Source organism: Grampus griseus (genome assembly GCF_964374135.1).
Source record: "Grampus griseus genome assembly, chromosome: 10".
Lineage (NCBI taxonomy): Eukaryota > Metazoa > Chordata > Mammalia > Artiodactyla > Delphinidae > Grampus > Grampus griseus.
The window spans coordinates 82700077-82988434 of record NC_139004.1 but is presented as its reverse complement, the minus strand read 5'-3'; the positions used below and the strand labels follow the sequence as shown (position 1 = coordinate 82988434).

Below are 288358 nucleotides of genomic sequence, written 5' to 3'. Positions count from 1 at the left end.
AGCAATTGCCCAGCCTGCTGGCTTTATGGGGAATATTTAAGACCTTGGCATGTATTTGGGTGACTTCTGAACATGGCACAAAGCACGTCGAGGTTTCAGCTGGTCAAATTGCTTTCATCCTAAAATGTCAGCTTTTTTTCTAGGAGCAGCAGCTGCCACAGACATTTTTTTCCCCTCGGATATCTCCCCTGAATTGCTGGATGTCAGTGATTATTTTTCTGTCCTGTTAAATAATGCCCTGTTGCTCCAGCGATGGTCATTTTAAAACTGTCACAAAATAACAGCCATGTCAATTTGTTTTCAGGATTGGGTCTTAATTGTTCACCATTGTTTGAAAATAGAGAACAGCCTCATTAATTCACTGCAGAATATTAAGCATTTCATTAAAATATTGCCTGGAAAGGAGAGTTACTTGAAATCCCCTTTACATGTCCTTCATGGCCAGCAAAATGATCTATTCTGCATTCTTCACTCTCAACCTGGAGAAAAATTGGGGCCTCCATGACCTTTTAATTTGTGCTTCAAAGAAAACATGTCTTAATGTTATGTAATAAATCAATCATCACTTGCTTAATAATCTTAATGCATATCTTTGAAGTCAGCAACCGACCAGAGAGGCTGGGATTTTTAAAAATTGACAACTCTCTGGTCATTTGATGTAAACCGTGTTTTATTGATCAGCCGTGGAATAGTACTTGATAATCAGCTGCGAGTAAAGGCATGTGATCATGGGGAACAATGAAAAATGAAGACTATTTTATTTATGTATATATGTTGATACACACGCCTTTTTATATATAGTCTCTGAAGTACATGGGAAATAAGACTTTAATATTTTAGTATTTGAAATGTGTCAGATAATACTAACTCCCCTTAAGTCTATCTTACCTTTGTACATGAACATCCTAACATACACAGTATTTGTATATTTCATGGTTTCTATAATCTTGAAGTGACAGTTTTTACAACCATATTTTTATGTATTCTAGAGAGCTGTTGTTTCAAATGCAAATCTACCCGTGTTCCTTCAGTCCTCTTTTGTCTATTTGCCTTGATTTCTTTTGTTATCTGAAGAATTTTTCAGTTCAGACATTTTCAATTTAGAAATCACATCCTCGTTACTTATTATTAATGCTCTGTTCATCATGCCAAAATACCCCAAAAAAAAACCAACCCTGGATTTTTGTTTCATTTTGTAGATGAGCTTCAGATAACACAGTTGCAGTTCCGCTGCTACTTTAATGACTAAGTGCTGAATTATAGGTTTCCTGATTTGAAGTGCATTTAGAAAGAGCAACCAAATGCAATTAATCTGATAGTAATAGGAACAGAAGTTAATATTGGCCAGAAGCTAGACTGCTCATTGTAAACATCTAACCTGAATAATTGACAGTCACAAAGGCTCACTTCTGGTTCCTAAAACGGTCCTCTCATTACTGCCTGCACAACTCAGCTTGACCCCGTTCCTCTTCAGAGAATTCTACCCAGACGTTACCAAGGTCCTATCTTGGTCACTAACACAACAGTGATCATGCCTCTCTCTGAGCTTTCCGGGTTCTTTCTTCTGTCTGTCCTGGAGAGCCCCTGAAGGGTAGTGTAAAGGGAGTACGTGGGTTCATAACCTCAGCTCAAGGCTCCCAGCTCTATGACCTTGGACAAGGCATCGGACCCTCGGGGCTACCCTTCAGGAATGCCTACCTTCAGGGGTTGCTGCAAGGATCAGCAAATCATGCCCGGCTTACTATGGGAGCTCCAAAGAGCTCTGACACGCTCCGCCCCCTCAAAACGGGAGGGAAGATGTGCTACAATATTTCACGTTTTTTTTTTTTTTTTTTTTTTCTGATGGGGGCAGCACGTCCCATTACCAGCTCCCAGCCTTGAGTTGGGCTGTTGTTCCCAGTTGCAAGGTAAATCTTCGCTTTTCTCTCTGCTTCCTTCCATGTTACCTTTTCCATCATTTCTATTCAGTAATTAACACTGAAATGTTTTCTTTATTGAAGCAGTGCTCCCAAAAGGTTTTTTACATCTTCCCTTGGTTATTTCATTTTCCTTTTATCTGAACTCTTGAAAGACCTTGTCTGTTATTTTTGTTTCTTTTCTGTTTTTTATGTAGCTTCTAATGTTGATTGTAGAAATATATGAAAATACAGATAGGGGAAATATCACTTAAAGGAAATCATAGTATTTATCAATCCAGACCTAGGCTGTATGCACACTGCCAACACTCCCTCAAACACATACACACAAATTGTACACACACAGGTATATAGATACAACTTTCTTCATGCTAAATTATAAATACATACATATTCAAGCTATGTGTATTTCTGGATAACCTATTGTTTACTAACAGGATTTAAAGGACAGCTCCCCATTACCATAAAAATATTTACATCAACATTTTTAATGTCTGCAGGTAATTTCATGAAGCCAATCTTCATATTGTTGAGCAGTGAAACTCTTTCTAGCTGCTTAATATTAAGGAAAAAAATTGCCGGGTCTTGAATATCCTTACACATACATCTTTATGCATCTGTCCAACTCTTAGGATAAATTCCTAGACACAGCACTGCTGAATGTCAGGACATACTCATTTTTAGAGATATGATAACATACTGATAACTTTCCATCCAGAAACGTGGCACTTTTCATCTAACCCTTCAGCAGATATCTGAATGTGCAACTACCCCACATATCCCCAACGCTGGATGAGTTGGCAGAAGGGTTTTTAAGCAGAGTTGCAGAATAGCTTTTACACAAAAAACACTGAGAGACGAGAACATATTGGATCAATCTGTGTTTCACATATTGAAACAATTCTGAGCACTCTGGTTAGGAAGGCAGGTTACAATCCTGATGTTGTGAGAAGGACCGTGGCTGAATAGAAAGTGTTTCCAGTTTTGAAGAGCTGGCCCACACACCAGGAACTATTGTTTTGATTGAATAGACCCGATAAAGGAGCAGTGGCGAACATTATTTAGACAGCCTAGGTGGCTGTCACTTCTCCAAGTAGGTTAAGTAAAAGAAAGGCTACACAGGTTAATTAAAAGGTGACACCATGCAGTTGGACACAGCATTAGGTAATTGTTTCTTCCACTTGGACAGCTATGCAATGCATATTACAGGGGTCTAGGAACAAAATAAACTTGTGTGACAAAGATGAGACACTTGTACCTAAAGCTGGAGTGCTCTTCTGTTATCCCCACATTAAGGTATTTATAAGCCTGGGTGCGTAATGGAACATTTTGAAATTACCTACAAACACTGAATGGCTATCCTGGTAGGCTTGGGTTGTTTTTAATTGTATGAAAAAGAGGACATTTACAAAACCCTTTTTATCTGATAAGTTTCAGATATACACAGGAGTAGAACAGCGAATGCCCACGTACCCGTGACCCACTTACAATGATCATCGGCCACTCTTGTTTCACTTAAATCCTACCTACTTCAGCACCGAATTATATTGAAGCCAATCTTTGACCTCATATCATTTTACTCGTAAATATTTCAGTGTATAAAAAGGTGATTGGGGGTGATGGGTCCTAATCAATTAAATTTTCTGATTTAGCATTATCAGGATATCTTTGTAAAATCCTCAACCTCAGCAAAATGACTTCTCTGAGCCGCAGGTTCCTGTTCTGTAAAAGGGATACTAATAAGACTTGGACACGGTAGTGGTACTGGGAGGATTACAGAAGATAGTTCAAGATAACATAACGTCAAAAACTGAAAAACTGTTAACTAATCATCATCGCCATTGTCATCACCGGAATTCCGGTTTTATAAGCAAATGACATGGGAGCTTTGGAAAGCTGAGTGATGAGATATAGGGGCTTAAGAGGCTGCTGGGAAAGGAGATGATGGAAAATGTGACAAGTATGTCAGAAAAAAAGAAAAGCAGGAGATCATTGAAGAGGGAACATAATCAGGAACAGCCAGTAGCCCAGGCATGTGTGACAGTGAGGGCATGGGTCTTCTGATCACTGTGGCCACATGTCTGTGTTCCATTTTTTGACATCAGGATAGAACCTGGGAGAAGTGAAACAGCAGTGGAAGGTGGACAAGGACGAGACAGAGAACTTGAGTTTTTAAAATGTTAAATTCTCTTAAAGGTCAAGTCAGGCCATAGTAATAAACACTATTACAATGTAGAAGTTGAACTATATATGGAAATAATTTTTAAGTCTTGCCTGATGGGTCCCTAATTTCCAGAAATAATTGATACTGCAAATTTCTATGTGAACAACATATGTAAGTCATCCCATGGAATTTAGTTTTGGGGGATTTGATTGACTTTGTAGCTATGCCAACCTTATTAAGTGAAAATGGTTGGATGATTCTCCACGTGATTTTGAAATTTTGGGTCAAAGGTGGCTATCTCCACTGTTCCATTCATCAAACACTTACTTTTTTTTGCGGTATGCGGGCCTCTCACTGTTGTGGCCTCTCCCGTTGCGGAGCACAGGCTCCGGACGCGCAGCCCCAGCGGCCATGGCTCACGGGCCCCGCCGCTCCGCGGCATGTGGGACCTTCCCGGACCGGGACACGAACCCGCGTCCCCTGCATCGTCAGGCGGACTCTCAACCACTGCGCCACCAGGGAAGCTCAAACACTTACTTTTTGATTAATATTGATCACTAATTTCTTCATCCAAAAAATGGCTTACAGGATAATTTCACAATACAGCATCTCTCCAGATGCTTGATTTTTAAAAATGTACATCAATAAGTTATTTTAATGGTTATGCATTAGAAATGACTCCAGGCAAACGTTGACAACGCTTGCTTTTTCCAGAACTTACCTATCCTGTGACCCATTCCCAAAGAATTGAATAGCCACAGAGATACTTTGATGAGTGAACCCCAGTGGAGGAGTTAATGGCTGATATGATGTTAATTGGGGCCCCTCCTCTTAGATACCATTTGCAATTAACAGACACTCCAGGTGCCGTGACTGGAAGGAATGGATGTCTGGGACCTTTTACTGGCAATGCCAGAGAGAGAAATATTTGGGAGCAGAATGGCATTTGGTGTCTTCAGATTGCATCACACAAGAACAAAATTTGTAAATCACATTAAAGGGTTTGGATTTTATCCTTAACCGTATGTCTCCCAACTAAAATGGGAAGTGACATCATGGTCTTTGTATTTTAGAAAGGTCAGTCTGGATCGTATGGAAGCAAACGGGGGTGGGGGCAGGGGACATAGGAGACAAGTATAGATAGGATACTAGGTATAGTGACAGTGTGGAGGGAGGGAAGTGGGTCCATGTTAGGCATTAGAATCCATAGACCTTAATTATCAATTTAATGAAGAAACTGAGGGTGAAGTGGTCAAGGATGTTACTAAGGATGCTGATTTGGAAAACAGGCTGCATGATTGTGTCCCTTGCTGCATCAGCGAAGCAGGGAGAGAGGCTGGTTTTGGAGGAAAGATGATGAGTTCCATTTTGGTTGTGCTGAGTTTGAGATGCCTGTGAGGGAGAGGTATCCTGTGGGTGTAGGAGTCTTGCAGCTTGGCAGAATAGATGCTCCCAGCGTAGAAATGGTGGTTGAAGGCTTGGCAATAAACGGGATCAAAGACAGCCGTCAATCCGCAGAGAATACAAATGAGCACACAGGTGCTGAGCCCCGCCTGCCTCCGCCCTCTCAGGGTGGTGAGTGAAGCTGCCTTGGATCCTGCAACCCAGCCAACAGCTGGATATCACAGAGCGACACTTGGGAGCCCAGTGAGTACCACACAGAGCAGAATTGCTCAGCCAGGCTCCCCCTGGAGTCCTGTGCCACTACATTGTGAGGTGCAGTGCAATGTTTACTGCGTTAAGTCACCGAGTCTGGGCTTGTTTATCTGGCAGTAGAACACTGGAAGAGTTGTCTATGCCACACTCCCTCCTAATCCAACTTTGAAACATGATGCAATCAGTTGAGTATTCTCTTAAGCCAAAGGGACCTATACATTGGTCTAAAACCTGTGTTTTCACCTGTAAATCAAGGATGATAATACCTGCAATCCCTTTTGCTCAGAATTATTTTAGGGCCCAAGTGAAATAACATACGTGAATGCACTTCATAAATTATAAAGCACTCTACAAATATAGACGAATTTAAATAGAACTGTAAAGCACTCTATCAATACAGTTTAAATAGATTTTTATGGTGGAAAGAAAGTTCTAAACTGATATTACAAAAATTAAAAATGGTATTAAATATTCAATGTTAATGAGTGTACTTATAATTGGAAGTTACATTAGGATCATCAGAATTACTTTGACTTTTCCATAAATTGACCTGGAAGCTTTGTAACAGTTCTCCTTGTCTATTTAGTATTTTGGTTCTTTGTAAAAGGATTGGAGTTGATTTTCAGCTCTCCTTTCATCTTGTGTTGGTCTAAAAGGGCTTTATTTACTTAAGGAAATTGAGCAGATTCATTTTGGTGTAGAACAAGGAGTAAGATTGGATCCAAATTGATACCCAGAAGGAAGAGGCTTCCTTGGATGGCTTGATACTAGGTACAGCTGACTAGCTTTTAAACATTTGTCAATTACCTCTTTAGTAAATTGAATTACCAAATTAGCATCAGTTGCTCAGCAATCTGGTGATCTGGTACCAGTTTTCTTCAGGGTAATTGAATTAATTTGTATAATTTAAATGAACACCAATCTTGCAATTTTTCCATCATGATGCCTTTGAGAAAGTGGGTGGATGGAGAGTTCACATTGAATTGTGGTCCTTAATAGAAACACACGGAGGGATGCTTTCCTGGGTTTATGTTTAGTTATTTGACATATGCCTGTAATAGCCAATTCAAAGTAAAAGCAAAATAAAATGGGATGTGAGGTGGGGGTCAGCTGGGGTGATTCCTGTAGACCAGAGTTTCTTAATATTGGCACTACTGACCATCTGGGGGTCAGATAATTCTTGGTGTGTGTGTGGTGGGGGGCAGGGTGGGCTATGCTGTGCCTTGCAGGATGTTTAACAGCATCCCTGGCTGCTACCCATTAGATGCTGTAGCCTTTCCCTCCCCTCATCGCAGTCACGGCAACCAAAAGAGTCTACAGATATTGCCAGAGGTCTCCTAGGGACCCAGTTGCCCCCTTTGAGAACCAGTGCCGTAGACGATAGAGTGTGTTTCTCATAGTAGGAATCAAAAATATTTTGCCCCGTACTCCTCCCTGCCTCTCATCCCCAGCTCCCCAGCCCCAACTGACAGCTTTGTGCATCACACACATTTCTGTTTAATTGGCCCATCTCCGGGGGTGCTTTTCAGGGTAGCGATCTCATGTTTATCTCCTTGATGTTTGACAATGGACTGCTCTTCGTCAGACCTGCCTGTAAACTGACATCCACGTCTGAAGGTGATTTTTTAAAGAAGCCATCCTTTAAAAGGTCATAAAACACTTGGCATTAGGTTCTTAGAATGTGTGATGAATATTTTAATAGTTAAAACGTAGGCAGGCAGCAAGGAAATGATTTAATGTTGTAAATAAATCTCTTTGTGGGATTTAATGTGCAAAAATGGACAGCAATGGCTTTAAAAAATCACTCCCCAAATGACGGGATCTATACAATGGCGCACTCTGTATACTGGATCCATATCTGGAGACAGTGTTCGCTACATCTTTCTTAGATATGGGAGGAAGACACTAAGATCATTTTCTCTCTTAGGACCTCTATTTCTTTTTCTCAAAAGGAGAAGCGCATAAGGTCAACTTTCTGGGAAATAGTGCTGATATCAGACCCCTGGAGAATGTACTCTCCATTGCACTAATCACATTCTAATAGATAATAATCACACATCGTTACATGGAAGTAGTGATAATGATGTGCTAGGCACTGACGTAAGAGCTGTATATGTGTTAATAGTCTAACAGCCCTGTGAGCTAATTCAGGAGTTGGTCAACTATGGCCGCTTTGGCCACATTTGCCTGCTACCTATTTTTGTACAACCTGTGAACTAAGAATATCATTTACATTTTTAAGTGGTTGAAACAAGAAAATCAAAGGAAGAAGAATATTTCTTCACCCCTTAAAATGATATGAGATTCAAATTTCAGTGTCCATAAATAAAGTTTTATTGGGACAACCACATCCATTCATTTGCATATGGTCTGGTGCTGCTTTGACAGAGCGGAGCAATTGTGACAGAGACCATGGTACCCACAAAGCCTAAAGGACTTAGTATCTAGCCTTGGATGGAAAAAGTTCGCTGACCCCTGAGGTGGGTGCCATTACTGCCCTCATTTTACAGAGGTGGAGACGGAAGTACAGAGAAGTAAGTCATTTGTTCAAAGTTACATATCATATATGTGAGAGTCAGAACTTGAACTTGGATACTCTGGTACCGCAGTGCAGTGACAGTAAAACTTGCCAGGACAGAACTCCTCTCTTTTTTTTTTTTTTTAATTTTTATTTCATATTGGACTATAGTTGACTTACAATGTTTTGTTAGTTTCATATGTACAGCAAAGTGATTGTTATACATATACATGTATCTATTCTTTTTCAAATTCTTTTCCCATTTAGGTTATTACAGAATATTAAGCAGAGTTCCCTGTGCTATACAATAGGTCCTTGTTGGTTACCTATTTTAAATTTTTTTAAAAAATTTATTTATTTATTTTTGGCTGTGTCAGGTCTTCGTTGCTGCATGCGGGCTTTCTCTAGTTGCGGCGAGTGGGCGCTACTCTTTGTCGTGGTATGTGGGCTTCTCATTGCGGTGGCTTCTCTTGTTGTGGAGCACAGGCTTTAGGCACGCGGGCTCAGTAGTTGTGGCTCATGGGCTCTGGAGCGCAGGCTCAGTAGTTGTGGCGCCCGGGCTTTGTTGCTCTGCGGTATGTGGGATCTTCCTGGACTGGGCCTCGAACCCGTGTCCTCTGCACTGGCAGGCAGATTCTTAACCACTGTACCACCAGGGAAGTCCCTCTATTTTAAATATAGTAGTGTGTATATGTCAATCCCAAACTCCCAATTTATCCTTCCCCCCAACCTTTCCCCTTTGGTAACCCAGAACTCCTCGTTTTAAACAAACTAGCAGAAACAACTTCCCAGAATTCAGCTCTTTTTTTGTTATACTTTACAGTCTGTTCATACTTTATTTTTGTATGTAAGTCCCCAAGCAGCAATTCCTGAATGAACTGAAGAGCATTTTGCGCTCCTTAGGCTGTACCTATACAATATTCCCTTCAAACTTTCTAAGGATAGCTGTTTATACTTTTATGCAACAGGATTCCTGTCATACAAGGAAGCGCCCCTGAGGGCAGGGTGCTGAGGTCTGGGGATCTAGGTGGGTAACTAATTTCCTGCTACACAGGAACTTGTGTGGAAGGAGGAAATGTCAAGGTCAGGAGGACAGTTTCTAGGTCTGCAGTAATTGAAGTTTTAATGTCTATGTAGAACAGTTAGGAACTTAAAAAAAAAAAAGAAGCTCATCCAACAGTCTGGCCCGGAATTGGCCTTGCTTCATTCGATTTCTGCATTTCAGAAGGTGAAAGGCTGCATCGTCTGCCAGGATTTAGCGTCCAGTCCCAGGGAATCATTGTGTTTCTAATCTGATGTTTGGGCCATGATGCCATCCCCTCTGCCTGCTAGTCAAGATCAGTTCCCATTTTTTTTGTTATATTGTTAAAAGGCCCTGGACATGGACCCGTTTCAAACAGCTTTTGGCTCCGTAGGGAACCAGCTCACAGGTCTTTGGTTTTATTTTATCCCTTTTGGATTTCAGAGTGGAGTTCATTCCTAGTAGCAGAGGGCTGTAATCATCCTCATTTTAAAAACACAGCCCCACACACAAAAATTAAGAGTGGGGCATGTTCTAGATCTTGATTGGAGTGATGGTTCTATGAGTGTATACCTTTATCAAAGCGATCCAACTGTATACTGAAGATCTGAGCATTTTAACCTCAACCAAAAGGGCATTAGAGGGAAAAAAAAAAGTGTGGAAACCAGATTTTTTAAAAAGGGAGACTAGTTAATTATAGCACCTGTGCAAGGCTGGGTAAACCCGGAATTACTCTCTAGTAATCACTTCTAATTCTTCAGACTTCTTGAATCCCAGATCAAGGTATGTCCTTGTGGGAGGCTTAAATTCATTCCCTCTAATTTGTGTTCTGCATTCCTTTGAAGGCAGTCCTTCTAAGGCCACATAAGGATAACTGACATTTATCCCTATAAACAGTCAGTGTCAGAAAGGTAATCTTTATCTTAGAATTTCTTTATTATGCCACATTGGATTTACAATTAAATAAAGATAGGAAATCTACCTGGGATGGGGGGCAGTGAGTGTATTTAGTGCTTATTTCCTCCAGCTTGTGAGGAAAGTGAAGTGTAAAGATAAATACGACTTTAAAATAAAAAAATCTTTGGGTGGAATCATTCATCATGCCTCCGATACAGATTTCCAGCCTTAGATATCAATATTTCAGGATCAAGATGCTTTCATCTTTCTCTGCCTTGCAAGAAGGGAAGATTGGAAACAATCTTCCTTAAAGTAAGCAGCTTTAATCATTGTTTCTAAATCAACTGAACTGTGTTGGAAAAAAAGAAGCTGTAAGAATCCTTTAATCCCTGGTTTAGTTGTAATGAAATTGTCCAGGCTGAGAAGGGAACAGATGGATTTTGATTAATTTCTACTAAGAACCAGCAAGTATCAACCTCAATATTCTTTATAAACTTGTCAGGGTAAATGTTATATAGGCCTAAGAGGATGAAGGGAAAGAAGATATAAAATATACATGAACTTATAACTGGGTTATGAATAGTTAAGGGGCATATGCTTAAAAACCGTCTTCAGCAACACATCAAAATTGAGATTCATTGAATCAGGGCAGTTTTTTCAGAGACCTTTTCATATTTAATTCCTTAAAAATAAAAGAGTTTGGTTTTTTTGTTTGTCTTTTTAATGTTTTCCAAGAGAGGATTCATGGCCCTAAGTATTCAGCAAAGTGAGCAATTGCATATCATGGGTGTAAGAGTAAGAAGAATGCAAACAAGATTCAGAGAGCTGAGAAGCTGTACCTCAGATTCGACATTTATGATTCCAGGATGATAAGTGAAAACAACAATGAACTTTACCAAGACATAATTTGGGATGAACTTGGACAATTCAGTTGCCACAGTTCATTAGTTTTATGGTTGATATTTAGGGTGCTGAGGGGCAAATTTTCAGCTTCCCCTGTCCTCTTCGGGACCTTCTCACGCCTCCAATCTGTCAAAGAACTGACTGGCAAAGGGATGCAGAGAGATCCAGAGGCTTAGAGGCTTAAGTTTGGCATTCCCTTGAAATTAGAAATGAAGGTTAAAAAGAGGCGAAGTGAATCTGAGGTGGCATTGGTCCCACATTCGAGTAGGGTGTGAAGAGTTTACCTCCAACAGAAAATCAATAACTTGGTCTTAGATTTAAAAATCCTTCTGCTGGGACTTCCCTGGTGGCACAGTGGTTGAGAGTCTGCCTGCAAATGCAGGAGACACGGGTTCGAGCCCTGGTCCGGAAAGATCCCACATGCTATGGAGCAACTAAGCCCCTGCACCACAACCACTGAGCCCGTGTGCCTAGAACCCGTGCTCCGCAACAAAAGAAGCCACCGTGATGAGAAGCCCGCACACCGCAATGAAGAGTAGCCCCTGCTCACCACAACTAGAGAAAAGCCTGCCCGCAGCAACAAAGACCCAATGTAGCCAAAAATAAATAAATTAATTAATTAAAAAAAATCCTTCTGCTGTCTAGCTTTGTCTTCCCAGCATCATTTTACATGGTCCATTTCTCCCCCCTGGGCTGGCCACAGACTGAGAGCCGGCTAAGCAAATAGAATCGTAACTATAACCTTCAGTATCTTCAATACTTAACCAATGACCAATGAAAGGCGATTTGCACCATCCAAAAACTCTCAGTTCTCAATTAAAGAGAAAACAAGCTCTAACCTTGCTCTTCAGTACTGGGAGCAAAACAATGGGATCTTTCTGAGAACATATAGAAAAAGTTCTCTCCTTTACAACTATCAAGTGATAGATTTACATATGGGAATGTGAGGTTTATTGATAAAGTCTCTGATTGTTGTGTCATCAGGCACTGGAATGTGGTGAGTAATAAATGAATTAGGAATTAATTCAACACTAGGTATTCCATTTCTTTCTGTTATTATCATGTCATCATAGCTGAGACTTGGAAATAGGATCTGCTTAGGGACGAGGGTGCTGGGTTTACTGTAACAGAAGCAGGCTGTTTGGGAAACTTGACCCAAGGATCATTATTTTAACTTGATAGATAGTAGCCTATCTACTTGGGAGCTTCTGTCCATTTTCTGCCTGTTAGGTCTGTAGGTAGAAGAGACTGCAGAAAACAACAAGGGCCAACTTCGCCATTCAACACAGCAAGCTCAGTGTCTGGGGCCCATGATACTTTTAGAAGCCCATGAAAATGTTTTAATTTCTTTTACAACCAGAAGAAAAAGAGTGGCTATAATCCAGCCTGGATTATATTCATCTTTATATCAATGCAGTCATAAAATAAAAAATTTTAATAGTTTTTTATGGAGGAAGGAATTCACAAAGGTGGAAATGCCAAGGTCCATAAAAGTCATTGTATGGACCTGGAAACTGATGGCAGACTCAAAGATTTTTCACTGAAGAGAATGAGGTGAAGGGGCTCTTTGCAAAGGTGTGGTTTGGGTTAAGAAAACCAACAAGGGGGAGCAAAGCACACAAGGACTAGTTACCATGGTAACCATCACCACCTGTGGGCCTGAACTGACACAGGCAGGTGACCACTGGCCAAACCCAACGGGAAGCCAGAAGAAAAAGTAACCCAGAGGTCAGTCCACATAGGTCAGCCTTGTAGGGCACAGAGTAGGACAGGCGAGAGCAGAAAATAGATTGGGGATGGGAGATGGGCTTGTCAACAAAGAATAACCAATATTAGGGCTCATATTCCAACCACTTTCTGTCTCGAGAATTTTTAAGCGGGTGTAACTCCTGCTTTTGTGTAGCAGTGACAGGATCCACAGATGAATTATAGAAAAAGGGACTTATTTTGTGCTTCAAAAATAAACAGATTTGAAAGGTATCCCGTCAAGTGGCAAGTGACCCAAACTTTCTTGCGCATTTGCTTTAACTAGAAGCACCTGTCTTTAGGGTTCCCATCCCTTTGCAATCAGGGCTCAACCTCCTTTTCCAGCCCAATGAGGGGGCAGTTTGGAGAAGTGGTCAAGAAAAGACTTTTGAATCAGACTGCCTGGCCCAGTTTAGTGATTGAGTAGCTATCTGACCTCCCTGTGCCTCAGTTTTTTATATACAAAAGTAGGATACTAGTGGTACATGTTTCAGAGGGTGGTAGGAAGATTAAATGAAATGATAGTAACAAATATTTATATTATGAGCCAAACAGTATTCTAAGTGCTTTATGTATGTTAATTCACTCAACCACACAGAGAAATGCAGAGATTAAAACATAAAGAGAGACACATTTGTGAGGGTATTATTTGGGTCTCAGAATACAGCGGTGCTTGAAATTCAGCCGTCACTGGACTTTTCATATATGTGAATCAGCAAACAGTCTCTAAATGTTTGGAAGCGTTCTAAGCCGGTGAAATTGAATTTATGTCACTTGCAACAAAGACCGTTCCAACAAAGTAGGTGCTGTATAGATATGTTCGTGTATATATATCTATGTATAGTCTATGTGTTTATGTATACATAAATATATATTGGCTAAATAAATCAGTGAAGAAAAATGGTAGAATTCATAGTCATTGTCTTTAAACTTTGGGAGCTGTTGCTATAGAGAAACTTCCATTAGGAGAACTGATGAAAATGACCTCAGATTTATTCACTACCTATGGTGCCAGGTGATTTTGTGTATCTTATTTGAAATAGTTTTCACAACCACCCTACAAGGGCATTATTAAAACTATGCCCATTTTATAGAGGAAAATACAAAGCACCAGAGAGCTGGAGTAGCTTTCTCAAAGTCAATTAGCTGATGGGTTGATCTAGCTAGAATTCAGACCCAAAGCCATGCTCTTTTCTCATCATAGCCTGCCTCCCTGCTTTGCATTCAGAATGCAGGGAGGGATGGACCATGGGTTTGAGCCAGTGTGGTTTCTGCCATCTTCTTTTGTTCCAGCAGAGAAGGCTGGGATACCGCAAGCGCAAGGCAAAGGGTGATGGGGTGAGAACTGTGGTGATGAACACAGTTCGTAATGATAAATAAACACCATGCGTCAGCTTTGAAAAGGCAGCTATCTCTCCTACAGAATAACTGAACCGATGGAGGTTTTCCTCTACCTGTTGCCCACGCTGTGTGTGCACTACTAGCAAAGCTCTCTTTACTGTTTTTTTTACTGTTTACTCTCTTTACTGTAAAGTGTTTACTTCTGCGGCAAACCATCTTACTGTGTTACGTGCTTTGGCAACAGTAGAAGAGTCTGAAGTGGTACCCACTGGCCCAAATCCAGAAGCTAATTCCTTCCTAATGATTTCTATTTGTTAACAATCTTCCTGCCCTTATTGAAACAAAAAGCCGGTCCTAACGGTGGGTGGAGCTGAGTGGGTATCTGGGGATAGCGAATGGTATTTCCCCAGGCCTGGAGCCTATAGCCCCTTGGTTCCCCCAGAGTGGGCCTGGGGTAGGGGTCAGGGGGCTGTTGAGTCTTGTGGCCCACTCTAGCAGGCTCCAGACTCTGAAGGAGTCAGTCTTTCTCATGTCCTGCAAATCAGGAATGAAAAATGGAGAAACATGCTCAGACTTCTGCAAGCCCAAGATTCCCATCTCTTGGGATTAACACCAAGGACTGCCCGTCAAACTTTCTCTGATTTTCCTTAGCCCCAACTCTTTTCTCCTTCCTCTGTACTTCCATAGCTTTAAGAGAGCACTTATATTTTTCTCTATTATTTTTTCATTAAAAATTCTTTCCCTCTCTATATAATATAAAAAGTCATTATATGCTAGACCCCTAAAAAAAGAAAATACTCATAATTCCATCATCTGAAAAGAATCATTTTTAACATTTGTACTCTCTTCCTTTATTTAAAAAAAGAATATGTTATTTTCTAGTCAAAAACTTGTGACTCCACGAGGGCAGAGCTCTCTTTATTTTTTAGGTGGCTAGCACATAGTAGGGGCTAGGCAGTGTTTGCTGAATCTAGCTGGTTGAGATGAACACAGATCCAGTATTGATTTTATCTTGTTTTTTAAAAAAATGTCCAATTAGTTATGTCAAAGTTGCCTGGAAACCTCATCAGTCAACTTACACCAATGAGGAAAGAAGCTTCTCTTAGTGACCGAGGTTCCTGCACCTCTCAGCCCTCTAGGTCTTTTCTTCTGACTCCTTTCTGTCTGCCTGTTTTTTGTTTTGTTTTGTTTTGTTTGGGTTTTTGTTGTTTTTTTTTAAAAGCTTTATTGAGATAGAATTCGTATACCATAAAATTCACCTGTTTAAACTATACAGTTCAGTGGCTTTACTATATTGACAGAGTTATGCAACCATCACCACCACTTACTTGTAGAATATTTTCATCACCTAAAAGGAAACCCTCTATCCATTTAGCAGTCACTTCCTCTTTCCCCTTCCCTCAGCCCCTGGGTACTCATCTACTTTCTCTTTTTATGGATTTGTCTATTCTGAACACTTCAGATAAATAGAATCATACAGTATGTAGACTTCTGTAACTGGCTGGTTTCATTTAATAATAGAATCAAACAATGTTCTCAATGTTCATCTGTGTTGTAGCATGTATCAGGACTTCATTCCTTTTTATTTTTGCTCTCCCTGCATTTTCCTGTCTGTTGATTCTTCACTTGTTTTGACAGCTCCCTCCCTAACGGTATATGCTATTTGATATTTGCCTTTTTCACCCAGGCAGTGTCACATCTAATGTATCGCTTTGTTCCAGACTCCAAGGATCAAGTAAAAACCATCTTAGAGTTTTCCAGACTGTAAGAAACTCTGTTTATTTCAGGTTTGTGTAATGTAAATACATTACATTACGTTAGACACAATTAGATATCTAACTATTAGAAATCAAGTATGTTTGAAGGTAACAATCTTACACACACACACACACACACACACACACACACACACACACACACACACACACACACACAGAGACAGGCACATACAGAACAGTCCCTAGGACTAGATACGTGACCAGGAAAAGTAAAATAAAATTTATAGATGAATCTGTTGAATACTTTGTTAAAAAAGAAATAAAAGTACAAAGTTGCAAAAGAGTTTTAATTAGCTGGAGGGAGGATTGGCGTCAACCAGGTTTTAGAAAATAGAAAAGTTATATGACGTTCCAAATTGTGCCCATTTTCTAGGTATTATTAGAACCGAGGGAAATTGGTTCAAGGTTTATCTGGAGCTTTAAAGTCGAGCTCTCAAATCAGTGAGTGTCAATTACCTCCCCATATGCTGCCCAAATCACTTCTTATTAATGGTAGTGAAATGGATCACTGGGATGGTAGGATAATTCTTTCTTAGGAGTTCTGTCTCTGAGTACAGTTGAGTTGTTATCATATTTTAGAGGTCTCAGATATTTCTGTATCTAGAATCATCGGTTTTTTTCCTCTGCATATTATTAAGGCATTCATTAGCCTTCAGTGGCACTGCAGAAGTTGGCTTTGGTTTAAAATTGTGCCCATGGTAGAAGGAGTGTTTCTACAAACCACTTAAAACATTATTAAGCTGTAATCTTTACCCCTCAGAATCTCATTAAACCTAAAAAATGGTTAGCGGGTAGCACTTTCTTTTTTCTTTTTTGTGAATCAAAACATGGAAAAGAATGCAAGCATTAAGAGGTAATGAACACTGGATGCACTCTGTATTCTAACTGTGCATAGTAAAAGCAATATAAAATACTTAAATATCATTACCTCAAATACTTATAATGGGGTTGTTTCTCCTCTATAAGAAATTAATTGGTAATAAATCTGTGTTAGAGTATAACTGGATGGAAAAACAGACTGTACCAACATAATTTGGCTTCAGGGATAAAAAGGAAGCAGATGTTGGAATTAGCATCTTTAAATATTATCCCTCTAAGTCAGCACTGGGAGATGAGATGGGTTGTGGAATTTTGCATGGGAAGTGGTAGATTCACTCATGCAAGATTTCATAGCCTTGACTATGTTTTGGGACCTCTGGAATCTACACAAAATTGTACTTAGAGACAGAACTCATAAACAAGAATTATTCTAACATCCTAGTGTTCACAAAATTGCACATCATCTGTGAACGGGGGACATTCTGATCTCCTCTGGATTATTTCAATTTTGGTGGTATATGTTTTACCAATGTGAGCAGTAACGAAAACCCAGGGCTCAGGTGAGATGGTGTTGCTAAATAATGGTGTTGCTGTGGGCAATTCATTTAACTTCCATGAACACCAGTTTTCATATCAGTAAAAAGGGGCAGTTGGTAGCTGCCTTGCATACTTGGTAAAGTGGAAAGCACTGTGGAAAGGTAAAAGCCCTAGAAGAATAAAAGGTATATTTTAAATCAGTCAATTATAACTTAAACCAGCAAAATAGTAAATATTATAGATACAACCCCCAAATATCAGTTTTCTCTGTTAAGAACATTCCTTAAGAATTTATCTTAAGAAAACAAAGGAAGATATGAAGATGTTCATCGAAGAATTACCAAAGATGGTGAAATACTAGGAGTAACCTGAATGTCTGGAAATAGGGGATTGGCTAATTAAATTATGTTATGAGTATGTTAAGGAATGCTATACCTCTAAGAAAGTTCATGATATCTTGTTAAGTAAAAAAAGTGCCGATTATAAGACATATGTTTATATGGACCCACTTTGGGTTATGTGGAAATACATATATATATGAAAAATTGTGTGTAGGCAAAACATGAACAATAATGGTTTCTCAGTGGGTAGAGTACAGATAATTTTGGGGGGGGTGATTTTTTTGTGTGTTCTTACAGTTTTCCGTATAAAGAATATACAACTTTTCTTTTTTTTTTATTAGGAAGATACATGTGTGTATGTATGTCGAACCTCTCTCTCTTTCTCTATCTCATTGGTTTTCACCCAGGAGCAATTTTTCTCCACTCCCCCAGGAGAGTTTTGGCAATGTCTGGAGTTATTTTTGGCAGTCAAAACTTGGAGGTAATACCAGCATCTAGCAGGTAGAGCCCAAGGATCCTGCTAAACATCCTACAGTGCCCAGGGCAGCCCCCCCAGCAAGGAATCTTCCAGCCAAAATGCCAATAGCAACATGGTTGAGGGGTCCTGTGCGTTTCCATTCTAGGTCAGACTTCTGGTTGACCTCACACAACTCAGGGGCAGCTGTCCACAGCGGTCTCTCTCGGTAACGCTCACCCTCAACTGACTTTCTTCTTTGCGAACTATCTTCTGTTCTATCCAGAAGCTAGAGGGGAGGCTATTTTTTCTCCAGTCTATTGTTCACAGTATGTTGTGGCTTTCTGATATTCAGAAACCTGGCTTCTGAGGCTCAGAAACCCTTTCACAACTATTATCTCTGGCATGGGTTTCAGCGACCTGTTTTGAAACTCACAAGCCATGGCTTTGTCTCTTTGTTCTCCGAGTTTGGCTTTGGCGTATTTTCCCCTAGGGTGGGAAGCATATTGTCTAGCTGCTCAAATTTGTTCTGGGCGAGGATGGAGGTTCATAGAGTAAAAGGAAGCAAAGGGAATATTTTAAAAATCATCTCAGAACATTTATTTATTCCTTAAAATGTACGTCACTGTGTGCTAATAACCTTACAAAATAAAGTGCTGACATGATGAATCATACTTTATTTTGTGTTGCTTTAAAAAAATCTTATTAAAATGCTAGAATATCCTCAATTCACCAGGGGCAAAATCGACTCAATGTGGAACCTTGTTTGTTAAGATTGCGTGGAAGTGTTGCCTTGGGGGTGTCTCCATATTCAACCTGACACCCACTTCTTGAAGTTCTACCTCCTTCTCTGCCTTCCGGCCCTTTAGGCCTGTGCTCATTTGCAAGGCTTGCTTAGAAATTCATGTGTAAGAGGGAGATTCTCTTGAATTTTTCAGACTGGGCATATTGTGAGGATGAAACCACATAAGCATGGCAGAAAAATGACCAAGTCCTCAAAAACCAACTATTAGGAGTCCCTTTCATCTTATGGCACCTAGAAGCACAGTCACTGTTACCTCCCCCAATTCTGCCCCAAGCTCTCTTCTTCTGGTAGAGTGCACAACATGCGGAACCTCCATCAGTAAGCTGAGTCAGCAGCTCCCTGAGCCTGTCATTCAGAAGTGATGTGGTCTCACAGTCAATGTTTCTCTCTGCTCTGATCTCCAGTTTCTGTAGGCTGGCTTCTTCATAGCTTTAGCTGCACATTGCCTATAATTGTCTGTCATGTCGTTTAGTTCAACTGCCCCATCTAAACGTTCAGTCTCTCGGGCTCCCATTTTCAGATTCCAGAGGAAAAGCCTGATTAGCCCATGCCGCTTTTCTAGCCGGGCCACACAAGTCAGAAGTATTGGATGGATGGACAGTTCTTGGTTAAGGAGCCCAAACTAATCTAATCAGCTGTTGTTGTGTGGGTTGGTCCATCAGGGCAGCAGGTAGGGCAGATTCCTGCCTGGACATGAGTTTTTATTGTCCAGCACTCTCTCTTTTGGAGGAATTTATAATATGATTAGGGTGGGACTGCCATCTCCTCTGCCCGAACTGGGCATGTAGATGGGCTTATGAAACAAGCTGGGCCAGATTTCTTTAACCTGAAGCTAAAGAAGAATTCTTGTTGCATTTAGGGTCATTTGGATGGAAAAATATGGCACAGAGCTGTTGAAGGACTTCTTCCCTGCCTTTGGGAAGAAGCCTCCTCTTGGTTGGGAAGGATGAGGCCCATCCCTGCAAAAACAAAACCAAAAAACAGAAAAACAAAGCCAAGAGATGGAGAAGATGTGCCCTCCCTTGAGTACCAGTATCCAATAACACTTCTGGAGCGTCTCAGTTACGTAAACAGACAGTTACCCCTTTCAGCCTATGTCAGTTTGTGTTGAGTTTCTGTCACTTGCAGTCAAGAGTTCTGGTTAGTGTGCTTTCTCATAAGGGGATGTTTGGCAGGCAGGCAAACGTCTAGTCCTTCACTGTCTTTAAATCCATGGGATTTGAGGTCTGTTGATAGATTTGGCTTCCATGGTGGGTAAGTCCCTGATCAAGGGTGTTCCAAATGTCAGAAGTCCAAGTGAAGCCTTTTAAATCCTACTTTAACATTCATGACCTTTTACTAAATAGGTAGAGGCAAAAAAATTCAGGTCCAAAAATAAAAGTCAACTGGTGTGTGGGGTTTTTTTTTTTTTTGCATGTATTAAAGTAGGGCAGGTGAAAAGAAAGTTGGAATAAAACCCAATACTTATTTTTCTGCTTTGCCCAAAACTTTGCACTAGACGTCTAGGAGAGTAAATAAGACAGGTAAGGATGGAAATGGGATTATTGTTTCTACTGTTAGTTTGCTACGGTATCAATTTGCATGATACAAACTCAGCATGCTGAGAACCCAAGCACCAAAGATATTTGACCATCTTCCATTCTTCACCACCATCCTCCTCTGGATTGTGTCTTTTCAGAAGAAGCTGAGCTGGTGAATGGGGAAGGAAGAGAGTCATAGTACATGTCATCACTCAGTGTGATGTGGGGTGGCTGCCTCTAAGAGCTGCAGAGTTAGAAAGGGAGGAGAACGTGAACATTGGAGCCAGGCTAGGCCTGTGGTGAGGTATAAAGGTGACTATAAAACCTGTGTTTACCCAGAATATCATTCTCATCAGCCTATCATTGGTCAAGCATTTCTGCTAATAGAGTCGCTCCTAATTTTACAAATGTCAGCTCTCTTCCTGATTTTGTTGGGTCTCACCTTCCTGATTTTGCCATATGCCTAAATTATTATTGTTATCATAACACTTGTCTTCAATTGGAATCACCTTTTAATTTAGCCTCATTCTAAATAACAGTTTTCAGAAAATCACAGGTTTGATATTATCATTTAACTTTTTTTCCTAATATACATTAAAATAAGTTACAACTGTTAAAATAATTCTTCTGTGTTTTAGCTAAAATCATTTTGCAAACCATCTTCGGGATGCAAGCCACATTTGGAAAAAACTGCATTAATATATTGTTTCTAATGTTACCGCAGGTATATGTTACAAATATTGAAGGGATGACAGTTAGAAGCTTTATACTTGGGTATCACTAGTAGACTTCATAAGGTCGTTTGTGAAAGAGTCTAAGTGAGAATCAGTAAATTTAGATGGAGAAGAGGAGTTAGAGAAACATTAATTTCTTGTTTATTATTTTTCTCTCCTGCTAGATTGGCAGCCCTGTAAGGACTGGGTCTCTGTCTATCTTGTTCACCAATGTATCTGAGCAGATAACAGAGAGCCTATCACATAGTAGAAACTCAATAAGTATTCATTGGCGGGAGAAAGTATGAACTGAGTAAGGGATTCCATCAGGTCATCATGGTATTCTTTTGTTAAGTTTTTTGAGGTCAGGGGTTATGAATGTCTTTTACAGCTGCATCTAGATGGCCGGTACAATGTCTAGCACACACACACAAAGATTAAAAAAATTTTTTTTTGTTTACATGAAAGTGTTTAGTCTAAGTCTGGTAAGTTGTGATACAAATTGAATCACATCTCACATTTTAAGCTTGAAAAATTTTCCATTTTAGGTTGATTTAGAAGAATTTTCACTAGGTTTGAAAAAAATTTTTAAATTGTGATAAAATACACATAAAATAAAATTTACTCACAACCATTTTTTTTTTTTTTTTTTTTTTTTGCGGTACGTGGGCCTCTCACGGTTGTTGCCTCTCCCACCGTGGAGCACAGGCTCTGGATGCGCAGGCCCAGCAGCCATGGCTCGTGGGCCGCTCCGCGGCTCGTGGGATCCCCCCGGACCGGGACACAAACCCACGTCCCCTGCACGGCAGGCGGAACCCCAACCGCTGTGCCACCAGGGAAGCCCACTCACAACCATTTTTTAAGGGTATAGTTCAGTGACAAAGTACATTCACATTGGTTGCCACCATCATCACCATCCATCTCCTGAACACTTTTCATCTTGCAAAACTGAAACTCTGTACCCATTAAACAGTAACTCTCCATTATCCCCACCACCTCTCCACTCCATTCCACTTTATGTTTCTATAAACTTGGCTGCTCTGGGTCCTCATACAAAAGGAATTATACAGTATTTGTGTTTTTGTGACTGGTTTATTTCACTTAGCATAATGCCCTCAAGGTTCGTCCTTGTAGCATGTGTAAGAATTTCCTTCATTTAAAGGTTGGATGATATTACATTTTATGTCTATATCGCATTTTGTTTATGCATTTATGGACACTTGGATTGCTTCTACCTTTTGGCTATTGTGAGTAAGGCTACTATGAGCATGGATGTACACATATGTCTTTGACAAAAATTTTATATGAATTAATAAAAGAATCAATGAAAGAATGAATTAATGAATGACAGCAACAGTCTTATGCATAGCTTGGGGGAGTATGACCACATTGGGAGATGCTGGGTCGAAGGGCTGGGAAGAAGAAAGGGTACCAAAAGGAGCATTATTTCTTTGACGATTCTACCTGAGGCTGGTCCTGCCTGGAACTAGCTCAGAATGCTCCATGCACCAGCTCTTGTTCGATGTCTAAAAAATGCCTTCCCACTGTGGTTTCATAAATCCTTCTTATCCTAATTTACCCTGAAGTGCTGTGCTTTTCCAGGGCATAAATTATTGAAGGAGTTGTGGCCAGCAAAGGGGAGGATACTGAAACCCACCCGAGCTTTCCAAAGTGAACAGCCAGATACCTTGTCCGAGTTCCGGAAGTTTAGAGCAAGCCTGACCAAGGCATCCCAGGCAGGAAGTCATTGAACTGAGAAAATGGCTGCCTACTCTCTGAGCGAGGCAGGGGAATCCGGGATCCAGCAAGAGATACCTCACATCTTTTCACCACTGCAAGTTCCCCAGGCGTTCTCACTGAGCAGGACTGTGGCGAAGCCACGAGAACAGAAAACGATTCGCAAAGGCCAGTTGAAGCCATTTTTAGATGTTCACTCTCATCCAGGAGGATCTATTAGTATCTGTGTAAAGAGGGCGAGAGCTGGCATCATGCACTGTGCACAGCATTTGGTCTGGCAGGGGGCACGATTTTCTCTAGGAGTTGAGCGAGAGGAGGGAACCTCTTGGTGACGGGGAGCTGTCAGTGTATGAGATACGGATGTCTGTCAAAGTAGGCTGACCTCCAAGAAGCTTGACTCACGTTTCCTCAGAGGATGCTGAAAAACAGGCTGAAAACAAAAAGTGTATCTGTCGTTTCATTTATCAAAGTGCTTGCAGTTCCCGGTTTGAAGCAAGAGAAAGCAAAGCAAATATCTGGCTAGAAAAGTGAACTTGAAAGCTAGAGGGCTGGCATGTAAAAAAAAAAAAAAAAAAAAAAAGTTAGAAAACAGTGCTTTGAACATTTCAAAGACAAATGCAAAAGAATAGACAAATGCTTTTTGCTTTCAGCTCATCCACCCTAGCGCAAGCCTCACAATGAAAGAGACCAGCTCGAAGCCTAAGTCTGCAATTCCATAGTGGTTTTAACCCTGGGCCTATTACTTTACCTTTTTTGATCCCCAGTTTTCCCATCTGTGAAACGGATGTTATAAAAAGAATTTCCCTTGTAGGGTGATGGAGATAACAGTCCATGGGAGCACTTAGCAGAGTGAGCCACATTCAAGCCCCCGATTAATGTTATTTTTATTAGTCTCTTAAGTAAAAATTACCTTCAGAGTACATGAGCGTCGCAAAAATTTAGAACTGAAGCTTCACTTGATAATAAGAGCATTTTAAAAATAGGCCTGGGAGATTCAGAATGTTCTTTCGGAGGCACGGTCACTCATCAGCATATTGATTAATCATGCCTGGTCGTAGGCTAGATGTTATACAAATGAGGAAAATAAACACAATGTTCAACTCACGTGATGTCACTACCTGTAAGCACAGAGGCACATCACGGGATGTTTTGTGAGAGTGTGTGTGCAAAACCCTGTTGGTACGACCTTCACGGGTTCTTACATAAGAAGATAAGTACTTTGACCCCATTTTTATCAATAAGACGTTGACTGATTTTGTACCATCTCAAAGGATGCAAATTGGGTAGCAAAGAGAGAAAGGAAGAGTGGTACAGAGTAAATGGCATGGACGTTTTCTTAGAAGAGGAATTGTTATTTCTGCCTGGAACAATTTTTGTCAGACCTTTGCTTGGATGGCCTTTGTCACGGAGGTCTTTGCTCAGAACTCATTCCCTTCATAGGAACCTTCCCTGGGCAGCCAATCAAAATTAAACCCATCCCCTTGTTCTTTTAATTCTCTAGCCTTATTTTCTTTTCTTTTAAGCACTTATTCTGCTCTGGAATTAGCGTGTTTATGTTTGTTGATTTGTTTACCGTCCAACTCTCACCATAATGAAATACACAAGTCATGAGAGCAGGGACCACGTCCACCTTGTTTGTCACCATATCTCAGAGCCTGGCAGATAGCAGGCATTGGATAGTCGATGAAGAAATAATTGAATAATTGGGGCTCCTTTGGCTTTTAAAAAAATACTAATTTGCCTTTTCTTGTGGTGGTTTGGTTGGTAAATCTCAACTCAGATCATTTTGGCTTCTTGTTAATACACAAAAGCCATAAAGGTCATTGGAAATTTATAGGTGAGTCACAAGAGTATCATCTTACCTTAGAAACATACTTGTATTCGTTTGTTAGGTTGCTGTAACAAAGTGCCACAAAGTGGGTGGTCTAAGCAACAGAATTTGATTATCTCACAGTTCTGGAAGTAGTCATTTTAGATCAAGAAGCTGGTAAGTTTGGTTCCCTCCGAGGGCTGAATTTGTCTGTCTCCAAATCTCCCCTTTTGATAAGGACACTAGTCACATTGGATTAGGGCCCACCCATATCACCTCATTTTAACTTGATTACCTCTGTAAAGACCCTGTCTCCAAGTAAGGTCACATTGCAAGGTACTGGGGGTTAGTATGTTAACGTATGAATTTTGGGGACACAAACCCCTAACAATCCTAAGCGTCCAGGATGGGAAAACATGATAGTAGTTTGAGCCACACAAAATCGCTTGCATATTTTTCCCCACCAGGACAAGAAAACTTCAGTCCAGGGAAACTTAGACCTATGAAATACAGCAGGACTTAAGTAAACGCACAGACCCATGCCAGAATCATGCTTGACACACAGTCCTCAATCAATCAATATTTGGTGACTGAATGGCTGTTCTTCCAAATGAGCTGTGCTCTCAGCTCTTCCAAGTCTTTGTTCCCATGTTATCTTCTCACTGAGAACTAGCCTGACCTCTGTGTTTAAAATCACGACCTCCTTCAGCTCATTTCCCTTTCTGCACTTTATTTCTCTCTGTGACACACCTTCTACCATACTGTGTACTCACTTATGTATGGTTTTTATTGTCTATCTTCCCTCACTAGAAGGTAAGCTCCATGGGAGGAGGAATTTTTACTGTTTCATTTACTTCTGTTACTTCCGTATATACCAGCACCTGTTACAGTGCCTGACACAGAGTATGCCTTCAGTTTCATTAGGTGAATGAATGAATGCTGTCAGAAGAGACCTCTGGCATCTCCTGGCATGTAATTTCAGGCTTTCCTTGGATCTGCCCTGTCCTCCGAAGAATCTCAGTGTTGAGGGACTCCTCAAAGATCAAGCCCTGCCTCTGATGCTTGAATTCCCTCTTAGACTGTTGATGTCTTGGTAATATGACGCTCTTTGGCTGCAGAGCCCCAACTCTGAGACTAAAAGAGCAAACGACTGAAAAGAGGTTAAACGATACATAAAATCGTATGGCATGACGTGTGTGTTGTAGAACAAAGGCATGGGGAACAGAGGCAGGAAGCCTGCAGTAGTTCAAGCAGTAGGCTCAGAGAAGGGCAAATATATTTTGGAGTACAACTGGGGCAAGATGATGCATAATGGTATGTCAATGCAGAGTAAGAGGACCAGAAGGTAAGGCAAACCAATGACAGTGAACCCCACAGTGATAGAGAGCAATGCTTCTCAAACTTTATGCAGATAATCACCTAGGGATCTTGTTAAAATGAAGATTCTGATTCTGGATGGGGTCTGAAAGTCTTCATTCTTAACAAGTTCTCAGGGGATGCCTCTTCTGGATTACACTTTGAATATCAAAGAACATGGATTCTGCAACCAGACTTCCAGAGTTCAAATTACAGTTACCACTGATTAACTGTGTGATCTTCAGTAAGTAATTGAATGTGTCTGTGCCTCAGTTTTCTTGTCTATAAAATGGAGATCAGATGAGGTGTTCTCTGTAAAGTGAATACTATATAAGTGTTGTGGATTATTGCTGTTACTTGGGGAAGGGAGAGGGAAGAGGATTTGGTATGGGGTGTGAGGCAAAGAAGTCTTAGCTGTACTTTCCTTTTTTCTTTAAATTTTATTTATTTATTTTATTTTTGGCTGCGATGGGTCTTCGTTGCTGCACGCAGGCTTTCTCTAGTTGCCGGGAGGGAGGCTACTCTTTGTTGCGGTGCGCGGGCTTCTCATTGCGGTGGCTTCTCTTGTTGTGGAGCACGGGCTCTAGGTGCCCGGGCTTCAGTAGTTGTGGCGCACAGGCTTAGTTGCTCCACGGCATGTGGGATCTTCCCGGACCACGGCTCGAACCCGTGTCCCCTGCATTGGCAGGCGGATTCTTAACCACTGCGCCACCAAGGAAGCCCTTAGCTGTACTTTCATAATTTTTAAAGTAAGAAAGTATTTAGGTAATAACTGTGCAGGTTTCCCTCCTTTTCCTTGCAAGTAAGTTACATAAGAAGCTGGATTAGTTATGCATGTGCTATGCACAGGGCTGCTAAGGAAGCCTGTTTGCAAACTGCTTTGGGTCCTCCGATGGGGGCACCGTGTGTGGGGATTGTTTTCGATTGGGAGCCGAACCCTAAATTCCTCTTGCTGAAGCAGGGCTCAGCGAGGCTCTCAGTTAGAAAGAAGAGCTTTCCCCAGCACGCAGTGAGTGGTGGCCACAGCGAGGCGCTCGGGAGAGGCACCGGGAGTCCAGCACCCTGACAGATCAGGGGTACGGGGCGGGGAGAGGGCCAGCCCACGTGGACCACCAGGCAGGGCGGGGGGCGTGGGTAGCCAACCAGTCTGGCCAATCAGCGCAGCCCGCGGCGGCCCGGCCCCTCCCCGCGGGTGCGCTCGCCTGGCTCTGCTCGGCACTGCTGGCTGCTCGCCATCCTGGACGGGGCGCACGGGTTGGTGCGGTGCTGTCGCCAGACCGGACGAGTGGAGTCGAAGCCGCTGCTTCAGCAGACGTTGGTTTTCCAGATGCAGTTTCGGACTTGTCTTCAGAGAGACTTGGGAGCTTCCTTTCACAGCGAGCCTGCGGAGATGATGGGCCACTCCCGGGACATCTGCTAGGAGGCGGCATGGTGAGCGTCCTGCGGATCCGGTGCGGAGATTGGTGCCTCGCCCTGGGCGCGCAGTTCCGACTTGGCTGCCGGCTTTAGTCGAATAAGGAAGGTTGAAAGGGAAAGGAGGGGGTGGGAAGATGGAGTTGGGGTGGCTTTGGACCCCATGCTCAGGGTACGTCTCCTGGGCAGCAGCTGCCTCTCGGGCTGATACCTGCTTGACTCTGCTCGCCCGCTCATCCTGGCGCTCTGGAGTGCGGGAGTGACCTCCTGTGCGGTAGTTGCCGTGCACTCCGAAGTTGGAAGCAGCGCTGCGAAGTGGGGATTTGCGGCACGCTTCCAACTTCAGGGTTTGTGTCTGCTATTCAGAGATACTGGGGGTGCTCCGTGGATGCGGGGAGAGATCACTTAATGGATAGATATGAGGAGGGGGAGGGCAAGCTCTTGTTTTGGAGAAGCCAGCCTTGGGGTTTCATCCCTTAGGTCTGAGCCGGCGTCCGTATAAGGGCCTGCAGGAGGGAGCAGGTTAGCCTATACCTGAACCCCTGGTTGCTGGGCTGTTACTGGAAGGACGCTCCGTGAGCCCGGGGCACGTCTTCCAGCTGCGAGCGCAAAGCTTCCGCGCAAGTGGTGAACTGGAGCGGGTCTGGAAGTTCCGTCTCTTCCCACCTTAGGTACCTCGGATTTGTCCACCAAGCCGGCGTGTTTAAATTTCTTTCCCTCTTTTTCAATTTCGTCCGCTGTTGTTTTATTTGCCCTGTCAGTCCGTTCCTGGAAGGGAGGGCGTCTTTAACTCTAAGCTATGAGCTCATCCTCGGGGAGGATGGAGTGGAAAGTCTGATATACCGCACCTACGGAGGCAGCCCCAGCCAGACACGGTGCCCCTGGTGCGTTTTTCTCCTGCATCAGTATCACGTAACGCTTGGGGGCTCCACGGACCCCTGTGAGAGCCTTACCCAAGCTATGAATCAACTTCTCAGCAAGATGTATATGCATAAGTTCATGGTTACTCGCTAAAACCTACCCATGTGCCCATCCCCCCACAGGATTTAAGGACCCCCTTGGCGAAGCGTCTGTATCCCTGTACTCGGTTCCCCTTTAACTTTTCAACGGCTGTCCCTCTGAGACGGGCAAGGTTGATATGATGTGACAGGCGACCCCGGTGTGTGGGAATGACATGTTCGAAGCCTCGGTCTGATTCTTTCTGTAATATCCGTGGTCTGGGGATTGTCCACAACAACCCGAAGCCCCTACCTGTAGACCCAGATGCCCAAACTTGTGCGCGTTGATGGCTTAGTTTTCTGATCGTAGTGGCCCCCTCCAGGCCACTTGCTGAGGGGCAGTGAGGCGAGGGCAATTTGTCTGTGTGTCTGAGCCCAGTTCAGGCAGGACCTGGATTTAAAAACAAACAAAAGTCTAAAATAACTGAAGAATGTCCATTTCCCAATATAACCTGCATTTTCCCCTCAGTCATTTGAGGACAGATGTGTGACTTGAAGAATTCTTCAACAGCTCATTGTGGGTTTTACACTGAGGAGCATTTCTGCTAAGTTTGCAGTCGTAAATCAGTGTGGAAGCCCAGCACTTCCTTTTGACTGGAAATACAGATCTTAATAAGGCGGTGTGAGAGCAGTTTTCAGAATCATTATGGCTAATGATGACTTATGTCCTCCCAAACTGACCGTGTGAGTTGGCATTGCTCATTTGTGCAAAAAGCTTTCTTTATCTGTGTAGACATTGATCAATATTCTCATCACCAAACGCTGGATTTCAAGGTTTTCTTCCTCAGTTCTTCTAATTTTTCAGCTTTGGATGACTTTGCTCTCTTTCCTCTATACCGTCTTAACCTTTGAAATTTATTGTAAGGTTTTAAGTCACGATTTGATGTGGCCAGTTTTCCCTGTTAAAATATAAGAAAATTGCTCTTCCCAGAAAAGCAGTGGCTGCCAATTCATTTATTTTTGAATGACTAATTCTTTTACTTCTCCCCCAAACACACACACAAAAACCCTACAAATCATCTTGATTATTGAGTATTTCTCATTGGTGGCAACATTTCCATATTTCTAGTACTAGAATGTTCTAGGTCACTTGAATTTCACTATTCTTTTTTGGCTCTTTTTAGAGAGGTGTTTTGTTTGATGACCTAGTTCCATGTAGTCACACACACACACACACACACACACACACGCACACACAAAGATTCTTTGCTTTGTTTCCCTACCTACTTTTCAGTGGCACGTAGCCTTTCTCTAATAGCTGCTTTTATCTGAACAGCTCATTTGTTGGTACACTTAATAAAATACTTTGTTATGTAAATGATGTGTTGGTGCATATGATATTAAAACTGCATTCACTGGAGATTAACCCATGGGTATGACATCATCACCAGCCAATCCTCTATCTGATTGGAACATGCATTGACAAAATCACATTATCATATTCAGCAAGGGTTTCTATATTGCCTGTGATGAATCAGAAACAGAGGGAAGTCCTTGGGCTCTTCCTAACTCTCAATTAATTGCCCAGTTGGAGAGTTTTGGGGATTTCTATACTAAGAAGCTTAACTTAATAATAAAATTCTCGGATTCCAGTTTTATAGATCTCTGCAGTATTGGCATAAGTACATTTCCCCTTATGCTTTCTTCCTCTCTGGGAGTTTTTCATCCTGCATTTTGGCTCTGTTTCTTTATAGATGTGGAGAGACGTCATAATAAATGGACTAACCTTTTGTTTTTTTTTGTCCTCGAGATAGATGGAACATCGAGGTGATGGACTTATTTGTTTGTGTACATGTGTGCATTTCATCAGGCGCTGGATATAAATCTGCTAAGGATTAACAACATAACTACAAGGCCTGAAGCCAATCATAAATGACTGGGAGATCGTAGTGTACTTTATCCTAATTTGTTGAGAAGATACAGGATTGAGGGCAGGGGGACAGGCAATAGGAAAAAGGTATCCACAAATGGGTTGGTGCAGTGATCTTGGCTGCTGTAATGACTTCATAATTATTTGTTTTGAAAACATTATTAGAGAAAGCTCATGTCCTCCCTAGGCAGCCCTTACTTACAGACGTAGGCTTGAATGGGTGTGTGGAGTTGGGCTTTGTAATAACAGCTCACTCACTTTGTGAACTCCAGCAACCCACCTCTCACAAGGTAAAATTAATTTTGGCTTTCCGTGTATTTAATATCTATTGGAAAAATAAAAACCACTCTTCCTGTTTTGCAGTGGCCATTCAAGTTAAACCCATTTTCCTCCATAAAGTCAGTTAAGAGGGCGTGTGTGTGTGTGTGTGTGTGTGTGTGTGTGTGTGTGTGTGTTTAACATTAAATTTAACTGTGCAATGTGGTTTAAAGAAAGATTCAAAGGCTCATAGAATTTTAAATCTGGAAAGCACCTCAGAGTTCAACTTTCCAGAAGACCAAGGGTAGGAGGTGTTGTGACTTGCATCCACTGTGGGCTTAGAATCCCAGGGTCCTTACTCCTAGCCCACTGCTCTTTCCAACGAAGACCTACAGGGAATGGCTATTGTGATGTGCTAGGACCCCGCATTTCATCTGTCTCCATGGAGTAGGACCACACCACTTCTTACATTATTAAGGCTCAGTTAGTTAGAACATTATGCTAGTTGAACCCAGCTCAGGATTTGGTAACTGCATGCACAGGTTAGTTTCGGTCACTCCCTGGTAGCTGTCATAGCATCTGCAGTTATAGTATCTGCAGTTATAAAAGAGACATTTATCTGGGAGGTGATGGTGGATGAGGATTGGGTAGAGTGACTAAATTTGGACCTATTTGAGCACAGGAAAAGACACAGATGATAAAATGAGACATCATTTAAGGTCTGAGAACTCAAAACATTCATTTATTGTGTGATAGATTCTTCTTTCATACTTTGTACTTTCTAGTTGTTGTAAAACCGAACCAGTGATTTGGAATAAAACTCTTTCGTAGCATGGTTGTGAATATTGATAATGGTATCTTACCTCTGCTGAACACTTAGTGTGTGCCCGGTATAGGATTAATAACTGGCTTAATAAACTACTGAATTTGAAAGATTCATGCATCTAAAACCAGGTTGGATCTTTTTTTGGCATTCTTTTTAATCCAAAAGATGTCAGGATCTTACAGTAGCAAGTCATTAGCATGAGCATAAATAATTTTCATCCAGAGATATGGTAGTGTCAGGTATTAGGAAGCTCTTGTTAATAAAATGTCAAATAAAAGGAAGATGCCGTATTTAGAAAGATAGTAAAGATGTGGATAATTTGTCTCCTTTTATAGGATTGTTTTTAGTATTGTTAGTGCAGAAGAGTAAAATATCCCTTTCGGAAAGATAGGAAGATGTCTTTGTATTTTTATAAAGTAAAGAGAGAACAGCAGGATTTAAAAAAAAATAAAAATACAGCATTGCAGGAAAAATAACCTGTGTTGGCTTTGTTCGTGCTGTAAGTTCATTCCAAACTAGAACTCAGGTGAATGTTTCTGCAGCATTTCACTTGTCTTAACTCTAAAGGTGGAACTGTCAAAAACTAGAGTTACTATTATTATTAGTTTTGTAACAAGCACTGTGTCTGCTTGAATTCTCTTCGTTTTACATCTGTGCCATGTGTCGTAAAGTTTTCTCTGAAAATTCATGTTTTTTATTTCTGCATTTTCATATCATCCTGTGCTTAATGAATCATTAAAATATTGATGTGTCCTTGTTATAACAAAGGTACTTCCTTGTACCTCACTGAGCCTAAAACTTCAGACTTTAGACACAGCTCCTAAAATAATCAAGGAAGGTTTCCAGCAAGGAAGAAACCTAAAGATCATCTAGGGCAGTGGTTCTCAACTGGGGGCAGTTTTGCTCCTCCGGGGACATTTGTCCGTGTCTGGAGTCATTTTTGGTGTTACAAGTTGGGGTGGGGTTAGGTGGGTCTCTAGTAAGTAGAGGCCAGAGATGCTGCAGAACATCCTATAATGCACAGGACGGCCCCTGCAGCAAAGAATACTCTAGCCCAAAATGTCAGTAGTGTTGAGGTTGAGAAATGCCGCTGAAGTGCAACTTTTTGGGCCCAGAGTCATGAAATGGCTTATCAGTGTCCCCAGCACCTTATGTCTGGCAGGGAACCCAGGTCTCTAAATACATAAGCCAGGATTCTTTTCATCACTCTAGGCTTCTGTTTTGTAGAGTTCTCTGTTTCTCTCTTTCTAATAAATTTATAAAGGTAATACATGTTTGGGGTAGCAAATTTAAACACTATGGAAGGGTGTAAAATGGAAAGAAAAATGAACCCAACCCTGACATTGAGACAATTCCTTTTTATATTTCAGTAAATTTATTTCCAATTCCCTCCTTCTGCTTTTATCCACATACAGACATTTAGACCAAATCATTTAGATAAATGGGGTCATACATCATATAATCTGTGTCCTGTTTTGTTTACTTGGCAAAGGGCTACTGGAGGGCCCTTAGTGAACCCGCAGCTGGGAAAGGAGGCTGACGTCCACGTGGTCAGGTGACATCCACACTGTCAGGCAAAATCCCCTTGACTGTGGAGACCTGCTGTGCAGTGGTGACCATTTTACATGCATTCGTATGAGACTCAGATATGCTCTGGGGCCATTCTAGGAAGGATGGTGAATCAGTGAAAAGAGCTATATGCCATTCTTTTTCTTTTTGAAAAATATTTATTTGTTTGGTTGTGCAGGGTCTTAGTTGTGGCACGCGGGCTCCTTAGTTGCAGCATGCACGTGGGATCTAGTTCCTTGGCCAGGGATCGAACCCGGGTCCCCTGCATTGGGAGCCCGGAGTCTTCATGACTGTATGTTATGCTATTTAAAAATTCATCTTAATGCATTCCCCTTTGCCAAAGACAGCAAGTTTCATGATGTTAGTGTTGGAACGAGTCCTTGAGTTCTCCCTTTTTTTTTTTTTTTTTTTTTGGTGTCCAGTTTAAGATTTAAAGTACCTTGAAGGACAAAATAATTTATACAAAGAGGTGTTTAATTGAGACCAACCAAAGAAAATATTATTGGGGTGAATTCTCTGCACGTATCAGTGGGGCAACAAATCACAGGGGCCCCTCGATCTTGCCATCTTCCTTATTATTTAAATCATTTGGCAGCTCTACCAGAAGCAGCCAGATGATAATGTAAACATCTGTTACCTTTTCTCTGCTTTCAGAACTGATTATGCAAGCGGGCTTCACATCGGAGACACACAGCTTTCTTCATCTGTATTTTTGGATTAATTCCTTCTCTCTCTCTCACACACACATCCACACACACACACATCCACACACACACACATCATAGGTACAAATCAAAAGAGCCATAAAATTGGTGACCATGAGCCCAGTGCTCCCAGGATAAAACTCCCATCTTTCTTGCGCTCCGTCCTGCTCTTTGCAGACCGTCGGGTCAGCTCAGGAGCACGGAGCTCCATTAAGCAAGCTGGGGGATGGCTGTGAGTCTGTCCCTTGGTACCGGTCTCATTCTCTACGTGTGCTGCATTTCCACCACCTCAAAGCCTAGGGCCTTGATGATCAGCTGAGGAGATTTGGGAAACTGGTTAACATTTAAACATCCCCAAGAAGGGCATGTAGGGGTAGGGGTGAGTGGGGTGGGCAAGGAGACATTTAAATGGAGTTGGACATTGATAGCCAATGTCTCTTTCACTAGAGTTTTCTGCTGGTATTTGCCATCTTTACATTAGGGAATGTTTGTTAAATATTTGCTTTGTTGACCTTTCAAAAAGGTATGGTAGTAACAATGGCTATCATTTGTTGAGTAAGGATGTTGCTGGCTACTGCACTAAACATTTACAAAAATTGTGGTAAAATACAAATGACATAAAATTTACCTACTTAAACATTTTAAAGTATACAGTTCAGTGGTATTAAGTCCATTCACACTGTTGGGCAACCATCACCACCATCTATCCACCGAAACCTTTTCATCTTGGAAAACTGAAGCTCTGTACCCGTTAAAGGACAACTCCCCATGTCCCCGCCCATTTCCCCGCCCTGCAGCCCCTGGCGGTTACGGTTCTGTTTCGTATGTCCATGAATTGAGCTGCTCTGGCATCATGCATTAGTTATCCTTTTGTGACTGGCTCATTTCACTTAGCATGAGGTCTTCAAGGTTCATCCATGTTGTAGTGTGTGTCAGAATGTCTTTCCTTTTTAAGATTGGATCTATTCCACTGTGCGTATACACCACATTTTGTTTATCCATTTATCCGTCCATGGACACTTAGGTTAACTTCCACCTTGTGGCTATTGCAAATAATGGCGCTATGCACCTGGGTGAACAAATATCTGTTGGAGTCTCTGCTTTCATTTCTTTTGGGTAAATACTCAGAAGTGGAATGGCTAGGTCATGTGGTAATTCTATTTTGAATTTTTTGAAACCATCCTGTTTTCCATAGAGGCTGTATTTTAGTGCACTGTCTGATTTAATCCTCCTTCAAGCCCTACAAGGTAGCTACGGTCATCAGCTCTATCCTGTGCACGAGAGAAGTGAGGCACGTTGGCATGTAGGCACACAGGTAGCTTGTGAAAGAGCCATGGGTTGAACCCAGGCAGTGCGGTAGAGCCAAAGCTCTCAGTAGAGTATCCATTCTTCCATTTCAGGAAAGATTGACTGGACTCCTCCTGTGTATGGCCCAGGAAGGGTGGGGAATAAGAGCTAAGTAACAAACATGTTGATTCCAGAGAGAAGCTCTAAAAGTCCTCATCCTGCCACACTGAAGAGTTTGAGTGAGACATGGGTCAAATACTCGTTGAGAAATTGATCTTTGATCAAAATAATAAGCCAGTAAATAACACAGTGTGGTTCTTTTGGCTGTTAATATTAGTGAGTGCTGTCTCAAGCCCTCTGGCAACTACTAACCACGCAGCCTATGTTTTTATAAAACGCCATGCCGATTTTGTTACTCGTTGGAGGTGGTGGGTAGTGGTGGGTTGAGACAGTACAAGGAAATAATCGAGATCAGGATAAGCCTTAGGTCAGATCTGAGTGATGCTTGAGTTTTTACTTTACAGAGACAGCGAGCAGAGGACATGGGCATTTTTTTCCCCACCAAAAACACAGCTTAATGGAGTTACTGCCAAAGAAGGCACATATAGTCACTTTAGAGAATTAACAATTGATCAGTTTTGTGGTGCCCGGGTCCTTTATAAGCACCCCATGTTTATTCATTATTGTGATTACATAGCGGAAGCAGCTCGATGTGAAGACATTTAAGTGTACTTGAAATTAACGTCTGCACCAATCGGTATCTGACGGGATGTTCTAATTTGATTCTAAAAGCCTAGAAATAAGGCTCTGTTTAGGTGCGGGGGTGGCCCTCCTGGAATCCTCAGTCAGATGTGTGTAGTTCATCTGCAGGGTTTCTGTGTTGTTTGAAAGGAAACTGGTAATGTTGGAACACATCAGCTCCACGTTTTTCATGGGGGAGTCAGGGGAGCAGAGAGTAGAGTAAGCTTTGCCATTGAAACTGGTCTACCATACTGGGTTACCCTTTTATGATTTGGGCAGCAGGCTCTAGTGTTCTTGATAGCAGAGGGGGGGGGCAGCTAGTCCCGACATATACATGACCAAAGTTCACTAATCCTCCTACAGAAGTATTAATCAGGAAAGGAAAATACTCTTCCAGTTTGAAAGGTAAGGTCACCCTGAGGAAAAGGACTGGCAAGATTCCTGGAAGACTCATTTCTTCAAGACATTTTGATTCCGAATCGACTCTCTTCACATTTACAAAAGACTTGGGATCCCAGGTGTAAACTCAGCTTCTGGTTTGATGTGCAAATATTTCTGAACCATAACATAAATAGACATGAACTTAAAAGCAGTTGACTACGTCTGTATATGAGTTTCAGTGCCTTCATTTACTTAGGGGTAAATGAGGAGGGGAGATGGATATCAGGTTCGTGTTGATTGCAGGTTTGTTTTTGTCCTCTGCAAATTTTGGGTTTTTAAGTCTATTTCATATTATCGATCTTGCTTGGTATGCTTGTCCCCCAGTTCCGGTATTATTGCAATTCTTAATATTATCACTTAGAACGGTGCCTAAGAAGGACGTGGAGGGCTTTATTAAAATACAGATTCCCAGGCTCACCCCCCCAGAGCTGCTGGTTCAGCAAGTTTGGGATGGAGCCTGAGAATCTGCATTCTGACACGTTCCCACAGAGCTCTGATGCTACCAAGCCTCAGACCACACTTGGCTTAACACCTCTTTTTTTTTTTTTTTTTTTTTTTTTGCGGTATGCGGGCCTCTCACTGTTGTGGCCTCTCCCGTTGCGGAGCACAGGCTGCGGACGCGCAGGCTCAGCGGCCATGGCTCACAGGCCCAGCCGCTCCGTGGCATGTGGGATCTTCCCGGACCGGGGCACGAACCCGTGTCCTCTGCATCGGCAGGCGGACTCTCAACCACTGCGCCACCAGGGAATCCCCTTAACACCTCTTTTTACAGTTCATTTTCCAGAGTTAGCATTTTTAATACAAAGATTTTCAGAAAACAAGGCTATGTGGATTAGGTGGTGGGTTTCACGTTTTGTAATACATTGATAAGCTTGTCTAAATAGAATGATTCTGAAGATCGACTTGAGTTCCTGAGCCCAATATACACACTGGATGTTGGTTGGATCGGTGTTATGGATGAGAAACTGAGGTTGATTATGTTACTAAACGTCTTTTAGAGCATAAGATGCGTTTTCTGTAATTGAGGACTTTTAAACTAAGAATTGGATAGTTCTTTAAGTGGATGTTGAGGAAGGTTTGCTGAACGGAGCACGTAACTAGGATATTGCCTTCTTCTGTCATCTGGCTGATGTCTATATTGACTAGGGAAAAAATCTGGCTTCTAATTCCATATACTTTTGAGTCTGACTTAAACTGTAATCCTGTCGGCAGGTGACGTACAGGAATTTCGTTTTTGTTCCCGCAGAGTTAAGATTCAGCAGATGTTAAAAGCTGATGTGGATTTAAGGTTTCATCCATTCTGGGAATAATTGAAGATTTAGTCAGGACCAGAAGTTGGATTTGTAGATAGAGTTATAGGACTTCAGGGGGTATGGAAAGTTGTTGCACAGATGCCTTGCTTCTTGTGTTCTCCTGCCACTTGGAGGAAGAAATTGTCTTCTGTGTTTGCTTAAATGAAAAGCTTTTGGTGGATTTGACTTTGTCTTGCATTAGTTAAAAACATGTGAAGTTTGCAAACTGAAGTCTCTTCTGAATAAAAGACAAATGAAAGGGGCTTGATTAAAAAAAAAATCTTTAGTCATTTTTAAAAAGGGGTTTTGTGAAATTTTTTTAGAGATAGCCTGGCTTACAGAAATGTGTGGGTGTTGGTAGGAAGGGAACTGGCAACCACCAAGAAGAGTGGATGGGCTGGGTCAAAGGCATTTAACCTCCTCTGTCTCCAGAGCTGTGTTCTGATTACATAGCTGGTTTGTGGAGGTGTGGTGGTTTCTCTAAGGATGTGGCATGTTGCATATGACTAGATTTGTACTAACATTTTCTTGGGACCCATCAGTCAGTGTTGTCCCTTGGACAGGTGTTTACTTTGGTCATCTCTGCCCAACTGTCAAGACGCTACGGCTCTCCTCCTCGGCTGCCTGCCACTTTGCCCTTTGTCCGCCTCAGCCCTCAACTGCAGACAGTTAGAAGATGAGGCTTCCAAGCTGAGTGGCAGATGAGGGCACAGTGGAACATAGCTTACGTGGAAGACTAAACAGCAGAAGCTTCCAAACTACAAAATTGCCCAATTTTTTTTTTTTTTAAGAATAAATATCCACTTAGGAAAAACACATGGCATTTGATTTACCGTAGAGCCTGATGCGTGTAGACTGTGTCCTCTGCTGGCTGGGAATGGCTGGTCAGTGTTATTACAGCTGCTAGCATTGAATCACATGGACAAGGATGCCACCAGTCATCATACAGAATCGTAGTGACTTTGTGGAAGCCCCGCTGGTAACACACGAGTTCTAAAACAGTAAAAGTAAACTTAGAGTAAGATGAGAGGTACAGATCACCTTTAAGAATCTCTCTAACACCTTTCTATTCTTCACCCCCCTAATTCTATTAAGAGTTTGGCTTATATTTTTCTGCACATATTTAAAATAGTTAATATGTATTATCCAAATGTGAAGAGAAAATGTACTGAGGATGTCCTAGTAGACTCTCTCTAACCATTTGAAGTGGATTTGTCAATGCTCACTGATCAACAGAAGTAGGAAGCATATCTGGCATTTAACTTTATTTAAAATTTATAATGTGGAAACATCAAAATATATTAACCTGCTCTACTTATGTTATTTAAATTACACATGTTTATGAAAGATATAATGCTGTGTGTGAAATTTTTTGCTTAAATAGTAACATACAGTTCATCTGGTTCAGTAATTTGCAATGTTCACTTGTCATTGTCTTTGAGGTCTATCCATGTTGATACATACATAGCGCTTGTCCATTTCTCTAACTGCCATTAATGTTCCATTTTGAACGTACTACATTTTAATTAGCTCTTCTCCTGCAGATGGGCATTCATATTTTTTTCCCATTTTTTCTATTACAGAGAGTATCATGAGAACATTCTTGAACAAATTCGTACTTGACATTAACTGAGACCCAGTGTTTACTGTGTAAAGCCCTCTCATAGTTACACATCTCTTTGTATTCATGTGCACGTGTTTTTCTGGGGTAGAAGTGGAACTGCCAGGTCAGGGGGTATGTTTTAGAGCATCACGTTGCTTAAGGATGAATCTGGAAAATGTGAGGATGCAGAAAGCCTGTTTCATCATTATGTTCTCTTGGAATTAAGATGTACAAACTCCTATTTGTAGTGAGGTGGATGGACCTAGAGTCTGTCATACAGAATGAAGTAAGTCAGAAAGAGGAAAACAAATACCATATGCTAATACTTATATATGGAATCTGAAAAAAAAAAGGTTCTGAAGAATCTAGGGGAAGGACAGGAATAAAGACGCAGACATAGAGAATGGAGTTGAGGACACGGGGAGGGGGGAGGTAAGCTGGGATGAAGTGAGCGAGTGGCATGGATATATATACACTACCAAGTGTAAAATAGATAGCTAGTGGGAAACAACTGCATAGCACAGGGAGATCAGCTCGGTGCTTTGTGACCACCTAGAGGGGTGGGATAGGGAGGGTGGGAGGGAGACACAAGAGGGAGGGGATATGGGGATATGTGTATATGTATAGCTGATTCACTTTGTTTTACAGCAGAAACTAACACACCATTGTAAAGCAATTATACTCCAATAAAGATGTTAAAAAATAATAAAAGAGAAAGAAAAAGATGTACAAACTCCAGAACAGGTCAGGTCCTGGACTTTATAGATGAACAATTTTATAATTTCCAGTAGAACTTTCTGTGATGAGGGAAGTGTTCTAAAATCCATGCTGTCTGCTATCATAGCCACTAAGTGACTGCTGAGCACGTGAAATGTGGCTATTGTGAGCAAGAATCTGACTTTTAAATTTTATTTAATTTTAATTAACTTTAAATTGAAATGGCCACGTGTGTTTAGTGGCTCTCATTTTGGACAGTACAAGCGGGAGGGAGTCACCATCCTAGAAGTACAGCTACTGTTTTATTTCTGTCCCAAAATGTTCAGAAGGTGACTCATGCAGAGATGGACGTGGAGTCTGCTTTGTTCAATAAGAAGCTTAAGACCTTTTAACTGCAAATAAAGAGATGAATAATCTAATGAAAACAAGGTGCTGCCATTAAGATTTATCAGGCGTTTTCTTCCCTCGTTTAGAGACTGTTGTCTGCTCTGCCTGGTTAGGCGGCCTGGTGGGAGCTGCACAGTTCTACTGGGGCAGTTCGTAAAGTGAATTGATGGCTATGTAAATACAGCCATTAACCTTAAGCACCTCGGACAGCTCCTTGGGCGCTGCAGTTCTCTTGCCCTTGAAAATGTCAGTTGATGGATGCCAAGATATTTTAAAAAATGTTTTTTCTTTTCCTCTAAACTGGTTGAAGCAGTGGGCCTTGCAAGTCACAGCCGAAGGAACCAGTGAAATTGAGGGCCTACTAGATGTAAATACTATGGCAGGGGTTGGGAATTCTGTTCTTGCAGAAGGATATTTTGAAGGTTTACTATTGATATATAAGAAGTAGGACTGTGTATTTGTATGTACATCTTAATTTTAAAAATACACAAATTGAGGTTAAAGGAAGTTTATGGAAAACCTGCTATTAAGCAAATGGTGTCTTCTACTTCTGGAATTTTCTATGGATTTTAACAGTCTGATGTCATCTGAGACCTCCCTCCCTTGTATACTTTCCTGTAATGACACTGGCCATCCATCTTTTCCCCTAGAATGCACTAAACTTATTCCTTCTTCAGTGGCTCTGTACTTACCTTGGCATGTGCATCTCCTGTTTTTTTTTCCTTTTCTTTTCTGGTCAGCTCCTTCTCATCTTTTAAGTCTCAAATGTTACTTCGAGTACTTAGGTCTTTTACCTACTTGGAGCGACAGCAGTCTGCCCTCTATAAAGCATTGGTGGGTGTTTCCAGTTGCTATTATGTGGACATCCTTGGAAAACTGCAGCTCAGTGTTTCAGGAGGCATTGCCAATATTCCTGAAGTTCTGCCAGAAGCCATGTTCCTTCTGCCAAGTTGTAGTGATCTGCCATAAGGCTGGGCATTGGAGTGAAAACTCAGAGGTGTTGAATTCAGAGTCTGGGTTTCTGCCTTCTCATCCCATCTTACGTAAATGCCATTGTTTCTCTGAACTCTTAGTCTTTTCCACATTGACACACAGGGGTGTGTCAGGGGCAGAAGTCTTTAATTCTGTTCTTGGGTTCAGTGAGATAGAAACATCTATGGTTTTATCAATAAATATCACCGAAGACAAAACCTAAAAATTTAAACCACAGAACACCTTAGTCTCATGGTAAGTGCAGTCGTGGTACTATTTACATCTGGAATCTTTTATTATGTTAACATGATAAGGAAATACGCAATACTGAGCAACCTGAGAAGAAATGTCCAAACTGAGAAGAAATACATGTAGCGGTGAATGCTGCCTTTCAGGGTGCTGGAATGCAGTCTTCCGGGAGGTTTCCCGAGGTGATGAAAGGCACCATGTTGGAGAATCTACATGTCTTTCATTTATTTAATGGTTGATGGTCATACGTACACAGTGGACGTATACAATACAGGCTTGTGGAAGAGATGCTACTTGCCTATATCTTTCCCCCTTCCTTCATCACGGAACCCTGATTTCTAGCCAGGCACATGCTTCATGGAGTCAGGACTGTGTTTTATAGCCTCGTTCACCATGTGAGATAAACGTAGAAGTATTGGGTGCTATTTCTGGGGCGTCTTCGTAAAATTGTGAGGGGAGCCCTTCCTGGATCTCTTAAATCCTGGAATGTGATGTAGTAGTTGGTATTGCAGCAGCCTTCTTGGACTATGAGGTGACCTCGAGAATGAAAGGCACATGGCTGAAGAGGAAAATGGAAGTAGCCTGAGGCCCTGATGCGTGGAGCTGAGGTACATGCCTTGGCCTGCTTACCATTTGACTTAATTTTTGTAAAAGAGCAAGCCTTTATTTTTTATGTCATTGTTACATGCAGTGAGACGACCTGATACAGGTGCAATGCAGTGACACGTAAGGTTAGAGCTACCCTTAATGAGTTCATAATGCAGTAGAGGGATTTATAGTCTGTCAATCCAGAACACCCTTTCAAGTTACGTATAGACATAGCTTTGGTTCTGGAAAATCTGATTGATGGGAAGGCTACCCTATACAACAGATTTGGAAAAGGAGGACTGAATACTACGCAGATAGATCGTGAGAGCCATTTCTGGGGAGAGTCACTCAGAGATACTCTGTGGTTTAAGGGCAAGAAGTGAAGAAAACAGCCAAGGCTATTAAAAGCCATCAGAGACTTCTCCAAACTGCCAACATTGAAGTTGGTTACAACTCATTCTCAAATAAACTGAAGCCTTGTCCTTTTGATGCGTTTTGGCAGGAAATATATATTTACTGCCTCGAATGTTTCCAATTGCTGAGTTCCGCACCACGGTGTTTCATAAATGCTTAACATTAGACAGAGCCGGTAGGAACCTCACACATTTTCTTAAACAGCATTCCACAAGAAAGAATTTCTCAAGAAATTCACAATCACAAGGTATTTCCCCTGTTTCCAAAAGTACACATTCACGCTGGTAGATTTTGAACCTGTCTGTCAAAAATAGCTCTTGCTTTTGCAAATGGAGAAGTAGTCACTTAAAATCTAAGGAGATGAGCAGATACATTCAGCATATCTTGATCAATTCAGTATTTATTGAATGAGGATCGGACTTTGTCTTATAAGTTTCTTCTTTTCTCCATGTATTTCTCAAATGCTTATTTTGCATAAGGTGGTGGGCTGGGTATGATTTTGGATTCTAATACGGATTTCATACTCAGCGAGCTTTCAGGGTAGTAGGGGAGATTTAGCTACAGTGGAGCTAGAAGGAAGGATAGTCCATGTGGAGGAAATAGACCCATTGAAGTTTCAGAGATGGGAAAATTCACCTTCCCTCACCCTTAGACAGTTAAACTTTCTTATCAACCAATTAGCACCTCAATTATTTTCTATTGGTACCTTTCCAACAACAGCCTTAAATGTTTACACTGTGAAGATACACTGATGACTTGAAAACAAAAAAAGGACTCTATAGTTGGTTGGGTTTTAAGCAAGAGCTAAACTGAGGGCAGAGTAAACATTCCAGGAAAAAAAAATGGACAGTTTTACAATGAAACTAAAGAAACGAACTCTTAATATTTGCCCGTGATAGTTTGAGACTGCATTGTCTTTTGTGGCTAAGATCTTCTCATAATGCTCTAGTTGTCATTGGGTCAGAAATCAGAGTTTAGACACATGCTGTGGCTTTATAAAGTCAGAATTTAGAGCCAAGGGCTCATTATCGTGGGTATTTGAGGACAGCGTCTAAGTGAGGAAAGATTAGGAGAGTAGGTAACTTTATGGGCAGCATCAGTGGCGAAGATGGAAATTAGCTACTAGAGCCAGGATCAGCAAACTTTTTCTGTACGTGGCCATGTAGTAAATATTTTAGCCTTTGTGGGCCACATGGTCTCTGTTACAACTATTCAGCTCTGCCGTTGTAGCAGGAACAGAGCCAGAGACGATATGTAAATGAGTAAGCAAGGCTATGTTCCAATAACATTCTATTTATGGACACTGAAATTTGAATTTCATTTAATTTTCATGTGTCAAGAAATATTATCCTTTTGATTTCCCTCAACCATTTAAAGATGTAAGAACCATTCTTAGTTTCCGTGTTTTAAAAAACAGGCAGTGGCTGACCTTGGTCCTTGGGCGTAGTTTTTTTCAGTCTGGGATAGAATAAAGGCCCCTTTGACTTCCCTCCATAGCCAAGGTGTGTGCTGTTCACAGTCTAGTGATTTCCAAATTTCAGTCTTTGCACCCTGCCTTCGAGAGATTTTGGTTTTTTTACCATATTTTTCCATATTTTTATTGAAATGGCCTTACATTCAGTCTCATCTTGAACAATTATATATTAATGAAATAAGGCTAAAGGAACCACTGCTTAAATATTAATTACTAAAATGGAACATAAAATCACGTCACATACCATACTGACTCAGTACCTTTTGTTAATTTTTAAGAATTGAGGTGTAACTTCTAACAAAGTACCCAAATCTTAACCATTAGAGCTTATTTTAGTGAATTTGCACATAGGTACTGTTGGGTGGCACCCCGCAGGCCTGCAAGACTTGTAGTTGCCCAGCCTTGAGACTGAAGAAAGAGCCCCGAGACAGTGACAGAGACATCAACGGACATCCCATTGTTGGACAAGGGTTCTTAAGCAAAATGTTCAGGAGCAATACGCCACCACTGATAGCAGACAGTAGGCAGGACGCGGCAGCAATCTTCTCTACTCAAGAGAGAAAGAGGCTACCATTTATAGAGGGAATTGATGTCAGATTGGCTCATCAGTTACCAGGGAAACCAGCATCTGGGGCAGGGGGCCCACATGTAGGCGGTTACAGATTAAGCTGTATAATTCAGAGGACTGGATAGTCGTGTGAATGAAGCAGGGCCTGGTTGAGCAGCGGGGGTACAGAGAGCAGCCAACCTGAATGGCATGACCGTACACATACACCCTCATGAAACCACTACCCCGACAGACTGCAAAATTCCAGTTCCCAGATGGGTCCCTTGTACCTCCTCCTAGCCATACCCACGCCCCCTTAGGGAACCTCTAGTTCACCTCTGCCAGCAGAGCTTACGTTTCCCTCTTCTATAGCTTCATATAAATGGAAACATACAGTATGTATTCCTTCCTGTCTGAGTTTTTTGGTCTGCCTTATGTCTGCTGTTGCACGTAGTGGTAGTTCTTCTTCACTGTGTAGTAGTCATTGTATTAACAAGCCACTCCGAGGGACTTCCCTGGTGGCGCAGTGGTTAAGAATCCGCCTGCAGGGGATTCAGTGCCGGGGACACGGGTTCAAACCCTGGTCTGGGAAGCTCCCACATGACGCGGACCAACTAAACCCGTGCGCCACAACTACTGAGCCTGCGCTCTAGAGCCCGCGAGCCACACCTACTGAGCCCATGTGCCACAACTACTGAAGCGCGCATGGCCTAGAGCCCGTGCTCCGCAACAAGAGAAGCCACCTCAATGAGAAGCCTGTGCACCACAACGAAGAGTAGCCCCCGCTCACCACAACTAGAGAAAGCCCGCGTGCAGCAACAAACACCCAAAGCAGCCAAAAAAAAAAAAAAAAAAAAAAAAAGCCATTCTACTCATCCATTCTAGTGTTGAACATTTGGGTTTTTTCTAGCCTATGCATTAGACTGCTGTGAACATTTGCATCATGTTTTTGTTGACATACACCTTTGTTTCTGTAGCGTATCCTCATGCTTTTCAGACTGGGTGTTTGAGCCAGAGCTATTTTTTTGCCAGAATTCTTACAAAAATAAAACACAGTTAACACTTAAGTAGCGCTTATCCTGTGCAAAACACTGTTTTGAATCCTTTGAATCTATCAGCCTTTCTTAATGGGGTGAGTAGGATTATTGTCTACATTTTACAGATGAGGAAACTGAGTGATGGAGCATTTGGCCAGGGTCACCAGCTAGTAACTTAAAGAGCTTGAATTTCTTTCCATCTTTCTCTGTCTTTCCATCTCTCTCTGTCTCTCACTGAGAATGACTTTCAAGCATTGATCAGATTAATTGCGTTGATTTCTCCAAATGATTATCATTGTGTAGGACCCCGTGCCAGAGAGAGGGTGAGTAAGGAACATCACTGTAGGTTGATCTCCAGCAGCTCCTGATTTGAGCTGGAATAGGAACCCAGGAGGTATGGCTCCAAAGGCTCTACTCTTAATTACTCTGCATAAATAGAAAAAGCTTCATCTTGGTCAGCTTTTCCTTGTCCCTTCCAGCAAATCTTTCCCCCTCTTCCTGGGCTCTTTGTCACCCTAGGTGGCAGCGCTGCCCCTCCCCCCGACGATGCCCTCTGTTGTCTTCCTGGTTGGCAAGCTTTGTTTGGCGATGCCACCCAGCCACCACGTGTAAAGAGGCAGAACTCGGTGGCCTTTAGAAAACTGGCCTCTGGCATCACTTGCCTGGACCTTGCCTGAACCTTGGCTTCAGTCCTAACTATCTGTGCAACCCTTTCAGGTGTCCTCATCCATAAAACGGAGAAAATAGCAGGTGAACATTAGATGGGAAATGTGTATACAGCGCACAGCATGGTTTGACACACAGGAGGTGTTCGTTAGGTAGAATCAGCCGCTGTGTTTATTATTGGTTGGCCAAAAAGTTTGTTCCGGTTTCTTCCAGAAGCTGTTGCGAAAAACCCAAAGGAAATTTTTGGCCAACCCAATATTTATTTTAATTGTTATTCAAAATGAGTGTCATCAGGGCCGTTTCAATGAATGACTGGACAGCTGAAAGTCTTCCCATATGAATTCCTCCAGGACAGACAGTTCCTTAATAACCCCAAGAGCTGATCTTTAATAGTCTAACCTGCCTGGGGAAATATCGGGGGGCTGGGTTCCCTCCCCTACTGCCTTCAGTCACGCCTTTCCCAGCAGCTAGCCTGCATTAAGAACTTGGGTAAATACCTTGAACCCACAAAGTGAGATCCACACGTGGTTTAACATCCACCCAGAGGAAGATATCTGAGAACCCAGAGTCTTTTTCCTTCGACTTTGTTAGTCTCCAGTGGTTTCCTGAAGCCGAGAGAGGGTATTCGTAGGGCTTTCCAATTTTCAGGCTCTAACAGGAGAACAAGTGGGTTTGAACTCTTGGGGCTTAAAAGAACAGCCGTGAATCCGAGAGCACTTGAATGGGAGCCAGCAGCACCTTGGTCCCCTGGTTTTTAGCTCAACCCATTATTGATTCTCTCAGAATGCAGTGGCACACACAGATGAGTAGGGGTTGATTAACGGCGTCCTGCTTGCTCGCTCACCTGGTCCCAAACACTTTGAAAATACAGCGGGATGGGGGTGGGGGAAACCAGGGCTGTTCGTTGCGCAGGAAAAAGGAAAACCGAATAAATACAGTGTTGCTTGTCCCATTTCGCATTGTCGCTACTACTTTGCATTGGATTAGCGGTCAGTAGTTAAGTCAGGCATGTTACGTTTTGGTTGTGTCCTTGAGCTGCTGCAGCCTTTTAATCATCCCCCCACCCCTTTTCTTTTGATCTACTACTCTGCAGGCAAATAAAAAGACCCAGATTTGATTCGATGGGACTGGCAAAAGTGGAAGGGGGATTTGAGTTTGCAGGTCTTTTCTGATGTTTCATGATTAAAGGGGCCTTGTCAGGTGAAGGAAAGCAAATTGGCTTGTATACCCTTCAGGAGAGGGCTTCTCTTCAATGTCTTGGGAAGTGGGAAACAGACGGTGGGGAAAATAATAGAATGGCAATAATGGAATAAAGGTGCAGGCAATATTCTGCGAGCCTGGACCAAAAGAATGAAGGAGAAGGATCAGTGATTCGCTCAAATGTAGCGGATGAAACATTGATCCAAGGGCGCTTACGGGAGAAGAGTGATGCCTTGGAGGTGAGGTGCGGAGAATTGAAATGATTTCACAGCTCTTGGGCTGATGAGCTGGGTGCTAGAGCCCTCGGCGTGGGTAACAAACATATCACTATTAATAAGGGTTTTGAGCCAAGGCAGCCGCGTCTGCTGACACATACATCCCGACATACAGACACCCTCCCCAAGAAGGTCTGTGGCATTCTATTTTTCTGTTTAACCTTGTCTGACATAGTGGTATAAATTAAGCCATCTTCCTTCCCTATCCCCCATCTGCTACCCCAAGATTACAGGTGAACTTGTGTTTCTGGGTCTCCCCTGTTGATTGGTTCTCTGGTATATTTACAAGCCGTGCAGCAGGTGGGGTTGTCCAGCGCATAGAAGACTTTCAAATATTTGTTGAACAGATGATTTGTTTTGCGGATTCTCCTGTGCTGGAGACATGCTCTATATTAGGGGATCCTCTTCTGAGGGTCTAGCTTCCAGCTGCAGTTTCGTGTGTGTGTGTGTGTGGCTTTGGACAAACCATGGGACCTCTCTCACAGCTTCTGTTTCTTCAGCTGTGAAACACAGTTGCTCATACCCTTCACCTAGGGTGGATGTGAGGTACAAATGACCTAGCACGGGGCCCTCGTCCAGCACAGTGTCTGACACATAATGCCTCTGTTATTGTCCCCTTTCTTTTTACTCTCTCAGTCCAAAATCCACAGGGAATGTTAATCTTAAAAAAAAAAAAAGCATTTGGTTCTAATTGGACAGCACCTCTTAATTGTTGATGTTTTGTCTTTGTCTTATGAGAAGATGATGGAGGCGTGGGCGAAAGCAGCAAGAAATCTCCTAGCCAACGCTTTAAGCCAGAGAAATACTTAAGAATTCTCAACCCATCACCCATCTATAGAACTTTGATAGTTACAAGCAGAATTCATTCAACATTCATTTATTCAATAAATTTGAATGCCCAGACTTCCCCATGGAGATGTTTGTTTTATTCCTTCCTATGGACTAGCTCAGTGATTCTCAAACTTTAGGGCTAAGGACTCTTCTACAGGGTTGTACACAAAAATATTTTATGGGATTTTTCAGAGAGTAAATCTGATTATATGTGAGTTTTCTTTTACACACTTAAACACCAAATCCCACGTACAATCAGATTCCATTGTCCCAACCTCATAGGTTTGTCCTAATAAAACATCATTAAAAGGGTAACTTAATGCTTGGTACCTAATCGTTTGGTGAACATCAACTCTTACCTCCCCTTAAATTACTAAGCATGTAAAAAAGATCTGATGACAGTTTTTGCCTGAAATATTTGCTCAGTTTAATTTCACATTCCCCAAGAGAGGGTTTCCTTCTGGTCTAACTAACTCAGTATAAGTGAACTGTATCCCTTCTCTGGTTGTAAGTCATATACATTTGTTAATGAAACACAAGATCAAAGTAACAATTTTAGCAGCCATGTTGTATTCCTCATTTTAAATTGAAAGTCCATAAGACATTTATGAGCAATCTTTACCCGGGTGATACAAGAGAACAGTGTTTCTTATTTCCTGTAGTTGTCTACTTCTAGTTTTAGACCCAAGCTTCATATTAATAGTTTTCATTTACCTCTAGAGAATTTAATTTTGTTAGCATTTAACGGAGTAGGTACTGTATTGGAATTTTTTCAACTTTGCTTCCAACATTTCAGAATCATTGTTATCCTTCCAAGCTTCAGTTCATCCTCAGATTTGAGTGGAATGCTGGCAAACCTGGCATCCAAGTTATTGATAAGATGAACAGGACAGTGCTCTGGATGGAGCCCAGTGGCATACCGTTAGAGACTGCATTCTAAATCGACACAGATACAATTAAGCAGAAGCAAACTTCTAGTGAGTTATTCAGCCTACTTATTTTCATTATGTCTAGCCTATATTTCTTTATATGTTTGCACTGGAATTTTATGAAAAACCTAGTCAGAGTATCTTGCTGCATTCTCGATTTTATGACCATAACAGGCTCTTTTTCTTGTTATAAATTTTTTAAAAAATGGAAGTATAGTTGATTTACGATGCCGTGTTAGTTTCAGGAATACAGCAAAGTGATTCAGTTATACATATATGTATATATTGTTTATCAGATTCTTTTCCATTGTAGGTTATTACAAGATAAGGAATATAGTTCCCCATGCTGCATAGTAGGTCCTTGTTATCTTCATTTTTTGGCCACACGGCATGCAGGATCTTAGTTCCCCGACCAGGGATCAAACCGGTGCCCCTGCAGTGGAAGCGCGGAGCCCTAACCTCTGGACTGCCAGGAAATTCCAATGTTTGTCTGTTTTATGTGTAGTAGTGTTAGTCCCAAACTCCTGATGTATCCCTCCCTTCCCTACGTTCCCCTTCGGTCACCATAAGTTTCGTAACAGTCTTTTGATTGTCGATGTCAGTGAGTATGGAGAAAGGGAAAGAGCATTGCCTGGTATGAATTATTCTTAGTGAATCCATGCGTATTGCGTGTAATCATTGCTGCTGTCTGTCCCCACCCCCCATGTTAATAATGGCATTTGAAGAATTTTTGGGGTGAGGTTAGCAATTGCTTACTGATTTATAATTGGCAGAACCTCTATTTTCCTTCCTTTTCATTTGTTGGTGTGTCTCCTGTTCTCCAATATGCTTCGGAGTTTGCCAGCGATGTTTTTGCTACCTCCCACCTCATGCCAGCAGTAGCATGGAGTTTAATTCAGCAGGGCCAGAGCCTCAGACACGTTCAGAGAGAGCAGGCACTCTGACAATCGCAGCACCTAGTTTGGACCTCAGTTCCCTCTCATCAGTGCCCCCTGTTCTCTTTATGGGAAGCATCTCACCCCTCCTGACAGAACACGCATGCAGACCAGAGGCTGGGTAATTCTGTCTGCTGTCACCTATGAGCGTCACACCACCCTCTCCAAGCAGGAGACCAATGTCTTGTTGTTGTTCTCCTTGCCCTGAGAGTCACAAAAATAGCCCTTTTGTAGTCCTGCGTGTTTTCTGCTGGGCTCAGCTCATTCCAGCCTTTTGCCTTCCCGACAGTCATATCAGAAGCTGGAAGATTTTTCATTTAAGGATCAAGATATTCTCCAAAGCAGATGACTTTAAAGGAGCCAGCAAGATAGAAAGCTATTATACTGAGAATGACAGCTGGTGCATATCTATGCCTCCACCTTCGGTTCAGACAATGAGCATTAATTTCGTGGACTACTTTGGGTATTAGCGGAGGATCAATTTCTCTAAACCTTCTCTCCCTTGCCTTTTTGTTAAAAAAAAAAATCTCTCTCTTGGTTAAAATCACTTTACTGAGACCCTTTCATGATGGGTGCAATATACTGTGGGAAGTGGTTTTCAGATGAGATACAGGGTTTTCTCTATAGGCAGGCTTCCAGCCCCTTCAAAACGCCATCACCAAAAAAAAAAAAAAAAAAAAAGCCATCACCACGGAAGGTCAGCTGTGCTGTTCCCACGGACTTAACAAAGCCCTAGAGCTTGTGGTTGGGAGAGGGACTCTGGAGTCATACCCTGGCTGGCTCAAATCCCAGCTTCCCTGCTTATCAACTTTATGACCTTGGTCCAGTGATTAACTTTGCTGGTTTGAATTTCTTCTGAGGAGGTCCCAACCTCAGAAAGCTGTTGTGGAGACTCACATGAGTTAATGTATGGAACACGTTTTCAGCATCGTATCTGGCACATAGTTAATGCTAAATAAAAGCTCTCTAATGGCAGCAGTTAGGATTTGCCTACCGAGTTTCTCAAGGCTAAAAGGCCCCGAATAATGGAAATTAAAGGGCAGTGCTGTGGCAAGATCTTCAATTCTAATGCCCAGAGAGGGACACGGGAAATCAATACCTGATTTTCTGTTAATGCCAGTCAATGTATCATCACTCAGGATGTGAGAAAGGAATGGAGATGCAGAGTTGGCTTGGCCACTTTGAGGAAGGACACTCGATCCTTTGAGATGCCTCAAGCCCACATCCTGCTTCCTTATCTGGCCAGCTGTGTACACGGAACGTTATTTTGGTCCACGGGTCCCGATCCCCATTTGCTCCTTCTCGTCTCTTCCTCAGATGTGAAAGTACTTTATGATTTCCTTTTGTTCTCTTCTTTCCCAAATGCCCTGGGACTACAGGCAGTTGGGGATTTTCCCTTTGCTTCAAGCATGGTTAACACTGTGAAACTCCAAGTTCAGTGATCCGTGGGTGAAAATGTGGTGAGAAAAAAAATAAAAAGGAAAAAAGAAAAGAAACACTTCAGTTTGGTTGGAGGTCTGCCTAAAGAGAGGACCCTGTGTATTGTCTAGAGCTCGTTACCATCTGAAAACAGGTTTCCACAGTGCTTGCTCTCTGACAGAGGAGAACTCATGATGAAATGCTCCCCTCACCCACCCTGTGGGAAATTGCACTGACTGGTGCTCTAACTGGCTTCTTTGCACCTCAGGGTCTTTGCTTGTGCTGTGTTCTTCCTTTGCATGTCCCAGGGCTGATTCCTTATCTTTCAGGCTCCAAATCAAAATGGCATTTCCTTGCTAAGTTATCCTCTCTGCCCTGTCTCCTTTCCTCATCCTTCTTTCCCTTATCATCTCTTTCTGTCAGTATCTGGAATACTCATTTTTCAGATAGCTGCTCTCGGAATACAAGGTGTATGAGGACACAGACCTCATCTGTCCCGTCCCTGCCATGTCCTAGCACTTAGAGGCAGTGCCTAGCGCTAGCTGGGGCTCACAGATATTTGACGAGTGAATGAATTTTAAAATTCCATGCGGACATTGGTGAGGGAGATTAAGAGGTACAAACTTTCAGTTACAAAGTAAATGTAGGAAATGGTAGGAAAGGTACAGCATGGGGAGTACAGTCAGTAACTGTGTCGTATCTTTGGGGACATATTGTAACTAGACTTACTGCGGTGATCATTTTGAAATGTATAGAAGTATTGCATTACTATGTGGTATACCAGGAACTAACATAGTGTTATAGGACAATTATAGGTCAGAAATAAACAAAGTCATAGAAAAAGAGGTCAGATTTGTAGCTACCAGAGGCAGGTATTAGGGAGGAGGGGGAATTGGAGGAAGGCGGTCAAAAGGTACAAACTTCCAGTTAAAAGATAAATGAGTACTAGGGATGTAATGTACATATATGTACATATATACGATAAATATAATTAACACTGCTGTACATTTTATATGAAAGTTAAGAGAGTAAGTTTTAACAGTTTCCATCGCAAGAAAATGTATCCATTTTTTCTTTCTTTAATGTTGTGTCTCTATGAGATGATACATGTTCACTAAATTTATTGTGGGCATCATTTCATGATGCATGTAAGTCACATCATTATGCTGTAAACTCTAAACGTATATGGTGTTGTCTGTCAATTATATCTCAAGAAAACGCAAAGGAAAAAAAGTTAACACAGGGGAGGCTACTCTAGGGAAAAAAAGCTTACATTCCACCTTTGCTGTGGGTAGCACGTAGCTCTGGTACCTCGTGTCCAAGCCCTCAGCTCCCCACAACTTCAAAGGACCGTCCTGAACAGGTTCAGAGGTGGCTCTGTGGGGAGCTGAGGACACGAGGTACCAGATAGGATGAGCAGCTCATGTTCTGTCCCTAGTATTCGCCAGTCGTCTTTCCACCTTTGTCACGGGGCCTTCTCTGTTGCAATGGCATATAAGCAGAGGCAGTGCAGAAGAATCGGGGAGTTAATGCCTCTGATGGAAACCTGATGTGTCAATGCCTCCACCTCGTGTCTTCAGGCGGATGATTCTCTACGCGTCTTGGGAGGGCCTAGGGGAATCCAGCTGCCATTACTCACATCAGCAACCTCATTCACATGCTCTTATCTCACATCCTTGTCTCAGGCTCTGCTTTGGGGAGAACCCACCCTAAGACCCCATTCACACGGATAATTTCACTTTGTCGTTGCCTGTCCTTGGTCACAGCCTGCATAGACATTTACAGTATAAATTGGGAAACCTTTTATGAATGTCTTTATGAGCATTTGCCTGCTTATGTGTTTTACGTCTTTCAGGGTGACAAGGGTCTCTTGGACTTCTGAGACCTGTTATTCTGAAGATCTAAAAACCTCGTCGTCTTTTTCTTATAGCTGTTCACTGAGCAATCCACCGGCCCCCAGCTCTCCTAGTTTCTTTCTTTCTTTCTTTTTTTTGCGGTACGCGGGCCTCTCACTGTTGTGGCCTCTTCCGTTGCGGAGCACAGGCTGCGGACGCACAGGCTCAGCGGCCATGGCTCACGGGCCCAGCCGCTCCGCGGCATGTGGGATCTTCCCGGACCGGGGCACGAACCCGTGTCCCCTGCATCGGCAGGGAGACTCTCAACCACTGCGCCACCAGGGAAGCCCTCTCCTACTTTCTTGAAGACACAGTCATGGGATCCAGCTTGCTGTTGCTTTCCCATGCCTATTTATAGCACTGGCTTTGAGATGGTGGGCCAACTTTCAGAGGTGCTTGCTTTGAAATAGACTTGCTGAAGGACCTCTGTGGAGATAATGAGGCCACTTCTACACTTGCAAGTTGGAATACATTACAGATAGTGGTTGCAAGAAGTACTTGAAATGATGGTGCTTGCTATACAGGGCAAATTGGTTTTTTAAAAAACCTTCTCCAAGTCATTCTGCAACTGTTATCTGGTACTTTTTTTTTTTTTTTTTTTTTTAGCGGTACGCGGGCCTCTCACTGCTGTGGCCTCTCCCGTGGCGGAGCACAGGCTCCGGACGCGCAGGCTCAGCGGCCATGGCTCACGGGCCCAGCCGCTCCGCGGCATGTGGGATCTTCCCGGACCGGGGCACGAGCCTGTGTCGCCTGCATCGGCAGGCGGACTCTCAAGCACTGCGCCACCAGGGAAGCCCTATCTGGTACTTTTGTGACTGATTTATGCCCTGCACAGAAGTCATTACATCATCCGTCAGTTTTCTTTCAAACTTCCGTGTCAGTACCAGCAGAATTGTTGGGTGAAAGTTTCAGCTTATGTAGGGTGGGTGTTGGGGGAGAAGGGAGAAGGCAGCTGTGGTATTGCACATCGAAGATAGGGTTTTGCCATCTCCTAGGATGTAGATCCTTTAACCTCTGAATCCCACAGTAACCCTGGTAGCTATTTTAATATCCATATTCGAGATGAAGAACTTGAGGTACAGAGAGGTTCAATGATTTGTCCACTGAAAGGCTATGAAGCAGTGCAGACAAGAGCCCACGCTTTGGGATGGTGAGACATATATCCAGGTTCCAGTGGGTCCCACTGCATTTGGCAGAGTGGCTGAAGTGAGCCTTTGCGGTTCGTTTCAGATTTTACAAATGAAGAGGTTTGTTCCTTCAGGGATCCAGCGCCACCTCATCAAATTTTCTGCAGTGGTGGAGATGTTCTGTAGCTGTGCTGTTCAGGACAACAGTAGTGACCGCATGGAGACGCTGAGCACTTGAACTGGGACTAGGACCACCGATGAACTCAATTGTAAATTTGACTTTATTTAAGTTCATTTAAATTTCAATGACCACATGTAACTAGTAGCTACCAGTTGGACAGTGCAGACAGAGTGGCTCTTGTGTTAGAAAGCTTGGGTGGAAAGCCCAGCTCTACTACCGATTAGCTTTGCCACCTGGGGAAGATAACTCCTGAGGGCTCAGTTTCCCTATCTGTGGAATGGGACAATTAAAAATTCACTCTAGCGAGGCCAAACAAAAATGTTATTATTTTTTGAAAAGTTGTAGCCATTCTGTGGAATCCAAGGGAAGGAATAAAAGCGGGCCAAGGAAGGGCTAAAAATAGAACGATCTTCAGGATCATGATCACGCTTTTCTGGGTCGTTTCTGCTCTTGGCACATCTGTGCTGATCTTGTCTCTGTGAAGACAGGCTTTCTTTGTTCCCCCTCGCATGTGATAAGAGAAGGATGGCCACCCCACAACCCCCAAATGTGTATCTCCCTCCTTCAGCAGCTTATTCCAGAATGATTTGCTGTCTCTCAGGCTCCATTCTAAATTCTAGAAGAGGAAACTTCACTTGGTTCATGTGAGAATTTTATTGTTTCTGCTCCCCTGGCCCCAGTTACCAAAAATACTTTGGCATTGACTATAATTGATGGGTTTTCAGGGGACTCTCATTTTAATTAAAAGGTGAAGGTCCTATAGGTCACAAAGATAAATCTGCATTTTGTACATTTTTATGTTACACAGCAGATTATGATAATCTTTGTTTTCACATGCATTTCTCCCTTCTGGGGATGAAGAGTGCATTTGTTACCTGGAAGGTATAAACTGGTCCCTGGAAAGAGAGGTCATTCTTGCTGGCCTCCTGTGTTTTTCTGCTTTAAAACTCTCCTAGGGGGCTTCCCTGATGGCGCAGTGGTTGAGAGTCCACCTGCCGATGCAGGGGACACGGGTTCGTGCCCCGGTCCGGGAAGATCCCACATGCCGCGGAGCGGTTGGGCCCGTGAGCCATGGCCGCTGAGCCTGTGCGTCCGGAGCTTGTGCTCCACAACGGGAGAGGCCACAACAGTGAGAGGCGCACGTACCCCCCCCAAAAAAAAAAAGGTCTCCTAGGGCTTCCCTGGTGGAGCAGTGGTTAAGAATCCGCCTACCAATGCAGGGGACACGGGTTCGAGCCCTGGTCCGGGAAGATCCCACATGCCACGGAGCAGCTAAGCCTGTGTGCCACAACTACTGAGCCCACATGCCACAACTACTGAAGGCCGCACACCTAGAGCCGGTGCTCTGCCACAAGAGAAGCCACTGCAATGAGAAGCCCGTGCACCGCAACGAAGAGTAGACCCCGCTCGCTGCAACTAGAGAAAGCCTGCGCGCAGCAGCGAAGACCCAATGCAGGCAAAAATAAAATAAATAAATAAATAAAAATTAAAAAAAAAACTTAAAAAAAAGAAACGAAAGCCTAAAGTGTGGTGCATCTCTTGTGTACTGGAATTATAGGATCATGACCTAATATTTCATTATATGGGCGTACTTGCTGCCAGAATGTTTCCCTGATGCCTGAATGAAGTGTGATTAGCGAACTCTTGTGTGGAACTGTGAACGAGACGTAGAAATTTCCTAGAACTCAGGTTCTGACTGTATTGCATTATAAATGTGAGCTGTGTCTTCTTTAGAGCCTGAATAAGAGGAGTGGCCTCATAGGCCTTTTATGAGTCAGTGATGTCAGACCATGGGAGGAATTGAAGACAACTGCGGTGAAAGCCAAGAGATTTTCCCAAATGAAGAAACAAATAATCCAGAGTGTACTGTTGTCTATAGATAACAACTTGTGGTGATACCCGTAAGCCTGAGTTTTGTTTTAACTTTCATAATGTATTTTTTTAATCCGCTATATCTATAATACTGTCATTTCAACAAGTAATGACAGTATTAATTTTAAAACTTTAAATTATTGAAACTTTATAAAAACAATATTAAAACTTTATAAAAACAATATTAAAACTATAAAAACAATATTAAAACTTTAATGAGGGAGTTCTCTTTTGGTTCTAAGTCTTTATGATCCTATGTGTTTTTTTAATACTTAGGGCGCATCTTAGATGGTAAATTTTCATTGGAAATGTTTGATAGGCATTTCATTTATTTTGTAATGTTTACTTCAGAAAAAGTGGATATGTGACTGAAATTATGTGATGTATTCCTTCCTCTAATATGGCCAGTTGTTTGGGCGACTCCATCTTCTTCAACAACTCCATTTTTGAACTGGGAGACGTTCTGAGTTGGATTTTCTGTACTGTGCACATTCCAGTCTTGAAACAGCCTCGGCTGACTACTTTACACCTCCAGCCCGCTCTCTGGTTCTCCCAGACTTTTTCCTTTTTTACCCTCCCTTTTCCTCCCAGCGTGGGGAATATCCCAGCCTAGTTTGCAATCCTGGGTCCACTAACTACTTACTTGTTTTGTGCTCCTGGGTACGTGGAATTACTTATATTCTCCCATGTTAGAGATTGAAAACAAAATAAAGTAAAACTGTCCTGTGGGTTGTTCTGAGGGATCCATGAGATGAGAAGTGATGGTGTCTGATCTCATGCTTGGCTCAGAGTATCCAGCTGCTAGATTATTATCAAGATTCCTTGATTCTCTTCTCTAAACTAAGGTACAGAACAGTCAGATATGGCTTTCTAGTGTTTTCTGTGTCCCGTGAACACTTTTCTGGATTCTTAGATTATATATAATGTGATCTTAATATCAGAGGGAGTGATTGGTTATGAATCGCCGCTGGCCGGGACTGAGCTTTTTAAAATGTGTGTCCTCGGGTCCTTTTCCATCCCATCCTGTTTTCCCCTTGTCTTCCTCTGCGTCCCCTGACTGTGCTCACTTCCCTGTACTGCAGGCATTAGAGCTTGTTCCTCACATTCTTACTCACCTTAAACCAAACATTACCGAGTCCTTTGTGCCATTCATTCACATCCCGCAGTCTACCGAGAAATCCATCGATGAATCCCAAAGTGATTCATCGCTCGTTAGTTTCTGGGCTGTGTAGTCTAGATAATGTTTTTCATTTTATAATTTGGAAGTAATGCTTTTCCCTGAGGTAACCATGTCAAGGTGGGAGTTTCGAGTTTTGGTCTGGCAAGTAGAATGGGTAGAAAAAAGGGAAGAGGATGAAGAGACAGGACAAGTTGGGCCTTTTAAGGTATACGGTGTCTTGTTTACATATTCATGTATGTGTACATGTTCCCATCAAAGCAGACTTGAGAAAACTTTTAAAAATATTTTATGAAATTGGAGATAAAGAGAAAATAAGGACAGCTAAGCAAAAGGTTATTATATGATATCCTTGGCAAAAGGTCCCCTTCACTTATTGAAGGTGGACTCTAAGTTTGGCTCTGAGCTTCCTAGCTGCCAAAGTGAAGAGTAAAAAACAATTGAGTATAAGATTTACAGTTCCATAAGATAGAAACTAGTATTCTTGGTACCAGTACCTGACACTTGAACCTTGCAAGTTAGTTCAGTAATTTGACTCCAGGTGGAGGGTCTAGGATACCCAGTGGTGTACGTTAAAAGATCTCTTGCTAAAGAGGCCTGACTTCCTTAGTGCTGTGCTCTCCAGACATCTGGCCAGATTCATTCTCTCGTACTTCTGGGCTGAGACCTTAGTCTGACCCAAGCAAGCAGACGATAAAATGTTTTGCAGGTTTTTCTTTTCTTGAGGGCCTAGATAAGGCAGTAATTTTGTTGAACTTACATGTCAGACAGACTCCAGCCCTAGAGAGAATTAATGAGGGACAAATTGGAGATTGCAAAATGGGAGTTTGTTCCCTTGCTCATTTAAGCACTCACTCATTCATTCACAAATATTTATTAAAACCTGTTGTATGCTAGGCTCTGTTTTAGGCATAGGAACATCGATTTTTTTTTTTCGCTGCCCCACGCAGTTGCGGGATCTTAATTCCCCAACCAGGGATCAAACACAGGCCCTGGCAGTGAAAACGCTGAGTCCTAACCACTGGACAGCCAGGGAACTCCCCACATCAATTTTTCTTGGTTTCTTTTGTCGCCATCCTGCTTCAAGCCATCGCCATCCGTTGCTTGGACGACTGCAGTAGTCTCTCATTTTCTACTCTTTCTCCCCAGAGGGCCGTCTCCACCCAGCAGCTGGAGGGCTCTTGTGCAAACCTAAACCATCTCCTATTTCTCTCCTGCTTACAACTCTCACATCACATTTGGAACCAAATCCCAACACTGTGGTCTGCAAACTCCTGCGTGATCTGCTCTCAGAACCCCCCCGACATCACCCCCCTGCCTCTCTTTGCATAACTCACTTTCCTCGAGCCCCTCTGACTGCCTCTCTGCACCTGACCACATCCAGCTTGTTTTGGCATTAGGCTCCTACAGGGCCACGCTGTTTCTCTATCTGGGACCCTATTCCCCCGGAAGTCACATCGTATTATCCGTCATTATGTCAAGAGTCACCTTCTCAGAGAGGTTCCTTCCCAGAACACCCCATCCGTGCAGCCTCTCTTCCTCCAAACCCAGACCGTTTCTGTCACACTGTTTTATTTTTATTTTTTTTTATTGCGCACGGGCTTAGTTGCTCCGCAGAATGTGGGATCTTCCTGGACCAGGGATCAAACCCGTGTCCCCTGCGTTGGCAGGAAGCTTCTTTTTTTTAAAGCATCTTTATTAGAGTATAATTGCTTTACAATGGTGTGTCAGTTTCTGCTTTATAACAAAGTGAATCAGTTATACCTATGTTCCCATATCTCTTCCCTCTTGCGTCTCCCTCCCTCCCACCTTCCCTATCCCACCCCTCTAGGTGGTCACAAAGCACCGAGCTGATCTCTCTGTCTGTCACACTATTCACTTTTTCTTCTCTGTCACACTTATCTCAACCCACAGTTATCTTATTCACACCCATTTATTTGTTTGTCTGTCTTCCCATGGTGCAATGCAAGCTCCAGGGTACCCAGGACCTTACCACCACCTTCTGTGCCCAGCACCCACACAGGGCTTGGTGCAAAAGAGCTGATCAAAAAATACGTGTTGAAGGAATCATGCAGAGGTGACCCATTGAGCGTGGGGTAGAATATGGAAGACTGCTCACCTGTTCTGTATGACTTCCACATATGGTCAGCGTGCCTTACCAACCTCCCCTCCCTTCCCCCTTTCTCTGTGTGGTTTCCTTTAGTGGCCCTTTCACCTTATCCACCAGGTCAAATCAGAACAAAACAAAACAAACTCACACACATAGGCAGACCTTTTCCCCTCAACAAGAACCAACCAACCAACAAAACAAACAAAAATTTAAAAATTCCTGAACACCTCTTTACTCTTTCCCCTGCTCCTCTGTGTTGTTGCCTCCTCCAGGAAGTTTTCCTGGATTGCTGCAGTCCTCACCAATCTTACTCTTCTCAACATTGTTGAAGTCTTTATTTTTATTATTCCAAAAGACAATGGCAAATATTAATGACCTACTCTCTTCGCTGCCCCATGTATGTCTTTTCCAATTAGTTTGTCATTTTTAGATAGACAGGAATTAGTCTTATTCTTGATTTCTCTCAGCATGTCTTGGTATAAAGCCAGAACTCAGTATGCTTTTGTATGTATAGGCTGTGTTTAGAGCATCTTTAAGTATCTTGGGGAGCTTTCACAGATTGTATCATGGATTTGTGTTGTAGAAGTAACTGGGAGAACCAATAAATACTGAATCCCGTTATGCTTGTGCTTATTTTGTGTAGTTTTCCATATAAATAATTACCATTTCATTTAGAAGCTTTTTACTATATTTTGACTTAACTTTTTTTGTGACGCCATTTAGTGTGAAATTGTTATTTAAACTATAAGTATCTGGGCTTCCCTGGTGGCGCAGTGGTTGAGAGTCTGCCTGCTGATGCAGGGGACACGGGTTCGTGCCCTGGTCCAGGAAGATCCCACATGCTGCAGAGAGGCTGGGCCTGTGAGCCATGACCGCTGAGCCTGCGCGTCCAGAGCCTGTGCTCCGCAACGGGAGAGGCCACAACAATGAGAGGCCCTCGTACCACAAAAAAAAAAAAAAAAAACCTATAAGTATCTTATGCTTATTTAAGTATAGTTTTCATTCTGTTTATAAATGTGACTTTACTAACAAAATTAAAATATACTTATAATAAAAACATGTAAATCAGATTATGTTAGCACCGGCAGAAGACTTCCTTTTTTGGCCACAGGAGGGCACTGTTGTCAAACAAAAGATGACTACATTTGGAAATTTAATAATGGTTTAGGTTAAGCTTTTAAGAAGCATTTATCCCACTAATTGATTAAAATGGCCAGTATTCCCTGCGATGGGCATTGTCTTGCTGTGTAATCCTGTTGCCGTTGAATTTACTGTGTATATATGTCCACGAGCTGTAAATTATCAATAGCTGCATCTTACTGTATTTTTCCTAAAATGTTCTGTGAGGCTTGTTACAGCTGGAAGGCACTTTGGTGATCATGTAGTTGAACTATATTAGTTTACAGGTGAGGAATTAGGGAAGCATAGAAGTGAAATGACCATTCATTTGGGAGTAAAACTAGAGACTTACATTTATTCATTTATTCAACAAAATGTATTTAACACCCATGATGTGCAGGGCATCATGTTAGGGATAGGGTAGAAGAGAAATAAGACGTAAACCCTCCCCTCCAGAGCTTTACATTCTGTTTGTAAATGAACATACAACCTCCACCACAGCAAGGTAACTATTCATGTCATAGGAATTCTGTTACTGATACTTACGTACAACTTACTGTATTTTTATAAGACTATGTAGAAGCTAGTGAGATCTTATCACATAAAATTTTTTTAAATAAAAGTTCGAGTGCTTGGCTACTTGCGGGTAGCCTTCGAAATATGATGTTGGTTATTGGTTATGCTAAATAAAATCCTTGGACACTGTTTTGATTCTTTGAAAGTTGAGAAAGGAGAGGAAATTTTCCAATTAAAAGCTGGTCTAATTAAAAGAAAGAAACCCTTAGCCATAAGGATAATTGGGCCTTGAGAGATTTATGGCTAAATTGCCATTACCACTCACATTTGTTCAGCCCCAGACCTGGGCAGTTTCACTTGGACAACGAGCTATGGAATCATGCTGAGTGTCCCTGAATTTGTTGAGTGCATTTTATTTTATGTCACTCTCAGGTCTGTTTTCTCTGTTTTGTGACTGATAATGGCTGTCGCTGAACCATCATCACTTAGCGATGATTGCTTTCGTACATTTCATGGTCACTTGTAGGCTAGAATTTTTATTCATTAACAAAATGCATTTTTTGCCCACACTTCCATTGGAAAGGAACATGTCACTGCATGGAAATAAAGATACTGCGGGTTTGTAAGGAATTTTTCAGTTCTTAAAGTGACAGAATGTGAACCTTAGGAGATCACAGCATGTCTATTTAATGTATTTGAATCATCTCTGACCAGAAGGGCCCTTTTGAAGACCTCTACCACCTAATTTAAATGCGATGGTATTGGCAACACTTGAAATTAAAGCGCCATTTATAAAATTTTGTAAAATTCTTTAACGTTTAACAGACACAGTTATTGTCTTTAATGGCTCACTTAGAACATGCTTTGGCATATTGTAAAGTGAAAGAGTAAATTCTTCATTGATGTTTTTTAAGTTAGCATTAAAAAAGCAACTTATGACATGTATATACCACATTTTGGCAGCAAAACATGTCCACTTGAACGTAAGACACTGCACATGCTCTAAATTACAAAGTAATCCCACGCATCATGTGACAGTTATAAGTGATAGCTCAGCTGAGGCATCAGCCATGTATCAGTGCTTGAAATACATTCACAAAAGCATTGATAACCTAGCAAGTACATTTGCTTTTCATCAGCACCCTCTTAAATATCAGCCGCTCATTAATACTTGTCTGGTTCCAGCATAAATTTGTCGAGAGAGGTTACACTTGCTTTGCATACTTTTGTGGAAAAGCTGTTTGAAAATTTCCAGAAGACAATGCAATGTGGTTGTGTTATTTAAGCAACTAGAAATGGAAGCATCTTTCCTCCTCTCTGTCTGAAGAAATGATGAATTATTTCAAGGAGGCAACTTCTGTTTCAAAATTTCCATTGGTTATCAGACAAGACCTCAGTTGGGGGACCATCCTTTTAACCCTTTTCCACTCATAAAACCCTGCTTTTACTCCCCAAGCCCAGGTTGCTAATTTATGAAACACTCCTCGCTTCTATCATCTTCCGTCTTGACCGATTTGAAATTAGTGTGGAAAAATGATTTACAGCGATGTCTAAACTCTTAAGGGTATCACCTCTTACATCATTAGCTGGAAGAATTATTCCTTACTTGAGCCCTGATACCTGAGGGGCTGAGAACCACAGTTACCAGATCATCCCAGTAGATCCAACTTCGGGAGGTCAGCTGAACTGATGGTGAGTCTGGAAATAGTTATTCAAACATTCCCCACTCCGCAGGTGACGCAAGACAGTGCTTGGAAACCTCCTAGGTGAGTGGGCAGGCAGGAAAGGGCAGTGCTGATTGGTAGCTGGAGGACTGTCTGTTTTGTTATTAAGCCACAATCTGCCTTGCTATATTGTTGCAAAAATGCTTCTGAATTGGAGTTTATCAGGAAATGAGTCTGAGTGGATGGGCTGAGAAAAATCCATTTTGTTTTGTTTCGATGCTGAATTCCTATAGAAATCGACAGAAGTCATTTAGCCGTATGTTGTGGCTCTGCTATATTTTTGCTGAAGCGTCTTCGAGGAGTTCTGATCTGAGGTGCGGTTGTTTTCCATCTGTTTGAAAAATGGCAGCTTAAGTGCTCAAGGTCTTTAGGATTCTTGTATGTTTGGTCTTAATTTGGAAAATGACATAAGCCTTTAATAAATTTGCAGCAAATCAGAATCACTGTTGTTCACCAGCCTCTCAGAGATGAGGCCGAAATTATTTAGGGGTTAATATAAAATAGCTTATGCTCCAAGCCAGGGTCTGGTAGCTAATTCAGCCCACTTGTCTACACATGTGGGTCCACAGACAGAATTTTTATTTTTAGGTTGATGATCAATGTCTTGAATTCCTGAAGAAAGATAGATTTATTTTCATTCTGTTTACTAAAGCATGAAAAAGGACAGATGCTTTTTGAAAATGTGAAACAGTAGGTACCTTGGTGCCAGATGGCTTGAATTTGCATCCTTGCTTAGACACTTGCTAGCTGAGTGACCTCCGGCAAGTCCCTTGTCGTCTCTGTGCCTCACTCCCCTCATCTGCATAGCAGGGTAGAAACAAATCCTACTTTTAAGTGAGTTATTATGTTAAGTGCCTGGCCCATAGTAGGCACTATGTAAGTGCTTTCTATTTATTTTTATTTATTTATTTATATATTTATTTTGGGTGAAGTAGAAAGGAATAACTTTATTGCTTTGCCAGGCAAAGGGGGCCACAGTGGGCTAATGCCCTCAAAACTGTGTGTCCCGACCTGGAGCGGGCAGCGAGGACTTTTATAGTAATGGTTCAAAGAGGGCGTGATCAGCTTGTGGACATTGTTCTGATTGGCTGGTGGGGAGGTGAGTGGGCGTTAGCCTCATCAACCTTCTGGTTCCAGCCGGTCTGGGGTCTCCGTGCTCCTGGGCAGCATGCAGTTAACTTCTCCCACCTGGTGGGGTTTCGGTGTTGTCATCCTAAAGCTGGTGGGGAGGTCAAGTCTAGTAGCTCGGACGTTGAAAGCAGTCCATTGCTGTGTGCTGTTTATCACTGCAAGTGTTGGAGGGTCTCCTGTAGAGGCGGGGGGCGGCTGTGTCTCGCCTTGAGAACAAAGACACTGGCAGCAGAAGTTCTGGGAAGTACTCCTTGGCGTGGGCCCTCCCAGAGTCTGCCATTAGCCCCACCCCAGAAGTGCTTTATTTATTTGTTTTTTTTTTTTTGCGGTACGCGGGCCTCTTACTGTTGCGGCTTCTCCCGCTGCGGAGCACGGGCTCCGGACGCGCGGGCTCAGAGGCCATGGCTCACGGGCGCAGCCGCTCCGCGGCACGTGGGATCCTCCCGGACCGGGGCACGAACCCGTGTCCCCTGCATCGGCAGGCGGACTCTCAACTACTGCGCCACCAGAGAAGCCCCAGAAGTGCTTTTTTTGTTTTTTTTGTTTTTTTTTTTGTGGTACGCGGGCCTCTCACTGCTGTGGCCTCTCCCGCTGCGGAGCACGGGCTCCGGACGCGCAGGCTCAGCGGCCATGGCTCACGGGCGCAGCCGCTCCGCGGCACGTGGGATCCTCCCGGACCAGGGCACAAACCCGTGTCCCCTGCATAGGCAGGCGGACTCTCAACCACTGCGCCACCAGGAAAGCCCCAGAAGTGCTTTTTAAAAAAAAACAAACTTCCGCCGGGGCCTTGGGTGAGTATTCAGAGAACTGAATTAGCCAGAAGATTTCAACTGTCAACTCTCCTTATTGTTTAAGATTGGTAATAAGTTCTAAATCATTTTAGTATATGTGATAAACTGAAGTCTTTTAGTGAATATTTATTGTCTTATTCTGATATAATTTCTGACTTAATGAAAAGTCAAAAGAAGAGTACAAAGAACTCCCATATAACCCTTTACCCTGAGTCACCAATTGCTTGCATTTTGTTTTGTGTTCATTCACTCTTCCCTTACTTCCTTCCTTTCCTCTTCCCTTTTTCATGTCTATTTTTTTTCCTTCAGAATCATTTGAAAATGAGTTGGAGACATTTGCCCCATTATTCTTAAATATTTCAGGGTGTATTTTTAATAATAAGGACATTCCCTCTCCTTTTTTTCTTTGTCTTTATTTTATTATTTTATTGAAATATAGTTGATTTACAATGTTAATTTCTGTACAGCTAAATGGTTCAGTTATACATATATACACATTCTTTTTTTAATATTCTTTTCCATTACGGTTTATCATAGGATATTGAATATAGTTCTCTGTGTTATACAGTAGGACCTTGTTGTTTATCCATTCTGTGTATAATAGTTTGCATCTACTGATCCCAACCTCCCAATCCATCCTTTCCCTAACTTCCTCCTCCGTAGCAATCGTAAGTCTGTTCTCTAAAGGACATTCTCTCTCTTAACTGTAATACAATGATCAAAATCAAGAAATTTAATGTTGATACAACACTGGAATTTAATCTATAGGCTATATTTAGAAATTTTTAATTGTCCCAGTAATGTCCTTTATAGCTATATGTGTTTAAACATATGTGTGTATGTGTGTGTGTATGTGTGTGTACACGCAGTTCATTCTGAGAATGACTATGTGTATATATTTTTCCTGATCTAAGATCCAACATAGGGTCACAATTTCATTCAGTTGCCCTGTATCATGTCTTTAATTTTAACCATTCCTCAAAGTTTTTTTGTCTTTCGTATCCTGGAAACTTTTTAAGAATAGAGAGCAATTACATTCCAGAATGTCCCTCAAATCTGAGTTAGTCTCACGATTAGGTCCAGGTTTAAGGTCGTTGTGTCTTATGGTTTTAAAAGGAACGGTGATATTTCACCAGTGCAGATTTTTGGAATGAAAAGATGAGGAGAACGTCGTGCTGCATAGATTGACATGCGTGGAGGGAGGTGGGTGTAGTGAAACTCGCATAAGAGGTATTCTGAGGATGCTTATTTGCAACAAGTAAATAACTATATTTTCGCAAAATAATCCTTTTAGGGAATTCACTCTACTAATAGTGAAGGCAGGTAGATCAAGAGTTAGAGCCTTGCTATTTCCTTGAAAAGAAATCAAGCGCAGGCAGAATTCTTTCTTGTGTACAACAGAAATAAACATCTGAAGAATGGTCTCCTCTGTCTGGGGAACTCAAAATTTCTTGGTACCAGGAAACATAAACAGGCATCCTGCTCTTTTGCTGTAAAAGAGTGACTGTCTCCACATAAGACCAACATGTAAGGTGAAAGATGAAAAATGTAACCTAGCATCTAAATGCTGAGTTCTTTTCATTCTGACAATGACCAGACACATTAAAATTTATTTGTAGTCTAGATATAGGCAATGCCTTTCGTCGTTATAAACACCTAGTCTCTTTAAAAATGAATTACTTTATTTTTTAGTTTGAATATTTTATTTTTTATCGAAGTATAGTTGATTTACAATGTTGTGTTAATTTCTGCTGTACAGCAAAGGGATTCAGTTATACATATATATATGTTTATGTATATATACATTCTTTTTTATATTCTTTTCCATTATGGCTTATCACAGGATATTGAATGTACTTCTCTATGCTATACAGTAGGACCTTGTTAGTTATCCATTCAATATATAATAGATAAATGAATGACTTTTAAAGCAAATGATAGAAAGGACTGTGCTATTGATGTGAAACAATGGAGAGGGAAGTAGAGTGACCGGAAGTAAATGCTTTTGGCGTAATGCACAAAATAACTGATGGTCTTGAACGTACTAAAGTTTGGAGGTGACAAGAAAGCATTCATCCTTTTAAGCAAGTGCCTAGGGTACACTCTGGGAAAATCTGACTGAATGAGTTACTGCTCAGCCTAAAATTAAACTCGGCTTTTTGTCTGGCATACGAACTATTGGATCACATTTCTTTTCACAGATGGATACATTTTTTTTTTAATGAATTGAAAAAAGAATCCCCAGTGGTTCCCTTTGTGTGAAGAAAAAAAGATAAATATTAGCTAGGAAAGGTCATTTTGGTTTCCAGTATGTGGGGAGTTCATTAGGATGGGTTCTGATAAATTATGCTGTGCACTTCTTTCCGATAACAGAAGGTCACATTGTGCCCTTGGGTGGACATCAGGACAAACATACTTAATAAAGTTGGAGGATCTGGGAGATGACTGTTTTCCAGTGGTTTTTTTTTTTTTCCCGAATACCTTATATTTATACAGTTATTCAAAGCCACTTCCCTCTCGTAGCGCTGATGACTCAAGGCCTCCCCTGTCTCTCCTGTAGCCCCGAATGGGTGGATCTCAAGTCTATCACCTGAAGTGGTCTCTAGACAAACATCTGTAAAGGGGCATCCAAAGAAGAGAAGAATCTCAGTTGTGCTTGGTGGTGGATTTGTAATGGGTTCCACACGATTCAATAGTAATTAGACTGTGTTGCAAAGATAATTTTTATGTCATATTTGCAACTTAAATATTTATTGTTGCCCATCATTATTTCTCTCTGATCTCCACCCCTGGGGGAGACATATTTAATTTAGCAACATTAAAAATGGGTAGTTTCTTGGGGTTTTTTTGTTTGTTTGTTTTTTCCTTTTTCTTGTGATGTCTTTTGGTTTGGAGTCATCTGAGTCTTTCCTGAAAAATGTTTTCACTGAGTAGAAAAGTCCTTTTAGGTCTGTGCATTAAAGGACGGTGTTGAGTGTCAATTATGGTATTAACAAGTTTTTCTGTATTTTGGTATGGTGTTTTATGTTGGAAAGATTTTTGCCTTCTGCCTCTCATCAACATTTTTCAAAAAGCATCCTTGCAAATTGTTTTTTTTAATTGAAGTATAGTTGATTTACAATATCATGTGAGTTTCAGGTATATAGCAAAGCGATTCAGTTATTTGTCTATATATATATATTTGTATATATATATTCTTTTTTAGATTCTTTTCCCTTACAGGTTATTACAGAATATTGAGTATAGTTCTCTGTGCTATACAGTAGGTCCTTGTTGGTTATTTTATGCATGGTAGTGTGTCTTGCAAATTGTTTAGCATCATCAGGTTTATATCACACAAACATAGGAACTCAGATCTTCATGCGGGCTTTTCCACTGCTCTATGAACTTGGGCAGTTGTAGAACTCTTGGGATTGGATTACCTCCAATTTGATTTTCATCCCATGGTTAATGAAATGAGAGTGAAATTTTGCATGGTTTAGACTGTCTGTCAACTTGGGGATGCCTTTGCTCTGGAGGGAACTTCTACTTTAAAACTATATTATGTTAACTAATAGGTGGCTAGTTAATAAGTGTAGAATTCTGTATTTTCCTCCCCTCCGCTCCGTTTGTTAGGACACTTTACAAATGTGGATGTGTTTGGCTGTCTACCGCTTGCCTGAAAATGCAGGCGGCATTGTAAAAAAGCCACAATTTTGCTACTGGACATCTGCATCATTTCAGCATTAAAATGCTAATGGATTCCTGTCTTTTTTGTTTTTTAAAATAGGTCTTCCAAGCTAAGATAATTTTTTGGAACTGCAGAAGTGGTCCTAGCTACCAATGGGAATTTGGAGTCACTCTGAAATACATCCTGGAATAATTGTGTTTGACTGGAACCTAATCTTATGAAGTCTCCAAGGTAAAATGGTTTTAACACATACCTAGAGATGGTATCTTTACGAAGCATAAAGAATTTAGCCACACTGAGTATCTTAGCGTTGATGATCCTTTATAAAAGCCTTCTTTTTATGTTGAATTTTTGGGAATTTGGGGAGGTTAAAAAATTTTAGCTCTCATCTTTGAAATTATTTCAGTTTGTAAAGCAGTGTTTCAGCCCTTCAGCAGGGTAAATGGTGAGATTTTTAAGGTAGACCAATTTTGTTTTACATTTGGGCAAAATTGTTCAATGTAGAAGAAATTGAGGTATCACGGTAGATGTAGTAGGTGAGAAATCCTTTTACTGGCGGAGGGGGTCCTAGATTATTGAGTGAAATAAAGAATCATTGCTCAACGGCTGCCCACTTATCCGTAGGCATTTCTCTGGGGAATCATAGCTACTGTTAAGTAAATACTTAACTTATAAATACTTTAGGCACTGGGAACTTGTAACTATTCACCCCGCACCGGTACGTAGAATTGTCCATGAAGAAGAAGTTAGATCAGGAATTATCACCCGAGATTTGGAACAGTGGCCCCTGAGACTTTTGATTTGGAGTTTGCTGTTGGGATCCAACCAGGACAACAGAAACCATCCTGATAATGTGGAACAGAGGGAAGTGAATTCAGGGAACTGGTTACACATGTGATGGGAGAGTCGTTAAGACGTTAAGCAGAAGATACAGAGGCGGCCCAGAGATCAGCAAGAGCAGGAAGCTTCTGCCATCCTGAGGCTGATGGGACATAGGAGGGCGTACTGCCGAGCAGTGCTTAGGGGAAGGGACCTTCAGCGGGAGCTGGATCCATGGTGGGCCCTTCTCTTGGAAATGGACACTGTGGAGGAGAAATGGCCACTCCATAGCACCTACCAAGACAGAGAAGGTGGGGAGAAATACCCTGCCCTTTCCCTTCCACCCTCCACGCTCCAGCCAGGGTCTCCTATTGGTTAAGCCCAGCCAGGAGCCAGGTGATTCAGGAGGCTGGGAAATGCAGTGTCTGGGTGTTACCCAGGGGAAGGGGAAAGAATGGTTCTGAGGGCAAAACAGGCCCAGGCTGGCATAGAGTTTGTATTTGAAACCTCTTCCCATGACATTTTAGTGAGCGTGGCACAGGCTTTTCTACCTCAGAGGATGAGTCTTCTCTTGAGGCTGATTCTCACAGCCCCACCAAGTAAATTATGCATATGCCCTGGAATCTTCTGTCTGAAGATGGACAGTAGTGGTCTGTGATGCACTGCCAGAACCCCCTTCAGGAATGAAGGATTTATTCCCTCAACTGTTGGAAGTATTACAGAAGATGGCCTACAGCTCCTTTGAATTGTCCTTAATTCAAAGAGCCTCCTTCTTGCTGGGGGACTCGCCCAGTGATCCAGTGGTTAAGACTCCACACTTCCAATGCAGGGGGCGCAGGTTCGATCCCTGGTCAGGGAACTAAGATCCCACATGCCATGTGGTGTGGCCAAAAACAAACAAACAAACAAACAAAACAAAGAGCCTCCTTGCTGAAGATTTAAGATTTTCCCTTATGTCCAAGCATAAAGGCCTGGCCCCTCACTCCAACTTGGTACCGCGGAGAAGGGGCGTCTCAGCTTTGGAACTCTCCATAGGGTTATCTGAGGCTGTTTCCTCCTTCTGTCCTGCCTTCTTCTCGCCCCTTCCCTTCCACAGGTGATTCTCCCTAGAGCATCCTTTAAATAACCCCCTGCTCATCACTTTCCATCTCACAGTTGGCCTCCCAGGGTAACCAACCTTTGAGACTCAGATCATCTCAGACGTACTCTCCAGATCTGGTAAACTCCGTTCAGACAGGTTTAGGTGATGCAGTGACTGATAAACACATGGAAACTGAATTTCTCTTATACTTTAGGTGGGAGGGATTATAGCTCACCTGAAAGACCTAGTCTGAATTTAGAGACTAAATTGGGTGGGGCACTGTGGTTAGAGGGAGGGCAGCCAACCCACCAAGCAGGAAAAAGTAGAGGATAGAAAAGTTAAGAAGCCAGTAGGAGACCCGTTGTTTTAAAGTGTTAAACTTGGCAGATTTGTTATACAGCAATAGAAAACTAGTACTCCATTCATCTGACTCTTTGAAAGTTTGCCTTTTGGGCCACTAATTGCTACAAACTAGAAACCGGGGTACCTGATCCAGCTTGCAAATGTGTTTTGTTCAGTCTGCACTGTGGTTTTTTTTTTTTTAATCTATTTATTTATTTATTTTTATTTTTGGCTGTGTTGGGTCTTCATTGCTGCGTGTGGGCTTTCTCTAGTTGCGACGAGCGGGGGCTACTCTTCGTTGCGGTGTGCGGGCTTCTCATTGTGGTGGCTTCTCTTGTGGAGGAGCGCGGGCTCTAGGCGCACGGGCTTCAGTAGTTGTGGCTCGTGGGCTCTAGAGCACAGGCTCAGTAGTTGTGGCGCACGCACTTAGTTGCTCCACGGCATGTGGGATCTTCCTGGACCAGGGCTTGAACCCATGTCCCCTGCATTGGCAGGCAGATTCTTAACCACTGCTCCACCAGGGAAGCTCTGCACTGTGTTTTTAAAACAAAGAAAATGGGGCTTACCTGGTGGCGCAGTGGTTGAGAGTCCGCCTGCTGATGCAGGGGACACGGGTTCGTGCCCCGGTCCGGGAAGATCCCACATGCCGCGGAGCAGCTGGGCCCGTGAGCCATGGCCGCTGAGCCTGTGCGTCCGGAGCCTGTGCTCCGCAACGGGAGAGGCCACAACACTGAGAGGCCCACGTACCCGCCCCCCCAAAAAACAAAAAACAAAGAAAATGGAATAACTTGCCGACATATAAAGTGTGTAGACTGCGTATCAGAAAACGGCTTTTCTTTAAAAGTCGTTCCTGGCATCACTTGGAGCAGCTGCTCCTAGACAGGTCTCTGCACTACCTACTGTTCACCAGTGCTCTTGACCCAGGCAGCCTACACATTTATTTGGAGGTATTTGAATTTTTGATCCTTGAGTAAGAGGGCTAAGCCTTTGTAACAATTAGATCAGTAACTGATATTGGGGTTAACAGATGAAATTTTAAAACATTATCGGTGAGATAGAGCACCTCATTCAAAAATTCAGCAACTATGGAATTCTGAACCTACATGCTTTCCCTGTTAGTAATAAATTAATAATCAATTTCCTGAAGTGAAAATATAATTAAACAATAGCACCTCAAGCTCACGTAGGCTTACATGTATATTCTTTGCCACCTTTCAAACTGATCATAGGGTTTCTACTTACCATATGTGTGTGCTGAGGTGGGGGAGACAGAAGACATGCTTTGTAAAATTAAGGCATGTGCAGGCCCTTCAAAGCAAAGAGACCCTATGTTTCCATGTCGGTTTAAAATTTTCAGGGTTTCCAAGGCAAGGGGCAAAAAGATGTCAAGCTTTGAGTCCCTTCTAACACGGTGCTCTTCAAAGATAATCTTAGAATCTTGTCTTACTGTGGTTGCTTCAAAGGCAGGTTGAGTCTCAAATCAGGGAGCGATACGAGATCTTTCAACAAGATCTATTTGACTAACTTGTGAGAGGCCACAGCCTACTTCCCAGAGTGTGATGTGGGCACCAGGTCCCCAAGGCTGTGCCTTCCCTTGAGCATGGAATCATGGTTCTGGTTGAGGCACTGTGCGGCTGACTGCCATGGGGTGGCTGGACCCTTCCTTCCGGGATTTCCTCAGAAGCTTTGCCTCTAGTGTTACCCAAACAGGGATCCATCCCCATGGGCCATGTCTTTATTGTCTGCCCATGAGTGTTTATACCTCTTGTGTCTATGAAAAGGGGGTTCCTTTGATCCTCTGTGGTGGATCTTTTATCCTAAATACCATGAGACATGTGCCAGGCAGAACCTAGTATCACTGGAGTTTCAAACGCCAAGAACTACGACTCTTGCTTGAAAAAGTTAATTAAAAAAAAAATAGCAAACATAAAAGTTAATCAAGTGCTATCTAATTTCTCTATAATATCAAAAAGGGCAGAAAGTTAGGGAGAGGGTTGGAATGCATACTGGCTATTTTCTTTTTACTTACTCTTTTTTGGGGGGAGGAGTTGTTTTAGAATAGACCACACAACCATATCTGTGACCTGAATTGTCTTTGAGCAACTGTCTGGGTATTGTCCATTCATATAAGGTGAAGTTTATTTTCCCAGGTTTATTGAGATGTAATTGACACATAACACTGTGTATGTTTAAGGTATACACTGTGTTGATTTAATGTTTGTCAATTGCAAAATGATTCTCAGCATATAGTATCAGCTACCACCTTCCTACTATCACATAGTTACCTTTTTTTCAAAATTATTTTTTGGTGATGAGAACATTTTTCTTAGCAACATTCAAGTATATGATACAGTATTATTAACTATCATCACCATGCTATACATTAGATCCCCAAACTTGTTAATCATGTAACTGAAATATTTGACCTTTGGCTAATATCTACCCATTTTCCTCACTCTCAACCCTTCGTAACCACCATGCTACTTAACCTGTTTCTCTGAGTCTGTCTTTTTTAGATTCCATATGTAAGTGAGATCATACAGTATCTATCTTTATCTGACTTATTTCACTTGGCAATAATGCCCTTAAGGTCCATCTAAAATTTTGTATATGGCAAGATTTCCTTTTTTCTCATTGCTGAATAATATTTCATCATATCTATCTCACATCTTCTTTATCCATTTATCTGTTGACATCTATATGAAGTTGTTTCTCTATTCACCTGTACTTGCTCATATTCCCATCAAACTTTGAGATTGGATTAATAAACTATTCAGCCAGTCTTCTAGGCAGAGGGCGTTAATAGACAGAGGAACCAGGGGAAATCTCTCGAGCCTGGTGTGAAAGTTTCTGTGGTTTCTTTCAAATGAGAAAACCACATATCTTCTATTTGAATCCAGCTCTAAGTATGTCGCTTTTTAAATTTCATGCTATAAAATAGTATATAACCCCCATGTTCTATCAGGGCCCCTCAGGCTACACTCTAGGAATTCATAAATAGACTTTTCACCGAGGCATGTAGCTAACTTCGAAAACTTTTACACAGGGAGATCAGCTCAGTGCTTTGTGACCACCTAGAGGGGTGGGATAGGGAGGGTGGGAGGGAGACGCAAGAGGGAGGAGATATGGGGATATATGTATTCATACAGCTGATTCACTTTGTTATACAGCAGAAACTAACAGAACACTGTAAAGCAATTATACTCCAATAAAGATGTTAAAAAAAGGTATTTATTGAAAATTGAGTGAATGCACAGTGCAGATAAGGTTGGATTGGCCTTCAGTTTCCTTGTGGGGGAAGAAGTCCATAGTTGAGCATCTTCCACTGCTTTCCCCACCTTCTCAGGATGGTGTTTGCTGAAAAGCCTTTTGTCGCTCAGCCCTCACTAACTGCGTCCTGCTTTCTTTCCAGGATGAGAGTCTGTGCTAGGTCAGTCTTGCTGTCTCACTGGCTCTTTCTGGCCTATGTGCTAATGGTGTGCTGTAAGCTGATGTCTGCCTCCAGCCAGCATCTCCGGGGACACGCAGGTAAGCCCTTTAAGCTCGTCGCGCGCCACTGAGATCAAGTAATAAAACCCTTTCAAACACCAAAGCCCACATTTCATTTTATTATTTAAAAAAATTTTTAATTTAATTTAATTTATTTATTCTTGGCTGTGTTGGGTCTTCGTTGCTGCGCGGGGGCTTTCTCTAGTTGCATTGAGCAGGGAGCTACCCTTCATTGCGGTGCATGGGCTTCTCATTGTGGTGGCTTCTCTTGTTGTGCAGCACGGGCTCTAGGCGCGTGGGCCTCAGTAGTTGTGGCACGTGGGCTCAGTAGTTGTGGCTCGCAGGCTCTAGAGCATAGGCTCATTAGTTGTGGCACACGGGCTTACTTGCTCCGCGGCATGTGGGATCTTCCCCGACCAGGATTCGAACCCATGTCCCTTGCGGGTTCGAATCCCACAGGGATTCTTAACTACTGTGCCACCAGGGAAGCCCCCCTAAGCCCACATTTTAGACACAGGTAATTGACAAAAGCTTTTGATGGTGTGTAACTAACCAGAGGAAGCATGAAATACAACAGGGTAAAGCAGTTTAAGGGTTTGATGCTTAAATCGTGTTGTTCTGGACATCTATCTAAAATGTCCTCCAGGTTTTTCCTTTTTTACCTTCCTGAGTACACTTTCATTTTTTCAGTGATTTTTCTCAAAGAATCCTGGAAAACCAGCAGCACTTTGTGATTATATACTCCAGGTTCCTTTGAAGGCAGAACATCTTCATTAATAAACTTAAATGAACACTTCCAGGGCTACAGTGAAGGGAGCTTTCAGATAATTTTCAGACCCCTTTAAGAAAAGATGGTGAAAGATTGAAAAAGAAAGGAACAAAAGAAAAAAAAAGCGGTGGTAACTTTTACACAGGGCCTAAAATAGAATGTCTGAAGTTTTAGAGAATCATTCTGTTAATTTCTAGTGAGACCCATGGCTGTAGTTGCTTATTTCTAAAGAAAGATGAAAATAATCAGTAGAGTATCTGTGTGTGTATGTTCCTGTGTGTTTCTTGTCCCCTTTCCTTGTTACATCTACATTTAAAGTGACACAGACTTGGAAACTCCCCGGAGAATTGTGTTTTCCTAAATAATTCACATTTGTCATGGACTTGTTGTCAAGCAATTAATTTGCTGTCTCTGCTTCAGTAATTAGAGGTGTGGCAGTGCCAGGCATGCTTTGACTTTTTAGTGAAAGAGTGAAGCTTGAGTCCTAAACCATGTATGCATCAGGATTGTAAAGTCTCTCTCCAGGAAAGTATGCAGAGAAGTTTGTTAGTTATCCTTACCCTCAGATATACAGCAGGTGAAGCTCTCTACTTACTTATTCTGATAAGTTAAGGTTAAGATTTAATTTTAGGCTTAAATTTTTTGTTTTTAATAAAGTTATTTGTTTATTTTTGGCTGCTTTGGTTGTTCGTTGCTGACGCAGGCTTTCTTTAGTTGCAGCAAGCGGGGGCTACTCTTCATTGCGGTGTGCGGGCTTCTCATTGCGGTGGCTTCTCTTGTGGCAGAGCACGGCCTCTAGGCGCACGGGCTTCAGTAGTTGTGGCCCGTGGGCTCAGTAGTTGTGGCTCGCAGCCTCTAGAGCGCAGGCTCAGTAGTTGTGGCGCACGGGCTCAGTTGCTCCATGGCATGTGGGATCTTCCTGGACCAGGGCTGGAACCTGTGTCCTCTGCATTGGCAGGCGGATTCTTAACCACTGCGCCACCAGCGAAGTCCTAGGCTTAAGTTTTTAAACTCTCTCATGACTCAATTGTCCTTAAGCAATAGTTTCAAGAAGACAAGAAAATTAATGATTGAAATTTTAATGAATCAGCATAAAATCAATACCATTTGGCTGCTGTGAAAGTGCCCAGGGCTGGTTGGTTATTGTGCTGTGTATATTTTGGTGAGCTTGCTCTCAAGAATAGAGAATTTGAAGTCATCAGTCTTACCTGTTTGATACACATCTCGTTTCTTGGGTGCAGGTACAGAGTCAGGCTAGTAAAGAAGCAAAGCATTTCGGGGTGGGGAGTTATCACCAGCACATTTCCAGATGTCAGAGAGGTTATGATGAAAAATGATTAAACTTGGAGGGAACAGGGGACATGACTGAACCTTCAATATTTCTTTATTTCAATATTCATTTATTAAAAGGCATTATACTTAGGTTTTTTTTTCTTCCAGGTTAGATTACTTATTTTATCACCCCTCCACACCCAACATATACACACTGGTAGTCTTTTTTTTTCTTCTTTTTAAAAAATTTTTATTGGAATATAGTTTATTTACAATGTTGTGTTAGTTTCAGGTGTACAGCAAAGTGAATCTGTTATACATATACATATATCCATTCTTTTTAAAGATTCTTTTCCCATACATTACATTACAGAGTATTGGGTAGAGTTCCCTGTGCTATACAGCAGGTTATTGTTAGTTACCTATTTTTTTAATTAGTTATCTGTTTTATACATATTAGTGTATATATGTCAATCCCAATCTCCCAATTTATCCCACCAGCCCTCGACATTGGTAGTCTTTATGCGAACCTTCACTTTTAAATCTTTGTGGCAATCCTCATTTCATACCATAACCCTTTAAATTTGGAAAACGTGGAAAACGTGGAACTGTAGTGATAAATCTAAATTAAGATTAGAATTGTGTACACAAGAAAGGGAGGTGTTGGGAGGTGTTGCTGAACGGGGTTAGACGCTGACTGCACTCCTTGAATTGTCCTGCCATTGGCTGCAGCTGAGGCCCATGGCCACACCTTACTGCCTGGGCTGCTGGGAAACATACCCTAGCTGTGGGCCCAGTTCAAAGAGGAGACAATGATTTTTGGTGAGTATCCTGCAGTCTTTGACACAACGCATTAAGGTTTTAATAGTGCAAAGTGCCCTCCAAAAACTTCTGGACTTAGTTATACTTACACCAGCAGTAATAGTACGATAACTCCCGTTTCCCCAGACCCTCATCAACTCTGGGTGCTATCAGGTCTTACTGTTTTGCAAATATGGTAATGAAAACTGCTGTTAGATTGTCTTGCAACTCTTTTTTTTTTTTTTTTTTTGCGGAACGCGGGCCTCTCACTGTTGTGGCCTCTCCCATTGCGGAGCACAGGCTCTGGACGCGCAGGCTCAGCGGCCATGGCTCACGGGCCCAGCCGCTCCGTGGCATGTGGGATCTTCCCGGACCGGGGCACGAACCCGTGTCCCCTGCATCAGCAGGCGGACTCTCAACCACTGCGCCACCAGGGAAGCCCTTGCAACTCTTTTTGACTGAGTACTCAGTGCGCTGGGCGACTATTTGTGTTTGTTCTTCTTTGCACTATCTTATCCTTTATCCGTTTTTGTCTTGGCTCTATTGATTGTTTACTTGTCGATTTGTGAAAGCTCTTTGAAAATTGAGGACACCCGAGTACTTTGACCATCATTTCCTTGTTTCTTCCTGCTTTTCCTTTGCCCACTACTCCCGTTCTAGCAAGGCTGTGTATTCCAGCAGGCTGTGTGAGTGAGTGAGTGAGTGAGTGAGTGAGTGAGTGAGTGAGTGAGTGTGTGTGTGTGTGTGTGTGTGTGTGCGTGAGAGAGTGAGAGAGAGAGAGAGAGAGAGAGAGAGATGGACAAAGAGGGAACTGGCGGTGGCAGGGAGGTGTTGTACATTTCTCTGATGACCTTGCAGTGGCCACGTGGAGTTTCTTCCCAGAATTGCGCTCAGCTGGTGACAAGGTCAAGGGTCAGACCTGAGAAACTCTGCTCAGATTTTTGGGTGTATCTGAAACAGCCTGAGAGCGGGAGCAAGTTGCAGAGAGTTAACTGAAGAAGCCTCTGTGCGGTGTCCAGAAGCACCCCTGACACTGTCCCAAGAGTTTGTGGTTCATGCTGGCCGATTAAGGAACTGTGTCCCTAGGAAGCCCTAGTTGGAAGTTTTTTGGATGCTTCTAATGGCTCAGATTAGGAGAGTGGCTTGTTGATGGCTGTGTATGAACAAGGAGATACTTTACAATCCCATTTCCACCCATACCTCTAAGGCAGAGAGGGAGGGAAAGAATGTGGGACACCGCCCCTAATTTGGGCAGATCGGATGGGGTATTGTTAGGTGTGGACCGAAGTTTCATTTTAGTTCAAGTGTAAGAAACAAAAACACACCTAATTTTCACAGGATTGGTGGTAGGAATCTTTCTTTAAGGCACATGGCATTGATAATCTTTCACAAGAGTCCAGAGGTAGTATCTTTAAGGAATTAGAAAACACAAAAGGCCACTTTGTTGCTTTTAAAATTCTACCTGACATAATAATTGAGTAGGAGACATGGGCTTCTGTAGCCCCGATCTGTAGGAAAGGTGTGAGAGCCATTTGGTAGGTTAGTTTCTTTTAAAAGGAAGCAGAGTTAACTCTGTTATTTCTTCAACTAGCACTTTGTCCTTTAGTTCCCTGTCTCGCCCCTCCCCAGCCCCATATGTAACATCATTTCCCCACGAGAAGGCAGCACATGTAATGCAGTGGAAAGATGCTGATAGGTTCAGAAACTTGAGAGTCATTTGAAATTAATTGGCTGGTTACATGATGAGTTTGGGACACAAAACACCCTACATCCTGGAGATTTATCCCTGGGAATATTTGGACACTTCAAAAATTTAAATTTTCCCCTTTGAAAACAGAAGCATAGCTACTTTTCCGTTATAGCTGAGAGAGTTGGGAACTGGGGTGCTGCTGGTTTACAAGTTCATTTTAATAGTTCCATTTCTCCAGAGAGCTTTAAGTATGACTGGTTTGGGGTGTTTTCATTCCAGCAGATGCCATGGTGCCTAGCTGCTATTTAATATACTCTGTTTTGGTATAAAATCTCTTATTTAATATATTCTGTCCAAAGTATTAAGGGCCCAAGAAACTGGAGCACAACTGAGAATGAGGCAGCAAAGCATAGGGGGCCTGGAGTCAAGCATAACCCTGGTTATGCCACATCCCAGCTGTGTGACCTTATCCAGGTCACTTAACCTCTCTGAATTTGCTTCATTATCTGTAAAAATAAAATTTACATGCCTACCTTATGGGGTTATTGGAATGATTAGCTAAGAAAGTAGGTGAAGGGATTAGTACATAGTAAACACTCAATAAATGGTAGCTGTTTTCACATTCAGAGGCATCCAAAATGAAAAGGAGTCTGGAAATTTTCAAGGAGTGATTGACGGCTTTGTATGTGTAGGGAGATGTGATCAGTGGCTTAAGGTTTGAAGCTTTATCGTGTACAAGAGAAAAAGGCTTGTTTTTCATTGTCCTAGAAGCTGACTGTAATGAAGAGAATTTCTTTATGGAGACTGGGGTTTCAGCCCAACCTTAAGAAAAAAGAAATTTCTAACAAACAAGGCTTCAGAAGCTGAAAACAGAGTGACCCAAGGATTCTGAGAGCCCTTTTACCTGCTGGCCTTCAGCCAGATCTTCTGTAGAAGGGGCACCTCACTACTGGGGGCTGGTGTCAAAAATTGTGACAGGTCTGAGATTTCTTGTAGGCTAACAGGATAGCATGTCAGTTTCCTGGATGCTTGCAGAAGACATGAGATCCCTGGGTCAGAGAAGAAGGGTTTATTCTCACTGCACACTGAGCAGCAGGCATCCAGGTTAGCTCACATTCTCCTTTCACACTTGGGCTGGTGACAAAACCTCTTTGGGGCTCAGCCCCTTCTTCTGTAAAGTGGGGATAATAAACAATAAAAGTCATCCTTAAGGAGTTGTAATGAGGAGTCACTTAATACCGGGAAAGTGCTCAGAATTGTGTTTGCGCAGTAAGTGTTTAATAAATGTTAGTCATCTTTATTGAGAACTGCCTTCTCCTTTTGAGTGAATCCCATTTTATAGAGATTCTGTAATGTTTAAATTTATGGAAATTTAGGTTTTCTGTTTTCTCTGTGATAAATGATACGTGCAGAACATGAATGTTGTTGGGCTTGTGTGCTCTGGTGCCTTGTGTTGTTTTTAACTTTGGTTAAATTGTATGAAGAGTGCACCTAAGTTTGGGCTCGTATTTCTGTCCCCTATAAAGGCTGAATTTTTATAGGAACCCTGCTGATGATTTTGATTGGAATGACTATTTTAGCCCTAATCTTCCTAATAGAAGAAACTTCTATTTCTTTCCAAACAATACAGATGGTTTTGAAAAATATTTTGTCTGCATTGCCAGAGTTCTGACACTAGGGGGCAGGCAAGGCTTAGAAGAGCTAAATAGCGAGAGGCAGGACTCTAGCCTGATGCAGCCATTGTCTGACAGAAATGGGGGAGCCACATATGTAATTTTAAATGTTTTATACCCACATTTAAAAAGTAAAAAGAAACACGTAGGTTAATTTTAATAATATATTTTATTTAATCTAATACACCCAAATATGATCATTTCAACCTGTGGCCCAAGCCACATTCTAAGCACTCAATAGCTACATGCAGCCAGAGGCCAGTGTAATCTGTTTAGTACAGGGTAATGAATTGGGTCTTAGCATTACTTTCTGAAAGATTAGAATTATGACTTATTTATATTTTCATGGGTCAATCCTAGGGCACAATGTATTATCTCCCTTTATTTCACTTAATTTCTTTTCATGTTTTTGGTTTTAGTTCTTTTTATTTTTTTCCTAAATGATTGCATGTACATTCGGGAAAAGCGCCAGGTAAGTGGGGTTTGTAGCCCTCGTAAAGGGTGGGGAAAATGGTTCCATTTCCTAATGAACTGCCCATATGATCATTCTTTGCAAGAGCATATTTTTTAGGGAGAGAGAAGTAGCAGGATAATTTGAAAGTGTATGTGTGTGCGTTGGTGTGAGTGATGGCTTCAGCCATGAAGACATTTTAAAATAAATTTATTTATTTTTGGCTGCATTGGGTCTTTGCTGTGTGTGGGCTTTCTCTAGTTGCAGTGCGCGGGCTTCTCATTGCAGTGGCTTCTCTTGTTGAGCAGCACGGGCTATAGTCCTGTGCGCTTCAGTAGTTGTGGCATGCAGGCTCAGTAGTTGTGGCTCGCGGGCTCTAGAGTGCAGGCTCAGTACTTGTGGTGCACGGGCTTAGTTGCTCCGTGGCATATGGGATCTTCCCGGACCAGGGCTTGAACCTGTGTCCCTTGCATTGGCAGGTAGATTCTTAACCACTGCGCCACCAGGGAAGCCCAGCCATTAAGTCATAAAGTTATTCCCTGGAAGCTTACTTTGACCCATAATCAGTGTTTATCCACTGGAGTGAAATCCAGTGATACAGTTTTTTTTTTTTCCTTTTGCGGTACGCGGGCCTCTCACTGTTGTGGCCTCTCCCATTGCGGAGCACAGGCTCCAGACGCGCAGGCTCAGTGGCCATGGCTCACGGGCCCAGCCGCTCCGCGGCATGTGGGATCTTCCCAGACTGGGGCACAAACCCGTGTCCCCTGCATCGGCAGGCGGACTCTCAACCAGTGTGCCACCAGGGAAGCCCAGATACAGTTTTAATATGGTTTCTTCCATAACTGTTTCCATCTTCCTGCCCTGCCCCCAATGAAAGGTTACTTCTTTAACTGTATGGGTATATTTTTATGTAGGTAATTCTACAGGAATAACCTTTATTTTATAAACAAGAAAAAGATTTTGGAACGGGAGAAAAGCCTGTGTTTTGGTAATGAAGAGGGCATCTATGTGATGATGCTTACTTGATTCTCTATCTGGGGAGTTTTCCACTAAACAACATGGAGGCCCCACCATATGTACGTTATATTTGAATCTTGCAAGGTAGAGCCCAGTCAACTATATTTTTTAATAGTTGCCTGGTGAGTATCAGAACCACTGATTCAGAACAAAAAGTCAGGTTTGACTCAAGCTCTTGTTAAGCTACAGTTTGATTCCAGTGGTGATGAGTCTCCATTTCATTCTCACTACACGTTGCCAGGCTGAGCAGAGGTGTGTTTTCTCCCTCTGACGGTGACCTCCGTATCCACCTCTTTGGAAGGACTGTGAAGATGCTTGGTCATTTTGCCCTGGCAGGGCTGTTCCTGGATGCTAAAAGCTTGTAGTGTGAGAGATTCCATTGACCTCCCTTGGACCCTACATTATTTTTCTCTAGTTCCATCTTGATAGGCTCGTCTTATTCTTGACGTTTCATAAGAATGGAAAGGAACAGATTATGTGGGGTGTTAATATTTGACTTCTCATCTCCTTGCCGGCAAGTTCAAGTCCCAGTGCCACGGTCAAGGTCAGCTTTGCAAAATATCTGACAAATGAGTGTGCTTCACATTCTTTTTCGTGGGGAGGAAGGGTTGTTTCACTGACAGGAGAGTAAAGAATTTCAGTTCCCTAAATGAGCTTGTGAGCCACCCTATGTGGCAGAGCAGGCTTTTTCTCCTGCCCCTTTTTGTGTCTTTGAGGCAGAAGAGGCACCCCACAGCCTTGAAGAGTTCTCTGGGTAGTTAGGGAAAAGATTCTCCTTACCCTTGAGAAGAAAGTTCCTCTTTCTTCTTTCAAGCCATGCACTTGAACTTATCTAAACAAAGCCTACAATTTGGGGCTTAAAAAGCCAGGGGTCAGTATATCATCTGTCAGCATTATCTGAGGAAATAAGAATCTTTTGTCCCATATAAGGAAAATAAAATCATTTGGTAAGAAGAATCAGCAGGGGTAAAGATGGTACGGGAAGGAAAAAGAGGTTTTGTGTCTTTCTAGGTGTAGCTTGGATGCTTGAAATATTTTGGCCCATATGGTGGTCTCAGAATAGCACAAGTAATATTATTAATATTAATAATATTAATATTAATTAATATTATTGAATGGATATTCAAAAATCCATTAAAACAGATTAATTCACTCTGAGAAGACTGTGTGTTCAACAGTTAAAAACTTTTCCACTCCTTATGCCATGTGCCATCGATGCTTATATTTTAGGGAATGTCTGAAATCAGATAAGAACTATAACCAATTTGAACAGGCTAGGAGGGCCTGAAGGTGGGAGCAGCTCAGACTGTGCTCTCTTTTCCTGTTTCTTATCTGTTGTGGAGAGTCAGAAAGGGAAACAGGAGAGAACTTTGTTTCAGGAAAAAAATAATATGGGCACAAAATGAAATCAATGAGTAAACCCACCAGCAGGTCATCTTTCTGTAGTTTGTCACTGACTTTGCACAGCTACCTGCTAAAGGGCTGGAAATTAATACCAGCAGTCCAGGGAGGGGGTGGGGGACTTGAACAGCCTGAACTTGGCACAGAGTTAAGGTGTGTGTCTTCTTCCCCCAAACCAAACACAGTTGTATGCTTTGCTATTGGGGAAGCGTTTGCAAGGCGTTGTGGAAGCCATGTTTTGTAAGAGGAGCTTTGAGAGTCTGATTGGATTTGAGCCATAGAAGTGAACTTGTTGCAGTTTTCTCTGCCTGTCCCCCTCCACAGCTGTCCTGCGGTCATTAGGAGACTTCCAAACTGTCGACCAGTGGAGGCCAGCGACTTTTAATGGGGGCTATTCTATGTATTTGAGCTTTTGCTGGTCAGTCTTATTTGATAGGAAATAATGACTGTATGTAAAGCGAGAAAGCAACAATCAACAATGTTTTTCTAGTTAGTGGACATCTAGAAACTTGAAACATTCACACTCAGCATTTTGGTTGCCAGGTGTGTGTGTGCATGTGTGTGTGTGTGCTCCAGAAGAAAAATTACGGAGTTCGATCTCTCCAGGTGGGACCAAAAAGGTTATTAGCCTGTCTCTTCTGCTGTATGTTGTGCTGATCTTGAGTTTGTTTTCCAGTGTGCTGACTTGGGGACTCTTGGGTGTGTGACACGTCGGAACCTGGATTGTTTCTCTAAGTCACTGAAACCTTAAGTTGAACCCTATTAATTTTAGAATTTGTGATGATCCTGAAATGATAGGGTTGACATTTACCCATGTGCCGTCTACGAAAGGAGATTTGCTAAGCAAATAAATAGTGTAAATATGTTTGCCTGGGAGCTGTTGAAGTTATCTTAAAAGATTGTCAAGTGCTTTGGAAGCATTTATTTAACATGACATAGAAATGCTTGTGCCTTGGCTCTGTGAGGTCCTAGCTATGTGAGTTACTGAATAACAGTTATTCAATCTCTCTGAGACTTTTGCTCAGTTTGCTTTTCCTGGAAATGGGTATAACAGCACCTTCTATCTCAAAGTGTTTTCGTGAGGTTTAAATAAAATAGTTCAGAGGAAAAGTTGGGGATTCCATTGGGAATTTAACGCATTATTTTGATTTCGTTTTTTTTTAAACAGCTTTATTGAGGTGTAATTGACATACAGTAAACTTTTCATATTTATAAGTGTACAATTTGGTAAGTTTTAACATATATATGTGTGTGTGTGTATTATATATATATATATATATATACACACACACACCCCCATGAAAACCATCTCCATGATCAAAATAATGAATATACCCATCACCCCTGAAAGTTCTCTTGTGCCCCTTTGTAATCAGTCCCTCTTGCCCCTACCTCCACCGTTGCCAGGCAACTACTGATCTTTTTGCCATTATAGATGAGTTTGCATTTGCTGGAATTGTGTTTAAGTAAAATCATACAGGATGTATTCTTTTTTTGTTTGATTTCTTTCTGCATAGTTGCTTTATGGTTTATCCGTGGTGTCCTGTGCATCAGTAACTCATTTCTTTTAACCGCTGAATAGTAGCCCATCCTGTGTCACACACTGTGTATCCATTCACCTGTTGATGGATGTTTGGGGGTGTTCCCAGTTTTGACTATTACAAGTAGAGGTGTTATGAACATTTCTTACAAGTGCTTATATGAACATATGCTTTCATTTCTCTTAAGGAAGTACCTAGGGAACAGAATGCCTGGTTCATATGGTAGATGTATGATTGACTTTTCAAGAAACTGTCAAACGGCTTTCCAATGTGGTTGTACCAGCTCACACTCCCCCCAGCAGTGTAGGAGAGTCTTAGTTCCTTCACATTCCTGTCAGCACTTGGTATGATCTGTATTTTTAATTTTAGCCCTTTCACTAGGTGAGTAGTGATATCAGTGGTGGTTTTAATTTGCATTTCCCTACTGACTAATGATGTTGTACATCTTACCATTTGCTTATCTGTATATCTGTGAAGTGTCTATTCACATCATTTGCCCATTTTTTAAAAAGTTGGATTGTTTTCTTAATATTGAATTTTGAGAGTTCTTTATATATTCTCAGTATAATTTCTTCATCAGAGAAAGGAATTGCAAATATTTTCTCCCAGTCTTTTCATTCTCATAACAGTGTCTTTTGAAAAGCAGATTTTTTTTTTGATGAAGTCCCACTTGCCAGTTTGTTCTTTTATGTACCATACTTTTGGTGTCTTTTTGCCTCTAATCTAAGGTCACAAAGCTTGTTTTCTGTGAAATGTTTTAATTTTAGTCTTTACATTTAGGTCTGTGATTCATTTTGAGTTAATTTGTGTATCTGTTGTACTTTATTTATTTATATATATTTATTTTTAAAATTTATTTATTTTTTATATTGTACAGCTGCATCTGGTGACAGGCTTTTTTTTTTTTTTAAAGAAACCAAAAGGCAAGTAGTTAATATAATAAACATATATGTCATTATGTATAAGCTTGGGTATAGTGGTAGCATAGCCAGATTACAAATAGAATCACTGTGAACTCATTAGTTATAAATAGAGAACAATAAAAATATGTTGGTTTAGGACTTAAAATGCCACTGTGATGCAACTTTCCAAAACATTTAACTCTCTATTTACATGGTGGCTGTATTCCTGGAAAATTCAATGTATATTAAAAACATGACAAAGGAAAAAAAACCCACAAAAAACTGTGGATGAATTTTTTTTTTTTTGCGGTACGCGGGCCTCTCACTGTTGTGGCCTGTCCCGTTGTGGAGCACAGGCTTGGGATGCGCAGGCTCAGCGGCCATGGCTCACAGGCCCAGCCGCTCCATGGCATGTGGGATCTTCCCAAACCGGGGCACGAACCTGTGTCCCCTGCATCGGCAGGCGGACTCTCAACCACTGTGCCACCAGGGAAGCCCTGTGGATGAATTTATATGTAAAATGTAGCCAAGCTCTGGACCCATGATAATAAAGATTCTTCACCAACATGAATGCCCACCAAAACATTTGTAGATTGTATGGGACACAGGACAGTTGTTCATTCGGTGAGACTGCCCTATGCACTGTAACATGTCTAATGTCCAGGCCCCTTATTCCACCCTCCCAATCATTGTGGCAGCAGAATACCCTTTCTCCTACAAATTTCCAAAGCACCTGTGGGGCAGTGCTGGTCTACCATCTTTGAGCTGGCCCAGCGCTGTTGGAGAGATGGGGCCAGACTGAGTTCTCACTTCACTCTAGCTCTGCATTTATATGGATTGATCATGTCCATTTAAAAGGCTTAGTATACGGTTGGCATTTTCCTTCAACGTTTGAAATACACAAAACTTTCACTCCAAAATTCCATTCCTAGGACTTTGTCTTTTCATTCACTCAAGCACTTCTGTATACAAACAATGGATAGAAGGATATATATCACCCTTAACAGCAAATGCCTTTGAGTGTAGAGTTGGGAGATTGGGGTATGAAGTGGGGACTTTGATTTTGTACTTTCTTTTTTTTTTAATTTTTATTTATATTTTTATACAGCAGGTTCTTATTAGTCATCCATTTTATACACATCAGTGTATACATGTCAACCCCAGTCTCCCAATTCATCACCCCCCCACCCCACCCGCCGCCGTTTTCCCCCCTTGGTGTCCATACGTTTGTTCTTTATATCTGGGTCTCAACTTCTGCCCTATAAACCAGCTCATCTGCACCATATTTCTAGGTTCCACATATATGCGTTAATATACGATATTTGTTTTTCTCTTTCTGACTTACTTCACTCTGTAGGACAGTCTCTAGATCTATCCACGTCTCAACAAATGACCCAATTTCGTTCCTTTTTATGGCTGAGTAATATTCCATTGTATATATGTACCACATCTTCTTTATCCATTCATCTGTCGATGGGCATTTAGGTTGCTTCCATGATCTGGCTATTGTAAATAGTGCTGCAATGAACATTGGGTGCATGTGTCTTTTTGAATTATGGTTTCCTCTGAGTATATGCCCAGTAGTGGGATTGCTGGATCATATGGTAATTCTATTTTTAGTTTTTAAGGAACCTCCATAGTGTTTTCCATAGTGGCTGTACCAATTTACATTCCCACCAACAGTGCAAGACAGTTCCCTCTTCTCCACACCCTGTCCAGCATTTGTTGTTTGTAGATTTTCTGATGATGCCCATTCTAACTGGTGTGAGGCGATACCTAATTGTAGTTTTGATTTGCATTTCTCTAATAATTAGTGATGTTGAGCAGCTTTTCATGTGCTTCTTGGCCATCTGTATGTCTTCTTTGGAGAGATGTCTATTTAGGTCTTCTGCCCATTTTTGGATTGGGTTGTTTTTTTATAATACTGAGCTGCATGAGCTGTTTATATATTTTGGAGATTTGTCCATTGAGTCGTTTGCAAATATTTTCTCCCATTCTGAGGGTTGTCTTTTCGTCTTGTTTATGGTGTCCTTTGCTGTGCAAAAGCTTTGAAGTTTTATTAGGTCCCATTTGTTTATTTTTGTTTTCATTTCCATTATTCTAGAAGGTGGATCAAAAAAGATCTTGCTGTGATTTATGTCAAAGAGTGTTCTTCCTATGTTTTCCTCTAAGAGTTTTATAGTGTCTGGTCTTACATTTAGGTCTCTATTCCATTTTGAGTTTATTTTTGTGTATGGTGTTGGGGAGCGTTCTAATTTCATTCTTTTACATGTAGCTGTCCAGTTTTCCCAGCACCACTTATTGAAGAGATTGTCTTTTCTCCATTGTATATCCTTGCCTACTTTGTCATAGATTAGTTGACCATAGGTGCGTGGGTTTATCTCTGGGCTTTCTATCTTGTTCCATTGATCTATGTTTCTGTTTTTGTGCCAGTACCATACTGTCTTGATTACTGTAGCTTTGTAGTATAGTCTGATGTCAGGGAGTCTGATTCCTCCAGCTCCGTTTTTTCCCTCAAGACTGCTTTGGCTATTCGGAGTCTTTTGTGTCTCCATACAAATTTTAAGGTTTTTTGTTCCAGTTCTGTAAAAACTGCCATTGGTAATTTGAGAGAGATTGCATTGAATCTGTAGATTGCTTTGGGTAGTATAGTCATTTTCAAAATATTGATTCTTCCAATCCAAGAACATGGTATATCTCTCCATCTGTTTGTATCATCTTTAATTTCTTTCATCAGTGTCTTATAGTTTTCTGCATACAGTTCTTTTGTCTCCCTAAGTAGGTTTATTCCTAGGTATTTTATTCTTTTGTTGCAGTGGTAAGTAGGAGTATTTCCTTAATTCCTCTTTCACAGTTTTCATCATTAGTGTATAGGAATGCAAGAGATTTCTGTGCATTAATTTTGTATCTTGCAATTTTACGAAATTCATTGATTAGCTCTAGTAGTTTTCTAGTGACATCTTTAGGATTCTCTATGTGTAGTATCATGTTATCTGCAAACAATGACAGTTTTACTTCTTCATTTCCAATTTGTATTCCTTTTATTTCTTTTTCTTCTCTGATTGCTGTGGTTAGGACTTCCAAAACTGAGTTGAATAATAGTGGTGAGAGTGGACATCCTTGTCTTGTTCCTGATCTTAGAGGAGATGCTTTCAGTTTTTCACCATTGAGAATGATGTTTGCTGTGGATTTGTCATATATGGCCTTTATTATGTTGAGGTAGGTTCCGTCTATGCCCACTTTCTGGAGAGTTTGTTTTATCATAAATGGGTGTTGGATTTTGTCAAAAGCTTTTTCTGCATCTGTTGAGATGATTTTGTGGTTTTTCTTCTTCAATTTGTTAATATGATGGATCACATTGATTGATTTGCATATATTGAAGGATCCTTGCATCCCTGGGATAAATCCCACTTGATCATGGTGTATGATCCTTTTAATGTGTTGTTGGATTCTGTTTGCCAGTATTTTTTTGAGGATTTTTACCTCTATATTCATCAGTGATATTGGTCTGTAATTTTGTTTTTTGGTAGTATCTTTGTCTCGTTTTTGTATCAGGGTGATGGTGACCTCTTAGAATGAGTTTGGGAGTGTTCCTTCCTGTGCTATTTTTTGGAAGAGTTTGAGAAGGATGGGTGTTAGCTCTTCTCTAAATGTGTGATAGAATTCACCCGTGAAGCATCTGGTCCTGGACTTTTGTTTGTTGGAAGATTTTTAACCACAGTTTCAGTTTCATTACTTGTGATTGGTCTGTTCATATTTTCTGTTTCTTCCTGGTTCAGTCTTGGAAGGTTATACCTTTCTAAGAATTTGTCCATTTCTTCTGGGTTGTGCATTTTATTGGCATAGAGTTGTTTGTTGTAGTCTCTTAGGATGCTTTGTATTTCTGTGGTGTCTGTTGTAACTTCTCCTTTTTCACTTCTAATTTTATTGATTTGAGTCCTCTCCCTCTTTTTCTTGATGAGACTGGCTAATGGTTTATCAATTTTGTTTATCTTCTCAAAGAACCAGCTTTTAGTTTTATTAATCTGTGCTATTGTTTTCTTTGTTTCTATTTCATTTATTTCTGCTCTGATCATTATGATTTCTTTCCTTCTGCTAACTTTGGGTTTTGTTTGTTCTACTTTCTCTAGTTCCTTTAGGTGTAAGGTTAGATTGTTTATTTGAGATTTGTCTTGTTTCTTGAGGTAGGCTTGTGTAGCTATAAACTTCCCTCTTAGAACTGCTTTTGCTGCATCCCATAGGTTTTGGATCATCGTGTTTTCATCGTCATTTGTCTCTAGGTATTTTTTAATTTCCTCTTTGATTTCTTCATTGATCTCTTGGTTATTTAGTAACTTATTGTTTAGCCTCCACGTGTTTGTGTTTTTTACGTTTTCTTTTTTCCCTGTAATTCATTTCTAATCTCATAGCATTGTGGTCAGAAAAGATGCTTGATATGATTTCAATTTTCTTAAATTTACTGAGGCTTGATTTGTGACCCAAGATGTGATCTGTCCTGGAGAATATTCCATGTGCACTTGAGAAGAAAGTGTAATCTGCTGTTTTTGGATGGAATGTCCTATAAATATCAATTAAATCTATCTGGTCTCTTGTGTCATTTAAAGCTTCTGTTTCCTTATTTATTTTCATTTTGGATGATCTGTCCATTGGTGTAAGTGAGGTGTTAAAGTCCCCCACTATTATTGTGTTACTGTCGATTTCCTCTTTTATAGCTGCTAGCAGTTGCCTTATATATTGAGGTGCTCCTATGTCGGGTGCAAATATATTTATAATTGTTATATCTTCTTCTTGGATTGATCCCTTGATCATTATGTAGTGTCCTTCCTTGTGTCTTGTAGCATTCTTTATTTTAACGTCTATTTTATCTGATATGAGTATTGCTACTCCAGCTTTCTTTTGATTTCTTTTGCATGGAATATCTTTTTCCATCCCCTCACTTTCAGTCTGTATGTGTCCTTAGGTCTGAAGTGGGTCTCTTGTAGACAGCATATAGATGGGTCTTCTTTTTGTATCCATTCATCAATCCTGTGTCTTTTGGTTGGAGCATGTAATCCATTCATGTTTAAGGTAATTATCGATATGTTTGTTCCTATGACCATTTTCTTAATTGTTTTGGGTTTGTTTTTGTAGGTCCTTTTCTTCTCTTGTGTTTCCCACTTAGAGAGGTTCCTTTAGCATTTGTTGTAGAGCTGGTTTGGTGGTGCTGAATTCTCTTAGCTTTTGCTTGTCTGTAAAGCTTTTGATTTTTCCATCGAATCTGAATGAGATCCTTGCCGGGTAGAGTAATCTTGCTTGTAGGTTCTTCCCTTTCATGACCTTAAGTATATCATGCCACTCCCTTCTGGCTTGTAGAGTTTCTGCTGAGAAATCAGTTGTTAACCTTATGGGAGTTCCCTTGTATGTTATTGTCGCTTTTCCCTTGCTGCTTTCAATAATTTTTCTTTGTCTTTAATTTTTGCCAATTTGATTACTGTGTTTCTCAGTGTGTTTCTCCTTGGGTTTATCCTGTATGGGACTCTTTGCGCTTCCTGGACTTGGGTGGCTATTTCCTTTCCCATGTTAGAGAAATTTTCGACTATAATCTCTTCAAATATTTTCTGAGGTCCTTTCTTTCTCTCTTCTCCTTCTGGGACCCCTATACTGCAAATGTTGTTGTGTTTAATATTGTCCCAGAGGTTTCTTAGGCTGTCTTCATTTCTTTTCATTCTTTTTTCTTTATTCTGTTCTGCGGCAGTGAATTCCACCATTCTGTATTCCAGGTCACTTATCTGTTCTTCTGCCTCAGTTATTCTGCTATTGATTCCTTCTAGTGTAGTTTTCATTGTATTGTTCGTCTCTGTTTGTTTGTTCTTTAATTCTTCTAGGTCTTTGTTAAACATTTCTTGCATCTTCTCAATCTTTGCCTCCATTCTTTTTCCGAGGTCCTGGATCATCTTCACTATCATTATTCTGAATTCTTTTTTCTGGAAGGTTGCCTATCTCCACTTCATTTAGTTGTTTTTCTGGGGTTTTATCTTGTTCCTTCATCTGGTACATAGCCTTCTGCCTTTTCATCTTGTCTATCTTTCTGTGAATGTCGTTTTTTTTCCACAGGCTGCAGGATTGTAGTTCTTCTTGCTTCTGCTGTCTGCCCTCTCTATATGATGTACTTTAATGCAGTTTGTGTAGGTAAGAAAATACTGCTCATTATAAATTCTCCCCATTACCTAGGTGAAGTTGCTGAGAGTACTCAAAAATAATAAAATCATAGATGTATTTTTCAATAACTTAGGTATTTTAATGAGCCAGACTCTTAGTCCCACACTAACTAGTGTGAATTGGTGAGTTAAAATAAAGGTGTGCAATAATTTAAGCAATACAGCACTTCAGATAAGAATATTTGAAACAGCGCGTTTCTGAAACTCTGAACAGTGAGAGGACCATCAACGTGGAAGCCAGGAGACCAGCTCTTCCTTCAGACTTGGGCAATAACCAGTTGTATAGACCATGACAAGTTGTTTAATCTCTTGGTGTCAGTTTCTACAGCTGTCATACATAGAAGTTAGATGAGTTTTTACGTTCACAGTGTGCAGCTCTGCCCACTAGGGGTGGGCAGATTCTTACCAGTCTTTATATTCGTCTTGGCACCAATAATTGACTAGGTTGGTTAGATGTCCCTCAGCTGTGGGTAGTTCATTTTTCAAGCATGTGTTGATGGAATTTGATGAAGAAAATAGAAATTGACTTAAAATTGACTTAAAAGGGCTTTGACTTCCTATTAATGCTGTGTCAGGTCTACATTTTCGTAATCAAGGAGTACAGCAGTGCAACCACTGTCTGATTGGAAACACAAACTTTATTCTTACTAGTAAAATGTAGTCTTACTCATTTTAGATGGGAAAACACGTATCTCAGTGATCTTCCACTAAGAGTCTTTCGTGCTTTGAGATGTAATGAGGCTGTGAGGTCCTAGTTGATCAGCATTTGCGGCTGGTGGGTATTAGCATCGCTGAGATGCCAGTTTGTTCTGATGGTTCCAGTCCCAGGTTAGTAAATGTCTCGACTCTCCTCACTGGCCCCTGACAGTGTTCCTAGCTCTGCTCCATTCACACTGCTGATGGCTCAGAAGGTGGCATGGGTGGTAAGTATGGTGATGTATATCACTATTAGAGTATATTCATAGCTCGGGCTGAAGGGTAGAGTTAGAACCTCTCTCTGTGAATATCCTATAACATGTGCTAGCTTGGAAACCCTCAGGAACAGGTTTAAAAAACAGGTTAATTAGGGTGAAATGACACATCCTTGTGGGGACTGTCATGTGATCTATATGTTGCTCTCTGCTTATTTTTACTAACAGTTACATGTCTTTACACACACACAGACACATCATACGTGGTATTTACAAATTGCTTATAATATTTTAACTGATTTCCTTTGCCATCCTATGAGTTTTATTTTATGCATTTACAATATTTGTTCTGAGAGGAAGTTTGTAGACTCACCGTGGCACAAAAACGATGAGGAATTGCTGTGAGCGTTTCCAGCTGCATCTTAGCCTACCTGCCCTTCCCAAGTCCCCTAAGTTGGTAAGTGTTGCTGGTAGCAGAGGCATCTCACGGCTTCATCAGAGAACTCTTTCCCTACAGGAAAGTGATTTGGTGGTCACGTGGGAAGCTGCTCTATCATGATGTCAGGTATCCACAAAGATGAGTTTCCCCTTAGGCCAGTGGGGAAAGGGAATAGGAGGCAGAAGTGGAATAAATTGCATCATATTGTGATGTTGGGACGTGGAGCTTATATGTGACTGATTCGGGGGCCATCAGTAAAGTTGTCATTGTAGGACTTCTACACCGTCAGGTGTCCAGTATTGAATCTCCATTCCCGACACTTGTTGTCTCAATCTGCATTTCCAGCAGGTGGGAATCAGATGACAGGTCACGGATGGCTTGGTTTTCTGGTGAGTCCTTGTGCCCTTTTCTCTTCGTGGAGAGAGGAGTAAGTAAGTGCTTGAACATCTCCAGGGCTGTGGGATTTTCTCAGAGGTTGTGGAGCTGGGCTCCAGGGAGGTGGGCGCGCTCTCCTCCATGGCAAGTCCCAGCAGCGTGTCCTACTCTCTGCAGGCAACCTGCCGGACAGCCAGCACCTTCAGCGCTTTCCCTGCATAGGTATACACATCTTTTGTGGCCTTTATCATTGGGTGTGAACATGATTTGTGTCAGTCTCCCTTTCGAGGCAAGAGTTCCTACAGGGTAGGCAGAGGTATCTTACTTTTGTTTCTGAAGGTACCTGGCACAATATAATTAAAAAAAATTAACAGAGTGAGTGAATATTGAATATCATAGGATATTTTCTCTCCTAAGGTAAAATTTCCCAGGGCCTATCATCTCAGCTTTTCAGGATACAAGTGGGAGAGATTTTTGCGAGTTAGTTCCTGAGAGTGAATGAAGAACAAACCAAGATTCCAGTTGCTGTGGAATATTCCATCGTGAATGTCCATCACAGATGAATTTCTTCATTCTCTTTGTAACGGACGGTTAGATTGCTCCCGCTCTCCACTATCCCCAAACAAAAACAAAACAAACAACAAGAAAAGTGCACTCGTGATAACCCATGTAAATGGACCTGTTCAGGAATTTTGGGGATATACGGATAGGTGGGAGGGATTATTGGGTTACCAGGGAAGGGAGTGCGTACCTAACATTACAAAATAGTAACAGATGGCCGGCCACAGTGGCCACTCTCCTTCACAGTCCTAGAAGATGTGTATGAGATGTCCTCTTTGAAAGGAAAGAATTTGAAGGCAAAGATTTTAGAAAATAATATCCATGCTTCGCTTGATCAGTTTCATAGGGGTCATAGCCCACTGATGAGCATTCTGGGTTAGGGACCTAAGTGCTACATAAGTGCTTGTGGACTTAAACTATTCTTTACAACCATACGATTCAAGCATTCTGCATACATAATAGACATTCATTTTTAAGTTCATAGTATTGTAAGAAAATTTGGTGGTAGGAATACTTACAAAGTGGGTATTGGCCCCTTGAGAATGAAATATTAGATTCTCCTTTTGTCAGAGTTACAAGTGTTCGCGCTGGTTGGTGAGCTCTTGGAGAAGCTGTGTGATGGGCCATCTTGGTGCAGCTGTCTCTGCTCGGATGCAATGCAGTTCGAGGTTGATGCATGGTTTGGAAGTTCTCTGCCTAAATTATTTCCATGATTTCCCAAGTCTCAGTCCATTAACCAGCTTGGTCAAAAGGCCAAGAAGAGAAATGGCATTCTCGAAATATTATTGGCATTTTGCGGTGAATGCTAACTACTGTACATTTATAGCCGATTAAGTTTTGCTCTATTTTATTGTGGATGATGACAGGGATTTTGAGACTGAGTTCTGTGAAGTAATAAATAGAACCAGCAAGGTCATTTTCTACCTGACCAAAGGTAAACTTGGCAGCAGGAAGACGTGAATGAAGAAACAGGTTGAGTTAAACATCTCGGGGGGGAGGGAGGGATTCAAGATATTCAGAAATAAAGAGAATCAAGCAGATACCAGTTATTTATTGCCAGTGATTTGATATATTTTTTCCCACCAAAAATTTGATTAAGTTATGGTCTGAAGCAGAGGTCTCAACATGGCGGCCCACAGGTAAATTAGGCCCACAGATGTGTTTTATTTGGCTCAGATTATGTCTAAAAAGTGTTTTAAAAATTGGTTGCATTGTTTGAAAATCATAGGATTTCACATATAAATCCAGATTTGGGACAACGCTGGGTTTTTCTTTCTGCTTTGTAACAGTTTGCTGTAGGTGACTGCTGGCCGCTCCCAGCAGATGGGGCATTTTTCATCTTTGTCACCTGTTTCCCTCATTTATGTTGACCCCCTTGACCCTGAAATATAAGCAGTTGAGTTTGAGAGCCTTGACTCACATGTTTCAAGATGAAGATAAAAATAACCAGAAGATTTTATTTCAGGTTTCATGCATCTTTGCACAGTGGTTAAGAGTTTGGGCTCTGGAATCAAAATTGCATGGAAACAAGTGCTGGTTTCTTCCAGTTTAGCTGTGTGACCTTAAAAAGTCTACTTAACCTCTCTGAACACTAGTTTTCTCATTTAGTTTTCTCATTTATATTGGACAGAAGTCGTATCTGCCTCCTAAGGTTGCTGTGAGGATTCCATCGGCATCTGTGTGGGCGCGTATCCATTAAATACTAACACACACATATACACACAAATACCACTTAGAATAGTGCCTTGTTCATGCTAACTCATCACATATTTAGAATCAATATTTAAAAAGACAGTTTGGCTGAAAAAGAAAATTTAATTGGTAAATAAAAGAATAATTCCTCTTCATTTCTCATCAGCTGAAAAAGGCAAAAAGTAATATTTTTTGGCTTCATGTGATGTTTCTTAAAATTTGCAGGTATGCTAGGTTGATACTGTTTTTAACTCCATTCTAACTTAACTACAAAAAGAAATCGTCAAAGCTGATGGACATTATTCCTGCTCTTGATGTCCTCCCAAGCAGTGAGACTTCAGGGGCTGGTACGTGTGGCAAGGATGCGAAAGCTTTTTCACAAAGCATTTTGCTCGTAAGCGCGAGCCTTGTTCCTTACACGTGAGTCAGATGGCTTTAAGTGACGGCTTCCACGCTCCACCTGAGGAGGTGGAACTAATGCCAGGCTGATGGGTAAAGTAGCAAGATCTGACAGTCCACAGGGGAAGGAAAGCAGGATCACTCTCAGAGATAGCATCTCATGGTGGTGTTTGGTGTTTGATAAGCAATGGAGAATCAGAAATCAGATTTAAATTACTGAATGATGGAATGAGATGGAGATCAGTTAGCCTGCTTTAATCATTATGTCCTCTCTTGACTAGAATCAGAGCTTAATACATTGTATTTCTTCAGCTAATATGGCTTTTCCCCACCCCCTCCTTATTTTAAAAGATGATGTTGGCTTCCAGAGCTATTTAGCGCTAAAACTAAGTGCATTTCTGAGTGGTTTTTTCCCTTTGGAGCTCTAAAACTCAAGGAAAATTCATAACATTTAACTGTAGTATGTGTATATGTGTGTATATATATACACTACATATATGTATATGAATTTACATTTCTCTTCTACATAATGTATTTTTTAGGTAATGATAAATTGGTAAAGCAATCATAGTCTGTAAAAGCCATTTTTAATTTCAATGATTTGAAATTGTTTTAATGGCAGTTAAGAGCATTATATAATGATGAATGGTATCGTGATGAAAGGTTTACATCCATGGGTTCTAATTAGCTAACATCTACCATTATTTCCTGTTTATCCTCTTTTCAAATAAGTTCCATACCTTAGGGTACAGGCATTGTGTTTCCGTCCTTCCAACACTCTGTGTATGCATAAGGTGCTTAGCGAATCAACAGGCCATGATGTTCCTTTATTAAGAGGGACTTTGTCCTTTGGCTGTGCTGTGGTAATTACTAGTCGTGCCACCAATATATCTTTGAGTTTTCAGAAATGGCTATGTGGCTACATTTTGACAGTTTGCACCAAGTGGGAGCATCATCGAACGCCATGGGGAAAGGGAATCTGATTGCCACACTTTGAGCATATAACAGGTGCGTGGAAGCTGATAATAAGGATACTCAGCAATTTAAGTTTAATTCAGGAAGAATGTTATTTACATGCTGATGAGTTTAATTAATGCTAATACCTATTATGATATTATTAACAGCCGCTGGGCCAAATCCTCTACCCTATATGCATCCCATTTGACTTACTTGAGGTCCTGGAGGTCTGCGTTGTTATCCTTTCATATTTGCACTGAGGCTCAGACTCGTTCAGTGACTGGCCCAACATCACACAGCCAGCAGTGGTGGGGCTGCGGCTGGAATGGCACCATTTCCCCTCCAGAGCCCATATCCTTCCCCTCTGCACCCCAGTGCTTCACCAGCGACACATTCTTATTTCTGTGTTGTGTTCTCATCTGCACCTCCCTGAGGATGGGTGAGTGGAGTTCTCGTTTATTCCATCCATAGGAATGCTGACAGCTCCACTTGGGTTGAGTGACTTTCCCAGTACCGATGCGTGCTACAGGTAAGAGTGGAACTGGGTCTGTTTTCTAGCGTAAGCTTCCTGCCTGAGTATCACTCCTAGGAGTTAGTTTGAAAATCACGTGAAGTTTACTGCTCCATAGCTTGTGAAGTTTCTTACCCCAAAAGGCTGCCTAATGGGTTGAAAACACAGATCAAGAGAAGTTTCCATAAGACTCTGGAAGAATGTTCTAAGGGGGATTAGTCAGACAAGTTAGGTGTGTTTGAGACCATCTCAGTCTTCGGAGAGCGATGCTGTGTAGGGCAACCGTAGTGGCTGTCTTACTCATTTGTGCCATATTATTCATGGACTCTCAGAATGATCTTCTATTCTATTATTATTTTTATTGAAGTATAATAGACTTTATAGTATTATATTAGTTTCAGGTGCACAACACAGTGCTTCGATATTTTTATACGTTGTGAAATGATCACCATGATAAGTATAGTCACCATCAGTCGTATTTTTTTTTTTTTTTTTTTTGCGGTACGCGGGCCTCTCACTGTTGTGGCCTCTCCCGTTGCGGAGCACAGGCTCCGGATGTGCAGGCTCAGCGGCCATGGCTCATGGGCCCAGCCGCTCCGCGGCATGTGGGATCCTCCCAGACCGGGGCTCGAACACGTGTCCCCTGCATCGGCAGGCGGACTCTCAACCACTGCACCATCGGGGAAGCCCAGTCATCTGTTTTTTAATTAAATATGACATAAATAATACAGTATTGTTATTTTAAAACATTTAAACAAGTAAAGCGGTCTTAGAGCTTCCAATCCTCTTCTCCCACTGTGCCCCTAACCCAGTTTTCTTCATTAGTTTGGTGTATGTATCAGTTAAGATTGTTTTCCTCTGCATGTAATCAACTAAACTTAACAAATCAGTTTACTTTTGCCTCCTAACAAGGGATCTAAGGGTGTGTACTCCAGGGTGGTATAACTGTTCAGACATCGACGACTCCTCTCTTTCTGCCTCACCATCCTTAGTTGTGACTTTTGTCCTCCTGGTGGCAAGGTGGCTGCTCTGGTTCTGGATAGCCTTTGTGCATTTTGAGCAGGAAAAACAGGAAAGGGCAAACAGAAATAGGTGCATGGCAACTGATTCTGGTCCTTTCTGTTAGGAAAACAGTAGCTTTTCTGGAGACCATGCCCAGTGAAATCTGTTTACATTCATTGGGCAGAATGTTGTCACATGAGCACTTGGGAAAAAAATCATGTTTCTCATAGTAAGGAATATGGGACAAAGGGATGTTGGGTTGGTTTTACCAGTGTCTCTTATCCATTCATTCTTTTTCAATGAATTTATGTACCTGTATAAGTATGCATAAAATCTCTCTCTCTCCCTCACACACATAAACGATGTATATTCTAGATATTGTTCTGCAACTTATTTTCCCTACTTGTCAGTTTGTTATGTGAGTAATTTATTAGGCTTCATTATAGCAATCAAATTTTCTTCCCATTACATCTAGAGTACAAGAGTAAGTCAAGCCGTTCCTGTCACATACCCAAACTTTGCTGATTTTAACCATTTTGCGTAGAAATCCATCTAGGAGATATTTTACTGTTTCCTTTTTTTTTCTTTTTCTTCTGTAAATGAAAAGATACAGAACATAATTGAATGCTTTGGTGTCAGCAACTTTAGAAACAACTGGTTTTGAGTTTTTTGGGAGCACCCAGCATAGTTCTGTTATAATTTAGATTTTCTTTCTTACTTAGCTTTCGTAGAGTTATCTTTTACTTATCATTGTCAGTTTTCTGGCGCCTAAGAACTCCACTATCCCCTGTTAAGATTTTTATTCTGTTGGGGGTTTGGGACCAGAGGTGTTAGAATTGTATGTTAACTAAGAGTGAATGGGAGTGTATCCAGATGGCTACAGGTAAAATACAGAGATTGTGTGTTAGGAAGTTATGATTGATTCTTGGAGAGCTTAGTGGAATGTTTCTTGTTTTGTTTTTCAAGACTGTTCTAGAAGATTGAGGTTGTTGGAAAATGGACTTCTGTGAAGGCAAAATTGTTGTTCACCTTTTTTTGAAAGTTGGTTAGGAACAGAGGCAAACATAGCAAACCATACAAAGAAACAGAACAGAGAGACAAACATATTAGAAAATACTTGATTTTTTTTTTAAAAAACTGCGTCAAACGAGAGGCGAAGATGATTTTTCCAGTCAGTAAGGTTTTTATGATGTGTCTGTTCCTCGCTCCATGTGAACTGTATGAGAGTCCCAGAATCTTAAGACTTGGTACCTGCCTGTAAGTAGCTCAGAGAGCTCACAAGAGCAACTAGTGAACATACAGCATTTTGACAGTTAGTGAAAATGTACGTATGTGGTTCTAGTATATTCTCCATGTGGCAGATGATGTCACTCCCCTGCATGTAACCGTCTAGCAGCTTCCTATGATCCTTAGGATAAAGCTGTAGTCCTTCCTGTGACCTCCAAGGCCCTGTTTGGTCTGGGCCCTGGCTACATCCCTGGCATCATCTCCTGCCTGTCTCTTTCTTACTCACTTTTTCCGGCCACACTGGCCTCGTTGCCCTTCCTCACATAACATTCTCATCTTGGGCTTGTGTTCCCTCTGCCCTGAAACCCTTCTTGCATGTTCACTGTCCCATTTCATTGAGGACTTCGCTTAAATGTCATCTCTTCTGGTGTCCCCTTTCCTGCTACATCTCTCTCTCCCCTTACTCTGCTTTATAATTCTTTATGGAACTCATCATTATCTGACATCCTATTGTATCTTCAATTATTTTTCTACCAGTTATTGTTTTTCTCTCTCACTGAGACAGAGAATTTTCACAGTCACATCCCCTGAATAGTGTCTGGCACATAGTAGGTGCTCAGTAAATCTTTGCTAAATTAGTGAATGAGCTCTAAAATATGAAAAGGCACCATGCCCTGTTTATTTCTGTACTCCCTGAGTCCAGGAATATGATTAGCAGTAGTGATAACAGTAACAGCTAATGTTTACCGAAGCTTGCTACACTCCAAGCCCTGTTCCAAGTGCTTTGCAAGTATTAGTTTGTTTAAAGAACCTTTGAGGTAGGTCAGACTCTTAGCTCTCTTTGTACAAAGAAGGAAGCTGAGGCACAGAGGTTGACCAGCTAGCCCAAAGTCAAGCAGGTAGTAAGTGGAGGATCCTTGTACTTGGGCATTCTGTGATCCCTTAACCACTTCACTGCAATGTCTTTGCCTACAGTAGGCATTCAGTAAATATTTATTGCATTGGAATGAATAATAAAGGGCCATATTATGGAAAATGGATGGTAAGAGACTAAAGAAGCATGTAGAGGGGTGATAATTGTGCTGTATAAGTTAGAAGTAGGGTAGGAATTAGCCAAGGTATGATCTGGGGAAAGGAAGGGTCATGACTCAACACCTCCCTCACCGCAACCCCACCTCAAAGCGGGGGAGAAGGGGCTTACCTGGATTTTAAAAGAGGGGGAAATGTGGGCCTTCCAGAGGAAATTAATAAAAACGATAAATCATGCAGTTAAAACATTACTTAAGGTAGATGTAAAGGTAATAGAAGGAAGATGGGTGTTACGGAGTCACACCCTCCTGTCTTAAAAACACGAGGTCATATCTATTAACACCTGAAGATTTATTTTTAGAACACTGGCAAGGGAGAAAAATTTTTTTCCCTTTAACTCTGTAGTAGATAATGATAATAATTAAGGCTAATAGATATAGAAACATTGTGACACTCCAACTTTATATCTGTTTGACATTTTAAATTAAGGTATAATTTACTTATGCAGAAATCACATTGCTTCGTACGTTCTTACAATGTACTTGCAAAAGGCTCAGGGGAATCACACCTGAACCTTTGCATTTCTGTGGAATCTAAAAAGTACAGAAACTAGTGAATATAACAAAGAAGAAGCAGACTCACAGATACAGAGAATGAACTAGTGGTTACCAGCTGGGGGGGGGGGGCAATATAGGGGTGGGAGAGTGAGAGGTAGAAACCGCTGGGTGTCAGGTAGGCTCAAGGATGTATTGTATAACACCGGGAAGAAAGCCAATATTTTCTAATAACTGTAAATGGATTGTAAACTTTAAAACTGTATATAAAGTTAAAAATTAGATAAAAAGAAGCAAACAAATAAACTCATAGAAAAAGGGGGAAAAAAGAATCGTCAGTTTTCCTTTGAAGGGAGAAGAGTTCATTAAGGAGGAATTATTTCAGAACACTGTTGGGAAACATGTAGAGTTTTTAGATTCAAAGGGATTATCTAGTCCGATCTTGAATATGAGCTGAGGGAGTTGTTCTTTTGTTTTTTGTTTTGTTTTCTCCACCTCCCCAACCCCGCACCCCCGGCTCTATATGTGTTAGCATACGGTATTTGTTTTTCTCTTTCCGAGTTACTTCACTCTGTATGACAGACTCTAGGTCCATCCACAGACCTACTAGAAAATGGACTTGAGCATATGGGGAGGGGAAAGGGTAAACTGGGACGAAGTGAGAGAGTGGCATGGACGTATATACACTACCAAACGTAAAATAGATAGCTAGTGGGAAGCAGCTGCATAGCACAGGGAGATCAGCTCGGTGCTTTGTGACCACCTAGAGGGGTGGGATAGGGAGAGTGGGAGGGAGACGCAAGAGGGAGGAGAAATGGGTATATATGTATATATATAGATGATTCACCTTGTTATAAAGCAGAAACTACCACACCATTGTAAAGCAATTATACTCCAAAAAATAAAAAATAAAAATAAAAGAACCAAGGAGCTCAGTCTTGCTAGTTTGCGCTCGTTTTAGTCGATGACAAGGCTAAGTTGAAGGTGGCCTAATAGTGTTTGGGGACTTGGTTAATGAATTTCAATAACTAAGGATACAGGCTTAGTAAATCTGAAAGGAAATTGATGACCAGTGTATATTGACTTATACGCAGAAGCTGAAGCTTGGTCAGTTCAACTCTAAACTTTTAAAGTTTTAGGAGGCCTGGGAACTTGCACCCCCTGGGTGGTTACTGGTTGAACTGGTTGAGAGAGAGCTATGGAGTCAGGCAAGTGGAGATGAGCGCGTCGCCTTGGGCAGTGTTCAAGCTGGCTGGAGAATGTTCCTTCACGTCTGTAGCCAGAGGAGCTTGCTAATGCTTCTGCCTGGAATTAGGACTTCTCTACCCTGTTGCTGGCAGCATTGGACAGCCATAAGGCCATGGCACAGTGAGTGAGCTGTTCAGTAACGGATCCCTTTGGAGAAGGAGGCGAGTTAGGCAACATGAATGAAAGTTGGGGTTTTGTGGAAGGACTGGTGTTCCAGTTATTTAATGCAATATGAGATACGACTCCAAAACTTGTGACTTAAAGCAATGTTTTGTCATATGTCATGATGGCAGATCAGGAATTCTGGACACTTGGTTAGGGGTGGTCTCCACATGGACTGGGTTGCTTGGTGACATTCAGATGACATCTGGCTAGTTTGAAGGATTCATGTGCCTTCACTCATATTAATGCCACATTGGTGGACAGCTGGGAGGCGGCGGTCAGCTGGGTCCCTTTGCATGAGTCTCAGGGTCTCTCCACGTGGTCTTCCCGGTGCGGGGGGTGGGGAGGTTATAGTACTTCTCAATAGTGGCTCAGAGCTCAAGAACAAACTTTCCAAAAGCCAAGGAGTGGGAGCTGCCAGTCTTTTAAGGCCTGGGCCCAGAAACCGGCACAGTGTCATTTCTGCCATATTCTGTTATTCAGAGTGGTCACAGAGCACATCATCTTCAAAGGAGGGGACATAGATCCCTACTTCTCCCTCAGAGGGGCGTCAAAGCATTGGCGGCATGCTTTCATCTGCCACAATGACTTACTTCCACTTTTTTTTTTTTTTTTTGTGGTACGCGGGCCTCTCACTGCTGTGGCCTCTCCCGTTGTGGAGCACAGGCTCAGCGGCCATGGCTCACGGGCCCAGCCGCTCCGCGGCATGTGGGACCGGGGCACAAACCCGTGTTCCCTGCATCGGCAGGCAGACTCTCAACCACTGCGCCACCAGGGAAGCCCTACCTCCACTTTTTGATGCATCTGTTGGCCAAAAGGAATTTAAGAGATTTGAGAAGAAGGAAATAGGGGTTTGAAAGCAAAAATCATGCAAGAATAGCCAGGGAAAGATACTTAATAGAAAAATGATACATGCGTTATATTCATCAGCTGTAGTTTTCATTGCTCCATTTCTCTGGAAAGATAACTTGTGCTAAAGGTGGGAAATCTATTGTAGAGAGAACTTTTAGAGGAGTGTTTTTATTTTCCTTTCTACGTATTTTTCTTTGTAAGTTGGCATTCTCCCTGGAAAACCATTCCAGTGAATCAACTTGATTTTTATATGGTGAACCAATGAGGTGGAAAGGAGACAGTCTGCCATATTCCATGTACTATGAACTATGTTCCCATCCTGAAACAGTCATGCCTGAGAAAGTGGCAGAGGAGCTAGGGACCTTGGTGTTGGGGAAGAGAGTGGTGTAGTGCAGGTTTCGTTTCCTCTGGAGGTGCCAATAGAAATGATTGTCTGAGCCACGGGCACTGGGTGTGGGAGATGTTCGAAGGGCATGGGGGAAGTGATGTAATTAAATATGCATGTCCATTTTTACCTTTCATCTAAGTTCATGGTACCATTGCCAGCAAGTCACTGACCACCCGTGGTCCGTGGAAAGGCTGAACAGTAGGATGAAAAGGCTGTTAAAAGTCTCTACCTTATTGATTTAGGCTACCTGCTTTGTAGGGGAAAGGCATATAGGTGATAGGAAACGCCAGTTAGATCATGTGCTTAAAAAACCCAAAAATATGAGTGGAGACCATTATTTTTATTTGCTGATACATGGCTGGGCGTAGAGAGAGGATACTGTCCTATTCCTTGTCTCTTGTCCCATGTCTAGAAATGGAGTCATGTAGAGGGTAGAGCCTCAGAAAATGCTGGACAGTTTAATTTTGTGTGAATTCCACTTAAATGCGGAGAAGACACATTTCCACAGATGCCACAAGGTGGTGTAGTGGAGCAGTTAATGGCACACATCCTGAAGCCAGACTTCTTGTGTTCAGGTGTTGGTTCTACCATTTAATAGCTGTACACACTAAGATTAATTACTTAATCTTTCTTTGCCTTAGTTTCCTCACCTATAAAATGAGGCTAACAATAGCATTTACCTTTTGGTAGAGGTGTGAAGATTAAGTACATGGTTGCATGTAAAGTGGACAGAATGCTATAAAAGCGGTAGCTGTTAGCAGTAGTGGTGTTTATCTTTTCCAGAGTAATTCCTAGCATTAATTCTTGGCACAAAGTAGGGACTTCAGAATGTTAGATGAGTGAATTCTGCATGTGTTTCGCTTACACTTTGGAGGACAAGGCAAAGCAGGAAGTACAGGCAAAGGTAGTAAATGTTTCCAAAAGATGCTGTACACCTGGGAAATTAATGTGAATTTTATGACCAAGTGATTTTATACCTTACTGTGCTCTAATCTACTAAGTTGGAACTTGTGACCTTTGAGAAGCTCAGTTCCTCTCAAAGCCCTCTAGTCAATCAGTTGAAGGTGACATTGCGTGAATTGTGTAGGGTGATAGTCACGCCTTGTGATTTAGCTCAGGGGCTGGTGACCTTGTGCTGTCAGGGAAGAAAGGCGAGAACAGTGCCAGACAGTTGTGGAACCACAGAGACTCAATGAAAATTAAAAGGTTTCTTTTTTGTTTTGTTTTGTTTTTTGGCGCACGCACGCACCTGTGCGTGTGTGTGCGTGTGTGTGTGTTTTTAAGATCACCTTCAATTTATTTTATTTTTTTACACACCTTTATTAGAGTATAATTGCTTTACAATGGTGTGTTAGTTTCTGCTTTATAACAAAGTGAATCAGCTGTACATATATCCCCATATCCCCTCCCTCTTTTTTTTCTTGAATTTTATTTTATTTTATTTTTATACAGCAGGTTCTTATTAGTTATCTATTTTATACATATTAGTGTATACATGTCAATCCCCATCTCCCAGTTCATCCCACCACCAGCATCCCCACCACCACTTTCCCCCCTTGGAAGATCACCTTCTATTTAGGCTTGTCAAGAAAGGATGAAAGCCTTTGAGTGTTGATAGGTTTTTGCACTGATTACAGTGTTATTATCTTGACAGCTGAGGTAGGGAATGTGAGACAGGGCAAGTCCAGCGTTAGAAAGAAACTACTTAGTTCAGTATTTCAGGAAGTAACAGTGACTGAAGCAAGAGTCATTCTAGCTATAGTAGGGGCAACGCGCCCAGCGTGGTATTTGGCAGGCGTGGTGGCACCTACGGACGAACTATGAAAGGCTCGTCACCCAGGCAGAGTGGCTGTTGCTAAAACAACTGTGGAACTATAATTTTTCCCCATGGGGAAGGGCTAGGCCTCTATTTTCCCTTCTCCATCACCATATTGGATACACATAAATGTCACCTGCCAGCTTCTCAGCTTTTGTCTTTGGGTATTTAAGGAAACAGAACTTTAGACTTTGAATTTAATTTTTAAAAGTCATGTGTGTTGTATCTCTCCAGCGTTTCTTGGGGAGACGGCTGACCTAGAGGTACAAATAGTATTTCTTTTTTTTGGGCAGTTTATTTATTTATTTTTATTTTATATTGGAGTTGATGTGTTAGTCAGTTATACCCATACAAGTATCCATTCTTTTTCAAATTCTTTTCCCATTTAGGTTATTACAGAATATTGAGCCTAGTTCCCTGTGCCGTACAGTAGATCCCTGCTGGTTATCTATTTTAAATATAGTAGTGTGTACGTGTCAATTCCGAACTCCCAATCTATCTCCCCCCTACTCTTTCCCCCTGGTAACCATAAGTTCGTTCTCTAAGTCTGTGAGTGTTTCTGTTTTTTAAATAAGTTCATTTGTACCAACAGATGGTACTTCTAAAACCACTCAGTGGCAAGACCGTGATTTCTAGCCAGGGAAGGTTTACTGATGCAGCCCACATTTTCCATGCGGTCCTCTGTCTCACAATCTCCATCTTTTCTTGAGACTTTAGCCTAAGGGAACAAAAGCTTCTTTGAGGAGGAAAGACAGTGTCATATCAGAGCTTCTACGTGGAAGCCAAGGAAGGTGAAGAGAGTCTAAGAAAGCTTTCTAACTGTGTTTTAAATCTGTGGCCAGTGCTACATTTTCATGGTGGACCCATCAAAAGTCTCTTCCATTTTCCTCCCATCCCAGCCCAGCACCTCTGTGACTAGAGCTGATGGTTTATCTGACCTATGAAACTTCCAGCTAGCTTAAGGAGTTGCTGTCTTTAGATTTTTCCCCTTAACTGTAACTTCCAAGACTCAGCAGCTCCTTTGCAACAAAATTCTGTGGTGAGGATCCACTGATCTCAAAGTTAACACTTCTCATGGATTAACAAGAGGTTGGAAAGCAGAGGAACAGGCCATTTGTCAGGGAAAGGAGGGATTAGAATGGTTTTTTTTTTTTTTTTTTACATCTTTATTGGAGTATAATTGCTTCACAATGGTGTGTCAGTTTCTGCCCTACAACAAAGTGAATCAGTTATACATATACATATGTTCCCGTATCTCTTCCCTCTTGCGTCTCCCTCCCTCCCACCCTCCCTATCCCACCCCTCCAGGCGGTCGCAAAGCACCGAGCGGATATCCCTGTGCCATGCGGCTGCTTCCCACTAGCTATATCTACCTTACGTTTGGTAGTGTATATATGTCCATGCCTCTCTCTCGCCCTGTCACAGCTCACCCTTCCCCCTCCCCATATCCTCAAGTCCATTCTCTAGTAGGTCTGTGTCTTTATTCCTGTCTTACCCCTAGGTTCTTCATGACATTTTTTTCCCTTAGATTCCATATATATGTGTCAGCATACGGTATTTGTCTTTCTCTTTCTGACTTACTTCACTCTGTATGACAGACTCTGGGTCCATCCACCTCATTACAAATAGCTCAATTTCGTTTCTTTTTATGGCTGAGTAATATTCCATTGTATCTATGTGCCACATCTTCTTTATCCACTCATCCGATGATGGACACTTAGGTTGCTTCCATCTCCGGGCTATTGTAAACAGAGCTGCAATGAACATTTTGGTACATGACTAGAATGTTTTTTTAAGAGGCAGGGGAACATTTCTCACATGAAAAGGTTGTGAATTGCATCTGGCTGTTAATGAATCTTGGTTGGTGCCGACTTTTCCAGACCCTGTTTGAAGTATTTCACTTCCACCTTGACTGTTCATGTTTGTGGCCTGAAGCCCATTTCATGATGAATGACTTCTGTTTGTTTTGGACATTGTTTCCACTGCTCCTAAGTGGTGTTAACATTATTCCCCATGATGCTAATTTAACGTGAGCAGGTCTTGCCATATCTGGAAGAGGAGTACACATTTCCCCACTTCATTCAGATCTCTGCTTAAATGTCACCTTCCTTGCCTACCCTCTTCTGCTGTCACTCTTTAATTCCTTTAACATTTTTCTTCATAGAACTTAATTGCTACCGTCATTTTACTGTATTTGTTGGTTTATTATATATGTCCTTACGCTAGATTGTAATCTCCACGAGGGCAGGCACTTTTATTCACTCCTGTATTCCTATCACCTGGACTAGGGATCGATAAACGACAACCCACAGACCACATCTGGCCCTTTGTCTTTGTGTACTGCCTAAGAACCAAGAATGATTTTTGCTTTTTTATAGGGTTATAAAAGGGGTAAAAAAAAAACAAACAAAAAAACAACCAGGAGGAATAGTATGCAACAGAAACTCTGTGGCTCACAAAGCCTAAAATATTGACCATCTACCCTTTAGAGAAAACATGTGCTGACCCCTGACCTAGAACAGAGCCTGGCTGTTGAGCCAACCCTCAACAAATATTTGTGCAATGAAGGAGTGTCACTTGGGTCCCTCAATTTTGGACTCTCCATCTACCTAGAATGTCACCTCACAAACATCTGGTGTTGAGTAAAGTGTCTTGAACAAGGCTGTGAAGACATAAAACTGGATTCCTGTCACTGAAAACAGTAGCTGTGTTAAAATATTTGTTGTGGCTCAGAGTACGGCCCTTGACCCCTGGGTAGGCACGGAGACCCCATGAGTCATTACTTTACAATAAACTGTAGCTGACAGATCTCCTGGTGGTATTTTAAGTATCCAAAAGAAAAACATTAATAGTGGTGGACACAAATGATGCTTCTTGATTTTGGCCCCAACTCTACAGGATATAAAAGTCTACGCTTTTCAAGCAGTGTTTCCAGAGTGATGTCCCAGGGTCACTTGTGTCTGAATCTCCTCAGGGGGTACTTGTTTAAAAATATTTTGAGTCTTTGACTCCACCTCAGACACACTGAATCAGAATCACTGGAGGGATGTCCCAGGACTTTATATTTCTAACAAGCTCCATATGTGATTCTGATATTTACTAAGGTGGAAAATCATTGTTCCGAATTCAAATATTGGGAGGAAGGGGAAGGGTGAAATTCACCGTATCATTGTAGGGCAAGGATGCTGTCATCATGGCAGACTTCATGTCAGTGTTTCCCAGGCTTCCATGTCATACAAATCACAGGTGGGGATCTTGTTATAATGTGATAGATTCTGATGCAGGTCTGGAGTGGGGCTTCAGATTCTGCATTTCAAATAAGCTGCCAGATGGCGGTACCTGCATCTGTTTTTGAACCTCATTTAGCATAACAGGGGATTCGAGCAGGAGCTGTCAAATTTTTTCCCTAAAGGGTGAGAGAGTAAAAGTATTAGGCTTTGCAGGTCATAAAGCTTCTGTCTCAACTACTCAACTCTGCCATTGTAGCGCCAAGGCAGCCATAGATTATACATAAATTATAAATGGGCTATGTCCCAATAAAACTTTATTTACAAAAACAGGTGACCAGTCAGATTTGGCCCTGAGGGCCATGATTTGCCAAATCATACCAATTATTATTACTGTTCTTCAGAATTACTGAGCACCTTTCATGTGACAGGTCATTTGGAAGGTGGTTTCATTCATTTGTATCCTGGTAGTATATGCAAAACTACTGTTTCTTTTTAATTTTTAAAATTTTATTTATGTGGGCCCACTTTTGGGTCCTCTATTTTGTTTCATTGATCTATGTGTTTATTACTAGTCTATTTTTGTGATATAATTTAGGGATGAGTGCATGCACTTTAAATGAATTCACAATGCCTTATTATTATTATTTTTGTGGTACGCGGGCCTCTCCCTGTTGTGGCCTCTCCCGTTGCGGAGCACAGGCTCCGGACGCGCAGGCCCAGCGGCCATGGCTCACGGGCCCAGCCGCTCCGCGGCATGTGGGATCTTCCCGGACCGGGGCACGAACCCGTGTCCGCTGCATCGGCAGGCGGACTCTCAACCACTGCGCCACCAGGGAAGTCCCCACAATGCCTTATTTTTAAGATCAATAGTTTATGGTCATTCCAGATTTTTCATGTTTTTAAAAACTAAACTGATGAATCCAAAAGCTGAGAAAATGAAAATAGCTAAAATTCACTGGGAGTGTATTAATTGCCTGGAACTGCTCTAAGTAATTTTTTTCCCCTCAAAACGACTTCTGAAACGTTAATTAAGGAACATTCTCAAGGATGCACAGCTACCAGGTGGCAGAGCTGAGATTTGAGCCCTGACCTCTGGACTACAATCTGAATGTTTTTTCTGTTATACACTGTGGGTTCCACATTAGCAATAAATCTTGCTTTGGAAATAACTTTTCTTTTGAAGGACTGGAGGAATGTACACTTGATGAGGGCAAGAATTTATATCTTTGGTTCTCTCAGTATCCTCACTGCCTAGAAGAGGGCTTGGAACACAGTAGGTGCTCAATAAACAGTTATTGAATGAACGGCTATTTCATGATTTCCCACTTCTAATAATAGTGTTTTATGGGAAGGGATTTTTGAGGTAAAGCAATGCAACCCATAATACAGTTAGTGAACCTCATTGCAAGTCCTAGGAAGCAGATTTTTCTACGCTCAGTCTCCTTCATGCTCGGCAGTGCACTTAAGTTTGATAAATGTAATTTGCAAGGACCTAAGTCATTGCCGTGTAGCTTCAAACAGATACTACCCCCTCTTAATTTTAAGCCTTCACTCCCTTCTCAGCATTGGGGATAAAATTGTTTTCTGGCAAACCTCCTGGTGAATGGAGGAATGAATCAAGGACTATTCCTGGGGCAAGAGATCCCAGACAAAACTCCTATCATCTTCTCATGGGGAGTTCCTCCAAAACAAAATCAATAGTCAATTGTTACGTCACCAATCAGAAGAAATAAGGGGCCGGACAAGGGTAATACACCCTTTTCTTCTTTGTTCTCTGGAGTTTCTCATTTTAGGACACTTAATAAGATTTTAAAAATGAAATCCACAGACCTTGCTGGAATGGGTTTCTTGGTAACCGTATTGTGTATTGCTAGAAAACACACTATAATTTGTACAAGGTTCTTCTGACACAAAGGGAAGGGCAGTTTGGCAGGTGTGTTTAAAGCATCACATATAATTTTTGAAGAAGGGTATGTGAAGAAGACAGAATGGCTGCTTAAAGTGGAATTTACTGAAGTAGAGATGCTGCTGGAAGGCTGGGAGTTGGGCTTTCGATCCTGAGGAGGCAAGAGGGAAGGCGCAGCTGCTAAAGCTACAAGGACACTAACTTGTATCAATTTCTTTAGCATTTCTAAGCCTTCTTGCCTCAGGTGACCTAGTGATCTCACCTGCAAGCCAACTTTGTGCCCATGGAAGACTGCCACGGACGTCTGGACTTTGTAGTGAAATTTCTTACGAGAGTGTTCTCTCTCTGTCTCTCTCTTTTTTTTTTTGGCTGTGTTGGGTCTTTGTTGCTGCACGCGGGCTTTCTCTAGTTGCAGCGAGCAGGGGCTACTCTTTGTTGCGGTGCGTGGGCTTCTCATTGGGTGGCTTCTCTTGTTGCGGAGCACAGGTCTTAGAGCGCGTGGGCTTCCGTAGTTGTGGCTCGCGGTCTTTAGAGCACAGGCTTCAGTAGTTGTGGCACGCAGGCTCAGTAGTTGTGGCACATGGGCTCAGTAGTTGTGGCTCGCGGTCTCTAGAGCACAGGCTTCAGTAGTTGTGGCACGCAGGCTCAGTAGTTGTGGCACATGGGCTCAGTAGTTGTGGCTCACGGGCTCTAGAGCACAGGCTTCAGTAGTTGTGGCACGCAGGCTCAGTAGTTGTGGCACATGGGCTCAGTAGTTGTGGCTCACGGGCTCTAGAGCGCAGGCTTCAGTAGTTGTGGCGTGCATGGGCTTAGTTGGTCCATGGCATGTGGGATCTTCCTGGACCAGGGCTCGAACCCGTATCCCCTGCAGTGGCAGGCGGATTTTTTTTTTTTTTTTTTTTTTTGTGGTACGCAGGCCTCTCACTGCTGTGGCCTCTCCCGTTGCGGAGCACAGGCTCCGGACACGCAGGCTCAGCGGCCATGGCTCACGGGCCCAGCCGCTCCACTTCACGTGGGATCTTCCGGGACCGGGGCACGAACCCACGTCCCCTGCGTCGGCAGGCGGACTCTCAACCACTGCGCCACCAGGGAAGTCCAAGAGTGTTCTCTTTGTACTGTACTTGAGCAGCTAACTTGACTAGACTACCTTCGATAGAAAAATTGAGACATTACAATCTGGGGGTTTATTTATTCATGATATTTATTATTATCAGACCTTGCAGAAGCCAGCTAGCAAGGAAGAAATATTAACGTTTGTTTCTATCATGTACGTTGACCTCATTCATTCATTCTTTGATTCATTCGTTCCACAAATATTTGCATGCTGACTGTGTATCAGGTAGTGTTCTCATTCCGGGGAAACAGAGTTTTTGCCTTCAAGGAGTTTTTGATGCTAGTGAGTGGAGATAGGTAATCAACAAACAGAAAAAAGTGAACATCAGATGGTTACGAGTTCTAAGGAGAAAAATTACACAGGTTCAAGGGATTGGGGGGAGCAGGTTGGATGTGAGAGGTGGTAGCCATTTCACATAGGGCCATCAGGGAAGGTTTTGCTGGGGTACCATTTAGATGAAGTCCTGAGGATGAGTGGGAGTGAGTATTCCAGGTGGGGTGCATGACATATTGAAGGCTGTGAGGGAGGAGGGAAAGGAACAAGAGAGTTCCATGGAGTGAATACTGCCCTTCCTGCCCCTGCATGGGAACATAGATAGTATTGGCCCTCATAGGCCATTGTGCAGATGTTGGCTTCTACCCTGAATGAGATGTAAGACTTTGGAGGGTTTTGAGCAGGGGGGACCGTATCTGACTTACACTTTAAAAGCATCACTCTGGTGGTGTGTTGAGAAGTATAAGGGTGGGAGCTGGAGCAGGGAGACCAGTTAGGAGGCTGTTGAAATAATTCCTAGCAAGAAACATGGGTGACTTGGATGAGGGTAGTACCACTAGAGATGGCAAGGAGTGAGTAGACTCTGAAAATGTTGTGAAATGGAGCCAACACGATTGCTGACAGATGGAATATAGATGGTGAGAGAAAGAGAGGGATCAAGGATGAGGCAAATACTTTGGGCTTGAGCAACCAGAAGGGAGGTGGTGCTATTTCTGAGATGAGGGAGTGTACGGGAGGAACAGGGGTGGGGGGTGGCCATGGACATCAGGAGTCTGATCTGGGGCATGTTGAGCTGAAATGCTGATGAGCTACTCAAATGAAGAGGTCAGGAAGGCACGTGGTTGTGTGGTGGTGGAGGTCATAAGGAGGATTCGGAAGATGATGGTAGTGAGAGCTGTTAAGATTGAGTGCCTGTTACTTGAGTGTATGAACACAATAAAGAACATTCTGTTTCATGTGTCTGCATTCAGAACCAAGTGATACGTTGAAACAAAAGCTGTACAGTTAGAGAATTGAAATGTCAACTTTATTGCTGATAACCACAGGATTAGAGAACGTGTCTATGGCAAAGTGGACTTGCCCATACTTTACTCTTGAGTCAGGTAGGCTTTTCTACCAGGCATGGTCGAGGTGGACAGTTTCAGGGGTGGGTCTCTTAACTGCATGGAGGTACCGAGCAGATTAGAATGTTAGTGTCTGCTCAGGTAAGCAGATCTTGAATGAACTCTTATCACACACAGACCTTGAAAGTCGCTTCCTTCTCCTTAAACTTGCCAAGCAGTCAATGCATAACTCATAACCCTCTAGAGAGAGGCTCCTGAGGTTTGGGGAGAGAAGCCAGGGTGAGCACTAACTCTAGCTAATGGAGCCTCAGGCATTTGGAATACTTATCTCCCTGGTACCCATCTGATTGAATGTTAGATTCTTTACACTAATTGTTTCAAGTAATCTCCACATTTTTATCACCATTTTACACATGAGGCAACTCACACTTAAAGATGCTACTTTACCTAAGATCGTATAGTTTGCAATGGGAAGACCTCTGTGTGATTTGACACTTGTCTTTAGTTCCTCTGCTATTTTTTTTTGATTTCTACTAGAAATTAAATGTCTCAGCATTAATTATATTAAAACATCTGCTGTTCTTAGACCTAGAAACACATATGAGATATTAAAACTATCAAGTGTATTCCTGAATAAGTTGAAACACTTCAAAACTAGTAGGCGAAAATATGAAAGACCGAATTTTTATGTTTGGTTCAAACTGAAATGGCTTTTCTCCCCCCACTGATTAACTTTTTTTTTTTTTTAACATCTTTATTGGGGTATAATTGCTTTACAGTGGTGTGTTACTTTCTGCTTTATAACAAAGTGAATCAGTTATACATATACATATGTTCTCATATCTCTTCCCTCTTGCGTCTCCCTCCCTCCCACCCTCCCTATCCCACCCCTCCAGGCGGTCACAGAGCACCGAGCTGATCTCCCTGTGCTATTTGGCTGCTTCCCACTAGCTATCTACCTTACATTTGGTAGTGTATATATGTCCATGCCTAGCGAAGGGGTGATCATTTTATTATTATTATTTTTTCTTATATAGGAAAATGTATATTTGTACCCTGTAAGGCAGTACAGCATTTATAACAAAACTATTAATTACATTCCAAATACAATCAGTGGAACAAAAGTATCACATACAGATGTTTTAAAAAACATGCAGCACGTTAGCAGAGGGGCTGTGTGGTAATATACAACTTTTTGTTACCACAGTAATAGTTTAATGATTAGAATGAAGAAGTAGTGATTTAAGAATTTTATATCTCAATATGATAGTTACATATAAGCATTTTACTGTTTGGTTTTATTTTAGTAATTTGGTTGAGGACTTTGGGTGACATATCAATCATTATAATGCTTTCCTATTTAAATTATGAATTATGGGAAACTGGCTCTAGGCTAAGGTTTCATCAAGAACTGATTCATAACTTTGAGGAAGATTCCTGGAATATGTTTATGTGTGTATACATTCTTTTTTAAGTAGTCACTTATTGGTTTCCTATCATGCATCCAGTCTCCCCTTTCCCTTCCCCTTCCTAATACTATTCCTAACATTGAGTATCACCCCTTAGCCCATGCAACCCATGTGGTTTTGAGGAAACATGATCGCACCCACGGAGGCAGGCCATGGTTGGCGGGAATGGCATATCCCACTGTTCCTAGAAAGCAGTTCATCAGCACAGCATTCTTGGTTCAACAGTAAATGAGCATGGTATTTGGATATAAACTACTATTAGAAATAGAGCATTATCCCCTAGATGTAAACCTTTTGTTTACACCAACCCAAGCTGTAATTCTCTAAGCTGTAATACAGATAAAATTGTTCTTTCCGTACTAAAACAGAAGCAAGAATGTGCACAGTTCTAGGATAGTATGCTCTGGTTCTATATCCATTCATCTATTAATGTTCCTTTTTTATTTCTGCCTTGGAAAAATTAATCATGTTCAAAAAGTCAAAAATTATATTTCTAAAATATAATTCAATGACTTCACTATCCTTTATGAGCAAACATACCACTAATTCTCTAAAACTTAAAATTGAACCTGTCTATAACTACATATCTTGCCTGGATAGTCACAGATATTTCATTCTGTAATAGAAGGAAGTGATTTTTCCAATGAGGAGTCAAGAGATCTATATTCTAGTTCAAACTCTTTAAAATTAACATATATAACATACTGCAACATAACACAAGATTTGTGGGAAGGATGAGCGAGATAGTGGTTCAGTTTCCTTTTTGTAAATCAAATGAGCTGGTCTATTTAATTGACAGTCCCTATTGTACTTGATATTTGGAAATTCTAATTTAGGGCTCAGACTGTGGCCTTGTCATCCAAAAGAGCAACCAAATTAAAAGACACAACAATTCTTCTATTTTAGCTCATTATATATTAAAAAACTCAAAAAAACAAATATGCTATAATACATGTTACAAATGAACAAAAATCTACAAAGTTTATGGCAATGTATCATATAGAATTACTTCACAATATTTTTATGTTTAAAGTGGACCTTTTTAAATACAGTACTTATATATTTCTCTTTCATATATTCACACTTGCCTTGGCAATTTGACATCTATATAAATCTTATGATCATTCTTTAATAAATACAAAAGAATAAAAACACCTATGAAATTTGGACAAACACATTACCACTATACTTGGTTATATTTAACCCATCCAGATTCTTAGTTTAACTCATTCAATTACTGCAAAGATCTTTATAGAGCTGAATCTGTTACTGTACAATAGTACATCACTGCCCTCTGATGGTACCACTAATATATAATTTTAAACTCAGCAAACAAAAAAAAACCCAAAAAGTATTATAATGTAAAACACAGTATGTTAATTTTATAAGCGACAGAAGTAGAAAATAAGTTAGGGGAAATTCAATGTTTTTTACAAATATTAATTTCTTAGTAAGTTATAAAAATTTACAGTGTTCCTTCATGTAAGCCCTTCAACTGATATTTCAAGATTTTCCCTGATGATCAGTTTAAAGGCACTAAGTCCATAAGTTTAAGCAAAAGTCTTCACATATAATGAAATAAAGAGATATAAGGTTAATCGGCAAACTATAAATAGCTAGGTCATTTTGTAAAAGAGGGAAAATACAAGTGCAAACTTTAATATCTGAGATGTATGCAGAATTTTTCCATGCAATATATAAATATATATTCACTATTTAGGCCCATGTTTTAACTACTAAAGAACGGCAAATCACCCACTGTCTGCAGAAGAGCAAATGTAGGGAAAATAAGTATTTAATGAAAGGTCTGGCCATTTTCTAAGTCTAACAATCAAAAGCATTTTCAATATTCAATTTTGAAAAAGCACTGTATTTAAGAGCACTAAAATGACGAAGTCTGAATCTTCATTTATTCAAAGAGAAGAAATTAAATTAAGGATGTCCGATTGCTTGCAGATACTAGTTATTGGCAATAGACTCTTCCACTCGTGTTATTCTTTATGAAACTGTCCACCTAAGGCCACCTTCTGGTGGGGGTCCAGATGCAGCCATTTCTTTTTCTATTTTTTCCTTTTTCTTTCTCTTTTCTTCCACAGACTGAACATTCAGAATGCCCCAAGATGCAGCCTCCTTCTGTCTTCTTTCTGCAGCCTCTGCAAGCTTTGCTCTTTTTTCTTCCAGGTCCGGCGAAGGAGGCGCGGCCTCCGCGGGACAGGGAAAACACAGCCCCATGGGGATCGTGGCTGGGGGGGTTCCCCTCCTGGGTCCACCCCAGACCAGGCCGTGCAGACTGCGCGATCAGACCCGAGTCCCAGTTCTATTGTTATTTTTCAAACTATAGACATGAAAGCGTTGGTTTTTGTTATTGCTGATGGAGTGTTTAGGGTAGACATCAGTTAAGGGAAACTTTTATTCAAAGTCACAAAAGAATTTAGAAAAGTTGTTTCTCCAACCACATTAAATATTTAGGTGCAATTTAAATAAAAAGGACTGTGGACTATTCATTCTTACTGGACTTATTTTTAGCAAAACTTTTTACTCTCACTTTTTTTCTTATTAGTTATTCATTTTATACATATTAGTGTATATGTGTCAGTCCCAATCTCCCAGTTCATCTGACCACCACCACCGCCCCTGCCACGTTCCCGCCGTGGTGTCCAACGTTTGTTCTCTACATCTGTGTCTCTCTTTCTGCCCTGCAAACTGGTTCATCTGTACCATTTTTCTAGATTCCACATATATGCATTAATATACGATATTTCTTTTTCTCTTTCTGATTTACTTCACTCTGTAGGACAATCTCCAGGCCCATCCACGTCTCTATAAATGATCCAATTTCATTCCTTTTTATGGCTGAGTAATATTCCATTGTATATATATGTACCACATCTTCTTTATCCATTCGTCTGTCAGTGGGCATTTAGGTTGCTTCCATGACCCGGCTATTGTGAATAGTGCTGCAGTGAACATTGGGGGTGCATGTGTCTTTTTGCATTATGGTTTTCTCTGGGTATATGCCCAGTAGTGGGATTGCTGGGTCATATGATAATTCTATTTTTAGCTTTTTAAGGAACCTCCACAGTGTTTTCCATAGTGGCTGTATCAATTTACATCCCCACCAACAGTGCAAGAGGGTTCCCTTTTCTCCACACCCTGTCCAGCATTTGTTGTTTGTAGATTTTCTGATGATGCCCATTCTAACTGGTGTGAGGTGATACCTCATTGTAGTTTTGATTTGCATTTCCCTAATGATTAGTGATGTTGAGCATCCTTTCATGTGTTTGTTGGCCATCTGTATATCTTCTTTGGAGAAATGTCTATTTAGGTCTTCTGCCCATTTTCGGATTGGGTTGTTTGTTTTCTTGATATTGAGCTGCATAAGCTGCTTGTATATTTTAGAGATTAATCCTTTGTCAGTTGCTTCATTTGCAAATATTTTCTCCCATTCCGAGGGTTGTATTTTCGTCTTGTTTATGGTTTCCTTTGCTGTGCAAAAGCTTTTAAGTTTCATTAAGTTTCATTCCCATTTGTTTATTTCTGTTTTTATTTCCATTTCTGTAGGAGGTGGGTCAAAAAGGATCTTGCTGTGATTTATGTCATAGAGTGTTCTGTCTATGTTTTCCTCTAAGAGTTTTATAGCGTCTGGCCTTACATTTAGGTCTTTAATGCATTTTGAGTTAATTTTTTTGTGTGGCATTAGGGAGTGTTCTAATTTCATTCTTTTATATGTAGCTGTCCAGTTTTCCCAGCACCACTTATTGAAGAGACTGTCTTTTCTCCATTGTGTATCCTTGCCTCCTTTGTCATAGATTAGTTGACCATAGGTGCGTGGGTTTATCTCTGGGCTTTCTATCCTGTTCCTTTGATCCATATTTCTGTTTTTGCACCAGTACCATATTGTCTTGATTACTGTAGCTTTGTAGTATAGTCTGATGTCAGGGAGTCTGATTCCTCCAGCTCTGTTTTTTCTCCCTCAAGACTGCTTTGAATATTAGGGGTCTTTGTGTCTCCATACAAATTTTAAGATTTTTGTTCTAGTTCTGTAAAAAAATGCCATTGGTAATTTGATAGGTGTTGCATTGAATCTGTAGATTGCTTTGGGTAGTATAGTCATTTTCACAATATTGATTCTTCCAATCCAAGAACATAGTATATCTCTCCATCTGTTTGTGTCATCTTTGATTTCTTTCATCAGTGTCTTATAGTTTTCTGAGTACAGGTCTTTGACCTTCTTAGGTAGGTTTATTCCTAGGTATTTTATTATTTTTGTTGCAATGGTGAAGGGATTGTTTCCTTAATTTCTCTTTCTGATCTTTTGTTGTTAGTGTATAGGAATGCAGGAGATTTCTGTGCATTAATTTTGTATCCTGCAACTTTACCAAATTCATTGATTAGCTCTAGTAATTTTCTGGTGGCATTTTTAGGATTCTCTCTGTATAGTATGTCATCTGCAAGCAGAGACAGTTTTACATCTTGGTTTCCCATTTGTATTCCTTTTATTTCTTTTTCTTATCTGATTGCTGTGGTTAGGACTTCCAAAACTGTGTTGAATAATAGTGGTGAGAGTGGACATCCTTGTCTTGTTCCTGATCTTAGAGGAAATGCTTTCAGTTTTTCACCATTGAGAATGTTTGCTGTGGGTTTGTCGTATATGGCCTTTATTATGTTGAGGTAGGTTCCCTCTATGCCCACTTTCTGGAGAGTTTTTATCATAAATGGGTGTTGAATTTTGTCAAAAGCTTTTTCTGCATCTATTGTGATGATCATATGGTTTTTCTTCTTTAATTTGTTAATATGGTGGATCACATTGATTCATTTGTGTATATTGAAGAATCCTTGCATCCCTGGGATAAATCCCACTTGATCATGGTGTATGATCCTTTTAATGTGTTGTTGGATTCTGTTTGCTAGTATTTTTTTTGAGGATTTTTGCATCTATATTCATCAGTGATATTGGTCTGTAATTTTCTTTTTTTGTAGTATCTTTGTCTGGTTTTGGTATCAGGGTGATGATGGCCTCTTAGAATGAGTTTGGGAGTGTTTCTTCCTCTGAAGTTTTTTGTAAGAGTTTGGGAAGGATGGGTGTTAGCTCTTCTCTAAATGTTTGATAGAATTCACCTGTGAAGCCATCTGTCCTAGACTTTGGTTTGTTGGAAGATGTTTAATCACAGTTTCAATTTCAATGCTTGTGATTGGTCTGTTCATATTTTCTGTTTCTTCCTGGTTCAGTCTTGGAAGGTTATACCTTTCCAAGAATTTGTCCATTTCTTTCAGGTTGTCTGTTTTATTGGCATAGAGTTGCTTATAGTAGTCTCTTATGATGCTTTGTATTTCTGTGGTGTCCATTGTAACTTCTCCTTTTTCATTTCTAATTGTATTGATTTGAGTCCTCTCCCTCTTTTTCTTGACGTATCTAACTAAAGGTTTATCAATTTTGTTTATCTTCTCAAAGAACCAACTTTTAGTTTTATTGATCTTTGTTATTGTTTTGTTTGTTTCTATTTCTTTATTATGCTCCTTTATGGTGTCTTTCCTTCAGCTAACTTTGGGTTTTGTTTGTTCTTCTTTCTCTGGTTCCTTTAGGTGTAAGGTTAGATTGTTTATTTGAGACGTTTCTTGAGGTAGGATTGTATTGCTGTAAACTTCCCTCTTAGAACTGCTTTTGCTGCATTCCATAGGTTTTGGATCGTCCTCATTTTCATTTGTCTGTAGGTAGTTTTTGATTTTCTCTTTGATTTCTTCAGTGATCTCGGTTATTTAGTAACATATTGTTTAGCCTCCATGTGTTTGTGTTTTTTACGTTTTTTTCCTTTTAATTGAATTCTAATCTCATAGTGTTGTGGTCAGAAAAGATGCTTGATATGATTTCAGTTTTCTTAAATTTACTGATGCTTGATTTGTGACCCAAGATGTGATCTATCCTGGAGAATGACCATGTGCACTTGAGAAGAAAGTGTAATCTGCTGTTTTTGGATGCAATGTCCTATAAGTATCAATTAAATCTACCTGGTCTGTTGTGTCATTTAAAGCTTGTGTTTACTTATTAATTTTCTGTCTGGATGATCTGTCCATTGGTGTAAGTGTGGTGTTAAAATCCCCCACAATTTTTGTGTTACTCTCGATTTCCTCTTTTATAGCTGTTAGCAGTTGTTTTGTGTATTGTGGTGCTCCTATGTTGGGTGCATATATATTTATAATTGTTATATCTTCTTCTTGGGTTGATCCCTTGATCATTATGTAGTGTCCTTCCTTGTGTCTTGTAGCATTCTTTATTTTAAAGTCTATTTTAACTGATGTGAGTATTGCTACTCCAGCTTTCTTTTGATTTCCAGTTTTCATGGAATATCTTTTTCTATTTCCTCACTTTCAGTCTGTATGTGTCTGAAGTGGGTCTCTTGTAGACAGCATATAGATGAGTCTTCTTTTTGTATCCATTCAGCAATCCTGTGTCTTTTGGTTGGAGCATGTAATCCAGTCACGTTTAAGGTAATTATCGATATGTACCTATTACCATTTTTTTAATTGTTATGGGTTTGTTTTTGTAGGTCCTTTTCTTCTCTTGTGTTTCCCACTTAGAGAAGTTCCTTTAGCATTTGTTGTAGAGCTGGTTTGGTGGTGCTGAATTCTCTTAGCTTTTGCTTGTCTGTAAAGCTTTTGATTTCTCCGTTGAATCTGAATGAGATCCTTACTGGGTAGAGTAATCTTGATTGTAGCTTCTACCATTTCATTACTTTAAATATGTCCTGCCACACCCTTCTGGCTTGCAGAGTTTCTGCTGAGAAATCAACTGTTAACCTTGTGAGAATTCCCTAGTATGTTATTTGTCGTTTTTCCCTTGCTGTTTTCAGTAATTTTTCTTTGTCTTTAATTTTTGTCAGTTTGATTACTATGTGTTTCAGTGTGTTTCTCCTTGGGTTTATCCTGTATGGGACTCTCTGCATTTCCTGGACTTGGGTGGCTATTTCCTTTCCCATGTTAGGGAAGTTTTCAACTATAATCTCTTCAAATATTTTCTTGGGTCCATTCCTCTCTCTCTTCTCCTTCTGGGACTTCTATAATGCAAATGTTGTTGTGTTTAATGTTATCCCAGAGGTCTCTTAGGCTGTCTTCATTTGTTTTCATTCTTTTTCCTTTATTCTATTCCACAATGGTGAATTCCACCATTCTGTCTTCCAGGTCACTTATCCTTTCTTCTGCCTCAGTTATTATGCTATTGATTCCTTGTAGTGTAGTTTTCATTTCAGTTATTGTATTGTTCATCTCTGTTTGTTCTTTACTTCTGCTAGGTGTTTGTTCTTTAATTCTTCTAGGTCTTTGTTAAACATTTCTTGCATCTTCTCGATCTTTGCCAACTTTTCTTTTTCCAAGGTCCTGGATCATCTTCACTATCATTATTCTGAGTTCTTTTTCTGGAAGGTTGCCCACCTCCACTTCATTTAGTTGTTTTTCTGGGGTTTTATCTTGTTCCTTCATCTGGTACATAGTCCTCTTCCTTTTCATTTTGTCTGTCTTTCTGTGAATGTGCTTTTTGTTCTACAGGCTGCAGGATTGTAGTTCTTCTGGCTTCTGCTGTCTGCCTTGTTGTGGATGAGGCTATCTAAGAGGCTTGTGCAAGCTTCCGGATGGGAGGGACTGGTGGTGGGTAGAGCTGACTGTTGCTCTGGTGGGCAGAGCTCAGTAAAACTTTAATCTGCTTGTCTGCTGATGGGTGGGGCTGGGTTCCCTCCCTGTTGGTTGTTTGGCCTGAGGCAACCCAGAACTGGAGCCTACCCGGCTCTTTGGTGGGGCTAATGGCAGACTGTAGGAGGGCTCACGCCAAGTAGTACTTCCCAGAAATTCTGCTGCCTGTGTCCTTGTCCCTGCGGTGAGCCACAACCACCCCCTGCGTCTGCAGGAGACCTTTGAACACTATCAGGTAGGTCTGGTTCAGTGTCCTTTGAGGTCACTGCTCCTTCCCCTGGGTCCCGATGCACACACTACTTTGTGTGTGCCCTCCAAGAGTGGAGTCTCTGTTTCCCCCAGTCCTAAGTTCTGCAATCCAATCCCGCTAGCCTTCAAAGTCTGATTTTCTAAGAATTCCTCCTCCCATTGCCAGACCCCCAGGTTGGGAAGCCAGATGTGGGGCTCAGAACCTTCACTCCAGTGGATGCACTTCTGTGGTATAAGTGTTCTCCAGTCTGTGAGTCACCCACGTAGCATTTATGGGATTTGACTTTATTGTGATTGCACCCCTCCGCCCATCTCATTGTGGCTTCTCCTTTGTCTTTGGATGTGGGGTATCTTTTTTGGTCAGTTCTAGTGTCTTCCTGTCGATGACTGTTCAGCTGTTAATTTTGATTCCAGTGCTCTTGCAAGAGGGAGTGAGCGCATGTCCTTCTACTCCACCATGTTGAACCAATCTTTACTCTCATTTTTATTCCCAAGTACCTGAATGCTTCAGATATTCAAAATAATCATTACATTGGCACTGTTATTGGGGCTTCTTAGACAAGACATGGTACTATAAATCTGGGTGCCACATTTCATACGAAGTTGGATTTCAGTCGTGGAAAATTCTAGACTCCGTCTCTGCGTACATCTGCTGAATCTGTGATTATTCTGTGGTCTTTTGAGAAGAGCTGACTTCCTGTAAAATAGAAATCTTCTGAAATAATACAAGACCTGTTATTTATTCTCACACCTGTTTGCTCTAATATTACTGAGTAAGAAAGAGGTTGGAGTAGAAAAGTATTGAGTCTTCAGAAGGATGGTGGGTTTTCCTTATTCTTGAGTCTCTGCAGACTATACTGTATCTCCTCTTCTCCTTCGTTTCCAGGTGATGCTCTTCTATAGGGATTCTACCCTCAAATTCAGCTGAACATTTACACAAGGCTCACTTATTTTACTTTACTTTACTTTACATTTTATTTATTTTATTTCATTTCAGTTTAATCATACCACCCTCTGAATTAGCCTTCTTATCCCTTTTTATGGGTGAGAAAACTTGAGATTGTGGTTATACAGGTAGTGGCAGAGCTGATCCCCAAACCTCGGCCTTCTTCTTCCAGGTCCAGTGGTCTGTTCCTGTCTCACCTCCTCTCTTCAGCCCAAATAAAACTCTTCCCTGAGCTATGCCATGATTTCAAGCCAACAGCCATGACTCACCTGCAAAACCTTCTTTGTTCTGCCGAGCTCCCTGCCTGTTCCAAAGGAAGGTCCTGCTGGTTTGATTTATTCTCTTATTGAAAGCCCCTTCGTGATGCTGACCTGTAGCCTGGGACACTGACTGCGTCCCTCCCTGTCAAATAGTCACGTTTGCACGAGTTGATTTCTGCTTATCCCTCTCCCATCCCTTATGTTATAAACAATTTATGAGCAGGGATGAACACCTTTCTGTGTCCCCAGTAGAATCCAATATAAAGTCTTGCACCAGAGAGTGGAGACGGTCATTGAATTGACCTGAGACTCCCTGCAGAAGGCCTTACAGATACTGAAAGTCATTCCCTTCAACGGTTGCATTTTATGAGTTAGGAGGACCAAGTTCATCAAAGGATAAAGACGTTGCTAAGTGAACCTCTCCTTTTTGCTTCCCCCCTATGCTGAAGTATGTGCAGTAAGATAATGGATGAGTAAAAGTAAAATTCAGGGACAGATGGGGGGACATGTCAGTGAAAGTACCAGCCCCCCGAGAGCCATGAAAGAAAGCATTAAACTTTGCATCCAAGTGTAAACGAGAGTTGGTCTAGAGAGTATGGGACAGCAAGCCTGGAGGGTAAAGGATAAGGGAACCTGGATATAAACATCTGATACACAGAAGGCACCCCAAAATGTCTGGTGTCTAAGAGGACTGGTTCTTGTTTCTGCCCCTTGCTGGCCATATGAGTTTGAACTCTGAACTTAAAATCTCAGACTTCTCATCTGTTACACTGAAGATGATACTTTCAAACTCATTGGATTGTTATGCCACGTAAAGCATGGCTAGAAGGAAATAGGGCCAGGTTGGTAGGTAGAATAATAGTTCCCCAAAGAGCTCCACTTCCTGATCCCTGGAACCGGTGTGAATGTTCTTTTACATGGGAAAAGGGACTTTGCAGATGAGATTAGATTAAGGATTTGGGGGTGGGGAGATTGTCTTGGGTGATTTGGCTGGCCCAGTGTAGTCACGAGAGTCCTTGTGAGTGAAAGAGGGAAGTGGGAGTGTCAGAGTCAGGAGCTGGGAGGACAGAAGCAGAGGCTGGAGTGAAGTGACTGCTGGCTGTGAAGGTGGAGCGGGCAGTGAGCCAAGCAACGTGGGCCGCTCACAGAGTTTCTAAGCTTTAGGTTCTCATTGGTACTCACGTACTGTCACTGTACTGCACCTATTTTGGTTCTTCTTCTGAGCCATGGACCCCTTTGGCAGTGCGTTATGTAGTCTATGGACTGTTCTCATAACTCTCTTTTTAGTTCATAAACTCAGTACTATGACCCAGAAATTCCATTATATTGAATTACACTTAGCAAATACTAAAAACCTCCCAAATGTTGCGTTAAAGTAATGTTTGAACCTTAGTAACACATTAAAAAAGATCTTGTGGCAGGCCTTAAATCTACTGTACTTTAGAAGTAATGAGCATAAATGATATTTCAACGCATCTCCAAAAACTGAAATGTGAGATGAAAATATTCATGATATCTTTTGGTGATAAAACCGCAGGTACTGCTGATACTGTTGCATTTCATTGCCTCATCATTGGAGGAACTGGTAGATTTCAATTTGAGCTTATGGAATGAAAATGTAATTTTTCCCCATCCTGGTTCAGTTGCCGTGTCTTCCAACTCCATTTCTGACTGTGGACCCCCTTGGGGCATGAATCCCTGGGCAGGGCATTTTGGAAAGACCACAAGGCAGTATAATGGAACTTCGAGATCTTAATACTTATATCAAGAGGCAGTGTGTGTATTCTGTAAATCCTTGAGGATCGAAGGGACTGTAGGTCTATTAGGACAAGGATATGACTGCTCTGTTTCATTTGGAAAAGGGCAAGGGCTTTCTTGTACCAATTGAATTTTATTTGGGTGTCATGGTTTGAAACATTATTTATAAAGCTAACTTACCAGGAGAGAAGACCTATCCAATAAACAGTAAGATAGGGTAGTGAGAGTGAAATTAATTCCATGTTAGCAAAGCATTAAACACAATGAAAGGAATGAATAGTGTTATAAGAATTTCAGTGCAGTTGCCTCTTAGAGGCAATTTTGGTTAAATAACAGTGGCCAGGAAAATTTTCTTGACCAACGATGAGTAAGAAGGTCCATTAAATTGTGCTGACCATTGTCACTGCGCAGTATCCACAGGTGAGCGTCAACCAGAGTTCCTAAGAGGAACTCATTAGCTAGCATATCAGATAGCTTATTTGGTGAGAGTTTTAGGCTTAGATAGGGCACATGGCTTTGCACATGGTAGGCATGCTCGTGGTTGTCAAATTCGTTTGACTCAAGAACATTTTACACCATATTCACTACCTGGATGACATTTTTTGAAAAGTCAATATTTGTTTTCACTGCATAATTTAGAAAGCTATGGTAGCCCCAAGTAAACACGTAGCTTTTCAAAGCTGTCCACACCTGCCATGTAGCAGGAGCGAGCATGATACATTTTTATTTTGTTAACATGAGGCTCAATAGGTTTGCAGAATTAATACCAGTAGAGCTTTTCTGCAGGCGGTTTCCATTGCAGATTTACTGGAGGAAGGACTCGCAAATGTCTTTGTAAGTGATGGATTTGACAGCCGTGTCTCGAAATAGAAGACAGAGCTCTTAGTTACTTACCATGGTTTAAATAGTCAATATTTTCTCATTCGTCTTTCGGATAAAAAGTTACATAGGGACAAAACACCCCAATGAAGCATAGCTACTGGGAATGTGCCCTCGTGGATTCACTGTTTGTGGCAAGGTTTAAAACCGAGTGGCAGTGGGGTTTATTGTGAGGAGTGTTGCCTGAAGAGCTCACATAATTCACAATGCACAATGCATCTGAGACTGATTTTCTTCTGGGGGAAAAAAAAAAAATCAAATGGCGTTGTCTTCATGGTCCGTAAATCTACAGCCATCATATCTTATTGCTGCTTTGATACTGTGTTTATTTCCTCAGTATTATCTCTAATAGCTCAGAATTTGTACTTAAATTAACAGCATGGTATATGTTGGCAGTGGTTCAAAAGCTATTGATTTTTGGCCGCGTTCTTCGGCATCAGTGAATGTATGGATGACATTCTTATAGATGAAAACAATGTAACTTGTAAGTATTAACTGTTAAAACAACAGCCATGAAAGTTGGTAAAATAATTTGCAGAATTGGTGTCCACAGTGCTAACAAAGGCTGTGTATCTGCATACCAGCTAAATTGGCACCTTCATATGGTGTAGCACAAACTGTTTATAGTTTCCATGGCTCAACAACTTTGAAATGAAATTCATCACCTTTTGTTTAATTGTGAAGGGTTAACTTTGTACATATAGTGAAACTTTAATAATATTTCATATCATATCTTACTATATCAAATTTGTATATTTCAGAACTGCCCAAAAGAAGCAACCAAATTATGTTGGCCACAAGTTATATTTCTAGATAAATAACTCTTAAACTCCATACTGTCATAATGAACTTTAAATCCATGTCCAGATTATTTTGTTGTACTAGAATTTCATTGCATTGGTAAACTGAGTTCACAAACTGGCAATCCAAAAGAGACACTGTTGGCTGTGATTCATACTGATCCACTGTGCTTTCAGTGTTTTGATTGTACTTTAAAATGTTCAAATCCACTGCGATCATCATATTAGAACAGAATACGGGCATACCTCAGGGATAATGTAGGTTTGGTTCCAGACCACCGCAATAAAGAAAATATTGCAATAAAGCGAGTCACACTAATTTTTTGCTTTCCCAGCACATATAAAAGTTATGTTTACACTGTACTGTAGTCTGTTAAGTGGCAGAACAGACAGTTATCCAGCAACCCACGTGCAGCATCGTGGTGGACCATGGTCTTGGTCAGCAGAGCAATTGTGAATGAATCAACTTGCCCAGGACCGAATGATGGACCAGGGATTTTGGGTTCTCATTATTTCCCCAATCAAATCAGTTCCTCCTTTTCCCATTTGGAGGACTGAGTGTGAGAAGGCAGTAGTTTCAAACCAATTCTGCAGCAACACAGGGAGAGGAGTATTGCCCTTTGTAAACTATTCGTCTCTGTATTTCTCATTACCTAGCATAGCACATAATAGGGATTACCAAATAGATGGATGGATCTCATGTGTATTTATTTATTGAAGCCTGATAACTACAAAATGTTATGGCTGTAGCTGCCATAGATATAAAGTGAGCTACCTTCATAATTCATCAGTGAAGGGAATTTTCAATAAAGATCTCTTTGGGCGGCATTTCAGGTACTCAGTTAGGCAGACAGGAACAAGGGGAAAAAAAATCACAGTGCCTAGAGAAGGGTGGAAAGTTACACTTAAGCTGGAGCAAACCATCCGATCAGAGTCCTCCTTTGCAATGTACAGCTCTTCATCGTACTAGTAAGCTTCGATTTTGACAGCAAGTTTCCAAAGAAGAAAGCAGTTGAAGTTCTGTTTCAAGTTCTATGTTGCGAAAATGTGGTAATTTAATTGAAAGAAAGGCTAACTTGGTCCCCACGGAGCCTTTCAAAAATGGGGCTGCTCTATGCACTACTGCTGTGTGGGAAAGCTAGGTGGTGTCTCAGATGTTCTCCTACTTAGAAATCATACTGTATGGGGGAAGGCTTCGCATTCTTCTGTAGGTGTCAGACGGTTTTCTCTGTGCTCTGTGTAGTTCAGCACTGTTGTGTTCTGGTTGCTCTTCAATGCAGAACTCTTCTAGGGCTTACATATTTATGACAACTTCAAGCCATGTGTTCCTCAGCTACTATCAGAATGAAGAAGAACTTTCAACTTCAACAGAGCCATGCTCATCGTGCCAAAACACATTGCACAGTATCCATCTTCCCGTGTACTAGATTTTGTTGTTCTGAACTCACACTGAGTTATGACTTGCTGCTTTGTTTGGGGGAATTATCCTTCCTGCCACCAAAAAAAAAAAAAAATCAACATGCTGCCTTTTATTTCTGGGCCAACGTACTGGGCTCTGAATAGGACACAGATTCATTTTGACCTTCTGATTTAGCATGTAAATTAGGATACTTGGAGCAGAAGGCTCCGTCTTTTCTTCCAGTTCCTGTGTGATGCCAGCAGATTGGTGTGAATCAAAATGGAATGTGTAGAAGCAGATACCATTTATAAAATGTCAGTTAGAGGAGGCTAACCTGCATATAAAAGTTAGCTAACTGGTGATATCAATTAGAATAGCTATCCGTGTTGCTTAATACCACTATTATCATTTTGCAATAGAGTAAAAATATAATGTAATCCCTACCCTGTTAGTTCGAAAAATCTTGTGAACCTACGTGTGTGTCAGTATTCCTTAACTGTATTTACCTGCAGAAAACCCGGAAGCTCCCGGTGGCTGGTTTGCATCTTATACACACCATTGATTTCTGGGCTCCAGGAAAAAAAATACTACATGGATTTTATGTAAAGAATCTGAATGATTAAGGGAACACTTCAAATTCCAGGGTTTTTCCCCCTGGAAAAACCTATGAACAGGCTTTCTTAATTATCTAGATTAGAGGTTGGCAAAGTATGGCCCTTGCGCTAACTCTGGCCCACTACCTCTTTCTGTATGGTCTGTGACCTAAGAATATTCTTTACATTTTTAAATGGTCATATTTCAAATGATTATTTAGGCATTGATATAATAGCCTTGACTCTCCTTCTTGGCTCTCAAAGCCTAACATATTTACTGTTTGGTCTCTTAAGAAAGAGTTTGCCAACCTCTGATCTAGACTGTGGTGATAAAACTCTGCTTAATTGCATTGCCATGATGGATACGTAGCAGGTAAAAAATGCCTTTCTGGGCCACGTTCATGCTGCCGTCAACAGGTAACTGTAGTAAGCAAAGCACCACTGCAGTTGGTGTTGTGAGTGGAGAAACTTTATAAACTAAGAAGGTTCTTAATTCCAGCTTTTCACATAAGCCACTGAACAGCCATCAGTGGAAAAGAGATGAGAGTGGTCCTCAACCTAAACCTGCATATTCCCCCCAAAGGCTGCCACAAAACCCACAGGGATTAGGGCTCATTCACAGCCACAAGGGATGGTCAGTTAGGCAAAGACAGAATGAAACAGGGATACATCAGCAAAATGGTAATTTTTGCTAATATTTTGGCCAGTGAGGATATGGGTGTGAATTTCACTTAGAAATCTACATGCCAGCGACAATAACTGAAAACAGTATTTATTAAATCTCCTAACTCCGTAAAAGTAAAACTCATGACCTTGGAAGGTAGGGGAGTAACCTTTCCTGGATTGTAAATCCAGAGCAGATCGGGCTGTGAGACTCTGGGGTCTTGAGGTCATGCAAGTTAATGGGGGGCTCTTTCGTACCAGGCAGCAGTGGCCATTTGACTCTTGCAAGCCCTATTAGCTCTGCACCTGTCGAAGGGGTGGCACCTGCTCTCTTCCCCTCAATACTTGCCACACGCCCATGGCTTTGGTGACAAAGCTGACGTCCCATCATTTTGATCTCATGAGCTTGTCCTGTCCTTAGCCTTATTTTCAATTCCACATCTCGTTAATAATGATCGCAACTCATTTCTTCACGTGCTTCAGTTCTCATTAAATTTGTGCAAGATGTGCCTGGCAGAACTTGCTTTTCTTTCTCCCTTTAAGCTGTGACGAATCTTTCAAACATGCCTTAATGAAATTCTTCAGAATCAGCCTTTGCGTCCTGGTGCCAGGCCCTGGAGAACTCAAAGCACCTGTGGAGCAAACCTGTTACAGAGATGAATGTGAACTGGGAGGCCGAGAACTCACACTTCCTGAGCGTGGCGGGTTGCTTAGACGCTCCCCGACTCACTTTTTTTCATATAAGCCAAACTGGATTTTCACAAAATCCATGCCATGCTTCCATTTGTTTAAAAGTTTGATTCTGTAAGTGACACTAAGATAGAGTGTGTCTAAGAAAATGGGCTTTATACCACAAACTTAAGTGCCTAAAACAACACAAGTGTATCATTTTATAGTTCTAGAGGTGAGAAGTCCTAAAATCAAGGTGTCCGCAGGGCTGGTTCCTTCTGGATGCTCTGGGGGGAGAATTTATTTCTTTGCCCTTTCCAGCTACTAGAGGCTATCCTCATTCCTTGGTGTGTGTCCTCCCATCATTTTGCCTTTTCTCTCTCTGCTTCCCTTGTCACATTGCCCTGTCTCTGACTCTGAGGCTCCTGCCTCCCTCTTACAAGGACCCTTGTGATTACCAGAAGAATCCAGAACAGTCTCCCCATTTCAAGATCATTAACTTAGTCACACTTGCAAAGTCCCTTTGCCAGGTTCTGAGAATTAGGACGTGGACGTCTTGGGGGGTTGGGCGGGGCAGGGAGAGGGATGGCTTTGTTCTGTCCACCACATACTCCTAACATGTCTCTGTTCAAAAACCCTTCGATCGTTCCCTGTAGCCCAGAGAGTAAACTATTTTCAAGATGCATCTTTCTTTTAAAAATAAAACAAAGACTGCAAGAAAACTGGTTATCAGGAAACTCAGTGACATGTTTAAACTTAATTGTAATAACCATGTGGAAATTTAAATTTGCATATTTTATTATTTTCCTTGGTCCTATTTTATTTTGTGTAACTTAATTTTACTAGTTCTGCTTTTCTGGAAAGAGGTTGATGATTTTATTCTTGTAAATGAATACGTTTACAGTTTTCTATCTTCCTATCTAAGGAAAAACCCAGTTCTTCCCTATTACGTCTTTCTTTCCTGTGTGTCTCCTTTACCTTCAAGAGAATGTTTCACTTCTGACACTTCTGGTCACCAAATGTGTGGAGGCTTTTTCCCCACATCGAGCAATTCTCTCTGATACCAGCTGGGTGTCCTACAATTTAATGCAATTCTTTTCTTTAAGTTTTATTTTTATTGGAGTATAGTTGATTTACAATGTTGTGTTAGTTTCAGGTGTACACCTGGGTACACATGAGTGATTTTCGCTGGGTCCGCTGGATGTCCTACAATTTAATGCAATTCTTTTCTTTAAATTTTATTTTGTATTGGAGTATAGTTGACTTACAATGTTGTGTTAGTTTCAGGTGTACACCTAGGTCCACGTGAATGATTTTTTCTGGGTATACGCGAGGAGTGTGATATACAGATCATGTGGTCGTTCTATTTTCAGTTTTTTAAGGAGACTCCATACTGTTCTCCATCGTGGCTGTAATCAATTTACATTCCCCAAAACAGCGTCGGAGGGTTCCCTCTCTCCATGCCTTCTCCCACATTTATTGTTTGTAGTCTTTTTGATGATGGCCATTCTGACTGGTGAGAGGTGATACCTCGTTGTAGTTTTGATTTGGAGTTCTCTAATAATTAGCGATAGGGAGCAGCTTTTCATGTGCTTTAAAACAAAAACAAAAACAGTGTGCATTAAATTTGCCTCTTGAAATTGGCTTCTTTTTTTTTTTAACATCTTTATTGGGGTATAATTGCTTTACAATGGTGGGTTAGTTTCTGCTTTATAACAAAGTGAATCAGTTATACATATACATATGTTCCCATATCTCTTCCCTCTTGCATCTCCCTCCCTCCCACCCTCCCTATCCCACCCCTCCAGGCGGTCACAAAGCACCAAGCTGATCTCCCTGTGCTATGTGGCTGCTTCCCACTAGCTATCTACCTTACGTTTGGTAGTGTATATATGTCCATGCCTCTCTCTCGCCCTGTCACAGCTCACCCTTCCCCCTCCCCATATCCTCAAGTCCGTTTCTTGAAGGCCTGCCCTGTTTTGAATTCTTTTTCGATTACCTACCCCAGGACTTTTCTTGAAGGCAGGTGTTCTTCACAGCCCCGCAGGCCTTGCATTGAATATGAAGTGTCCATAAGCACCTGTTGTAAAGTTGTTGTTATGGGAAATGTCCACAAGGGGACAGCATTTCCTCATGCCCCACTAGGGTTACGCCTGCAACCAGAGCCTTAGAGAAAGTCTTGTCCTTGGGTCGTAGATTTGAGTGGAATGTGTCAGAAGAAACACCCCAGGCCTTGTGTCTCCTTACTTCTTCCCCCTTACCCTTCACCCTGGCAGACAATTCCCAAACCCTGCCAAAACCGCTATGCTGAGCTTGCCGTCGTACTTAGGTGGGGAGACTCCGAGGAAGGAGGCTGCCCGTGGGAACCCCACCACCAGGAGACTTGGAGACCAGGGGACCTTTCAGAGCCCTTCCAGCCCAGAGGGTCCACCATCCTTTCTGTGCCCTAGGCTTGCTTTAGCTGTAGGAGGGCCCGCCTGCATCTGGAGATTGTGGTCCCATCCGCAGGGGACCAGGCACTCCAGGTCCAAAGGGGGCTCATTTGCAGGCACATCCTCCCCAGCTCCCTCTGCCCCATGACAGTCCAGCCTTGGAACCCAAGGCTGCTCCGGCTCCTGGGATGTGACACCAGCCCAGGTCACTGAGGCCTGAGGGGAATACTGTAGGCCTTCCTTCCCCGCTCCCTCCCTTTCTTTTAAAATTTTTCTTCTTATTTTTATTGGAATATAATTGATTTACAATGTTGTGTTTGTTTGGGGTGTACAGCAACCTGATTCAGTGATACATATACATATCTCTATTCTTTTTCAGATTCTTTTCCCATATAGGTTATTATCGAGTGTTGAGTAGAGTTCCCTGTGCTATGCAGTAGGTGCTTGTTGATTATCTATTTTATATATAGTAGTGTGTATATGAAATTGATGCCATTCTGACACAGTTTTCCCAGAGGTATGGTCAGACCTCACCAGTTAAGGGCTCAGCCCCACAAGACTGCCCCCTGGCTGCCCCCATGCACACCTCAGACATCAGTTGCAAGCCCAGGTTATTTTGACTAACTGGCAAGAGATTGGAGGTTCTAACAGCCCTCTCCTCGGGTTCAATTCATTTGCTAGAGCAGCTCTCAGGACTCAGAGAAACACTTACCAACATTTATTAGTTTGTTAAAGGGTATAATAAAGGATGCAGATGAACATTCAGGTGGAAGAGATGTGTAAGGTTAGGGTTGGGTACGGGGAAGGGTCAGTGCTTCCTTGCCGTCTCCCAGCTGCTCCCAGCCCCTCCACATGTTCAACCAAGAAGCTCTCTGAACCCCATCCTTTGGGGTTCTTATGGAGGCTTCATTATGTAGCCATGATTGATTAAATCACTGGCCACTGGTGATTGAACTCGATCTCCAGCCCTTCTCCCCTCCTCAGAGGTTAGGGGATGTGACTGGAAATTCTGACCCTCTGATCATAGGGTTGGCTCCACTAGCAACCAGTTCCATCCTATGTACAGTCCACAGGTCACCTTATTAGCATAATAAAGGACACCTTTATCACTCTCAGCACTTAGGAAATTCCAAAGGTTTGGAGAGCTCTGTGCCAGAAATGGGAACAAAGACCAAATATGTATATTTCTTATGATAAATCACAATATCACCTTTCTGTATATAGATTTTAAAAATACTGAGTAGCACCCCTATTTTCTTTTTGGAAGTAGTAAGGTATTGGAACCCTACAATCAGGCCTTTGCTCCCCTATAGTTTGGCCAAAAAAAAAAAATTTTTTTTTTCAGCTCCATCCCCTAGTCACCAGCCTATATAAATCTGCAACCAGCATGTGGTTTCTTTAGGGTATGGAGGTTTTGTAAATTTTTTCATATAATTCCTTGTTTTATTTAGGTCTCTTTCCAAGTGGCAGAAACTCATCCAGTTTGTCTTGAGCAAAAGGGGCACATGGTGGCTCTTGCGAAGGCAGAGTCTGCTGTGTTTAGAGCTCGATTGAGCTTCAAACAATCGCTCCAAGATGCAGTTTTTCTCTGCTTTTTGCCTCTGCTTTCTTCTGGATTTTATTTTTATTTTTAGGGTCCATGTGGTGGCAAGAAAGTAGCTCAGTCCTTACATCCATTCCAGTTTCATTGTCATGGGATGGAGCAATATACTTGTTAGTTGGGTATATGACTGGGTTAGCTCTAACTGGGCCTGCTTGGGTAGACTTGAACTCATCACTAAACCAATTATTGTTTTTGTTTTTTGGTTTTTTTAATGTTACTGAAGTATAGTTGATTTACAATGTTGTGTTAATTTCTGCTGTACAGTAAAGTGATTCAATTATACATATATATATTCTTTTTCATATTCTTTTCCATTATGGTTTATCACAGGATACTGCATATAGTTCCCTGTGCTATACAGTAAGACCTTATTGTTTACTAAACCAATTATTGTGACACGGGGGGCAAGTGCAAGGCACTGACATCTTAGGTTTGGGTCATAGGATCTGTAACTGGAGCTGGAAGGTAGGGCCCCGCCTGAATCATGAGATTGAAAATAGGGAAGGCCTTTTACTGAAGGAGAAACAGGCTCTTACTAGCATGGAAGGCACTGGATGCTGAGTGGCCCCAAATTAACAGCTGTTGGAATTGGCCCATCTAGAATGCTTTCTGCCTTCTCCGTTATTAGTATCTGTACCTGTTCTTTAATGTCTAGCTAAAACTTTACCTCTTCTCAGAGTCCTTCCTGCAGGACTCCCAGCACAAAATGATCTGAAATTTATCTGATTATTTATGAGTCTGTCCATTCATTTAACAAACATCTAAAGTATGTTCATCTCTCAGACCCTGTGTGCTGAGCACAGAAATGCTGATTATTTCCTCTGAGGGACTTACTATGTAGTGGAGGTGACTGGCATTCCACAGGTAATTATAGGTGTGATGAGTGTTACAGCAGGAGAAGGGGTGGGAGAATTTAACAGGAACGTTTAGTCTGCGGGATCTGAGAGGGCTTCGGTGAGGAGGTGTTATTTAACGTGGATCCCAGAATTACCTAGATACAGATGAGGATTTTTTAGGATAAGGGGAATGGACTGTTGTAGATGGGAGGAAGTAGAAAGGCCCAGAAACTGTCATACACCAAGGGTCTCAAAGTCCTCTGTCTGGGAGGATGAATCATTGAAAGAAGCCGGCCAGGATGAGGACAATGCATGTTGGCAGCGTTGTGAGTCAAAAGGCTATTTCAAGTCGCTTTGTCCTCTCAGCTCTAGTCCAGGTTGCCAGATCTTCTGTTTCTGAAGAGTTTTTATTTCACATTTGCCAATTCAAAATTTTTGGCAATGGATTAAAATTTTAAAAACACTGTATGGGCAGAATAAAATTCTGCGGGCTAAAGTGGTCCTTTGTCTAGGTTTGCTACCTCTGCTGCACGTGAATCTGTTCAGGTAGTTAAAACCTGTAATCTCTGGACTCCACTCCCAAGAAGTTCTAACTTGAGATCGCTGGGATGAAGCTTTGTTTTCCCAATTTTTAACCAGTGTTCCTTCCATGAGATTCTTTTGCTAATGTTTTTAAGCCCATGCTTTGAGAAACACCATTAAAGGAAATGAAAGAAATTTAACAGAACTAGACTGTAGAACTTGGGAAGGAAAGAGAAGCAAAGTCTGGTCCTACAGACCTTATAGGATATGGCGTGTGAGGTTTGGATTTTATCCGGAATTTAATGGGAAACCATTGAAAGTTTTAAGGAGAAAAGAGTGTTTTGCTAGAGTGGGCTTGATACTGGCTCATGAAAGCTGATTGTTCCTTTTTCAAAATTTGTGCAAGCAACTGGTTAAACCATTGGTAGCTTGAAATCTGCCATGGTGGGACTGTTTGCACTGTGGAAATCGGCAAGTGCCACAAGTCACTCTTCCTACCCTTGAGAGGGTTGTTAAATACTTACCATACGTCATTGAGTGTGTTCATCAAATTTCTATGTTTGTATTTATATGTACATATGTATATTATATATATATTTATTTTTAAAGATGGCACTTAAAAAATTATTTATTTGGTTGCACTGGGTCTTAGTTGCAGCTCGCCAGCTTCTTAGTTGTGGCTTTCCGGCTCCTTAGCTGTGGTATGTGGGCTCCTAGTTGTGGCATGCAAACTCCCAGTTAAGGCATGCATGTGGGATCTAGTTCCCTGACCAGGGATTGAACCCAGGCCCCCTGCATTGGGAGCACAGAGTCTTAACCACTGCTCCCCCAGAGAAGTCCCTATATATATTTAATATATAAAAATATATTTATATAGTACATACATTATATATATATATATACATACACATGTAGACTCACATGTATATAATTTCAAAGACCCATCTGGCTGCATTGTGGCGAGTGGATTGGCGAGGGCAAGATGGAAGATGTAATAGTCTAGGTGAGAAATTACGATGGCAGAGGAAAGAGATGAGTAACTCGATGTATAAGCTTTTGCCTCAAAACTTACGGCTTAAAACATGAGCATTTATTCAGCTCACACTTCTTCTGGACAGTTCTCTCGGTTTGTGACAAGCCATTGGTTTGACTGGGTTTACCTGTCTGAGATCACTTGGAAGGTCAGCTAGGGGCTGACTGGTCAGGATGGCTCTACTTACTTGTCTGAGGTTGGGTGGCTGCTGGCTGGGTGAGGGGGTGAGGGGACCACGTGTCTCTTGTCATCCAGAATTATCCAGGGCTTGTTCACAGGGCAGCGAGTTAAAAGAACAGCAAGAAGGCAAGTCTTAACACGCAAGTGCTTTTTCACTGTTTGCTGATGTCATATTGGCCAAAGCAAGTCACAAGTCTAACCCTGATTCAGGTGTGGAAAAAGACTCCAGCTCTTGATGGGAGAAGTTACGAACTCACATTGCAAGGGCACAGATGAAGGGAGGGGAGGAATTTGTGGCCAAGTTGGCAATCCACCATGATGGATTTATGAGGTAGGAGACAGTGTTGTCAGGGCACTGGTGATTGAATGTGGGAGGTGAGGGAGAAGTAAGAGTGAGGCACAGTTAGTTAACTTGTGTGTTCATGTCATCTGCTCCCAACCAGAATATACATACAGGACAGAGAGCATTATAAAGTGTAAGAAACTATTGCCCAACACCTTGAACGGTGATTTCTACCTCTTAGGCACATATTTGCTGTCTAATTAAGTAAAATCATCCTCTTCTCAATTTTGTCACCTGCCTGAGTTTGATCAAGTCATAGCACCAGTTTTGCTACACATGGAATCTTACTTCATGTTCTTCATTTCCTTACAAATAAACCTTGCTCAGAACTTCGCTGTTCCAGAAAGTCCTACCTGAAAAATAACATGTACACACCCTGGTTCTTCCTGCCGTGATGCATTTGATAATCATGTACGTTGAGATCTCGCTCTTTGGCCTCGGTCCTTTGTGTGTGTACGTGTATAGGTCAAGATGATTTGTAATTCTACTAACAATATACAGTGTTGTGATGTCCGCTGTTATATTTATCCAGTGAATGGAGTAGAGAAGCTTGTGTGCTCCATGGGGATGGGATCTCTTCCACTCAGAGCTACATCCCTGGTGCTTGCAACGTGTTGGATACACGGTGGCCTGCAAATACCTATTCGTTGAAAGAGGGAGCCCTTGGGATTTATTCTGTAGTTCATGGACTCATATATCTGACTTTCTTCTCTAAACAAGAATGCGGAAGCACATCAGAAAACCAGCTTCCTTTCAAAGGCTACTTCCTTTGCTCCTCTAATTCCTCAGGAATTTCCATATCTGGAGAAACACTTCTGCCAGAAAAGTGTGTTTTATGCTTGTTCTTTCTGTAACCTTCAGTTCTTGTCCAAGTCACAATAAAAATCAAAGTATGTTTTTGAGTGCTAGTAAAGCACTTATAGCACTCTGAATTTAATTTTTCAAAATTAATTGTGATTTCCCTATTGAAGCATAAACCTGATTCAAAAGCACAGGCTTAGTTTAGGCTGTATAACTCTTGGTAGCCTATGTTTTTTCATCTGCATCAACACTTGGTTCTACAGTAGCTGTATTTTTTTTTCCTCTCTTTGTCTTTGATGCGGTCAATTCCTGCTGCTCTTTGCCTTAGTGGGGTTAAGTGGATGATCATTAAAAAAAATAAAAAAAGAATCAGAGTCGTTCGGCCACATTCAATAAAGGGGTTACAGCATGCTTTCTGAGGGATGGAGTGTATGTGTGTGTGTGTGTATATATATATATATATCTCCCCACCCCTTGATTCCAAATGATTAACAAAGACATCTTCTTGGCTCTCAGTTACCCTTATAACTTCAGGTAGGCCTAAGCCGTTCACTAAGATCAATACATAATGTGGAATATTGAAAGAAATGTGAAGAAAGGAGGGAGCCATGGAAAGCAGGGAGAAGTGATATGGAAATGGAAGGAGATGGAAGAGCAGACCAGTGGCCAATCGGGGGAAGGAGATGAAGTCATCTGAAGGCCAGAGCTGTCCCTGTTATTTTTATTTAATTGCGAGTGAGGATCTTTAAAGTTACCTGTGTTACTTTATAATAATGCAGCATGTATTTAACATGAGTCAAATACAGTGATCTTTATACACCCTGTAGCTTTTCAAAGTACAAGGTAAGAAAGGAAGACAGCCGGGGTGAAGACAGACCTCCCCGTGTTAGTGATGAGTTCTCCAGGCAGGGGTAAATCGAAGGGAAATAAATGACACAAAGCGGGGCTTCCCTGGTGGCGCAGTGGTTGAGAGTCTGTCTGCCGATGCAGCAGACACGGGTTCGTGCCCTGGTCTGGGAAGATCCCACATGCTGCGGAGCGGCTGGGCCCGTGAGCCATGGCCGCTGAGCCTGCGCGTCCGGAGCCTGTGCTCCGCCACGGGAGAGGCCACAACAGTGAGAGGCCCGCGTACCGCAAAAAAAAAAAAAAAAAAAAAAAAGACACAAAGCAACTGGTGCCGTCTTTCCTTAGCTTGTATTCATGGAGAGTGACTCCTTATAACGTGAAGTCTGTATTCTCATCAATGGCAAAATCCATTGTCATATGCCTACCAATGTTCAGTAAAAGATCCTAGAACTTTCAAGAGCACCTTTTATTCCAAAGAGAGGAGTTTGAAAAAATAACGGGTTGCACAGGTCAGAATCCTAGCAGCATCTCAGGGAATAAGAGGTGTTTATGTCCCATTGATTGGGACAACCTGCCCACTTTTATTTATTTTTTAAAGTTTTTTTTTTTTGGTCGCGCCATGCGGCTTGCGGGATCTTAGTTCCCCAACCAGGGATCGAACCCAGGCCCCCTGCAGTGGAAGCACTGACTCCCAACCACCGGACCACCAGGGAACTCCCTGCCCACTTTTAAATGACTCATCGGGGACAGGGTGTAAGTGGAGCAGCTTCACCATTCCAGTGTCTTGACTTTTTTTTTTTTTTTTTTTTGATTACGCCGTTAAATACAGTGAGGCTACCTCTTGAGTTATTATGTAGATTGGCAGGTAAAGATGGCATTTTCTGAATTTCACTTTATCTGATTTGGAATCCCACTTTATGTGCTTACATTTGATTCATTGTTGTAGAGTGAATTAAACTTGCATATGAGGTGGAGTTTTTAAAATCCATAACTCAGGCACAGCAATAAAAATGGCAGCTCCCTTTTTTAAAAAACTGGCTCAAAGTCTCACTCATTCCTTTTGCAAAAGATCGTAATTGTTACTCTCTGTGAAGTTCAGCTAACTGTTTCAGGAGAGCATTGGTTCATGCTAAATGTTTCTAATGTTCTCTTGCTCAAAATTAAAATGCCATTTTTGCCATTTAGCTTTCTGACTAATCATTGCCTAAATGGCTGTTGGATTTCCAAATTGGGCTGCCTGTCTCTGAACTATCAAATAGGATTGCTTATCTGAAAGGGTTTGCTGCAAACCCAAACCCTGAAACGAATTACAAGCAGGCAATTAAAACAGAGGGCGTTTTTCAGTAGAGCAGTGATCATCTGAGTGCACTTATTGGGCCTGTATTCTCTTAATTATGCAGTCTGTTTAGTGGAATTTAAAAACAATAGTCCAGTCTCCTTTTCTGTTTAGCAAATGTTGGGGTCATGCCCACGGACTATCTTCTTTTTTCTGAACTTTTCAAACGATCTCATTCGAAGATCTGTCTCCCAGTGGAGGTTTTGGATAAGTCAGCTTCTACTTCCCTGACATCAGAGAGCGATTAACTGCCTGTATTTGCTTGCCAAACTTGAGATGCTTTGCGAGGTCCAGAAAAATAAAAGCAGAAATATAGGAAAAAAGTAATCCCACTATTAAGAGACAGTATAACCCATTGATCTCACAGAAGTAGTAGCACAGCTGTACAGGGATAATGAAGAGACTGAGGAGGCTTTTTACCTGTGTGTAGATGGCCATCAATTGAATAGAAATATGAAAGTGTCAAACTCATTTCATTTTAGTGTTTGAGATTCTGCTCGAATTTAAGATGAAAGGTCTGAGTTTCATTAGGAATGGAAGCAAAGTTGTATCTTCAGAACACATTTTGTTCATTATAAATGGCATTTCTTTTAATCCAGTTAATTTGAAAACATTTTAGATGAAAATTATTGCTTCGTGAAGAACAACGATTATAAAATGACATGAGCAACTTTAGAGCATTTTAGGAACCTAGAAGATTTTCATGAACCAAAATCAGGGCAAGAGACAGCATAAATCAATCTGATTTTTTTCCCTGAAATTTTGAAAGCTTTGCAGGGATTTATCTTGGGGGTATGAGTGCATCGTATTTTGAATTTCAAAGAAAGAATGTTATCTCACTGTTAGAAAAAGCCCTTCATTCCATTGTCTTTTGTAGACGTTTGCAAAGTTTGCTGCATGCTAGGATCATCAGGGAAGTTTTTAAAAATCCTGATGCTCCGGTCATATCCCAGACCATGAAATGAGGATACATGCCACCAAAATTGAAATTTCGTTTCTGTCTCTTCTAAAAAAATTTCTTTGACTTATTGAGGAAGAAAATGACTGTGAATGGGTGAGTCTACATATGTAGTTGTAGCTAATGTTCTCAACCGAAAATAGAAATAAGGTTATATTTGATATTTTCTTTCTACTAATGATGATGAGTTATCGGTTTTTTGTCTATGAACCTCTATCCTTGTTAAGTACTATTTAATAATGTGGTATCAGGCCAGCATTTCATTTTATGAATAAGTGAAATGAGCTTGCAAGGATGGATGTTGAAGGTATTTTTCGAAGAACAATTAAGATTGCTCAATACTTCAGAAACTCTAGACAACTAATGAAATCCATTGGTAGATTGTTGAGTTTTGAAAGTACCCTGATTTTTCTGCTGGTCTAAGGGTTTTGTTAGAATGTGAATCTCTGCGTTGGGGTGCAGGGGTGTGATTGACAGGAGGGATTGTAAGCTGGTGGCTTGTGAGACATATTTGGCCCAAATATGTGCTGTGTTCAGTCTGCACAGTGTTTCAGTGTGGGAATATCATGTCAAAATCCTGATTTCTAGTTTCTATCAAAATATTAGCATATCTTCTTAGACTAGGTGGTTTTAACAGATATACATAGGACATGTCATCCAAAAACAACAGAATACATATTCTTCTCCAGTGCACATGGAATGTTCTCCAGGATAGCTCATATGTTAGGCCACCAAACAATCATAATAAATTTAAGATTGAAATCATATCAAGCATCTTTTCCAACCACAGTCATATAAAACTAGAAATCAATTTCAGGAAGAAAACTGGAAAATTCAAAAGTATGTGGAGATTATATCATGTACTACTGAACAACCAATGGATCAAAGAAGAAATCAAAAGAGAAATTAAAAAATACCTTAAGACAAATGAAAATACAACATACCAAACTTAAAAGATGTAGCAAAAGCAGTTCTAATGGGAAAGTTCATAGCGATAAATGCCTACATCAAGAAACAAGAAAAATCTCAAATAAACAACCCAACTGTACACATCAAGTAACTAGACAAAGAACAAATGAAGCCCAAAGTTAGTAAAAGAAAGGAAATAATAAAGATTAGAGTGGAAATAAATGAAATAAAGATTACAAAGACAATGGGAAAGATCAGTGAAAATAAGTGCTGGTTCTTGAAAAGATAAACAAAACTGACAAACCTTTAGCTAGACTCACCAAGAGAAAAAGAGAGGGGACTCAAAATCAGAAATGGAAGAGGAGACATTACGACTGATACAACAGAAATACAAAAGATCATAAGAGACTTCTATGAACAACTGTGCCTAGACAAGAGATGCTCCCATTTGTTTCTGTGCCTTATTAGGTTATATGGCTGTTCCTCTCATTTACCTTATAGTCTTTAAGATTGCTGCTTCATGTGAGGCAGGATATAGTTTTTTTTTTTTCCTTGAGTGTCCGGTTCTTCTGATGGAAACAAATCTATATTTTTTCTTCTCCTTTACCCTCTTCAAATGATGGTGTGTTCCAACAAAGAGGAATATCATCCTTTGCTGTAGTAGTTGTCTAAGTCTGCCATAACAAAGTACCACAAACAGGGTAGCTTTAAACAACAGAAATTTATTCTATCATTTCTGGAGGCTAAAAGTCTGAAATTGATGTGTTGACAGTGCCATGCTCCCCTTGAAGGCTCCAGGGGAGTGTCCTTCCTTGCCTCTTCCGAGGGTTGTCCTTGGGTGGATGCTGCAGCACTTCAGCCTCTGCCTCCATCATCACACTCTGTGCATCTCTTTATTCACATGGCATTTTCCTCTTCTTATTTATAAGGACACCAGTCATATTAGATTAGACCTCATATTAACTTGACTACATCTGCTAAAACGTTATTTCCAAGCAAGGTCACATTTACAGGTGCTGAGGGTTAGGATTTCAGCATGTCTTTTTGGGGGACACAGTTCAACACACATCACTTGCATTGAACCGAGAGCAGAACCAGCATGACCAATGGCTCCTGGGCCATAGGTAGTGAGGTGGTTAGGGTGAAGCTCTTTTATGGACCACGTCACCTGATACCAACCCACAGTAATAGATGACTCCAGCCCAGTGACCTTGTTTTAGTTCTTTACCACATTCTTTCCTGTTTCGATCACATGTCTCTATAAGAGTCTCTGTCTATATGCAGCTGCCTTATTCTCCCATTAAGCCACTGCACATATTGAGGGTTTGCCATAAATATTTCAAAAGGAAATAAGTATGCTGTTAGGGGGTGGGCATGGATGCCAGAGAGCCGAAAGTTACCAAAGTAGGATTCCTGATGCTTTCTTCCTTCCTACATTAGTGCTGAGGTGATACAAAAGGTGGGAGAGATTCTTTTAAATGTTTTACTGATTCTGGTTCATCCTCTCCCATTTGACCCCAAGTTTCTGAATCCAATGGTTTCAGCCATTTTGCTTTATTACTGTGCCATTGTAATAGTTCCTGGTTGGTTGTTCCACTTATGTCTAATTTGAAGTCATTTGTACAATTAATTCAGGGAATCCCCATATCCATGTAAATGTGGCTCTGACTTTCCACCTAAGAATTTGCTGTGTAATGCAACTCACCTGAGTATAATCAGCCTTGTTCTTCAACACAGAAAGGGTTCTTCTTTGGTTAAATTGTAAGTATTCTCATTTTAGCTAATCTGATAGTCTCTGTCTTCTAATTAGTGTGTTTAGATCATTTACATTTAATGTAATTATTGATATATTTGGACTTAGGCCTACCATTTTATTCTTTGTTTTCTGTTTGTAACTTCTGATTTTCTTTGTTCCCCTCTCTTGCCTTCTTTGGGGTCATTTGAATAATTTTTAATACATTCTATTTTAATCTGTCTATTAGCTTTTTGGCTATATCTCTTTGCATTTTTTAAGGGATTGCTCTACAGCTTAAAAAGTACCTACTAATCTTTCACAGTCACTTTACAGTTAATATTTTGACACAATGAGCAAAATGTAGAAGGCTTACAAGCATATAGGTCCATTTAGCCTCCTTTCTTTATATTACTTTATTTATATTATATTACTTTATATATTATATATGTAATATATTATATCTATGTACATTGAAAACCCTACCAGATAATGTTATATTTTTTGCTTTCAACAGTCATCCACATTTTTAAAAATTGAAGAGGAGAGAAATAGACTATTTACTCAGATATTTACCATTTATCTGTTGCTCTTCCTTCAGTGATGAAGTTCCAAATTTCTCTCTGATATGATTTCCCTTTAGCCTGAAGAATATCCTTTAGCTTTTCTTTTAGCGAAAATCTGTCCCGACAAATTGTACTCTCCTTTTAGAGGTATGTGGTAACCATGGTTTCATTGATATGTGTGAGTATGTGTTGAATGTGTGCTTTTCTCTTGTTTCCTGATGAGAACCAAAGTTAATTTGTCCAATGGGAATTTCTTTTTTCCATGCCTCTTGTGTGCCCAGCACTGATATTCATCAGAGAGTGAACAAAACAGAAGAATAACTTTGCCCTCTTGAGGCTTACGTCATGTGTGGAGGGAGATAGGCAGCAAATAAGCAAATAAAGCATGGTGAGTCAAATGTCATGAGTTCTATGTGAAAAAATAGAGCAGGGGTCAGAGATGGACTTTTAAAAAGGTTGGTAAAAAAGATGACCTCTCTGAGAAGGGAATGTGAGAGTAAAGACTCAAATCAGGTGAAGGAACCAGCCCTGATAATATCTGGGGGAAGAATGTTCCAGGTGAGGGAACAGCAAGTACAGATGTCCTGAGACAGAGGATGACTGGTATGTGTGAGGAGCAGCAAGGAGGCCAGTGTGGCCCTGCTAGTGAGGAAGAAGGGTGGTGAGGCATGCAGGAATAGTGCCAGATAGGTGAAGATGTGGCCATAGAGATGGTACTGTGAAAAAGATTTAAGAAAGACCAACCATTTGTTACACCACAGCATGAGACTGATGTAGGGAAAGCTGTATTTTATATTTAATACTTCATTCTTCTTGGGCTATAATAAAGGTCAGAAAACTCAAATACCTAAGACTAGTCTTGTGTTCTACTGAAATATGTTAAGTGTAGGCCTAGCATTGCAATCTTCCAATTTTGCCGAACAAGCTGGAGATAGACCATTCAGTTACTTGTCTCGACTTGTAAATACTGACAACTGAAAAATTACAAATGTTTTGGAGCTCTGAGCCAAACATAACACCCATGGGCCAGAATTGGGCTGCCTTTGTTTAAGTGCTGGCCTGGAAGCTTTGTCGTACAATAAGCAGCTCCATTCCACCGCTCTTTAAAGAAAACAGTAGTTTGTGCATCGATTATTGTAAATCTGATTTGCGCTCCTATGCCCTCTTCTGTTTAATGTTGTAGTCAAGCACTATATACCACAGTAACTTGGTGAAAAATGTTTTCTTTTCCGGTGTGTCTGTCTGTAGCGTAGATTAGGTGTTGACCCCCTGGTCGGGTGGGTCGTGGGCCTCCGGTTTGTAAGTGGTTCAAGGATGAGTCCGGTGACGCCTCTGGGTGTCCACTCGCCCTTCTTTCCTCCTTACGTGGCAGATTTTGGACATTCATCTGACTTTATTGCCGAGAGGTTTATTACACTTAGCACAGCTTTCTCTACAGCCTGGTGATATAAGTGTGATTGTTATCTTCTCATCCTTCTTCGCTCTCCCTTTTATTAGATGAAAACCTCTGGTATAAATATGTGACAGGGAGGGCATGCATTTTTCCTTCTTCTTAGCCTAATGGATGAACAGCTGGGAGTTAATGAGCTTTTAATAGTGGGTGTAGGGGGTTAGTTTGTTGCAATTTCACTCTCCACTGAATACTCTGAGGTCTCCTTGTTTTTCTGTTTCTCTTTAACATTAGCTTTATTGATATCTGCAAACACCTGTTTAAAATTCACTCTGCATGGAGGGAACATACTGTTCTTTGGATCACCTTGGTCTCAACTGACTCTCCTTTAATTGTAAGGCTCCTGTGGAACTTCATATAAGGTTTTTATCTTCATTTTTAAGGGCCTTAAAATTGTTTTACAGGATTAAGTTTTTATTTAGCAGAGAATTTTTTAAGTTCACATGAGCATTTGTATGTATATTTTTTGACCCTTTTTATTTTTTCTACTCTGACCTTAAAGGCAAACAAGACAAAAGCCTTTTTCCACTCATATATTTTGTAGCAATGTTCTTAGCCTTTATTTCTCATTTATCCTTTTCCTTTAAATTAACTTTTCTTCATACCTATCCATTGTAAATCCTGGGTCATAAAATGATTTCCTGTAGCTTAAAAAAAAATCATTAGTGATAATACCCAACTTTTATGCGGTTTATGCATTACTATATAAACCTTACAAATCACTTTCAATGCATCTGCATTTTCTCATTTAGTATTCACAAATATCTTCTGAGGTGAGCCCGACAAGTATTATTACCACTTTACAAAGTAGAAAACCAAGACTGATGGTCAAGGTTAAGTGGTTATAAAAGCTAATACATGTAAATAGTAAAATTTGAAACCGTACTAAGGATACACAAGTTTCCCTACCTAGAGGTAAACATAATTAACCATTTTCATGCATTTCTTCCAGTAGTTTTCCATGCATGTTCAAACTTGTCTATAGTTTTTTTTTATTTTTCCCTTAACAAAGAAGATAATGTTCTCCATAGTTCTGCAACTTGCTTTATTTACTTAATTGTGTGGGTGGAAATTGAACATATATGATCACAGGTCCTGCAGCTTTCCCTCCCACATTGTGGGGACTTAGCATAGTTTATTTAACCATCCCCTACTGGTGGACATTTAGGTTGTTTACAGTTTTTTAGAACTAGGGAAGAGGACTGGTCTGAAGAGACTTGTACATGATCTTCGCGTATATATTGGAAATACGCCTGTTTCTAGACAGATAGGCAAATTCCTAGGAGTAGAATTGCTGAGCTATCAGGTAGATGCCTTTAAAATTTTGATGCATATTTCTAAAGGTGTCCTATTATTTCACTACAATATTTACACAGTATAACAGTGTACACGAAAGATTACACCTTCCCTTACAACTAGTCTAATACATTAAATCATAAAGCTTTTTTAAATTGACAGTCTGAGTTGTTTTAATTTGCATTTCTTTAATTAGTGAGGTTGATCATCTTTTCATATGGTTATAAGCAATTTGTATCAGTATTTCATTTACAGTTCTCTGTTCTGTTATTTATGTTTTTTTTATTCTCTTAATAACTTTAAGAGCCCTGTGCACTGAAGAACACATCTGTCCTGTTGCAACTATTTTCCCCAATTTATCATTTGTGTTTTGACCTTTTTTTATTAAAAAAAAAAAACCAATTTTTATTACAAGAGTAAACGTGGTCATTATGATACCGACCAGGGTTCTTGGTCTTCCCCATCAACAGAAGTTGACTAGAGGCCAGACAAGAAATAGGGGCAAGGCTTTATTGGGGCCCCTGCTGCAGCAGCGGGGAGACAAGAGCAAACAACAGGTGCCCTTACTTGTTCTTTGAGGGGAGGCGAGCTTGTTCCTTACATGGAGTGAGGGTAGGGGTGTGTCCAGGGGTCGGGCCAGAGGGGTAGCTTAGGTGTTTTGCCCACCCCTTAGGTGCTGTTGTGTGCAGGGGGCATGCACAGTACCCTGCTTTTGCTCCGGACACCCTGATTCTGCTCCAGGCTCTTCAAAAGTGGCAGTTGGGTCTTTAGGTCTCTTTGTATCTTTTGGGTGCAGAATTTGCCCCAACTGCATGCACACAGTTATTTTTAGTCCCATGTAGTTTCTCTGTATTTTGTTGCTGGAGGAGAGGTGTGTCCAGGTGCAAGCATTGCAGCACTGCGGCAAAGGGTCCCAGGTCCCAGCCTGTCTCAATTATAGGATTAAAGTTGGGAAAATCTGAAAAGCAAAAAGAAGAAAATGAAAGTCACCATAATTCTGTCATTTAGTGACCACTTTTGTTTTTTCATAGAAAGTTCTAGTCTTTTTCTGGTATGCGTGTGTGTGATAATTGTGTTTCAAAGTTTGTTTTATCTTGCAGTTTCTGGAGCTACCTGGCGTGTCAAAAAACTAGGTGGGAAGCTCTGAAGCAGATCCATTAACTTGTTTGTATCACCTCCCTTTTTCCATTTCTTTAAGAAGGAAAATCCTCAGTGCTTATGAGGATCCTTTTCTCGTTTCTCTAGGGAGGGTGTAAATGGGCCTCTCCCTGTTAGATCTTTGCTCACATGGTTGAAGCTCCCAAACTGGATGGAGCTCCTTTGTCTATATTTGTCTGATTCTGAGACTGTCTGACTTTGTTTTGGTTTGTTGTTGGGGACGTAATTATTGGACTTAAGGATCACTCTCTGCCTCTCAGCTTGCATTGTCTTTTTTTTTAAAGTCAGGTTTATTAACACATAATTTACATATACACAATTACCCTTTTCAATGTACAGTTTGATGAGTTTTGATAAATATATATAGTTTGTTTAATCACTGTAATCGAGATACAGAAAATTTCCATCACCCCCAAAATTATCCTTGGGCACTTAGGACATCTACCCTGTCCCCCAACACCCAGCTCTGATTTCTGTCCTTATAATTTTGCTATTTCTAGATTGACATATAGATAGAATCATACAGTATGTAGACTTCAGAGTCTGGCTTCTTTCACTCCCATAATGCACTTAACATTCATCCATGTTGTTGTGTATCAGTAGTTAATTCATTTTTATTGTTCAGTAATAGTATTCCATTGTATGGATATACCACAGTTTGCTTATCTATTCACCAGATGATGGACATTGGGGATGTTTACACTTTTTGACTATTATGAAAACAACTGCTATAATCATTCATATACGTCTTTGTATAGAAATATGCTTTCATTTCTCTTGGGTGAATACTGAGGAATTAGATTGCTGGGTTGTATGGTAATCATATGGCTAACTTTGTAATAAACTGCAAACTTGCCTCCCATAGTGCCTGTTACCATTTTGCATTCCCACCAATGATGTATGAGAATTCTAGCTGGTCCTCATTCTCAACAGCAGTTGCTTTTGTCACTTTTATGATTTTAGCCATTCTAGTAGATACCTAGTGGTATCTTACCATGGCTGTAATTTGCATTCCTCTGATAACTGTTGGTGTTGTGAATACTGTTAAATTGTCTATTGGTAGATTTTCTTTGTTGAAATGTCTCTTTAATGTTGTGTCTGTTTTTCAGTGAGAGGATGTGTTTATTTTTTTGCCTTATTATTGAGTTGGAAGAGTTCTTTATATATTCTAGATAAAAGCCATTTATTAGATATGTTTTCCAAATTATTTTTCCCAATATGTGTCTTATAATTTAATTTTTAAATGTTTTTTGATGAGTTTTTAATTCTCAAGGGGTCCGTTTTATCTATTTTTGGTTCCTGGCATATAATTTTGGTGTCATAACAATCCATTTCTAAATCCACCCTAGTGGAGATTTACTCCTATGTTTTCTTTTTTTTTTTTCCCTCTTTATTTTTTTTTAACATCTTTATTGGAGGATAATTGCTTTACTATGGTGTGTTAGTTTCTGCTTTATGTCAAAGTGAATCAGCTATATGTATACATATATGCCCTCCCTCTTGTGTCTCTCTCCCACCTCCCTATCCCACTCCTCTAGGTGGTCACAAAGCACTGAGCTGATCTCCCTGTGCTATGCAGCTGCTTCCCACTAGCTATCGATTTTACAGTTGGTAGTGTATATATGTCCATGCCACTCTCTCACTTCGTCCCAGCTTACCCTTCCCCCTCCCCGTGTCCTCAAGTCCGTTCTCTACATCTGCGTCTTTATTCCTGTCCTCTGCCCCTAGGTTCTTCAGAACCATTTTTTTTTAGATTCCATGTATATGTGTTAGCATACGGTATTTGTTTTTCTCTTTCTGGCTTACTTCACTCTGTATGACAGACTCTGGGTCCATCCACCTTACTACTCCTGTGTTTTCTTATAAAAGTTTTAAAGTTTTAGCTCTTATTGGTTTGCTAGATTTTAAATGCACATTTACATCTATGTTTATGAGAGATATTGGTCTGTGATTTTCTTTGATTATAATGTTTTTGTTTGGTTTTGGCATCAGGGTAATGCTGGCCACATAAAATGAGGTAGTTAGTAAATGTTCCCATATCTTCTGTTTCCTTTCAGGGTTTATGTAGAATGAGTGTTAATGCTTCCTTAAATGTTTCTAGAAATTCAGCAGTAAAATCATCTAATATCTGGTTTTCTTGGCAGGAAGGTTTTAAAATAAAAATTCATTCTCTTAATTAGGTATAAGGATACTCAGGTTATCTATATCTTTTTGAATGAGCTTTGGTAAGTTTGTGTTTTTCAGGGCATTCTTCTGATAAGTTATCAAATTTACTGGCATAAAGATGTTTGTAATATTCACTTATCCTTTTAATGTCAGTAAGACCTGTAGTGATGTTTCCTCTTCTGTTATTGATATTGGCATTACGTATTTTTTTCTCTTTTGTTCTTGATCATTCTGGGGAAATTTAAGAAGTTAATTGGCCTTTTCAAAGAGCAAACTTTTGTTTTACTTATTATCCCCTATTATTTTTCTGTGATCTCTTTCATTACTGTATGCTCTTGTTATTTTCTTCCTTTTGCTTGCTTTGGGTTTAATCTGCTTTCCTTTTTATAGTTTCTTCATATGAAATCATAAACTTTCAACTTGAGGCTTTTCTTTTTTCTTAATACAGGCACCTAGTTATATAAGTTTACTTGAGCTAGCTGTGTCCCACAAATTTTTGACATGTTGTGTTTTCATTTTCATTCAACATGTTTTTGATTTAATTCTTGTGATTTATTTGACCAATTAAACAATGTGTAGTTTAATTTCAATAGTTGGAATATTTTCTAAATATTTTTCTGTTACTTATTTCTAGTTTAATTCCTTTGTGGACAGAGAACATACTTGGCATGATTTCTGTCTTTTTAAGTTTTTAGAGATTTTTTTTAAATGGCCTAGAATATAATTTATCTTGGTGAATGTTCCATGTGCACCTAAAAATGTGTATTTTGATGTTCCCTGGAGTTGTTCCATAAACGTCAGTTATGCTAGTTATTTTTTATTGATTTATTCATTACTAGTAGTAGAGGTTTGAAGCTTCTTTTTATAATTGTGAATTTTTCTCTTTGTTGCATGAGTTTTTGCTTTGTGTATTTTGAAACTTTGGTATTGGATGCATACACATTTAGGATTATTATGTCCTCTTGATACATATTAACCTTTCTATGAGCACAAAGTTCCGATTTTTACTTCTAGTAATATTACTTTTTCTGAAATTCATGTGGTCTAATAATAAATAGCTACTCCATTCTTTCATTAGTGGTGTATTTTTGCATGGTATATTTTTTCCATCCTTTTCCTTTTAAGCAGTCTATATCTTTATATTTAAAGTAGACAGCATATAGTTGGGTTTTGTTGTATATACATTCTAACAATCTCTTCCTTTTAATTGGTGTATTTAATGACTTATATTTAACATTTATATACATGTTTGGTTTTAAATCTAGTACATTATTTTTTTCTCCTTCTTTCATATGTTTTTAATTTCTTTTTTTCTCTTGCCTGTTTTGAATTGAGTATTTTTCATGATTGTATTTTTCCCTCCATTATTAGTAATTATCTATGCCTTTTTCTCACACAGTTTTTTAGTGGTTATTTTCACCTGGCCTACACTATCCAAATTGATAGGCACTATCCATGTACGGCCAGTTAAATTTAATTTTTTAATTAATTAAAGTTAAATATAATTCCCATTTCATATCCTTAGGTGGACTAACCACGTTTCCCGTGTGCAGTATTCACATGTGGCCAGTGGCTACTGTATTGGGTAGGACAGATTTGAGACATTTCCATCATCAAAGAATGTTTTCTTATATAGTACTGCTCTGGCGTTGAACATAGATAAGTTTAATTTCTCATAGTCTAGCTTTACATAATATACCAACCCATGTACAGTGTAAGAGCCTTACCGTAGTGTGCTTTCATTTCATCCATCTTTCGTGTGATGGTTTAAACCCTTTAATATATTGCTATTTTTGCCTTTGATGGTCAGTTATAATTTAAAGAGATTAAAAGTGAGAAAAATATCTCTCATATTTAACTACATTTCTACCATTTCCAACACACCTTATTTATCTGTATGAATCCATATTTCCATCCAGTGTTAAATGCCTTCTCCCCAGAGAAACTCCTTGATTTTTCTGTTTTGCTGATCTGCTGGCATTAATTTCTCTTGGTTTTTGTTTGTCTGAGAAAGTTTTTATTTTGCCTTCTCTTTTTCTTACTGTTCAGGTCACAACATATTCTAATTCTTTTCATGATTTCTTCTTGACTCAATGATTATTTAGTAGTATGTTGTTCAATATCCAAATGTTTTTCCTGCTTATCTTAGTATTATTTGTTTCCAGTTTAATTAAACTGTGTTCAGTTATCATGCTTTTTATGATTTCAATAATTCTAAATTAATTGAGACTTAATTATGGCACACAATATGGTCTATTCTGGTATACATTATTTTGGACACATATGTACGTTTTTTCTGTTGTTGAGTAGAGTGTTCTTTAAATAATAAGTCAAGTTGGTTGATAGCGCTGTTCTGGTTTTCTGTGTCTTTGTTGATTTCATCTTGTTGTTCTAATAGTTGTTGAGAGAAGGGGTGAAAATTTTCACTTTGAATGTTAGATTTATCTATTTTTCCTTTTATTCCATGACTTTGCTTCGTGTATTTTTAAGCTCTATTGTATACCCTTTAATGTTTTCTATTTCCCTCTGTTAAATTTACCTTTTTTTTAATAATGAAATGTCCCTCTTTATTCATGGCAATGCATATTGTTTAGAAATATAATCTATCTACTATTAATAAAATGATTTGAATCTTTTTATGCTTACTCTTTTGATGATCTATCTTTTTTCAGTTCAGTTACTTCCTACCTTTCTGTTCCTTAAGGGGTGTCTCTTGTAGATAGCATATATTTGGGCCTTGTTTTTATTCTGTCCTTTCTGAGAGTCTCTGCCTTTTAACTGAATTCCATAATCCACTACCATTTACTCTAAGTATTGCTCTGTTTGGGTTTGAGTCTACCAGTTTATTGTTTGTTTTTTCTTGCTCCTTCTCTTTTTCTGTCCCTCCATTTCCTCCTTCCTGTCATTTCTGAATAATTTTTTGGAATTCTACTTTAATTTTCCTGTTGTGTTTTGCCTTTGATTTTGAACACAGAATTCTGGGTTGACAGTTTTTTTCTCTGTACTTTAATGATGTTGCTCCCTTGTCTTCTGGGTCATTTTTTCTTGATTTCTTATGTGAATCTCATAATTTTTTTTGTTTTTTTGTTTTGTTTTGTTTTGTTTTTACTGAATATGAGACAGTGTGTATAGAACAGGAGACTAAGACGCTATTTATGACTAGAAATAGGCCCTTCCCTTCTTCTATCAGGCCATAAGTCGAGTCAGTCTAGTCTGTCAGTTGAGCTGGATTTGTTTTTTTCTTGTTGCTCTTATTACCCTCAGTGCCTCCGAGCCTTCCCATCCCTTCAGCAGTGGAGTGATGCCACCTTATGCTTAGTGGGGGACCTGTTTTATCAGAGCATTTTTCCCCATTGCTTCTGCTTCACCCCCAGCAGGTCCCATATACCCATGACACGTGGCAGCCTCCCTCCCTGCTCTTGTCCCCTCCCCAGTGGTAGACTGATGGTGCTCATTATTCATGGTACGTCCTGTGGGGAACAGGGCTTCTCGTCTCTTCGACTCCAGCTTCAGTCTTAGGCAGGTCCTGCATGCCTGAGCTTCAGGGGTGGGGCTTTCTCAAAGCCCTTTTGCTTCTGCTCCTCGCTCCATGGTGGCTGAACTTACTCTGGTATCTGTGGGGGAAGGTTATGTGGGCGGGAGTAGGTTGCCTGCCTTTCTCCTCTGCCCGCTCCGACCAGTGCTTCTGATCTTTATAGGATCCTGGCAATGAGTGGGTTTTCCTATGTTCCCCCCAGTGGCAAGTGGCTTTTGTCTGATGGCAGGGTGGGCAAGCACACTCAGGTTTTCAACCTCCTTGATGGTGATCACAACCTTTGTCTGGGACTGCACATAACTTCTGCAGAGTATGAGAGAAGGTTCTAGAACAGTGAGTCTTGTGTGTTCCCCAGTGGCTGCTGATCACCAGTCTGACATCTGTACCGCCTTGGGAGTTTCTCTCTGTCCTAGCCGGTCCCTAGTCTTGCTTGTGAGCACCCAGTGGAGGACCTTGGAAAAGAGTGAGTGCAAATTTCCCTTGTGCCTGGGGCTCCCCGCTTACACTGGGCCTTTAACAAATGGTTAACATTTCAGTTGTTTTCTTCTCGTCTGCTTTTGTGGCCGCCACCACAAGAAAACTTCCCCTCTTCTGACAAAAGGCACACAAGGCACACAATTCGCGTCCTCAGAGGTACTTGCCATCCTTTGGAATTCAGTTCACCCAAGTTCTTTGTGACTCTCTGATAGGCTCAGGAAACTAGTGACTTTGTAGGTGGTCTGGCTTTTTGTTTTTTATGGTGGGAGTGGCTTTCTTTTGTCGTTTTCACAAGCAGAGCCCCCTTCTGTGTTCAACTGTTTATTTTTGGTTTTGCCACATAATTTCCTTTTCAGGCAAACGTATAAGTTTTCTCCCATAGGCCTCTGAGGTTTATGTTTTGACTAGAAAGGGTGTCCTTACTACAAAAGGAGAAGAAAAACCTCTCATGTTTTCTAATAGTGCATCTCCATTTTATTATTTTATGTTCAATTCTTTCATCCACCTGGAGTGTGCATTGGCGTGTAGCATAATATATTAATTCAGATTGATTTTTTCTGAGTGGCTGTCTAGTTGACCTAATACCATTTGTTGATTTCATCTTTGACCTACTGCTTCTCACACATGTGCCATTAAGGCGTGGAAGACAGGATTCAGGTCATGCTTAAACTTTACTGGTATTCCATTTAAGCACATTGTCTTTATTTACTTTCTGCTGTTGTTGCTTGAGAGTACACAGCATGAAGAGAGTTTTCCTCTCCACAAGCAGTGCCTCTGTGTTCATGGTTTTATCTTCCTTTCCTCCAGTTCAAGAACAATTTCAAATGGGATAATACGTATTAAATACTCAGTAAAGCAGCCTCCTACTGAAGTAAGTGGTAATTCCCACCTACCTAATCCTTGGGACAGAATGAAAGAATTCTGTAATGCTAACAATATACTGTGTTAGGCATCATCTGTGAATTCCAGTGTTTTGTTGCTGATTGAACATAACAGGTAATTCTAGGAGTGAACGCCTCCTTCCAGAGGCTTCCTTTCCAAGTATTGCCACCTCTTCTAGGATGGGAGCTTGGCAGGGGGATTCCTACTAGGGGGATTCCGCTAGCCTTCCCAACATCTACCCTAGGTCTAGAGTGATCAGACTAGTTCATCTCTTAGATGAAGAAGCAAGGTCTATTTGTGTTTGGTTTCTCCTTCCAGATGCTTTGTTTCTGTATAAACACTATTTTTTTGGCAAAAATGTTGACAGCACTATTCTGATATTAGGCCATCGCTGACTCCTTGGTCCAGTTCTCTCACTGGCTCTGTGTTCCGTCATCACTGTTCTCAGTCTTCCTTGCTTCCTCTCCTCCTTACCTCTTCTTAAGCTCCCCTACTCTTAGTCTCCCTCTATCCCCAATTTCATTAAAATTCTAATGAAATTGTCTCTATTACACAATATTAATTTACCTGTTGTAGTATAAGGACAGATACATCTGGTCTTTGTCCCTGATTCCTGGCACAGGGCTTCAGAGACCCTTGGGATTTCCTGAGTGATAGGACTGCGTTTGTTATCCTAATAAGGTGACTCATTATGGGTCCCAAGATAACTTCAGGATGGAGACTGGTCACCAGAAAGGTCAGGCATGTGATCAGAAGGTTGGAGGATTTAGCCTCCTGACCTCTGGGTAGAGGAGGAGAACTGGAGATTGAGTTCACTTATATGGTCAGATTTAATCAATCATGATTGTGCAATGAAATCTCAATAAAAACTTCAGACACTGAAGTTTAGAGGAGCTTTAGAGGTTGGTGAACATACTGATGTGCCACGAGGGAGACGTGCCCTGAATCCAAGGGGAGAGGGTGTGGAAGCTCCTTGTCGAGGACCCTTCCAGACTTGGCCCAATGTGCAGTTTTTATAATAAAACTGTAATTATAAGCATAGTGCTTTGTGAGTTCTGCAAGTAGCTATGGAGAATTATTAAAGCTAAGAGGTACGTGGGAGCCCCCAAATTTGTAGCCAAGTTGTCCAGAGTGCCAGGTGACCTGGCGTCGGAAGTGGGGGCAGTCTTGTAGAGGATTTTGCCCTTGACCTGTGGGACTGGGTCAGAATTGTATTACAGTATGACCCAGTTGGGGTGGAAATTGAGTTCTTGGTCTTAAAGGGACTCCTCCTTGTTATAGGGGGCACCATGTACTCTTTTGGGAATGACTCTTCAACTTCCAGCTGAAGTTAAATCTTACTTTTTATTTTAGTAGATGCTTTCTTATCTAGGTGATTGAGACCAATAGTTGTTTGGCTAAGTGAGAAAGTCACTTAGAGAAGGAATTGTTAAAAAATGTAAAATATGCTTAAATATTTTATTTGAACTTAATACCTATAAGTATACATTGATTTACCAATCATTTGATGTTCGATTAAGATCTTTTCTTTGAGCAGGGATCTAATGTCTGAATTCCATATGGTCTTGTTGCCATAAAGCTCACCTACTGTGTGTCATCCCCAAATTCTGGGTTCTTTGTAAAAATGAAGTGTGGACCTAAGATATGTGTGAAGCCTTACAAAATTAAAGAAAAAAATCTCGGGCTTCCCTGGTGGCGCAGTGGTTGAGAGTCGGCTTGCCGATGCAGGGGACACGGGTTTGTGCCCCGGTCTGGGAGGATCCCACATGCCGTGGAACGGCTGGGCCCGTGAGCCATGGCCGCTGAGCCTGCGCGTCCAGAGCCTGTGCTCCGCAACGGGAGAGGCCACAGCGGTGAGAGGCCCGCGCACCGCAAAAAAAAAAAAAAAAAAAAAAAAAAAAATCTCTGTTACCTGCTCTTACATTTGCCTTGCCTACAATTTTTTTTTTTTTTTTTGGCTGAGCTGTGTGGCATGTGGGATCTTAGTTCTCTGACCAAGGATCGAACCTGTGCCTCCTGCATTGGGAGCACGGAGTCTTAACCACTGGACCACCAGGGAAACCCCAGTTGCCTACATCGTATTTGATTGCATTTTCACAATTTGCCTTTGAGTCTTTCCAAGCATTTGTCTTCCTTTGGAGAGGAAATAACTCTTCCAGCTTACAGAATATTCAATTAAGTCACATAATTCCAGTTACACTACAAATGGTGTCACTGTGTTTGGTAATACACTCTTAATTTTGATGAGCAGGCAGCTCAGCTGTTGCTCCCCCTGTGTGAGAGCGTTAAGTGTGCTGTGGCGATTCATCAGAAAAGTCTAGAAAGTCATTGGGTGGTTTAGTAATCACACTTAGAACAACTTGGGGCCTTTTTTGCATACTTTAGGTTGACATCTAAAAATTCTTCCTCATTTGTAAAATTTTATTGGAATATCTCTTCATGAGATGAATATTGGAGAGGGAACTGTCAATAACACCACATTTCAAACTCTCCTTTTATTGGGTGTTAATTCAGAAATGTTTATTCCTAATCCCATAGTGAGATATGGGCTGCCCAAAAGTTATTCTTTCTTTGTAAAGTTAGAGAAGGTGAGGTGGGCCTGGAGAGCAGGCATGTACCTTCATCATAGGCACATCCTACATTTTTCGGTTAAAAAGATGTTTGGAGTATAGTCTAGACATTGACTCGCTTAAAGCTGAATATGGGGGTACCCCTTGGAAAATCTGTGTATTTCTAAGGGTTCACATACCCTCATTTGAAAACTGCTATTTTAGAACATTGATCAAGAGAGCTTCGGCTTTATTGATTTCCATTTTTATAATTGATTTTATTTTCTTTAATTATAAGAATGAATCCTGGCCTATTCTGAAACTTCTCTTCCTCAGTCTCATTCCTCAGAGATAATCATTGTTATCAGCAGTGGTTTACTGTAGTGGATTTTTTTCTGACCATTTCAAAACATGTTGTCATCTACTTGCCCTGAGTGGTCACAAACTTCTGTACCCTTACAGCATTTAAAATGTATAATCCCCACAAGTTACCCCTACTTTCACCTCTCTTTGACTTTCATTCGTAAAGCCATCATGTATTCAGGTGGAAGCCATTTTTGACAAAGTCTTTTTACCTAGAATTTCATTAAAAGCAAATGAAACAAAACAAAGATCCCAAATGAACCAACAAATTAAAATCCAGGATATCAAAGGCTTGGCATTTGAATATAATTATATTTGGATTTTTAAAAATGAGTCTGAATCCATGATGAGCCTAGAGAACGGGCACACAGTCTCTTCCCTGGGTTTTCACGATATAAATATCCTACTGGCTCAGGTTTGTTGGCCGCTGATGAAGCTTTGTGTAGCGGTTATCTTCCAGTATTAGTAGTAAGCCATATATGCCAAAGAAAATCGAAAGGATGGAGCTCCTTAATTCAAGAAGAACTTACTGCTTACCATAGGGATCCAGTCATGAATAAGGGAGTTGTGTTCCCTGCCCTGATGAAACTGATAGTCTAAGAGATGGTGCCCAGAAAAAAAATGAATGTCAATTAAGTATTATTTTATACTCACTGGGATTGTCTCTTTTGTCTTGGAAGTTTTAACAAGAATTTTTAGTCAGTATTCACGTAAGGAATTGTGTATGCACACGGGTGTGTGACTGCTTAAGTAGATCTGAGAAATGCTCGTAAAGATAAATTTTCTTTTAACCTGAAAATAACTTTAGTATTCTAGAAAAACTTTACTGAAAATAGAAAGCTTACTTAGACATAGTTATCTAGTGCTAACGAGTCAGTTAATGTATGTGTACGTATGTATGCACGCATGTACGTGTATGTATGTATGCATGGATGTATGTAAGGACTTAGCTATGAATGTAAGATACTGTGGCTTTGGAAATCATCTGGCTGGTTAAAATTTCAAAATACATGATTAAATTTATCAAAGTAATACTGGTGTCTATTTGAAAAAGCATCAGCCTCACCTCTCTGTCCCTGGTCCCATTCTCCAGCTGCAAATGCTGTTTTCCTTTTTTTTTAAGATTTTATTTTATTTTAAAATTTTTATTTTATATTGGAGTATACTTGATTTACAATGTTGTGTTACTTGCAGGTGTACAGCAAAGTGATTCAGTTATACATATACATATATCCATTCTTTTTCAGATTCCTCTCCCATATAGGTTATTACAGAATATTGAGTGGAGTTCCCTGTTCTATACAGTAGGTCCTTGTTAATTATGTATTTTATATATAGTAGTGTGTACACGTTAATTCCAAATTCCTAATTTATCCTTCCCGCCCCCACCTCTCCCCTTTGGTAACCATAAGTTTGTTTTCTATGTCTGTGAGTCTGTTTTGTAAATAAGTTCATTTGTATCACTTTTTAGATTCCACATAGAAGTGATATCATATGATATTTGTCTTTCTCTGACTTACTTCACTTAGTATAATAATCTCTAGGTCCATCCACGTTGCTGCAAATGGCATTATTTCATCCTTTTTTATGGCCGAGTAATATTACATTGTATATATATACCACATCTTCTTTATCCATTTCTCTGTCGAGGGACATTTAGTTTGCTTCTGTGGCCTGGCTATTGTACATAGTGCTGCAGTGGACATTGGGGTGCATGTATATTTTTGAATTATGGTTTTCTCCAGAAATATGGCTACAAAACAGCTGCAAATACTGTTTTCTTTTTTTACATCTTAGATTTTGTTAATATCACATTTCTAAGCAATATGCATATACTGTGATTTATTGACTCAACAAGTTTAAATCTTATGTATTAAACTTCTAGATAAAGAATACATGTCCCTTCTTGGATAGTTTTATCGTTTATTTGCATGCATAAATGTTTTTAGCTTATGCATCATATCAAATTCCTTTTTGTTTCAGAGATTGTCTCCATTCTGACTGCTGCTTCCACTGTGTCTAGCTGAAAGACTGACCCTCTGGCTTTGTTTCTGTTTCATCTGTCTTTTGGATTGACTTCCTTCTTTTCCCTTGTCTCTCTCTTTTTGAGCTTTACTCTTTTGTTTCTTTTTTTTGCTACAGCATATCCTTCAGTAAATTCCTAAACAATTGGGTTCATGAAACTAAAACGTTTGAGACAATGTTTGAAAATTTATTGATAGTTTTGTTGGGTTTAGCAGTCTTTTCCTTTAGAATTTTGAAAGCATAACTCAATCGCTTTTTAGCATATAGTGTTGTTTTTGGGAAGTCTAATAAAATTGTTTTATTCTTTTTCCACATGTTAGTATTTTTCCCCTGGCTTTTCAAAGCTATTACCCTTTTGTTTTGTTTTTGTTGTTGTTATTCTGAGCAGTTTAAAATTTCATGCAGATGTATCTTGGCATAGGTCTGCTCTTCATTCTGTGTTTCTGGGCACTAACTGGATTCAAGTCCTTCTGATTTGGATATGTATTGCTTTGATGATATCCTCATTACACTTTTTGTTGTTGTTTTCTATCTCTGGAGTAGGATATTGGGACATTTGGATTGTTTTTATAAGCATTTATTGTTTGTGTTAATGATTTCCATCTCTTTATCTTCATTTTTTGAATTTTATGAGAGATTTTCATTGGTTTCATCTATTAAAAAATTCCCAAGAGTGCTTTTTCATTATCAGATTAATTTTGTTATCATAGCATTTTGCAGTACCAGATTACCTGGATTTGAGATGTGGTGTGTTGTTGTTTTTTGAATACTTGATAGATGGCTTTGTAAAGTTTTGTTTGATTCCCTTCCCTTACCTATTGTCAAAGATTTAATGAGACTATATCTCTATCTCTATATATCTATCTATACACATATGTATATGTTCTATAACTGTGAGATTTTATATATATTATAATACATATAAAACTAGTAGAGGTATATATTATATATTAAATATTAATAAACAGACTATTTGGCACATCCTAAATGTTAATCATTTCCTCCTCCTCCTTTTCTTTTGGAGTCATACTGCTACTGTTTGTACTCTTAGGTCTTTGTTCCTTGAGTTAACTCTGTGTCCTCTAGTTTTATTTTTTCTATTTTGTTTATTTTAGTGTTTTTCATATTGGAGACTTTCTCTCAGTGTCGTTCCTCCTTATAGAAGAGTGGAATCTCTGAATATGTATAGGACTTGGTGACCAGTGGAATTTGTTTTTGAGTATATTGGTGGTCAGCCAAGCCTTCTGCTTTGAGCCCCATGCCTTGAAGGACCTATTGAGGTCCTTGGAAGTGAATCAGTCTCATTCCCCCACTCCTGCTGTCTCAATCAGTCACTCCTAATTCACCTTCTTTCCATCTCCCAAAACACTATTAAATGTTTCTCACTTGTTGATATCTCCACTTTTATTCTTTGCTCTTGTGAGTTCAAATCTTTTGTCTTCCTTAACTGTCATATTTGTTGGGTCTTAGAAAGGAGAGAACATGGACATAGGTGGGTGATTTACCATTTTTTGGGAAATAAAAAATTAAAACATCTATTGAAAATTGGTTCTGCTAAGTTGCTGTTAAGGAAAGGTTCATGGTGACATGTCAGGGTAGCATATCAGAATGCTATTTTATTGATTATTCTGGGCTTAGATACTTAGTGACATGTATAACATGAGAACAAAAATAATGTTTATAAGAGTTTAAATAACAACAAATATTGTTTAGGTTATGATAAAAAAAACATGCAGCATTTTGCTGGAGTCTGTTTTAGTTAGAAGTAAAATAGAACAAAATTTTCTGAGGGAAAATGTTAAAAAATACATATATACTTTTTAGGTTTAAAATGTACAAGTGGAAGCTTATCACCAATTTCTACATGCACATAGATTTATTTATTTTTGTCCACGGAGACGGTTCTGCATATAAATTTAGTAGAAGAACGGTTAAGAAATCTATCCAACTGTGCATGAAGGGGCTTGCAGGGACTAAAACAAGTCCTTTTGTTTATTTTTAACTCTCCATTTGGCTTTATTCTAACTTTAGCATATATATACACTAGTTGTGTAACAGGCTCTTTGAAACTGAACACAGCCGTTTCACTCCTCCTTCTGTCTTCTTTTTCTTTCTTTCTCTTTCTTTGTTTTCTCTTTTTTCTTTTTCCTTTCTTCCCTCCTTCCTTTCTTTCTCTCTCTCTCTCCCTCTCCCTCTCTCTCTTTCTCTTTCTTTCTCTCTTTCTTTCACTTAGCTATCCCCCTGATTTGTGGGAGTGCTAGGAAAGGGGTGGGTGGAGCATGCCTGGGGCTGGGAAGGAAGGTGCCAGTAAATCGTAATGTCAGTTCTCTACTTCATCAGCTACCGCTATGGGAGAGGCTTTTTGCAGTCTCTCCTGTCTTTCTGCAATTATGTTCTCCTTTCAAAAGAAAAAGGGGCTCAGTCTGATCAGCTGAACATGGGGAGCCACTTTATTTGATTTCCTGTGCCCCAGTGATCCTGCTGAGTTGAAAACCTTTAAAAGTACTAGGCAATGATGAAACCGGGAGCCAGAGAGATAGAAACCGGAGGGCCCGGTGTAGTCCAGTGCAATGGAGATGGGAGTCATGATTCACATCGTTGGAGATGCCCTAAATTTGGCAGCAACAGGCTTTTAATGGGAGAGCTAAGGGTTTAAGGAGGCATTAAATGAAAACTTTTCGGGAAATAAGGAATTCATGCACCAGGTGGGGAAAAATTAAAACAAAGGTTGCTGACTGTTTCAAATCTTTAATTCAATAAATAACCGTTGGTAAGGGGACCATTATAAGGTGGATGCTTGGCTCTTAGAGGCACTTACTTTTTCCTTATTCTGAGAAGCATAACTTTTTAAAAATGATTTGAATTCAGTTCTTTGCATTTCTTCCTAGATCTTCCCAGTTTAGTAGTTATTTAAGTAGTCTATAATAATAATAGCAGTAATTTTACTGTCATACTTATTATTAGCACCACAAATATTTTTAAAATTTTTATTGAAGTATAGTTGATTTATAAGGTTGTGTTAGTTTCTACTTATAGCAAAGTGATTCAGTTTTAAGAATATATATATATATATATTCTTTTTCATATTTTCCATTCTGGCTTATCACAGGATATTGAATATAGTTCCCTGTGCTATACAGTAGGAGCTTGTTGTTTATCCATCCTATATAAACTAGTTTGCATCTAGCGCTACCAATATTTATTGAGCACTTACTATACACCAGGCAGCATTCTTGACACTTTATCTATATTAGTATTTATCCTCACATCAGACCTCTGAAGCCTTATTATTTTGTAGATATGGAAACCGAGGCAAAGAGAAGTGAAGTCACTTGTTGAAAACCTCCCAGGAGTAGAGAGATGGCAGGATAGCTATTGAAACAGAGGCACCTGGTGTCTTTAGTGACTGTAATGACTTCAAGTTATTTCTCGCAATGTTAGCGAACCCCAGCTTCTTATTTGGAAACTTCTCAAATCTAAAGAAAGGTTGAGTGAAAAGTACATCTTTAGATCCCTTATGAGATCCTATCGTATTAGAGCTGCCAATTACATACGCCTATGCCTATGCAGCTATTCTTTTCTTTTTTCTGAATTGTTTGAAAGTAAGTGGCAAACTGCATATATTTCCCAAGAACAAGACGATTCTCCAATACAGTTTGCTACTGTAATAAACTATGTGGACATAAACTAAGGCAGATAATGAATTGGGTTTAAAAATCCCATTTACCATACACACACGCAGACAGAAACTTTTTCAGAAACATGAATGATCCCAAAAGCTTTCTTCTGCCCAGTCATGTTTTCACTGTGATAGCCCTTGATGTGAAGCATGTCACCTTTTTCAGTCCATGAAGTTAGAATTAGTGAGTGACAACGTATGAGTCATCTCAGGCTGCCGTAACAAATTACCACAGACTGGGTGGTTTAAACAACAGAAATTTATTTTCTCACCGTTCTTGAAGTTAGAAGTCCAAGATCAAGGTGTCAGCACATTCATTTTCTGGTGTGGTGTCTCTTCCTGGCTTGCAGACAGCCTCCTTCTCACTGTGTCCTCACGTGGCCTGTTCTGTGTGCGTGTGTGGAAAGGGCAGGCTCTCTGGTATCTCCTCCTCTTCTTATAAGAACACTAGTCCTGTTGTGAGGGACCTGCCCTTTAGACCTCATTTAACCTGAATTACCTTCCTAAAGGCCCTATCTCCATGTACTGTCACATCGGGGGTTAGGGATTCAACATACACATTTTGCGGAGAGGGGGTATAATTCAGTCTATGACAGACGTTTTGAAGGAATACTTCTGAAATATGGGAAGATTAAGTCTACTGTAAAGTAGCATCTCAGTGTAACATGAGAAAGTATATGTTATTAATTACAGACAGCTTTTATATTATAATTAAACTGGGAACTATTTCTAGTTTATATATATAAATAATCAGAAAGACTATATATATATATATATATATATAATATGATATGTATTCATCTAATGATGAGATCCTCTCAGAGCATTTATTCCATACTTATCATCTTATCATCTTCTTATATGTATCTTCTAGTTGATGGTATTCTTGACAAAGAATGGCAAAGAGATAGTAGATTTGCTTAAGAAAAGTGTGGAGGGCAAGTCTTTAGAATATGTGTTTTTTAAAAAAAATTTATTTCTTTTACAATAGATTCTTGTTGGTTATCTATTTTAAATATAGCAGTGTGTACATGTCAGTCCCAAACTCTCAATCTGTCCCTCTCCCCAGCCTTCCCCCTGGTAACCATAAGTTCATTCTCTAAGTCTGTGAGTCTGTTTCTGTTTTGTAAATAAGGTCATTTGCATCATTTTTTTTTAGATTCCACTTATAAGCGATATATGATATTTGTCTTTTTCTGCCTGACTTACTTCACTTAGTATGATAATCTCTGGGTCCATCCATGTTGTTGCAAATGGCATTCTTTCATTCATTTTAATGGCTGAGTAATATTCCATTGTCTATATGTACCACATCTTCTTTATCCATTCATCTGTCGAGGGACATTTAGTTTGCTTCCATGTCTTGGCTATTGTGAACAGTGATGCAATGCACATTGGGGTGCATGTGTCCTTTTGAACCATGTTTTTCTCTGGATATATGCCCAGGAGTGGGATTGTTGGCTCATATGGTAGCTCTATTTTTTGTTTTCTAAGGAACCTCCATACTGTTCTCCATAGTGACTGTACCAATTTTCATTCCCACCAACAGTGTAGGAGTGTTCCCCTTTCTCCACACCGTCTCCAGCATTTATTGTTTGTAGACTTTATGATGATACCCATTCTGACTGGTGTGAGGTGATATTTCACTGTAGTTTTGATTTGCATTTCTCTAATAATTAGTGATGTTGAGCATCTTTTCATGTGCTTTGGGCCATTTGTGTGTCTTCTTTGGAGGAATGTCTATTTAGGTCTTCTGCCCATTTTTTTTTTTGTGGTATGCGGGCATCTCACTGTTGTGGCCTCTCCTGTTGCGGAGCACAGGCTCCGGACACGCAGGCTCAGCGGTCATGGCTCACGGGCCCAGCCGCTCCGCGGCATGTGGGATCTTCCCAGACTGGGGCACGAACCCGTGTCCCCTGCATCGGCAGGCGGACTCTCAACCACTGCGCCACCAGGGAAGCCCTGCCCATTTTTTGATTGGGTTGTTTGTTGTTTTGATATTGAGTTGCATGAGCTGTTTGTAAATTTTGGAGATTAATCCCTTGTCAGTCACATTGTTTGTGAATGTTTTATCCCTAGAATAGGTGTATTATTTTGAATAATGTCAGATGAAAAATTTTCTTAAGATGAATTAGGAATGCTGAGTATGGGAGATTTTTATTCTAAAAACTAAGGTAAGTGGCTGGGTTGTGTTGACGTTAGAACATATTATTGTTTTGACTTTTAATCAGTTATTGAAAAACTGTATTTGTAATTATCTATAAGAATAGGATAACAACAGTTTTCCCCACAAAGACAGTGTTCCAGGTAGATGGGAAATTTTTCTGGAGGAAAGTTGTATTTTTTTGAGTGCGGGTGGAAGGTCTTGGGCAGGAAAGGAAAAGGCAGTTGGGATAAAATTCTTAGACTGCATTAGATACGGCTTTTCAGGGAAAAATTGTAACATAGTGTAACGGATCATCTTTTATTTTATTATGGCCTTTTGCCACAGGATCATAACTGTCTACAAAAGCATTCAGAAGCTTCCCCAATTTCCCCATGAGCTGCTCTTTAGCCCTTCGCCACTTCAGCCATTCTCTTTTGTGAAGTCTTTCCAGGTGATTTTCTCCTCTTTAATTATTGGGCTAAATCTGCCATATTCTCAGTGAATGGCTTTGAGTGGTACTCGAGCAGCTCTACTATGTCACTCTCAAGGACCTTATGAAATTCTTCATCCTTTGTAACATTTGCATCATAGGATGTTTTGGACCGTCGCCGAGAGGCTCTCTGACAGCCTTGACAGGACAGTCCCTGGTGTTGAGTGGGGACTAGTTTTATGTGTGACTAGGCATATTTTTTTATTCTGATGATGTTAATGGATACTCACATAGCAATGAACACAGCTTCCATATAGACCATCCAGCACAAGGGTGGCACACAGAAAATTGGAAAGAGGAGGGTTATAAATGAACTGTCTGTGCTCCTAACAAATGCCTGCCTCTTCACTTAGGTTCCACCCATTACCTCCTGCCTACTCAGACATCTCTCTAGCAGCTTTCCCTCTCTATCAGATTTTTCCCAACAGCATACACGTTTGCTGTAAATTCTCATCTTAAAAAAGAAATTGCTAACACCTGTATACCCTATACAGTATCATTTCTCTTCTTCCTTTCACAACACAATTTCTAGCTATAATTGCTGTCTCCAATTTCTCACTGTATGCTTTCTCTGAAACCCATTCCAATCATGATTTGCCTCCACTGTTTTTCTGACACTTTTCTTGTGAAGGCCACCCCTGACCTTAATACTGCAATGTCCAGTGGTCCTCATCTTACTTGAACTCGGAACAGCAGTTAACATGATCACTCCCTTATCCTTGAAACCTTTGTCCCTTGGGCTTGCAGAGCACCCCACATTCCTCCTTGGTTTTTTTCTTAGGCCACTGGCCACTGCTTCTCTTCTCCCAAACTCTTAGCATTGAAATGAACCTTTTAAAAAATTCTCCAGCTACAGTTATTTCCTTGGGGATTTTTACCCAGTCTGTTGGTTTTAAATACCATCCACATATTCTAATGATGAACAGATGTCTAGCTTGAAACCAGCCTTCTCTCTTAAACTCCAGACTCAGACGTCTAATCTAACTGCCTATTTGACGTTCTTCAGTTAGGAACCTAACACCTAACAAGCAAGCTCCTGGTTTGCCCCGTTTTATTTAAGAGTCAGCCTCACCCTTGTTGTTGAAGGCAACAACCTCAGAGTCTGCATCGACTCCTCTCTTCTTCTCACATCGTACATTTAACCCATCAACACATCCTGTCACCTCTACCTTCTAAATATATCCAGAATGCCACCTTTTCTTACATCTCCACTGCTACCACCTGGACCAAGCCATCATCACCTCTCCCTGGGTTATGGTGACAGGAGCTGTGTCCCTGCTTCCATCCTTGTTCCTCGTTAGTCTGTGGTCATTACAGTAGATCCTTTACAAATATTTGTCATATCCGGTCATCCTAAGTTCAGACTTCCCAGGGGCTTCCCATCCGGTTGTGAGCCTCACGGTGACCCATGAGGCTCTGGGTAACCTGCCCATTCACCCTGCATTATCTTTCAGACATCATCTCCTACTCATCTTCCCTTCTCTCACATAGCTCCGGGTAAAGGGCCTCTTTCCCTCAGATATCTGCAAGTAATAGTCTCTCACCTGCTTTAATTTCACACTGACGTGTTAGTTTCTTAGGCCCTCCCTGTTTTAAATTCCATTTTTCATGCTTTGTGTTTCTTTCATCACAAAAATACAAAAGACTCTTGAGGAAGAGGCTTTTCTTGTCCTGTTTTGTTCAGTGTTACATTTCCATGTGTCTGGCACAAAGCAAGTGCTCAACGAGTATTTATTGAATAAATATGTAAACAAAAAACCCAAAGTCATTTATTCAACATCTATGGTGTAAGTAGCTCACGATTAAACACTTTTCATTCATTAACACTTTAATTGAAACTTCATAACCATCATGTGTGATAGATAATGTACTAGTTGTGTATCAGAAAAATGAGATTGAATTACTCAGTGGAATTCTCCAAGTGGGGAAGCTGGCATTCCATTTCAGCAATTCTGACTCCAAGTCCAGGGCTCTCCCCTTGGTTACCAACAGGGAAGAATTCCATTTCCACCTTAGGAGAATCGTTAGATATTTCCATTTGGTATCTCTACTTGTTGAGTCCAGAAGCATCTCTCTTTTTTACTACTGTGTCCTCAACCCCCGCAGAGGGCCTGGCGCATAGTAGGGGCTCAGAGGATATTTGTCTGCACAGCTAAGTTACCATGTTTGTCCAGCTGATGGTCCCATGGCTACCATAGTCTTAACTTACGTGACGTCTCTCTTTTTGACAAAAAGCCAAGTTGGAGCTGGGATAGGGGAAGAAAGTTGAGAATTATAAGGGAAGCACAACTAGGAATACTGGGCATGTTTCCCAAAGGCAGGTGACTAGCCACGGCCTCATTCTCTGCTTTCATTTCATGAAATCTTGTTTTCAGCCCTTTGTTTCCTCTGTTCTGCTTCCATGGAGGGGGGAGGCTGAGAATGCCAAAGAGAAAACCCCGCTCAAATCAAATAAATGCCTTCTAAGATCACTGGAGTGTGACGCTTCTCTCTGAGGGTGTATTTTCTTGTGCTGGGCTGGAGGAGGAAGGGAAAAAAGGATTTAAACAAAAGGAAAATGATTCAAGGGAAATAATAGGATAAAGAAAAAGTCACCCTAATCTGATGCTTCTGTCTCTCCATCAGCTTTCAAGCAGTTTCAGCCGAAGAACTTTTATTGCAAATGTGGTTTTTATATTTTACCTCCTTTACAGTGGGAAAGCCCTGACTGCACTGGGACAAATAGTTATTTACCCTGCTGTTTGCAACTTTTCTTAAAAGCATCTTTATTTATTTATTAAAAACAAAAATTTTTTTAACATCTTTATTGGAGTATAATTGCTTTACACTGTTGTGTTAGTTTCTGCTGTATAACAAAGTGAATCAGCTATACGTATTCATATATCCCCATATCTCCTCCCTCTTTCATCTCCCTCCCATCCTCCCAATCCCACCCCTCTAGGTGGTCACAAAGCACCGAGCTAGTCTCCCTGTGCTATGTGGCTGCTTCCCACTAGCTATCTATTTTACATTTGGTAGTGTATATATGTCCATGCCACGCTCTCACTTCGTCCCAGCTTACCCTTCCCCCTCCCTGTGTCCTGAAGTCCATTCTCTGCGTCTGCGTCTTTATTCCTGTCCTGCCCCTAGGTTCTTCAGAACCTTTTTTGTTTTTTTTTTAGACTCCATATATATGAGTTAGCATACGGTATTTGTTTTTCTCTTTCTGACTTACTTCACTCTGTATGACAGACTCTAGGTCCATCCACCTCACTACAAATAACTCAATTTCATTTCTTTTTATGGCTGAGTAATATTCCATTGTATATATGTGCCACATCTTCTTTATCCATTCATCTGCCGATGGACACTTAGGTTGCTTCCATATCCTGGCTATTGTAAATAGAGCTGCAGTGAACAATGTGGTACATGACTCTTTTTGAATTATGGCTTTCTCAGGGTATATGCCCAGTAGTGGGATTGCTGGGTCATATGGTAGTTCTATCTTTAGTTTTTTAAGGAACCTCCATACTGTTTTCCATAGTGGCTGTATCAGTTTACATTCCCACCAACAGTACAAGAGGGTTCCCTTTTCTACACACCCTCTCCAGCATTTATTGTTCGTAGATTTTTGATGATGGCCATTCTGACCGGTGTGAGGTGACACCTCATTGTAATTTTGACTTGCATTTCTCTAATGGTTAGTGATGTAGAGCATCCTTTCATGTGTTTGTTGGCAATCTGTATATCTTGTTGGGAGAAATGTTGATTTTGGTCTTCTGCCCATTTTTGGATTGGGTTGTTTGTTTTTTTTGATATTGAGCTGCATGAGCTGCTTGTAAATTTTGGAGATTAATCCTTTGTCAGTTGCTTCATTTGCAAATACTTTCTCCCATTCTGAGGGTTGTCTTTTGGTCTTGGTTATGGTTTCCTTTGCTGTGAAAAGCTTTTAAGTTTCATTAGGTCCTGTTTGTTTATTTTTGTTTTTATTTCCATTTCTCTAGAAGGTGGGTCAAAAAGGATCTTGCTGTGATTTACATCATAGAGTATTCTGCCTATGTTTTCCTCTAAGAGTTTTATAGTGTCTGGCCTTACATTTAGGTCTTTAATTCGTTTTGATTTTATTTTTGTATATGGTGTTAGGGAGTATTCTAATTTCATTCTTTTACATGTAGCTATCCAGTTTTCTCAGCACCACTTATTGAAGAGGCTGTCTTTTCTCCATTGTATATTCTTGCCTCCTTTATCAAAGATAAGGTGACCGTATGTGAGTGGGTTTATCTCTGGGCTTTGTATCCTGTTCCACTGATTTATATTTCTGTTTTTGTGCCAGTACCATACTGTCTTGATGACTGTAGCTTTGTCATATAGTCTGAAGTCAGGGAGCCTGATTCCTCCAGCTCTGTTTTTCTTTCTCAAGATTGCTTTGGCTCTTTGGGGTCTTTTGTGTTTCCATACAAATTGTGAAATTTTTTGTTCTAGTTCTGTGAAAAATGCCAGCGGTAGTTTGATAGGGATTGCACTGCATCTGTAGATTGCTTTGGGTAGTATAGTCATTTTCACAATGTTGATTCTTCCAATCCAAGAACATGGTATATCTCTCCATCTGTTTGTATCATCTTTAATTTCTTTCATCAGTGTCTTATAGTTTTCTGCATACAGGTCTTTTGTCTCCTTAGGTAGGTTTAATCCCTAGGTATTTTATTCTTTTTGTTGCAGTAGTAAATGGGAGTGTTTCCGTAATTTGTCTTTCAGATTTTTCATCACTGGTGTATAGGAATGCAAGAGATTTCTGTGCATTAAGTTTTTTTGTTTTTGTTTTCTTTGCATTATGTGGGCCTCTCACTGCTGTGGCCTCTCCCATTGCGGAGCACAGGCTCCGGACGCGCAGGCTCAGCGGCTATGGCTCAAGGGCCTAGCCACTCTGTGGCATGTGGGATCTTCCCGGACCAGGGCACGAACCCATGTCCCCTGCATCAGCAGGGACTCTCAACCACTGCGCCGCCAGGGAAGCCCTGTGCATTAACTTTGTATCCTGCTACTTTACCAAATCTGTTGATTAGCTCTAGTAGCTTTCTGGTAGCATCTTTAGGATTTTCTATGTACAGTATCATGTGATTTGCAAACAGTGACAGTTTTACTTCTTCTGTTCTGATTTGGATTCCTTTTATTTCTTTTTCTTTTCTGATTGCTGTGGCTAAAACTTCCAAAACTATTCTGAATAATAGTGGTGAGAGTGGGCAACCTTGTCTTGTTCCTGATCTTAGTGGAAATGGTTTCAGTTTAAAAGCATATTTAATAAGAAAAAAAGATATGTATTTAAGCAGATAAAGTTAATCCATCCTCTATAGCAATCCCAAAGAAATCAACTTTTTTTGGTAAGGATTGTCCTAACTCTTTTAATGTTATATACATCAGTTAGTCAGGTGAGTGAGGAACCAGGCATCTTAAATTTTACACTTCTGTCAATATTAATTTTAAGTCACCTTTTTTGAAAACAACATATACAACCTGATTGCAAGTTCAGAAGTGTGGAAAGGAATCAAGGAAGTTTTACGTTTCCCCACTTATAAAATATGTCTCCAAGAACACTGAGAATAGTGACTGCCACACAGTATACTGTATGAAAGTGTTGGTTAAATAAATAGAAATAAATACGCTTCCATCTACCTGCCCAGAGAAAACTGGAAGGAAAATGGCCCAGAAACTGACAAGGGTTAACAGCAAAAAAAGGAGTTTTCTTTTCCCCCGTTTGGCCAGCTTCTGTCCAGTGAAGCTGGCTCCACTTCTGGATAATTCATTCGTATATACTCCAATTCACACCTTGAAGCTCTAAAGTAAGAGAAATGAGAGATTTCAGCTACAACTTCTCACTTACTGCACAGGTCTTATGTATATGTATTTAGCTGTAGTTTTCAAGACAGATCTCCAACTGAAATGTTCCCTGCTGTTTAAGAGAGAAAATGCATCTTTGTTTTAAGTGAATTTACCTGAAGTGGCCACTTTCTGGTACTAAGCTTATTGAACAAGGCATCCCTTTTGTATGTTTTTAGAGAACTGAGCCACTAGTTTCTTGTCTGTTTTCTACTTTCTTTTTTTTTTTCATCCAGCAACACTATACTACATAGCTGTATGATGTTTATGATGGTTACATTTATATGTCAACTTGACTGGCGGTGTGCCCAGTCACACATTATTCTGGGTGTTTCTGTGAGGGTGTTTTGGATAAGATTAACACTTGAATCTATAGATTGAGTGAAGCAGATTGCCCTCCCTAACGTGGGTGGGCCTCATCCAATCAGGTGAAGGCCTGAATAGAGCAAAAAGCCTAACCTTCTTCTTGAATAAGAGAGAATTCTTCCAGGTTTTGAACTGGGACGTATCTTCTCCTGTTTTTGCACTCAAACTGAAACATCAGCTCTTACTGCATCATGAATCTGTCCACCCTTGGACACATCTTCTTGGTTCCCTTTCTCTGGAGAACTCTGACTAATACAATGTTAACACATGAGCTGCTCAAGCACGTATAATCAGTGATTTCTGTGCATCGCCCACACTGGATCCCTATCTTCTGCCATCATTCCTTCAGCAGTTTTAAGTACCTGTTTCTAAGAACCCATCTCCTGTGCCAGGAACAAAGATTACAAAGAAACGAGGCACATCCTTATTCAAAGATTATTGTCACATGTCAACAGTATACACATTTCTAGAAAGACTGTCTAAATGGAGCCACATAAACATTGTTATCCAGTAGAAAAGATGTTTATGTGGGAAACTGAGCCATATCTTGTGACTTGCTGAGGTAGAGATACTATTTTGGCTGTACTTGGTGAAATATTAGCTACCATAGCGACTACACTTTCTGCTGTGAGAGCATAGACACTGCCTGGGTTTGAATCTCTTCTCTTGCTATTTTCTAGTTGTGTTAACTTGGGCAAATCAATTTCTGGACATTTTATTAAATGTAAAATAGGAATAAAAATAGTGCCTGTACTGTAGCATTTTAAAAGATTACATAGAATATTTGCAGAAAGTTTAGAAGAGTGCCTGCAACCTACCATATTTTATCAAATCTAAGATGCTGTCAATTGTGAAATATACTGCTGTTTTGTGTATTTCAAAGAAAGAAAAGCAATGCCAATTATAATGGTAAGATGCTATCAGTTGTGACAGATCCTGACATGTTAAAATATGTATCTTAAAAATCAATGAAGTACCATAGTTGGTGCTATATAAATGAATAAAATTCTAGACCAGGCAAGCTGATTATTCAGAGACAAGATTGAATAGAAAAAAAAAAAACTATTTGCATTTGTGGATGGTTATCTAAATAGCAACAAAATTCTCAGCAAACTATAATATTAATGAATGTTCACGTCACTTCTTGACTATTCTAGGAAGTTACTAAAGCACATTTCTTTTATTTTCTTAATGAGGTTTAGAGCTGCTTTCATTATAGATTCTCTAGGACCATTAAAAATCTAATTAAGGCATGATGGCTGTTACAAACTGAGTGTTTGTGCCCCCACCACCCACCAAATTCATATGTTGAAGCTCTAACCCCCAAATGTGACTGTATTTGGAAAGAGCGTCTGTGAGGAGGTGATAGAGGTTAAATGAGGTCATAAGGTGGGCCCTAATTTAATAGGGCTGGTGTCCTTAGGAAAAAAAGGAAGAGACACCAGAGCGCATGCTCTCTCTCTCTCTCTCTGCCATGTGAGGACATGGTAAGAAGGAGGCTGTTTAAAGCCAGGAAAAGAGCTCTCACCAGGAGTTGAATTGGCCAGCACCTTGATCTTGGATTTCTGGCTTCCAGAACTCTGAGAAATAAATGTCTGTTGTTGAAGCCACCCAGTCTGTGGTAGTTTGTTGTGGCAGCTGAGCAAACTGAGACGATGGCCAACAGGGAGGGTGGTCACTGAGAGAAGACTGAGGATGAATTCATCCCAGCCACCCCTCTTCCCCCTCGTGGCTACTCATTACCTGTCCAGGACCGTTTGACCTGAAGTGCTTATTTGCAATTGGAGACTACAGAAAGGATCTCCCCATGAACTCTCCCCAGTCCTCACTTTTCTGCTTACTTGGTGCTAAAGTCCCATGCTACTTTACCGACATTGTAATTACTCTTTATTTTTTACTTATTTACTTTTTTACAATTGTACACAGCTACCTATGGGAAATCAACACTCTTCTTGCAAACATTTAATTAGGTTTATAGTTTTAATTACTCCTTTCATATTTATGTTTTCCTCTGTAGTGGATTGAAAACTTTCTCTCATGCTGGCGATTTGACTCTCTGGGTACTGGTTCCACTTTTATGTATTTTACAAATGAAACTTTGCCTTAGTGTTTGTTATCACCATTAATTGGATTTTGATTCCACCATTTAAGATAGTATGACAGGGAAGGGCCAGAAAAAATTCACCATGATATAGAGGTTATTTTGTAGAAGGTCTATCTGTATGGATTAAAAATCTGAAATACAGAATTGTAAAAAGGAGCTTTGTTACTCGAAGCACATACACCAAACAACAGAAACCAAGCAAAGCATTAACCTGTGGGAATCCTCGGGGAAACCTGTTTTAACGAGTAGATGAGATTTCTTGTAATTCACAGAACAATATATATGTAAACGGTATATCTGAAAATCATGAGGGTGCTCAAGCGTGCCTGAAAACCTTGCCTTTCATTAATAATTTCTAAACATTGCCTCTACAATCTTGTTTCTGTTGTTTGTTTTTTTTTATCAGAGCAAAGGTAAGTCTTTCCATCTTGGTATAACCAGAGTTGGTGCATTAGTTATCCATTGCTGTGTAACAAATGAGCCCCGACCTTAGATGCTTGAAACAATCAACAAACAGTTGGCCCTTGAACAACGTAGGTTTGAACTGTGCAGGTCCACTATACTATGATTTTCTTTAGTAAGTATGTACTATAGTACCACACGACCTGTGGTTGGCTGAATCCATAACTACAGATAAGGAGGGCCAACCATAAGTTATACTCAGGTTTTCGACTGGGTGTGTGGGGTCAGCGCTTCTAAGTCCTGCATCGTTCACGGGTCAACTATATATTATTTTACAGTCTTTGAGCAGCAGGTATCTGGGAATGGCTTAGCTGGGTGGTCCAGACTCAGGGTTGTTAGATTGCAGTTGAGCTGTTGGCTGGGATTGTAGTCTTTGAAGCTTCGACTAGGGCTGTAGGATCCACTTCCAAACTCACTCGTGGCAGCACACAGCATGATTTCCTCCAGAGTGACTGATGAGCAAGCGAGGGACTGCACCACTGTCTTTTATAACCCGACTGTGGAAGTGATAAACCATCACTTGTGATGTGTGCTATTGGCACTGGCACACAGACCAGTGCTGGTGCGGTGTAGGAGGGAATATACCTTGAAGCTCACTTACAGGGTTGTTGGCAAGAGACTTCAGTTCCTTGCCACAAAGGCCCCTTTATAGGGCCACTTATCCCATGGTTTCCTTTGAGTGAGTGATCCAAAAGGCACAGAAAGGGTGACCACCTAATTTTGGAAGTGACATATCATCATTTCCTCTGCACGCTATTGGTCATAAAGATGGTACCATGTGGGAAGGGACTGCACAAACGTGTGGACAGTAGGAGGCAGGGAGCATTAGGGACCATCTTAGACGGTGGCTGCTACAGCTGACATGACCTTGAACAGAACGACAGACTCATGGAGTGGAATCATTCCCTCAGGTCCAGCCATGAGAATGGGTCCACTTAGTGTTCAGCTAAGTTCTCTCTTGGTTTTACAATCTCCTGATAATTTTCCAATAAATTCTCTTTGGCTTAAGTGAGCTTAGATCACTTTCCATTGTTAAAAGACTTCTAACTGATAAAATGGACTCCAATATAAATTAAACGTAAACCATTTTCTGTTTGTTACAGGAGTATGGAAGTCAGTTTTATCATTGTTGGCGATGGGAGGTAGAAATATAGAATTGTGGACAGAGCAGTGAGAACCTGTGGTGCTGAGATGGAATTGGAGATGCCAGTGTGGACTTACGCTGTGGACTCACACTGTATACACACACACACACACACTTCATAGGTCTATCTGCCCTTTCAGCCCCAAGTCACTCCCTGGTAGCAATGAATAAACCTTTGTGCCAAGGTCCTAGTTTCTAAATCTGAAGCCCCACTAAAACCAATCAGGGCTCCTTGGAGAAATTTAGCTAAGATCTCAAAGCATGATGGGGATATGTCAAAATGACACAGCTGCCAGTATGAAGGGGCTCCTCCTGTCTAGATCTGAGATAATTTGAACATTAATATCAGTTTTGCAACCATCATATTAATAATTGGTTCTGGTGGAAGTCATCAATGGATGCTAAAAATAGTGGGTCAAAGTTTGAAGAGTGGGGTGTTTACATAGTTTGAATATATTTCCCCTTAAAATGCTTATTAATTACAAAGGGCAAAATAGTACCTTTAGAAATGGAGAAACCTGGCAGCCACCACCTTAAGCATGTGATTAAAAGTAAGAGCACCAAAAGCCGGATAAATGACATTATGTGCCTCCTGATATGATGCACTGAGAAGAACATAGTGTCACTTCTGGGGTAATCTGCTAAAAGTGCATTGCCTGACTCTAATCAGGAGGAAACATCAGACAAATCCCAACTGAGGAACATTGTACAAAATAACTGACATGTATTCTTTAAAAATGTCAAGGTCAAGGAAGATAAAGGCTGAGGAGAAGTTTCTGATTAAAGAAGGCTAAAGAAATGTGAACTAAATATAATGTAGGCTTCTGCATTGGATCCTGAGCAGCGGGGGAAATGGCTCTAAAGGACATTTTTGGGACAAGAGGAAAAATTTGACTGTAGATTGTCAGTTATATAATAGCATTGTATTAATGTTAAATGTCCTGAATTCGTTAATTATGTCAGAGAAAGTCTTTATTCTTGGGAAATACACAGTATTTAGGGGTGAAGGAGTGTCATGTCTGCAACTTACTCTCAGATGGCTCAGAAAAATATATGAAAGAGAGTGAATGAGAAAGCAAATGGGGTCACATGTTAACAATTAGGGAATCTAGGTAAAAGGTCTTATATCAGTTTGCTATTGTTGCTGTGACAGATTACCATAAATTTAGCGGCTTGTTTCTGTAGGTGAGAAGTCTGGCACAGTTTGGCTGGTTTCTCTGGGTTAAAATCAAGGTATCCGCAGGAGAGCCTTCCTTTATGGGGACCCTGGCGAAGAATCTGCTTCCAAGCACATCCAGGTTTTTGGCAGAATTCAGTGCCTTGTGGTTGTAGGACTGAAGTCTCCATTTCCTTGACTCTTGGCCCCTCCATTTTCAAGCCAGCAATGGTGTTTTGAGTCCTCCTCGTGGTTTAAATCTGAATTCGCCTTCTGCTTCATCTCTCTGCTTTGAAGGGCTCATCACCTTAGCTCTACATGGATAATCCAGGATAATCTCCCTCTCTTAAACTTAACCAATTAGTAATCTTAATTACATCCGCAAAATCTCTTTTGCCATGTAAGTAACATAACACAGCCATTGGTGTGATACCAGGGGCTAAAGGTCCTGGAAGCCAAATTTCTGTATACCTCAGTTTTATAGGAGTTTTTTGCACTATTCTTGCCACCTTTATGTAAGTTTAAATTTACATCAAAACAAACAAACAAAAAGGATTCATAAACGTAGTATACATGGAATTGGGAAATGTAGTCATGGCATCACTCACATCCTTGGTACTTTCATTTCTTCCTAACAGCACTGGGTCTGTTTTGCTCCCCTGTTATCCACCAGGTCACCACCAAATCAAGCAAGGGACCTGTGAGGTGGTCGCAGTGCACAGGTGCTGTAACAAGAACCGCATAGAGGAGCGATCACAAACGGTCAAGTGTTCTTGCTTCCCAGGACAGGTTGCTGGCACAACTCGGGCTCAGCCTTCTTGTGTTGAAGGTAAGACCTTTCTGGTCAGTTTCCCTAATGTTGCAAAAGGACCTAACACTAAAGAACCCCCCTACTTTGCTGTCTTTGCAACTCAAAGGAAACTAGGGCTGCACCTATGTCAACTATGTCAGTGTCATTTAAAAAATGAACATAAATATAACCCCACAAATTTCTTAATGAGTAGGGTATTAATGATGTCTCCCAAGAGGTACCAATGAGGAGTTCAGTTACTGGACAATCAGGAAGATATGCTTTGATTTCTGCTTGCCCAACTGTCTCTCCAAATATCACCCACTGGAGCAGTTTCTTCCCTAGACATGCTTTTCCGCCTCCTCTAAAACTCTATTCAGAAAGTCAGCAACCTGGTTTTCTCACCTCGTGTTTGATGTTATAGACTAATATTCTCTTTATTTCTAGTTTACTATTTATATAACATCTTTGGAGCAAGTTCTGTGAGAATAGTTTGGGATATCATTCATTTGTTGTTTCCCTATCCCCTAGCAGAATATGGTGGCAGTGGTTAAAAAAAAAAAAAAGCATCAATGTTGATGGTTGTAGGTGGAGGCCTGGGACTGATTCCTTTTGATGCCCCCTGGCTCCTTCCAGCAGACACCTTGTTAGAAACAAGTATCAGTCCCCAAGGGGACAGATGCATGAGGTTAAGTCTTGCAGCAGTTTCTCTACAGTGGTGTGAAACCTCCCTGAAAACAACACTTCCTGTCTTATCTGATGCATTTCTAAAGGTCAGCAGTTAAAACACACACACATTCTTATCTCTAGAACCATACAGTCGACAATAATTAACCACATCCCACCTACCCTACCAAACAGACACACGTTTGTAGACTGCTTGGTGTACACGTATTGTATACATACCATTGCTGTGTATCAGCGTGATCTCCGCCACCTTTCAAAATGGAAAGTGAACGTGGCAAATTTCCCATCTAGAATTCCTCACCAGAAACTCTGGGGGCCAAATGTGTTGCTGAATTCAGATTCTGTCAGATTTAGTTAAGGCAACATAGTGCAGATGCCATCTATTACCTAACAGACCTAACGTCTTCTGCAGTTGCACCCCATAATTACAGATATTAATATTTATACAGTAAAATACATGAATATTCATGCAGGATGGGATAAGGCAAGATGAAGAACCTCATGTTAATTCAGGTCAGGTATTGCTGCCATTCTAAAGAAATTCTTGCCATTTTCAGAGCTTTTTGGATTTGGGGCTTAAAGATAAAGGATTGTAGGTCTATAAAAAAAAAGGTAAGGATCTTTAACATTAAAAAAAAAATTGCTAAGTTTGTCTCCCCAGCTGGGACAGTTTAGTGTATATATTTGCTCCATTACTGAATCCAGATCATACTCATTTTGTCTCCTTGCTCTCTCTCAAATCAGTCCACTCTTCTCTACCCCACTGTCACCTCCACCGTCTAAGGGCCTAAATACATTTTGCTGAGCTTACTACTCTTCGTCTTCCAATTTTCACGCTGTAGCCAGAATGATCCTTCTACAGAAACAGAACTCATTACGTCACTCCCATATTTAAAACCACACTTCAGTGACTTTCCACTGTCTTTAAAATGAAATCCAAATTCCTTACCATGGCTTGGCTGACGAAGCCCTGCATAATCTCGTTCTGTCTTACTTTTTTCTTTGAACTACTGTACCCCAGGCAAACTGGAGGCTTTTCTGTTCCCTTTCATCTCTGCACTTCACCTGTCATTGCCTGAATCGTTCCCTTCATCCCCCCAACACACATTTGTCCACTTAATGCCTAGTCGCCTTTCAGATCTTCTCTATGTTCTTGTATCTCCCCATACTTCCAGTTCATGATGTGCATCTTGTTTTGTTGTAAAAACTTGTCGAATGTATGCTTCCCATTAGTCTGCAAGTTGCTTGAGGATGGGAACTGGGTCTCTTATTTACATCTCCCCGCAGTAGCTGGTGCATGATGAGTTTTAGCACAGGAGAGAATTACTTCATCTTCACTAATCACAGATTCATTTCGAAAGGTAACAACAATGGTTGCTTGCCTCTGCAGATTTTACTTAATTTTTAATTAACAGTTGTAAAGATGTTTAATGTTTTTATTGAAGTATAGTTGACATACAATATTATGGGAGTTTTAGGTGTACAACATAGCGGTTTGACATTGATAAACATTACATATTGATCACCAGGATAAGTCAACCATCTGTTGCCACACAAAATTATTACACAATTATTGACTATATTCCGTGTGCTGTGTATTACATCCCCATGGCTTATTTTATAACTGGAAGTTTGTACCTCTTAATTCTCTTCACCTATTTTGTCCAACCTCCCACACTTCTCCCCTCTGGAGACCACCAGTTTTTTGTTCTGCATCTGTGAGTCTGTTTCTGTTTGGTTCTGTTTGTTGTTCTTTTTTTTTCTTTTTTTAAATTTTTTAGATTCCACATATAAGTGAAATAATATGTTATTTGTCTTTCTTTGTCTGACTTATTTCACTTAGCATAATACCCTCTAGATACATTCACATTGTTGCAAATGACAGAATTTTCTTCGTTTTATGGCTGAGTAATATTCCATTGTATATATATATATACACCACATCTTCTTTATCCATTCACCTGCTGATGGGCAGTTAGATTGTTTCCATACATTGGCTATTGTAAATAATGCTGCAGTGAACATAGAGGTGCATATTTCTTTTCCAGTTAGTGTTTTTGTATTCTTTGGGTAGAGAGCCAGAAGTGGGGTAGCTACTGGATCATATGGTAATTCTATTCCTAGTATTTTGAGGAATCTTCATACTGTCTTCCATAGTGGCTGCACCAATTTAAATTCTCAACAACAGTGTATAAGGGTTCGCTTACCCCACACGTGATTGTTTTCTTAATTTTTCTTAGTTTGTTATTAGTTTATGGAAATACAATAGATTTATGTATACTGATTTTTGTATCCTGCAACTTTACTGAATCCACTTATCACTTTTAATAGTTTTTTGGTGGCATCTTTAAGGTTTTTTTCATATATACTACCATGTCATCTGCAAACAGTGACAGTTTTACTTTTTTTTCTAATCTGGATAACTTGTATTTCCTTTTCTTGTCTGATTGTTGTGACTAGGACTTCTCACACTGTGTTGAGTAAAAGTCGTGATAGTAGGGATCCTTGTCTTGTTCCTCATCTTAGAGGAAAAGCTTTCAGCATTTCACCATTGAGTGTGATGTTAACTGTGGGTTTATTGTATATGGCCTTTATTATGTTGAGGTACATTCCCTCTATACTCACTTTGTTGAGAGCTTTTAATCATAACTGGATGTTGAATTTTGCCAAGTGCTGTTTCTTTATCTATTGAGATGACTGTATGATTTTCTCCTTTATTTTGTAAATGTGGTGCATCACATCGATTGATTTGCAGATATTGAACCATCCTTGAATTCCTGGAATAAATCCCACTTGATCATGGCATACGGTCTTTTTAATGTACTGTTGAATTAGGTTTGCTAATGTTTTGTTGAGGTTTTTTGCTTCTATCTTCATCAGGGATATTGGCCAGTAATTGTCTTTTTTTTTTTTCTTTTTTTGGTGTACAGTCTTTGTCTATAGTTTTAGTATAAGGATAATGAGTTTGGAAGCATTCCTTGCTCTTTAACTTTTGGGAATAATTTGAAAAGGATAAGTATTAACTCTTCTTTAAATGTTTTATAGAATTCATCTCTGAAGACATCTGGTCCTGGACTTTGTTGTGAAGGGATTTTTTGTTTTGTTTTCTGGAGTATACTTGCTTTACACTGCTGTGTCAGTTTCTGCTGTACAGCAAAGTGAATCAGCCATATGTATACACGTATCCCCTCATTTGTGGATTTCCTTCCCATTTAGGGCACCGCAGAGCATGAAGTAGAGTTCCCTGTGCCATATAGTAGGTTCTCATTAGTTATCTATTTTATATTTGGTATTGATAGTATATATATGTCAATCCAAATCTCCCAATTCATCCCAGCTCCCCCTTCCCCCTTGGTATCGTGTTGTGAGCTTTTGGATTATTGAGTCAATTTCAATACTAGTAATCAATTTGTTCAGATTTTCTATTTCTTCCTGATTGCCTTAGAAGAATGTATGTTTCTAGGAGTTTATCTATTTCTTTGAGGTTGTTCAGTTTGTTGGTATATAATTATTTCTCCTGACCTCTTATGATTCTTTGTATTTCTGTGGTGTTGGTTGTAACCTCTCTTTCATTTCTGATTTTATTTATTTGGGCCCTTTCTTTTTTTTGCTTGATGAGTATGGCTAAATGTTAATCAATTTTGTTTATATTTTCAAAGAACAAGCTCTTAGTTTCATTGATCTTGTCTATTTTCTTTTTAGTCTCTATTTCATTTATTTCTGCTCTAATACTTATTATTTCCTTCCTTCTGCTGACTTTGGGCTTTCTTTGTTCCTCTTCTTCTAATTCATTTAGATGGTAAGTTAGGTTGTTTGAGATTTTTCTTGTTTCTTGAGGTAGGCCTGTATCACTAAATTTCCCTCTTAGAACTACATTCACTGCGTCCTATAGATTCTGGAAAATTGTATTTTATTTTTATTTGTTTCGAGATAGTTTCTGATTTCCTTTTTGATTTCTTCACTGACGAATTGGCTTTTTGGTAACACGTTGTTTAGTCTCCACGCATTTGTGTTTTATCCAGGTTTCTTTTTGTAATTTGATTTCTTGTTTCATCCCTCTGTGGGTGGTTGAAAGTGCTTGATTTCACTCGTCTTAAATTTATTGAGACTTGTGTTATGGTATAATGTGATCTGTCCTGGAGAATGTTCCATGTGCTCTTGAAATGTATGTGTTTTTTCTGCTTTTATAGGAAACTGTTTATTTTATACTGGAGTGCAGTTGATTAACAGTGTTGTGTTAGTTTCAGGTGTATAGCAAAGTGATTCAGTTATACATATACATGTTTCTACTCCTTTTCAAATTCTTTTCCCATTTAGCTTATTACAGAGTATGGAGCAGAGTTCCCTGCTGCTATACAGTAGGTCCTTGTTGGTTATCTATTTTAAATATAGAGGTGTGTACATGTCAAGCCTAAACTCCCAATCTATCCCTTCCCCCACCCCTCCCCCCAGTATCTATAAGTTTGTTCTCTAAGTCTGTGATTCTGTTTGTGTTTTGTAAATAAGTTCATTTGTATCTGTTTTCTTAGATTCCATATATAAGTGATATTATATGATATTTGTCTTTCTCTTTCTGACTTCACTTAATATGATAATCTTCACGTCCATCCATGTTGCTGCAAATGGCATTATTTCATTCTTCTTAATGGCTGAGTAATATTCCATTGTCTATATGTGCCACATCTTCTTTATCCATTCATGTTGATGGACATTTAGGTTTGCTTCCATGTCTTGGCTACTGTAAACAGTGCTGCAATGAACACTGGGTGCCGTATCCTTTTGAACCATGCTTTTCTTTGGATATATGCCCAGGAGTGGGAGAGCCGGAACATATGGCAGCTCTCTTTTTCCGTTTGTAAGGAACCTCAATATGGTTTTCCGTAGTGGCTCTACCAATTTACATTCCCACCAACAGTGTAGGAGGGTTCCCTTTTCTCCACCGCCTCTACAGCATTTATTGTTTGCAGATATTTTGATGGCCATTCTGACTGGTGTGAGGTGATATCTCATAATTTTGATTTGCATTTCTCTAGTAATTAGTGATGTTGAGTATCTTTTCATGTGCCTCTTGGCCTTCTGTATGTCTTCTTTGGAGAAATGTCTATTTAGGTCTTCTGCCCATCCTTTGATTGGGTTGTTTTTTTGATACTGAGTCACATGAGCTGTTTGTAAATTTTGGAGACTAATCCCTTGTTGGTTGAATCATTTGCAAACATTTTCTCCCATTCTGTGTGTTCTCTTTTCATTTTGTTTATGGTTTCCTTTGCTGTGCAAACACTTTTGAGTTTAATTAGGTCCCATTTGTTTATTTTTGTTTTTATTTCCATTACTCTGGGAGACGGATCAAAAAAGATATTGCTGTGATCTGTGTCAAAGAGTGTTCTGCCTATGTTTTCCTCTAAGAGTTTTATAGTATCTGGTCTTACGTTTAGGTCTTTAATCCATCTTGAGTTTACTTTTTTTTGTGTGCTTTTTTTTTTGGTGGACTGTATCTATCAAGGTCATCTGATCTAATGTGTCACTTAAGGCCAATGTTTCATTATTGATTTTTTGTCTGGATGGTCTGTCCATTGATGAAGGTGGGGTGTTCACGTCCTCCTATTATACCTGTCAAGTTCTACCTTTATATCTGTTAATATTTACTTTATGTGTTTAGGTGCTCCTCTGTTGGGTGCATAGATATTTACGAGCATTATACCTTGTTGCATTGATCCCTTTATTATTAGATAATGTCCTTCTTTGTCTCTGTTTACAGTTTTTGTTTTAGAGTCTATTCTAAGTATTGCTACATCTGCTGTTGATTCCCTAGTGTATTTTTCATTTAAGTTACTGGATATATGTATTTTTAATCAGAGTATAGTTGATTTACAATGTTGTGTTAGTTTCAGGTGTACAGCAAAGTGAATCAGTTATACATACACATACATCCACTCTTTTTTAGATACTTTTCCCATACAGGCCATTACAGAGTATTGAGTAGAAGTTATTGTATTCTTTAGTTCTGATGTTTTTTTGAAGTTCTCACTGAGTTCATTCATTCTTCTCCTTTGTTCAGTGAGTGTCTTTATGACTATTACTTTAAACTCTTTAGCTGGTAAATCGGTTACCTCCATTTCATTTAGTTCTTTCTCTGTGTTTTTTCCTGTTTATTTCCATTTGGAAGGTGTTTGTCTCCTCATTTTGGCTAACTACATATATGAGGTATGTCAGCTATGTCTCCCGGTCTCGAAAGAGTGGCCTTATGTACAAGGTGCCCTGTGGGGCCCAGTGGCACAGTCACCCTTGGTCACCAGAGCCAGCTGCTCCAGAGGTATCACTGGTGTGGGCTGTATGCACCCTCCTTTTATGGTTGAGTCTTGATTGCTACAGACACACTGGTTGGTGGGCAGGGCTGACCCCCAGGCTGGCTGGTTGCATGGGTTGGCCAGGACTGTTATGGGGCACGTTGATGTGTAGAACTCGTCTCTGGCACAGCTGGCTGTGGGGCCTGATCATGACTCTTGTGGGACTGCCGGTGTGCGGAGCTCTCCGAATGCTTTGGAGGGACCCCAGTGCTGGCCAAGCTGCTGGGTGGGGTAGGGGGCAAGAACCATTTTGCAGGGGCACTGGTAACGGCTGAGGTGGCCCAGCAGGTGGGGCAGGAGCTCCTTTGGAGGGACTGATCACAGCTGGGTAGGGTCTTAAGGGAACACCGGGGTGGGGCACACAGTGTGAGCTAGGTAGACGGAGAGTTATGGAAATGGTGCACATCAGTGATGGGCAAGCTAGGTAAAAGGAGAGTTAAAAAAAAAAAAAAAGGGTTCCTGCCAGCACTTCTGTCCCTGGAGGAAGTTCCACCGGATCCCTGCCCCTCTGGCATGTGTCCTAAATTTAGTCGATGAATTTCCTTCTTGTGTCACACAGGCACTTTGCAAGCTGGTGCCTCCGTACTGGGACTGGGAGCAAGTGAGTTTGTGTGTGAATCCTTCAAGGGTGGAGTCTCCGTTTTCTCCATTCCTCCAGCTCTCCTAGACGTAAGCTCCACTAGTTTTCAAGGCCAGATGTTCTAAGCGCTCATCTTCCTGGTGCAGGACCCCCGGGCTGGGGCAGCTGATGTGGGGCTCGGACCCTTTGCTCCTCGGCAGGGAGCTTCATGGTTGTGTTATCCCTCCTGCGTGTGGGTCCCCGCACCAGGGGTGTGGGTTCTGACTAGACCACATCTCTGACCTTCGTACCTGTTTGGATGTGGCCTTTTCTTTATAGCCTTAGTTGTAGAAATATGTTCTCCTAGTCTCTAGGTCACGCTCAGAAATCCAGGGTCTTCCTATTCTGCCATTTTATCCAGAACCAACATCGCCTTTATATATTTTAAACTTCTACAGGAGCTCATGAATCATAACAAACTGTATTTATACTGTCTAGTTTAGAATATTTGGATATAAAAATCTTAGATATCTAAATAATGTTTTACAAAACTCGAAGCACTTTTATCGATGCCTGGAAAGTACAGATAGGGTAATAGTTCCTATTAGCATCTGTCTCTTAGTAAAGGAAATACTAATACCTTATCATACACTGGCTTGTTTTAAATTTTGTATATGAGAAAAATCCCTTTTGGCCTCTACCCTATGGGTACCCTATGGGTTTGGTCAATATATTTTCCATATACTTGTGTATTTAAAGACAGGTCTGTGGAAAATGTGGTAGATTTCAGTATGAATGTGTTTTACACAAATGGCTATCACTGGATATTTCTTAATCCAATGTGCATTATTCCTGTTAGTATTAGGTTGTGGAGCTCTTTGTGTACTAGTACCTATCGACCTGTTTTTTTAATCGCTCCACGGCATCCATTATATTGGACAGGTTATAATTTATAATTTAGCTGTTCTTCTACTGAAAGACATTTTGGTTGTGTCTGTGGCAAAGGAAACACGCTCACAGGGTCCATGATTTCCCTAGTGTAGAGGAGATGGACACCAATTATCTGGTGTCGGAGCAGAGTCTGTACAGTAGAATTTCTGTGATGACGCAAATGTTCTTTCTATATATCTCCCTCTCTATATGGCATGATGTATATGTGTCCAGTATGATTGGTTGCCGCTAAGCACGGGCGGCCCTTGAGCATTTGAGATGTGACTAGTGTAAATTTACATGGGAACTTGTGACTAGAAGCGTCTCTATTGGGTAGTGCAGGAGAAGCTGTAACTTCAGGAACTACAGGAAACTTCAGAAACTACAGGAAATCTGTAACTTCAGTGCAACATTTGGTGGCCAGAGCACACCAAAACCCTGAAAGACGGGATTGTAATTGTGTCTTCATATTTGTGTTCCCTGCACTAGCACTGCTTGGCCAATAGTCGGTGCTCAGTCAATGTTTATTGGCTCAGAGTCACAGAGGAGGTGTAGGAAGTTGTAGTTTAGGCTCTAGTTAGGGGGTATGTCTGTTTTCCTATCTCCCTGATCATCTGTTCCTTAGCTGAACATGTTTTGATTAGGGCTTTTTAGCTTTACCTGCTTAATCTTTATCCCATAATAATTATGCAGTATCATGCTGCTAATTGGCTGCGGGAAGACCTAGTCTCTGCTGCTATGTTCCTTTTATCTTATTTGTCACTAAGAATAGAGAGGATCTAAAATATAAAATTTACTTGAATTTACATTTAAATTAAAACCAAGGCGAGAAGACATGGGGGGGGCACTTATTAATGCTGGTATAGACACTGGACTATCTTTATGCATTTTTGTTAATCCACACCACAGATACTCATCTGGTGTTTTTTGTTGCTTTTCCATAAAATCATAGCTTTTACTAGTTAAAAATAGCTTTTTTTTTCTCCTATCAAGCTTTTTTCTTATAATTAACTTATGAAGTCCCCCTGAATTATTGAAATGTGTCTGTAATACACATTTGGGATTTGGGAGAAGGGATGGGGAATTATTTGATTAAAGCTATGAGTACTTGGATCCTAAAACAGAAACTATTTAGCTGTTAAGCATTCTTGCTTTTGACTCGTCTGCTGGCATAGACAAGGCTGTTTTGTGGTAGGAACCGTATTCTATACATTTATCAAGAGATAATGCTGAATCGTTTTAGGATAAGATGAAATAAATATGTAGTACAGTGAGACAATGTATTTTGTCCAAGTGAATGCTTTCTAAACATCGGTTTTAAAAAAACTTAATAAGGTGAAAGCCTAGGACTGGAAGACAGTTAGTTACTTTTTAAAGCTATAGTTTTTTTCCTTTTGATGATGCCCAAATATCTTTTCTGAGATGTCGGATTTCGCTTATTTAAGGACAAGAGTTACTGTGTGTATTGCAGACATCTTTCATGGCTTTATGGATTGTGTGGTGAGATGCAGGGTCTGTCTTTAAGTTGTGAGTTCACACGGTTTTCTTACCAGTTATGTTCTCTGTGCCACCTGGCAGACGAAGCAGTTTTCTGAGTTCTTCTCAGTGTTGGTCAGGTAAAGGACAATGAAGAATCCTTTACAAAAAGTACTTTGGAAGTTGGAAGGACATGCCTCTTGCGTATGTTTGTTCATTTATCAAGTTTTAATTTAGCACATTTGTGCCTGGCATGTCCTAGATGCTGGAGGGTAGCGTAATAATTAGACTCAGGTCCTGCTTTCAAGGAGCCCAGAGTTTACTCGGAAAGATTGGTAATTAAACTCTAGTAAAGCAGACGAGGGGTCAGCGGTGGTGCCCATGAGAAGCCATCGGTCTGATTTGACCAGGTAGGAAGGAGCTAGGGAGGGCAGGCGTGTAGAGCACCTGAGAATGAAGGGGACAACCTTGGGAAGCGGAATCAGCTCGCCTGGCTCAGAAATGGTAGAAGACAAAGCTGGAGATGTAAACAGAGCCTGTGATATTAAAGGCCTTAGAGCAAATCAAATTTTAGGGCTTACTGCCTGCCTTCTGGGAATTTGTATTCAAGGAGAATGGATGCAGTGCTAGGAACAAAGTGCATATAAAATACTCTGAGGTTTCTGAGCAGGAAAAATGTGATCTCTGAATCTGACAGGTCACACAGACTGTCAGCACAGTGAGCCCAAGATTAGCCAGGATTTGTGTGTGTGAAAGAGAGATACAAAGGTTAGACTTGTGGAAGCGCCCCCGGTGGAGGGAGGACGGAAGCCATGGAATAGAGGTGGCGTGATGATATTTACTGTGAATTAGTATCACTTTCACCAGCCAGAGCTTTGATGAGGTCTGATGATCTAGCATAGCCTCTCATGTCGGGCCGAGTACATCTAAATCATCACCATAGATAAATAGATAACCACAGATCAATGTTTCTCAGCCGGGGCGTGATTTTCTCCCTGCAGCCCGGGGGACATTTGAGCATGTCTGGTGACACTTCTGGTGGTTATGCTGGGGGAGAGGGTGCTACCCCCAATAAAGAATGATCTGGTCCCAAACGTAGGTCAAGAGACCCTGCCTTAGCAGTTTCTGCCGAATGTGCGTGTGCTTGTGCGAGGGGGCCTTTAGCTGGGAAGACAAACCTAGATCACAGAAGAGGAGTCTGTACACCCTCAGCCCCAGCCTCCCGCCGTATCTGTGCAGATAACACTACTGTGTCATTTGTGAAGTGTGGGAACAAGGAAAAGGTTCCTTAAAAAAATTGTAGTCCTCTCACTACTGCTTTTATGCATGTGACCTGGGTCAGGTTGGAATGGCTTCTTTTCTTTGAATAACCAGAAATATAAATGGGCAGGGCTTTCCACCTATCTTAATAGTTAATAAATGGCTTAATTTTTAAAGAACACAGTGAGTGTCTTGAAATAACAGAGGTGAGAGCAAAATAGCTAAAGATACGATACGTTAAAACCTCAGAACCTATGCTTGTGACTGTTTCCATTTTCTAGATGATACATATTCCCCGAAGATGTGCTCTTAATCTCTCTGTCCGTAGTTTCAGGGTAAAAATACACTCTTCTTTAGAAAAGCCTTAACTCTGTGTAAATACAACCACACTAAGTCCACAAAGGAGATGCCAGCTGTTGAGAAGTGAGCCTGTTGGTCTTATTCGAAGGTGGGCTTATCTAAATAGCTATATAAATACATATTGTGTTTTATTTAATAGAGTGGTATTTATTTGGGACGAGGGCTAGAAACAAAAACCCTCCATCTATTTCATACAACAGAGGGTAAAGAAAATGCACCAGGAGCACAGTAGCTACTTAGTCACCTTACATTTTCACCTAAAAAACATTATAGAAAGTACTAGTTGCCTGTCTTTTTTTAAGTTCGTTTCTGCATAAAGCTAGAAATTCGTTAGAGCTTGGCAGCTTGGAGATAGACAGATAGGGATATTTTGTATTTTCCTAAGGCAGGGGGCTTTTTAAAGAATTTCATTTTAAAAACACTCTTCTCTTGTAAAGTATAAGTATATTATGGTATTTGGCACCAGGAAAAAAAACCATGTATGCCTCCTACAAATTTATTTTCCTGTGGAGGCAAAACTCAGTTAAGTGGGCAGATGTTCTCAAGAGTTATTTTAATAGAACCCTACTTCTGAGTTTTTTGTCTCAGCTCATAGCCCTACTCCGTATGCACTCAGAGCTGAAACATCCGGGCTGTTTAATCACCTTAGTCATTGTCGGGTCAAACCCTCTGTTGGTTTTCGGTTTAGCTGCGAGTTCCTTAATCCTTAACTCATAAAGGAATTTGAAACTTGTATTTTGGCTACTGGGATGGCTCTTATCATGTCTCCTTTTCTGAAAGAACATTTGCGATTAAGTCTTTCACAAGGAAACTTTATCTGGATAAAGTGTCTACTTCTAGGGCTCCTCACTCAATGTATTCTATCAAATATGAACATGATGTCTTTTTTACAACTAGAAATGTTTGAAATTCCAGGGCAGCCTGCTGTTTTAAGGAGTCTATTGTGAATCTGTCTCCATCGCTCTGTATTTCCCAACGAAGTGAAAGGACAGTGGTAAAGAGTTTCCAAAGGGCTTGACTGCGTAAGCTTCCTTCTTGTATTTATTTAAATACATTATTACACTTAAATCCTTAAACAAAATACTAGGCAATGCTGTAGTTGAGACTGTGATGAAAGCCTGAATCCATCATTTTCCCCACCTCAAGCTCCTTTTCTAGATTCGGCATCAGGATTATTTCAGATTCCCCTGAGTCCAGTGAGAAGGTACTAGCGTTTCTCCGCTGTGAAGCTGAGATAATATCGGATTCAATCTATTTCCTCTGCGGGGAGTTTTATTCCCAGATTTCTCCCCTCACTCACACCTCAGTTGGTCTTCCCTGTCAGGCACCTTTTTGTTCTAAATTCTTGCATCGTCCCTGCCAGACTCACCCTTCTAGGGACATAGGTTTTCCTGGCTTGTTGCACTACCGTGCTGAGAAACTTTCCATGGCTTCCCACTGCTTAGAGAATCAAGTCCTGAATTGTCCTTGACAGTCCCTAAAGTTTGCTTCCCAGACCACCTTTCTCAGCTGCACGCCCACTGTTTCCCTGCTGACCCCTCACTTGAGCCACATGGGTCTCCTGGCTTCCAGGTGGCCGTTCACTGACCCCCCTGCCTTCACCTGGACAGATCACTAGCCATCTGTCAAAGCTTCTTTTTGACTCATCCAGGTAGCTCTGATACCTGTCAAGAGTACATAGGTTTCCACTGCTGAGTGGAAGAAAGTTTGTCTAAGGAACAGTTTTAAAGCCTTTTTAAAAAGTACCTCAGATTCACTTTTAACTCTGTGCAAATATAACTAAGCTCTGGCAACGTTTAGATAACTTTTCCAGTCCTGCAGATGGCATTTTCAGTTGAGGGCTGGGAACCACCTCTTGTTTATCTTTATATCTACTTGGGACCAAACTAAGGTACTCAGAAAATAATCCATGACTGGTCGGCCCTTTGAAGATGGTCAGTTTTGTGTAGCACTTATTAATCTAAACGATTACTGCAAATTGTGGTAACAGTAGAAAGACTGATGGATGGAGTCTCGATTCAGGTATTACTCACTTTGTGGAAAGCTCTGGTTTTTGGATCTGGAACCGTCTGCCTCCCCTTCTTGCTTCTGAAGGTTCTTGGGACCATCACAAGGGAACAGTACGTAAAAGTGCTTTGAAAATGACACAGCTCCATACGATTTTAAGGTGAAACCGTTGTGATGTCGGGGGCTGAAAAGAATGTAACTTGGTCAGACATGGCGCCAGTGTGTCCGTCCGCTCAAGCGCAGTGTCAGTCTCTGACATAAATAAATAACCCATTTAGCTGCGTGCCTTTCTCAGTGTTGGCACCTCCTGATTTAAACAGCACTTGGTTATTCTAGATCACAAATCTGCCTGACTCGTGTACTGTTGGTTTGGATGGGACGCGTTGGATACATAGCTCAGTATTTGGCCAAATCTGGAACGGTGGCTGCATGTGGAGAAAATACAGTATCTGGTTACTTCAGCCAATAATGGAACAATCCTATGCCCTCATCCTGCCACATCGCATTTGCCTGACAGGAGAAGAGTTTTGAATGCACTGGCTTCCTCCGTTACCTACTTTTGTCATTGCCTCTAGCAGAGATCTCTGCTGGGAGGGAGTGGGTACGTAGTAAGTGTTGGCAGCAGTGTTAGACTGCCTCTGTTCGAATGCTGCTTGGCTACTTGGAAAAAGGGTGACTCTGGGCAACTCATTTAATACCACCAGACCTCAGTTTCCTCCTCTCTGTAAAATGCAGAAAAAAGAAATAGCCACTTTGAACCTCAGAGCTGTAGTGAATTTGAAATTAGCAAATGCAGGCAGGACATCTGGCGATGTGTCCTGCACTCGAGAAAAAGTAGCTCTCAGGATTTACAGTCATACCTCATTTCATTGTACTTCAGATACTGCGTTTTTACAGACGGATGGTTTGAGGCAGTGGCCTATCAGTGCCACGTTTCCAACCGCCTTTGCTTAACTGTGTGTATTTGTGTCCCATTTTGGTAGTTCTTGCAGTATTTCATGCCCTCCACTGGCAAAAAGAATATGACTCGCTAAATGCTCAGGTGATGGTTAGCAATTTTGAGCAATAAAATATTAATTACAGTAGGTACACCAAATTTTTGTTTAGATATAAGGATATTGCACCTTTAATAGACTACAGTGTAGTGTAAACCTAACTTTTCTAGGCGCTGGGAAGTCATAAAATTGGTGTCACTTACTTTAGGGTGGTGGTCTGGAGTTCTCCAAGGTGGGCCTGTGGATGCCTGCTTTTTCTTGAACTTTAGTTTGAGACTTCTGAGGCAGTGGTAAAATCCATTGGGGTAGAATTGTTTTGTTTTTTTTTTAGTCAATGTGTTACTGTTTCGACCCAAAAAAAAGAAAAAAGAGAAAAAACAAGGCTGACCTACCTCCACCCCCAATCCACACATACTCTCCCAGCTTTGGAGCTTTGTCCTATACCAGCCTGCAGGGTGGGGGTTCACCTTTAAAAATCAATCACAATCTTTTTCGTCCTTTGAAATCTATGGGAATAACCATCAAGGTGATGGTTTTGTCTTAACTTCTCTTCATCTGCCTGCAAACCCAGAGATCTGGGGTACTAGTTTCTGATTCAGGGGCTTAATTGGCAGACTGCTGTGGGGATAGTGAGATGAAGAGGAAAGGGAATTCACAGGTAAGCTAACCGACTAGTCGAGAATGTAGGCATGTGAGGGGGTGGCCCGCCCCTCCCATCTTAACTTGCGTCTAGTAGTTGACTCAAGTGGTTACTCACCTTGCTGGAATGGCGTGGAGAGATGAGGCAGCCTGTGTGCTGAAAATGTTGACTGTTCTTAGTCTTTGCTGTTGAAAACAAAGAGTATGAAACACAACCGCGGTATCCGCGTCCACCACTATAACCTGCAACCAGAGACGGAGACCACGATAATGGTGAACATTTTCTGACCACACGGTGACTGGTCCACAGTCAGCCAAGACTTTCACACGGATTGGCTTTATGCTCTTGCCACCTTCTGGCAAGGCTCTGTTTTTATTCCCATCGTACAGGTGAAGAAACTGAAGCTGAGGGTAAAAAAGCTAGTCCAAGATCCTTCCATAAAGGTAGCACAGCCGAATTCAAACCCGGGCGGGCGTACTGCACAGTGCGAGATCTCACTAACTACATCATCCTCGGTTAGCCAACTGCATAAAAAGAAACTATTTGTTTCTGTACAGTATACGGCTGATTGGATTCTTTACTCACAAGATTTCACCATAAGCAATCCTGGAAGCCAGTGTACTCACCAATGTTGAGCTTTATGTTACCTGTATTTGGAGGAAGAAACCATGTCCCCAATATTATTTGGCTTTGTCTTCCAGCTTCCGTTGTGATTCAGAAATGGTGGTGTCACATGAATCCTTGTTTGGAAGGAGAGGATTGCAAAGTGCTGCCAGATCACTCAGGTTGGTCCTGTAGCAGCGGCAATAAAGTCAAAACTACAAAGGCAAGTATAGACAAAACCCAACTGTAATTTACAACCTCAGTATATCATTACCTGTGGGGTCTCCCCCCCTTCGTTTCGTCCTGCCGTCAAGAGGACAGCGTTCTTTCTTGTTGATAAACCTGCTTGGGCAGGGCCCCTCTGTGACTCTGGCCCTTTGAAAAGTCCATTTCTCAGCATCACCCTTAGTTTCAGATTTTATAGAGCAGTGATTTGGTGGGGAAACGCATTCTTTAGGCAGGGTACTGAATTCAGTTCAGCTCCTTCACGGGCCGATTTCAAGTAGAGGTTTCAGAGTTGACAGTCCCGTGTATCACAACAGTATGGCAGGAATCCACCTGCAGATGATTTATTGAAACAGAAAGACCTGCTGCCTAAGAGGAGACGTAATGGTTGAAGACTCTAATTCAAGCCTTGCGAGTCAATAGTTTCCTCCCCAAATCATCCTCTTTCTGGCTCTGAAAGACTCCATTTTCCACCTGGTTCTTGAGCCAGAAATTTAACTTCTTCCTCATGTCTCCCTGTCCATTCTATTATTTTGTCTTTGGGATTGTGACTCCCAAATCCCTCCACGCTCCTGCGTCCCACAGTTATAATCCCCGTGAGGTCCGCCATTGTGTCTCATCTGGATGACTGAGGTTGCGGCCTCACATCCGCTCTTGATTGATTCCCTCCCAGTCTGTTCTCCACAGGATGACCCTAGCCGTTTTTGCGAATTGCAGATCTGCTAAGCTAGTCCACCTCCCCATTTTTCAGTGGCTTCTCTGGGTTCCTTAGCTAGCCTGTGCTTGTCTGGCCCTAGGTAAATAACCTGGCAAACTACCTCCCTCCCTCCCTTCATTCTTTCTGCTCCAACCGTCTCGGCCTTCTGTCTAGTCCTTCTTCCTGTGGTGCCTTTACAGTTGCAAAGGAATGTGCCTTCCGCCTTTCTTTTCTAGTTCACCATTCCTTCTTCAGGGAATCCTTCACTGGTAGGATTCACGCTCCCTGTATCTCTGAGCACGGTACTAGAGTTACGTTTTACAGGGAGCGCTATGCTTATTGGCTTCATACTGACGGCTTTCTGTCTAGGAGGAGAGCTGTGAAGTCAGGGCCCCTCGCTGTTTTGCTTACCCATAATCGTCCCAGAGCCAGCTGCATGTCTCCGCGACTGTTGCTTGAATGGAAATATTCATAAAACCGGTCATTCTAGGATTATAATGAGCTAGGCACACTGGAATGGGACGACTGTTTAGTTCTGGTTGCTGTGTCAGCTGTGGCCCCTGAGGAGGTATAACATCTCTTGAAGCGTTTCTCATCTTGCTTACAGTTTCCCCTTTATGAGTATTTGGAATTACTCGAGCTCTCAATCATTTTCAACCCCTGAGGTCATGAGAAGGTGCGTTCTCCTTCTATGTGTGTGTACGTGGGGTATTATAATACACGAGATTTTATAAAATAAATATTTAAGTATGTCATGAATAAAAGGTTACATCTACAACAGACTATTATAGAACAAGGTTTTATAATACATTTTAAATGTAGATTTTAGCTGATATTTGTCCTGCCCCAAATTACCAATAGTATATAGTCAGTGATTTGATTAGTTCCTCATTATCTAGGTAGAATAATTTCAAAATCAAGACCCCGTTGTAACATTAATTGCAATGATCAACTAACGTGTCCTTGTTAGTGATAGCATAACTATCAGGTTAAATGACCTGATCTATGCTTTTATGTCCAGGGCAGCAGAAGCTCGGGGAGGTTGCTGGAGGGGGAAGGAAGTTAGCACTGCCACCCTTTTTATCAGCTCTCCTTCTAACCAACTCCCCATACACTTCCAACCTGTGTAAACCCAAGTGTGCTTGTTAAGCAAATCCTGCCTTAAGATGATTCCACCATCCTTTCCCAATGTGCCCCTTTCGGCCCTTCTTCCCTCACCCCCTCCTAAATCAAAATCTTGGAGTGGCCAAGGAGCCAGGGTCTTAAATCCATCCACGATAAAAAAAAAAAAAAAAAAAAAAATGTCCTTCAACGTGTTTCTTGTCAACTAGGAAATTACATTTTGCGAGATTATTCTTGTATTGACTCTTACATATAAATATAAAAGAAGAACACAAGTGCCAGCCAGCTGTGTTCCAGAAATGAATGTGTCTAAGGGGTCCCCTGCTGCAGCGGCTCCCTCTCTATTGATGTGCCGAGAGCGAGGGCAGCTGCAGGAAGCAAACCTTGAGGGCCATTTTGGCTCTGTGTGCTGGGGGTTAGAAGTTTGCTCAAGCTGCCTCCTCAACGGTAGTGACGTTTCATTTAGCACTTGGGAAAGCTGTAGAAGCATAATACAGTTCCCCCAGCCCTCATGATACGTAGCTACTTTTTTTTTTACGCGATACAGCACTGGAGAATAATCTCTAAGTCATAAAACTTTGTTTCCTTTATTCATCCAAGTCAGTGTGACTTGAACTATATAAAACATTTTATGTCTTTTATGGAGCTTCTGCACATAGAGTAACTTCATTTGTGGAGCTGTGACGGGCTTCAGTGAAGCGCTTGGTACTCACAGAAGCTGCACCTTAAAATCGACACTGGACCTTACACCCCAGGTGAGACAGCAGTCCTATAAAGGTAGAACAATTACCTCCCTCGAGGGGGGTATTGACTATAGAACAAAATAGTTGCCATTGTCCTTAACAGTTGATGCACAGCAGCATCAGAACACAGAAAGGCTAAAAAATAAGATTATCTGCGGTAAGCCGTCTAGGTCCGAATTTTCTTTTCCACTTCCACTTAGGTGGAAATGTGACAGAGGTAGCAGTCAACTTGAGATATTAATAGCCTTAGATGAAGATAGGAATGCGAGAGGAGACAATTCCCTAACCAGGAAGGTTGGCATTGAGTTTATTCCACTGGTGTAGTTTTCAGGATCCCCAGAGAGGAGGCAGCTACTGCTTTGTGGGAAAATATAACTGACTGACTGTCATCCTGCCTCAATTTTCCCTAATTCACTTCTGAGTTTTATTACCTCCACCCTGCTAAATGTGCTACATCATTTCTCCCTATTTAAGGATTAAGGCTCCTGACACTGTGTGCAATGTCCTCTTAGCACCAAAGGCAATGACTTGCCCGGGGGGCTTTTTGTTGTTTGCAAATGTAAGCAATTCACATTGAATTTTGAGAAGTTTTAGATGTTTAAACGTTCCTGATTTTAAAACGTCTACTAAGAGTGAAGAGGCATGTGTTTAGAGCAGTAATTCTCAATGAGGGGCAAGTCTGCCCTCAAGGGGACATTTGGCAACATCTCAGGACACTTGTAGTTGTCACACGTCGGGGAGGGGGCTTGCCATGGGCACCCTGTGGGGGTGGGGGCCAGGCACGCCGCGCCACATCCTAAAATGCACAGCGTGGTGCCCACAACAAAGGCTTATACAGCCCCACGTGGCCGTGGTGCTGAGGTTGAGAAACTGCTTTCTAGGACAGGGTCGTTTTCTTTAGTAGCTGTGTGTAAGCATCCTACCTGATTCTTACTTCCTTTTGTTCTTCAAAGTTTCTATTACGTGTCCAGTTGTTTTGTTTCCAATATTTCGTACTGGAAAACCTAGAGGTAGGAGGTAAGAAATTAAACAACAGGCTTTCTCTTCAAAACCTCCCTCACCCTCAACATCTAAGATGACCAATGTCCTTCGAGTATCTTCCTCACGGGACTCAAATCGATACCTTTTTCCTCTGTCTCTTGGACTACTGTGACGGGTCATCCTCTCTACCACAATGTTAAATTACCTAATGGTATCAGTGGCTACAGGAAAATCATCATGGCAACTTGTTCAAAACAAACTATTTTGAGCCTCATTATAGGATGTTTATGGACGGGGCTTAAAAAAAACCCATACTTTGAAGACATTGTTCTCAGGGTGATTCTGACGAGCATGCAGGATGCCGGGATCCCTAGTTTTCCGAGCGCCCCACCTGCTCTCTGTTCTTGCCTTTAACTGGCCTATACTCTGCTTTCTGTGCCACCAGGGTAAAGTCCCTGCCCAGGTTCCTCCTAGTGAGAGACCACCGATGGATCCCCCTTGGTAACTGGCAGAAACTATAAAGTATAAGCATCTTGGGATGGGTTTTCACGGCCGCTCACCAAATAGGCCATGTACTTCCATACCCCATGGCCTTCCTCTTCATCTCCTCCCACTTCTAAAATTTTACTTGTCTTTCAAGGTCTAGCCGAGAGGACTCCTTTATCCTGAACTCTTATCTTCTCTGATCCCTAGAGCCAGAGCCTGAACCCCTCAGGGCACCCAGTCACATGAGACTGGAGCTAACAGCCACACGATGGCAACTGTTTATCCTCCAAAATAACAACAACCTTCCACATACAATCAGCACAACAAGTATTTTAAAAGAAACTGAATCGGAGAGCAGCAGCGGCTTATCATCCGACCTTCAGGGCGGAGAGGCTCCAAAACAAACTGGGCGTGGAGAATGAGCTTCCTCTCGAATAAGATGCCTTTGAGAATTACATCCTAGATGAAGATTGATAGTTGGCTGGCTGTAAACGTGGCTGGGTTTTCAATAGATGCATGAAAGAAAGATCCAGAAAGAGCTAACATGACAAGAGCCACCATTTCCTGAGCCCTAACCTCATGGGCTTTTCATTCCCTTTGCACTACAACTGAAGGGGGCCGGTGTTACTGTTCTCCACTTAGCAGATGAAGAACCTTAGGCGGAGAGAGAGCCCCTCCCAGCTCAGAAAATGACCAGCTCCGTCATCTGGTTGCTCAGGCCAAAGACCTTGGAGTTGTCCTTGCTTCTTCTTTCTCTACACCCTTTATTTGTCACAAACCCTGCCGCCTTCCTCTTTTATCACTTCAGCCAAAGGGATCCCTTTAAGTGGATAGCCTGGCCCTGCCTCCCTTGTCTCACCTCTCTGCCTCAGTCGGAAAAAGGCCAAAGTCCTTGCACTGGCCCTTGCATTTACCTCTCGCCGGAAACTTCTTCCCCCAGAGAGTCAGGGCTCGCTCCTTTCCATCAAGTACCTCCTTCCCTGACAACCCTCTATGAAACACTAGCCTTCTGCCCTCCCTGCCCCAGTAATGGTCTCCAGAGTATTGCTTTACTTTTCCTCCATAGCTCGTATCCCCTGTTGACATACTATTTACCTATTTGTCCAGCCCTTTTCCTCTACAGTAGGAATCAGCAAGCGATGTCTTGCAAACCAGATGCAGCCTTTAGCTCACAGGCCACTAACAACAACAACAACAAACAGGGAAGAAGGAGCTTTACGTTTTAAATGGTTGGGAAAAAAAGCAAAAGCAATATATTTTATAACACATGAGAATTACATGAAATCCAAATTTCGACATCCGTAAGTAAAGTATTATCGGGATAAAGCAATGCCCATTAATTTATGTATTATCTCTGGCTGCTTTTGTGGTATAAAGGCAGAGCTGAGACGTTGTGATAGTGACTATGTGGCCCGCAACATGGAAAATATTTTATGTTTGGTCTTTTAGAGAAAAAGTATACCAATCCCTATTCTAAGTTCTATGAGGACAGGGCTTCTAACTAAGTTCTACGAGGACAGGGTTTTTCATGTCGTTTGCTCTATAGTATTCCCCAGCACAAACAAAAGAGCAATTATAGTGTAGAATACATAAATCAAGGCCGTCTTTCAGTTAAAACATATCTGAGGTTTGAAAAAATACCTGATTGGGTCTAAAGCCCAGGCATGACGACTGTGTGATCAAATAATATAATTTACTTTAAAAGTATTTGGATGGTGTAGACATGTTAAAGTGAAGTATTATGTTTTTATTTATGTATTCCCAGCTGATGTATTGATGATCTAACCTGTACAGTTTCTTACATGATGAAATCAAACTATAGAAACCGCAGGCCTGTTTCCTTAGATCCTAAGCCATAATGAGCCTGGGTGCTTAAAAATGGAAGAAACGACACACTTTTTAATAGATGTATGTTTCCAGTAAATACAGTAGTTTAATAAAAATAACCTATTTTTGAAAACGAAAGTTAACGTAAGTCTTAAAAGAGAACGAACAAAGGCAACGTTCTGATCTTGACGTACACTGATTTAACTCAGCATTCGTTTGGACATATTTTAGCCCCATTAACAAAGCATGCTTAGCATGCATGAGTTAACTTGATGGGCAATGAACGTACCTAATCTGATGGGATTTTTTTATAACGTAACAAGATACAGAGCTAGGGTGCTAATACCATGTTGTGGAAGGCTTTGGGTGTGTTTTTCTTTGCAACCTCAAAGCAAGACATGTAAAGAAGAATTTGATTTGAACAGGTGATTTGGCAAAGTTGGTTACTGATAAAGATGCCCACTATTAAATTCGATGCATGTGACACAGACAGGGATGTACGGGTCCGGTAACAGGAAGGGTCTCTTTGGTGGGTATGGGGTGTCAAATGCTAACTTGTAAAATTCCTTTTAGGTAACACGGTAGCAAAGAGAGAGGTGTGCTTCAACCCTGGAGGAGCGACAGGATGCAGCGCTCTCTTGTTTGGACCGTCCAGAGTCCTGGACTCTTTGCAGGAAGTCATCTTGGATTTCACCCACATCACATTTGCATATCTGTGCTCTGAAGGGTGGCATTTGCTTAACTGTCCCAGCCTTCTCTGCTTCCTGATTTTATTACAGTGAATTATACCCATGGGCTGCCGCACACACAACTGACATCCTATCTGGATTACTAAGGACCATACCTCCAAGAAACTCTGGAGGAACAAACTAGAGGTTTCAGAATGGACCACCTGTGAAGGAACACCGGGTCTTCAGTTTCTTTCTGCACTTACAAAGGAGCACGGACCTGTTTCTGAGGATCCTCATTCTCTTCCTCTCTTGAACTCTACTTTAACGCAAGGGCTGAAGGAAGTCTGAAAGGGGTCCAAATGACAAAACGTTTTGGCAGAACATTTTGGCATATATAGATTAAGGAACTCTGATTAACTGGTGATGAAAATTTATTTTATAAACCTGGAAGAATAGAAGGACTTACACCGGGGTTCTTGTGTGTGCAGTTGTATTATTGCTTTTGACGATCTAAAATCTTTGCATTAGAGGTTCTGTTGGCAGGTTAGCAGAAATCAAATGCTCCCATTTTAACTTCTGTGCGCCGTTTTACCGAGTACTAAGGAAGGGTATCGATTTCAATATTTTATAACCAAAGCTCTATCATGACATATCCACAACAGAAAGAAAACCTGTTGGGATTTTTATGTCTGCAGTGTAGTCAGGTAAATCATTGAAAATATAAAACAGTTCCTGTTTAGATCAAGGGTGGTTTCTTCAATCCAGTTTATGGCAATTATATTACCATATTTTGTTAACTCCAAAAGCCTCTGAATACAGAATTTTTAGACTGTGATTTATTCCTAGCTCCTTCCCTACTTATGTGTTACTCATCTTCTTTCTTTAAATGTAAGTAAAACCTGAGTCATTCTTTTCTTGGTTTAATGATCCTGCAGCAGACGTGTCTCCACATACTCGCAGATGCTCTCATGCAGAAACATATTACAGATGAAAAGTGACCCAGATTTTAAATGCATAATGTTATTAAAACACATACCACTATAATAACATGGCATACATTTTATATACTAAGAAACGCCAAAAACATACTTTTTGCACAGGTGATTATCCCTGTCCTTTCACAGTTACGGGGGAAAATAATGCTATCATATTGTTTGTAGCAGTAACAATTACGTCCATTTGATTTTATTCTTGCAGAAGGAATGGGATGAGGTGATAGCTATTTGTTTGCTACATTTTTTTGAATTTGACTGACTAGACGCTTACCAGAATTGTTACTCTCATGTTTGTTAGTAAGTAAAAAATTTGTTTTACTCATGGTGTATGGCGTATATACGTTTTGCGGATTATTTTATGCCTTAAGACATGGTGTTAACATTCTTAGGCTTGCAAATTTTTATTATAAATGTGAAAAACAACTATACACAAAGTTTCATGTTGGGGATGTTTACTATATGGCAAACTTGGCATTTATATATAGATTACTACTTAGTTTCTTCTCCCAAACCTATCTAGCAGTAAGGAGAATTTAAAATGTAGGAAGATTTTATTAAGTTGAGGCACATTCATGATGTTCTACGTGTATTCCACTGCCTTTAGTGTATAAGACCTTCCACTGTAAGAGAGCGAGTTTAAAAATAAGAGATTTCATGGCACATGAAATAATGTCTTAGTTTTTCAGCCACCCATCTGATCTTGTGCTCCAAATAAGATCAAGTGAAAATGACACTGATTCACCTTGAGGTTCGTTTCTAAGATATAAACTACTACCAGGGAATAAATAGTCCACTTGGGAAAATGGAAGGTATCAAAGCTGCCATTTCATCCATTATTGCTTCCAAGTGTTCTTTTTACCTAGTTTGCAAGTTAGCCCTGAAATGGGGCTTTCTTTGAGAAGCATTTTAGTGTTATCATTCCTTTTCTTTTCCTGTAGGGGAGTAGATAGGAGACTTTCCTGTATTTTTACGAAATTTAAAGCAAAGATACCACAGGAGGATATCAGTCATGTCAGGCTCAGGCCCTCTGATTATGGCACATGTGGTCTCAATACCCGAGAGACATTCAATTCTTATATCTTAGAACTTTCAGCTGCCCAGCTAGGCTGCGAACTCAACCAGGGTCTCTCCAAAGGAACCTGCAACCTCCTTGATTTTAGAGCACTCTCTCAGGTTCCGATCTGCTGCTCTAAAACATATATACCCTTTTAGCACATGCCCTTGGAAAATTGGAACTCTGTTCACACTTTAAATTCGACAGCACTTAATAAACCTTCCCAAGACCCCTCGGAGTTGTTGGGGAAATTGTCCACCCTTATACACACAAATGTATATATCTGACGCTTTGTGTACTATGCTATTGAATTTCCACTTGAGTTTAAAAGAATAACTATTCTTTTTTATTTATTAGAAGAAGACTGTTGGAAACCCACGGCTAACATCATTCCCAGCAGTGAAAAACTGAAAGCATTCCCTCTAAGATCAGGAAAAAGGCAAGGATGTCCACTGTCATCACTTTTATTCAACATAGTTTTGGAAGTCCTTCTTTGTCAGAGAAGAAAAAAATACAAGGAATCCAAATCGGAAAAGAAGAAGTAAAACTGTCACTGTTTGCAGATGACATGATACTAAACATAGAGAATCCTGAAGATGCTACCAGAAAACTACTCAGGCTCATCAATGAATTGAGTAAAGTTGCAGAATACAAAATTAATACACAGAAATCTGTTGCATTTCTGTACACTGACAATGAAAGATCAGAAAGAGAAATTCAAGAAACAATCTGATTTACCATCGCATCAAAAAGAATAAAATACCTAGGAATAAACCTACCTAAGGAGACAAGAGACCTCTACTCTGAAAGTTATAAGACACTGATGAAAGAAATTGGAGATGACACAAACAGATGGAAGGATATTCCATGTTCTTGGAGTGGAAAAATCAATACTGTGAAAATGACTATAGTACTCAGAGCGATTGACAGATTGAGTGTAATCCCTATCAAATTACCAATGGCATTTTTCAGAGAATTAGAACAAAAATTTTTCACAGGGCTCCCCTGGTGGCACAGTGGTTGAGAGTCTGCCTGCCAATGCAGGGGACATGGGTTCATGCCCCGATCTGGGAGGATCCCACATGCCGCGGAGCGGCTGGGCCCGTAAGCCATGGCTGCTGGGCCTGCGCATCCGGAGCCTGTGCTCCGCAACGGGAGAGGCCACAACAGTGAGAGGCCCACATACCGCAAAAAAAAAAAAAAAAAAAAAAAAAATTTTTCTTGGCACAATTTGTATGGAAACACAAAAGATCCTCAAAAGCCAAAGCAATCCTGAGAAAGAACAATGGAGCTGGAGGAATTGCACTCCTTGACTTCAGACTATACTACAAAGCTATAGTCATCAAAACAGTAATGGTAACAGCACAAAAACAGAAATATAGATCAGTGGAACAGGATGAGAAATCCCAGAAATAAACTCATGCACCTATGGTCAAATAATCCACAACAAAGGAGGCAAGAATATGCAATGGAGAAAAGACAGTCTCTTCAATAAGTGGTGCCGGGAAAATGGGACAGCTACATGTAAAAGAAATTAGAATATTCTCTACCACCATCCATAAAAGTAAATGGACCAAAGGCCTAAATGTAAGGCTAGACACTGTAAAACTCTTAGAGGAAAACATAGGTGGAACAGCCTTTGACATAAATTGCAGCAGTATCTTTTTTGATCCACCTCCTAGAGTAATGAAAATAAAAACAAACAAATGGGACCTAATTAAACTTAAAAGCTTTTGCACAGCAAAGGAAACCATAAACAAAACAAAAAGACAACCCACAGGATGGGAGAAAATATTTGCAAACATAGCGACCGATGAGGGATTAATCTCCAAAATATACAAACAGCTCATGCAGCTCTATGTCAAAAAAAAAAAAAAAATCAAAAAAGGGGCTGAAGATCTAAACAGACATTTCTCCAGAGAAGACATACAGATGGCCAAAAAGCACATGAAAAGATGCTCAACATCACTAATTATCAGAGACATGCAAATCAAAACTACAATGAAGTATCACCTCACACCAGTAAGGCTAGCCATCATCAAAAAGTCTACAAACAATAAATGCTGGCGAGGGTGTGGAGAAGAGGGAACCCTCTTGCACTGTTGGTGGGAATGTAAATTGATACAGCCACTATGGAGAACAGTATGGAGGTTCCTTAAGAAACTGAAAATAGAACTACCATAGGACCCAGCAATCCCACTACTGGGCATATACCCTGAGAAAACCATAATTCAACAAGAGACATGTACCACAATGTTCACTGCAGCACTATTTACAATAGCCAGGACATGGAAGCAACCTAAGTGTCCATCAACAGAGGAATGGATAAAGAAGATATGGTACATATATACAATGGGATATTAGTCATAAAAAAGAATGAAATACTGCCATTTGCAGAAACATGGAAGGACCTAGAGATGATGGTACTAAGTGAAGTAAGTCACACCGAGAAAGACAAACATCATATGATATCACTTACAGGTGGAATTTAAAAATTGATACCAAAGAACTAATTTGCAAAAGAGGATCAGACTCACAGGCTTAGAAAACAAACTTATGGTTACCACAGGGGAAAGGTGGGAGGAGGGATAAATTAGGAGGTTGGGATTAACATATATGCACTAATATATACAAAATAGATAATCAAGAAGGACCTACTGTAGAGCACAGGGGACTCTACTCAACACTCTGTAATAACCTATATCGGAAAAGATTCCGAAAAAGAACAGGTATCTGTACATACAGAATGGGATCATGTTGCTGCACACCATAAACACACACAACGTCATAAATCATCTGTAGTACCCACCCCCAAATTAATTAAAAAAAATTAAGACATGCCTACCCTCTTCCCCTCAGGCCTCAAAAAACTGGGCGGCTATCACATCCCTGGAGCCTGAGCAGGCTTGGGGTCTAAGGGCTGTCCTGGTTCTAAGGGAACTGGGGAGGATGCGCCAGCAAATGAGCCCCGCCCCCTTGGACCTGGAGTGCCTGCTTCCCTCTGGATGGGACCACAATCTCCAGATCCAGATGGGCCCTCCTACAGCTAAAGCAAGCCGAGTGCACGCAAAGGATGGTGGAGCCTCTGGGTTGGATTAGCTTTGAAATGTCCCCAGGTCTCCATGTCTCCTGGTGGTGGGGTTCCCACCCTCAAGCCTCCTTCCTTAGAGTCGCCTCACCTGCACAAGACAGCACCTTTGCCGCAGCGGTTATGCAGGGTTGGGATTTTGCCCGGGGCAGGGTGGGTGGTGAAAGGCGAGGGGAAAGAAGTAATGAGACACAAGCCCTTGGGTGTGTGTGCTGGCACCTTCAGCTCTAAGTTATAACCCAGGAACGCGAAGGCTCTGGTTGCCTGAGTAACCAGAGTTGGGCATGAAGAAATGCTGCCGCCTTGTGGCCATTTTCCATAACAACAATTTCACACTTCAGAGTCACAAGGCCTGCAGGGCTGTAAAGGAGAGCCTGCGCTCAAGAAATGCCCTGGGGTAGGTAATCCAAGAAGAATTCAAAACAGGGCTGACTTGCAAGGAGCCGATTTCAAGTGGTAAATTTTACTCAAACTATTTTTTTTAAAAAAGCACATAAAAAGATGCTCAACGTCACTAATTATTAGAGAAATGCAAACCAAAACTGCATATCAGAATGGCCATCAGCAAAAAGTCTACAAATAATAAATGCTGGAGAGGGTGTGGAGAGAAGGGAACCCTCCTACACTGTAGGGGAAAATGTAAATTGGTACAGCCACTATGGAGTTTCCTTAAAAAACTAAAAATAGAGCTACCATTTGATCCAGCAATCCCACTCCTGGGTATATATCCGGAAAAAACCCATAATTCGAAAAGATACATGCACCCCAATGTTCACTGCGGCACTATTTACAATAGCTGAGACATGGAAGCAACCTAAACGTCCATCAACGGAGGATAAAGAAGACGTGGTGCATATATACGATGGAATACTAACAGCCACAAAAAAGAAGGAAATAATGTCATTTGCAGCGGCATGGATGGACCTAGAGATTATCATACGAAGGGAATTAAGTCAAAGACAAATATTATATGCTATCACTCATATGTGGAATCTAATTTTTTTACAAGTGATACAAATGAACTTACTTACAAAAGGGAAACAGACTTACAGATATCGGAAACAAACTTACAGTTACCAAAGCGGAAACATGGGGCGGGGGGAGGGATAAAGCAGGAGCTTGGGATGAACACATACACCCTACTATACATAAGATAGATAACCAACAGGGACCTACTGTATAGCACAGGGAACTCTACTCAGTATTCTGTAATAACCTGTATTGAGACAAGAATCTAAAAAAAACAATGAATATATATATATGTATAACTGCATCACTTTGCTGTACACCTGAAACTAACAACATTGTACGTCAACTATACTCCAATGAAATTTTAAATAAAAACCAAAGAACAATAAAAAAATACTGTTGGCCTGGGATAAAATGATTAAAAAATTGAACTGCTCATTACTATGACTTAGACTGTAAGCAGCTATAAGGTTCCATGTACCACTGTGTACACTGGCAGAACACCAGCCCTTCTCCACGTAAGATTTAGTTGGAGGCTGCATCAGGGCAGATGCATCCCAGGTATATGTTCCACGGATTTTGAAGGTTTCCTGGAGATGCAGTGACGCTAAGCCCATATTCTTCCACGTCAATGCTATTGGGTGGAGGGGAGACGGCAGCCCCTTCGATGGGCATGCACAACCCACCCCCCGGTCCGATGCCATGACTACTTGGCCAGTCCCCCTCACTTGAATTTTTGCTCATACTATGGAATTTTGTAAAGAATTTGTGGGTGCACAAGGTTGGGAATTGCCTCCTGTGGAAACAACCTCATCAAAATGCCTGTGTCATAGATAATTTCTCCAAGATTGGAAAATGTTTCTGCACAGAATTCCTAGTGATGGGCAATTAGGGACTCACTGACCAAGGATTAATCCACAGCTAGTCTGGTAACTGCCTTCACCATTTTGGGTCTCTCTGAAATAGGCAAAGCATTATTAAGAGGTGTACCTAAAGCCTGTGGGTTCTTCTATACTAGGCGTTGGCAAACGGCAGTCAAATCCAGCCTGCCCGGGTTTGTTAATAAAGGTGTGTTAGAACACAACCATGCCGTTCATTTGTGTAGAAGCTGGGGTTTTGCACTACAACAGCAGAGAAGACTAGTTGTGATAGAGCCCACGCAACCCACAAATTCTAAAATATTTAGTCTTTGCTCCTTTGCAGAGAAGTTGGCCAATCTATGTTCTATACAATGGAAGAACGTGATGTTATTGTATGAGTTCACGGGAACCTGGTAACAGAATGGCAAAGATTTGAGGCTCTGGAGACAGACAAATCGAAGGATAGATATGGGCTCTGCTACTCATCTTTCAAAGTTTTCTACTCCATCAACTGCAGTTCCTTCATAAAACAGGGATGTCAGGATAATGATATATACACCCCGCAAGAGTTTTTTGATAAGAATTTTCTATCAACAAACTCTTAGCGTGGTGGCGAGCAAATAATAGGTTCTTGATAAAGTTGTGCCTCTGGGATGAGTAATTCATAATCCAAGTAGTCACCTCACACAGAAAAGGAGAAGCAAGTCGCAGGCCCTGGGCTCAAAACGGGGGTGTAAGGTTTAAGTGGACACCACTGACAGAAAATCGGGGCCAGATAAGACTAGATCTTAAAGCGTTCTCTCCCTGTTTTCAAGTCAGTAAAAACTGAGAAAGCAGAGCGAGGACAAACTCGGCAAACAACTCAAGGAACACTGCCTCCCCTTGACCTTGGCTGTCTATCTGGCAGAGAACTGAAGACGCTTATGCTTTCTGCATGGACATGTCAATGTCTTGAGTCTGCAGTACCTACCTGGTAGAAGTCAGAGCACCACTGCAAAGAAAGATGTACTACACGGGGATGCTGATTTGAATCTGCAACCCGAGGTGACAGATGTAGGACATACACGTGAACACCGTTCTTTCAGGTTCATCGTGTAAAAAACTCAAGCCCCATCCAGCAGCTACATGAAAGGAAACAGCCATTTCAAGTTACAAAGTAATCTTGTAAACAGAAACTTGGAACAAAAGAGCCCCTTAAATAATTGATGAATAGTTACTGAAGCATATTGGACAGTCTTTGTAGTATGGATTCGGGGCTGTGAACAAAACAAGCTCATGCTTGAAATTTCTTCCTCTCCTCTTTGCTGCTATCAATATTCATAGCCTGCTTCCCTGTGAGGAATGTGCAGTGGTATTTCTTTTGTATTGTTCACCCAGACCTGGACCTCTGCTCTCTGTGGATAGGGTCTGTGACCTGTCCTTTAATGATCAGCTTTGATTTTCTTAATGAGGGATTATCACAATAGTTCAGGACACTGAATTATTAATTGAATAACTGTATTTAACAGCCAAGGAATGGAAGCAAGCCAATGAACTTGGGTCCTCTACTTGCAAATCTGAAATCCTACTCTCAGGAGTTCAGTCTGCATCTCTGAACCTGCCTGCCGTCTTTCTGAACTGCATCTTCATCCTTGCTTTGTTACATCTATTAAGTTCAACATTGAGTGTTTTACAGCCCATTCACAGACGTCACAGAAAATTTAATCATGCCCTTACTATTTCAGCGTTGCAATAACTGAAAAGAAAACATAAAAAATAATTCATCCTGTCTCTCTTCACACACAGATCAATAGAGTGGACTGCTTAGGTCAGCTCAGTGGGGGCATGGGTTGAAATAGGAATCAGGACAATACTTTGGAACATTTAAATATTTGTGAGCTCCATATACCTGACAGAGGGCTGAAACGGATCCTTAGTGCCACAGTAAAGAAAGGGGAGTAAAACCACTAGGTCTCAGCTGGAGAACAAGTTCGTGACAACTCTTGAAACTGTCAGAGTCAGAAAAATTGGTATCTGATGCTGCCAAACGCTATTTCAATCACTGTCTTTTCTGATTCGCTACTAGAGCACAGATGAAGAGTGGGAATAGAGCAGGGGATCTTTAAAAGATGCTATGTCTGATATTCTCGAGGGAAGGGGACTTTGCCTGTGGCAGATGGCTCTGATTTGCTGATGCAGGCCCTTGGGCTGTGGTCAGAGAGAGTGAAGTAGAAAGGGGTTTGCATGTGCTTGGAGGGCTCTTATTTGACTAACCATTAGATAGAAGACTGGTGTAGAAGGTCTTCCCATTTGTTACTCCATTCATCTTCCTGTGCTTTAAAGACAGCTGTGTCAGTTTCTCTTCTCCCTCCTGCCATTTCAGATGCAGAAAGGGGTCCAAAGGGGGAAGGGAAATCTCTTCAGGCTCAGAGTAGGACCTGGAAGGCAGATCTACTCAACAGGAAAAGATTTGTAGCAACTAATAGATTTGACTCCATACAAAGCAAAACTTTGTGCATGACCAAACCACATAAACCCAACTAAAAGTCAAAGTGGGAAAAGTATTTAGAGCTTGTACTGGCAGACAAATATTAATATCCTTGCAAAACTTTTACAAACTGCTAAGCAAAAGATGAGCACCTCAATCGAAAAGCAAACAAAAGGTGCAATAATTCACAAAAGAAGAAATACAGAAAGGCCAAATGGTTTGCAATTTTTGATGAATACTTGAGATTGTACAGTCTTTCAAGTCAGTTTGGCCGATATTAAAAAGAAAGAATATGTAACAGGAGTTGCAGGGGTGTGATGTTACCCTGTACATATTGCATCAAGAGGCTTAGCAGTCAACCTTCCTGACTCAGGGTTTCTACTTGCAGGAACATAAGAAATTACGAGGCCAAGTGGCATGAACAAGAATATGAATCCCAGAATTGTTCATAAGGGCAAAAAGCAATCAGAAATCCTACATCATCATCAAAAAGGGCTGTACTTCTGGTTCTGGGCACTCGTGCTTATCTCAACAGAAATCCCTGGACAAAACACATTAAAATCCTGGCAGGGTCAAAGACGGACGACAGGCAGACTAGCTAGGGACCTTGGGACTCAAGTGCCAACTAAAAATTGTCACTTGCCATCTGGTTATGGAAGAATGAAGTCACTGGCCACTGCAGCCACTAACCTTCAATACACCCTAAAGGAGTTCAGGGTAGAGATCAGGAAGGAGGCACTCTGGGCTCTGGGAAAAACTGGCAGAACAGGACTTCAGAGAGTAAGACATTTTTCAGGAGAAGATTTTATGAGCCCAAATTCTTGCATCTTCTCATATCTAGAAAAGCACTAAAATCATTAATGGAGACCTCTGCTCCTTTGGACTAGCAGCAAACTTCTTGTGACCAGCAGTAACCTGTCAAAGTGTGTGCCTGACTGCACGTACCCCCTTCACCAAAATCACCTTATACTGACCTCCCCCTACCTCTCTAGAGCTGTTCCTCAGAGCTGAGAGGCTGTCTCCCAGGCTATAGTCCTCATTTTGCCCCAGATAAAACATAACTCACAGCTCACACATTATGCTTTTTTTTTTTTTTTTTTTTTTCAGTTGACACAAGGAATAACTGAGGAGTGAGGTTCTGGAGTTGCTGTTTTTTCCTTGTGTTCTGTGCAACCCAGCTGGGTGCTGGAGAAGCCTGCAACCCAGAAATGCCAAAGGGTGAAGACAAAACACAGTCCCCCTCCAAAACCTGCTTTCTTTCATGCCAAGGACTCAGAAAAGGGCAATCCAAACGAGCAGAAACCATTAGCCGTATCTGCCTGTTCTTGAGTGAACATCATGAAAACCCTCTGTAGCCACTCCCTCCCCAAATGGGTACTGCAGCTGGGGGATCTGCGGGTGGAACTCTGTCCTTCATCCCCATCTCCCAGTGTTGAGTGTGTCCCTCCCCTGCAGGGCTGGGGGATGAACTCACACTTCCTCCACTTTCTTGTGGTGGGAACGCGGTGTACCCCGCTCCTTTGTAGCCCATGGGCAGAGCCCTGTCTCCTGCATTCCCTATTATGGTAATCAGACAGCACTCCTTCCGCAAAGAGCCTGCTGGCAAAAAATCGGAGCCTGTTTTCACCATGGAGTGGAAAATAATAAGGCAACTTTCCTCTTCTGTGGGCAGAACTGTGACTTGCACCCTCACGCCACCACGGTGATAATGAGGGGAGACTTTGGTCCCGTGGAGCCCGTAGGCAAAATTTTGATTCAATCTTCTCTTCAGGAACAAGGTGACCCCTCCTGTCCTAGGTCTGTCACTGCATAAGACTCTGTCCTCTTTCCCCATCCTGCAGGAATGATATGTGTCTCTCCCCTTCCCACCTCCAGCCACCAGTGGGGACACTATAGGGTGGACTCCTATCATCTAAGTAACACGCAAGTGAGGGGAGCAGGTGTATAAAACCACTGCACAGGTTTTATAAACTAAACTGATATTTGAACCATGAACCACAAGAGTGAACCGGGATATGTCTTTAGAACCTAATAGGTTGATTAGAAGATTTAAATAGGAACCAGATTCTAATAATGTAATATTCCAAAGCCTAGGATGCAGTCCACAATTACTGATCATACCAAGAAAAAGGAAAATCTCAACTCAAAGGAGAAAATGTGATCAATAGACGCTAACACGGAGAAGACATAGATTTTGCAATTTTCTAATGTTTTTCAAGCAGCTGTCATAAAAATCCTGCAACAGGCAATTATGAACACTCAAGAAGCAAACTGAAAAACAGCCTATCTCAACAATAAAATAGATGACACAAAGAAGAACCAAATTAAAATTTCAGAATTGAAAAACACAATAGATAAAAAAATTTTAAAAACTCACTGGATGGGTTTCATGGCAGAACTGAAATAAGGAAAGCCTCAGTGAACTTGAAGATAGGCTAAAAGAAAGCATCTAATCCGAACAACAGAGAGGACATTGATTGAAATAGAATAAACTGAGCCCCAGGGACTCGTGATGCAGTAACAAGAGATCTAACATTCATGTCCTCGGAGGCCCACAGGGAGAGTAGAGGGAATATGGAGCTCAAAAAATATTTTAAAAATGGCTGAAAACTTCCCAAATTTGACAACAGACATAAACTTACAGATGCAACAGTACGTGTGTGAATATAAGTTTTTGTTTCTCTGGGATAAATACCCAGGGGTACACTTACTGGGTTGCATGGTAAATGTATGTTTAGCTTTATAAGTTGCCAGACTTTTACAGACTTGTACCATCCTACATTTCCACCAGCACTGTGTGAGAAGTCTAGTTACTCTACACCCTCACCAGCTTCGTACAGGTGATTCTGATTTTTTACAGTAGTTATGATGTGCAGCATCACAAGGGCCGCTCAGTGAATGGACGCTGAATCACTGCTTCTATGGGAAACACCGGGCTATCTTCCTACGCGCCTCCAGTCACAACATTTTCATCAACGGATCAGTACATTACCTTTTTCAATGTATCTTTCTGTTTAAGGACACCCTATGTAATACGTGAATGTGGACCGATGAACATTGAACGCATGGCCAATGACACTATAACTTGTGCTGGAACGAAGCTTATTTAACACACATATTTTCTCCATAAGGCACATCACAGCCTTCTTGTGTGTAGAAGCGCTAGCCAGGAGGCCACTTTAACAGTGAGTTCACCAACAAAAAAGCACAAGAAGACAAGAAAACGTGGTGCTAAGTAGACTGCGTAAAGGACACTCATTTACAGTATGAGAGCTGAAACCAGAAGGCAGAGTGTCCCCATGCTCAACCTCCACTGTGAACGTTCGCTTTGGGTGACTAAAATTTTTCACCGCTCTGTGCAGACACACGTCCAAATGCCTATGAAAGCACTGAGAGTATTGATTTTGGGGTTACAAGTAAATAGTGGCCAGTAGACAAATTCACAGATTTGAGAACCTCACTAATTCAGAATTCATGAATAATAAGGACTGATTAAACTACCATCACTTTTCTGGTTTTGACATGATACTATAGTTATGGAAGATATTATTATTAGAAAAATCCGGTTGAAAGGTACACATAAACTCTACTGTCTTTGTAACATTCTGTGACCCTTAAACTATTTCAAAATAAAAGGTTATTATAAAGAAGAAGTGGCTAAATATGGTATCTCCAAGCAATAAGTATTATAGAGCCATTAAAACGTTACTGATTTACATTGAACTCTCTAGTATAATCCCATTTTATTAAAATACAGGCATGGATCTCATATATAAAATGTTAAGTGAAAGGAGGATGGGTGGCTTTAAGTTTCTTCTTTACACAATCTTTCTTTGAGACAAGTTCACTAATATAGTTAATCTCCAACTGATCTCCCTTCAGATGTTCCCTTCGTTTACCTCGTCATTCTAACTTAAACTGAGTTATTATTCCATTGCAGGGAGGACAGTCCAGGTAGCTAGAGATGACATTCTGTTTGACTGTTAAAACTCTCCAAGATGATCACTTTCAACTTGATCTCTCAAATATAAGTCTCACCAACCTAGAGATGTCATGTGTCAGAATGTTTGGAAAGAGATGTGTGTGGCCATCAGAGTTCATCTATTATCTTTCCATCTGATCCCTCACATTCTAGATTTTGACGCAAGCCCGAAACATCTTTGGTTCCAGGGTACAGAAATCACTAGAGAGAAAAAGGGAACTGATATGTACTGAACATCCGGTATGAGTAAGGCGCAACACTGTAGCTCACCAGTATTTGCCAGATGAAAAGACTGAGTCTTAGAAAGAATGAAAAGCCACCCTGAAGACACAGAAAGTGTCAGAGCTAAGACTCACACCTTCTGTCATGTTCCTACCTAGTCTTTCTTAGAGGTTTGCACTTTGCGAGAAAATGTTAGTCAATAGTAATGTCAGGACCCTCAAGTCATTCTCAGTGCCTTAAAGCTTGAGCAACCCGCCTCCCCCCAGAGAAGGCACTGTAAAAATAAAGTCACATCAGGGTGGTGATAATAGAAGTCAAAAGGAGAGAGACTTGGAGCCTAGTGCTATAATTAATTTTGTAATTACATAAGACTGTCCAGAACGGGGAAGGTGAGTTCTTAGAAAGTAAATAAATTTAAATGAGAATTACTTAACTAAAAATTTGATAAGATGCTAATTGGTTTTAGTAAAAAGACATTATGTGAGGTATAGTCAGCAAGACTGCTGAAATGAGAAAGTACGTGTCTTTGAGTTTAATAGAACGTCATCCCAACTGCTGAGACCCTGGCTCAGCAGAAAATCGGAGCCAACAGGATGCAATTAGCTAAAAGGAGGTGGTTTTTTCACGGGCTAAGAGGAGGATCAAGTAGGGCATGGGGGAAAATCTCTTCTGGTTTTGCAGCTATGCACGTGATGACCACCTGCTTTGTGATCTGAACATCAAACATAAGATTTCCTTGGTCAGTCGAACATTTCTTCCGGTTAGAGAAAGGTATCCCCTCAAGCTGGGCCACTGCTCCAAGCACTGGTCCAGAGAAGCAATAACAAAATAAAGGCATGAGAGAAAAAGAGGCATATTTTCATTTTATCTCCTATGAAGCCTTGAAGCCATATTTATTTTTCAATAAGTATCTTCATTCTACTTTCGCAAAATCTTTCCCTAACAAAGGAGAATTCCCTTTATCTTTTTATCTGAAAAGTTTCCCTCAAAAAGATAATAAGTACTGTGCTATCATGGCTGGAGAAGTTTTCATCTGCACTTGAGAAAAATGAGGAACCGTTCTCGGAGGAACTGTTCTATAGATGATGCCTCTTAGCTTACTCGGTTCATACTATTCCTCCAGTCTTCTGTTTCCTTGTTCATCTTTTGTGTAGTTGTTCTATCCATCATTGAAAGTAGAATATTGAAGTCTCCAACTATCGTTATTGAATAATATGGTATATTTCTTCCTTCAGTTTTTGCTTCATATATTTGGGACTGTGCTGTTAGGTACACCTGTCTCCTCTTGACACATTTTCTATCATGATGGACACTGTTGTGAGTTAAATGTAGATACAGCAATATTCTAAATGAATTTTGTATGTAATTGTCTTTACAAAAGTAAGTTAATAATCGATGTTCTAGATCAGGGGCCTGAAAACTTTTTCAGTAAAGGACGCAATAATATTTTAGGTTCTGCAAGCCATATGGCCTCTGTCACAACTACTCAACTCTACAGCTGTAGTGACGAAACAGCTATTGATGATGTGAAAGCAAGTAAGTGTGATTGTGTTCCAGCAAAACTTTATTTACAAAAATAGGCAGTGGGCTGGACCATATTTAGTACCCCCTGGTCTAGATAAATGGTTTTTGGCAGTGTGATTTATTACTTGGGTTCTTTTATCAATATCATTCTTTGTGTTCTTTTGGGCTATTTCCTCCGCATAATTCCAGCAAGTATTTTGATTCTGTGAACTTTGCTGAATTACAAAGATTCTAATCTACCAATGTGTGATGAGTTTATTTATGAGAACAATTCTTCCTTCGACAATGCCTCCAGTTCTAAAACATGGATGTGAAAATACATTTCCATTTTTGTTACCAGCCATGTCTACCTTACTGGAAACTTGCATATTGACATCTGACATATAATGAATCTGAGAAAACATAATATTCTCATTTCAAACCAAAACATCTTTATGTGTGGCTCTGAATGAGTCGCATCTGTTTTCTGAACACATCCCTGCAAATCAATTACAAAAGAGCATCTAAGACGCATCATATTTAGCTGAGAATGCATAAAACTATGTGTTAGAAAATATCTGGCAAGTATTGGGCCTTCAAGATTCCAAGAATCCTCCTGAGGTTTCAGAGGTGCAAGGTGGGGAAACTGTGCCCGTTCCAACATACATGTGTGACAACAGGAAAACTGAGTGCTAATTGATTACTTGCTGTTCAGTGGTATGAAGCAGTCTGTAGCAGAGTCCAAATGAATAAATAATCAAATTCCAGTTATAAAGTAATGGAATGATAGATTGCTCAGGAAGGTTCTGTTACCAAGCCATGTTAGTCAGAGCCGCAAGAATACCTTTATGCTTTGGGAGGAAACAAGAGACATGGAAGCAAGGTATTTATCACTGTGTGATTATCCCATGACATGTTTCTTCTACAAATGTTGATCTGCTGCCAGAAACTTCCTCAACCAAAGGAGGTGGAGGGAAAGGTTATCTTGGTTTGACAGATTCGGAAATGATGGCCCAGAGTGGCTTAGTGACACACTGGTAAGCTTGTTCATTTCAACTCTGGATCCCCTCCTGGGACAAAACCTGGCAGCTTCCCAAGCTGCCTGCCTTCCACTGTGTTACAGCAACATGTATTTATCTGGCTTTGGCTGTGCCTGGTGAGGAGGACAAAGAGAATCACAGCAGCTACCAGTTTTTTCCAATCTGGTGCCAGGCCCTGTGTTAAGGGTCTGACATACGTTATCTCATATTTTCCCCATAAATAATGCTGCCTAGTGATTAAAACGATCCCCACTTTACAGATGAAGAAACTGAGGCTATGAACAGTTAAAAGACTTGACCATGTTGAACCTTCTTCTCTGATTCCAAAACTCTTTGAAAACTTTCTGCAGTTTCCTTAGCTAGCACGATCGTTTTGGTCTTCCTGGCAGTATTATTTTGTGCCAGAAGATAATGATGTCGTTCCCTGAAATTAGAAGAGTCTCCAACACCATACGCAAAAATAAACTCAAAATGGATTAAAGACCTAAATGTAAGGCTGGATACTATAAAACTCTTAGAGGAAAACACAGGCAGAACGCTCTCCGACATAAATAGCAGCAGGATCTTTTTTTTTTTTTTTTTTTTGCGGTAGGCAGGCCTCTCACTGTTGTGGCCTCTCCCGTTGCAGAGCACAGGCTCCGGACGCGCAGGCTCAGTGGCCATGGCTCACGGGCCCAGCCACTCCACAGCATGTGGGATCTTCCCGGACCGGGGCACGAACCTGTGTCCCCTGCATCGGCAGGCGGACTCTCAACCACTGTGCCGCCAGGGAAGCCCACAAGATCTTTTTTGATCCACCTCCAAGAGTAATGAAAATAAAAACAAAAATAAACAAATGGGACTTAATTAAACTTAAAAGTTGTTGCACAGCAAAGAAAACCATCAACAAAATGAAAAGAAAACCCACAGAATTGGAGAAGATATTTGCAAATGAAGCAACTGACAAGGGATGAACTGCCAAAATATACAAACGGCTCATGCAGCTCAATGTCAGTAAAACAAAAAACCCAATCAAAAATGGGCAGAAAATCTAAATAGACATTTCTCTAAAGAAGATATACAGATGGCTAAAAAGCACATGAAAAGAGGCTCAACATCACTGATTATTAGAGAAATGCAAATCAAAACTACAATGAGGTATCATCTCACACTCGTCAGAATGGCCATTATCAAAAAATCTATAAGCAAGAAGTGCTGGAGAGAGTGGAGAAAAGGGAACTCTCCTACACTGTTGGTGGGAATGTAACTTGGTACAGTCACTATGGAGAACAGTATGGAGATTCCTTAAAAAACTAAAAAATAGAGCTACCATATAATCCAGCAATCCACTCCTGGGCATATACCTGGAGAAAACCATAATTCGAAAGGATACATGCACCCCAATGTTCATTGCAGCACTACTTACAATAGCTGGGTCATGGAAGTAAGCTAAATGTCCATCAACAGAGAAATGGATAAAGAAGATGTGATACATATATACAATGGAATATTACTCAGCCATAAAAAAGAACAAAATAATGTCATTTGCAGCGACACGAATGGAGCTAGAGATTGTCATACTGAGTGAAGTCAGACAGAGAAAGACAAATATCATATGATATCACTTATATATGGAATCTAAAGAAATGGTACAAGTGAACCTATTTACAAAACAGAAGTTGAGTCACATTTGTAGAAAACAAACTTGTGGTTACCAGGGGGGAAGAGGGGGAGGGATAAGTTGGGAGATTGGGATTGACATATACACACTACTATATATAGAACAGATAACTAATAAGAACCTACTGAATAGCACAGGGAACTCTATTCAATATTCAATAGCTGCCTATTGTTTTGTTCTCTTTTCCCAGAGTGTTGAATAGAGCTCAGAGTATTGAATATTGTATATGGGAAGAGAATCTAAGAAGAGTGGATATATGTGTATGTATAACTGACTCACTTTGCTGTACAGCAGAAACTAACACAACATTGTAAATCAACTATACTCCAAAAAAAAAAAATTAAGGGACTTCCCCAGTGGCACAGTGGTTAAGAATCCACCTGCCAATGCAGGGGACATGGGTTTGAGCCCTGGTCCGGGAAGATCCCACATGCCATGGAGCAACTAAGCCCATGCACCACAACTACTGAGCCTGCACTCTAGAGCCTGTGAGCCGCAACTACTGAGCTCATGTGCTACAACTACTGAAGCCTGTGTGCCTAGAGCCCGTGCTCCACAACAAGAGAAGCCACCGCAATGAGAAGCCCGTGCACTGCAATGAAGAGTAGCCTCCGTCACCACAACTAGAGAAAGCCTGCATGCAGCAACAAAGACCCAAGGCAGCCAAAAATTTAAAAAAAAATTAATTAAAAAAAAAGATAGTGATGTCATTCTTGCTTACTGGTCAGTCTCCTGTGAGCCTGGGTAGCCTACATTAGGCTCTCAGAGCTAAATATATGAGTAAATTAAGTTGATAAAAAATGGTAGACTGTGGCTTCTTATGACCCACATGAGTGAAATAGTTCTTAGGGGTCAAGAGCTGCCTAATTTTTGTTCTCTCTTCCCTTGAATGCAGACAATAACTGCTGTGGGAGGTTCTCAGAGGCCAAATGCTGTGTAAGCTCAAAAGACCAAGTCACGGTAGGCAGAATTCTGAGATGGCACTCCAGGCCCCAGCTGAGAATCTTGCCCCTGGTACACACACCCTATATAATTTCTTCCCTTTGCATATGAAAAAAACCTGTGAATATAATGGGATATCATTCCTGTGATTAGATTATGTGTCAAAACTGAAGACTTTTTTACAGATGTAATTAAGGCCCCAAGTCAGTTGGTTTTGAGTTAATCAAAGGGAGATTATCCTGTGTGGGCCTGACTTAATCAGGTAAGAGACCTTGAAAGAGACACTGGCCTGTTCTGAAAAGACAGATTCTCCTGCTGGCCTTGAAGAAGCAAGCTGCCACGTTGTGAGAAGTCCACACAACAAGGAACTTCAGGCACTGAGAAGGAACCCCAGCGGACATCTATTAAGAGAATAGGGACCTCAGTCCTACAACCACAAGGAACTGAATTCTGCCAACAACCAACTGAAGAATATCCTGAGCTCCAGAAAAGAATGTACCTCTGCCAACACCTGGATTGCTGCTTGGAGAGACCCTGAGCAGAGGACTCAGATAAGCCACGCTGGGACTCCTGACCCACTCAAACTGGGAAATCATAAATGAGGGCTGTTTACAATCACTATGTTTGCATCTTTTTTGTTAACGAATACAAAAGCCTTTCTGGAGGAGGGGTGTATTAACCAAGGCTCCCCAGAGAAAGTCCTACAATCTGTGGTATGGAAGCTGGAGAACCAGGAAAGATGGTGGTACAATGTAGTCTGAATCTGAAAGCCCAAGAACCAGGAAGGCTGATATCCCGGGGCAGGAAGAGATAAATGTCTCAGCTCAAACAGAGAGCAAGTTTGCCCTTCCTCCACCTTTTTGTTCTGTTCAGGTCTGTAATGGACTGGATGATGCCCACCCACATTAGTGACAATCATCTTTATCCAGTCTATTGATTCAGGTGCTAATCTGTCCTGGAAACACCTTCACAGAGGACACCAGGAAATAATATTTTACCAGCTATTTGGCATCCCTTAGCACAGTCATGTTGACACATAAAATTAACCACCACAAACAGCTTTCTCCCTTCTCTCTTGTGCCTCTTCAAACCCATGGTTCAAGCAGCAGCCAGAATGACCTTTCAAAACTGTACAGGAGATCATGTCTCTCTTAAAACTCTTAAATGGCCTCCTGTTAATGAGAGCCAACTTTCAGCTCCCACCACAGCTTACACCAGAGTGTATGACACAGACCTCACAGTGCCATTTCCTCCCTGGGCCTACACTGCAACCTCCCAGAGCTTCCTTTACTTCCTAAAAGGTACCACCAGGTACTTTCCAAATCTAGAGCCTTCACACTGGCTCTTCCCTTCGTTTGAAACACTCTTTACCACACTCTGAACCATTTCATACTCATCAGTCACGTCATTTGTCCATACTTTCCTACTTCCCTGGCTAAATTATAAGCCTTTATTTATAAGTCAGTTATTTTTTCCCAAAAATATGTAACCATGTTATTTGTTGGTGCATTTTAATTTTTATTTTTAATTGTTTTGCACTCAGGGAAAAAAACCCAGTTTATTACATAAAGATAAATTTTATTTATGGACACAGAATCATACAGTCTGAATTAACAATAATAATAACTTATTGTTGTAACTGTAATGAAATAGCTTATAAATGTCATGTAATTTCATTGAATGTCATTTTACTTACTTAAGACAGAAGCAGGGTTGAACTCAAGTGTGTCTGCCTCTAGAGCACAATCTCTTAATCACATTTAAAGCTTGGTTAAAGGGGGCTGTATTTCAAATGATCATCTCATCCTACTTCCCCTATTAGACCCTATGTTCCATGAGGGCCAGGCACGTGTCTCTTTCATTTTGCACTTAACATCCAGAATACTGAATAGCAGTGGTGTGTAATTCATCAGTGCTCCTCACTGATACTATTGTTTCTCCTCCTCCAAGGACAAGACGGGACAGCTCTATCTCATCCCTAGAATCTATAGGTGGACATGGGGCTTTGGTGCAGTAAATGTCAGACAGTGTAGCAATGATTACTTCTGAGTAGAAGCTTTTAAGGACCAGTGTGTAAGTGTCCACATTTCGCTCTCCCCTAGCAATGCATGATGATTTGGACCTACACTCTATAAGACAGTAGCCATTGGTTAATTGTGGCCACTGAAATTAAAATAATTAAAATTAAATAAAAGTAAAAATTCAGATCCTCAGTCACATTAGCCACTTTTCAAGTCACATTAGCCACTTTTCAAGTACTCAATTGCCACCTGTGACTAGTGGGTACCACTTTGGGCAGTGCAGATATAGACCATTCCCTTCATCACAGAGAGATCTATTGGGACAGAGCTTCTATACATGCTCGAGACTTTCTGACTGAGGAAGCCACGGAGCAGAGCCACCAACTGACTCTAATACACATGTCATATGAGTATGAAATAATCTGTGTTGTTTTCAACCATTTATATTTTGGGCTTGTTTGTTACTGCAGCAAAACCCAGCTTATCCTAACTGACAAATGTAGTCATTAAGTAAGTCCACGCTTAATAATTTGATGATTACTTTTCTTCTGGGAGTTTTGGGTGAAGAAGAGGGAAGGGAAAACTTTTAAGGTAAGTCATCAACATAAGCAAAGGCTTGGATCTGGGAAATGAACAGGATCTCTAGGAGCAGCAGGGTTTATGTCAGGAAGCTTCAGATAAGAGATAGGCCTGGAGAGAAGTAGAGAAGCTAAGGGTAAGAATCAGTGCACAGAAAATGAGGAGGGGGTAGACCCCAAACCCGCATCTAACTCCTAGATCTACTAAGCAGTTATAATTTACTGAGCCTACAACTTGAAGTCCTGTCTGACACTGCTTTGTCCATTTAACTGTTAGAGTATAGACACTATAGTATGTTATCTTTCCAAGCCATGACATCTTTCTAATTAAGGTAAAAACTGCTTTAGAAAGTCAGTATTCATTTGCTGAGGAGAGCGTACATAAAGTCTCCTTTGTACCCAGGAGACTGCCCTTGTCATCCCAGAATTGTGGCTAAAGCCCACAGCTGAAGAAGAATCTGGAAGTATACTATATACTGAAGTCAGAGTGAAGAGAGCAGCTATTCCCCTGAAGCACTTGCTTAAGGGCATCACTGTAAAACTGGCCCCTTTCCTCTACCTCACCTCCACCCCCTTAATAAGACAAGTACAGCAAAAAGAGCTATTGGTGTGGGGAGTGAGGGATAAATTAGGGCTGTGGGATTAACATATACACACTACTCTATAGAAAATAGAGAACCAACATAGACCTCCTGTATAGCACAGAGAACTATACTCAATGTTTTGTAATAACCTACAAGAGAAAAGAATCTGGAAAAAAAAAGATATCTATGTACGTACAACTGAATCATTTTGCTACACACCTGAAACTAACACATCATAAACCAACTATACTTCAATAAGAAAAGCAAAAAAAAAAGCAAACCTTAAAACCAAACAACAACAAAAACAAAACAAAACAAAACAGAGCTATTGCCTCTACTTCTCACCAGAGGTCTGCGTTGGGAGATATTCTCCCTCTTTGGAGTCAAGAGACAGTCCTCCAGGAAAGTCACTTTTAAAGCTTGTGACTGACAGAACTACTTTCTTTGTAGGTCGGGGACAGGTTCGAGACAAAATTCTCTCCTAAGGCTGGTGAGATTCAGGTCTGGGGCACACAGAGAAAAGCTGAGAATGAGATTTAAAAACAACCAGGACTGTGCCTCCACACAAGTTGCAGAGACCATTGGAATAAGTAGAAAATAGCTCAAACTTGTGGAACTGGGCTTAGATACTGAAGGAGCTCTCACTCAGCTGGGAAATACTAGAGGCAGTTATACATATGTTCCTTGAAGGCTACTATCAGGAAAAAATAACTTGTGAGTCCTCAATAAGCCCACTTACACTAGGATGATGCTTGAGACACGGCAAACCCTGATATCTTCCCAGGCATCGCAGCTGAAAAGATGTTCTAAAAATTGTCTCTTGATGGCTGTTCACTCCCATCCTTTAAGCTCTGAGTGTATGAAACAAAGTTATCATTAAAAGAAAGTATGGAGGATACAATTTGATATTCTTAGAGTATTTCTAGTTTTATAATTAATTCATGGATGAGAGAGCCGTTATCCGATAGCATCCAGAAATGTGGAAACTATTCATTTTAGACAAGCACCCCAGGTCCTGTTATAGGTCTTGATTAAAATGAAAACTTACCAAGTTTTATCCCTCAGAATATGATAGCTTCACAGGCAATTGAAATCAGCTAGTTCCATTGTTGGGCTTCTAATTCCAGGGCATATAATAATATTTTTTTGGAGTCAAGCATGACATAATGTTAGGACTCCTGGAGCTAGCAAAGATGATAAAGTGTTTTAGCCCCAGCAGGTGCTCTGCAAAATCCTTTATTAAAAAGAGCTGCCACACACAGGCTCAGACTGTGATGGATTGTGTGGAAATACGGAGTGACACGCTATGAATTTACAACATTAAATTTTTCCCCCTAATTAAAGCAGTGGGAATGGCCTCCAAACAGAAGCTGGCTACAGCTGGACAAGAATGATTGTATTGCCTAGGTCTCCAGAGGAAAGATTTTTTTTTTTAGTGATTTTTTAATAAAATTTTTAAAAATCAGACATAATAACAGGATCTCTTTCTCTATATATGATACCTAAAGTAATTTCTAAAGTGAAAAATACACATGTGAAATTATTTTTATTTATGTTTTCATTATAATTCAGAAATTCTGTTTGATCAGAAAACTTATTGCATATTGTTAAAACCATAACAAAATTGTACTTTTCACTCAGAGGAAGGATTCTTGACCCAGTGTTTTCACAATGCGAGTGCCTGAATTAAACTATGAGCTGACAGCAAAAGATAACTGACATATTGAATTAAAAGCCTCTCTTTCTTTCTTTCTTTTTTTTTTTTGCGGTACGCGGGCCTCTCACTGTTGCGGCCTCTCCCGTTGCGGAGCACAGGCTCCGGACGCGCAGGCTCAGCGGCCATGGCTCACAGGCCCAGCCGCTCCGCGGCATGTGGGATCTTCCCGGACCGGGGCACGAACCCGTGTCCCCTGCATTGGCAGGCGGACTCTCAACCACTGCGCCACCAGGGAAGCCCCAATAGCCTCTCTTTTATGTTAAACTTTGACTTCTATATCCAGCTTGATATGTGGACATTTTCCTTCTTTTTTTATGTGTATAATTAGACTTGGTAATGTAGCTGTCCCACTGACAGAGCAAACTCCTGTAACAGTAAGGGTGGCTGACTTCCAGACATCCAAAGGACTCACAGAGTAATTCAGACAGTGCTGGTGTGTGCATTAGCAGTGACTAAGAAAAGCTCAACAAGCAATATCTACCAACAGCTCCATGATTGCTGGGGACGCTGTTGAAAGACTTGAGTTCATCTGCACGTCCTTGCATGGAGGCAAATGAAGGTGTGTGTATGTCTCTGGGAGAAGGCATTTAATGAGCCACTACTATGATGCAAGAATAGATGAATGTATTTTTCAAAGGTTTTGGAAGAAACATAATGGGTGGCCGGGTACCCGTGCCAAGTAGATCGTGTCTAGGACAAAGAATTACTCAGAAACAATAACTTTACCCAAATGAAGAATAGACTCTGCGGTTAAACAAGATCACCTCCCCCCAAATTGTTAGTTAATCTCCTGATTGTCACTCAGGTTTTTCCCAAACGGATCCATTTGGGGACACCTGAGTGTTTCCTTCATCCAGCAGATTTATAGCTTTTTCCCTTTCCTGCAGAACTCTGAGAACATGAAGAGGAAAACACGCACTCTTACACATTTCCACCCACCCCAAACACACACAGTAAATTTTAATTTCTCACTGCTCCTTAAATACATCTGTATTTCTCATCATGATAAATCTTTTATTTTAATGACCTTTCTCTACTAAGATGAACACCATCATTATTAATAGCATGGATTTCGGAGCCAGGCGTCTCCATGGTTTCCTAGGTAGATGATCTTGGGCGAGTTATGTAACTAAGTCTCTTTTGCAAAAGTGGGATGTTAGTAGTAACTATCCTCAAAGAGCTGTTCTGAAGATGAAGTGAATTTATGCAGGTATATCTAGCACAGGGGATGTGCTTGCTAAATGTTAGCTCTGAGTATTTACCATCATTAAGTTGTTATCAATAAACTGAGACCTGAAATCATTCCAGCTAATAAAACATTACATAAGCAGAATGCTGAAATTGGTAATTATAAAACTAGTTCAGGAAAACAAGGAGAGACCTCTGACGTTATTTTTATGCTCCTCTTTTCAACATTCTTATCATTAGGGATGGGTGATGTCAGAAAGAGAGGGCAAGAAAGACGGCAAGAGAGGAAAGGTGGAAAAGGTGAAAAAGTGAGAAGACATGGAGAAGAAATCCCAGAATGTAGGGAGGGAATAAGAAAAAAGAAGCGGAGGTCTGTAATTCTTAGACTCCATTTTGATGTTTTCCCCAAACTCGCAGCTTCTCTGACTGTTCCACTTATTTTAATAAAGCCCCAGATTCCTGCTCAGACGCTTTTGAAATCTTCTCCAAATACTTTCCATACACTAGGATTTTAAGGTGTTACTCTCAGACCTGAAATATCCTTCTTGCTACCAAAACTCCATCTACCCACCAGTCTATTCTCTCCACACCACTGTGACTTGAGTCCACACTCCATGGATGGCAAATAGAGTGCATCTCAGACAGCTTCTCCCACTGAGTGGTTATAGCCACTTGCATTGCTACGTTGGACTCAGATTTCTGAGTCCATGTCTGGGTACAGCAGGCAAGAGTGCTCTGACATGTTATGTCTGCCTAAGGCATGGTAGTGGGGAGTGGAGGTGAGACTGTCATGTATTACTGTCCCTCTTGTGACTTTTACCATCCATTATCATCACCTTAATTGGTTATAAATCCCATCCTGCCTTGAGATCACTCCTGGGTACGATCATTTCACATATCCCCCAAACTTTCAGAGGAATTCACAGAAGAAGTTTTTTTCTCCCCTGTATGAACAGTTCCATAGGAATGTTTTGCATGCTGTAAATACTTGGTAATTATATGCTGAGTGATTGACACCCAGGAGCAGAAATTAAGGAAGACATATATACCCTGTACATGGAAAGAAACATGCGTCTGCCACATTCTGCAGAATTAGTTCCTGGAACACAGAATTACTGATTCTGAATAGCTCAGTATTATTTTCTCTGTCCTGCAAGCCATTGGGAATGGCAGGCTGCACACGGTAGACCTCTTGAAAGGGAAGTCACAGCCACTCGTCTCCAGAGGAACCACACTGAAAGGGTGTTCAAGAGCCAGGCTGACAAGAGCTGAGGCTTGGCAGGAATCAGAGCTACCTTGGAAAGCAAGCGGCTACTCACAGCGGTGCCACCTAACGCTCCTTATTCCCACTGCTTCTCTTATTGAGCTCATTGAAAAACCACAGGGAACCAACATGGTAGGGGAATGCTGTCAGCAAGTCAGAATAACTGTGGCAACTTTCAGGCTGCCTGGATATAGATGAGAGAGATAGGCTCTATGTTTGGGTTCAAAGAGTGATGAGAGAGAGAGAGAGCGAGTGCGTGTGTGTGCGTGTGTACCAGTGAAGGTACAGATGGGACCAGCTCAGCCACCTCAATTTCTCAGGACTCTTGCCAATTTAGATCAAGCCAGAGAGGTATGCACCATCAAATATGTATCTGAGATGTTGCTTGGGTAGCTCTGACAAGGGCTAATAGCTAGAGAAATATAGATGGCCACACTTAAAGGATATGAAGGGGATTTAAATTCTTTAGACCAGATAAGGGTTTCTCATCCTTGGCACTACTGGCAGTTCTGCACAATTCTTTGTTAGCGTGAGGGCTGGCAGGTGCATTGTGGAACGCTGAACAGTATCTCTGGCCTCTCTACCCGCTGGATGCCAGTAGTATCCATCCCTTAGCTGTGATAACCACAAGTATCTCCAGATGTTGCCAAATGTTCCCTGGGGGAGAAAGATCACCCCTGTTGGGAAAAAGTGGATCAATTGTTTTCTTTTAGTTACCCAACAGTTAGAGAGACATCAAATCAACACAGGATCCCTTGGTGATAGTTTCATAAATTATATACATGTACCTTGCATTTTATCACTCAGGACTGCCTTAAGAGAAATTTCTATCTGTCCCAAGCAGCTACTGTGTTAAAAATGTCTTTAATGTATTAAATACTTGCACAGAACATAGCATCTTAATTCTGAAGCATCATCAGCCTACATTAGTCAGAGCATTTTCATGCAGATAGAACTATATAACCAAAACAAAGAAGTTATAACCATAAATCATGGCAAACCTGGCATTATAACTAAATTGGAAACGAGTTTACAAAACAAATGAAAACACAGAAACATATTATAGAATAAGTGTGTCCCTTACTGCATTCTTTTTGAGATTGTTATAAACTGGAAAGAAAAGAGAAATGCGTACAGGGGGAGTTAGATTACAACACATTCCACCTGTCAAAATACACTAACACAAATAGATCTATGAGCAGGTGTAGCTAAGTGCTGTTATCATTAATCTGGATTTATAAACATCTTGACTTTCTAATGAAAAGGTGAAGAAAAATAAATGAAATCCTCATCAGTTGTAATTGAATGACAAAGCAAAGTTAAGGTCACACTGTATCACTAGCTTCCAATCAAAATCTTTATACCTTTCATTATTAGACATTCCTTCTATTTGTTTAAGAGTTGGCTGCTATTAATTAACTTAGTAGATAAACATGATGTGAAAAGAGCACAAAGAGAGACCTATGACTTTAAGGAAGCTTTCTAGTTCTGATATATTTTCTTCAGTACAAAAACAAGTATTTAGTCAAATTGTTTTTGCCCAGTAAACTGACTGTTAATTTAGCAGATTCAAGGCTTGAATGAAGGTTGATTCAAGTATAGTTCTTATCACTTCAAAAAAAGAAAAAGAAAAACACACAAAGTCACCTGGACATTATACTGAGATTGGGTAATTTAACTGGGTAAGTAGCAATTCTATCAATTTCAATCATTACATTGTTCTTGGCCATTCTAAAATCAAGGACATTTTTTATCTAAGTTAAATTTTTTTCTTAAACTCCTAACACTCCTCTTGTGCTCACACTTGAAGTCTTTAGTTCTTCTTCATTGTAAGGGAAAAACTTCCCACTTTACCTGATGAGGTATTTGGTATTTTGCTTGATAACTAGGCATCAGCAATAGAAGAAAATAATCCCTGCAACACACTGGTAATCTGTTTATGCTTTTATTATGAAAGAGCATCCCTTGTTTGCTGAAGTATCTCCCCCTCCTCCATTCCAAGGACCAGTGTGTGAAACTGGTACTGCTGACCTTTGCTCTATTTACAAAAATGCAACTGGCTAGTCCCATCAACTGCTAACGTGCTTGTGAAAATGCATTTTATTTTGCTGACTGATGTTAATGTCTTCCATGAGTCTTTGCACATGATCAAATGACTGGAATTAAAAACCAAAGGCATCCCTCCAGACTCAGCACAAAAATACTGTTTCTACAAACCACCAAAGGAAGTGAGCTCATCCTTCCTCCCTCCTGTAGCATTTTGAATACAACTCCTGTTAGCATTTAGCCCACGGTACTAGGACTATTTATCTTCATGTCTTTCTCCCCTAACAGGCTGTCAACTACTTGAGAGCAATGAATATATCTTATTCATTGGGGGATCTCTCAGAGATTTCCTAAGAGTGAGCATGATTGTAGTAACTTGTCTAGTGCCCATCTTCCCTGCTAGACTGTTACAAGGTAGCAGACATTGATATTAATAACTTATAACCTACATGGTACTTAAAATTTGCTAGGTGGTGTGCAAAATGTGTTGTTACAATTAATTATATTCTATTTAATACAACAACAACATATGAGGTAAATACAACTATAAGCTTCATGTTATTATTGAGAAACCTGGACCAGAGAAATTAAGTCACTTGCCTAAAGTAATCCAGCTACTAAGTGACAGGGCTAACATTTGAACCCATGCAGTCTGGCTCCAGAGGCAATTATGCTTCATTATTACATTATCCTGCCTATGAGGGCCCTCAACAATATCTGGTAAATGAATACAAGAAGGGAAAACAAAAGAAATACAATGAAGGAATGAAGAAAGAAGTATGTGAACAGGAATCACAGAGTCATTAATGTTTGTTGAGTAACAGGAGTAGAATTTCCACTACAAGAAAAAACATGTCATAAGTAATACTTAATGGAACTATAAAAGACCCAGAATTGCCAAAGCAATCCTGAGGAAAAAGAAAAAGCAGGAGGCATAGCCCTCCCACAGACTTCAGACAACACTACAAAGCTACAGTAATCAAAACAGCATGTAAAAAACAAACAAACAAAAAACCCAACGTGGTACTGGCACAAAAACAACAAAACAAAAACAGACATAAGGATCAATGGAATAGAACAGAGAGCCTAGAAATAAACCCACACACATACAGCCAATTAATCTTTGACAAAGGAGGCAAGAATACACAATGGAAAAAAGGTAGTTTCTTCAGCAAATGGTGTTGGGAAAGTTGGACAGCCACGTGTAAATCAGTGAAGTTAGAATACATACTCACACCATACACAAAAATAAACTCAAAATGGCTTCAATACTTAAATATAAGACATGACACCATAAAACTCCTAGAAGTGAACATAGGCAAAACATTATCTGATATAAATCGTACCGATGTTTTCTTAGGTCATTCTCCCAAGGCAATAGAAATAAAAGCAAAAGTAAACAAATGGGGTCTAATCAAACTTACAAGCTTTTGTACAGCAAAGGAAACTATAAACAAAATGGAAAGACAACTTATGGACTGGGAAAAAATATTTGCAAATGATGTGACTGACAAGGACTTAATTTCCCAAATATACAAACAGCTCATACAAGTCAACAAAACCCCCCAACAACCCAATCAAAAAATGGGCAGAAGACCTAAATAGACATTTTTCCAAAGAAGACAGATGGCCAAATAGGCACGTGAAAAGATGCTCAACATCTCTAATTATTAGAGAAATGCAAATCAAAACTACAGCAAGGTATCACCTCACACCAATCAGAACGGCCATCATCAGAAAGTCCACAAATAATAAATGCTGGAGAGGCTGTGGAGGAAAAGGAGCTCTCCTACACTACTGGTGGGAATATAAATAGGTGCAGCTACTAGGGAAAACAGTATGGAGGCTCCTTAAAAAACTAAAAATAAGAGTTGCCATATCGTCCCACAATCCCATTCCTGGGCATATATCTCAACAAAACTATAATTCAAAAAGATACATGCACCCCTATGTTCACAGCAGCACTATTCACAATTGCCAAGGCATGGAAACAACCTAAATGTCCATTAACAGATGAATAGATAAACAAGATGTGGTACATGTACATGATGGAATACTACTCAGCCATAAAAAATGAAGTAATGCCATTTGCACTGACATGGATGAAAACAGAGATTATACTAAGTGAAGTAAGTCAGAAAGAGAAAGACAAATCCCATATGATATCACTTATATGTGGCATCTGAAATATGACACAAATGATCTTATTTATGAAACAGACTCACAGACATAGAAAGCAGCCTTGTAGTTGCCGAGGGGGAGGGGGAGTGGGGGAGGGATGGATTGGGAGTTTGGGATTAGCAGATGCAAACTATTATACAAAGAATGAATAAACAACAAGATCCTACTGTGTAGCACAGGGAAGTATATTAAATATCCTGTGATAAACCAAAATGGAAAAGAATATGAAAAAATATATATTTATATATATATATACAACTGAATCACTTTGCTGTACAGCAGAAATTAACACAACACTGTAAATTAACCATACTTCAATAAAATAAACTAAAAATATTTTTTAGTTTCTTTATGCTATACTATAAATATAGTATCTCTAAATGATAAAATATTGAATTATCATTAAAAATGATAATTTTGAAGAATTTTGTGTGGTATGCAAAACTTCCTGTTCTATAAAGCTGAGTGAAAAAGAATATAAAACAGTATATAGCAAGTCCATCCAAAAGAATTATAAGAGACACAGATATGAGTCACATAAATAATTGTCAATGCCTGGAAGCCATGCTTAATAAAAGAGTAAAGAAACAAAAAGAGAGAACTTAATTTTCATAATCTATTTTATTTAACCCATATAGCCAAAATACTATTTCAACACATGATCAACATAAAAATTATACATGAGATATTTCACACTCTTATTTTTCTTTATAATAAAACTTGCAAATCTGGAGTATATCTCCCACTTACAGCACATCTCAAAAAAGACTATCCACGTTTCAGATGCTCAACAGCAACATGTAGCTTGTGGCTAACCTTCTCGGTAGTGCAGGTACAATAGTATGATTCCTATTAAACACAGTCAGTCTCACACCAGTCAGAATGGCCCTCATCAAAAAATCTACAAACAATAAATGCTGGAGAGGGTGTGGAGAAAAGGGAACCCTCTTGCACTGTTGGTCGGAATGTAAATTAATACAACCACTATGGAGAACAGTATGGAGGTTACTTAAAAAACTCAAAACAGACCTACCATATGACCCAGCAATCCCATTACTGGGTATATACCCTGAGAAAACCATAATTCAACAAGAGTCATGTACCACAATGTTCACTGCAGCACTATTTACAATAGCCAGGACATGGAAGCAACCTAAGTGTCCATCGACAGATGAATGGATAAAGAAGATGTGGCACATATATACAATGGAATATTACTCAGCCATAAAAAGAAATGAAATTGAGTTATTTGTAGTAAGGTGGATGGACCCAGAGTCTGTCATACAGAGTGAAGTAAGTCAGAAAGAGAAAAACAAATACCATATGCTAACGCATATATATGGAATCTAAAACAAAAAAAAAATTCTGATGAACCTGGGGCAGGACAAGAATAAAGATGGAGACATAGAGAATGGACCCGAGGACACGCGGAGCAGCTGCATAGCACAGGGAGATCAGCTCCGTGCTTTGTGACCACCTAGAGGGGTGGGATAGAGAGGGTGGGAGGGAGGCACAAGAGGGAGGGGATATATGTATACATATAGCTGATTCACTTTGTTATACAGCAGAAACTAACACAACATTGTAAAACAACTATACTGCAATAAAGATGTTAAAAAAAAAAACCCTACACATACACACAGTCAGTGGCCAGAGCAGCTGTCTATCTAAATACATTAAAAAACTTGTTGGCAGGAAATGCACTATTATATTCATTGCAATTTTCTTTAGGATGAAGACATATAGACATTTTCTCTTCATTCTTTTTCTTTTTCTTTCTTTTTTTTTTTTTTTATGGTACATGGGCCTCTCACCGTTGTGGCCTCTCCCCTTGCGGAGCACAGGCTCCGGACGCACAGGCTCAGCGGCCATGGCTCACGGGCCCAGCCGCTCCGCGGCATGTGGGATCTTCCCGGACCGGGGCATGAACCCGTGTCCCCTGCATCGGCAGGCGGACTCTCAACCACTGCGCCACCAGAGAAGCCCTCTCTTCATTCTTTTAAAAAATGTTCAAGAGTTACTATGTTTAGAATCAAGAAAACACAGTTTCATGTATGGTCTCTCAGGAAATACAAATATTACTTTTTCCCAAAAATGTAAAATAAAAATGTGAGACACAGAAGACTAAATTCAACCTAATTGTCCTGAAACTAGCACAATCATCAAGGTTCTGATGGAATATGAGAAGACGGGAATGAAAGGGCCACAAATGCCTTTGAGACAATGGCCCTCCAAAGTGGAAAAACTACTAGGGATCTAACTGCTGGTAACAGAAGGCTAGCTTTTCTAGACAAATCCTACTATGAAAAACAACCAAAAATGCAGGATAAATTATCAAATAAATTTCCTAAAACAACAAAGAGAAACAGAAGAGTAAGAAATTAGCTGGCAAAAACTGAAAGGAAAACTGAGAAGGCAGAGAATTACGCAGATAACAGAAACAATGCCCTTCAACTGTGAAAAGCTCTCAGGAGAATGCAGAGCCCAAGGAACTGGTGATTCTAGCAGGAGACTCTCTCCAGAATAATCTGCAGCTCTGAAGGGCTGCACAGTCAGGGAAAAGGTAGAGTGGATATTAACTAATACCCAAATATGTAGAAGGAAGAGGGTCATTAAGAAGAAAAAGACGCCAATGATACAGGAAACTGGGAATTCCCTTGTGGTCCAGTGGTTAGGACTCCACGCTTTCACTGCCAAGGGCCTGGGGTTCGATCCCTGGTCAGGGAACTAAGATCTCACAAGCCGCACGGATCGGCCAAAAAATAAACAAACAAATAAAGACTATGTTTAAGAAAAAACCCCCAAATCCCCCCAAAACACAACAAAACAAAAACCAACCCCCCCCATTAAACAAACAAAAAACCCAACCAAACAAAAACAAATGATCAGGAAACCAAAAAATAATACAGAAAACTAATATAATCAAAAGCCTATCTTTGGAGTGGAGCCACCATTAAAATCCAAAAGGAAGGGTTTCAGAGAGCTTCCAGGTTAGTGAAGCAGGATGCCTCCACGTGCCGCCATGCTGGGCTCCAAACTCCAAGAGGACTGAAGTTCCTTTGTTCTCAACCTCACCCAATGAATCTCTTCATCTGGCTGTTGGTTCCTGTCCTTTAATATACTTGGTAATAAACCACTCAACTGCCATGTGGCTGACAGGGTCTTGGAGCTCCAACCTGGTGTGAGGCCTGAGCCTCAGAAGTGGGAGAGTCGAGTTCAGGACTTTGGACCACCAAAGTCCTCCCAGTCCCACGTAATATCAATCAGTGAGAGCTCTCCCAGAGATCTCCATCTCAACACTAAGACCCAGTTCCACCCAAAGGCCAGCAAGCTCCTGTGCTTGATGCCCCATGCCAAAGAACTAGCAAGACAGGAACACAGCCCCACCTATTAGCAGAGAGGCTGCCTAAAAAGCTAACAGACACCCCAAAACGCACCACTGGACGCAGCCCTGCCCACCAGAAAGACAAGATCCAGCCTCATCCACCAGAACACAGGCACCAGTCCCTTCCACAAGCCACTGAACCAATGATACCCACTAGGGGCAGACACTGAAAACAACAGGAACTATGAACCCATAGCCTGCTAAAAGGAGACCTCAAACGCAGTAAGTTAAGCAAAACGGAAAGACAGAGAAATGTGCAGCAGATGAAGGAGCAAGGTAAAAACGCACCAGACCAAACAAATGAAGAGGAAATAGGCAGCCTACCTGAAAAAGAATTCAGAGTAATGATAGTAAAGATGATCCAAAATCTTGGAAATAGAATGGAGAAAATACAAGAAACGTTTCACAAGGACCTAAAAGAACTAAAGAGCAAACAAACAATGATGAACAACACAATAAATGAAATTAAAAACTCTCTAGAAGGAATCAACAGCAGAATAACTGAGGCAGAAGAACGGATAAGTGACCTGGAAGATAAAATATTGAAAATAACTACCACAGAGCAGAAGAAAAAAGAATGAAAAGAATTGGGGACAGTCTCAGAGACCTCTGAGACAACATTAAACTCACCAACATACGAAATGTAGAGGTCCCAGAAGGAGAAGAGAAAAAGGGTCTCAGAAAGTATTTGAAGAGATTATAGTTGACAACTTCCCTAATATGGGAAAGGAAATAGTCAATGAAGTCCAAGAAGCACAGAGTCCATACAGGATAAATCCAAAGAGAAAAACACCCAGACACATATTACTCAAACTATCAAAAATTAAATACAAAGAAAAAATATTAAAAGCAGCAAGGAAAAAGCAAAAAATAATATACAAGGGAATCCTCATAAGGTTAACAGCTGAACTTTTAGCCGAAACTCTGCAAGCCACAAGGGAGTGGCATGACATATTTAAAGTATTGAAGGAGAAAAACCTACAACCAAGATTACTCTACCCAGCAAGGATCTCATTCAGATTCAGCAGAGAAATTAAAACCTTTACAGACAAGCAAAAGTTAAGAGAATTCAGCACCACCAAAAAAACTTTACAACAAATGCTAAAGGAACGTTTCCAGGCAGGAAACACAAGAGAAGGAAAAGATCTACAAAAACAAACACAAACAAAAAAATGGTAAAAGAAACATAAATATGAATAATTACCTTAATGTAATTGGATTAAAAGCTCTAACCAAAACACACAGACTGGCTGACTGGATACAAAAACAAGACCTGTAAATATGCTGTCTACAAGAGATCCACTTCACACCTAGGAACAGATACTGACTGAAAGGGAAGGGATAGAAAAAGATATTCCATGCAAATGGAAATCAAAAGAAAGCTGGAGTAGCAATTCTCATATCAGACAACATAGACTTTAAAATAAAGACTATTACAAGAGACAAAGAAGGACACTACATTACGATAAAGGGATGAATCCAAGAAGAAGATATAACAACTGTAAATATTTATGCACCCAACATAGGAGCACCGCAATACGTAAGGAAAATGCTAACCGTCATAAAAGGGGAAATTGACAGTAACACAATCATAGTAGGGGTTTTTAACACCCCACTTTCGCCAATGGACAGATCATACAAAATGAAAATAAATAAGGAAACACAACCTTTAAATGGCACATAAAACAAGATGGACTTCATTGATATTTATAGGACATTCCATCCAAAAACAACAGAATACACTTTCTTCTCAAGTGCTCATAGAACATTCGCCAGGATAGATCATATCCTGGGTCACAAATCAAGCCTTGGTAAATTTAAGAAAATTGAAATTGTATCAAGTACCTTTTCTGACCACAACGCTATGAAACTAGATAACAATTACAGGAAAAAAACTGTAAAAAATACAAACACATGGAGGTTAACCATACACTACTAAATAACCAAGAGATAACTGAAGAAGTCAAAGAGGAAATAAAAAAAATCTAGAAACAAATGACAATGAAAACAGGATGACCCAAAACCTATGCGATGCTGCAAAAGCATTTCTAAGAGGGAAGTTTATAGCAATACAATCCTACCTCAAGATAAAAGAAACATCTCAAACAACCTAAACTTACACCTAAAGCAATAAGAGAAATAAGAACAAAAAACCCCAAAAGTTAGCAGAAGGAAAGAAATCATAAAGATCACATCAGAAATAAATGAAAAAGAAATGAAGGAAACAATAGCAAAGATCAAAAAAACTAAAAGCTGGTTCTTTGAGAAGATAAACAAAATTGATAACCTACTAGCCAGACTCATCAAGAAAAAAAGGGAGAAGACTCAGATCAACAAAATTAGAAATGAAAAAGGAGAAGTTATAACAGGCACTGCATCAATACAAAGGATCATGAGAGATTACTACAAGCAACTATATGCCAATAAAGTGGCCAACCTGGAAGAAATGGACAAATTCTTAGAAAAGCACAACATTCTGAGACTGAACCAGGAAGAAATAGAAAATATGAACTGACTAATCACAAGCACTGAATTTGAAACTGATTAAAAATCTTCCAACAAACAAAAGCCCAGGAACAGATGGCTTCACAGGCGAATTCTATCAAACATTTAGAGAAGAGCTAACACCTATCCTTCTCAAACTCTTGCAAAATATAGCAGAGGGAGGAACAGTCCCACACTCATTCTACGAGGTCACCATCACCCTGAATACCCAAACCAGAGAAAGATGTCACAAAGAAAGAAAAGTACAGGCCAATATCACTTAGATGCAACTTAGATGAACTTAGATGCAAAAATCCTCCACAATATACCAGCAAACAGAATCCAACAGCACATTAAAAGGATCATACACCATGATCAAGTGGGGTTTATCCCAGGAATGCAAGGATTCTTCAATATACACAATTCAATCAATGTGATACACCATATTAACAAACTGAAGGATAAAAACCATATGATCATCTCAATAGATGCAGAAAAAGCTTTCAACAAATTTCAACACCCATTTATGATAAAAACTCTCCAGAAACTAGGCATAGAGGAAACTTACCTCAACATAATAAAGGCCATATATGACAAACTCACAGCTAACATCATTCTCAATGGTGAAAAACTGAAACCACTTCCTCTAAGATCAGGAACAAGACAAGGTTGCCCACTCTCACCGCTATTATTCAACATAGTTTTGGTCACAGCAATCAGAGAGGAAAAAGAAATAAAAGGAATCCAAATCAGAAAAGAAGAAATAAAGCTGTCACTGCTTGCAGATGACATGATACTATACATAGAGAATCCTAACGATGCTACCAGAAAACTACTAGAGCTAATCAATGAATTTGGTAAAGTAGCAGGATAGAAAATTAATGCACAGAAATCTCTTGCATTCCTGTACACTAATGATGAAATATCTGAAAGAGAAATTAAGGAAACACTCCCATTTACCACTGCAACAAAAAGAATAAAATACCTAGGAATAAACCTACCTAAGGAGACCAAAGACCTGTATGCAGAAAATTAAGACACTGATGAAAGAAATTAAACATGATACAAACAGATGGTGAGATATACCATGTCCTTGAATTGGAAGAATCAACACTGTGAAAATGAATATACTACCCAAAGCAATCTACAGATTCAATGCAATCCCTATCAAACTACCACCGGCATTTTTCACAGAACTAGAATAAAAAATTTCACAATTTGTATGGAAACACAGAAGACCCTGAATAGTCAAAGCAATCTTGAGAAAGAAAACCGGAGCTGGAGGAATTGGGCTCCCGGACTTCAGACTATACTACAAAGCTACAGTAATCAAGACAGTATGGTACTGGCACAAAAACAGAAATACAGATCAACGAACAGGATAGAAAGCCCGTAGATAAGCCCATGCACATATGGTCACCTTATTTTTGATAAAGGAGACAAGAATATACAATGGAGAAAAGACAGCATCTTCAATAAGTGGTGCTGGGAAAGCTGGAAAGTTACATGTAAAAGAATGAAATTAGAATACTCCCTAACACCATACACAATAATAAACTCAAAATGGATTAAAAACCTAAATGTAAGGCCAGACACTATAAATCTCTTAGAGGAAAACATAGGAAGAACACTCTGACATAAATCACAGCAAGATATTTTTTGACCCACCTCCTAGAGAAATGGAAATAAAAACAAAAATAAACAGATGCGACCTAATGAAACGTAAAAGCTTTTGCACAGCAAAGGAAACCATAAACAAGATGAGAAGACAACCCTCAGAATGGGAGAAAATATTTGCAAACGTAGCAACTGACAAAGGATTAATCTCCAAAATTTACAAGCAGCTCATACTGCTCCATATCAAAAAAACAAACAGCCCAATCCAGAAATGGGCAGAAGACCTAAACAGACATTTCTCCAAAGAAGATATACAGATTGCCAACAAACACATGAAAGGATGCTCAACATCACTAATCATTAGAGAAATGCAAATCAAAACTACAATGAGGTATCACCTCACACTGGTCAGAATGGCCATCATCAAAAAATCTACAAACAATAAATGCCGGAGAGGGTGTGGAGAAAAGGGAACCCTCTCGCCCTGTTGGTGGGAATGTAAATTGATACAGCCACTATGGAGAACAGTATGGAGGGTCCTCAAAAAACTAAAAATGGAACTACCATATGACCCAGCAATCCCACTACTGGTCATATACCCTGAGAAAACCATAATTCAAAAAGAGTCATGTACCACAATGTTCACTGTGCACTATTTACAATAGCCAGGACGTGAAAGCAACCTACATGCCCATTGACAGATGAATGGATAAAGAAGATGTGGCACATATATACAATGGAATATTACTCGGCCATAAAAAGAAATGAAATTGAGTTATTTGTAGTGAGGTGGATGGACCTAGTGTCTGTCATACAGAGTGAAGTAAGTCAGAAAGCGAAAAACAAATACCATATGCTAACACATATATAATGGAGTCTAAAAAATAAATAAATGGTTCTGAAGAACCTAGGGGCAGGACAGGAATAAAGATGCACAAGTACAGAATGGACTTAAGGACACAGGGAGGGGGAAGGGTAAGCTGGGATGAAGTGAGAGATAGCACTGACATACATACACTACCAAATGTAAATTAGGTAGCTAGCTTCCCAGCAGCTACATTGCATGGGGAGATCAGCTCAGTGCTTTGTGACCACCTAGAGGAGTGGGATAGCGAGGGTGGGAGGGAGATGCAAGAAGGAGGGATATGGGGACATATGTATACCTATAGCTGCTTCACTTTGTTATACAGCAGAAACTAACAAAACATTGTAAAGCAATTATACTCCAATAAAGATGTTAAAATATATATATAATATGTGTGACATAAAAAAACGTAATAACCATTTTCAGTTCATAGGCAGTAGAGAAAGAGACCAAATGCTGGATCTGGTCCAAGAGTTGTAGCTTGCTAACCCCTATGTTACTCTATACCTGTTACAATTCTAAGGCTCTATAAATATTAAATCATTCTAGCGATTCTATGAAGTTGGTGCTATTATTACCATCATTTCCATTTTAAAGTTGGGGAAACTGAGGTACACAAGTTGCCCAAGGTCACAGAACCAAGTAAGTGATGGAGCTGGTATTCATATCTGGGCAGTTTGGCTCCATAAACTGTGTTCTCAACCACTGCTCTATGCTATTTTGAAGGACCTAAGAGTATAAAATGTAAAGGAATTGATGCCAGTTCAGTAACTTGCTGGTCAACAAAGAAAGGAATTGTCATACTGACCATCCCCTCTACTTGCAGAGAAAAAAATGTCACCTACCAAGAATCAGACTGGAATTCAACTTCCAGCAGTACTGGATGAGAGAAGACAACAGGACCTTCCTATTTCTGAAGAAAAGCAATGTTAAACAACTTAGAAACTATACATATATTATGTAATCAAGTCTGGGGGTGAAGTAAGTCATGTTCAAGCATGCAAGAATTCAGAAAGCTAAAAAAAAAAGAAAGCCTATCTTTCAATAGAACAATAAAATTGACAAACCTCTTGTCAGAATGACCCTCAAGAGAGAAAGCACAAATTATCCATAGCAGGAATGAAAGCAAAGACAGCACTACAAACCCTACATTATTAAAGGGATAATAAAGCAATACTGTAAATAACTTCATTTCAATAAATTTGATAACATAGAAAAACTGGAGAAGTTATTTGAAAGATGCAAACTACCAAAGCTCACTTAAGAAATAGATAACCCGAATAGGTCTCGTAAAGGAATTAAAGGAATTCTACACGTTATATTCCAGGTCCAGATAGTATCAGTCGTTAGTGTTATCAAACAATTAACGAAGAAATAAAACCAACCCTACACAGACTTCCTCAGAAAATAAAGGAGTAGTGAACACCTCCCAACTTCTTCAGGTCAGGAATATTCTAATACCCAAACCAGACAAAGATATTAAAAAAGAAAACTACAGTCATACCACTTAAGAGAAAAAACACAAAAATCTTCAACATTATAAATTAAATACAGCCATACATAAAAAAGAATCACATATTATGGGCAAGTGGGGTTTATCAGAGGAACTCAAGTTTGGTTTAACATTTGAAAATCATAAAGGCAATCCACTGTATTAGTAGAATAAAGGAGAAAAGACACATGAACATCTCTATATGCATAAATTTTGGACAAAATTTAATGCTTATTCATAATAAAAAAGTCAACATCCATTCATTATAAAAACTCTAAGAAAACCAGCAACTGAAGCTAATCCTTTCAGTTTGATAAAGGGCAACAAGAAAAAGCCTAGCTCTTATAAAACCAATGGATCAAAGAAGAAATCACAAGAGAAATCAGAAAATACTTACAGACAAATAAAAATGAACACACAACATATTAAAACTAATGGAATGCAGCAAAGCAGTGCTAAGAGGGAAATTTATAGCTATAAACTCAGACTTTAAAAAAGATCTCAAATCAAAAACCTAACTGTACATCTTAAGGAACCAAAAAAAGAAGAGCAAACTAAATCTGACACAAGCAGATAGAAAGATATACTGTGTGCTTGGATTGGCAGAATAATATTGTTAAAATGACTGTACTACCCAAGGCAATCTACAGATTCAATGCAATCTCTATCAAAATACCAATGGCATTTTTCACAGAACTAGAACAAATAATTTTAAAATTTGTATGTAAACACAAAGACCCCAAACAGCCAAAACAATTTTGAGCAAGAACACAGCTGGAGGAATCACACGCTCTGCCTTCTGAGTATACTACAAAGCTACAGTTATCAAAACAGTATGACACTGGCACCAAAAACATACATAGATCAAGAGAACAAGATAGAGAGTCCAAAAGTAAATCCACACACTTACGGTCAATATGACAAAGGAAGCAAGAACACACAATGGAGAGAAGAAAGTCTCTTCGATAACTGCTGCTAGGAAAACTGAACAGCTACGTGTAAAAGAATGAAATTAGAATATACTCTAACACCATATACAAAAATAAACTCAAACTGGATTAAAGACTTTAATGTAAGACTGGATACACTAAAACTTTTAGAGGAAAACATAGGCAGAACACTCTTTGACATCGATTGTGGCAATATTCTTTTTGGATCCATTTCCTAGAGTAATGGAAACAAAAGCAAAAATAAACAAATGGGACCTAGTTAAACTTAAAAGCTTTTGTATAGCAAAGGAAACAATTGACAAAACAAAAAGACAACCTACTGCATGGGGCAAAATATTGGTAAATGATATGACTGATAAGAGGTTAGTATCTAACATATATAAATAGACTCGTACAGCTCAACATCAAAGAAACCAACAACTCAATTAAAAAATGGTAAGGCATGGACATATATACACTACCAAGCATAAGATAGATAGCTAGTGGGAGGCAGCCGCATAGCACAGGGAGATCAGTTTGGTGCTTTGTGACCACCTGGAGGGGTGGGATAGGGAGGGTGGGAGGGAGGGAGATGCAGGAAGGAGGAGATATGGGAACATATGTATAACTGATTCACTTTGTTATAAAGCAGAAACTAACACACCATTGTAAAGCAAGTATACTCCAATAAAGACGTAAAAAAAAATAAAAAATGGGCAGAAGAACTAAATAGACATTTTTCCAAAGAGGAAATGCAGATGGCCAAATCGCACATGAAAAGATACTCAACATCACTAATCATCAAGGATCAACAGAAGAATGGATAAAGAACGTGGTATACAATGAAACACCACTCAGCCATGAAAAAGAAGGAAATTTTGCCATTTGCTGCAACATGGATGGACTTGGAGGACATTATGTTAAGTGAAATAAGCCAGACAGATAAAGACAAATACTCTATGATGTCACTTATATGTGGAATCTAAAAAATACCACAAATTAGTGAATATAACAAAAAAAGAAGCAGACTCACAGATATAGAGAACAAACTAGTGGTTACCACTGGGGAAAGGGAATTGGGGAGAGGCTATTTAGGGGTAGGGGATTAAGAGGTACAAACTATTAGGTATAAAATAAGCTACAAGGATATACTGTGTGACATGGGGAGCATAGCCAACATTTTATAGTAACTCTAAATAACCTTTAAAAATTGTGACACTATATTGTACACCTGTAACTTATATAATATTGTACAGCAACCTTACTTCAATAAAAAAGAAAAAAATCTGTAAAATTCCTAGAGGTCTATCAATTAGGTAATGGATCATTAAGTTATAGAACATTCATCTAATTAGATTTATGTGAAGTTATTATCAATGTTGAACTAAATCTATATACATCATCAGGGAAATTGTTCCTAAGTTAAAAAAAAAACAGGTTAACTAGTAGTATGAACACATTTATGAAACATGTATAAAATCTAAAAGGGGATATTTCTCAAATATAAGAAATATTTGAAGTTGGGAAAAATAAATATTAACAGCAGCAATTATTTTTATGGCACTGTATTGAGTGTTTCATTTTTCTTTTCTTGTATTTTCTGATTATTTAATAAAATATGCAGCATTCATAAATATTTTATATAAAATGTATAAAACAGTAAAAAAGGCAGTGAAAGATGATAAAATATCCTAGCAAATCAATTATTGCAGAAAATAGCAACCCTGTAAAATACACTCAGAATTCAAGCAAAGTAGATAAAATTAATGGGAGAAAAGGTTAGAAACATGAAGAAATACATACGAGGAATCCCTGAAAGACAACAGAATTGATGGAGCAGAATGAATAACAAAGAAAATAACAGCAAGCAGTTTTTCTGTCTTTAAAAAAAAGCCCAAAGAAAAACTAACGAAAAGAACAAAATCGTAGGCTTATCCTATGACATCTTTTGAATTTTACGGATTTAAAAAAGCACCTTACAAATAACGATGAAAAATGTCACTTACAAAGGAACAAAACTCCAGCTGTATGTAGACTCTATAATACTAAAGCTAGAAAATAAGTGAATCACCAACATTTGAGAAAAACACAATTCAAGAAATCTACTTCTGCCTAAATAATTTTTCATCTCTGAAGACAACAGCAAGATGGTCTTAGACAGTTAATGGCTCAGAAAGTGTATCACACATATATCTTTCCTTAAAACAATTATGGTATGTATATAGAGATTATATATAGATACACATTTAAATTTAGATATATATGTAATATTTACATATATATATGAAACCTTGAAATGAATTACTTGTGGCATAATAGGAACAATTAGCACTGAAACAAAACCGAAATTCTATATAACTCATGTTAATGTGGTCACAAAACGAAACAAAATTAAACAAATCTTGAAAGAGAAAATTTAAAATATTTAAAAAATCAATCTAGTAGGCAGTAGGTAAAGAGAAGTTACAGAAATATGGTTAAGGACTCATCTACATAGAGCCAGATTTTTTTTTCATTTTCAATATTGAAAAATTCATAACAACTGGTTAATTCTTTTTTTTTTTTTAATGTTAAAAGTAACCATTAGTCAGGAGGCAAGGCAGAAGAATGAAGAATTCACATTAGGCCTTTTTTTTTTTTTTAAGATTTATTATTTATTTATTTTTGGCTGCATCAGGTCTTAGTTGTGCCATGCGGGATCATCATTGAGGCACATGGGATCTTTCATTGTGGTGGGCGGGCTTCTCTCTGGTTGTGGTGCACGGGTTTTCTCTTCTCTAGTTGTGGTGTGTGGGTTCCAGAGCACACGGGCTCTGTAGTTTGTGGCACACAGCCTCTCTAGTTGAGGCACGCGAGCTCAGTAGTTGTGGCGCGTGGGCTTAGTTGCCCTGTGGCACGTGGGATCTTAGTTCCCTGACCAGGGATTGAACCTGTGTCCCCTGCATTGGAAGGCAGATTCTTTACCACCGGACCACCAGGGAAGCCCCCCACATTAGGCCTTAAGATAAAATGTTCACTGCAGCATTATTTACAATAGCCAAGATATGGAAGCAACCTAAGTGTTCAATGATGGATGAATGGATAACGTGTATATATATAATGGAATATTACTCAGCCATAAAAAAGAATGAACTCTTGCTGTTTGCAACAACATGGATGGATGTAAAGGGTATTATGCTAAGATAAATAAGTCAGAGAAAGACAAATATCGTATGATCTCACTTATACATGAAATCTAAAAAACAAAACAAACAAACCGACAAAACAAAATGGAAACAGACTCATGGATATAGAGAACAAATGGGTGGTTGCCAGAGGGGAGTGGGGTGAGGCTGGGTGAAAGAGGTGAAGGGAATTAAGAGGTACAAGCTTCAAGTTATAAAATAAATAAGTCATAGGGATATAATATACAGTAAAAAGAATATGGTCAGTAGAACTGTAATAACTTTGTACGGGGACAGATGGTTACTAGACTTATTGTGGTGATCACTTCATAATGTATTTAGACGTTGTACATGTGAAACTAATATAATACTGTATATCAATTATATTTTAGTCAATAACTCAGCCATTTTTCAGAAGCTTTCTAAACACCTGTGACTATACTATAGATTTAATCTAACCAAATGGAATAATATTTATATTTCTCCTTCCATTAGTAATTACAGTATATTGGACTATAGTTTTTCCAGCAGATTTATTAAGTGAGTTGAGAATACAGGGATTTTCACCAATCACAAATGATGGAAATGATCTTAAATACTCAATCATGGTTCCTTAACAGTGAAAGGTCCAACAGGAAAAAAGAAGTAGAAGACAAAGTGTTCTTTGGTTAGCTGATACTGGTTTCTCTTCTGAGGTCGACTCACATAAAGGGTGTGTCTAGTGTCTCATAACTACAGAAGAATGACATAGAGAATTGTACATTTAAAATAGCAATAAATGAAGAGAATGTCTAGATGGGGCTTGCTATATCAGACTCTTGAGACCAAAGAGCAGGTGTTTTTGAAATGGTTAGGTAAAAATCCGAGGATGAATTTTCAGACAGCCCTCCTCAAATTCTAGTGCTTTTCAATGCAGCAGCTGTTTGAGAGGAAGTAGCTTCTATCTCTACACATGTGAACTTCTCAGAGAGATTTTTTAAAAATACAGAGAGCTGTTATGTTGAGTTCACATAGATGGGATCATCACTTAGGAAAGCACGGCTTATACTTTAAAGAATAAAGATCATTCCTAACTATAGGAATGACAATTAAGTGCATAAGTAGGCTTATATAAATGAGAAAGGGCATTGATTTTAAGGACCCAAAAAGTTTTATATTATGGGGACTGCAAGCTCCGAGACCTAGCCAGGGAGATTGGAAAGCCCCACGGGCAGGAATCAGAAAGTTGGTCTCAGCTTTGGTATTGTCACTGGGTGGCCCTGAGAAAGTGAAGTAGCCTTTCTTTCAGGGCCCTGGTTTCCTGAATCCTTGTCACTGCTTGCTTTCCAAAAACCCCCAAAAGGACCACTGAGCACCCATCAGTGCATGGTACTGGATAAGAGCCCAGGGCTTTGGTGTCCAACAACTTTAGTTCAAACTCCGATTTGACCAAAGGGTAGCTGTGAGACCAAGGGCAGCCGCATAATTGATCTCTTTGCTTTTCGTTATTCTCATTTACAAAGAGGGCCATAACCCCTATTTTATTCTTACATAGAGTTAGGTGTTCAATAATTTAGTCTCCCTCTCCTTTGTCGGAAGGTAAACACTCTTGAAACGAGAACATTACTCATACACACTTGCTTATTTGTATGCCAGGCACTTATTACCTGCAACAACCCTATTAGAAAGTTTGTATCATTCCCATTTTACTGATCACAAAACAGGCTGGAGGGGATAAGAAACTTGCTCAAACAGTAAACAGAAGCCCAGAACTTCTACTGTATTCCATGTCAAACTTATTCCAGACTTCAACTTTCAGTCATGACCATTTAATGCCTTAATAACTATGTATGTAAGATTTTTGCATACATTACACATTTTACCTAAAAATGACACCATTAAAATAAAGTCTCCATTTTCCTTTCCTGATTTTAAATTGAAGCCGCTAGTTCAGTGGCACACAAAGCTGGTTCCCTAGAGAGTTAGAACAATTATAAGCCTCTAAGGAATCAATAAATGAAATTTGCCAAAGAGTAAAATATTACAAAGGTAGTTGCTATTAATTTTTAAATAATTGCTGGATCCTAGTTCCACCAGCAAGAAGCTCCCTATATATTCTGCCTAATTGGATGGGGCTGAACTTCAAAAACAGATTAAGTCTTTCTAGTTTTTCACCTCAAAGATAATTAGCTTGAAATACAGGAGATAATAAATTACAAACACTGTTACTTCAAGACATTTCCTCTCACTTGATCCTGTTTGCCTGATGTCTCCATGCATAAAAAGTAACATTCCATCTGTATGCAAGTCTCTCACAGTTTGTTCAGAAATGCCATTCTTATATTTTAGCCCTTAGATAGTAATTTCGAAGGTTTTATCTCCTCTCATTGGACAGCTATTCAGTGACTGCTTGGAATTTCATGAGTATAAACAGCAAATAAGGAAATGTGGTAAAACTGAGAAATATCACGAGGTCAAAGATGAAGTGAGGGGATTTTTCTTGATAAGCTTGAGAGAAATAGTGCAATTCTCCTCTCATCATGGAAGGACTAAAGTCCTTCTCCTGTGGCTTGGTGATGTCAGCCTGAACTCTCATTGGCCTAGAAGGAACCTCAAGAAGACATATTTGTCCGCCTGTGAGTTTCAAGCCAGATATTACCCAATATACCAGCACAGACATCTGGGCAGTTCTTGGAAAACTGAAATAAACATTTGTCAGCAAAACCCAAAGTGTGCCCAAAAGGACTACCTTTTGTTGTTGTTGTTGTTACTATCTCATTTCTAGCAAAATCTCTACTTTGAGGTCATGTCTAGGGACCCTGGATGAGGGTCAAGTCAACTTCTCTCTTGTGGCTTTGCCTGATGGGTCATGCATCATGCTCTCTCCTAACTGTTCACCCTGAGTTAACATTTATTTCAGCCGTCTAAAGAATTACTCCTAACATCACTCATGTATTTGATCCTAAGGATCACTGCCAATAACAAGATACTGAACAGAGTAATTTTCTCAATTTGACATTCCTGTTGGATTTACCAGCCACACACTGATAAAAGTGTGGGTATTTGGGTGCTACAGTGAACAAGAAGGGGAAAAAGTAGAATACATTTGCCTTGGAAAAATTATCCACCCTTTTCCCTATCATAGACTCTGGCTGCCTATCTTTTAATAAAACATTTCTAAACCTGACCAAACTGCTGGAAAGAAATTTGTAATAAAATCTTTCCTTTTGTATTTTTTCCCATTTTTTACCTCCTTATTATGAAAAAAAGTGTATTAGGGTCTGAACATCTCATCAGTTCTGGGAACTGTAGCTGTAGGCAGTTCACAAAATGCAAATTGGTAACTTGTTGGATTCCTTATTCTCAAGTATCACACACCCACAATTTTAAAATTTGCATACAATTTGCATACTTTTGCTCAAATGTTATACATGTGTACTGGGCTGGGGGGGTGGGATTGGTTGGTAGTGATGGAAGGATTGTTTTAATATGGTTTGAAGATTAATTTGGGGTTGCTTATGCAATAGGCAAAAAATTAAAACATAGCAAAATGCTGTATTATTCTGAAATAGTATCTTACATGTCCTTCTTTTAATCACTGGTATTTATATTCTACCTTCCAAACTTCATTTTGGGGCTGTATTGAGTGGACTATCTCCCTGAATGGATCAGATAAGGGAATAATTGCTTAACTGCCTATTTGAAGTGTTAGTGTAGAAAAAAACTTGATCATGGTCAAATTGCTCTGTGCAAATCATGGTGGTAACTCTAAATAAGTCAATTTTTCCCTCCTGTGTCAGAGATCTAACAAGACAGGTAGGAGCCACGAGGACGTGCACAACTCTCTCTTAACACAAGGTATGTTTTTTTCTTGGCGAGGATTTTTCTATAGGATGGCGGACAATCATCTTGATATCTGCACTACCTCCTATGTGAGATAGGCCTTGAAGACTGCTAAAATAATAAACACACACATTTCCAAACAAGCTTTGGCATTAGCTGTCCTAAAGACCCTAGAGTGTTTACCCTGACTTATGTCCTAGTAAGTGGGCCTGTAGTTACTACAATATCTCTGATAAATTCCAAGTGATTATGGAGGATCTCAGGACATGGATGTGTTCTCCCACGGTCTCTGTTCCTTGTCTTTGAACTCATGACACCTCAGCAGTTTCTATTTTGATCATCATGTCAGCAAAATTTGCTAGAAATTGGTGATTGGTTCTGCTAATTTTTCTTTGGCAAACCCTCAAAAGGAGAAGAATCTACCCTAGTAAAAGAACTTCAAAAATATTAGGACTACGGGCTTCCCTGGTGGCGCAGTGGTTGAGAGTCCGCCTGCCGATGCAGGGGACACGGGTTCGTGCCCCGGTCCGGGAAGATCCCACGTGCCGCGGAGCGGCTGGGCCCGTGAGCCATGGCTGCTGAGCCTGTGCGTCCGGAGCCTGTGCTCCGCAACGGGAGAGGCCACAGCAGTGAGAGGCCCGCGTGTCGCAAAAAAAAAAAAAAAAAAAAAAATTAGGACTGGGCTAATCACCTTGAGGGGATTGGGCCCGGTCAACTCAGATTTTGGATGGAAACAAATCTCAGTGTTTAGGAAGTATTTTTTATTTTTCTTTCAGTTAGGTTCTATCTTGATTTCCCCTCCCTGGACCTTGACAGAGGAATACAACTTATTCCATTCAATAGCCGCTCAGCCCACGATTACTGGCTGACTGAGCTTTCAGTAGAGTAGCCTATTTACTCTGGGGAATACAAGATAATGATCTTCAAAGGGATTCCATGGAGATGGAAAAAGAAAAACGTTATACTCAGAAACAGAGACAATTATGTTTATATAAGTATTTTTGGAGATCAATGTATTCTGGGCAGCCAAAAAACCCTTCATAGAGCACAAGGAATTCAGCTTTGAAAGCTAAATAGAATTTAGATAGGCATTTTCTCTATTTTAACATTTGGCTGGTTACACAGTAATTTATCTGGTTACACCATAATTTACCGGGATACATGTTCCTCTCTCCTCCTGGAAAAGTGAGCCTCAAACTTTGTGAGTATTAGAATCATCTGGGAAAGCTATTAGAAGTATAGTTTTGGGCACAGCTCAGAGACTTTCCTTGAGTTATGCCCTCTAAGAAGATAGTCAGGAATCGTAAATAGTAGCAATATCTCCTCCTACAAAAAGTTAGAAATGGTAATTTATCTCCAACTGCAACAAATGGATTGGAAGTCTGTTATTCAGATAAAGATTCTGACTCTGGGTTGTTCATCTTGGGTAGCTGGTTCAAGGCTGGGCAGGGACCTCTGGATGGGTTGTTGCTCAGAGGGAGAGGAGATGTGAACATCTGGATCAGGGAGAGAAAGGCAGAGGCCGAGGGAATCTGGTGGGATGCATTTATATTGGGATGTGTGAATACTCCATTCTCTGTGTGAGTCCTGACTCTGCCACTTCCTAGCCATGAGACCCTGTGCAAGCTCCTCAGCTTTTCTGGATGGCAGTTCCCTAGATAACTGGATTTCAGTGCTGCTTATCTGAGATTAGTATTCATATGAGCAACATTTCCTCAAAAGGGTTGTTGTGTATGGTAAATAATTTAACATCTAGGGGCGGAAGATCTAAAGAGACATTTTTCCACAGAAGACATACAGATGGCCAAAAGGCACATGAAAAGATGCTCAACATCACTAATTATTACAGAAATGCAAACTAAAACTACAATGAGGTATCACCTCACACTTTTAGAATGGCCATCATCAAAAAATCTACAAACAATAAATGCTGAAGAGGGTGTGGAGAAAAAGGAACCCTCCTACACTGCTGGTGGGAATGTAAATTGGTACAGTCACTATGGAGAACAGTATGGAGGTTCCTTAAAAAACTAAAAATAGAACTACCATGTGACCCAGCAATCCCACTACTGGGCATATGCCTGGAGAAAACTATAATTCTAAAGGATACATGCACTCCAATGTTCACTGCAGCACTATTTACAATAACCAGGACATGGAAGCAACCTAAATGTCGACTGACAGAGGAATGGATAAAGAAGATGTGGTACATATATACAATGGAATATTACTCAGCCATAAAAAAGAATGAAATAATGCCATTTGCAGTGACATGGATGGACCTAGAGATTGTCATATAAGTGAAGTCAGACAAAGACGTATATCATATGATATTGCTTATATATGGAATCTAAAAAAAATGGTACAAATGAACTTATTTACAAAACAGAAATTGAGTCAGATGTAGAAAACAAACTTATGGTTACCAAGGGGGAATCAGGAGACGGATAAATTGGGAGATTGCGATTGACACACACACACTACTACATATAAAATAGATAACTAATAAGAACCTACTGTATAGCACAGGGAACTCTATTCAGTATTCTCTAATGACCTATGTGGGTATAGAATCTAAAAAAGAGTGGATATATGTGCATGTATAACTGACTCACTGACTCACTTTGCTGTACAGCAGAAACTAACACAACACTGTAAATCAACCATACTCTAATAAAAAATTAATTAAAAAACAACATCTAGGAAGCTTAGTGGAATGCAAGTCAAATAATTTGTTTATTTAGTTTCTTTTTAAATTTTCAAATATTCCACATATTTTTATATTTCATTGTATCATTAAAAATGTTTATATGACATGCCAGAGATGTACTGCATTTTAATAGCTTAAAAAATATTTATTTTAATGGGAAAAAGTGAGTGCAATTTCTTGTTGATAGAATGTTCAGGAGCATCCCCGAGCTCTACCCACTAGCTGCTGGAGCACTCACTCCAGTTGTGACAACCAAAAATATCACCATGTACCTCCTGGGGGTCAAATCATGCCCAGCTTAAAACCACTGTTCCAGACTGACACAGAGCATAAGGGAAAACCCCTAGCACAATGTGCAGCATGTAATGAACATTAAACAAACACTGGCGCCATTGCTTACAACCATCTTGGATGCTGAATCACTGCAGATGAATTCGAGGAAGCTCCGCACGAACATTCCAAATGAAAATAGTTGTATGGTAGCTCTGCAAGCCTTCTTATAAGGTTAGTTAATTATTTTCTCCTTCAGAATGGTTATCTGAATATGGTCATAAGAAAAAATATAATTTGATTTTGAGCATCCCCAGTGGATGTCTAGCCCTTAATTAAAAAAAATGTTACGTGTTGTAATTTATCGGTGTGATACTTATTTAAGTCAGTGGGGAGTCAATGAATAAATCCATACACAAGACTTGAAAATGTAACCTCAGATGTGATTCACTTGTTCTATTCGTGAGAATTATAATTGATTGCCTGCTTGTGGACACTTTTTTCTCCTCCCTTCCTTTTAAAAATGTAAAGCCACACACACTTTGCCAAAGGAATTCACGGTGTCAAGAAAAGCAAACAGAAAAATGAAATAGAAAACATTAGTGTCCTCAACATAATTTTCACTTCCTTCTTTAAACATATGGCCACTCCAGTAGCTTCAACCAAACGTGAGTTTCCCTGGGGTTGGGGGAAACTGACAACCAGGATGTGCTTTGAAGTACAAGTAGGTGTGATTTTGCTCTCCTCCATCAGAAAAAAATGAGGATTATTATCCCCACAGAAGCACACACACAGATCTCAGAGAGAATTCTACCTTGCATGTAGGGTTCAAAATAATGAATTGGGAACTCTAGTAAGACAGGTAAAATGAAAGAAATACGCAATAGGGAATCTAGCCTGAATTCTGCCCAAATTCTACCCCAACAGCAGCTACTTCTATATCAACAACAATATCAACAGCAACTGTGACGACAACAACTACTACTGTCCCACTACTGCTGGAAAAAAAACTATTGAGAAGCCACTATAGTCCATGGTCTTGAAATAATCCTATGAGTTAAATACTGGAACTCCATTTTCCAAAACTGAGTCTTAGACTTCGACTAATGCGCTCACAGAATGCTATTAACCAGGGTTCCAGGGAATCCAATCAAGGTGTGAACCTGGATCTCCAGTTCAATGAGGTACTGCTACACACCGTGGAGGAATGACGTCACCTTCCTGAGACTTGGTCATCTTGTTTACAGAACACAGAGGATGGATTAGACGATGTGTAAGCAAATTCCTCTATTTTTTCTCAGACTAAGTTTATCACCCTACCATGTGAGCCCAGAGAGCACGGCATTACACAGTGACACACGTTCAAATGTGTCCCCTGGAGCTCCCATGGGGACAGCTGGCTAGAACTGTGACTTAGGTGATAACAAAATTTGTCCTCTCCTGGCCAAGAGGATGACATTGAGATGAGAATCCCCAGCGTCCACACCAAGGCTGGCCACAGAACAGGCCATTTTTATTTGAACTTTGGTATTAAATATGATGACTATGGCTTCCCTGGTGGCGCAGTGGTTAAGAATCCGCCTGCCAAGGCAGGGGACACGGGTTCAAGCCCTGGTCGAGGAAGATCCCACATGCCACGGAGCAACTAAGCCCGTATGCCACAACTACTGAGCCTGCGCTTTAGAGCCTGCGAACCACAACTTCTGAGCCCATGTGCCACTACTACTGAGCCTGTGTGCCTAGAGCCCGTGCTCCGCAACAAGAGAAGTCACCACAATGAGAAGCCCGTACACCACAATGAAGAGTAGCCCCTGCTCGCCGCAACTAGAAAAAGCCCACATGCAGCAACAAAGATGCAGCACAGCCAAAAACAAATAAATAAATAAAATAAATCTATTAAAAAAAAATGATGACTACGGAAACCCTGTAAGTTAGACATCCTTCAAAAACATGTTACCTCAAGAAGAAAGCCTGAGGGAGGATTAGTGAGTAGCAAGAACAGGTTAAGGTCTTTTTGTAAATAACAGAATTGGGAAGGACAGCAATGTTCCTAGCAATGTTTATAGAAGCAACATTTTGGATACCACTTAAGCGCCCATCAGGAGTGGGCTGGTTAAATTACGAATCCTCCCTACAGCACAATACTGTGCTGCCATTAAAAATGATGTCTAGTTCTACATTTGACACAGAATGGCACTCATTTTACATAAATGACAAGATAAATTATCATAATAATCCCATTTACGAAAGAAAATTCCTCATTTTGAACTCTATAGGAACAAGGAAAAATTAAGAAAGATATATACAAAACTATAAATCCCAGGTACCTCTTGGCAGTGAGATTACACTTGATCTGTATGTTTTCTGTATAAAGTTTAAATAATAAGCAGAAGAAATGATATAAAGCTATTTCTAATTAGGGGGAAATCTAGATGTAGGAGGCTACAATTATATTCTAGAGCCAATTTCCCATCTCGAGTCAACTTTGCAAATTGTAGATTTAATTTACATTCTGTATTAGAAAATCAGGCCTCTTCCTTTTTTTTAAAATTTATTTATTTTATTTACTTATTTTTGGCTGCGTTGGGTCTTTGTTGCTGCGTGCAGGCTTTCTCTAGTTGCAGCGAGCAGAGGCTACTCTTCGATGCGGTGCGCAGGCTTCTCATTGCAGTGGCTTCCCTTATTGTGGAGCATGGGCTCTAGGTGTGGGGACTTCAGTAGTTGTGGCTTGTGGGCTCTAGAGTGCAGGCTCAGTAGTTGTGGCACATGGGCTTAGTTGCTCCGCAGCATGTGGGATCTTCCCAGACCAGGGCTCGAACCCCTATCCCCAGCATTGGCAGGCGGATTCTTTTTTTTTTTTTTTTTTTTTTTCCGCGGGCCTCTCATTGTTGTGGCCTCTCCCGTTGCGGAGCACAGGCTCTGGACGTGCAGACTCAGCGGCCACGGCTCACGGGCCTAGTCGCTCTATGGCATGTAGGATTTTCCAGGACTGGGGCACGAACCCGTGTCCCCTGCATCGGCAGGCGGACTCTCAACCACTGTGCCACCAGGGAAGCCCCAGGTGGATTCTTAACCACTGCACCACCAGGGAAGCCCAGGCCTCTTCTTAAAATTTCAGATCCCCTATCTGATCAGCCATGTTATTTGTTAGCTTTGACTCAGAACAGCTGGTAGCTTCTCCTTGAAATTAAATCCCCCTAGAAGGAGATGTACTGGGAAGCTGGCAGGTGCAAAAGGATGCCATGTACGTTATGACAGCATCTCATGTGAACATCATTACGATAGATAAATGCTAAGCTTCAAAGGCAACTGCTGTGAAGGAAACAAAGCTTGTTCGGATACGTACATTATAAGGTGTGAGGTAAGAAAAGCACTTTTTTTTTTTTAAAGGACATAAGGGAACACATAGAGAGATGCAGTCAGTTCCTTTTTAGCAACAGTTTTATATAATTTTCAAATAAGTCCTTCCAATCTCTAGCCTTGCCTCTCAGACCCAATTTGGTTGGCTGGTCTATTTACATCCATCAATTTTCTCTTTGACGGCGGTGCATTTTGGGCTCAGCTTTTCCTAGAGGCCTAGAGGCATTTTAATAGGATGAGTCAACAAGTGAACTTAATTGACCCTGTTGAGCCTTCCTTTAGGCAAGGATGGTGAGGTGCTGATGGCTCAGTCCTCTTCTGAAAATGCATAACTTTGGAAAAAAGCATTTTCACCTCATTTTCTTTGCGGAAGGGATAGGCACCTATCTATTATTCAACACAGGGTGACCACGAGATTACAAGCACCCTCACTTTAGAAGACATGTTTCCCCAACCCTACTGGTATTAATTCTGGAACACTACTTGGTGATTTATAGCAGCTATTCTCTGAAGAGGTTGAACGGCTTTCAAATACCTTCTCACAGTTTCTCCCCACCTCAACCCTGAGAAAATCCTGGTGATGTGAGGGCAAGAAGGCAAACACGTATATACCAGAGGATTAAGCACTAGTCCAAGGCCAACATCAAACTCAGACCGAACAGTACAGCAAGACATTTTTTTCACGTGCCGCCCAATTCCAATTCTGCCTGCCAGGGTTTGCCCTCTCCACCATAGTTCGCCAAGACTCAATGAATAACTTGGTGTGTCCCGAACACGTTCCTCAAACCCATGCCCGGTGCTGAGGACGTTATCCTGTCCCCACCTTCCTTCCAACAACACAGAAGAAAGTGACTCCATCACTTTCGTATTCCTTGACCCATCTCTGGGTGTAAACCCACGCTCCTGGCATTAGTACCACAACGCATCCCTCTCCTACTCTCCTTCTGACATCTCCTCCCTTCTCAAAATGCTAACATCTCCTGCTCATCATTCTTAGCTGACAACCCTGCTGTTTCTTTCTTTGAGAAGATTAAAGCAATAACAAGAGAACTTCCACAAAGTCCCACTGCAACACGGACTCACCTTCCTCGTCTTCCTTCTCGTCGCTGTAGGTAAACTGACCGCGCTCCTCTGGAAAGGCAACACCTTCCCTCTTGCACAACAGCCGATCCTCGCCCTCCGGCTTGAAAACACCACCCGCGCAACTCACCTCTCTCCCTCTTACGTCATCAGTGCGCGCCAATCTAGAGATTGCTCCCAGCTGTGTAAAACTACGGGCGTCTCTCCCACCTTAAAACAGTCTCCCTTGATCCCATTGCTTCTTCCCCCGGAGCTTCACTTTTCTGCTCTCCTTGAAGCAAACCTCCTCTAAGCATTGTTTATGCTAATACTCTTCACTTTCCCTCTGAACCAGTTCAATCAGTTTTTTCAGGCTTTCACACAGATCACTGCACGGAAAGCGCTCTCAGTGATGTCTCCCACGAATTCCTTGTCACCTCTTCTCATAACCTCCTCTCTAGTCTTGCTTTTCCCATCTTTGCCTCCCATACAGTATATATGGTTTTTTTGGCTTTTTTTTTTTTTTTTTTTTTGTGGTACGCGGGCCTCTCACTGTTGTGGCCTCTCCCGTTGCGGAGCACAGGCTCTGGACGCGCAGGCTCAGCGGCCATGGCTCACGGGCCCAGCCGCTCTGCGGCACGTGGGATCTTCCCGGACCGGGGCACGAACCCGTGTCCCCTGCATCGGCAGGCGGACTCTCAACCACTGCGCCACCAGGGAAGCCCTCCCATACAGTATTTTAAACTCAGCAACAAGACATAAGTCAAATCATGTCACACCTCTGCTCAAAACTTGTTCATGTCTTCTGTCGACGAAAATAATCAATACACGATCAATAATAAGAATAGCAAAGAGTTTTATTCGAGCCAAACTGAGGACGAGGCTGGAAGCCTGCTTTCCAGATTACTCTGAGAAACTGTTCTGGAGAAGCATGGTTTCCAGCACAGTTTTATATCTTGTCATAACAAAGAACATTAAAAAGTCAGGGTTACATTTTTTCAAGGTTAAAAACAAAAACAACAAAAAACCCCAGAAGAACAGACCAGCACGTACACAGAGAGTCAGTATGGCCTCGGCGCCTGGCAAGGGAGTCTTATCATCAAAGGAGGACCAGCATTGGCATCCCAGGAAGAGGGGCATTTAATCTTTTTTTTTAATGGGGACATGCTTTACTTTTGGTCAATGTGTCCTTTTCTCTAATAATTAAAGCAGATGTACAATGTATTTTTTTTTTTTTTTTTTTTGGTGGTACGCGGGCTTCTCACTGCCGTGGCCTCTCCCGCTGTGAGCATAGGCTCCGGACGCGCAGGCCCAGCGGCCATGGCCCACGGGCCCAGCCGCTCCACGGCACACGGGATCCTCTCGGACCGGGGCACAAACTCGCGTCCCCTGCATCGGCAGGCAGACTCCCAACCACTGCGCCACCAGGGAAGCCCCAGGTGGATTCTTAACCACTGCACCACCAGGGAAGCCCAGGCCTCTCCTTCTTAAAATTTCAGATCCCCTATCTGATCAGCCATGTTATTTGTTAGCTTTGACTCAGAACAGCTGGTAGCTTCTCCTTGAAATTAAATCCCCCTAGAAGGAGATGTACTGGGAAGCTGGCAGGTGCAAAAGGATGCCATGTACGTTATGACAGCATCTCATGTGAACATCATTACGATAGATAAATGCTAAGCTTCAAAGGCAACTGCTGTGAAGGAAACAAAGCTTGTTCGGATACGTACATTATAAGGTGTGAGGTAAGAAAAGCACTTTTTTTTTTTTTAAAGGACATAAGGGAACACATAGAGAGATGCAGTCAGTTCCTTTTTAGCAACAGTTTTATATAATTTTCAAATAAGTCCTTCCAATCTCTAGCCTTGCCTCTCAGACCCAATTTGGTTGGCTGGTCTATTTACATCCATCAATTTTCTCTTTGACGGCGGTGCATTTTGGGCTCAGCTTTTCCTAGAGGCCTAGAGGCATTTTAATAGGATGAGTCAACAAGTGAACTTAATTGACCCTGTTGAGCCTTCCTTTAGGCAAGGATGGTGAGGTGCTGATGGCTCAGTCCTCTTCTGAAAATGCATAACTTTGGAAAAAAGCATTTTCACCTCATTTTCTTTGCGGAAGGGATAGGCACCTATCTATTATTCAACACAGGGTGACCACGAGATTACAAGCACCCTCACTTTAGAAGACATGTTTCCCCAACCCCACTGGTATTAATTCTGGAACACTACTTGGTGATTCATAGCAGCTGTTCTCTGAAGAGGTTGAACGGCTTTCAAATACCTTCTCACAGTTTCTCCCCACCTCCAACCCTGAGAAAATCCTGGTGATGTGAGGGCAAGAAGGCAAACACGTATATACCAGAGGATTAAGCACTAGTCCAAGGCCAACATCAAACTCAGACCGAACAGTACAGCCAGACATTTTTTTTCACGTGCCTCCCAATTCCAATTCTGCCTGCCAGGGTTTGCCCTCTCCACCACAGTTCGCCAAGACTCAATGAATAACTTGGTGTGTCCCGAACACGTTCCTCAAACCCATGCCCGGTGCTGAGGACGTTATCCTGTCCCCACCTTCCTTCCAACAACACAGAAGAAAGTGACTCCATCACTTTCGTACTCCTTGACCCATCTCTGGGTGTAAACCCACGCTCCTGGCATTAGTACCACAACGCATCCCTCTCCTACTCTCCTTCTGACATCTCCTCCCTTCTCAAAATGCTAACATCTCCTGCTCATCATTCTTAGCTGACAACCCTGCTGTTTCTTTCTTTGAGAAGATTAAAGCAATAACAAGAGAACTTCCACAAAGTCCCACTGCAACACGGACTCACCTTCCTCGTCTTCCTTCTCGTCGCTGTAGGTAAACTGACCGCGCTCCTCTGGAAAGGCAACACCTTCCCTCTTGCACAACAGCCGATCCTCGCCCTCCGGCTTGAAAACACCACCCGCGCAACTCACCTCTCTCTCCCTTTTACGTCATCAGCGCGCGCCAATCTAGAGATTGCTCCCAGCTGTGTAAAACTACGGGCGTCTCTCCCACCTTGAAACAGTCTCCCTTGATCCCATTGCTTCTTCCCCCGGAGCTTCACTTTTCTGCTCTCCTTGAAGCAAACCTCCTCTAAGCATTGTTTATGCTAATACTCTTCACTTTCCCTCTGAACCAGTTCAATCAGTTTTTTCAGGCTTTCACACAGATCACTGCACGGAAAGCGCTCTCAGTGATGTCTCCCACGAATTCCTTGTCACCTCTTCTCATAACCTCCTCTCTAGTCTTGCTTTTCCCATCTTTGCCTCCCATACAGTATATATGGTTTTTTTGGCTTTTTTTTTTTTTTTTTTTTTTGTGGTACGCGGGCCTCTCACTGTTGTGGCCTCTCCCGTTGCGGAGCACAGGCTCCGGACGCGCAGGGTCAGCGGCCATGGCTCACGGGCCCAGCCGCTCCGCGGCACGTGGGATCCTCCCGGACCGGGGCACGAACCCGCGTCCCCTGAATCGGCAGGCGGACTCGCAACCACTGCGTCACCAGGGAAGCCCCGTACAATGTATGTTTGATAGGCCACAAACAGGCTCTTTGAGTTAGCATAAAATTCATGTTAACTCATGTGTAAGCCAGAATGACTTCCCCATATCACAATATGTGAAAATTTCTTTTATCACTTCTCAGTGTATGAAGTACATATAATTTTATACAAGATTCTATGTGATATTCTCCCTGTCCCCCATTAACTCTTTTTTTTAAAAAATATTTATTTATTTATTATTTATTTATTTAATTTATTTTTGGTTGCTTCGGGTCTTAGCTGTGGCATGAGGGATCTTTGTTGAGGCATGTGGGACCTGTCGTTGCGGCACGCAGGCTCTTTGCTGTGGTGTCAGGGCTTCTCTTCCTAGTTGTGGCGCACAGGCTCCAGGGTACGCGAGCTCAGTAGTTGTGGCACGTGGGCTTAGTTGCCCCGTGGCATTTGGGATCTTAGTTCCCTGACCAGGGATTGAACCAGCGTCCCCTGCATTGTAAGGTGGATTCTTTACCACTGGACCACCAGGGAAGTCCCCACCCCCCCATTAACTCTTAGCCCTCATCCCCTCCCCCTCTTCCTCTTGCTCACTCTGCCTCAGCCAAGTCATCTCCTTGGTACTCCTTCAGTAAGTCAGGCACACACCCACCTCAGGGCCTTTGCACTGGCTCTCCTGGCTCTGATCTGTTTTTTCCTTAGATGCATGCTGGAATACTTCCTCAAATCCTCCATGTGCCTGCTCACATGTTACTCCCTCACTGAGGTCACCATGTCTATTATCTCCACTCCTGGGATTCCCCCTCTACCGTCGCCACCCCCATTTAAGGTTTGATGTTTTCCCATATGACTTATCACATTTCATTATACTATATAATTTACTGTTTACTGCCTGTCTCCTCCACTAGAATGAAAGCTCACTGAAGGAAGTGATATTTGTATTTCCAGCTTCTAGGACAGTTCTTAGCACAGTACATGCTCAGTAAATAGATCTTGAATGAAGGAACTAGTGGCCAAATGACCAACAGTACTCTATGGAACTGGGTCTCAAAGTACTTATAAAAACCGCACATTCTATGACTCTACACGTGATTACTAAGCTATGGTCTCTGGAGGTGGGCCCTGAGAATCTGGTTGATTCTTATGCACAGTGATTCCTTCTAAGTGATGCTTCCAAGAAGGTTAAGAAGCCAGAGTTACAGGATTCTGAATGGCTATTTCGTAGCAAACCAAGAAGAGGTTGGCCACTCAAATGGCTTGACTGGGCCAATGATTTCAAACCAGGTGCACGTTTTGCCCCCTAGGAGACATTTGGCAATGTCTGGTGACATTTTTAGTTGTCCAAACTGAGGCAGTTGGGGGGGGGGGTGGTGGTGGGAGAAGTGTGCTACTGGCCTCTAGTGAGTAGAAGGTCTAAGAGCGGACCAATGAACTAGGGTTGACCAATGAACATCTTGTTCTCCTGAGCACAGTGACTGAAACTAAGCCAACAGAAATTCTGGAATTTCTCTATTGGAAAATTGACTCTTGCCTTCTGCTGGCTTGAGGCTGGGAGCATGTGACACTGCAGCTGCCAGCTGTCTTCACAAAGCTGCCTGATAGGAAAGCAGAACTGAGAAACAGAGAGAAACTTACTCCTGATGACTTGTAACCGATTAAGTCCTGCCTCAAATTTCCTTGAAGCTAAAATAACGAGGTAGATTTACATTGCAGTGATCAATGGAGAGGATGCGCTAAATTGGATCGAAGAGCCAATATAACCAATAATGATCACAGGCAAGTTGAGCCTTTGCCACCAAAGAAACGGCGACTGTGAATCAAGTTTGAGGCATAAGTTGGGGATTAGGAGGCATCCCAGGACTCTTCTCTTTGGTGAAGGTTAAATTGGAAACAGGAGGGGCCCTTGTAGCATTTGCAGAAATTAAAGTTCAGGTGGGGGAAGCCGACTCTGGCCTATTGGAAGAAGAGAGAGAGAGGAGAAGAAATGCAACAGTAAATTAGTATTTAAATGTGTGGCAGCCCAACTGGCTTTGCTGGTAAGGTATCAGGTACTAAAAACATGCTATGATGTAGCCAGTATGGAAAGAGGGTTTACTGTCCCTAGGAGAAGACAGTCATAACTCAGAGCTAGTAAGAAAAATGATAGGACTGGGGCCCCGAGGAGATTTTCTTAGAACGCCTGCACACATTCTACCTAACTTAATTTAAGGGATGTCATGAGTCAGAACAGATGCCCATCAAGTCTGTCATGCTTGTCATAACATGGCATTTGAATAGAAGACATCCCATCCCAGGAGATATTCCTGCTAAGGAACTGTGTTATTTAATGGGGTGTAAAGACACCTTTTAAACTTCAGGGCCTGTTTGTATGAAATCTGCATTTGAAAAAGCAACATTTGCCTAAGCTCCACTTAAGGGGAAACAAGCTTTCTCCCTGCTAGGATTTGGAGGACAGGCTCCACAGCTGTAATTAGCTCAAGATGGCAAGGGAGCAAAGCACAGAAAGGAATGGGGACTTTGATTTTGGAACGACAGAGATGGCTTTTGAAAAGCTACCATCTGCGATTCGGAGTTACTTCCAAAATAACCCTGTGGTTATTAATGACAATGTTTGTATTACCCGGTATCACCCCTCAGGATGAGGTGATTGGATCAGAGGTGAACACCTGGCCCGATTTTGGCCATCAGATTCTCCTGGGATTTGGCAATGAGCTACAGAGGCATTCTAATCTATTTATGGTTGTTGGTTCTTGAACTTGGGACATGCGCATTTCAAGAGATATAGGTTGACGGCAGCTTCAGTCCCACATTTCCGTGTAGCTGGGAGGAAGGAAGAGAATTGGCTTTGAAACCTTTGGAGGAAGCCCTAGAAAAAGCAGAAAGGGATCTAGAGAGAGAGAGGGATCCAGGGCCCTTAGAAACTGTAGTCTCTGATTTCCAGACACATGGTAGATTCCTTCCCAGGTTAGTGATTTCAAGACTAGTCAGTGTTAAGGAAAAAGAGCATGTCTAATTATCAAAGCCATTTTATATTTTCATTTCTCATTTCCAAAACCAAACTCTTCTCTTTGCATTCCTACTGGCATAAAATTGATAGAATAATAACATTGCTGGAGCTACCCATGCAGAGAATTATGGAGGCATCTTAATCTTACCCATCTTTAAATACTTTCCTTCTTCTAGTCTAGACCTTTTCAAAGGATAGTCACTCACTCAGGATGTATTTTTTTGACTTGAGATGTAGAGAAATCAACAAAAGTTGTGCCTACGTAAGAAATATTGTCAAAGCAGCACAGTTGGATTCATCTTACGTAATTCATAGAGAAGGATGTCCACGCACCGAAAGGTAGACAGTGATTGCAGACACAAAAAGGCTAGCTTGGTATGTCAATCATGGACCCAAGTATTGCTGATTCCTAGATATCTGCACTCATCTTGATGTTACTCCCTCAGATACTTGGCAGTATCTGAGGGAGTCATTATTCTTATGGACATGTTTCTCCAAGTTTATTTGGCAGTTAAGTAGCAAGAAAAAGTTACATGTTTTACATCAGGAAAAATTTATGAATAAAATGAAACCTCTCGTTAGTGAATCTCCTTTCTAAATGCTATGTTGCCACAAATCATGACAGCACATCATCTGGACCCTACACTCATATTTCTGCTTCCCTTGCTTTCTTTTCTGACCTATTATTATCTCTTTTTCCTCCCTGATTAGACAATCCTCTCAAATACTTATTAAAACAGGAAAAGTGCTGGCTGGGTCTTCTGGAAAAGACAATGGTTGGAGTAGAAGGGAGAAAAGTAGCCCCTACTATTTCATGTTGGGGGGACTTCAGGCAGCAAGTAACAGTTGGAATCTTTATAGCTAAATGAGGCCAGCTCTGTATCCCTTATCCAGTGTCACATGGAAGGAAGGAGAATTCTCCTTGGTTATTAGAAAGGGGTGGCTTCGGCTTAATAGTTTTAAACTGGGGTCTTGTTTGGCTGACAGTGAAACTTCTTTACAACTAGCACTGAGACCGTAGCTGTGGTCAGTCTCCCAGGCATATGGAGGTGGTGCTGGGAGCTTGGCCATCAGTATGCATTCTCAACCAATTAGCCCTGAGATGGTTCTAACAGCATTTGAAGAGCAGCTGCAGAGTCTCCTTTTGGCTGAGAAAATTAATTTCTGAACACAGGAAATTTCACCCCAAGGTGAAATCCTGAAATAATTGTGGGAGGATATATTTTTCAGGAGTCTTTATGTAGAGAGTGAGAGATACTGAATTCATTCTGGCTTAAACATAAATTGGCTCAAATCCCTGGAAGGTCAAGGGACCAACTAGCTTCAGGAACAGCTGGATCCAGGGGACTTGTTGCCATCACTCTCTCTCCATTTCTCAGCTCTGCTTTCTTCTGTGATGACTTTTAAGTTCTACACTGGCCTTCTCATTATGGTGGCTCCTGACAACCCCAGGCTCAGACTACACTCATTACCAGCAATCCCAGCCGAAAGAACTCTTTCCCCTTTTAATGAATTCTAACAGTATTCTCGAGATTAATTTATTCTGATCTGGTTTGGGTAATGATTAATAAACTCACTGGCCAGACGCAAGGAAGTGTTTTTGTTTTTTCTAAAATTTTTATTGGAGTATAGCTGCTTTACAATGTTGTGTTAGTTTCTACTGTACAGCAAAGTGAACCAGCAACACATATACATATATCCCCTCTTTTTTGGATTTCCTTTCCATTTGGGTCAACACAGAGCACTGAGTAGTGTTCCCTGTGCTATACAGTAGGTTCTCATTAGTTATCTATTTTATACATGGTATTGATAGTGTATATATGTCAATCCCAATCTCCCAATTCATCCCACCCCTCCCCTTTCCTCCTTGGTATCCATATGTTTGTTCTCTATGTCTGTATCTCTATTTCTGCTTGCACTGCTGGTGAGAATATAAATTGAGACACCCAGTATGGAGAACAGTACGGAGGTTCCTTAAAAAACTAAAAATAGAACTACCATGTGACCCAGCAACCCCACTACTGGGCATATACCCAGAGAAAACCATAATTCAAAAAGACACATGCACCCCAATATTCATTGCAGCACTATTTACAATAGCCAGGACATGGAAACAACCTAAATGTCCATCAAAAGAGGAATGGATAAAGAAGATGTGGTACATATATACAATGGAATATTACTCAGCCATAAAAAGGAACGAAAATGGGTCATTTGTAGAGACGGGGATGGACCTAGAGACTGTCATACAGAGTGAAGTAAGTCAGAAAGAGAAAAACAAATTAATGCATATATGTGGAATCTGAAATAATTGGTGTAGATGATCATATTTACAAACCAAGGAAGTGTTCTCTCCTGAGTTAGGTGTGTGTGTGTATGTGTGTGTGTGTGTATGAGACAGAGTGTTCTCAGCTCCCACCGAAACTCATAGACTGAGAATGAGAAAAAGGAGACTTCTCAAAGGAGAATCAAGGTGAAATTACCAGAAGAATGGGGACTAGAAGATGGGTTTACAAAAGCAGTGTTTTCAAATATTTACCACAAAGAGACCCTTAGAAGAACTACCCTTCATACTTGAATATACTGGTGTTGGTAATTATCCAAATCAGGCATAAATGTTCACATACCCTCATTCACACTCACACACTAACTGAACCTACCTCATTTAGGTTTGACCTGTTTTCAATTGATCAAGATGAGGCTAGATGGAAGGGGAGAAGACTTACCTTTACTGAGTGCCTATCACATACCTATGAATTTCACACCTATGATTTCATTCTCTTTTTATGATGCTCTTTCAAGGCAGGTATTATTATGCCCATTTTAATATAGAAACCAAAAAAGGGAAGCAAGAAAGAGACCTGTACACACTCATAGAGCTAGTGAGAATCTAATCTTCAACCTAGCACATGATTTTCATGTTTACAAAATTCAGAGAACTAATTAAAAAGCCAGAGGTCTCATGTTTGATGGTGATGGTAGGGGTCATTCCAAGAAACTCAAATACGTTGGTATCTTTCTAGCTCTTCATAAAATTTCTGTGGTTCAGTTGCTCATCTTAGCCTCCTCAAGCTGCTACAACAGAATACCAGAGATTGGGTGGCTTAAACAATAGACGTTTGTTTCCCACAGTTCTGGAGGCCAGGAAGTCCGAGATCGGGGTACCAGCATGGTTGGGTTCTTGGTGAGGGTTGTTGTCCTGCCTTGAGGATGATTACCTTTTTTCTGTGTCCTTGCATGTTGGAGAGAGAAAGAGCTCTGGGCTCTTCTTATAAGCACAGTAACCCCATCCTGGGGGCCCCACTCTCTTGACCTCATCTAAACCTAATACCTCCCAAAGGCCCCATCTCCATATGCCATTACATTGGAGGTTAGGACTTCACCATGAGCATTTTTAGGGGATGCAGACATTTAGTCTATAACCTCCTCCTACCCGTCCATCCTAGCTGATCGTAACTCAGGGTCATTTATTCTCTTGTCCTTTTCCCACTTCTGACGGCCTTATCTCTGCCAAACCTATCCATGGCACAATGTGAATTTCTTTCGGTAAATGAACTGGAATCGGTTCCCCCTTGCGCTCCTCCCACCCACCCCGCCTCCTGAATTCAGGCGTCCTGCGGCAGGCATGTTGATTCAGAGAAAGGAGAACTGGCTTTCCAGAGGCTGCTTCTGCTTCCATGTCCAATAACAGCCACATTTGGGAAGCAGACGAGGCACAGAGTGTACCCTCTCCTTCACTCAGACTTTACCACATTTCATCCCAGTACATTTTGGGAATTTTGAACCAGTAACAGTTATGAATTGGATCCCCAATGAACTTCCACCGATAAAGAGGAGGGCCGCAAAGCCACTTCACTCGATTTGATAAAACACTTTATCTGGCATTTACTGAGAGTAACAGGCTTAAGGTGTTGGCTGGCTGGGCTGAGTAGTTGAATAACTTGCCTTAGGTTATCAGCGGAGCTTCGTCCACAAAGAAATCCTGTCTGATATTTTGGTACAAGCCATGCGATTATTCTATCAAGTACAGAGGTGAGGATTTTTTTGCCTTACAATTGAGCAACAAAATGACTCTGACTAAAGCATATTTTGTGTGTCTTAGGGTTTGGCTAATTTATGAATTAGGGCCGTGGGAGAAAGATGGCTTGCTCACTGTCACCAGAAATTTTAAAACTGAGGAGGATATGATCTAGCTAGATCAATGGTTCTCAGCCTGGAGGCACTTTTGCTGCTCTTCCTCTCCCCAGGGGACCTTTGGCAATGTCTGGAGACATTTCTGATGGTCACAACTGAGGGGAAGAGGTACTACTGTCGTCTACTGGGTAGAAGCGAGGGACGCTGCTAAGCATCGTACCATGCACAGGACGGCCCCGCAACAAGGAACCATCCAGCCAGAATATTAATAGCGCTGACGCTGACGAGACTGAGAAACCCTAAGGTACATCACAAGTACCCAAAGATAATACTTAGGCTTCCAATCAGGTAGACTATTTTCTGAAGCTCCCGTCAGGAAACACCCATCTCTGGCCAAGGCTGCTGATGGGGAACTTTGTCCTAGTTTCCTATGGCTGCTGTAACAAATTACCACAAACCGGGTGGCTTAAGCAATACAGATGTATTATGTTACACTTCTGGAGGTCAGAAGTCTCGCTACGTTTCTTCTGGAGGCTCCGGGGGAGAAACTGTCCCTTGCCTTTCACAGCTTCTAGAGGCTGCCTGCACTCCTTGGCTCGTGGCTCTCTTCTCTCTTCCAGGTGAGCAGTCTTATTACTCTGACCTCTGCTCCATCAATCACGTTTCCTTCTCTGGCTCTAACACCCTGTCTCCATTTAGAGGGATCCCTATGATTGAGCCCATGTGGATAATCCAAGAAAACGTTCCCATCTCAAGACCCTTAACTTAATCCTCGTAACCCCTTAAACATCTGCAAAATGTCGTTTGCCATATAAACGTAACACGTTCACTGGTTTTGGGTGATTAGGACATCGGTATATTTGGGGAACTATTAATCTGCTCCCTTCCTCTACTACAAGAATCTATAAACTACCCTTGATTTCTGAGACACCTGTGCCCCAAATTCCCCTACATTACTAGAATCCTGTGACCACAGAAAAATAAAAAGCAGTTCTAGGAAAACAAATCAAAATAACAACACCCCTAGCCACACACAAAAGGACAATTCCTGGCCACTTGTTCAAGCAACTAAGTTAATTCTATATAAGGGTGAATACAACAATGATTATAATTTCAAGATTCCAGGAAGATGGAAGAGTTAAACCGTTCTTTTGGGCTTCCATCATTTCTTCTTTCTGTATACGGATTTGCAGTAAACAGAGTCTTATTTTTAAAATTTCAATCTCTAGTCGTTATTCTCTCAATCCTGCTTAATCAGAATTTCTGAGGATACAGCTACTATTTTGGTCTAGCTTGGTATCAATGTCTAGCTCAGTCCTTCATAGCCTCCCAAAGTACACTGAACTTGAAGCAAACCCTAACAGAATTTCCTATGGGGTCTGTATTAATTGCATTGATTTGAGCACCTACACGCTTACCATGGTGCCTTGGAGGGCAGATGTGGGTATCAAAGAAATGCTAGACATTCTCCCAGGGTTCAAGGAACTTAAAGTATATTTGGCTCCGCCTAAGGGGTTTGGGAACTAAAAGAACAAAATTCGAGCCAACGGAGTGAACGTTTACGGAGCATGGACTTTACACCAGCTTGGCATAAAACACTAGGACATAAAGATAAATACACAAATCCTTCTGTTGAACTTAGTCCCAGAAGGGATCTTCCCTAATATTTATCATTAGGCTCTCTTTTCTTAGGTATTTCCACAAGAGCAAGGCTTCAATTTGTCTCCACCTCTAAAAAAATTACCTCTCTACCTAAATGTGACATTGTGCAAAGAAAATCAAAAGTCATTTCCCCTAAAACTGAGCCTTCAAATCCTGGAATTTCTCTTGTGGTCTCTTTTTAGAAAGGAAACAGGATGTGGTGGGAAGCGAGTTGGCTCTCCAGTACACAGACACCAGTACGAACCCCAGTTTGGCCCCTGACCAGGCGGAAGGACCGTGGGCAAGTCACTTACTACCTCAAAGTTCCAGTTTCCTCTTTTGTAAAATGAGGCTCATAAGGGTTCCCGATGAAACACTCTAGGAAGGACCAGAACAGGGTGTTGGGAAGGACCTCACACAGAAGTAGGCACAGAGTGGGTAGTGGATGAGTGATGACTCTAATCTTCACCCTTCCCTTCTGTCTCTGGTCACCAGACACACCTGCTTACTTACATGCAGAATTGTCAAGTTCAAGTCAGGTTACATGCTTATCCTTTATGACTTCACCTCCCCCATGGGCTTGGAAAGAGCTTAATATGAGGACAGGTTACATTTGCTCACACCCCTCATTTCACATTTGAAATCACTTTTTTTCAATATCTTTAAATGTAACTCACTTGTCATGTAATTGGATGCTATAAAAGCCTCTACTTTTTTTTTTATTACCCAACTGAGTATCTTCTGAAAGGTGCTGACTCTATAGTTTTTAAAACTTATGACTAATGGAGTCATTTTTCACTTGGAAAACAATCCCTCGTTTTCATGGAGCACACAGGGCTTGCCCCACAGCCAGCTGGGAACCTTTACAGTTCTCCATTCCATTTATGTGTCTCCTATCTGGAATGATTTGCCTAGAGAAAAAAATGGTATTGACATTTTTGATCTATCCCATGCATCTAGAAAATGTGAACACTGACACCTTCATTTTATAATGCAATATTTATGTGGTTTTGAGTTGGTGGGCAATTGAAAACTTGGGATCTGTAGTCAGGGAGGATGAAATTTGAATTCTAACTCTGCCACTTGGTAGTTGTGTGACTTTGGGAAAGATACTTAGCCTTTCTGTGGCTCAGTTTACCCATGTGCAGAATGGAGATCATAACAGAACCTCACTAATAAGGTTTTGTGAGGTTAGACATAGTACTCTAGTTCTGTGTGCACACATTATTATTTCTGCCATTATTATTAATACTGTTATCAATATTGTTTATTATTACTATCACACTACTACAGTGATTTATGTTTGGGATAAACATATCTGTTAAATGTAAAGTGCTTAGCGTAAAGTCTGGCACAAAATAAGTTCTTAGTAAAAGGTAAATATTATTTTTTATGATTATTATTCATTTTTACTCATCGAAGGTTTAACAAATGTTAACTTGGTTAATCATTATCCTATGGGTAGGTTCCATTATCCCGGTTTCAAAGATGGATAAACCAGGGCACCAAATGGCTAAATATTTTCCTCACAGTCATACGGGTATTAAGTGGCAAAGCTGGGACTTGAACCCAGGCAGTTATTAAACAGATATCCATTTTATTCATGCAGCTACAAGATTCAGCTCCAAATGAGATCTATCAGGAAAATGTCCCTGGTGTGTCACTTAAGTTGTAGCCATGCTGAAAGGCCAGATGAATGATCTAGAGCCAGGCAAGAGAAATGCAGCTCTAAAAATATTACTGGGCTTAATGTGGTCCCTCCCCTCCCAGAGCAGCACAACCTCTGGATGGCCCAGAGAAGGCAGGATGTCATAATCCTTAATAAACCACCTCCCTCTGTGTGGATGAGGCATGAATCAAGCATCCATGGAAATGAGCGAGATACCCACTGATTCAAGCACACCGGTTCATTTTTTTTTTTTAAACATCTTTACTGGAGTATAATTGCTTTACAATGGTGTGTTAGTTTCTGCTGTATAACAAAGTGAATCAGCTGTATGTATTCATATATCCCCATATCCCCTCCCTCTTGCGTCTCCCTCCCACCCTCCCTATCCCACCCCTCTAGGTGGTCACAAAGCACCGAGCTGATCTCCCTGTGCTATGCGGCTGCTTCCCACTAGCTATCTATTTTACGTTTGGTAGTGTACATATGTCAATGCTACTCTCTCACCTCGTCCCAGCTTACCCTTCCCCCTCCCCGTGTCCTCAAGTCCATTCTCTACGTCTTCATTCCTAGCCTGAACCTAGGGGCAGGACAGGAATAAAGACCAGTTCTTTAGTAAGAATGATTCACCTTTTAATTGTTTTGATGGCGATTTAAACAACTCTTAATCACCAGCAGCCTCGCTCCCTTCAGAAGAAAGATGGCCTTAAAGGGGATGAGGTTTAGAAACACAGCTTCTGATGGGAAGCTGAAGTGAGAGATTTCATTATGAGGCTGATTGGAGCCGCTTGAGTTAGGTGACTGGCTGAGGGAATTCAGAGGGCTCCCTGAAATCAGCAGGCTGGATAACTCCGTGCAGGACCGAGATGCTGCTTCTCCCAGATAACACTCCCTGGCTCGGTTCAGTCTGCTGTGGGGGCAGCCCTGCATTTTATAGTTCAGTAGCAATGATGGATTTGACAATATTATTCTGAATGGACACAATTTGTTGACCATTTGCCCAGAGCTTGTCCCTTTCCATACTAATTCTCAGAGATCCCTCACACTAGGCATCTGAAGGAAGCAGAACCGTTTCCATCATTTCACAGATAAAGAAACTGAGACACAAAAGCTAGAAGCTCCTGTGTAGCAGAATCAGGATATAAACGTGGGTTGGCTAGACTCCATCAGCTGTGGGTCTAATTACTCAGCTGCACAGGTAGCCAAGTATGGTGGAAAGAACCAGACCAGACTTTTAGCCAGCCAGGAGGTTTAAGGGATCGCACTTTGGTTTTCTCATCCCTACAATGAGGAGTTTGTACGCTGAACATCCTTGCTGTCCTTCAGAGAGCTGTCCCAAGGAGCAGGAATCATCACGTAATTCAATATGTTTTGGAAATATAAGGAAGAATTCTGATTAAGACATTTCATCTGATTTTCCTACTATTAGAACAAAAAGATTAAAGCTAGGATGAGGAATATAAAAACCAAACTCAGACCAGCTTTAATAAGAAAGGCATAGATCGGCTTGTGGTACTGAGAACCCTGGAATAATTGTACTTGAGTTAGACTAGCTCACTTTCTATCAGCTTACTTTCTCTTGTATCGGTCAACAGCAGTGCTTCTCAAACTTCAGTGTGCAACCCAATCACCCCGAAGGCTTACTAAAATGTAGATTATGGGACTGCACGCACAGAGTTCTGATTCAGGAAGTCTGGAGTGGGGACTCAACAGTTTGCATTGTTAGGCAAGTTCTCAGCTAAGGCTGACTCTGCTGGTCCAGGGACCACACAATGGAAAGCACTGGTCTAGAGACTACGGTATATTTCAGGTGAGGCTTCATTCAAAGGCGCAGACATGGATGGACTTAGAGGTTATCATACTAAGAGAAGTAGAGTCAGAAAGAGAAAGACAAATACCATATGATATCACTTATATGTGGAATCTAAAATATGACACAAATGAACCTATCTACAAAGCAGAAACAAACTCACATAGAGAACAGACTTGTGGTTGCCAAGGGGGAGGGGGTGTGGGGGGAGGGAGGGAGTGGGAATTTGGGATTAGCAGATGCAAACTATTATATATAGAATGGATAAACAACAAGGTCCAACTGTATAGCACTGGGAACTATATTCCACATCCTGTGATAAACCATAATGGACAAGAATATATATAAAAAAGAATATATATACATATATATGTATAACTGAGTCACTTTGTTGTACAGAAGAAATTAACACAACATTGTAAATCAACTATAATTCAACTGAAAAAAAAAAAGGCACAGACAGTGTTGCCAGCACCCACGTGGCTCTCCTCTGTCCTGCCTCCTGCAGAATCTCCTTCATCTTTGGGCTCTGCATTTGCCTTCAGTAATTCCTCATGCTCTCTAATGGCAGCAGTATTTCTGTAGCAGTGCTAGATTCCATCTCCTCTCAGCTCACTTGACAGGGGCTGAGAAAGCCAGGGTTGCTCACTCCGGGAAATACCCTCTCTCCCTCCAAAATGTTTCCTGTATCTTATTGGTTCTGATCTGGTCAGATGCTCATGCTTGAGCCAATTCCTTAGGGAGGGGTCTTGACTTAGGCCCATCAGAGCCTCTGATTGGAAATAAAGGTGTGAGGTAAACCCCACCTGAAACACGTGGAGAAGGGCTGAGGGATGATGTCCCCAAAGAAAAACCAGGGACCTGATTTTTGGTGGGGTGGAGCAGGGACAGAGAGTGAAGAGACAAACAACATATTCCCACAATTTTGTAACATGATGAGACACCATGTAAAAGCCACTGCTAGCTCTTGCCATCCAGGTTGTTTGCGAACAGGAATTCCCTTAGGGGACACACCTGACTCCTCTTAGAACACTAGCTGTGCACAGGTGGGGTGCAGCTCTATTCTTCTCACTTATTAAGTGAATATCACTTGCTCAAGATACATTTTATCTCTTCCTACCTACATGGCTCCTATCACACTAAAAAAGGAAAGGAGTGTACGGTCAAAAGGTACAAAGTTCCAGGTCTAAGATAAATAAATCCTGGGGATGTAATGTACCACGTGGTGACTATAAGTAATAACACAGTATAGTACATCTGAAAGTTGCTAAGAGATTAGATCTTAAAAGCTCTCATCACAAGAAAAAAGAAATTGTAACTATGTGTGGTGGCGGATGTTAAGTATGCTTATTTTGGTGATCATTTTGTAATATATACATCTATCAAATCATTATATTGTACACCTAAAACTAATGCAATATTCCATCTCAATTAGAAAGAGAGAAAGACTGTAAAAAAACCGATAGTGTGATCAATCGTTAAGCCTGCAAAAATAATCTCAAAGTCTTAAAGCAGTAGCCATAGCGCTGACAATGACTGTGCGTAAAGAGAACCCATTTCTCAATTCCAAGTAATTATTTAGGCCCCAGGCAACCTATCACGCAGCTCAGAAGGGTCCACAGACCTCTAGTGCACTGTGAAAACAAAGAGGAAAAATGCTTCACTTTAGACAATGTTTTGGTCAGGGAAAAGATTGCAGCCTACTTTCTCTGTTCTGAATCTGAGGTCAGGCTCTGGGCACGCAGCCCTGCTGGGAACAGCTCAGGCTGGCAAAGGCTTTTCTATATATGGTTTCTAAGACATGGTCAGAGCACTCTGTCCCCTAACTCACCCACTTTCTAGTTCTCTTAGGCTGACCCATGCTGGTACTGGGCACTCCTTTTTTTTTTTTTTTACACTTTAAATACGTAAACAATTTATTTTTCATTTTGTGTAGGCAAAACTTAATTAATTTTCATGGCCTAAAAATTTCTTTTTTTTTTTTTCACATCTGCTAACTCCAAACTCCCAATCCATCCCTCCCCTCCCCACCCTCCCCCTTGGTGACCACAAGTCTGTTTTGTAGATAGGTTCATTTGGTCATATTTTAGATTCTACATATAAACAACAAGGTCCTACTGTATAGCACAGGGAACTATATTCACTATCCTGTGATAAACCATAATGGAAAAGAATATAGAAAGAATGTATATGTATATGTATAACTGAATCACTTTGCTGCACAGCAGAAATCAACACAACACTATAAGTCAACTACACTTCAACCAAAAATTAATTAAGAAAAGTTTTTTCTGATATGGGGAAAAATTAAAACATTTCTATAACCCTATCTCTTTTTCCTTCTGATTGTAAAGAAAAAAATTTTTTTTTATCTCCAGGAGTTTTTATTTCTATTGGAGTAAAATTGCTTCACGATGTTCTGTTAGTTTCTGCTGCACAATGAAGTGAATCAGCTATATGTATACCTATACCCCCTCCCTCTTGCATCTCCCTCCTCACCTTCCCCCCCAGTCTAGGTCATCACAGGGCACCAACCTGAGCTCAGCAGCTTCCCACCAGCTATCTATTTTACACATGTGAGTGTATTTACGTCAAACCTAACCTCCCAATTCATCCCACCCTCCCCTTCCCACCCGGTGTCCACATATCCGTTCTCTACATCTACATCTCTATTCCTGCCCTACCAATAGGTTCATCTGCACCGCTGGTACTGGGCATTCTTGACGTTGTCCCCAGTTCCCCACAACCTCACATATTGCTTGAAAAAAGTCAGAGCTCAAAACGCAAAACTTTGGGGAATGAGCAGCCATTGGCTTGACTTGGGCTTCTGGTTGATACCCTTGTAGGCTTATTATTCATTCATTTCTATACATGAAGTGTTCAGTCAGTCTGTTTAGCTGCTGGGGTCATTGACCACCAGACTTTAAAAAGCATTCGTGTGGCCTTGGAGCGACTGTGAGGGGGGAACTGGCCCAGGTAGGGAAGAAAGACATCATTCTCTCTGCAGGAAGCACTGTGCTCAGAGTCATTTCACTTGTATATTGAATGCCATGACCTCATTTTGGACCACAAGCTGGTGAAGCTAGAAGTCAGTAAAATAAAGATAACAATAGCAACCAGAGTATTTAGTATTGAGGGCTCACTATATGTGAGGCACTTTTTAAATCGCTTGATACTTTTTAGCTCTTTCAATGCTCATCGTAACAATGATAAATACTATTACTATCCATATTTCTCAGATGGAGAAATTAAGTAAAAGAGGTAAGGTTACCTGCCTTTATATTTTTAAAACTCTTTATTGGAGTATAATTGCTTTACAATGGTGTGTTAGTTTCTGCTGTATAACAAAATGAATCAGCTATACGTGTACATATATCCCCATATCTCCTCCCTCTTGCGTCTCTCTCCCACCCTCCCTATCCCACCCCTCTAGGTGGTCACAAAGCACCGAGCTGATCTCCCTGTGCTATGCGGCTGCCTCCCACAGTTATCTATTTTACATCTGGTAGTGTATATATGTCAATGCCACTCTCTCAGTTTGTCCCAGCTTACCTTTCCCCCTCCCCATGTCCTCAAGTCCATTCTCTACGTCCATGTCTTTATTCCTGTCCAGCCCCTAGGTTCTTCAGTACCATTTTTTTTTAGATTCCATATATATGTGTTAGCATATGGTATTTGTTTTTGTCTTTCTGACTTACTTCACTGTCTGACAGACTCTAGGTCCATTTACCTCACTATAAATAACTCATTTTCATTTCTTTTTATGGCTGAGTAATATTCCATTGCATATATGTGACACATCTTCTTTATCCATTCATCTGTTGATGGACACTTGGGTTGCTTCCATGTCCTGGCTATTGTAAACACTGATGCAATGAACACTGTGGCACATGACTCATTTTGCATTATGGTTTTCTCAGGGTATATGCCCAGTAGTGGGATTGCTGGGTCACATGGTAGTTCTATCTTTAGTTTTTTAAGGAACCTCCATACTGTTCTCCATAGTGACTGTATCAATTTACATTCCCACTAATACTACAAGAGGATTCCCTTTTCTCCACACCCTCCCCAGCATTTATTGTTTGTAGATTTTTTGATGATGGTCATTCTGACCAGTGTGAGGTGATACCTCATTGTAGTTTTGGTTTGCGTTTCTCTAATGATTAGTGACGTTGGGCATCCTTTCATGTGTTTGTTGGCAATCCGTATATCTTTTCTGGAGAAATGTCTATTTAGGTCTTCTGCCCATTTTTGGATTGGGTTGTTTGTTTTTTTGTTATTGAGCTGCATGAGCTGCTTGTATATTTTGGAGATTAATCCTTTGTCAGTTGCTTCGTTTGCAAATATATTCTCCCATTCAGAGGGTTGTCTTTTGGTCTTCTTTATGGTTTCCTTTGCTGTGCAAAAGCTTTGAAGTTTCATTAGGTCCCATTTGTTTATTTTTGTTTTTATTTCCATTTATCTAGGAGATGGATCAAAAAGGACCTTGCTGTGATATATGTCATAGAGTGTTCTGCCTATGTTTTCCTCTAAGAGAGCCTGCAAGTCTGAGTCCAGAGCCTGGGCTATGCAGGCATATACGGGGCATTGGGGATCTCTGAGGTCTCCCATGGTGCTGGCAGGATTTTTGTTGTGTGTGTGCAGAAGATTCATAGGATGAATGTTCAATGGGAAATGACTGCAAACCTGTCATTGGATAAAAGTTCTACTGCTGACAGTATTTTAGGAATCAAACAGTGTAGGATCTCTGGGCAACTAAGCAACGTGATTATCAATGGCCTCCAGGGGTGCAGGCACATGTGAAGAGCTGAACAATTTATTTCTGTACCTAAATATTCCTATTTGGAATCAACTCTTTTTTGTGTGTGCAGGATCTGGGAATTGAACAGGGAGGCACACATTGTTTAGTGACGAATGCATCCTGACCAAAGCATAAGAAAAAAACCCGCTCCAACAAATGGAAGAAGGAGCTGGATCAATGGGTCACGAGAACTGAAAGGAAACTGACTCAGGTGTGAAGAAATGGCATGGCTGTGAGTCACACCACATTGCCAAGCGGGTGAACTCATTAGAAAAAAATGAACAACACAAAAGGAAAGAGAGGATACCCTGACACGGGACCAGGGGGATACAGCTATTGGAAAAAGGGAGGAGAGTGAGAAGTGGCCAGTCACAAGCTTTTGAAAATCCACACATTCACAGAGAAGTGAAGTGGGGGGATGAGTACAAAGGAGTAAAAGATGATGCTCTTGGCACTGGAAAGTCAAGACCTTTTTCCCACTCTCAGGTGATGCCCTTGAGAATGTAGGAGTACCCAGAAAACAAATCCCTCATATTTCCACCACCAAATCTACCATCCACCTGAACCTGTACCCGTTTCTCTTATTTCCCGCCTGATACATGGGATAAAAACTGTCCCTTCTCATATCTGGTCCCTCTACCTGTGCATCCGATGCCATTCCTTCTCACCCACTCTAGGACTTTCCTCTCATAATCTTTCCCTTTTCCTTTTTTTTTTTTTTTTTCTTGCGGTACGCGGGCCTCTCACTGTTGCGGCCTCTCCCGTTGCGGAACACAGGCTCCGCACGCGCAGGCTCAGCGGCCATGGCTCACGGGCCCAGCCGCTCCGCGGCATGTGGGATCTTCCTGGACCGGGGCACGAACCCGTGTCCCCTGCATCGGCAGGCGGACTCTCAACCACTGCGCCACCAGGGAAGCCCTCCCCTTTTCCTTTTGTATCATTATTTTCTCACTGTCCACAGGCTCATACCCATCAGTTTATAACCAAGTTGAAATTATTTCCCTCCTTAAAATGCTTTCCCTCAACCTTATTTCTCCCTCCAGCCACAACCCCATTTCTCCCTTCCCCTTGATAGCAAAAGAAAAGAATTCTTCATACTCCCCCTTTCCACTTCTTTACATCTAATCTATCCTGAAAATACTCAGACCAGGCTTTCTATCCAGACCATTCCACGGAATCATTCTTGTCAAGTTGGCAATGACTCTGTCTTGCCAAATCTAGGGATTACCGATATCCTTATATGACTCAAACTCCCAGCACACTGAAATAGATGATCACTTCTTTGAAACTCTTTCCTAGGTTTCCAGAATATCAAACACAACTGGTTTTTCTTCTATTTCCTTGGTTGCTTCTTTTTCAATCTCCTTTGTTGGATTCCCTTCCTCTGACCTCTAAATGGTAGGGCTCAATCCTTAGAACTCTTTTCTTCACTACCTGTACTTACTTCCTAAGAGCTCTCATCTAGTCCCCTGGCTTTAAATACCATCTATAAAGTTGCTGTCTCCCAAAGTTGTTTCTCCAGCCTTGACCTTTCCCGTGAGCCCTAGGCTCATACATAAATTGTTTCCATGGCGCCCCCTCCCCCCAGCTGCCTAACAGATACCTTGCATATATTCCACCTAGAACAGAACTTGTAATTTTCCTCCCTCTCTGCCCTCTAACCAGCTCGTACAGGTTGCATTCTCTGGAAGTAAATGTTGAGATGGAGTTTGGTGAGCAGGGTATTGATTAGGGATCAACATCTGTGGATGGGAAGGTAGAGAGGGAGTGAGATGCAGGATTGAGAAAAGAGAGAAGTTTTGCTGTGAGGCAGGCCCAATAAAATCTTGGCTCACCCGGTGGAGAGCTCTGGAGTGCCCAGGACCCATTAGAGTTGTCCCAGGCTGGGCCAGGTCTCTATGTTGCCACTACATCAGTCACTGAATGTGGGCTACTCTCAGAGGGGTGTGCCCTTGGATGAGGCAGCTCTCTGCAGCTGAGCAAACTGGGAAGGCCCTGACAGCCGGAGGTGTGTATCTCTGACTCAATGTTTCTGTCATCTCTGGAAACACGTTGCATCACCTAACAGTTTTCTAGAGCATATCAGCTTTGTGGCTTATTTTAACAGGCAGCCACATAGAGAATCCACGTATTTTGCTAAATTTGGATATTTTATCCCAAGCTGTGAACATTCTTTGCTTAACATCAGGACACTGTTTTCCCCACTTGTTTTATACCGGCTACACTTGTGATCTCCTCAATGCCACCACCTACTCTATTTTAAAGAGATTTTTAAAAGGCCTATTCACGACACTGAAACTTTGCAACTGTGAGGGTCATCCCTGCAGAAATGAATTCAATAGGTGTTTAAAGACAAGCAGAAATTAAATGTAAAAAACTAACCCTGTACAGGGACCTCTACAAGTATCTTAAACTAAAATGGACTGAATATCTTTCAGGCCAGGTTTTTCCCAATTTATACTAGGTTGTTCAAAATAAAGTAATTTAGAAACTTGGTACGAACTTGTACTGTAAGGTGACTCCCTATTTTCTGAATGGTGAATTTTGAGGAAAATACCTCGCCTTATATTCAGGCGTATATGGTATTTAAGACTACACAAAAACCAGACAGATGTGTCACAGTGGTCAAAGTAAACCTTATTCTAGATACTGAAGGCAATTCCTTGCAAGTCCAAGCAACAAAACCACTTTTCTTTAGAGCAACACATCTTGAGAAAAACCTGCATTTCTGTTTCACCTCTATTTCATTTGCCACATAAAGCCCCTCTTGAAGACACAAGCGTTTCATGGAGCAAGTGACAGACCCTTAATTCAAGGCACAGATTTAATATTCCCACAACACATGGGCCCAAGAAACCAATTTCATATTTTATAAACCTGTTTTTAGAAAACTCAGCCTGTCCCCGTCTCTTCCAGGGTTGGTTGCCTCATCTAGGACATTCAGGTTGTCTTCTGAAGTCAAGAAATAATAATGAGAATGCCTGGGGGGGACCTCCTGCCCTTAGCACAGGTCTCTGAAGCCCACACACAGACTGCATTTGTGTTCCGATGGAAGTTAGGGATATTTTTGCCACTTCCTTCTGCCATCCCACTATTTGTCAAGACCTCAGGAATGGATGAATATAGAATTGAGAAATGAACATGTCGAGCAGAATAAGTTCCCGATTAGTAAGTTTTATTTTTAAAAAGTTCAACGAAGAAAAAACTTTTAAGTCATTCTCTACTTTTTAAAGCTTTCTACCAAAAGGAATAAGTTCTTAAAGTTTCATTCCCGTGCTTTTCCCAACTTCACTCTGCCTGCTGTTACTAAAAACTTAAAAAGTAATATCATAAATAGGAATTGGTATCATGGTTTAACTTTATCACATGGTCTCTCAAGATGGCCTGAGGTCACGTGGACTGCCAGGTGGCCCGACTGGGGGTCACCCCTCACAGCCTCCTTTTCACATGACTCGTCTCCCACTTTATTTCTCTCCCATAACATCTTCTGGTTTTAAAAATTAAAACCAGTCATTATTACAGAACAACCCAAGGAATATCAGCTGTTATTTATTGACTAGATATTATGTTTTAGGAGGCTTTATGTAAACCGTCTCCTTGTGAAGTGAACACTATTATTAAGCCCATTTTCAGATAAGAAAGCTGAGACTTAAAGAAGTTAAGAAACATCATAGACAAAGCTATTTAAGTGGAAGGCTTGGCCTATCTGCCAAAACCCATGCTCTCAACCCAGCATAATGCCCCATGCTCATAGCTAAAATGCATGCAGCAGATTCTCTATTCCAGCCACCTCATTTTCAGGACAACGACATGGAAACCCAGAGAGGTAGCGTGACTCATTTGAGGTTACACAATAACTGACTCACATCGTAGCCTGGATCTTTCTTGTCTAAGTCCAGTGGTCCAGGTACGACATGATGCTGCCTCCAACATGATTAGGATTCTGAAATAAGGGACTCATTGCTCACACTGGCTTTTGACTCAAAGAAAAATGACTTGAAATCGTAGTAGAGTTACGTACAGGCAGACACTTAGGAGAGAAAGTAGTGACTGTTCATTTCCAGTTACTTTTCAGCTTCTTTCCATTCATTCTCATCATGCTAAATTGGCAACCTTTGGTGATGTCTACATAAAGTGCTCTCATTGATTTTTTGTCTTAACTGTTTGGATGTTTGGGTATGACTAGGAAGAAACTGCTTTTGCTCATCTCATCTTCTAGTTTGCTCTAACTTTACCCATCATGCTTGTTTAGAAAATGAGACCAGTAGAGTGGTCTTTCTTTGATATATTTTGCATGCTGCATATTAATGCTGATTTTCCGAGGATATACAGAACATTTTCTTCCTCTAAGCTTCATCACTTCCCCATCCAATATTTATCTATCTATCTATCTATCTATCTATCTATCTATCTATCTGCTTACCTATCTATGTGTAATTATATTTTTATTTGATTTCTGTAATGACCAGATGAGAAAACAGATTCACACACCAAGCCAAGTATGATACAAGAACTGGTTGTCTCACAGACACGATAGTTGACTTTCTATACACTCTGATTCAACTATGTTTTTGCTAGAACATTTCACTGAGCATGTTGCAGAATTCAGAACCACTTCCGAGGTCAACTACCAAAGCTACAAATTAATAAAATTAACAAGGACCGTGACTGCATGCAGTGGTGGCGCAAGAGAGGCTATCTCACAAAGTATGCCTCAGATTTTCATCTACAAAACTCTTCTGAAAGATTGCCTGGCTGGAATTTCAATTCTTATTTGCCACGGTATTAATGCATACTATTTTTCATGGATGAAAACAAATGATTGTGTTGAAGAATAATTTGCCACTTCTGTAAGTGGAGTTTGATAGAACTATTCAAAGCCATGTGATCAATGAATTATTTATAAACTACAGTACTAACGTTTGATAGCAATGCTATTGTTAAGGATCTGTCAGACGTTCCAGTAGAGCTTGGCTGTATTTTTTTTTCCTGTCTGAGTGTGGATCACTTGCCCATTTTAAACTCTAACAAGGGGAACCTTGGTGGAGAGAATGACATTTTATAACAAAAATCACCACTGGCTCAGTAGATAGCAAAGAAAATTGCCCTCTCCCCAGGTACATTTAAATTCCCAGGTACACAATATTTGGAGGTAAAGGAGTTGGAATAAGCATATATTTTTCTCAAAATAAAACCAAGTTGGTTTATTATCAAGGAGAATGATACAGTATGTTTTTATATAAAGTTAACATACAAATAAAATTCTAGGCAAATAAATATTCTAGGCATTCAATATTCTACTCATTCTCATACTACCCTTTCCACACTTATAGGGATCACTGTCCCCTGACAGAGTCAGACCTACCCCCTCAATTCTCTCAAGGCAGCATTTCCTAACATCTGCTTTTCTGAACACCATCCTCATTAGGATGAGGAAAATGTGATGCTCACAGCCATGACAGACAACACTAACCTACTGCAGCACTATTACTGCCCTCTTTGCTGCTCAACCTGGCTTGGCCAAAGTGTAATTAACCTGTTAGCTGTCTACGCACTGGTATTCACTGAGGATGCACTCCACTACTCACATTTTATAGGAAGGGCAAACAAAAATTTTTAAAGTTACATAGCCAGGACTGGAAGCAATGTCTAAATCCTATTTTAAATCAGTTTAACAACTGTTCTAGACACTGTGGAGAGAGGCACCATGGAGATAATGGCAGAAGAACAAGATACTACCCCAGGGCTCATTAGCTCACTGGATCACCCACTACATTATCTCTATCTCTATCACTCTATAGATCTATTATCTATCTATGTATCTATGAATCTATCTTTCTATCTCTTTTATCTTTTTAGAGTAAAGTATCTAGTTCCTGACCTTAAAACCACAGACGCTCAATGAATAATAGGAATACATAGGATTTGGACATACAGGCCAGGTCCCAGGAGTTGGTTAACAAAAAAAGTAGCCATGTACATTAGAATGAACTGGGTTTCCCTCATTGCTCCCCAACCCACGCTCTGAATTAAAGTACACGAGATCTGCTGAAACTTAAACAAGAGATAATTGTTAATTCTCGTGTGCCACTGAGACTTTGTGGTAACTTGTTATGCAGCAGAAGCTGACTAATACACTAGATGTGAAAAACCCACTTATTTCCCTCCTGCCAACAGGGAATTTGTAAACATGTCATAGACACAGAAACAGTAAAAAGTGACTTTGTGTCATGGCAGTTATTAGAGAGGCTGTTTTTGGGCTCTGATAATATTTTCTGTCAGATAATTTACCCCCAAATTGGCCTGAGAACATTTATTTTGCCTGAGGTCTCACATACAATGATACAACTGCCAATTTCATGGAGGAGGGGGAGAGGAAGTGATCTTAGCACTCCTTACTTGCTTGCTTCTTCATAAAGCTACCCACAGTTGCAAATAGTGGTAAAACTCCTTTGGATAATCTGCATTTTTTTCTTTATAGAGAGAAACTGGCTTTTTGAAATCTGATTAAATGTGTCTTATTTTTAGCTGAATATACACCAGCCCTGATCCAGCCATAAGAAAGGAGTTATTAGTCAGTTTAGGGAAGGTAATGGATGGGACTGTGAAACATGTGTTTTCCAGAATGCAAATAGAAGGCAATATATAGGAATGGTGGAGGCACTCAGCAGTGGACTAAAATTACAGCCTCACTTAGTCACAACCCATGGTCTTTGCCCATGGGCTGAATTAAGTAAGACATTTACTCATTTTCACAGCAACTTGTATAAATAGCTGCTGTAAGGTCCATGAGTTGAAAAAAGAAAGCAGATGTTGTTCAACTTTATGTCCCTACTACATGACCTCAAGCCTGATATTAAGTATATGCTCACTAAGCATTTTTTAAATAGACACACAGGAGCCAGAGTGAACCTCTAAAAATGCAAGACCTGTCCTGTCACTCCTCTGTTCAAAACCTTTTTTGTGCCTTCCATATCACCCAGAGATGACCTCAAAGTCCCTTTGATGACTTTCAAAGCTCTACATGGTCTGACCTTGAACTCCTACTCTAACCTCATCAACTTATTCATTCTTCCCTAGCCACACAGTCCTCCCTGTTTTTCAAACTCACCAAACTTATTTCTGTCTCAGGACCTTGGCACTTCTCACGTGACTCCATGCAGCGGTGGCGCAAGTGGTGGCCCAAACTGCTCTTCCCTTGAATATGTGCCTGGCTCAGTTCCTCACTCCCCTGAGGTCTTTATTCAAATATTTCCCTCTCCATTTGACCTTCTATGGCCACCATATGTAAAATTACAATTCCCTGCCTCACTCTCCAACTTCCTGCTTCCATGGACGGCTTTGTTTGTTTAATTTTTTCTTTATTCTTACCCAATATAACAGTAGATATTGATATATTTGTCTCTCTCTCTAGCTAGGGTGTAAGCTTACTCAAATGAAGACATGCTTCTATTTTTTGGTTTACTGTGAGATCCTAAAACAGTACTTGACACAGAAGAGCCATATGATACGTATTTGTTAAATGGGTGATAGGTTGGCGGTTTGTGCCATACGTTGGGTGATTCCATGACGAAGAAACACACCTCGGCAATGAATTCTGTTGCCTCAGTTTAGGACCAGGACTGTCTCCGCAGAACTCCCTTAAAAGGAATGCTAGTTTTAAGACAGGTGGAAGGTGTATAGGAGAGAATGCTTCAAGTTGTTTGTGATTATCTGATCCTGACAACTGGAATAACAACCCAACCTGGTGCTAATGTGCAGTGTAGAAGAAGTAGCAAGTGTGATTTAGTTGCATATTGCACATCAGTCTACAGCTCTGTACTGGTCAGCAGGAAACAGCCAGATGAGTGTTGTGTCTCCCTAATTAAGATAAAATATCTGATGCATTAGTATTTCCCCTGTCTGCTGCTTGAGTTTTAGGAATAAAAAATCCAGGGCCAGGTAGGCCCCCCACTCCACTCTATGCTACTGAATTATTTTAGGGGAAGGACTTTTAAAAAGCTGATTCAGGACTTCCCTGGTGGTCCAGTGGTTAAGAATCTGCCTTCCAATGGAGGGGACGTGGGTTTGATCCCTGGTCGGGGAACTAAGATCCCACGTGCCTCTGGGCAACTAAGCCCGCGCTCCGCAACTACTGAGCGTGTGGGCCCCAACTAGAGAGCCCACGTGCTCTGGAGCCTGGTGCCACAACTACAGAGAAGCATGTGTGCTGCAACAAGGAGCCCGTGTGTCACAGTGGAGGATCCCGCATGTGGCAATGAAGATCCCGTGTGCCTCAACTAAGACCTGACACAGTGAAAAATTAAATAAATAAATATATAAATATTTTTTAAAAAGCTGATTATTTTCTGATAGAAAGAAGTAGGAAAAGACACCCTAGAAATTCTGAGCTCTGGAAGAGATTGTGTCTGTATCTTTGCCACTATCTCAAAGCCTTAGAGTAAGGCTCTAAGAACAAAAGCTACTTCGCTGGCTCTCCCTGAATGGAAAACATGGGGGCTCAAGTAAATGGTTCAAAAGTGCCATTAATGTAGCATTCTCCAGGTCAAACCAAACCCAAAGGGAAGGGACTACAAAGCCTTGTCCACCTTGAGTATCTTCTATTAGTTTCATCTTTACCTTTTTCTGTTACATTCACATCCACATATCCCTTGCATAGGCTTTCTTGAATACTGGGATAAAAAAATGCTTAAATCTGATAAACTGAATTGGTGGGCTAAAGAAAACTCAAATACAATGTAAACTAAAGCAGTTTTGAAATAATCCAAATGATAGGGTATAAAATGATTAGGGATGTAGTATGCAAAAGGAAAATTCCAATCTATCAAATCCTGGCAGATAGATAGGAGATTGCACTAGAATCCAGGGAAGAGCAAATGCTTACATTTATTGAATATTGGCAATGTATGAGCAAAGCACATTAGGCACATTATCTAGCATAATTCCCTTTATAACCTCATTAAGCAAGTAGCGTCATCTCAATTTAATGATAGGCATTAGAAGGTTAATATAACTTGACTAAATTATTATAATATTATTTTTTACCAATTAGTAAACACTTGTAGTGAAGTTAGGTAGCTTGTCCAAAATCAAACAGCTGGAAGTGGCAGAGCCATGATTTAAACCTGGGTCTTTCTCTTCCCAAGTCCTTGTCACTATACCCCACCACTTCACTGGTAGCATGATAGGACTGACTTGATAGCACCTCAAAGAAATACAGTATTATACAGAAAACAGCCCATCTGTAGAACTCATTTACCAAAAATGGCATTACAGGAAAGCTCAAAGGTTCAAAAATGGTTCTGGATAAATTCAACACTTACCCACATCTTTGTCTATGTATCATATTTTAATTAACTCACAAGCTGAATAGTATTGCTTACAAGATTTCCCATCTCCATGCCTTTGTATGGACATCGTTCTTTCACACAGGATGCCTCAAACTTGCATTCAAATGCTACATATTTTCTGAAACCTAGATAAAATGCCTGTTTTCTTTGAAGCCATCCCATATTTACTCAGGAACATAGATACTTGCTTCTTTTTACACCTCATTGGGACCCAGGTTTTTTTTTTTTCTGATTTATTGCTATAATGCAGAGTAGACATGCAGAACATTGTTATAAAATGAATGTATGAAAATAGATACAACTCCTACTCCACAAGAAGTAAGAGCCAGAACAAAAAGAATAAAAATTCTAGGAATAAACCTACCTAAGGAGACAGAAGACCTGTATGCAGAAAATTATGACACCGATGAAAGAAATTAAAGATGATACAAATAGATGGAGAGATACACCATGTTCTTGGATTGGAAGAATCAACATTGTGAAAATGACTCTACTACCCAAAGCAATCTACAGATTCAATGCAATCCCTATTAAACTACCACTGGCATTTTCCACAGAAAATGGAAACAAAAAATTTCACAATTTGTATGGAAACACAAAAGACCCGGAATAGC

At 40.8% G+C, this 288358-nt stretch overlaps 2 protein-coding genes across 2 annotated transcripts; one reads left to right on the top strand and one right to left on the bottom strand.

The window, feature by feature from the left end:
* Positions 1 to 69139: 69139 nt before the first annotated feature.
* TAFA4 (TAFA chemokine like family member 4) lies at positions 69140 to 196507 on the top strand (the record flags this gene model as incomplete). The annotated part of the gene is made up of 5 exons (XM_082663536.1): positions 69140 to 69218; positions 74642 to 74757; positions 179579 to 179734; positions 195655 to 195779; positions 196499 to 196507. The coding sequence occupies exons 1-5, from the start codon at positions 69205 to 69207 to the stop codon at positions 196505 to 196507; spliced, it is 420 nt and encodes a 139-aa protein (XP_082519662.1). The 5' UTR covers positions 69140 to 69204.
* LOC309828575 (small VCP/p97-interacting protein-like) lies at positions 117553 to 117855 on the bottom strand. Its single transcript, XM_082664004.1, has one exon. The coding sequence runs from the start codon at positions 117841 to 117843 to the stop codon at positions 117610 to 117612; it is 234 nt and encodes a 77-aa protein (XP_082520130.1). The 5' UTR covers positions 117844 to 117855; the 3' UTR covers positions 117553 to 117609.
* Positions 196508 to 288358: the final 91851 nt, after the last annotated feature.

What these genes read in the sequence shown, in the direction of transcription:
- LOC309828575 (XM_082664004.1), bottom strand. Translation starts at nt 117,843, where the DNA reads ATGGGGCTGTGTTTTCCCTGTCCCGCGGAGGCCGCGCCTCCTTCGCCG.